This window comes from Erithacus rubecula (assembly GCF_903797595.1).
Source record: "Erithacus rubecula genome assembly, chromosome: Z".
NCBI classification, from domain to species: domain Eukaryota; kingdom Metazoa; phylum Chordata; class Aves; order Passeriformes; family Muscicapidae; genus Erithacus; species Erithacus rubecula.
In genome coordinates, this window is record NC_136661.1 from 6208683 (window position 1) to 6494845 (window position 286163).

At 39.1% G+C, this 286163-nt stretch overlaps 10 protein-coding genes and 1 long non-coding RNA gene across 32 annotated transcripts; 5 read left to right on the plus strand and 6 right to left on the minus strand.

The window, feature by feature from the left end:
* Positions 1-4400: 4400 nt before the first annotated feature.
* On the minus strand, positions 4401-92458 carry CD274 (CD274 molecule). Of its 10 annotated transcripts, none has more exons than XM_079330053.1 (9): positions 34077-34165; positions 29987-30055; positions 28944-29294; positions 28201-28482; positions 26900-27010; positions 25239-25289; positions 24239-24304; positions 17288-17366; positions 14174-14243 (listed from the first exon to the last, which is right to left on the minus strand). In XM_079330053.1, exons 2-8 carry the CDS (start codon positions 30039-30041, stop codon positions 17341-17343), a joined length of 942 nt encoding a protein of 313 aa, XP_079186179.1. In that variant the 5' UTR covers positions 30042-30055; positions 34077-34165; the 3' UTR covers positions 14174-14243; positions 17288-17340. The 10 variants fall into 10 exon arrangements, with proteins under 10 accessions (XP_079186177.1, XP_079186175.1, XP_079186174.1 ...); XM_079330046.1 differs by lacking the exon at positions 34077-34165 and adding an exon at positions 33183-33546; XM_079330054.1 differs by lacking the exon at positions 34077-34165 and adding an exon at positions 32166-32856.
* Positions 37933-63341, plus strand: PLGRKT (plasminogen receptor with a C-terminal lysine). Its single transcript, XM_079330129.1, has 4 exons — positions 37933-38062; positions 57062-57192; positions 58136-58245; positions 62394-63341. The coding sequence occupies exons 1-4, from the start codon at positions 37994-37996 to the stop codon at positions 62513-62515; spliced, it is 432 nt and encodes a 143-aa protein (XP_079186255.1). The 5' UTR covers positions 37933-37993; the 3' UTR covers positions 62516-63341.
* On the plus strand, positions 68252-71426 carry LOC306814405 (relaxin-3-like). The gene is made up of 2 exons (XM_079330400.1): positions 68252-68534; positions 70728-71426. Exons 1-2 carry the CDS (start codon positions 68318-68320, stop codon positions 71093-71095), a joined length of 585 nt encoding a protein of 194 aa, XP_079186526.1. The 5' UTR covers positions 68252-68317; the 3' UTR covers positions 71096-71426.
* On the minus strand, positions 82157-169702 carry JAK2 (Janus kinase 2). Of its 11 annotated transcripts, XM_079330003.1 has the most exons (26): positions 169572-169594; positions 166620-166682; positions 131533-131678; positions 127242-127492; positions 121160-121283; positions 120259-120376; positions 119708-119853; positions 118230-118551; positions 116215-116334; positions 113735-113892; positions 112916-113027; positions 111088-111274; positions 108829-108956; positions 108204-108338; positions 106545-106632; positions 104371-104498; positions 103501-103639; positions 102098-102249; positions 100933-101083; positions 100531-100667; positions 99102-99291; positions 98465-98589; positions 92953-93125; positions 91940-92057; positions 88477-88590; positions 82157-86274 (listed from the first exon to the last, which is right to left on the minus strand). In XM_079330003.1, the coding sequence occupies exons 4-26, from the start codon at positions 127459-127461 to the stop codon at positions 86167-86169; spliced, it is 3393 nt and encodes a 1130-aa protein (XP_079186129.1). In that variant the 5' UTR covers positions 127462-127492; positions 131533-131678; positions 166620-166682; positions 169572-169594; the 3' UTR covers positions 82157-86166. The 11 variants fall into 11 exon arrangements, with proteins under 11 accessions (XP_079186129.1, XP_079186128.1, XP_079186124.1 ...); XM_079330002.1 differs by lacking the exon at positions 166620-166682 and having other exon boundaries at positions 169572-169702; XM_079329998.1 differs by lacking the exons at positions 166620-166682; positions 169572-169594 and adding an exon at positions 139183-139363.
* Positions 169703-187556: 17854 nt separating this feature from the next.
* Positions 187557-218691, minus strand: RCL1 (RNA terminal phosphate cyclase like 1). The gene is made up of 9 exons (XM_079330042.1): positions 218527-218691; positions 215859-215930; positions 214863-215038; positions 208228-208302; positions 206969-207093; positions 204574-204699; positions 203022-203178; positions 193792-193895; positions 187557-187781 (listed from the first exon to the last, which is right to left on the minus strand). The coding sequence occupies exons 1-9, from the start codon at positions 218660-218662 to the stop codon at positions 187631-187633; spliced, it is 1122 nt and encodes a 373-aa protein (XP_079186168.1). The 5' UTR covers positions 218663-218691; the 3' UTR covers positions 187557-187630.
* A 7295-nt stretch (positions 218692-225986) lies between these two features.
* AK3 (adenylate kinase 3) lies at positions 225987-236922 on the plus strand. Of its 2 annotated transcripts, none has more exons than XM_079330061.1 (5): positions 225987-226234; positions 230372-230491; positions 233318-233490; positions 235099-235217; positions 236567-236922. In XM_079330061.1, exons 1-5 carry the CDS (start codon positions 226087-226089, stop codon positions 236688-236690), a joined length of 684 nt encoding a protein of 227 aa, XP_079186187.1. In that variant the 5' UTR covers positions 225987-226086; the 3' UTR covers positions 236691-236922. The 2 variants fall into 2 exon arrangements, with proteins under 2 accessions (XP_079186187.1, XP_079186188.1); XM_079330062.1 differs by lacking the exon at positions 236567-236922 and adding an exon at positions 234168-234283 and having other exon boundaries at positions 226004-226234; positions 235099-235218.
* A 3146-nt stretch (positions 236923-240068) lies between these two features.
* Positions 240069-249557, minus strand: CDC37L1 (cell division cycle 37 like 1, HSP90 cochaperone). Its single transcript, XM_079329954.1, has 7 exons — positions 249329-249557; positions 247778-248059; positions 245345-245435; positions 243278-243393; positions 242879-243001; positions 241772-241927; positions 240069-240802 (listed from the first exon to the last, which is right to left on the minus strand). Exons 1-7 carry the CDS (start codon positions 249431-249433, stop codon positions 240701-240703), a joined length of 975 nt encoding a protein of 324 aa, XP_079186080.1. The 5' UTR covers positions 249434-249557; the 3' UTR covers positions 240069-240700.
* Positions 249558-263080: 13523 nt separating this feature from the next.
* On the minus strand, positions 263081-266818 carry LOC306814297 (killer cell lectin-like receptor subfamily G member 1). 2 transcript variants are annotated; one of them, XM_079330221.1, is made up of 6 exons: positions 266072-266818; positions 265315-265413; positions 264865-265005; positions 264269-264423; positions 263937-264046; positions 263085-263537 (listed from the first exon to the last, which is right to left on the minus strand). In XM_079330221.1, the coding sequence occupies exons 1-6, from the start codon at positions 266139-266141 to the stop codon at positions 263369-263371; spliced, it is 744 nt and encodes a 247-aa protein (XP_079186347.1). In that variant the 5' UTR covers positions 266142-266818; the 3' UTR covers positions 263085-263368. The 2 variants fall into 2 exon arrangements, with proteins under 2 accessions (XP_079186348.1, XP_079186347.1); XM_079330222.1 differs by lacking the exon at positions 265315-265413 and having other exon boundaries at positions 263081-263537.
* A 1465-nt stretch (positions 266819-268283) lies between these two features.
* On the plus strand, positions 268284-272332 carry LOC306814203 (C-type lectin domain family 2 member B-like). The gene is made up of 5 exons (XM_079330064.1): positions 268284-268578; positions 269838-269936; positions 270577-270749; positions 271098-271204; positions 271662-272332. Exons 1-5 carry the CDS (start codon positions 268521-268523, stop codon positions 271873-271875), a joined length of 651 nt encoding a protein of 216 aa, XP_079186190.1. The 5' UTR covers positions 268284-268520; the 3' UTR covers positions 271876-272332.
* A 53-nt stretch (positions 272333-272385) lies between these two features.
* Positions 272386-274866, minus strand: LOC306814204 (butyrophilin subfamily 1 member A1-like). Its single transcript, XM_079330065.1, has 3 exons — positions 274589-274866; positions 273436-273529; positions 272386-273112 (listed from the first exon to the last, which is right to left on the minus strand). The coding sequence occupies exons 2-3, from the start codon at positions 273509-273511 to the stop codon at positions 272601-272603; spliced, it is 588 nt and encodes a 195-aa protein (XP_079186191.1). The 5' UTR covers positions 273512-273529; positions 274589-274866; the 3' UTR covers positions 272386-272600.
* Positions 274867-278717: 3851 nt separating this feature from the next.
* On the plus strand, positions 278718-281112 carry LOC306814208. Its single transcript, XR_013777111.1, has 2 exons — positions 278718-280568; positions 280663-281112. It is a non-coding gene; the product is annotated as an uncharacterized lncRNA (long non-coding RNA).
* Positions 281113-286163: the final 5051 nt, after the last annotated feature.

The following is a 286163-nucleotide window of genomic DNA, read 5'->3' on the forward strand; positions in this document are numbered from 1 at the left end:
GCAGTTACTGACAGTTTACCTTGCAAGGATAGTAAAACTAGTTACATGAGGATTGGAATGAAAATTCAGTGATGTAATTTTTATTTATTTGATGTCATTCAGTCTGTTTTTATTAAGGTACATACTTACCTTCTCCATCAGTAAAATATATTTGGAAAACATTTTTAGATTCTCTGATAGGAGGTACTGTGTTGATGCTTCAATTAAAAAAAAACAAAGTCAGCTAATTAAATCCCTTTTTAAGGAAGTTCTTACTACTTGTGAAATAGATCAGATAATAAATAGCAAGATTCAGTACAAAAAAGTAGTCCCATTCTTAGGTCTTCTTAGGAGAACTCACACTGAGGATAGAAAATAAGAGCCAAAATAGACCACCTTGTTCCTTCTGAAAGCAGCCATCCGAGTTCTCAATGCAGTTACTCTCTCTTTTTCAGAAACATAGTCAGCTATTTTCCTGCTACTTTTACCTACAATTTTTCCCACAGTTCAAATAATTATAATACTGTGATGGTGGAGTGTATGTCCTGTTCTTTGGGCAGTCACTTTATGAAAGCAGTAAGAGCATTCCCTGCTTTCAAGGATATTTGCTGTAGTATAGTCTGTTATATGTCAGTGTGCTTCTGTAAATATATCAAAATGCAGTTTGATGCACTGAGATCTACAGGTATCAGGTTTTGGAGAATAACAAGCACAACGTTATCGTGTTGTCCTTGCTTACAAAGAGCCAGAGGAAGAACCTCCTGTTTTTTCTGGGAGAAACAGTGTCTCAAAAGTTTCAGCTTCAGGAGGGATGGTGTCTTCACAGGCGTAGACCTCAGGTTGTGTTAAAGAGGGTTTCTGTGATCTTTGAAACAGAAGCACAGAATTGAAGATCTCTTTATTGCCACGTCCAGGACCCCAATGTCAGAAGACTCAGGCCATTAAATTCCTTTCATAAACTTACTGAGCTAAAGCTGTAGATGTTTTGATCTACTTCTTTCACTGAAAAGCATATCAAGGAGCATCTTATGAGTGTAGCCCAGAACTGCAGCTAAGTCATATATGCAGTTGTGCTGCTGTTACTGACAGTACCTGTCATGAGCAGAATGGAATCTTTGCACAAGGTTGATCAAGGAGACTGTCCCTTTCAGTGCAGAAAGGATATAGATGCTTTCTAAACTCCTTCTCAAAGTGGAGTCTTTGTGTGCTGGAGCCAGTCCTAGCTCCAGACCTGGTCAACAGTTTATTACTTTATATTACACTTATTTCTTTACATTTATTTTATACTTTATACTTATTTATTTATGACTAAAGGATTACATAGGTGTACTTGAGCATTTATATGATTTTGCCCTGAATTATTTAGAATGGCAAACCAGATATAATTATGTAAATAAATTATTTCTTCAAATTGATGATATGATAATGTTTAGACTAAAAGATCTTAATCAGAATTACTTGCTACACAGTATATATAGCTATAAATACTAGTATAGTGCTCCATTTATTGAGGCAATATTGTTTTGGTTAAAGTTAGCAAAATAATAATTAAGGAGATATTGATGTTCTCCTATACCAATGACTATGGACACATCCCTTGCTTAGCCATTTTGAAAACTAAACAACTTTGTAGAAATGAAGGTTGGGACTTACTATAAAGGACCCAAACAGTCCTTCATACAGTAACATAGTGGCAATTAAAACAATGGTTTGAGTAGTCTCTTCTGAAGTTAAACGCATGTTAAAAGCAGAATGTATGGGACAATAGAAATCATTCTGAGTCATAACGTATACTAATCTTCATCCATCTCTGTGAAATTGCATTTAAATAAGCTTCACAGATGGGAATTCACCAGATTCTTCATCTCTTACATTCAGTGAATTAGATTCTGCACCTGATTTTGAGCATTTAGCTAGTCTAGAAGCAGGCTCTAACCTCTGACATCTTCCCCAGTATCTCAGAAAGGTCTACCCTCTGCCACTTGCATTTTACTTCATAACTCTTTAGGAGTGCAAAGTACATGCATGGCAAATGTAGAAAAAAATCAAAGACTTTGCATGGAGGTCTAAATATGTTGCTTCTGCTCAATAAATTTTCAGCTGTCTTGCTCTGTCAGTTTCTTACCAGTCTGAGACAGATCTGTGCACTAGGATTGAAATATTTTGAGGATGTACAGAAAGGTGGCTCAGCAGTTATATCTTCTTATATGAGCTGGGAAGTTTTTTGAGCTCACAGTGCTTCATTTGACTTTATCATTTTCACAAACATCTTGTGGCCTTCTCAAAAAAAAAGAATTGTTGACCTTTTCCTGTTCCCTATTCTTACCAACAGTTTCTCCTTTCTCAGCGACTTTCTCAAGTGTATATATCTCTTCACTGATACCTAGCCTTTGTTTTGACAGGTTTGCATAGTTAAGACTGAAAATTATCTATATGTTCATCATATCACCTGAAAAAAAGTTGATTTTATGAACAAATATTATTGTCAAGTACCACAATCCTCTTCCTGATTTTGTGATTAGTTGCTAATGTTGTGATTAGAACCCCAAATTTCTGACTAGATAGATGCCCCACCTCACCAGTGAAAACCTTCACTAGCTGAGACTCAAGTAATCATCTCGCCCTACTGCTTGAAAAATGCATGTAAGGAATGAACTTAAGCCCACTTTAAAATTTCTACTGCGTCATTCTTTATGTAAAATGATTTCTAGCACAGAGTTCGCATGAAAGACATTTCACTTCTCAATTGGAAAACCCCATTAAGAAATGTACTTGTGAGTAAACAAATATTAGCTGCTGAAAAAAACACTGTGAAAATAAAGCCACAAGTAAACTCTGCAGTTCTTTAAAATCAGCTTTTAACAATATTTGCACAGTGCACTTACCTTTTTCAGCTCTGTTTTACCATATGGCTGCATGTTGATTTTGAGTGAAATATTACCAAGCACTGGCTATAAAAAAGTATTACATAGCATGTTTGACAATATGGTGAGGAAAACCAGGATATCTTGTTGAACCAGATTATAGTCTGGAGCTATACTTTCAGGCCATATGTACATCAGAGCAAAAAGCAGAGCCAGATAATTACAAAGGATACGGAAGTTAATTTGAGCAGCAAGTTTACAGTCAAAGGTCATTTTGTCTTGGAAGGCACTTCTGAGGTTACTTAGTTGTTCCCCATCCCCACAGAAAAAAAAGACAAGCTTGAAGTTAAGACTTACTCCTGTAGCAGAGACCCTTTCCTGTGTAGAGGTGGTTTGTAAAACCTGTCTCCTTGTTTTGTGGAGTAGGTAGATACTGGTTTTTGTGGCAAATAGTATGGTTCTGTCAGATGTAAGAAGAAATTCTGTAAAAAAAGATGACTGCAGTATTTGTTAAGAAAAAATAGGGGTTTTTTGACACCCAGAATTCTAAAAGGTATTTCCTGTTTCTCCCACAGGCAGAATCAGCTGGTCATTTTCTAATAAGTCTAGTATTTCTAGACTTAAATCTTGCAAAGCATTTCATCTGGCTATTAGAAATATCTCTTCCTCTTGTCTTTTTCCCAAGATGTTAGAGAAACCTTCTTGATGTTAACTGTTGCTTTCAGACATATCTGTGGTAATGGGAATCAAGAAAATGGTATGGGTTTAGGCTGCTGCCAGTATGAAAACCAGCTTAGTACAAGCAGCTAATCTTATTCTGCTCTGTGTTCTTAATCACAGAGCAAGCTGCAGCTCACAGCTACTGAAAATTTTGCGGTTGTAGAAAAGCTGAAATAAACCTACTGTAAACCCTTAAAATCTCTGGTAGATAGCAGAGGCGAGGAATCAACAGAAAGATTAATCACCCAATTTGCCAGTCACTCTTGTGCTAAAATGGCAAGTACCTCACTCATACATAGTGAAGCAGGTCAGCAGATTGGAAAAGTAAGTTTTCCTTAGCCATACCAGAAAAATTAGATACTGAAAACAAACTTTTTCTCTGCTTGCTTGCAAAAAATGGTCATCATTAAAGTTCAGTGAACTATGTTTTAGGTGACTATAAAACACTGATTAGATTCTTTGCATTTTTTCACACAATCATTCCACCAACTTCAGTTGAATCCATACTTCTTTTAGGTACACTAAGATGCTATTGTTTATGACATGCATGTCGAGACAAATACATGGAGGTGAATGCAGGCAGTACATAGCAGAAAGGGCAACAGAATAATCTTATGCAAGGTATCCTCTCTGGCAATACATGTTTTAAAGTCAAACTCTAAAAGCACCTAATAGTTTTATGGTCTAACAATATCAGCTCTTGACTTACTGTTAAGTTCAAAAGTATTAAAAAAAAACAAACAAAAAGACAACACCACCACCAAACAAATAAAACCCCCTAACAATCACATTTTTTAAAAAAAAATCCCCAACAGATAAACAAAACAACAACAACAAAACACAAAGAGAACACCCCAAACAAACAGAACACGAATCCTTCAAACATTTTGCAGGCAGTTTATCTGTTTGTGAAAACTTCAGCTGTTTGGAGGTAACAGCATGTAAAACAGTAGGTGAAGCAGAAGGAACAGAAACACATAATATCACACACGTATCATGTGTTCAATGGTTTACAGTAAAAGACAAGTCTTGCATGAATTCTCAGACATATGTAGACTGGCCAAGCTGCTGACAAGCTAACTTTCACATACTCAGATCTGTCAGTCAGCTTCCTAAGCATCCACAAGAGCTGGTGAAAATACAAACTTGTGAGCCAAAATGCATTTCTAGGTATTCTTATAGTTATCACAGTAAACAGTGCTATTGTTCCATTTATAATGAAATTGAATGGATATAGCATAGGAGTGTTGTGGAAAACTGAACTGCCTCTGCCTAGGGATGCCAGGTGAAACCTTTCAGTGTACAATCCAGTAAGAGGAAAACCGTGGTAGCATTTGCTATGCCTGTAAAATGGGCAGGAAATTCTACCCACACTTGTTCTTTGCTGCCAACACCAAGGCAGCATATACTCACCAGTATAAGATAACGACAGTATGACTTCCATAAGGAACGATGATAATCAGCACCGTCTAATTGCAAAGACTGCTGTGTACTATTTATGTTCATCCACATAAATTCAGTTTTAATGACTTCCATTTCATTCTCACAAGGAAAAAATAATTAGAAAAATGCAAAATTAAATATTTCCAGGTACACAGTGGGTTAGATTTCACCATGGCTGACAGAAGGGCAAGAGCTCATAGTTCCCAGCTGAATACAAATGTGGTACAGAGAGAAATTGCCTGACATTATGCACTGACCCTTAAATATTGCTAAATGGTGCAAGCCGGTGCTGTTCCCAAGGTGCTATTCCATATTAAGCTAACCAATGCTTCAAGAAGCTGCCTCTGATTCTCTGACATCTGCCTGATTTGCCATGTCAGCAAGGACATAGGACATAGCAAGCCTAGAGTGGATTTGTCTCAGCTGAATCCAGTGACTACAAATGGGCAATTAAAGGTGCAATACATAGATATTAAATTACAGATGATGTCAGAGAGAGATTAGTTTTTCTCTTCCACAAGTAAAATCAATGGCAGTCCAGCTTTTTTAAATCACCTGTCCTGATGAAACGAGAGGATGAATGCTGATATTCTGATCTCATAGCAGCACTGTTGGTCCACTTTTGTGCAATCAATAACTGCAAAGTGGCACTGGAGAAGTAGTTCCCATCCAAATTCAGTGCAAGTGCTATGAAAAAGCTTTATTCAGTGGAAGTCTTCTAAGAGCGAGATCATGACGGAGGAAACTTCTATGGGAACACCTTTCTTCAATCATGTTATATCTATCTTAGTAGAAAAGGCAGCTTTCCAAAGCCGCTGGTCTTTCAAAGCAGTATTACAGATCCTACACAGTGCCCTTGCTTCACTATCTCATGACTATCTAAGAGGCAAAGTTGTTTCATTTTGGATGTTTTCCCTAATCTGTCCTTCCAGTATTAGGAAGTAAAGCAGCCTTGCATGAAAAAGACTCACTTCTTCCTCTGAACAAAGGCAAAATTACTGTTTAAAAATAACCAGTGCAGAAATCAGTCTGAGCTTTATTTTCACTTTTGCTTCCAAATTCCTGCTAAAGAAAATTCTGTTGAATAATGACCTCAAATTTGAAACTTCTTACTGTAATGTAGTATAGTATCACAGTTCATGGTTTTTACCTGACTTACTTGTGAGGCTTTTTAATAGACATGGAAATTCTCTTATGCAACATGATGTTGATTTATTGCTGGTATTCATATTTTTTTGTCTCACATTTGATTTAATGTCAACCTCTTATTGCTCTTGTGATATGAGATATCTTCTGGATGTTGGAATGATAGTGGGTACTTGTGGTAATATCCAGTTTAATGTGTTAGAAAATTTGGAAATGGGATATGGGCATGTAATGATGTTTCCACCCGAAAGGTAATTGACATAAGATAGTATTTACAGATTTTACTCAAATTACACAATATGATTGAATCCAAGCATTGTTCCTGAGACTGGAACAGTTAATAAAGGCATTCTTAAACAAAAATCCCTTGAACAACAGTAAGTCCAAAAGTAAAGTGTGTCAAAGGCACTCAGATGACCTCTCCACAGTGGTAAACCGCATTTCATTACAGAGTAGTTCCCAGTAACTTCAAGAAGATGTGGTATCTGAGGAGGCATAGCTTTCCATCACTGCAGTGCAAATACATCCCCATGAGCTCACTGTTTATCCCAAGGCTAAAGTGCTGTAATTTTCTTCTGAAGTCCCCAAAAACAGATAGAAAAAGTGCAAATTATGGCATGTAAGAATTTTCACAGACCCACACTCCCAGTGTCTCTTGAAGCTGTGAGAGTTGACAAGTATAAAGCCTCAGTCTGAGAGTTAAAATCATCACCTTATAAAAAAAGAAAATGCAATAATATTAGTTTAAACATCTGCAATAATTTAAGAAAATAATAAGCCTGATTTTAACAACTGAGTGGTAGAAAGATCAGTCTTCTGGGTCATACTGAAGTTACGGTGGCTCCTTAAAGCTGTCATCTGCTGCAATCTTTTCTGAAGAAAGAATTATCTTTTTCATCTGTAGTCCAAATTCTGAATTTTCTATTACAACAAAGTTATCACTCACTTTCAACCATATAAATGAAATAACAAAACTGAAATCTGTCTAGAAGGCATCCATGGTAATAATTGTCAGTAAATCTGTGCGTGTGATTAAAAGTGTGCAGAACTGGGACTTCAGTGATGAGTTTAAATGTCCTACATATTCAGTTCTGATGCAGCTTGAGCTGTAAGTTAAAAGTGGTAACATTAACAATCCTTGTTCCTGTAACCAGAACTGTATGGGTCATTTCCAAGGCACTGTGGTGAAGTAGCTGTGGCTTTTATGCTTCAGCTACCCACTCATCATGGAAAAAAGGTTCTTTCCAGGGTTTCTTAAAAGTATCCAATGCTGAGAAATATAAAAGTTTGTCATCTGACTTACTGCATGTTGCAAGTTAAGACACAGATTTTTTTTTGTTATTAAAATGAAGAAGTAAAACTGCAAAGAGTGGCTTAAGTCTCCTTTTATTTGTTCATTTCACTAAGTGCACAGAAGAGGCTACGAAGTGGAAAAATTCTACAAAAATAATAAAAAAAGCCAGGGGAAGCCAAGCTATGCTTGGACAATATGCACTGGAATTATGTCCGGACACGCACCAACGCTGTCCTCCAGAATGCTGCTTGCCTTGAGCTTGTGTTCATTAGTGCATGGCATGATGCCACTAAAGTTTCACACTGTCACATGAAAAATAAGAATGAGACTTTGACTGCAGCAAGGCTTCTGGAAGGTGAAAGTGTATTTCTGGAAGTGTTTATTTTAACTGTAATATCTGCTGATGGCAGTGGATCAAACAGTTACAGTTAAGATGCAAACATGACAACCTGAGGTGATTTGGAAATCAGTGAATTCATGCCTAGCTTTCACTTACAAAATTAATTTTTTAAGCTGGTGACTTCTTTATGTATTCTTTCAGCAGTGAGAAACATGGGGGTGGATTCTCAAAAGAAATCCTGTCTTTAAAATAGACCTGAGTTGTCTCTGTGTTCCCTTGGTTATCTGCATCTCAGTATTACTCAATTTGTGCTCCTTGGCAGCCTCAGGGCTGACCTCAGTATGCTACAGGAGGGTCACATGGACACCAAGGAATTATGGCTGAACCATAGTACCTCTGTACCTAACACTGGCCACAGCCTCTCTCCTCAACAATGCATTAACCTGTCAAAATTTTATCTATAGGTAACAATACTGATTTATATAAGTAAATGTATTAAGACTTTTCTTGTTATAATTGATTTGTAGTTTTCTGTGATGGTACTTTTTTTTTTTTTTCCTTTCAGTTCAAATTTAGTACAGAACATTTAGATGCATCCTGGCAGCTTTTTAAGTATTATCTTCCCTCTGAAATGTAAAAATTCCTGGATGCCTAGGCAAATCCTATTCTCATAAGACAAGAAGTACCCTAGGAAATGATATAACATTCCAGATAAATGAGATATCATTTTATTTGTTATTAAAACCTGTAGCCTGATCCAAAAATATAACAAACTATACCCACAATAATCTTGATGCTTTCCAAAACAACCAGCTTTCTGGAAGTATCCTTCTCAGCCAAGACTACTAGAATCCCAGTTAGTATACAGAAGCGTGTGCTGAGCTATATATTAAAGCTATTGGTACCATAGTGAAGGGGAACCAATATTTATAAATTGTACATTGCCTAAGAGAAAGTCAAAACTTTAAAAACTGCATTTCTAAAAACTCATTAAAAAATAATTTAAACTCAAACCTACTCTCTATTTTGACGTAACATTATTTAGGTTGCAACCTACATATTTTTTAAGATTTTAGGTGTAAGAAAGAAAAATCCATAAATGTAAATTTAAAAAATTGCATATGACTTACTGTTATCCTTTGCATTAGGGTTCAGTTTTCTTTCCCTCTCTGTTAAAGTAATTATATACAAATTTAGCTTAAACATTTCTAGATTTGAAAGAAACAATCAATTCAACAAAACCTCACATTAAACTGAGATGTAAGCACAGTTAAGTTCATTATTGAATCATATCAAATAAACTCTACATTTCTTTTACAAAACCTGAATCAAATTCTGAAGTCATAATGTTAAGACTCTCATGACTGTAAATATATTTGTCTGCTTTACTGGAGTCTGTTCATGTGCAAGAAAATACAATAATAGTCTGTTTCCTATATTACTTTTGCACTACTTCACATGCAAACAAGGAAAGAAATACTGCAATAATCTTGTATTGCACCATTTTAATTATAGAGCCATAATGGCGTTGAAAAATAGTGTAGTATACTGTAGCCACAGTGTCTTTGTAGCTGTGAAGAAAGCACCCTTCAAACTATGCTTTTACAGTCCTCCTTACACAAGGCAAAGTTTGTTTGTGCTCTGTACAGAATACTAACTGGTTGATTTTTAAAATATATCTTTCCATACCCTTTATCTCACATAGGTAACACAGGGAGGAAAATAAAACCCAACTCAAATTATCCAAGATCTCATCTTCTACTCTCTTGTCATCTAGAAATGAAATGTACCAAAGTCACACATAGAGTTCATAGAGTTACTAAAATTTCCTAAAGGTTCATCACAGGAGAACATAAAGAAACAGTAAGAAGTTTCACTATCAGAAGTAAAATGTACCTTTTTTGGGTTGCTCATTCTTGAACGATTTTCTCTTCTGAAATATTATTAGTGCAGAGAGAAGGACAGCTACAGTCACACATGTGAGAATGATTAAAGAGATTAGGAATTTTTGTCCACTATACTGTGTACTCATTAAAGCTGTCAAAAACATGAAAGGAGAGTAAATTTGTGACTTACAAAAGAGACATTGTTTATCAAGTTATCAGTTCTGTTTCTCCAAAGTTTTGTTCTGACTGAACAAAGGATTTTTTAAATTTATCAGCATGGTGATTTACACTCATTTTATTAATAATTTGTTCTGAAATATTACTGTAAAAAGCCTTACAAAAAACCAGTCGAATCTCTCATTTGTATGACATTTTAGTCTGGCACCATCCTATTGGCATCTGCCTTCGAAATATTTATATATATTGGTAAGACCCCCTCTCAGTCTTCTCTTCTCTGGACTAAACAGTGTCTCTTCACAAGAGAGATGCACCAGACTTCTCATCATCCTTGTGGTCATCACTGAACCCTTTCCAGGACCTCGTTCTCGCTTGTGTCCTGAGGAGCCCAGAACTAGGCACAGCACTCCAGATGTGGCCTCACTACTGGTGAATAAAGGGACAGGATAATCTGCCTTGACTTGCTGGCAATGTTCTTCCTAATGCACCCCCAGGATACCATTTCTTTCTCAGCTGGCTCATGGAGAGCTTTTTGTCTGCCAGGATTCCCAGGTCTGTCTCTGTAGAACCACTTCACAGAGGTCAGACCCCAGCCTGTGCTGGTAGTTGAGGCAATTCCTCCCCAGGTGCAGGATCTTACACTCCATTGAACCTCATTAGGTTTCTCTCTGCCCAACCCTCCATCTAATTAAGGTCTATGGAGCCTTCAGGTGGATTGGCCATTCTGCCCAGATTAGTGTCACCAGCAAACCTGTGGCAGGTACTTTTGTCCAGGTTGTTAATAAATTGAGTAAACCCAAACCCAGTATTCATCCTTGGGGAATGCCACTGACAGCAGGCTTCCATCTGGATTCTATTCCTCTGATCCCAACCTTCTGGGCTCTGTCATTTAACCAGTTCTTGATCCTATTCATCTAACCCACATTTCCTGAGTTTACCCATGATGTTACAGGTGACACTGTCAAAAGCCTTCCTGAAGTCAAGGAAGACAACCAGGTAGAACAATTATGTAGGAGACTATCAGGGAAAATATCCATGCAGCTGGAAAAATTCCCTCTGTATTGGAAGGAAAATAATGAAAGCTACCTTAAAATTAAAATTTATAGAAAAAATACAGACTGGTTTGTTGGAGTGGAAGCTAGCTAAGACTTCAAAGACGTAAATAATACTGACTTATTCTGTTTCTCAATAATCAATATTATACTGGTTTCTAGAAATTAACTCCAGTGGTGGACCATAGTTCATGAATATATGAACACTGTTGTGTACAAGTTCGAGGTCATACGAACCTAAAGTGGAAATGTGAGTTGAAGTTTCTCCATTCAGTTCTTTATTCCAGAAGACACAAGTGTAGTTCTCACTCATATTTGGTTTGAATGTCAGGATGCTGGTGACATTGTAGAGGCCATCTGCAGTCAGTGTGTAGGTGGTATTTGCTGGTCCACTGAGATTGAAGTTCTGGTTTTGCCAGAAAACCTCTGCCAGAGGAAAGCCTTCTGACTGGCACATAAAAACAAACTTGTCTTCACCTGGTATTCTCATTACTTGAGTGTTTATTCTCTTGTAAGATGCTGCATAAGAAGTTGTTGAGTGAAATTGTTGTATGCAACAGTAGTCATTTTCTCACTTCACTTTCCCTGCTTCCCTTTAATGCTATGTATTACCTCTGGCTATATCTGTGGGGCACTTATTTAAAGTGATGAAGGATATTTTGTAGAACAAAGCAAAATTGATTTTTCAATCCTTACCATGTTTACAGCAAAAGAAGACACTCTGGTACTTTATACAGGGCAGCAGTTGACACTAAATTTATAATTTATTAAGACAGAGGAGACAAGTGGAATATTATGGGACTCTTATTTTCATTTTTAGAATATGCCACTTCCAAAAAGGCTGATTTTTATGTTTATTTTACCGTAGCTTATAAACAATGTAATATTTTCATATTAGAACAAAATTGACTTTTCAGAGGAAATAATGTGGGTCTTAAGAATGTCTGTGTCCATTATTGTATTTGATAAAGATTGCTATTCAAATATCTAGGTGGGAAACAAATGCTGCTTTGCATCACACAGGCATGCAATTGGTGGGAAACACTAGAAATCTTTCAACTATCTGGTCTGTCCTTTTGTCCAGTAACATATAGCTTTATTACTGATACCCACTTGGCTTCAATGAGCACAGAAAATCACATGTCCTTGCTCTGGGAGCTGCAGTCACTTGGGGAATCCCCAGTCACTTGGGTAATTGCAGCAGGGTTCATAAGAATAACAAAGCATCTCTGAGAAACTTCTGGGAATGACCAGAGGGTGGCAGGGGTTCAAAGGAGAGGAGGGAGGAAGAGCTGGAGAAAAGGCTGTAGAAAGAAAGGGAAAGGAAGAAGGATGGAAAGAGAACAGAGGCTGTCCCTCCCCAGCACCCGCAACTCCTGGAGGAGCTCAGCTGTTGAACCAAAGGCTGGCCACAAAGAAGACAACTGCTTTAATTCAGCTGGGACTGAGCACAAAGTCTTGGTGAGACAATTAGCAACAAATTCCTTCAGATTAAGCAATTTCTACCAGCTTGTAAGAATTTACTAGAGATGCCTCAATGAGGATCCACTTGCATTTAATTGAACCACTTACCTTTTACTTCCAAAGCAATGTACATGTAGTCCACGCCCTGGTAGGCAATGAGACAAAGGTACGAGCCTGCATCTGTTATCTTCACGTTGGTGATCTGAAGGATGGCTCGTCCCAACTTCAGTTCACTGTGCAGAAGTGATGCTCTTCCTGTGTAATCAGGATGTTGGGATTGGTGGAGTGCCTTGCCATTGCGGAATGTGTACACCTCCTTCGATTTCAACCAGCCCTGCCTTTTCTGCTCCCAAACAACAATCAGGAGTCCTAGATCCACTGAGCCGTTCACAGGGAATCTGCATTCCATGGTCATATTGCTCCCATACTCTGCAGTGTAGAGCTGTTGAGGAACTTCAACAGTAAATAAAGCTATACGAGGAAAAGAGAAGTTTCATTTGTTTTACCAAAATATGTTCTGATTTTCTTTACATTTGGGCAAAACTGTCAGATAGTATATGGGTTGTATACTGTATACAGATAGTCAGAGGTATATGGCTACTAATTTGACTAAAAGTTTTAAGCATTTTTTGTTCATATTCACACTAGTATTTGTAGCATATAGTAATTATAGTAAATCCTCTATATTCTGTATTGATTACAGAATCTGAAAGATGAGAGCAAAATTACCATGTTTCTTGGTGTTATTTTTTCATATTTTATGAGTAACTTAAGGCTAGGCAAGTGGTTATACAGGGACCATTTTTATCCCTATGATAAATTATCTCTATGATTACCTATGATATGGTTTCTTACATGCCCTAAGGTTGTAGTAAAAACAACAATTAATTGTGGAAACTGTAAATCTAATTTTGTTAAGCTTTGCAAAAAGAAATACCAGTGTAGTTCCTGTGAAACAGATTTGTACTGGATAAACAAGTAGGGCTCAGAATTGCTATGTAGCAATTACAGTCTCCATAAACCTGGAACCACGTGTGTATCATTTGATCTCATGCATTTTCTCAGATACATGTAACAGTAACAACGTAACACCATAATCTTAGCCATTGACCCAATCTGAAATTAATATTGTTATGAATTGGTTGCCATTCTAAAGTGTACTTCATATGGCAGTTATTTATAATACCTCATTCAATATACCTTGTTACTACTTTTCATATTGGGTGTACTATATATTGGTAGACAGTTTGGGGGCACTTGGATGTGTTGGTAGTGACATTCTGTAGAGAAGTCCATACAACTGTGCATTCTTTTTAGTGTATGTGTCTCTGAAATACTTAGGGAAACCTTAGCATTGCTAGGTTCCCTTTAGCAATGTTTGTTTCTTCACTTATATGCAATTGTAGTAAGGGAAAAAAATAGGTGAAAAAGTGCCAAGCTCCTTCTGGGTTTCAGCCAAGCTGCTTCTCCTACCAGCATGGACAGGGGAACACAAGTGATTTTACTTCACTCCATATCATACTGAGATTGTTATGCTTCCCAGTGGGCATTGGTTGCTTTGGTCATCCTCCTTCTCACAGCCATGCCACTGATGCTGGACACCTCAGCTGACAATACACAATATGTTAAAGAAGCCTGGCTCTGGGAAGTGACGGACACCTATGCTTGGTCAGTGCCAGTGCCTTCTATTAGATGGAAGGCAGAGACTCCAGACATTACTGACCGTTCATGCAGGTATTGCTGGATGTGCTAAATGCTAAAAGCTGCATGAGCTCTGCTAGTGGAACTGAAAGGCAATTTCTCTTTCACCTGATACCATGGAGAGCTGTGTTTCCAGCAATAGTATTTTGAAGATCTGGAACATTTTCTCAGGTAGATCTGAAATAAAAGTAGGTTTGCATTAGAACTTGTAGCAACTACCTTCTGCTGAGGCAGATCAGAGCCATGCTAACCTTTAAAATCCATCACAGGTCATAAGTAGCAAAAGCAGAAAGAAACGCTAGACTACCAGCAGAAACAAGGAAAATCCTTATTTGAGCAGCTCATGCACATGCAAAGCATACAAACCAATTGCAATAAATCAATAGCAATAAATAGAAATAAATCATATTATAATATGTTTATTATGTTATATGTAATATTACATGACTTTTAATGAATCCAAGTGCCAAGTCCTGCATTTTGGCCGCAATAACCCCCTGCAATGTTACAGGCTGAGGATGGTGTGGCTGGACAGTGCCCAGGCAGAAAAGGACCTGGGGGCACTGGCACAGCTGGCTGACCCTGAGCCAGCCGTGTGCCCTGGTGGCCAAGCAGGCCAATGGCCCCTGGCCTGTGTCAGGAACAGTGTGGCCAGCAGGAGCAGGGAGGTCATTCCTCCCCTGCACCCAGCACTGGTGAGGTCACACCTCGAGTGCTGTGTCCACTTCTGGCCCCTCAGTTTAGGAAGGACCTTGAGACCCTTGAGTGTGTCCAGAGGAGGGAACAAGGCTGGTGAGGGGCTGGAACACAAACCCTGTGAGGAACAGCTGAGGGAGCTGGGGCTGTTCAGCCTGGAGAAAAGGAGACTCAGGGGTGATCTCATCACTCTCTACAGCTCCCTGAAAGGTGCTTGTAGTCAGGTGGGGTTGGTCTCTTCCTGCAGGCAGCAACTGACAGAATAAGAGGACATAATGTTCAGCCAAGGGAAATACAGGTTGGATATTAGGAAAAAAAATTTCACTGAAAGAATAATAAAGTACTGAAATTATCAGCCGGGGGAGGAGGTGGAGTTAGTTTTAAAAAAGACTGAATGTGGCACTCAGTTGACGTGTTAGGGCATGGGTTGGACTCAATAATCTTGAAGGTCTCTTTCAACCTAGTAATTCTGTGATATCCATAACTTGACACATTACATTTTCAGGATCTGTAGCTTGAAGGCAGTTTTAAATGGTCTGACAGGGAAATGCTTTTATATTTTTTACTACCCATAAGTAATAATCAATTCCAATTGACTTTTTCCATGTAGGAGAGATGCATGAACAAACACAGGATGATTTTTTAACTGTCTGCACTAAGACCTGATCTAGTTTACAAGATTTTTAACACTGCCTTTGTTTTAACTCTGCTTTTCATGGGCATCTTGAAGTTTCTTACTGCCTTAAACCTAAAGACCAGGAAATACCTGGAACACATTGTGAGGAAATGGAAATCTCAGGATGGCTAAATTGAGGTTTTCTTCAGAAAGGATTAGAATGAAGATATACTGCTGCTGTTCTTTCACTTTGCATTGCTCTGACCTGTGCAAAATGTCTTGTTACTGGCAGTAAACCAACAGCACTGGAATAATGCAAAAGGAGAAAGTACAGTTTTAGAATGCAAGCGTTCCAGTAATAATGACATCATAGAAAAGGCAGAAGAATTACTTTGAATGAAGCTTGCTAACATGCAGTATAATCTGGAAGAAAAAAAGTAGTGCATAAGATCCAGAAATAAGCTACAAGGAAGTAAAGAAGGAGTAATTTTAGACTTCCCCAGAGCTAGACTTACTGGAGGAGTGGTTTGATTTTACTTCCCTATTCTTTTGTGGGCTCTACTTGAAACATTTTTATTCCAGTTTTCTTAGGAGCTGTATTTCTTTCATTGCTTCTACCCTTGAGCTTTTGGAAAGTGAGGCTCAAACTTTAGCAAATTATCTGCCAAAATTGTGGGTCTGCAAATTCAGACCTTAATCATATGATGTTGCAAATAAAGATTTACATGCAAACTACTGTAAGTAGACTTATTACATGTAAATGAAAGCAAGTTACCTTTTTCAAAGGACTGAGTCCATTACTACTTAATGTTATGAATCATAAATACTATGGCTGTGTGAGAAAGGAGCTAATAAACATTATCAGAATCTCTATTTTCCAGATGCGGAAGTAAAGACTGTCACTGTTTACCATCCTCAGGCTCCTACTATGCACACTTTTCCATACAGCTTACCTAGAAGAAGCTGGAGTAAGAGGAGGAGCTGAACAAAGAATGGAACAATATTGCACATCAATATTTAGGTCTAAATTAAATTAGGTCTGGATTAACTTTATATGAGATGTTTTAGGTATTCTGCTGTCTCTTTTATAGTTCAGGGTTCATTAAGAATGCAGAGCATGTTTATTTTTTAATGTAGGGGATAGGATTTTTAAAAATACACATATTACTGATAGTAAAAATAAGGAGATACAGAATCAAAGCCCCAAAAGATAATCATAATTATTAAATATCAAGTAAATCTTGCCTGAGGGATTAGTTTTAGAAAAGCATCACACAATATATAAATACAAAAGTATACAAAGTATATAAATATAAAAGAGAATCCAAGTACAAGAACATTTTAACTTGTAATACTGGCAGCAGTCATAGAATGCTTGGGGATATCAGGAAGGATCTGTATTAGAAAGATCAAAGATCCATCAGCATGGATGTGTATTAGAAAGATCAAGAATTGTCAGCAAGGATATGTATTAGAAGGCATCCTTCTTTATTTTCATAATCTCACTAGCAGACATCAAGTTTTTGTGCAACCTCAGTGCAATCTACCCATGCAACTTCATCGTGTAACTCTGACACACTTCCACAGAGAAGCCTGCACCAGCATCTGGAAGGGGATTTCTTCTGAGCTTGAGCTACTAACCATTCATGTGACAGAATAACCCTCATATTCTCTCTGCTTTTAGTAAAATCATATCCTGCTCTTCAGCAGTCCTTGTACACAATTATCCTTACTTGTCCTAAGCTCACAGCACTGTCTCTTGTTTTGCTGTTAAGCAAAAGGCCATTTCTAAAACGTATTTGTCATATGCCTGTTACAAATTTACAGGGGTAAAAGAAGGAATGCTGTACCCCAAAAATCAGCACTTAATGCTTCTTGCAGCAAAGTGAGGAGTTGAAAATATACTTACTGTCTGAGAACAGTAAGAAGTAGCATGATATTTCAAGAACAATTGAGATGCAGTCAGTAAATTGATTTCCCAGACCAACCTGTAGAAGAAAAAGCAAGTTATCACACAGTGCTCTATGATTATGTGACGTAAGTTGAAAAAACCTTGGATAATTGAGGTGGTGAAAAACATTGTGTTACACATCTCAAGATCATTATGGCTTTTTATGAGTTGTAATAGTTACAGTGGAAATGCAGAGCCAAAGACAAAAGTTGGAATGGGACCAATGAAAACAAAAGCATGACTGTGATCAGGGAAAATGAGGAATATAATCTTATCTTTTTTGCACAGCTTTTTTACTTTACTGAATACTAAGTGAAACCCCTACTTAACTTCACTGGCCCAAAAGTAACATATTCAGGTAAATTTTCTTAGTGAATGCTGACTGAAATCCAGATGGCAATGAAACAAATAGCTAAAGTTCCACCAAAGATCTAAATGGTACTAAATATTGCTTTTCTTCTCTTGATTCATTCAGTTTTTCCTCCTCTGTCTTTTGCACACTCGTTGCAGTCCCTTGTTGCTCACCTCACCACACAGGCAATTTATTGTTGGGATCATTGCTATATTCCTGATGTTTACCTGTGGCAGCCGATTTGCATCATTTCAGTCTGCTGTTCATCTTTCACCTTTCAGGTTAAGAGATATCATTTCCCACTTCCTCCTTTGATCACACTATCTGTGAATTCTCACTTTCCCTGCATTGTTTAACTGTCACCTGTTGAATATTTTCCACTGTCAGTTTTTTGTTCCATGACAAATTGAATCATTCTAATACAGCTGCACTTTGTTTTCTCTATAGATAATAGGAAAGAATTGGGATGGAATTTTGTTACATTTAAAAAGAAGTGTGTATATCATAGAACTTTTCAAACTTTTCAGCTCCTATCTGATATATTACTGAATACAGGCTGACACTCTGGCATGATACACTGCAAATTTTCTTTCATACCTCCATCTCAGAAAGACTTCTCAGAGAAGCACAAGAACTTCCCTTGATAACCTGTGCTTTTCTGGGATGCAGAAGGTTAAAGTCTCCAGACTTGCTGTGTAATCAAAACAACCTATTGTCTACAGGTAGTGTGTTAGTAGCAACTAAAAGAAAGTAAACAGGAATGTATAGATACAAATATATACACAGTTTTCTTCTCCATTTAAATCTTCCCTGAAATTCAGGATGAAATATTTGCTAAGAGCTACATCCTCATGCACAAGCTGAAGAGGCTTGCCAGCACCACTCCTCTGCCTTTGCCTATGACAGAAGACAGAGTTGCAAGAGAGTTTCAGCTTCTAAAAATACTAGGGTTAGAAATTATATGGACCTGAGTTTTAGGATCTGTAACTCATCCAGTCTTTCATTTACAATCAAAGTCTGTATCCCAGTAATAATTTGAAAATAAACTTAAGTAAACCTTAAGAATCTAGGAAAAAAACCCGCAATCCATCAGTAAGAAATATAGGAAACATCAATTTACATTTTTTCAGTATTATACTCACATCAGATCTTTATGCAGGTCATTGCAATCTGATTCATGCAACAGCAAAGAGTTTCAAAGCCCTATCCTAATTGCACAACAGCTGAAACTACCAAATTCTTATGACATGCACCAATAGCACAGCTTGTAGGCTGATCTTCTTGAGGCTTTATGTCATAAAAAAACCTGACTGTGTTGAAAGGGCTTTTCTTACGACATTGTTAGAACTTTCAGTTTTGTGCTGATTTGTACTGGGCTGACTTCTCGGCATTGCTGAGAATGTGCATGCATCCAAAAAATTAGACAAAGCATTCTGTAAAAATTATGTGCTCAGATTCTGCTTTTGAATATACCCATAATTTTTCAGTTGGTTTATAACCATTTAGAGCACTGTACAGCATTGGCATCTGAACTTGTATTTACTTGACTGTTCTACATTCATGAAACCATAAAATTACATTTTCTTAGGTTTCATCAGATTAATTTTACAAGAATTCATCAAGCAATTACCTAATATTTGCAGAACCCATTTCCTTTTAATTTTTTAATTGATGTTACTACCAAAAAAAAAATCACTATGAGACTAATCAAACACACTCCAATGAGGCTGTGAATCTCAATTCTTACAAAGGCATGCACCAAACTTTCAAATTTTTACCAGACAAAGCCTGGGCAATTGTTTTGAGGATGTTACTGCTTTTAGTGGAAGACTTGATTAGGTGGTTGATAGATCCCCTTTCCAATATAAAATTATTTTGCTCTATGAAACAGCTTTATCAATGGATGCATCTTTTCATTTTTTATTTTCTCTATCTTTTTACTTATGATGACATCATGAGTAAGAGACATTAAAGAGATACAAATGCATTTGTGCTACAGGTGGGACACATACTCTTTTATCTCCTTTTGTCTTGCACTGCTTGCAAGAATTGTGTTCTACCTCAACAAAAAAATGACTGTGGCTTTACTCTTTGAATCCTAGCTGATTTGAGGTGATCTATGATGATTGCCTGCCTCACAGCTCCAGACTGATTTATGAAATTATGTCTCCTGCTGCCTAGTAGAGAGCAAACTAGTTCAACAAAACCACTGTTACATGACTTTATTTTTCCTCAGTAAGTTTATCATGTCACACAAAGTCATTCACGAGAAGCTCAGCTTTTCCCAGAAAAACTCCAATGACTTCTTTGGCAGAAGTCAATGATTTGGATGACAGAAAAGAAACACTAAAGTTATTTCACAGTCACCATCACCATCTTCTACTCATTCTGAGCCAGTCCTGCTTATAATATGTTTTCTCCATGTGTTCCCATTTTGGAACAAGAAGATAGCTCACTGAAATTGCCTAAGAGTCAGTGACTTGCCTTGGCGTCATATGAACCCGATAATTTCTGCCTTCTCTGGGACAGTCATATATTTGTGGGATCAGAGAAGTATGGAGAGGTAATCTGGGACAAGATGCTGAAAAACCAGAAGTCCTACTGTTAACATCTTCAAAAGCAGAAATTCTAGTGTTAATATCTCTGTTGTTTTCCTGGCTAGCCCATACTTGAATGATGGAGCATGGGTATTTTTTTGGCCAGGGGGCAAAAGAGACACTCAAAAGTCTTGCACTTCTGCTCTGTGAAAAGCTGTGCAATCAAAATCAATGATTCTGTTTTTCATATTATTAGATCTTTAATGGTATTCATATTCTGGACAATTAAATGCCATGTCACAATACCACCCTGGTTCATAGTTGTATTTCACAAATAAATGAGCCCTGAACTGAAATACCAATAAGCTAATTTAGATTGTGCACATGAACAAGACTTTTCTGAGCGTTTTTGGAATTCTAATAATGCTTGGCTATTAGGAAGTAAAATGCAGCTTACTGAAATTAGTCTGCTCCGACTTGCTGCATTTTGTCTTCCAGATATCTGAAAACGCTGAAGTATCATGCAAATGTTTTTAACGGAAGAAAAAAATGTTATTACACATGCAGTACTTAACTACATTTTTAGTGTTAGGATAGGAAGTATTTCCACTTACCAAGTTCTCATGAACTAAATGTGTTCTATATTCATTTTGGTGTATATTCTCTATAATGAGTGGAAAATACTTGACTTGAAATCACTTAAAGCATTGAAGGATAAACATGTGATTTTGTCACCCTGTATTCGTAAAAGTGAAGCCACAAAAAAAGTGTAATTTCTAAAATAAGATTAGACAAGTTCAGCTTTGTATTTCAGAGAAGTATGAAATAGAGCTTATTTAGCAAGGGCGGGTCTTTACACTTTACCTGTTAGTCAGCACATGTCCTGCATTTTTGAGGAAGTAGCAAAATTTTCTTCTTCCTTCAACCATTCAGGGATTCAACCACTATAATTCTAGAAGTTAGGGTTCAGCTACAGAATTTATATTTTTATCCCCTCATTTTGTTATCTCACTCATCTGATATACAGCACTTTCAACAGTAACTTGACCTTTCTCTTACAGGGAAAAGAGAAATGTAGCAACTCCTGCTGTCCAATAGATTTCAATGAAGACATTAACTTCAGTTCCATTACACTAAGCAAGCACTGCAAACAGCACTGCAAACAGCACTGCCTTACAAAGGCTTATAAGAACTAACAAAAAGAGACTTCTTCACTTTTACTGTAATATGCATACAACTTGTCCAATATCAAACAGCAAGTAGAAAGTGAAGAGGTCGTCCTGTCCAGAAAGGAAGTTATTTATGTGGTGATATGATTCTGCATTTTTGTACTGAGTCAGTATTTTGTCTACAAATGACCCTGATATTTCAAAAAACCCTCTGTAGATAAGTAAAATGTGGCTATCATTTTCAATGATACTGAGATTCAAAAAGCACGTTGGGAAGCAGGAGGAGATATTCAAGTTCACATAGTAACCTTGAAGAGTCAAATGGGAAAAAACTGTATCCGAATACAAAAGATTTGCAATAAATTAGGGGAATCACTCTGTAGTAACTATTGGTCAACTGGGGTTGACCAATCCCATTACGATTCTGAGACACATTTCTCTATTCTGCTACATAGAACAGCTTTCTGAGATTATTAAACACAACCTTACATTAGCTAGTTTGAATACTGCCAGCAGTGAAGCCCTGGTATTCTTGAGTGAGGACTTTATCCACATTATTGGGACTACATGATAAATTATTTATTTTCAAATGAAAAAATAAGCCCTGAGTTCAATGAGATTCAAGTTCTCTTTTATCTGTTCTTTGTGGGAGCCATTAGAAATAGGTCATGGCTATAGACTCTCTCCTACATCTACATCTTAGATACTGTTTTTTCTCAGAAATACGCAAATAGAGCTTATCCTACTTGCTGACAGGTTAAGGAAAGCAGGAAAAAACACAAGAAAAAATGTGTTTTATTAAAAATAATACAATTGTGAATACCATTGTCATACATTTTTTTTCACCTATGTATGATCTCCCCCAAAAAACTATGCACTTAACAAAATGTAACATAATAACTTGTGAAATGGGATCCAGTAACAGGTTTCTTCAGCATTTCTATGTAATCACATGTATTACAATTAACATTAATTACAATGATAATTAAATGCTTATTCAAATTTATTAAACATTAATTACACATTAAATATACATGTAAGCATGTATTTAATGAAGTAAGAAGTAAGTAGATTTTCTTTTTTCCATTTCCAAGAAAACAGAATGGCCATCTAAAACAAGGACTGTTCTTCCTAAATATCCAAAGAATTGTATTATCCCCATATTGTAAATCAGAAGCACAATGAGCAGTAACCAAGTAGTGCCAGCTATATCATGAGGAAATTAAATGCCCAAAATGCTTTTCAAAGAAAGATATGAAAAAGCTCAGTATAACTTAATTTTCAAGCCATGCTTGCCAGGATTTTTAAATAATCTTTTTCAGGCTTAGCTCCGAGCATCTGGTATTTTAAGGACCAAAAATCCCATGTTTGTATGGCACCTTGTCTTATGCAGCATCATCTTTTATGAGGATCAAAGTTTTGAAAAGATTCTTCAAAAGATGGAAAACCAGTTTCATGCAGGAAATTAAGATGAAGAAGGAAGAAAAAATGGTTCAGAAGATGACTTATCAAGAACACAATATAAAATTCATGATGGTCATAGACCTAAAGTGCTTTACCTGAAAGATATTTTCCATAAAATATTTATTTGAAAGACGCATTTGCCTAAATTTGAGAAGGTGGAAACTTTGATATTAAATAAATAACTCAATACCTAATCACATATACAGAAGACTGCATTCAATAAATTTTTATGCTATAATAATTATTTCAACTTCATTACATTTTTCCTCCTTTACAACAATATAGAAAATTGTCATCACACAATAAATACAAAAAAATTAATATCCCCTTTAATAGATAGGATACATAACATTTGAGCTGTCAAATCTTCACAATAGAGGAAATAAGTCTTCCCCTGCTCTCTAGATCGTCTGCATATCTGTAACAGGAAGAGTTACAAGAAAAAATTATTTAATTATAAAATTATGAAGGCACAGAACACTTCATAGCTTTGGGCCCTTTTCCTTGGGTTTGGAGGTATCAAAAAGTTTCCTTCATTATTAAAATTAAAGTTCTGAAATTAAATTAATTAAAAGATAATCAGGAAAAGAAGATGATCATGGGAGGAAATAAAGTGGTAGTTCAAACATACTGGTGGGGAAGTGCTCTTTAGCAAATACAGTGAGATTGCCCCCTTTCTTTTAAAACCTTTTAAAATTCTTTCAAATACGTTTAGTGCTCCATCTGTCATTATTCCCAGTGGAATATCCCCAGGCCCTAACTCTTTGGCTTGGTGATCTATACCTGCAGGACCAGCAGGCTTACCTGTAACTTTACTGCAGTAAAGTGTAGAAGGGAGGGATTTGGGATGCAGTAAATGCAAGTGCTTTATAAGTCAGCAAGAAAGTGAGAGAAAAACCTCAGTAATTTCACCTTCCTCTTCCACACCACGGGATGTTTCACAGGGGTGAGATACTTGATCATACATTTTCTTGCTTTGTTGAGACAGAATCACAGAGCTTGAGACCTGCTCAAGTGGCTGTGACAGGTTCCTGTCTCATCCTTCATGGCCATCAGATGTGCGTGAGCAACTCTTTCTTCAGCAAAAAGTGCAAGCCGGAAAGAACTACTGATTTGGGTTGCTATATATCTCCACATCACATTTTCCTTTGTATATCTTTACTTTCTATTTTAAAAACCAGATTCATTATCTGATGTAACAAACAGTACACAATGAGCTATGATGGTGAGTTTGCAAGACACAGAACAGGAGGCTGTTTTTCTCTTGAAGACTCTGTCTGTTGAAACAAGCTAAATAAACCAGCCTTGAATCAATGCTCCAGTGACCAGGGGTGGTTTATGCTGTGTGCAATTTGGTCCTAATTTTTCCTTTGTCATTAATACGTACATTTCAGCTCTCTGTCTTCAGAAGCATCATCTCTGCAGTCACGTGTGTCCTTATCTTTTGACAGCTCTGTAAGCAAAGGACATACATACAGGCAGCAGTGAGCATAGCTTAACCTTTTCCTATAGTGATAAATCTTATTAGAAACTGCTATCTCAGGCCACTCAGATTCTAGAGTGACGAATGCAGATGAAGGAATGAGATAAATACTAAATGCCATGTCCGTTTGGGTAAGTATTCTCAAGAGAGTTTTTCTTAGGAAAAACCAATGGCCAGCATGAGCTAATTTTCACACAGCAATTTAACTTTTGGTGGTCTCCAAAAAACCATACAGAAAATTAAAAGTAGATCAACCAGTAACCATCCTGAGAGGCAGCAAAAGCATTTTAATCTTGCCTGCTGTAAAAACAGAGTCTCTTTGCTCTGTTCTTCATTTCCTTCAATACCACCTGTCATGGTGGCTCTGGCCTTCCACTGAGTTTTGCTCATAGTAAACAGCATCCATATCACAACACAGAAACTAAGGCTTCCCTGTGTTTCTCTCAAGAAGGCCAAACTCTGTCATGAATGTTGTGACAAAGACCCTCAAATGCATGCTGTGATACTGGACGAAACAGAGGAGCATGCCAATGCAGTTCAAATTGCAGCACGAAGTCTGCACATCAGGATGTGATGCCATTCTGAGGTATTATGTTCCAAGGAGCCTGTCCCATCCTATTGCAGACTCTCCAAAACACAACATACTGCTCTATCCTTTTCTTGTGCATATTAGAAGTGCATCAGTTCCTGGAACAAGTATGCATTTATTTTGCATTTTCTTTTCAAAAGGATGATATAGTCATGAAAAACCACTCTAATTTATAGTTGTTATGTGAATGAAATGCAGAAAGCAAAATCAAAATTGTATTTAAATCTCCGTTTGGCTGCCACCATTACAAAATTAATTCTCAAGCAATTATTTCCACAAGAATCACACTCTGCTAGATTTGTCATATATACATACTTGCTATTGATGGACTCGTCACAGGTGTTCCGTTGCCCTTATTTGCTCTAGCTGAAAGAAAAGAAAAAAAATTCTTTAAACCACTCCAAATACTTGCTTTAGATCTAATGGGGAGCTTAAGCACATTGCTAGGAGGGGCACACTTAGCATAGTGTAATCATTTGTTCTCAAAACACTACATTTCTTCAAAGACTTTAAAATAAATTCTTCAGTGCTCACAGACTGTTGGTTTCCTTTCCAAATTACTTTTCTTGTTTCTATGCCATAATTCCATTGATACATTGATACATTGATACACTAACATCACTGAAAAATACTTGTTCAAACGGTTATCCATTGCATCTTTTCACCCAGGACTTGAACATATCAGAAAACAGGGAACAAAAAGGGGTTCATCTTTTCAGTGCTTACTGAGGGGGAAAATGCCCACATTTCAGCAAGATTCTGTTCTGAAAAAATCATTTGTCTGGTAACCCAGGACATCTTAGGGTTTAAGACAAAAACCTGTTGTCACTAGTCTGGTTTTTTAATCAACTTGTAGTTTGTAGTCTATCACACGCACAGACACTCACACATGTATGTGTGGATAGATAAATAGATAGATAGATAGATAGATAGATAGATAGATAGATAGATAGATAGATAGATAGATAGATATGAAACCTAATGTGATATACATTATCACATACACACATGAACAATAAATATTAGTCAGGCAACACAGGAAAGTTCTGACCTTCAGTGAAATCCCCAGTGGGATTCTTTTGAGCAGTCCAGGATTTTGCTATCTCTTCCACTTTCATGTTCTGCTCCTATTCCTATAATGTTCTTAGGGCAAGTATATTCTTATACTTGAAGAATTTTCTACAGGCTTTTTGCAGCCTGTTAGCCTGCAAGCCTGCTAAGCTTATGAATACTTCTCTCAAGACATTTCCATAGCCAACCCCCACTCTCACCCACCCTATGAAAGCAAAATTAATTAACAGTAATTTTTTCTGCTTAAGTAATCCCTTTTTTTTGTCTTTATTTTGGGTGCTAACTATAGTCTTTTTATATTCAGATAACCTAAAAATTATTTCTCCAAGTTTTTCTTTTGTTAGCTAGGAAATGAAAACAAATCATTGCCAATGCTTTAGCTTTTAAACATATTTTGAAGCTGAAAATGTCCAATATTAATTTGTGATGTGAACTGAGAAAGCTCAAAATTTAGTGAGGAAATCAATTAAATGGTATGAAGACTAAGTGAGAATATTCTCATGAACAAACAGGTGCTCACAGTTCAATGGAAGTCTTCAGAGAATGCAGAAAAAGCATTCTGGTTCTCAGTGAAAAGACATGAAACAGAACAGGAATCTTCAGTTTCCAGTAGGTTAAAAAAATGTGTTTTGATGTTGGAATAGGTTAGACACTAATCTTACTATAAATCCTTATCTATAAGATAGAGACTTATCTATGAGGAAGATTAACTGACATACATGGGTAAGTGGTTTGTGAGGGGCTGATAACCTCTTTCACTCTGTCAACTTGCTAGTATCTACTAAAGTCCAGCAAAGAAAGAGAAATAAATGTGGTAAAAAATTGTCTCATTCCACTCAGCAAGGATGAATTAACAGAGCAGATTGATGATAACTGAGATACTCTAAAGTAAATAATTTGCATACCTTTTATTATGCAGAACAGACATAGAAGCCCTGGTACAATAAAAGCAGCAGCGATGATAGCTGCTCCAAAAAAGCGTCTGCTCTCAGTCTGGAGAATGCCATCAGCTGAATCTTCAAGAAAAACAAGTGGAGAAGACATTACATAATTGCATAAGATCCTCCCTTTGCCTTTCATTTTCACTGTAGTATTTTTGCTATGAACAGTTAAGACAGGACAACAGCATTATAAATTGTGTCTAAGGTCAGGTGCTAATGGTGCACTTAACACTTTTTTAAATAAAGTGGAGGGGGGGAAAGGTAGGACATATTAGTATTTGTCCTTTTCCTCTGAATTCCATGTGATAGTGCCTTTGATCTCATCAGAATGCTGCTTGTCAAAGTGTTACATCTGGTTTAGTTTCCCAACAGGATTACAGGAAAAAGCTAACTCAGAGAGAGGACACAGAATTCCTTTCATCTGTTAAAGCTCTAAATGCAAAGGGTCAGTGGTCTCCTTGGATCCCAGATATTTTTCTTTTTAAAATTAAACTTGCCCGTTGAAAGAACTGGCTTTCTTACTTTAGCTTGCCTGTTCCAAACCCTTGTCAGGCCCAAAAAATGTGCCTGCACAGATGTTTTTAAAACTAAGTGGTGAACTGGACCAGGGAAATGACCTGACTAAGTAACAGTCTAATAAAGAAAAATACTACTTTTGAGTTAGATCAGGTCTCCAGTCTGGTTCAAAACATACCAGGCTACAATGCTGAAATGAATAAACAAAAGCAAAAGCAGCAGAGGAGCTGCCCAGTTAAAAGGTCTAATTAGGAATTGTACTGATTTTTTCCATGTATGAGTTTTCTTTCAATTCAGACCTTCTGAGGTAAAGTAAGATCTGAGTATGATTAGTTAAGTTTAAACATGCTCAAAGCAAAGGCTGTAGTGGCAGGAAAAGACCATATTGTTCAAGTTAATGAGATAGTAATCATCAACAAAATAGAATATTCTTGGAAGATGTGAGAACTAAACTTGCAGGTGCTGGGCTGTATGTCTTCCAAATAATGGAACTTTTTAAACATTTTGACACAATTCCCACATACCTGCAGGTCACATAAAATTCCTTTCTTTAAATTCTAACATGCACACATTATGAACAGGTTACTGTGGTGAAAGTGAACATTAATAACAAAACTTAATGACACACGTATTTCTTTGTAGCCTCTTCAAAACTAGGAAAGAAAAACAAATCGCAGCTGATTCAACTGGAGCAGAATTACAATAGCATCTTGAAGTGTATCACCATAAATTAAATTTAGAAGTGTTACCTGCTATGTGTAAAATGGCAGATGTATTTTCTTGCAGCTCTTTATTCCAGAATATACAGTAAAAAGTCTCATCAATCCCACTTTTGATTGTAAGGGTACTTGTCACACGGTACAACTGGTCACTTCCAGTTTCAAATCTTGTGCTTGCCTCATCAGTCAAATCTTCATGGTTTCTGTTTTGCCATATCACTTCAGCTTCTGGGTATCCTTCTGATTGACATGTCAGCTTCCACTCATTGTCTCCTGTGCTCACCACTCCTTGGTTTATAATTCTATAAGGAGCTAAACATTTGGGGGAAAAAAAAAATCATTACCAATAGGAGACTAGAAGAACAGCCTGGATTAAATGCAAGAATTTTTTCTTTTTCCCCAGCGCCCCCAGGGTCAAACTTCAGCATGGATTTTGACAGGAAAAGGGAGTAGCTATTGTGTCTGTAACTGGAGGTGCAGGATTTATTACAATTCTGATGAGGTTCAGAAAGCTCACTAGCCTTTATGGCCTGTGTACTGTCTACATGATTTTGCAACCCCATTCCTTATGTGTCATTGAGACTTAAAGGACAGAACATGGATTCAGCCTAAACAGAGCTGACAAGTTACACAGCTGCGCAAGCAACATCAGACAGCTCCCGTCTCTGATGAGGTTTCTTTAACTGCTAATCCAGATATGTCTTACTTCAGGGTCTCCCCAGAAATCTTTTAGGAGTATCACAGTATTGAACCTCTGGTAGTAGCACACGCACCCTTAACTTTCAGATGGATTGTCTTGTAGTCAAATCCCCCATAGAAAATAACACAGCGGTAAACCCCTGCATCTCTGAGCTTTACATCAGTGATCTGAAGGAGAGACTGTCCCAAGTTCAGGTTCTCTTTCAACAATTTTATTCTTCCCCTAAAGTCACTGTGCTGATTTTTGAAGTCTTCCTCTCCTTTGCGAAGTACATAAACCTGCTTCAACTCATCCTTCTTTTCCCAGCTGACACTTAAATCTCTAAACTCTAATTTCCCAGTCACTGGAAATGTGCATTCCATGGTCACGTTGTTCCCACGTTCCACAATGAAGAGTGATTGAGGAGCTTCAACAGTGAATAAAGCTGAAACACAAAATTTGGAAGAAAACTAAATTTTTCAATAATACACCTAACCTTTCAAGTCATGTCTTACCATATCCATAGGAAATTTTAAGGACCAAAGTATCTGCTGTGTTCTGGAAAGTTAAACATTTTGGTATGTAGTTGTCCAAGTGCGTGACAAAACACAAGACCTCTGCTGTATGCACACACATGGGCACTTATACCTGCAGACACCTGCTTTGTGCACATGAATAGTGTGATGCTGTACTAAAAACAGTGAACTGTGAATGCACAGCCCCTCAGCTGTTGCTTTGAGAACACTGCCGTGGTAACAGGCAAGTGTTAGCATCTCCAATGGGAATGTTTTGTTTATATGAATGCCAACTGGTTTTACTCACAATGTTAAAGGACATACAACAATTCCCAGGTTTGATAGAGCCTAGAAAACTTTTTGTCTAATGCCAATGGTACTTTGTTTGAAAGGGTACCTGTTCTGGAACACTGACAGGGATTTTAACCTGGCCCAAAATCAAAATACAGGCATACAGTTTAGTGCAAAGCCATGCTTCGACCTTTTCACTTAAAACATTAAGGAAAAACCTCAAATGCTAGCAGCTGAAGGAAAACTGGGAAAATTAACATTTGTGTGCTTATACATGAAAAGAAAACATACTGAAACAGTTCTACTGTTTTTTTACGACTTGGCTTCTTACCATTTAGGAAATGCCAGTAGAATAAAAATATATACAAAAACAAAGACTTTCCCATGATGCAGGTTGAACCTAAAATGATAAAGTAATAGACAAATATAAATACATACTCATTTGCTGACTTGCACTGTCAAATACCCTTTCTAGTCAGTCCACACAAAGAACTGGACAGAATACAATGAATTTCACCCCATTTAAAAACTGCACCCAGTAGATAATCAGGCAGAAAACTTCCTGCATGGATGGGTCCAGGAAAAACATCTTACTTTATTTGCTTTAAACACCTGTTCTTAGCTATGGCTATATAGATGCTTTATCATTATTTTTGATTAGTAAATTAGTACTCACAAATACCCAATTGTTCCCCTAACTGTAGCAGGGAATATTGCTCCTACCAGGAGAAAGTATTTTATGTACTCAGTGCAGGAAATAGAACTTGTTTCTTCCCCACCTGTTTGCTTTACTTTAACACACTATGAATACACCCTGCTTTTTTACCCTGATCCCACAGTTTATATTGGAAAGCTCACAAAGTTACATATATTGTGTAAACAGTCCATGGAAATAATTCATGCAGTAGTTCATCTCATGACATGTATTTACACAGTAACAACTATTTAGCAACTATTCACACAGTAATGTCTTTTAAAAACAGTGACAAAGCCAGTCAATCTACAAGCAGAATCTATTGCCTTGAATTTCTGCTGCTTTATCTCTGAATATAAAACTCATTTCATTTTTCTGTCAGAAGTTTTTTCCCTCTTTGCAGACATAGCTTTTATAGTCCTACACAATATTTTAACATTTAAAATGCATATTAATATAAACTCACACATTTAATCTTCACACACCCACTGCTTTTGGTAAGTCTGTATTTAAAGTCAGAACAGTAGTAATATCCAGTAGTGACATCACTTTTCAAATTACTCTTAAGAAAAATTCAAACACCATAACAGACATCTTTCATGAAAACAGAAAATGGTAGATTTTTTTTTCTAAATAAAGTCTTAATTTTGGTTACCCAAACATCCACAAAAATAAGAAAGGATTGCCTTTAGCTGTTTTCTAGAGGTAGTTTCAGAATCTGTGTAAGACCTCAGACACCTGTAATACCCATGACACTCCCTAACTGATGGAATTCTATCTTGACTGCCATTTTTCACATTTTTGCAAGATGTTTCTTCCTTCTTTCTCTGATTGTAAATTTTAGGATGATAGTGGAAAAACAATATAGTCCTGAATTCATAAGACACATGTGCCTTTATAATGCTGTGGCTTAAGGTAACTAGACTCCTTAAAACAATTTGATTTAAGCTACTTCTTTTTCTCAGATTGCTGCTGTCTGATCCCAATAGCTGATTTGCAGCACTCAATGCATACAGAACTGAGAAAGGAAGGCAATCTATTTCATTGTTAACAATATAAGCATGGTCTGAAACAGGTGCAGGAAAAATACAAAGAAGATTCTTAGGATGCAAGACCAAATTAATTGATAAATCCTAGGCTTCGTAAAGTGGTGAGGTCCCAGACTTTTTCCTTACCCACAAGTGGTGTCCTTGAAAATTGCAGTCTAATCCTGTGGGTCTCCAAGAGCTTCTCTGGACCTGTATGCATTGGAATGCATCCATCATGATTCCCCTGCTTGAGTAACAAGCACCTCAGACCACCAAACTAAGCCCCCAAGTAAGGCTTTTCAAATGAGATAGAGGTATACCAATCTCAAAAATATGCTATAATATCCCTTATTCTGGAAAGAAGCCTGCCACTGAATCTAACTGGGTATTGTTCAGCATTACTCATGTCAGAATGACCAGAGTTGCAGTGCACTCAGACTCAAAATGCTTTTTTTTTTTTTTTTTAAGTAGAGGCTGTAGACTGCTTGTAACAAAGCCAACTGCCTGAACTAGTATATTGCTTGGAACAAACAGCATATGCACTACAGTAAGGATACTGAAAGATACCCATACTCCTGCCTGCAACCCCTATCCAACTTTTTGATAGGAAAAATCCTGGCATGATCTCCAGGGGAGGTGTTCTGATTAACTCCTGGAAGATAGATGACAAGTTAGCTTTTACAGTCCTGTGTTTATGTTCTGCAATTGCTGAGCTTTATTATCATTTCTCCCAGTGTAGAGGAAAAATAAGCTTTACAATACACAAAAGATGTATGACTATTACTTACAAATTTCCTCAAGACTGAGAAAGTTTGCTGCTGTATTCAATTTTTCACTTTCAGAGCAAAAAAAACGTAGGTCCAGGTCAAATCCAGGTGCGCATGGAAAAGGAAAACCACTGCAATAACCATTATAGTACCTTCTCCTGTTTCACTCTGAGCAGAAAAATCCTCTGGATCAATTTGAGACCTTGATATGAATCAAAATCATTTACTAAAGCTATCTGCTTGCTGATTTTCTTACAGAACCTGCCACACTGCCTCTTCTGTCGTCCTGCCAGCTTCCAACATCTATGGCAAATAGTCTTTTAAAATTCACTGTGGAAATTGATCCTCAGTACTGCTGCTGCATGTTTCTGCCACAATCAAATGAAAAAGACAGGAAAACAGAACTATTTGTCAAAGACTTCATGTGACAACTCAGATGTTGATGTAACTACACCTACTTCTTTAGGAAACTTCCCCATTATTGGAAAGTTCCCCAGTAGGGAAAATTCTGTATTGCTAACAGCAGTTCACTGTAACCAAAGACATAAATGTTGCAAAAGTTAGAGCATAAAATGCCATGGGAATTTTAAGAAACATGTAATCCAACCAAAGCTATGTGTGAGCACCAGTCCTTGGAACAACAATTGCAAGTGTTCATCCATCTACACAAAATCAGAGTCCCTAGATTCTTAATCTCAAGCAGAGCCAAACAGCTACTAGCAGGAACAAAAACTTTCTACAAGAACTTCCTCAGGTCCAGAAAAATCATAGGAATAGGAATAATGTAGGAATAACAGGAAAAGCATTTCCTACCCTCCTCTTGTAAAGGCAGATTGTGTTTTCCCAAGATTTGGACACAATGAAGGCTCCTTGCCTTCCTACTGCATAGTGAAAGAAGAGTTCTTTATCCTATGCACTATATTAGCAAAAAATGGAGACCAATGTTTTTTTATTTTCTTGATTTTAGAAGTCATTTAAGAATACAGAATCCCCTTCCCATTCCCACCTCAAGTGTTAGAAGCAAAAGAATATACTCACTTTACCTTGTAGACTGCAGTAGGAGAACTGGGTTAACAGCACAAAATACAACCCTAAACATGTTTCAGTGTAAATTCATTCTTTTAAGTTGTCTTCACATATCTCAGAAAAGGGTTGAAGTTCTCAGAAGTGTTAAAATACTGTGAAATGACCACTCTAAAAATTTTCAGTGTTTTCTTCTTTCCGCTTGACAGCCTGCTCTTAGTATTTGTCATGGAAGAAAAACCACGTAATGCACAAAACTGATTAATGTTTTTATTGATGTGTGAGATGAATGTGGAAACCATGGTGTATAAAATAGCTGAGTGTAACATTTAGGCTTTAACAGCCCTAGTAGATTGAGGGGGTGGATATCTGTAGTACGTGAGACAGATAAATGTTAATTTCCACTGGTTTTTTTGCTGCTCTTAAAAATAGGCTAAATTATATTGTCTCAGTAAAGGAAAAAAAAAGGGGTGCAACAGAAAGAAACTGAAACGCTTTTATAAAATACCGTGAGATCAGAGGAGTCACTGATAGTAGTGACCTTTCCATGTCAGGAAATTAGTTTCTGCTTTTTCATAGCTTGCCTCGAGGTCACAGGGTTGCATTTTCCATGTAACTGTTTAGCAGCAAATAATAGACCAAGGCAGGTGGGGTTTTATTTTGTTGAGTTTCTTTTAGTTCTTATTATTTAATTTTGTTGCATATACACACATACTCCTATATATACACACACATACGCATCTGCATGCACACAAACACATTTTGCTGCACTGTTCTAAACTGTGGTGGTGGGGGTTGAGTTTTGGGGTTTTTCACCTGCTTTGCAACAAACTCCCCAGAACACCTATCTCAGTCCTGCCTGTCACCGGGCACTCGCAAGAACAGCAAACACCTTCAGGGAGAACTCACCCGGGCAGGCTGGGGCAGTGGTCGGCTCAGGGAGGGACAAGCTCGGTGCAGCGCCGGGATGGGGCTCCGGCTGCCGGCAGCCCCGCACAGCTGCGGTCCGGCTCCTCCCTCTCTGCCCGGCGCCTCCTCCCTTCCTGGAGCATCCTCAGGTTACAGCTTACAGGTAACTGGTAACTTCTCCTTAGCCTCGCATTTCCCAATTCTTCAGCCGTGGCACCACCAGTATGTCCCCTGCCTCACCCTGCTTCCCTCACCTTTTCCTTATCCCTTCTTTTTTAACGTGGTGAGATCACTTTATTCACTTGCTAAACGGATAGCTTGCATGACTGATACACACTCAGGCAAAGGATGACTGGTGTCAAAGGACTGGAAATGACACAGTATCCAGGATATCCGTAAATTCCAGGAACTATGTCCTGCTTCTACAGAGACAAAGCAGCAATTTATTTAAACAGCTCTGTTCCCTGCCACTTAAAGAGCCTTCTGGGAGACAAAACTCCAATTTAATAACGTGACAATATAATCTAGAAATACAATGTAGATAGTTTCTTTGCTGCAACAGTATTTCTCATGTTATGAAACGTAGCTTTAACAAGATTTCAACCACAATTTTTCTGCAAGAAAGCAACCCTGAAATAAGAGTAATGCTCAGGACATTACCAAAGAGCCAAGGAGCCATTGTGAGAATGGTTTACTAATGAGTATATTTACAGGGTGAAATATAAATCAAATACAAAATTGTGATCCATGGTAGCATACACATCTCAGGGATGTGTACGGAAGGAGGGAAGGACACCCAAACCACTGTGCTCTCTGTGCCCTAAGCATCAGGTACTGCCACCAGCAGTATGTCATTAATGGTTTTATGGGCCATAAGCCCATAAAACTGTGGTTGAGAAACCACAGGAAACCCTACCTGGAAGCCATCAGGTATTCTGTTTATATGGTGCATTGATGTGGAGGCGTTGAACAACAGTCAGTTTAATAATGTTCAAATCTTCCAAAACCATATGAGTCCCTCAGGAAGAAGGATGTCAATATTAAGGTATGCAATAAAAACTCCTCTGCACACCCTTACACACACCTCCAGATAGACAATGTCTGCTGCCCCTGCTGCTTCCCGGGGGGTATCAGTCCAACAGAGACCCATCTCCACAAGAGCAGAGGAGCACAGAGGCCTCAAGGCAGGCAGGAGCCCAGATAAAGGACTCAGAGGAATCTCATATTTGAATTAGCTTCATATAATTTAGCAATAAATATGACTTTTGTAAATGGCAAATTTACTTACACAGCTATGTGGTGTACGTGAGTTACAAAACAGTCGCGAAACCAGACAAAATAATCATAAACCAAGCTGTGAAGTTTCTTTCCAGTAAGAACAAAAAATGACTACAGAAACATTTCCAGAAAGAAGTGGAAGCTTCTAGTTTATGATAAACACTTCAAGTTAACTAAGAAGACCAAATAACTTAGGGACTTCCCCTACAGCACACAAAAAATGCTGTGTCAAAGCTACAAGTTTATCTTAGCTCTGTAGCTGCTTTTCCTTCACACGATTCCTATTTTCAGAAGTCAAATATTAAAGCAAAAAAAAAAAAAAATTAGGAAAAATCTCCAAGGTTGCAATCATCTTTCTTTGTTCATGTAAAGTAATAGAAATCTTTATTGTTTTGCAGAACATAAATTCCTAAAAGCTCAAAAGAAAAAAAAAAAGAAACTGTCACAAGTTGAATAATTAGTTATTATGGGGTTAAAATATCTTACAGTCATCTATGTCAGTACACTTCTAGCATCCTTAAGTAAATATACTATGATAAAACAAGGAAATCTACTTGCTAAATACTACAAATTCAGGGCATTGATCTGTATTTCTTTCAAACTAACTATTTTGATGGATAGATTTTGGAATTTAATTTTGTAGATAATCTTTTGAGTTCAATGAAATCAATCGGGCAGACTTATACAGACACAACCTTCTTTCCAGATACTACTTTTACAGGTTATCTCTAGTATGATCTGGATTATATAATTGAAGAGAATAATGAATTGTTTAATGCCCAAATCATTATGGTAAAATTCAAACTGATGCATGCATGTGCACTACATGTAAAGATAAGAGAAAGAATGCTTGATTTCTTTCAAATATTTCTTCTGGTTCTAATTCTGTGTTCCTCTTTCTGTGTTCCTCGTCATGTAGAAATCACAATTAAATGACCCAATAAATATCTGCATTGGCACAAATTATAACTATTTTCATTTTTCATTGACTCAATTTTTGGTTTTTTTTAGTTATCACAGTCAACACTTCCAAGGTTCAATTATTCTTGGACCAGCCATTTGTGGAGAAAATGCATCTTATAATTTAAATATTATTTTAAAAAATATGACAAGTACAAAGGAGACATGACTGCCTGTCTAATGGTTGTGAGATTTGCATTACTATGAAATGTCTTTATGACAGTGGAGCCTGATGTATCTCAAACCAGCCTCACTTCCATGGCCATGAGTCACAGTGACTTCTTCTTCTGCCCCGTGGAAAATAGCCTCCATTCTCCATGCTACTTCTTAAATCCTAGATCCTTTCTTCAGAAACCAGTACTGTTTCCCTTGCAATAAGCCACAATTCTGCCCCTGCACCTCTCCCTTATCTATTCCTGTATTACTGAAATCTGCCATCCACTCCACAGAAAGCAGATCTCTGTAGCACAGAGGTCTGTCAGAGATGCAGTATAGAGGTCTACTGCACTCTGAAACACCTTTCTCCTCAAGAAAAAGCTTGGACAGACCAAAATGGTTTGCTTGTTTGCAAGGGGCTCAGTGAGCAAAGATGGATGGTATCTTTGGTAACCTGCTTTGAAAGAACATTGTATTCTTGCAGATTTATCAGTTAGGCACCCACCAATCACAATTCTCTCTGATGGAGTCTAAAGTAATACCTGGCAGTGGCTGCCAGTGCAGCAGTGCCATCTTGCGTGGAGCTGGAGTATACCAAGAAATTTATCCCCTGGATCTCTGCTGCACCAGAGATCCAGAGGAGAAATCAAATACTTGTTAACTACTCCAAAAAGTCACAGGCGTTTTCAAAATATCACTAAAATAGTTCAAGTTCTTGGAAATTCTTTACTTGAAGTTCTTTAGTAAAAAGTAAAAATGCTAAGCAAACTTCCACAACAGAAATACAATTATTTTTTCATTGTTTTTTCCACACTTCTCTGTCATTTTTGCTCTACCAGTAGCAAAATAAGAAAAAAAAAAAAAAAAAAAGACTATTTCTGTTAAAATAAGATATCAAATTGCACAATGAGGTAGTGCTTGAAGTGCCGTGTATCCTCACAGATTTAAGTTGGAAAATGGAATTAGAGCATGGTGCTAACATTATCAGAGTTGTAGGTTTAATCCCCATATGGGCCATTCAGAATCCATAAGAGTTGGACTCGATGATCCTTGGGGGTCACTTCCAACCCACAATATTCTGTAGTTTTGGACTTATTTGTTACCCTGTTTAAATATTTTTAGGTGTGAAAATTTAGTTTCTTTGGATTTCAAAGCCAGCCCACAATTACGGATGGTGATGCCATGAAAACATTCTGACATGATGAAAAGCAGGGCAAGGTAAGAAGCGATGAGCGGCAAAGGCATTTTTAATTACTGTCCTTGTTGATTTACATGTATTGCCTAGATACATCACGAGCCTAGCAGGGCCTGTGCGTCTACTCAAATGGGATGGGTTTCTTTAAATGTGTTGAGTTTCCAGGGCGGGAGGAGGCGAAGGGCAGGGCAGAGGGGCGGGATTTGGGGCAGGCTCCTCCCGGCGCCACTCCGCTGATCCTCGCCCGGCTCTCCCGGCTCTCCGCATCCCCCGTGTCCCCCGTGTCCCCTGTGTCCCCTGTCCGGTGTGTTCCGCGCTGCAGGGCGCCATGGGGTTCGTCCTCTCCAAGGCCATGAACGACAGCCTGAAAGGGCAGCAGGAGTTTATGCGGCTGCAGGTAACAGGGCGGCCGGTGCGGTGCGGGCCGGCCCGGGCTGGGCCGGCAGCCTCGCTCCGATCTGCTCCCCGCCCGGGATTCAAGGTGCTCACCTGGAGCTGCAGGCTCAGCCCCGCAGCACCTGCGCTCCGTGCCCTAGGGCTCTCAGCAGTCTGTCTTAACAAGTTGGAGAAGTGGAAACTCACTAAAGTAGCCAGACCCTAAGAACAGTGTTGGAAACCTGCTTTGAAAAGTACATTTATGGTGAAGTTGGGCTGTGTTGCGCTGCAACACTGTGGTGTGTAGAAACATGTATGTTTAAAGCGAATCAATTATAACTGAGTTGCTAAAAAAATGGGTCTTATACTCTTAAAATACACGAGTTAAGTATGTTTAAATCTTCCACTATAAAAAAAAAAAAATTCAAACAGTTCCTTTTTTCAGTTCAATTAGGCAACTGCAGCTAATTGAAACTGGGGCATAGGGATTTTACTCCCTCTCATAAAATCAGAAAATAGCAGCAGAGAAAAAGGAAAAACAGTTTGTTTGGCACAACATTCTGAACTCTAATCAGACCTACAGTATCTCACTGGCTTTCTGATTTGTTGTTAAATATCTTGTAACTTACTCGTAGTATTTTTATGCTAAGCGCTGGAATGCCAGTCTGAAGGATTTAGCTGGAGTTTGTTCCTTTAGTTTTGGTTACATTTTTAGGATGTTTAAAGTAGTGATGGACAAACTTCCTATTTATTAAATTGCCAGTAGATGGCATATTCTTGTTTACAAAACAGCGTGCAGATAGAAGGTCTTGTAGGATCACAAGTAAACTGAACTCTGAAGGTGACCTTGGAAATGTGTCTAAGAAGGAAGGTGGCATAAGGAAAGATGATGTAATAAAACAGTGGTTAACTCTTGACTGTTCAAAGAAAGCAACCTTTCACACGGCTTGTAGACATTGTTTTCTTTCTGTGGTATGTTATATGCTTCTTAGATGCAACCACAAGTTTTGTGTAGAAATCTTTTTTTTTCCTTTCCTCCTGAACAGAGGTGCTCCTCCCACCCCCAAGATTTTTGGAAATCCAAATAACAGAAAGATTTTCTGTTTGGCACATTAATAGTGAAATTAAAGTGGAAGCTTGCTTCACAAACTGCTTCTCTGTTGGGCAAATAGAGTTGAGGAAAGAGCTTGAATTCAAGATAACACTTGTAGGTAGCTGCAGACTTAAAATGCCAGTCTTTGCCTTGGCTAGTTCTAATTCAAATGCTCAGGTGTTTATAAAAAACGAACTGTGAGGGCAGTTATAAAAATATCCTTTCAAAATTACATATCAATATTTTTGCAAGATGTTCTTCAGGAATTTCCCCTGCATTGTATTTCTTCTTTTTGTCAAGAGTTGCTCTGCATTGTATTTCTTCTTTTTGACAATACTTATGGTCAGAATAGTACAGTTGTTTAGCACTATAAACACCTGATCATATCTGATTGCTACTGTGTTTGCAGACACACCTGCCATGTTAGAAAACCCCTATCTTTTGAAAGCACATTGTTTTGGTTTAGGGTAAATTTGGGAGGAAATTTTTAAATGGGGTCCATCTAGGAAACAGATTCAAGCAGCCCCTCCCCTAATTGCTTTGGGAAAATATTTGAGAGAAGTGGAAAAAAATTGTTTATTTAATAGGCAAAACACAAAAAATGAACAATATTAAGCAAGAGAATTTTTTGTAGTGTTGAAGAGATGATAAATTCAGAAGAGTCCCTTTTGTGGGTTGTAGTTTGGTTTACTCAGTCTGTTCTCAGTCCCTCTGGTGCTGGGAAATGCCAGGCCTGGTGGGCCACAGGTGTGAGCTCCTGGTGCTCCTCTGGGTTTTCAGTCCAGAGCAGGTTCAAACAATTTTAAGAAGAAGAAAAACAAACAGTTCAGGAAAGTTCTCTGCCTCAGCTAGTTAAAAACTAATTAAAAGCTAAGGAGAGCTGTCTCCTTACAGACAACACAGTCTGTGAGAAGGATGCAGGGGAGCAAGTGCAGTCTCTGATAACAAACTGTGCACCTCTTTCTCTTCATTTTTGGAACAAGTCTTAAAGTTGTAAACTTAATCTTGAACACAAATAGGATAGACGTTTGGGGATATAAGCATTATAAAGTCACCTTTTGAATTGAATTGATTAAGTAGAAGCGGGGGAGAACTAAATTTTATGTCATTAGGGAATGCAAGAATGTAGCTCTGCCTCAAGCTTGAGGGAAGTGTAGGGAAGAGGAAAGACTGCCATTTGTCTTTTCCATATGTACTAAAACCTGTGACATGGAGTCTGGTGCTAGACTTTCAGGCTATTTGTGGAAAATGGTATAACCTGATTTATTTACTTTAGACAGAAATTATAACTAGAAATACTTGAAGGAGTTAGATCATGCTAGGACCAGAACGAAACAGCTTAATTTAAAGCATTTATATATTCTTATGGTGAAATACTGGGACTTGGATTAGTTCACTATCAGTTCACCCATCTTTCTCTGAAAACCATCACATTCATTAATAAAATAGAAGCTTACACTTGGAGCAGTATTATGCACTTACTGTATTATATAAAAAAATTACTGATTTGTAAATCAACCCCAAAACAAGATGTGGGATCAAAACTTCTTGAAGCTTTTCACAGCTTCTGAATGTTCTTAATGTGTCTCATGATTAAGAAGTTAAAGGAATAGGGTACAATGGTCACTCCAAGCCAATTGGTGTAGGTCAATAAGTCATAAAAATTGTTTCACCTAGAATGCCTTCCCTACTAGCAATGATGGTGTGACACTGCACAGAAATGAATTAGTTATTCTTTGGGTAGACCTGGAATGAAACACAGTAGATATTGGTAAGACAGTCAGAACCTGTAAACTTCTCCTGCTCCTTGCAGATGACTAAGTGTCATGATGTTACTGTAAAGTTCTTGGAACAAGATTTTTGTGCTGTTAATTTCTGTGATAGAACACTTCAAAAAAAAAAAAAAAAAAGCTCTCCTCTGAACAAGAGAGAAAATACAAAGCTGTTTAGCGATTGACTTATTTGAAGTGGAAGATTGTAGGTTGGAAAGAGACTTCCAAAAAAAAGAAGACCTCTCCAAATTCCAAACCTTGGTGCTTGCTAACTCTCAGTCAGTTTTAGTTGTTCTGATACCTGCTGGACAGCCAAACCAGCTTGACTACTTCAGAATAAGATGCTATTTAAAGATGTTGTGCATGGGTTTTTTCTTTATGCCTTTCTTGGGGTAACTCTGAAAAGAAGGGATTGTGGCCTTTTAAATTATATCTCAATGGTTTTTTGAAGAATAATAAAAACCTCAACTGTTTGCCTTGATGTTGAAGGACTTGCCAGTTGTTTGTATTGTCTTTGTGTGGCTCCAGAATGAGATACCAGTCTGTGTCAAGTGGAGACTGTTTGTGGTAGAAGTTTGTTGCGGCTTCATTTTTATCATGAGCCTGCTTCTTAAAGTGCAGTTTGCAGAATTATTTTCAAACACTTAAATATATCAGATCAACAGCTCCAGACTAGTATATGGCCTTGAAAAGTGCTTTTAGTGAGGCTGAATGGGTTAGAGGAGGTCTCTGCTCCAGGCCACAGAGCAGTTATAGCAAACTTTTTTTTTTTTGTGAGCTCTGTGTGTCCTCTTAACACAATTAATGCAGGAATTTCATGCATTTCTTTAGTCAAAGTGCTCTGTTCTGTACTTTCTGTTCTAGTGAGGCTTTTAGTCCTTGTCCTTGTTTTTCTAACATCTCAAATGTATACCTTAAGAAAGCTGTTGCAATAAATATTTACTAAGAGAGCCATTTTAAGATGTACAAGGCAGCCTGGAAAAAGATACGTATCTGAAAGAGGCAAGGAGGAATGCAGAAATGTTTGTGGCCTATTATGCTTTCCTCAGTATGGATTAGAACACTTTAAATATTTCTTATTAATATTTCTAGACAGTGACCTTACTGTCCAGAGCCAGATATCAAGAGCCCTGACAGATTGCTTTTTTAATTAAAAATTGTCCGAGTTCACAATCTGTGATGCTTCCTAAAGAATTTATTGTGATGAGACAGGTTTAAGTTTGGTTAGTGCATCATACAAGTACATTGTCTTCAAATAATATTTAAAAATACTAAAACAACCTTTTATACTCTACAGTGTTATTTAGAGTGATAAGAAGCAAAATCATGGTAGAACATCACAGAACAGATTAAAATTTTTATTTGCTGCTAATGAATTTGATTCTAGAACTGCATAAAGCAGGGCTTACTAACTTTGCATCTCAGAGTAGTATTTTTGCAGGAATGTGTAAAAGACATTCCAAGTATGATTTTTTAAATACTTTTAATTTAGGGTGCAGGCATAGAAAAGCGCAAACTCTCCCACCAAATTTTAGCCAGGTTTCCTAACACATGTGGGGGAATCAAAAATGCTTTCTTTAACTTTGAACAGAAGTCCAAGTCAGTATTAAGTCATTCCCTCTCCTACTCCACCAGTTAGATTTTTGTTTATGTCCTGCTGTTATTTTTATAGAGGTAACAGTGTTTCTCCTTCTTAAAAGTTGGTTTTCCTTTCTTGGGAAGCCCTACACAGAGGAAACTGATTCCGAACCCAGTTTTCCTGTGTACAGCATGTCTGCACTACTTGAAAGGTAACCCTACAGAGGAGGGCACTGAGATTTTGTTTTAATAACAGGGCTTTTGGTTCTTTTTCCAGTGGTATTATGAGAGTTGAATTACATGGAGATGTCTTAATGTGCATAGGAATAATACTGCATAGTAAGTAAGTTGTATGGATCAGTTTCTGATCCATACAACTAAAATTTAAGTCCTAGTAGCATTTAAAATACTTTATAGCTCTTTTCAACTATATCTCAGTCTGTAAGTGTTCAATTACTTAATCAAAATAATTTTTTAATTGGACTCCACAAATAATTGGTGATCCACTGAATCCTTTCTTGACTGACCTTTTTTTACTCCTCGTATTAGCTTCATAATTAGTAATGAGATCTGATTTGAAGACTACTTTGTAATTTTGTTGCATTACTCTTTTCTCTATGATGAAATGATAGATGGAAAGGCATGGATGGGAAGACTGGTTTGTTTTAATATCTTTATGTGTAACAATCAGACCTAGGGTTTGAGTGCATCTCTTGATGTTTTAAAAGCCACTGAAGTTTTTACCTAGATACATTTCTGGGAAAACTTTACAAAAAAGCAGTGAGGAGAGAAGCACTGATTCAGAGTCAGATAATGGAAGAGAAAATTGTATTGCATAGGGGCCTGCCTAATGAAATGAAGTAAATAGGGTAGTAGTATATGGAGCACAAGGAGTTCTCTAAGCTATTACAGAGCACTTCACTCTGGTTTTGAATAAAAAAGCCCCAAACTCCAGAAAATTAGAAATCTCTGTTTTCTCCAAATCAAAAAATAAATCACATTCTGTCATCCTAAAAAGAATTTGTTTTTACTGCAGCAGCACAAAAGGAGCATTTTGCTGTTGCAGCAGATGTTAAATAAAGAAGATTTTATGAGTAAATGTGCTGGGATTTTCTGTAGTATTTCTAGAGAAAGGAAGCCTGTACATGCTCAAGCACTGATGTACGCAGCCTGAGAAAAAAGCAGGAAGAGCAAAAGCTGTCTCTGGTCACAGTTTTGCAACATCATGCAAATAACTGAGATGTGGCAGGACAGCTACCATGAAACTTGAAATCTCTAACAGACAGGTACAAGCTCTTCAGACAAGACAAGAAGTAGTGAAAAGAGTGTATAATAATGAGAAGGTGTAGCTTGGGAGTTAATGTCAGACAGTCCACAAAACATGACACTGTCGAGGGAGCATGTTGCAGGTCACCAATCAGAGTGACAAAATGCATGAAGAAACAAGAAGTTGTTCTTTTTACAACTGAAGAAAGTCTCTGGGTTACTAACTGTTTCTTATGAGACTGTAGTCTCCCCACAATATGCTTAAAGTGCCATAAATAAGAGGACATAAGCAATTGAGTACATTTCTACAAAATGTGAGGAATAACTGCTTGATACAGATGTGTATGTACTAGATGGGCCTTCTGAGGGCCATCACAAACAGATGAATTTATTTACAAATAAGGGAGAGCTGCAATATTAGCAGCTGACTTGATTGTAGCAAGATGAGTTGCAGACCTTGGACACTGGAGAAAGGATTTCATCTTGTTTGGGAAACTGTTAGGTGAGGTGCCATAGGAGCTTTGAAAGATACAGGAGTTTAGGAAAACTGACATGATTTAAGTGTCCTTGGCCACAGCACAGGCAGCGAGCTGAAAGATGGGAACAATTCTGTACAGATGCAGGGAACACTGGAAGACAGCAACAAAGGCATAAGTCAGCAGTGTACCCTGAGAGAAGAGAGAGTCAAAAGGACAAATGAGGGCTTTATAAACTATAGTGAAGCCACTATATTGACAAAATCTTTTGTTGTCTTCTGTTCAGTGCTTTGTTAAATGCATTTAAATACTGCATCCACTTTTGCCCCTCTTCTTCCCCAGTGCAAGAATTATGTAGATGTAAAAAATCATCTTTTGCAGCAGACCATCAAGATGGGCAAGGGCTGGAGCACTCCTTGCAGGGAGACCAAGTGAGCTGTGCTTACTTAGCCTGGAATGGGATGCATTCTGGGGATCAGGATCCAAGGGCAGTCACCCACTAACCATGAGTAATCAAGAAAGCACAGCCAGAGAGCGCGAGAGAAAATGGGTATACACTGAAGCAGGATTTGGGGAGCAGTTCTAACTGAGTGTAAGGAGAAACCTTTTCCCCTGCAAGGCCGGTCCAGCAGTGGAGCAGAGGCTCAGTGATGCTTCTATCCTTAGAGGTTTTCAAAGCCTGGCAGGATAAAAGTCTTCAGCAGCCTGGTCTCCTGGTCTAATCACATAGCTGACCCTGTTCTGAGCAGGACTGCTGAGGTTGAACCCAAGTTGTTTTATGATGCTCTAACTCCCATGGAAGCAGGCTGTGGCTTACTGTATTTTGTAGATCCTGTGAGGGAGGATTTCCTTATGTCTCTTTCTTCCCAGACTGAGAATTATGAGCAGTTACTGCTTGATGTCTGCACTCGTACTGAGCACCACATGCACAGCAACAATCTGTTGAAACAAGATGTGACTTGGTCTAACTTTTAACTGACAGCTGTCAGACACATTTTAGATGTATGTTGAGTGATAATGATACAGAAATAACATCACAAGGGAATCGAGAATTGAAACCTCTGTATACCCTGCCTGGCAGATTGCAAAAACAAAGAAAAAATCTTGTTTGTGGGAATGGAATGATCTACCTGAAAAAGAATTGTTCAATCTCCTGTATATTTTGGAAGTTTTGTAATATATATTGCTGTATTGGCAGATACATTTCCCCTACACTGTATATAGCATTATGTATCCAGCATTACCACATATGTAAGTCCATTGAAATCAGAAATTTCAGTAGAAAGCTATAACAATTATTTAAGCAAGCACATTTAAAAAGTATTGCCTTGAGATTACAGCAGATCAGCTCTTTCAGGGTCAGACTGGAGGATTGAAATCCTTGGAAGGTGCAACTTATTCTTAAAAGTTACACAGAAAGAGCCAAGAATCACTGAAAATACTGGAAAAAAAAGAGAGTAGTTAGTGCTTAGGGGTATATGATTTTTTTATTGTTGTTTTGAGGTTGCAGTTCAGAGTGATTTGAAGGGGGTTTTGGTAGACTTTTGGAGTTTTCTTATCAGACAAAAAGATAGTCTTCTTGGTGGGAAAGCATCATTGCTTTCAGGAGTCAGATACAGACCTCCAAATTAATCTTTGATGGGAGCCACTAAACTTGTAAGAATATAAACAGGCTAGAAAAATAATATATGTCCAACAGATCTAGTACTTACCAATAATAAAAGTGTTTTATTATAACCTGTCTACAGCATGAATCTCTGGATAGTCTCAATCCCAGCCTTCTGCCATCATTCTACTCTCCTTATTTTACTATGTCAGACTTTAAAGTGCATTCATCTCCCCAGGTGATGTTGGATAGCCAGGAAACAGTCATAGATCTGCTTTCATAGCACTTAGTCTTTGAGAGTTTATAGACTTGCTCCTTGTATGCCCCCTGTGTGGGCATGGAAAAGATTCTATATTCCTTGGTTTAAAAAAAAAAAAACCGTCAGGATCAAGTAAATCTGGAAAAGTAAGGGCTTATTTTTCTGTGTTTTGACATGGTGGTGGTAGTATTTTTTTTCCTGAAAATCCATGGCCATCTTTCCTTGTTTTTTGAAATTTTTACTTTCTTTTGGGGTCCCTAACATCATCTAGGTCTATTTTGATCCATGATAAAACTACATTATCCTATCCTAATGAGGACCAGATTGTGGTATGGAAAATTCTGTATAGGTCTGTACCTCAGTGGATACTTTTATACTCTTATACTCTTCTCCCCCTTCTCTTTCATGGACTTTTCCCCCCCCCACTTTGCTTTAATAACTTCTTTTGAAGTTTTGGCAGTGATGCAAATTAATAAAGGAAATAAAAACTTAAGGCTTTTCTTCCTCAGTTAGTTAAAAGAAGAATAAATTGGCTGATAGTATTAAACATTGCTAGGGAAACTCATCCTCTAGTGCAGAAAGACATAGTCTGACTTTCCATAGATACAAAATATACAGCATTTTCTTCTTTAAGTAAAATTTTATTTTGGCACAAAACAGAATTGCCAAATATATTTGTCTCTTGCAGAAAACATCATCTCACATAGTCCACTCGAATTATAAATCAAAGGACTTGTACTTCTGAAAATGGCTTTCAAATATTCTGTGCTTTCCTCTGTTCTTCAGCTCTTGCCTGTTGAGAAACATGTATGCATTTTACACTGCATGTGCAAGTCATGTCACATGCATTCACAAGTCAGCTTGAAGTGAGACTGCTTTTCAGTTTTCTATATGCACAAATGGCACTAAAGCTCTCAGCTTTGTAAGAAAATGCTTTGGGATATTATTTCATCATATATACTAATGCATAAATATTAATATAATTAGAATGTAATTCAATGTTACAAAGGGTGTGTGATAAAAGTATCTGTTTTGGGGAAAAAAAGATCAAAAACTCACTGGAAGCATGGATAAATGCAACTTAGAGGCAGGCCATAGCATGATTACATTACCTTCCTGCCAGGATTGTATTGCCTTAAGAGGTTTGCTTTGAATCGCAATAAATGAAAATAACAAGGCAGTTTTCTCATCATGTTCAACAATTTGTCCTTGAATCTGAAATGAAGGTATGGAAGTATTCCATAGTATGCTTATTAATTGACCATATCTTTTCACTAATTTTTTTTTTTAATAAAAACATAAAACAGTTTAAAAATACAGACCTATTAAAAGACGTGTAAGAGAACCCACAACATTTCATTTTATATCCAGACACTCATGTGTATCTCAGAACAAGATTTTGTAACTTCAGTTATACAACTGTTTTTTATTGGTGTTTGTTTTTCACCTCAATGTCATTTTCAAAATGTACAAAGAAGTCAACACCTCTGTGTTTGAACCTTCAAGCAGGGTTTTTAAGTTTGTTTTTTATTGGAATCTGTTTGATAATCTGGGTAATCCTCTAGTGGTTTTTGAAGCTCTTACTTCTTCAGAAACTTCTAACTGAAGTTGCTATGGCAGTATGTGACAGAATGTATAGTAAAACAGACAGTTGAAGCATTTTAAACATATCTTTAAATGAAAAATGAGATTGCACATTTAGCAGAGATAAAGTACAAGCAGTATTTGTACCTGCATATTTAAGGAGATAATGTTTTTGTACAAATGTACACCTTCCTTAAGTTACTGGGTTTGTGATATTTGAACTGAATCGTGGATTCTACACATAGTATTTTGCCGGACTTCCTTTCCTACAGATACTGAGAATTTTTTGAGGGAGAGATGAGGAAATTCTCATGAGTCCCCTCTGACCTCCTCTCCTCAGTTAGTTTTAAATTCCTTAAAATAAAAAGTACATTAAGAATGTACAGATGCTATTAAGATAGGTCAGTAGGGGTTTTATTAGAAACTAGACACTTGGCCACATTCATGAAGACAAATGCAAAATGTTAATGGAAATTGGATGAGGAAAACCTGAAACTTTTGAAAAACAAAAACATTAACGTCTTTTTTGATACCTAGTACTTAGTAGTCTGTCTTAAACAGGTAAAAGGAACTCATAGAGTCATAGAATACACTGAGTGAAAGGGACCCATCAGGATCATTGTGTCCAGCTCCTGGCCCTACACCTTATAAGCCTATTGTTCATTCTTGGTAGGGAATTCTGTCTTGCAAATGTCCTTTATCCTGGGACTCCTTTTGAGTAATGAGCTAAAAGTAGGAATATAAGAGAGAGTATGAGAAAGTATGAGTAAGAGCAGGGGGAGGATGACATCCCTTTTCTTAAAGGATGGTTATATTTACAAATACAATTTTGGGGCTCTGTGTTTTTTGCTTGTTTATTTGTTTTTCCTTAATAAATTCAATTAGTCCATTACTCAGTCAAAATGCTATCAATTATTTATCAGTTGATCTTGAAATGAAGTGGTGCTTGAAATGCAAATGTGTTGCTGTTTTGACTCTTGTCAGGAAACATGGCTAATGTTAAAATCCCAATGAGTTTCTGAACAAGAAAACTTTTTCTATGCTTCTTCACTTTTGTTGATAAAAAAGGGAAAGTACTGACACAGGTTTCTGCAGTCCTTCCTGTGCCTAATAAAACCGTGTGATGACATTTTTCCATCTACAGATTTGTCACCTTATCTTTGTTAGTAAAAGATCAACCACCTCTATGATGATACCTGAATAATTTAATTTCTCTTTATGTCTCAGATACTGAGTCATTTTCTTCAGGGTCTTGTAAATCCCTAACCTTTTCCTCCCCAAAGTTTTCAGTGAAATTTAGTCAAAGAGACTTTTTTTTTTCAGTTCTATTAAAATGAAAACAATTGTTCCCTTATTTTCTTGTGAAGTAAAATGTAAGCAAGCTTTGCCTTTCCAGATTACTACCATCTGTTTCCCTTTGGGGTGGGAAATAGCTAGATTTGTTTTCTATTGACAAGGTACTAGTAGCGCTTATGACATCACTAATGCATTTGTCTTGAAGCATTACATAAATTGTTTTGCCCCTTAGGTGATCTGGGCTTAATTCTGGGAAATAAATGCTCTGTGGTAACAATTCTATAGCCTTATTAGTTTCTGCACATCAAATGGAACAGAACAAGATAAATGATATCTGTACTGAGGAAGATTAGAACCATCTGTCTTGCAGGAAAAGAAGCCAGTTTCATTGGTATTAGCTGACAGATTGTATACTCTGCCTGATCACTGTAAAGAAATAAATGAAATGGTTAACAAAGAACAGATTTTAATATCTATTTCTAATTTGCAGTGACTACCAGCAAAAGATGCAAACCAGACTGGTTGTTGCACTAGTAGTGAGACAAATATTAATTTTTTTCAATCGAATCAATTATACCTGTATTTTGGGGATATCTGTGACTAGTGCATATCATTGTGAATTGCCGCTTCAAATTTTGTCTTGCTTGGCAGTGCACCTCCAGCTTACCTTTATATGTTTAGTCTCAATTTGTTGGAGGAATTCACCTGACTCCAAAGATAAAAAATGTCTTCTGAGGCTGCTTCCTGTGACACAACAAATTTGCCATAATTCCTTTCCTCTTAGAAGAGCAAACCTATCATTTTAGTCTTTTGCTATGTCCACTGAAGTAAAATTTGGTCTTTTACATGCTTTCTATGAAATACTATTTCCTGAATGTTAAGTTTGGGAAAAAAAGCAAAGCTCTTATTCAGTTATGAGTCAGATACTGAAATTACTTAATGTTGTAACATTAACTCTTTGTTTTATATGTCTTGATCTATTTTACTATTCCTACAGCATTGATCCCTGCTTTTTACATAACTGGCTATTCAGTGATTTTGGTTTGTCTCTATAAAGTTTGTATAGAACTTCTGAACACTGGTAACAGTAGCTAAAAGCTTCACTTACTCTTGTAGGTAAGGTTATAAAATGCAGGTGGTGTACTTCTGTACTCTGCTGCATGTTTGTTGCCTAAAAACCACACAGAAGTAAGAATGACGGTTACTGCCAAGAAATGTTATCTTCATGGTTTGCCCATTAGATTGAGTCTGTCTTTTGTGCAGCACAAAATCTCACATGGATTTAAGGGCTTTTGATATTATTTTCTCTTTATACAGAGTGTAATTTCAGTACCTTATTGACAACAAAAGGAGTATCAAGTAGTTGGTGCTAGTAACATCAAGGTCATGGGTTTGATCTGTGACTATTTAGTCAAAGGTTGGGACTCAATCCTGGTGGGTCCCTTCCAACTCAGAATATTTTGTGATTCTGTGTGATTTTTTTCCAATGCAGTTTACATTCTGGCTTGTGTGAGACCCTTTTCTTCTTCTCATAGGTCTTTGCTTGTAAATAATTTGTCATTTGCCTTTGCATGGCGAAGCTTTAAGTTTTTAAAGAGTGCAGTTTCTTGCAGTAATAATTAATAAGTAATGAGCTGATAATTTTAATTGGTCTGTGTACTAGATGTGAGAAATATCTGCAAGCAAGCTTTGAAGCAGCAGGATAAAACATTTAGGTCTGATTTATTTTAACTTTGTTTGATCTAGAGGCCTGTTTCGTGAATGTCTGTGGGCATACTGGCCATAGAACCAAGCAGACACTGTGTAATTATTTTGTCTTTTTTTTTATTACTGTATTACACTCTGGTGGCTTACAGTGGAGGTATAGAGATAGGTGTCACTATTCTATTTTTCATTTATTTTTGCCAAACAACCATTTGCAGCAGCTTCTGGTTTTACCCATTGATTAGAAAGAATGACACTGAGGGTAAGTCACATGAGCTTTTAATCTTTCATCTGCTGATGAAGTGCCACATGTAGCTGTACTCTCTGCCCATTAACTTCCATACATATTTTGTATGTCTGATTGTCACTTTTTTTTTTTTAATTAAGGCCTATTTTACATTGTAACTCTGAGTGCTGTAAAGTTAGAAGTTAGTACTTTTTAAAAGAGCACTTTCAGGGGATCTGAACATTGAAAAACTGTGACAATAACCTATTATAGGCAGAGTAGCCATGGCCTATGACAGTTGTATTAACCTGTGACAAAACTGGAAAGCTCTTTTACCATGAGTGTAAGAGTATTCCAAAAGTTTCTTCAGATTTCAGTTTTCTTAGATTTAGATACTGGGTTTCATAACTTAAGCACAGATGGTGTTTATCTGATTATTTCTTATAAGGTAGTTAATTTCTTTCCTGTCTAAATATCTGTTTACAAGGACGTTGGTATAATTATGTCTTAATGATAGTGACATTAAACATGTTCTCTGTAGGTTTACTACCATGACTGCTCTCAAGCTAAGTGTTTGTCCTGCCCAGTATTTTACACAAGTTGAGTGAAAGAGCGTATCTCCTAGGAGAGCCATTAAACATATTGGGTTTCAAATTGTCTCTTTATTGAGGGGTGATTATTGTGTTTGCCTCCCCATAGACACATACGCTCACATAAAATACAACAGTGAAATTATGTTTAATACATGTGGACAGTGAAGAAGAGAGCATTTTGCATTGGCTCTGCTTTTCGTTTCTGTTGAGTATTTGTACACCACCTTCCATCCCATTTGGGTTTACAAAACCAAAGTAGCATCCATTCCAGCTACAATATCTGAACACGGAAGAGAGAACACAAGCTAAGAGTCTGAAGTATGAGAAATTTCTAGTCTAGTAGGATGTGACTTGTAATCCAGAGAGGATTTTTTTTTTTGGTTTTTTTTTTTTTTGCAAGTTGTCAAAGTCGATTAAATTATTTCAGATGAGAATTTTCTCCCACTGGATTTTAATCAATGAAATGATGGTATAAATGCTCTTTTATGTGGTTTGACATCATTGTGGCAGTCTGAAGAATAATCAGTAGAAATGATAAGGATGGTTACCACTGACTAGTTTATTAGCATTATCAGTTTCACAGTAACTGACCTTTTCCCTCTGTGCCTCACTTCTCTTCATCTGTCATGATTCATTTGGTAAAATTGATTTCCTTTTACTATAACAGTTTCTATGTGGCAGACTTCAAAATCCCAATCAGTCCTTACAGTTGCTCACACAGTGTTGAGAAACTACTGGCTGTATTTAAAGAAAAAATGGGAAAGTTATTTCTAATTGGGTCCTCTTGAGAGTGTTATAAAATTTAAAATGTCACTTGCTACTAGTACCCATTTATTTTGGAATACAGTAATAATTTTTTAAAATTATGCAATCAATATGTTTTGCCAATATAGAAGTTGCTATTGTCACTTTTTAATTATGATATTAATTGTGTCTATAAAATCATGGTCTGATTGTTATAGGATGCAATTAATTGAAAAGCATGCTTGGATGTGCACCCATGCATCCACATCACAGCTTCAGTTCTCTTGTTCAATGCACAGGAACCTGGCTAAGGAAACTGCAGTATCTCTCTTCCTTCTGTGCTAAAGCTACTCTTGAGACCATTTTTCTGTAGTTTTTAGTGCAAGTATAGTCATGTAAATCATTCCTACAGAAGATTTTATGGCTATAAATGAAGTAGAATTTATTCCCTAAAGCATGGCACTTGGATGGTGAATGGTTGTTCACCTAATGTGAGTGATGTGCACCTGTGGCTTGTTTTCTCAATAGTCAGCTTCTTCCATCAGTAAGACTTTTCTAAATAAACTACACCCCATCTCTGCTAATCTGAATGATACACTTTTTTTTGTCTTACTGCCTATCAAATTCTATAAAATGTTTGCAGTAAAAATGAATACCTACTGTTCTTAATTCTTACTTCTGTTCTACCATAATGAGAAAAGAAGTAATTTTAAAAATTATTGTAAAGTAAGTCCAAAGAGAGTAGAACTTGTCATTTTTCATAAAATCTGCATGTTAATAGATCAAAAGTCTTTCATTATACTAGTGTGACTGACATTTTCAATAGAACACATGTGGAGGAAAATAAGAAACAAATTACTAGGAAACTAACAGCTGAAAATGGGATATTGATTTGAACTGCAGTCAAACATGGTTTGGTTTTCTTTCATCTAATTTTGAGTCATTTTTTGATGCTAGACTCCTGAGTCTTTTCCTGTATACATATGTTTTCAAATCCTGACTTGCTTAAGGTCAGCTTAAGGCAACTGCTTAAGGCACTGGTTTTGCCTTAAGATCTACCAGTAGTTGTTTGCCAGTGTAAAGCCAGCACATCAGAGTATCTTGGTCATTCAAAACTATTCAAGCTCCAGATATTCGTTAAAGATTGGCATGTTCAATGGATAAGCATAAGGATATTGCCCATTAATTGTTTGAATTTTTAAAAGACTAGTTCAGAGGAGTGCCCATGTAGGTGTTTAATTCTGACACTTAGAGCATCCAAAATTAATCTAAAGGTATATACTCTTTTGCAGTCAAGCATTGCTTTTAAACCTTTTTAACTGATCAAATGTCAGGTCTGACTCCCACAAGGTCTGGACATGCTAAAAGCCATTTCTGATGGCACAGGGCAGCTAGGTGCCCTGCCTTTTGTCTCCTTTGTCAGAATATGCCTGAGAGGTGCTCCCTGCTGTGCTACACAGTGGCTACAGAGCTCCCTGGAAAGAGCTCAGTTGTACTCCAAACTGGTTTTTCAACAGTCATTCCAGTAAGTTTAAGTTGTGTGATGAAACCATGTGTAGTAGGATAACTTTGGCCATAATTGTTGTTCAGTTTTTCCTTTTCCTTAGAATTTGAAAGTCCAGTGGAGTCAGTGTGGAATTGCCCTGGAACACTTAGAACACTAAGAATAAATCTCTTCACTGTCAGATTCCTGTTGTAGTCCTAACAGCTATAGCACTATAGTCTTTTGTTTTGCAAGATGAAACTATACGTATGAAACTAACAAGATTAAACTATCAAGTAGCAAAACTGATCTTGGAAGTGGAAGGCATTAATGAAGATTTTTTTTTTAATAAAGGAATACAGAACAAACTTCTGGCATTTGAGAGAGATAATCCTAGGTTTGGCATAAAACCACATAAATCCACAAAGGGATTTTGGAGCACTTGTTCCTGTATTGTTGCTAAGTTTTCTCTGTATAAATTAGGATATTAATTATGACTAAATAAAAATTGGTTTACAAATCTCTGCATCAGTACTGTGGCTTACTTAGGATCCCCAAACACATGTCAGGGCTTTCTTGTTGTTATATTGTAAGTTTATGGATGCTGTATTGTAAGTTATACAAAATAGGTCTTGTAAACTATTCATTGTAATATCATTAAGCTTCAGTTATAGCAAGAATTAAATTATTCTTTTAGCCAAATATCAGTAGACTTGTTTTTTACTGCATTGTGTTGATTAGTATTCCTCTGAAACTCTTGTTTCTTGGCTGTCATATTTATCCATGTAGAGAATATTCATCTCTAAGATTCATAATTCTAAAACTTCCCTCCAATGCATTTTTTAAAGAAGTTTATTTAAATTAAGTATTGTGTTTCATCTGGTTAAAATTTTACATCTGTGTGGAAGAATTTTGCTCAAAGGAAAGGAATTACTGGCATTTTTCACTGCATTTTCATTCCACCACTTGTTTTTGGATTGAGAAAGTTAAGGGTTGTTTCTCTCAAGTGAAAGAAAAAAGACCTAGTCAGAAAAGAATATGAAAAATGTTTGATAATGTTATCTTGCTGCTGCTGTTTTCAGTTATAGTAGGTTATTTATATTAACTACTTGTAGATACACATAGAAGTAACCTTGGGCTTCTGGAATTTGATATGACAGTCTCCTGCAGGATGGTGTTTGACTATTGTTTGTGACTTATCTTTTTCTTTTAGCACTTGGGTTTTAAAGAGCTGTCAAAGTATAACAAGTGTGAGGGGGTTTTTGCTGGGATTTTTTTTTGTGTGTATTTGTTTTTAAAGAAATCGTGTTAGGATCCTTTAGTTTACTTTAGTAAGTTTGAACTTAGAGCCTTCTTTTTATGCCATGCTTACGTCTTTCTAAACACTGTGCATGTTAAACTGTCTGTTTTTCTTCTTCTCTGTTGTTCCTTTTTAGCATGACCTATATTTCATCAGCATGTCCTTGTCCCACTTCCTTATCATGTGCTTCTTTAAATTGAAGCTCATTGAGGGTAATACTGTCCATTTTGGACGCACAGGCCCCTATCTGTGCTGACAGGCAGACAAAGGATCCCTTAATACTTTTCACATATGTATATAATCACCCTGAAGATGAAAATAAAGTCATTAAATGTCTTATTACATATTATTATTTTGTCTTATCACATTAGCCTCAGCAATTTACCAGGCTTAGGGTATTTGGGACTGAAATGGGTCTAATTAATGGGCAATGTACTTGTTTATTTTACAATTTCCAACTGTCTCATAGGTGACAAAATAAAATCTAATTATTTTGATATTTTATTAAGTGTTTTATCAGCCATTATATGATTACTTATTCTGAAAAAAAAAAAAAATACCAAACCCAAAACAAAGCAATCTGAAAATTATGGCTATCAGAAAGGTAAAGCCTGTTGATACTTTTTGTGAGAACAACAATTGAAATGTAAGTCTTCAGGGAAAAGAAACAGATGAAATAGTACTGTGAGACTATAGAGAATGTTGTTTTTCCTACTGTGTACAATTATATGTAATTAGATCTGTCCTTTTTCATTATGCTCTCAAAATTATTTCTACCTATCTAAGTACTGAATGAACTTGTAAATAAGACAGCAAGATCAACATAGTCTGAAGAAATAATTAGTAACAATTCAACAGAAATTGTTCTGTTCAGGTTAAATCAATAGTAATGGAGATGAATAAATGGGTGGAAACCTTGAGTAATTACAAGTCCTTTAAATTATTCTTGAATTAGAAAGCAGGAGAAAAGAACATATTTAATTGCTTTTAGAGATTCATTAGAAGAGAACTTTCTGAATTCACTCTTTGTTCTTTCTTCCCTAGAATACACTCTTTTCGGGAGCTGGTATTCTGTTTTCTCTACCTTGTTTAACTTTTCATTCAACTTGCTTAGTTAGTCAGGACATACACACCCAGGTACTCAGTTTTTCCCCCAAAAGATAAGTTATAAACATTGCTGGGAAGAAGAAGACTTCTTGTTCTGTTAACTAACTTCTCCACTCTGGTTCCAGACTGTTGTTTTGTTGGTTTTTTTTTTCACAATTCTTACTTTTACATCACTCTAAGAAGGAAATTCTGTTTTGTGTTCTGTATAGTTGAGAGGAACTTTTGAGAAATACTGAATTTACTTAATGGAAATGTGCCAGTAGGTTTAGATGGGGCATGTAATTAAAAAAATAAATCTGATTGTCTTTACCATGGAAAGTTCTACTTGGACATGTGAATATATTGACTAAATTGTACTTTTTGCATTTTTGTTTTTAATTTTAGTTACAGAAGTATTTCCTTATGGACTTTCGATATATATTCAGTATCTGTAAAAGATTTGGTATCTTTACAGTGTTTTTCTATATTTGTAACTGTGGTGTTGCAGAAGAGTTATTAGCTTTATGATGCATCATAAGGAAGAGGAAATCCTTAAAGGGCAAAGAGGTGTCAAGATTTGTTCTAAAATTGCTGCAACTGAATTAGAATTAAGAAAAATGAATTGGAAAATCAGATACTCTGTGAATCACCATGGAAATGCGAAGGTCAGAGAATCTTAATCGAGAGGGTCCTGCTGAGATTTGGGTAACCTATCACTGCAGGTTTGGTTGTCTGGACCTTGAGAAGCACAATTAGAAAGATTATGCATTTAAGTGTTTGTTAATTGACCTAAATCCTTTCTTGATATAAACTGTTACTGAAGAAGACTTTTGAAAGAAGAATGAGAGATTGCCTTCTTAGTTAGTGTTTTGAATCTATAGACCACTGAGAGATTGAGAAAATCTTTTGAACAAATGTATGAATTAATTTTGTTTAACCTGTCTCCCTTTTTTAGCTGGAAAGGCAATTAATACTTCAGAACCTGATGAGAGAGAGACAAACAGCCATGCAGATTGCTTGGACACGAGAATTTCTGAAATATTTTGGGACGTTTTTTGGACTTGCTGCTGTGGTTTTAACAACTGGGTATGAAGTTTTTTCCCTAACAAAAAATATAAATATATTATGTTACATATTTCTATTTTGCTGGATCTTGATTTTGCATTACAGCAAGTAGCTATTTTTATCCAGTCATTGCAAAGAGATTGATCAAATTACTATGGATCAAATAGACTATGAATTCTGTCTGCTTCTGAATGTGTTTTAGTTATATCTGTACTGTAGATATATTTAAAAGCAGAGACATGAGCTGACAATAAAATTATATAGATATGAATTGTATATATATGTATGAAATACCAAAAGTCCAGTGTAAAATAAAAGTTGTATGTGGAAGAGGCAAGAGTTTTTAAAATCCATGCTATTTTCTTGTCTGTACTGACATTTAATGAACTGTTAGTATGTAGCATATCCTCCATCTGAATTTTTTAAAAGCAGTGAACAAGTGGACGTATTTCGAAGTCTACTCACTTAAATTTGGATCAACTGACCCAAGGGAAAAAGAAGCCTGGCTAATAAAGCTTTATTGCATCGGGAAGAACTTGCAACCAAGTTGTAACAACCAGTACTTTGGTTGATAATATATTTTACTTGTGTTGTAACATGTTTAGAGGGACTTTAGGAAGCGTTTGTGGTTTTGTGTAGGTAATGAAGATTAAATGCACTTTATGCATTATCAGTTCTCTGTAGACTCTGATGCATTTGGAAATTAACGTAGAATCCACATTGTTATGTGTTGCAAGTGGCTGGGTATATGTGACTGCACATGCCTGCTGAATGAGTTAGATCATCCCATATTTGTTAGATATTTGAGAAAGAGGGCAACCACAAGACTAATGTTTCTAAGGAAATTAAGAATTGCTCTTTGATTCGAGATTTTAGAAGGATACACAAGTTCTAGACAGTCAAGGTTAGCCTAAAGTAATAGTGCTAATGTGCTGAATATCCTGATTTTTTTTTCCTTGCACAGAGCAGTAAAAAGGAAGAACCCAGCAGTTTTACTGCCAATACTTCCCTTAAGCTTTGTATTTTCCTATCAATATGATATGGGATATGGGACACTGTTGCAAAGGATTAAAGGTATGTAAATCCGTCCTGTTCTCATGTAGAACCAAGCTCCAGATAACCTGTTATGTTTAAGGGGGTGGTTTTGAAGAAATATTATGTCTTATTTTTTCGTTTGTGTTAAAATCAGATATTTTTTTAGTCAGAGGTACTCACTGTAGTGTACAGTGAATACAGCTGATGTAAGAATTGTGTATTTGGGAGAAATTACAGATCTAGTGATTTCCTTCAGTATTCCACTGTGACCCTGGTTTTTTTGGGAGAGGATTAGAGATTATAAAATAAAGAAATACAGACATGAATAATAGCTTTTCACCTTCATGGCCAAACACAGACATGGGGTGATGATCTTACAGCAGTGTCCTGCTAAGACTGAAGAAAACTGAGTCCCAGAAAGTGGCGTCATGCCTCATAGGTGTCCCTTGTCCATGTGATTAAATTATACACATTGTGTTGAAGTTTATGGAGATGCATTTATGTTAACTCTGATTCCCAGTGAAGGAGGCTGGCTCAGTGAGTGTTGACTGTAAGTGAAGAGAGCATCTGGCTGTGGCCTTGTCACCTTCACAAATTGTCTTAGTTAACTAGCTTAGTTATCTTGTCTGCTCCTCCTGGCACAACCATATTGAAACCAAATAAAAATCTGTTTCAGCTCTTGGTCTTTAGCCTCCAGATCTAACACTTAGGTTTCTGTATACTTCATTGAAAACAGTGGTAGGTTAACTAGACAAAATCTGCTGTAGTTCCTGCTTCATGTAGGTGCAAATACATTTAGGTAATGTATACCTGTGAACATTTTCCCAACAGCATTAAACAAATGTCTTTGGATCTTAATATGAAGAGTCAAGTAAACACAGGGAAGAAAGGGTAGTTCTTGGAAATCAACGTGTTGAAAAGGAGATTAGTACACACTAGTGCACACAAAATTAGCACCTGAAATTTAGGATTTGTATGTAATGTGTTTGCTGTGTACCATGTGGCCCTGTATAGGTTAAAGAGGGGCAATGTGGTATCCTATTGCTTTCCAAATAGAAGTCATCTTCATCACTTCAGATCCATTAGGAGAACTTCAGCAGTATACAAGGCTTGTGAAAAGGTTTTGCAGAAAAGAAATGCTGAGCCAATTAGAAAATAAATGGAATATGCCAAACTAAGTCTGTCTTTTCCAGAAAAATATCTTTTATTCCAAAAGAAATGTGGCAGTTCCAATATAAATTTGTGAAACTGTTTGATGTGGCATTGCCTAAAGATCAAGTTAGTATGAAAGACATGGAAATTAATAGATAGGTAAGCATGGGGATAAAGAAATTATGTCAAATTGTGTGTTTGAAAAGGAAGGTTAGGCTTCAGTAGGGTTATTAACAGTATTTGTCAAGATTTGGTATGGATATTAATTTGTTTTATAGTTGAAATTATGAGTAGGTTATCCTAACCAAATCTTTGGGTGGCAAATTTGATTAAGTTCATCAACAGAGAAGAAATGAACTGTAGTGCAAGAAGAGCTGATGGTCTGAAGAAAAGAGACAACAAAATAGGATTCAATTTAATAATGTCAGCAAGAAGCTAGGGACTAATAGGAATTTCTACCACCAGAGCTCACCAGATGGAAATTGGGAAAACTTGAAAAAGGGAAGACTTGAAAAAAATGTGCCAGTGATCACAGAATGGGTGTAATCCAGTAATGTGATGAAACTGAGAGCTGAGCAAAGTCCAGAAACATCAAGTGAGCTTTCCTAGTATTACAGCATGGTTGAGGTTGGAAGGGATCTCTGAAGATTGTCTTGTCCAAGTCCCCTGCTCAGACAGGATCATCTATAACCAGTTCCCCAGGAAAATGTCCAAAAGGCTTTTGAATATGTCTAGGGATGCATATTTCACAGCCCTAGTACAAAAAGAGAACAAATGAGAAGATGGAGAAAATAATAACTCCTGTGGAAATTTACATATAATTTAGATCACTTCTTTAAAGGGTATCTGGAATTATAAAGAAGAGCTAAAACTATTAGGCGATGACCTGCTTCCTTGCAAGAGAATAAAAAAGTGATTAATTTGTTTAGCTTTTAAAAAGACATGAGAGATTTGGGTCTACAGATCCTACTTACAGGATAGGATAAAGGGAAGTAAGAGAAGGAAATTAAACTAATTACCAGTATCAGCACTAGATTAAAAGGAAGTGGAATAGCCTGGATGAATCTGGTCTGGAAATCAGGTTCAGGAGTTCATTTTTATTTTATGGTTGAAATTACGTGGTTGAAGAGCAGATTTTACGGTGCAGTTGACCTGCAGCCACAATGCTTATTCTCAATTCTCAGCTGATCCCCATGTTCACTCCCATACATTCTCAACCACTTCTCTGCTTGTCTGTCTATTCTTTTGGTGCATGCTGTTCTTGATCTCTCTGGTGTAATAATGAACCTATGCACCATTCTCTTTATTGTTCCTTCTTCAGTTGGTCTCTTTTTTTCCAGGGTATACCTGGGTATACCATCAACCTCATAGGCAATTCTCTCTTCTAAGACAATCTTCAATTATTTCAGTGCTGCACAGTGAACCTTATATCTTGGAACCACCTTGATCACATAGGTCTGCATCTGCTGCCTTTCATCCCTTGGAATTATTTTATACCCCCTGGAAGGTTTCATTGTTTCTTTCATTAGGCATTTTGTCTCTGATCTTGCTTGTAGTTAAATTTTTCTTCTGTCTCTGGTCTACTTGACCAAAAACTACCTCATTATTTTAGTATTCTTCCACACTGAAATATTGGAAAGGTATTTTTTTCAGCTTTGTAGCGTGGGCTAATTAAAACCCAAAACTGAAGACATGGGAAATATCTGTTTTGAGTTCTGCTTGTGCTGTTGGAAACCCCTAAGTTTCTAGGGCCGTGTATCAGGACCTAATCTTTAGGGTATGTCAGGGTTACAGAGCAACCATCAAACTGTCTTTTTTAAACCTCTGAGAACACAAAGAATCAGTCATTGTCCTACTGTCTGTGTTCTTGGCCTTGCTGTTTTGCTTTTCTTCCCAGTCCAGGCACACAGTGTTGGTGTTTTTCTCACAAATTATTAGGAGGGGCTGGATTTTATGGCCAGTCTCTAATGGCACAGAATCTCACCACTAAGCAGTGGAACTCTGGCTACCTTTTCCAAGATTTAGATAGATTTTAGAGTCCTTATGTCCTGAGCAGGGAGTGGGGCAGTGTCCTGCAGTGCAGGGACATAGAGATTTGCATATCTATATCTCTGTTCCCAAGATCTCTTGCTATTTCATAATCAGATGCTATATGCAAATGACTGACATTTTGGGAGTGATAACCAGTGTTGGATATTACCAATGGTCCCAGGCACTGTAGTACTACAAAAATTACAGTTGGGAGATAACATTCAGACCTGTTTTTTGAATGACAGTAATATTGACTGCATTGCAATGTTCAGTCAGGCTGATCACACATAAATGCAGTTTCAAACCACTGCTATAAGGATCATGAAACTGGGATGTAAGGCATTGATAAACAAGATTGTTGGCATTGTGCCAAATGGCATCAGCCAAAACAAATGTGTTCTTTGCTTAATCTTCATCTCTTATATCAAAATCAGACCACCACAACCTATATATGATGTTCAGTCTGTATCTTTGTTTTCTGGATCCTCTGTCCTAGATGTTTTCATTCCAGCCTTACCCAGAGCTTGCTGTACTCTACAACTTTTCCCTGCTATGCTTCATGTTTAGGCAACTTTTAGCAAATTTTCTTGTGAGCAGTATGCTTTGACCAGTGCTTCTTGAAGTCCCATGCTGCCTGCATTCTGACACCTGTTAGGCTAGTCCTGAGGCACACAGAAAAATTGTATCCAAATATGATATGTCTGTGACACTGTGTACAAGTTTACTTGTTAAAGCTAATGTGCACCTTCATGTGTAGGTCTGATCCACTTTCTTCTCAGATTCCCAATTACCCCACAAATCCAAAATTCCTTAGAGACAACTTTGCTGGTATACTGACATCAGCTTGCTTGTTAAACATATAGCTATGACTTGCTATTTTGCTAATGTGGTCCAAACAAGAATGGCTAAATCAGTTTCTTAAGTTGTTTTTTTTTTTTCCTTCTTTTGCTTTCTAGCTGTAGAGTTCAGGAAATTGACTTCTTTTTTTTTTTTTTTTTTTTAAGGTGAAGCAGAGAACATACTTGACACACAGAGCACTTTGCTAGAATTGCCAAAAGGATCTCTCACATTTGAAGACTTGGAGAAAATCAGAATATCTCAAAGCAATTTCTTCACAGAAAAATAAGAAGATGGTATCAAAGCTACATATCTGAAAAGTGATTATAGTACTGCATTTCAACATAAACAAATAATTTAATTTTTGATAAGATTATGAGCTCTTATAAAATCAAAATTAAAATATTTTTAAAAATTAGTATTTTCCAAAGCAATTGGTTTCATGTTGTATGGATCACTTAAAAATATTCATTTTTTCTGTAGTATATTTTCCTTGTTTATAGTGAAATATTGAATTTGCACTGACTACTCAGAGTCTGAAAATAACTTCCACCTGTATGGTACTGACCAAACTCAATATAATCCATAAATATATGGTAATTTATAGTTACAAGTTTGTATTAATATATAAATTATATAAATAAATATGTGCAGTTTTCAAATATATTTCAGGATACACAGCTCAATTTGAAGTCATGAGCAGGCAGATAATTTATTTGAAAAATAAGACAGTTTTTATTTACTGTTCGGTAGGCAGTGAACTCACCATCTCTGCTTCAAATTCTAGAATAAACAGCTTTATCAGAAGTAGGTTCAGAAGTAAATACATAACTTGCTAACTGTGTGTTTTACTCTTGGGGAAAACTGTGTTAAAGCATAAGCAGAGATAGTTTCTGAAAAAGTGGAAATAAATTATGTAGCTATTTCCTGAATCTTTTTAATGCTTGTTCGATATTCTGAAACTCAGGATAATTTGTTTCTTGGTAATTGAAATCAGAGTTTCACTACTATGATGAATATTAACTTCAGCTAACAGCAAGCAAAATTATTAATGTATATTTTTGTAATGGGTAGATCCAAGTGGCCTTACAAGTACTGGAAAACTGAGAGATTCTTGCATGGTATACCAAGAATGTAGTTTTCATATACTTTAAAGTTCTGATGTCACACTTGGAAAAAAGTGAATCTTTCTGTATTGGAAATCTTGTTTAGGAACAGGTTATTTTGTGTTTTGGATGGAAATTCATCTAGCATTAATCTAATTGTGGAAGGAAAAACAAATGCTCAAAAACCATTCAAAAATTAATTAAGCCGTAGTGTGTACTGACGATTTGTTGACTTAAAAATTAAGTTCCCACTGGAGATAAATGCCCCAAATATGATTTTGAAGACTACTTAACTAAATTTAGAATATTGTTAAAATAAGACAGGCAAATATATAATGAAACAAAAGCTTCTCAATATAGAAGAAATTAATAGCACAGTTTCCACAGTTTGACTTCTGAAAGTACATTCACTTCTGCATTGTCACTTCTGTAATTGGTTCTGTCCTCTACATGTTAACAATGCATAGTCTGTAACTGATTTCAAATATGATCCTTTAATAGTCAGTGTAATAAAATTAACACATGCTTTGAGTAACAGAGTGCTTGCTATGTTTCCCCCAAGTTCTCAAGTCCACCTTCCTTTAATTTTGAAGAAGTATTGCATATTTGGTATGTGTCCATCTATTGATAATCTTTCTTCCAAAAAAAAACAATTGAACCAGTCTTTCTGAGTATTTCTATGTGTCCATCTGTGCCTGTTAGCTCACATTTTAATGCTATGAAAGACATTTTTACAAGAGAATGGTTGTAACAGAGCATGCAACAATTTTACTTACAATTCTTAGAAAATTAGGAAATACCCTAATCGTATCCACTGTGAATTAGGAATCAAGATCTGTATGCTTGTTATAGTGTTTGATCAAAAGCCAGTGTTAAAGGAAGCAAAATAATGGTGCAGGTAGCAATGTTGGGGAATGCTAGGGTAGCTGTATATTACTCCATCCAAACTAAGTCCAATTTTTTTTCTCCCAAAGTTTGAACTTAGATCAATAATGTTAACCTATTGCAAGGCTCCACACTGAAATGTGACAGAAATTGGGTGAGTTTAATTCAGTATTAAACAGTATCAGTAAAATTCACCAAACTTATTAAGGAAAAGGCTCTAAGCAAGACAGTCTAACCTAGAACTCGATTTCAATGGGCTGCATAGAATGTGCTAAAAATCATTTGGTTATTCACCTTTATTGCCCCCCTTTTTTTCATGTTTGATTTAATTTTTTGTTTTGTTTTGTTTTTTAATGAATGCTGTTGTTTTGAAGATACTTGTTCTTTGTTGCAATTAGTTATTCTACTGCCAGTATATCAGTCAAAATGCTTGCATGTGCTCCGTGCAGTCATACCTGTCATATTGGGACAGACACAGAATATTGAATGGTATAACAATGAAAGAAAACAGGAGCTCGTCAGGGACAAGGTTTACTTTTGGAAAATACATGTTTACAGCACAAGTTGCCTAATCATCATATTTTCAATGGAAATAAATAAAGCACCTAAAACATCCTGCTTCTTTCTGTCACTTGTGCTCAGCTGGCCTCAGCTGTTAGACTTACTTTAATATATCACAACAACTGTCTTTGTTTTCATGAATCACTGAGGAAAAAAAAGAGAGCAACTCCAGAGGGAGCTTGTTCTGGCCTGAAGGCACTACTCCCACCACCTTAATTCTGCTGGGTTTTTCTGGTTATAATGTCTGATAGCCATATGTCCTGAATCAGTATCATTTGGAGCGGGATTGTTCTGGAAAAGTGAGAAGTCAGTCATGATTAGGATATCAAAATTCTAATTATGGATATGCCTCATTCACAGAACCCAAGGAAGTGCATGCCACCTGCAAGCCACAAGTGCCTCCGCCTCACTCTTGTTTATCTGGTTGTGATAGTGTATATGAGTATTGAGGAGAAACAAGCAAAGTCACTTTGGACCATCCAGTTTGGGCCCCTTCCTTACAACACAGAAAGCTGAAAAGCATGGCCCCTTCCTACATGCTTTATTATTATAGGAGTTATTTTATTGATGACTGCATGTCACTGCTTTTAAAAGAAGGGGAAAGCACTTTATGTGGATGCACACAAATAAGATTGTTTCTGCAATATTGTTTATTTTCTTAATTGACCTTGGACTTCATTATGCAAAAATGCATTCTTAACTTTTTAATTATGAGCTTTCTTAAGATTGAGCTTTTTCTTAAACTGCATAATGAAGGTGACTGCGTAATGCTTGTGTTTGGTCACCAATAACATTGATGCAGTGGTATTTCCCATTTATTGCAGCATCCTGTATGGTACTAAGCAAACTTTAGAAATACTTCAAATACTTGTTTGGACAGCTTTCAAAAACTAAGTTGTCCTTGCAGCAGTGAATTGCATAAATTTGAAATGAAATCTCAGGAAAATATCTAATGAAACCAGTAAGTTACTTACTGCTGATTTTCTTTGTCTAACATTTGGGAGTCATAGAAATAAGGATTTAACTCAAGGTGCTGAAGGCTACTGAGATATTGGTAAAGGATATCTTTTATATTTAGCCCCTGGTTTTCATGAAACCTCCTTTACCATGTATAAACTTTGCTATTGCTCAACAGTTTAATAATTTAGTGAGAGAAATAGTACAATTATGTTTACCTTTTTAAAAGAAATTAAAATATACTCCATACTTGCACTGAGCCAGTACACTTGATGTACTTGCCTTGAGACATCCTACAGATCATGAATAGAAATTAATTTCTTTGCTCTGTTATTGTTTTTCCTTCTTTATAAAACAACAGCAAGAAGTTACATAGTTACTTGAGATTTGTTAAATTAATATTATTAATCTTCTTCTGCATGCTTTTTTGAATAGTGGTTTTCTAGTCACTGCCCAACTCAGGAGGTACTTCCCTTCTTGCCTTGTCTTAGTAGTGCTTTTTGATATTACTACAGTTTGCCAGTCACTGAAAACTGAAATCTGTTGTCTAGAAGACTACAGTCCATGCAGAAGTCCACCTGATGTGACAGTATCTTCAGACCAACAAAAGTAAAGGTGCTGCTCTCAAAATGCTAGTTGTAATTATTCCTGCACAACTTCTGTCTGTAATAGTATAGGAGGTAAGACTTCAGCTGAGGGAGGAACAGATCAAAGCTTTGTTCTTCAGGACTTTCAGATTAGCAGCCTCCACTTCTGTGAATTGCATCCTAGCAACATTCTGGATGATGATGCCTACTGTTGAAAAGGTACCACTGTTTAAACACTGAAGACTGGACCAAAAAAGAAAATTGTCCAGGTTTTGGCTGGGGTAGAGTTAATTTTCTTCAGTGCTGGTATTTGTGTTTCATATTTGTGCGGAACACAGAGTTGATAATAGAAGTTTTTGTTACTGCTGAACAGATAAGAGCCAAGGCCTTTTGTTTGGTACTGCCACACTGGTGAGGGTACTGGGAGTGCTTGGGAGGAGATACAGCTGAGACAGGTGACCCAAAATGACCAAAAGGATATCATGCTGGTGGTATATGAAGTGGGGGGGATGGGGGGGAGGGGGGAATAGGGAAGAAGAAGGAGAAGGGAGGGTGCATTTGGAGCGATGGCATTTGTCTTCCCAAGATGGCTGAACACCTGCCTGCCCACAGGAATCAATTCCTATTTTTCTTTGCTTTTGTGAGCAGATTCTGCTTTCCTTATTAAACTGCCATGGCTTTTCTCCCTTTTCTTAGTCTCTCCCCAGTCATGCTAATGGGGCAATGAGTGAGTGGCTGTGCAGGGCTTGGCGGCTGGTTGGGGTTAAACCACACCAACTTTGCTCACTATTTCAGCCCTCCACAGCCTTGCTCTATATCCAGTTCAGTGTAAAACACCCAAGTCCTCCTTGAAGAGGAGACTGAAGTCTGTAACCTCTCTGCCAGCACAACTGAATCATACACTTTTGTACTCTAGTCTGTAGATTTATGTCTTCTCTGTGCTCTCCTTCTAGATTGAGTTTTGAGGGATGCCAACAATACCCAAGGGGTTGAAAGCATAGCCCTCATGAGAAAGAATCTGACAACAGCTTCAAAGTATTTTAAAAGGATGAACTTTTCTGGTTCTTCACAGTATGACTTTCTGTAAAAGGTGACAGCAATCACTTCTTGTCCTATTGTGCTGGGAAAAAAAAAAATAAACCAACCACAAGCCAACAAACAAATAGAGAGGTAAAGTTTACTTTCACAGCGTGTATAGTTCATGGAGTACAAAGACCACCACCCTTGTCAGCAAGAGCCTGCTGGGCCCTATTCGGGAACCACACAGATGTGCAGCTCCCAGTCTCTAAGCTGCCCACATTGAAGCCAGGTATTTCTGGCGCTTGGATGCCTATGGTTGCCACTGAGCTCAGGCCTCCAGAAAAGCAAACCTGAAAGAAACCCAGGCTTCGAAATCCCCCATCAAGTATCCACAGCTGAAGTAGTTCCTTGAAAGTGCACTTTTTTACTTCACTTGTTTCTCTCCTTTTATGCCAGCCAACGTTTTTAGGGCGCAGAGGTAGTTATGGAGATTCAAGACCTGCAAGGCAAAGAACAGTAGAGATTAAGTTTTCCACGTTTTCAAAGTAATACGAGAGGGCATCGGCCCTGCTATCTAGCCACAAACAGGTGCAGCTAAGGCCCAGAGCCCGCGGAGAAAAAGGAGCGTGTCAAGGGGAAGGTGGGGAGCGGGAGCCCGAGGAGGGAACTGAAGTGCGCGGGGGAGTGAAGAGCCGCAGCAGCCAGCAAGGGCGGGAAGAGGGGAATGCTGCTCGAGGGCTCCTGGACGGCTGTTCCGGGCACAGCGACCTGCCGGCGGGAGACGACAGCCGCGGCCCCGGGGAAGGGGAGGGGGCTCGGGTCGGGGCCGGGGCCGGGGCGGTGACTCAGCGCCTCTCGCAGCGCATAAAAGCGGGCGGCGGGCGGCGGCGGGGCTGGGCTGGGCCGAGCGCCGCGGTCGGGGGCTTGTGGCGGCCGTCGGGTGTGCTGGGGCCGCGCCCGCGGGACGGGGACGCGATGGGGATGGCCAAGCTGCGAGTGCTGTGCGCCGCCGTGGCGCTGCTGTGCGCGGCCCCGCCGGGGCACCCCGGCGCCGTGCTGCCCGCGGGCGAGGGCGACGGCTACGGCGTGAAGCTGTGCGGCCGCGAGTTCATCCGCGCCGTCATCTTCACCTGCGGCGGGTCCCGCTGGAAGCGGCTCTCCCTGCTGGCGGTGGAGCCGGCGCCCGCGGCCGGTGAGTCCCGGGAGCGGGGCCGAGGGCAGGCGGCTGTCGGGGCGCTTCGCTCTCTGCCGGGCGAGGAGGGATGGGGAGAACGGGAGGGAGCGGGGAAGGGCGAGCGTCCCGCTGCGCCTCTCGCTCCTCCCTCCCTGAGCCGCCGAGGGAAGGTTCGCGTCCTTCCCTCGCTTTCCCTCTAGGTCCTAGTTGGCATTTCCGAGACTTTTGTAAGGACGGCCTGGGATTCAAAGGGAAAGAGACGGCAGGCGCTGGGGCGTTATTTGCCGGGGTCGTCGGCAAAGTTTTTGGTCAGTTTGGAGACCCCGCGCGGCTGCGCAGGGCTGCCGGCTATAGAGGAGCTTCTACTACAGAATCCCCCAAAATCCCATTCCTCGCCTGCCTTGGCCATGTGGAGAGGTCCGAAGCGCCCTGGGAAGCGATGGGGAATGCCTGTCGCTATGGCTTCTCTCCCTTCCCGAGGCTCCGTAATTTCTCGGGCGGCGCAAAAAGCGGGATTCCTGCCGGGGTTTTCCTCCCCGACGGGAGTCCTGGCGCCGCGCTCCCCGTCGGAGCTGCCGGGATGTGCGGGACCGCGGCGGGCGGGGAATCGCGCAGCGCTGCCGCTCTCTTGTGCTGCTCTGCATCCAAGAGCTGGCACCTCGGAGAGAGGGCTCCGGTGCTCCGGGTTACAGTCGGCTCAGCAGGAACTGCTTTATGGTGAAACAGTTAATGGGTAAAATATTCCTCATAGCTTCACTGTCTGCTATCCCAAGCCCCATCTGTTAACAAATTGCTAGTAGATGTCTTTTGGGGTGTGTTTTCAAACGCGGTAATGTAACAGTAATTTTAAGTGATTCCTCTAATTTATATTGGTATCTTGAATACTGAAAAATAACGTTTTTAAAAGGACAAAAGATGGAATTATGGCTGAAACGTGCAATGAAAAAGATATTTTTTTTCTGATTAAACACACTTTAGGAAATAGCCTAAGACTTCAGACAGCTAATGAAGCCAGTATTCTGGGTTTTCTGGGAATTTTTTGCCTTTCCTGCCTTCCCCCCCAACGGGTTGAGTAAAATATAAAAGTAGCCTTCATAATTACAACAAATTAGTTATTTACAGCCTCTGTGGGGATTATGTTCTTCCTCTTTATTAACAGCAGCTTCTGAGGACAACAGTCACAAAGGAGCCTCCACTATGCTGCATGATGTCTAACTAGAAGGCTTCTCCACCCCAAAAGATTGTTATTTAGCAGTCACTGTCTAATTTATAAAGCAGCTACACCTACTTTTATTTTTGCACATACTCAGCCAGCAATTCTATCTGAAAATTAGGTTCTATACACTAATTGGCCACATATAAATAAATACAAAATTTGCTGGATGTTCTCATGTTCTTTCAGCTTTCTGAAACAAAAAGTAACTATATCAATAGCATTAAGATCACAAGACAAAGACTTATTTTGGATTCTTTTAAAATCAAGACTTGAAGAAGCTGCTTTTCTTCACATTAGCTGAAGTAAGCAAAACTACTTGTCTTGCAAAGGTAAATTGAAGAGAAACAGTGTAAGGTGAAAGGAAATAAAGGTGAAATGGATTTTTTGAGAGCACTTATGTCAGTGGGATGAAGACTATTTTAAGTAAATTCCACAAGTCCCTGATATGCCTTGAGAAACGAAAGAAATTAGTGTAAAGCATCATTTGAAAATCACTGTAGAAAAATGCAATCTAAGAAACAGTTTGCATTCAATCTTTGCTAATTTAGTCCTTCCTATATTTGTTCATCACATGATACCAGTTGGTGTGATTGTGCACAGGAGAGGAGGGGTCTGATCTAATTCATCAGACACGTGACATACCTCTGTGGTGTTTCTGGATACATGTTTTACAACAAAATTCTGTTTCTGTGCAAAGATTGAGACTTCTCTGTCAATAATACTGCTGTTGTGACAGGATGCCTTTACTTCAGTTACAGCTGTTTCTGTGTACTCTGCATGTCTAACAGGAGGTATTGGCTTTAAAACATAAATTCTGCTAAAAGTAAACTACAAATAAGTCATGGTGTGGAGACTTAGAAGTACTGACAGTTTTCCTACATAATACATTTCACTTATTACTAACTGAATGGGTGTTGTTGCTATTTCTTTCAGCTGTGTAATCCTTTTGATGCTCCTATAGCCTGAATCTAAGATAAGTCTTTTCTTTAAAACAGATTCTGCACAAACAGCAAGTAACAAAGTCCTGGGAAGCTTCAACCTGCAATCAGTTTTGGATCCTGAAGTGGAGCAGCTGCAGAGAAACAGCCCATTTCTTGGATGGGAGACATTTAAGGACTTGTATAGTTTAAATTACTATAATGAATATGTACCTGTGGCAGGTGACTTTAAAAAAGTTGTTCACCAAGTAGAGGAAGCTGCTCAGAAGGACAGGGGGGGAACAGGAAATGCAAATCCCATGGAATCAAGCAGCTACCTTTGGGCCAGGTATCCCAGAAGAAAACGGGAGTCTCTGGGTTTGGCAGGAATGTGTTGCAAATGGGGCTGTACAAAAGCTGAAATTAGTACTATATGCAGAGTTTAAAATCCTCTCTACACTTATGCATGAAATCAGTGTTTGTTGCAGTACTACTTGATTGATTAATGGAGGAAGAAAACTCTTGCTGTATTTTATCTTGTCTATATGTGCCAGTCAATATAGCTGGTTTTCTTTAAAAAAAAACCCAAAAACAAACCAAACAAAACATAAATGTAATTGCAATGAGTTTGTTTCGCTGCAGTAACTTCTAATCTATATTTTTTACTAAGTCTTTTCATTTTAATGTTGAGCCTTTACACTTATATTACGAATGTATTATATCTTTGTAACACTTTAAGAAAAACTTCAATATTTCATTAAAATGTAATTATACTAAGTGTTGCCAAATTATTCTTCCTCTGTCAAAAGAATGAATATAGAATCATAGAATAATTTGTGTTGGAAGGGACCTTAAGGATCATCTAGTTCCATCCCTCCTGACCCAGGCAGAGAAGGGACAGCTTCCACTGGATGAAGTTGTTCAGAGTCCCATCCAACCTTGGCTTTTAACACTTCCAGGGATGGGGCATCCACAGCTTCCCTGGACTATCTGTCCCAGTGCCTCACCAACCTCACAGGGAACATTTTCTCCCACAATATCTGACCTAAATTCTCCCTCTTTCAGTTTGAACCCCTTACTTCTACTGCTACTAAGTTTCTAATGAGGAGTGCCACTCCAGCTTCCTTGTAACATCCAACAATATTAAAATGGGATTCATGGTACAAAACTGTCCAGAAAGAATATCTTGCCAATTGAAACTTCACTTTACCACACATTTTCTGTTTTCTTGTAATTGCAGAATTGTTTTTGTGCAGTGTTATCTTTTATAGAAAATTCACTGCAACATAAAAATTGCAGCCTGAATTTTTTTCCATATTTATGTATAGGCTTAAGTAGTTAGAATATTAAAACTTTAGTCATTCCTTATCTGCTTTACTCCTCCATTTTCCCCCTACTACTGCTGAGTAAGAGTGATAGATGTGCATCAAGTAACTTGCTGTACAGACACTCAGACATCTTTCTGTGTGTTCTTAAGGCATGCTGGTCTGCACAAATTCAGATGTTCTTCTAAGCTGCTAATGGCTACTGTGTTTATGAATAACTGATTTAATCCTTAGTGTCTAAGCCTTTTGCCTGCCTGCATGTTTTTCTCAACTGTAAAATGTTGTATTTCCAGCTATACAGTTCATGAGGTGAGGGTTTTGGTTTTTGTGACACAGGAAAAGAATCATCTTTACTGTTCTTGTAACAGCATGAAGAAATATGTCATTTTCTTAAACAGCTGTAGTGACTGTAAGATGCTTTTTGCCACTCTGAGTGGAAAAAGCAACTGTGTGAGTTTCTGCTATAGTTCTGGGTGAGTTTGTTTTTGTAACAGATTAGCTAAATGTCTACAGCTTGGCTTCCAGGAATTTCTCTTCGCAGAGAGTTTTAGGTTTGAAGACTCCTAGTTTAGATTAGAATTTCCTAGAAGTCTACACAAGGAGTTGGAGGGGAAGTATTCCTTATTTTTGAGTACTATTAAGAACTTTTGGAGTTAAGATTACTTAATATTAAGCTGATGGATAAGAGGCACATAGAGTCCCTACAAAATACCAAAACAGGTAAATTCCATGTGAGAAGAAACTAAAAATTATCCTGCATGCATTCATCTTGCTAGCAAACTGTCTTCTAAGCTCTTGAAAAGGAAGATTGAAAAAAGTGATTATGGGTATAGCAGGCTTGAGTGAAGCAAAGATATAGTTAAAACCTTAAATTTGTGAGTTTAAGCCTTGAATAGAATAATCTGGAGTTTAACTTGCTGAGTTAGATGTAAGCCAATGGTAAAATTATAAATAGTGTAAGTGGAAATAGTGTTTGAGTGGAACTGTTTCAGGCTGAGATGGGATTAAAAATAGAAAATCACTCTTTGATATAAACAGGCTTTTCTCAGAGGTATGAGTCAACCTAGAGAAAAGGTGAAATTTGTGGTTTCATTTAGTTCCTTAATAGGCCTTATCTATAACAACTTTATCAGGCAGACCATGGCACAGGCAGGTGGCACAGACAAAAATTAACATTGTATTTCAGAGTAAGAAAGTATTTGTGTAAATATTGAAGCATGCTAAGGACCCTCTCCCTCTCCCTCTCCTCCCTCTCCCTCTCCCTCTCCCTCTCCCTCTCCCTCTCCCTCTCCCTCTCCCTCTCCCTCTCCCTCTCCTCCCTCTCCCTCTCCTCCCTCTCCCTCTCCCTCTCCTTCTCTCTCTCCTTCTCCCTCTCCCTCTCCCTCTCCTCCCTCTCCCTCTCCTCCCTCTCCCTCTCCCTCTCCTTCTCTCTCTCCTTCTCCCTCTCCCTCTCCCTCTCCCTCTCCCTCTCCCTCTCCCTCTCCCTCTCCCTCTCCCTCTCCCTCTCCCTCTCCCTCTCCCTCTCCCTCTCTCTTCTTTCCCTTTCCCCTTTCTGTGACACAAGGCTGTATTTTCTAATGGTTTCTTTGCAATGAAGCCAAAGGTGACAATTATGTATCACTCAATTGGAACAGGTCTAGAGGACGCCATCTGCCTGCTTCTCGCATCCCTTGGTGTCCAGAGGTGCTTTTTTGAAGATGAAAAGCAAGCCTTTTATGTGAAAGGAGGTGTCTGACTACTAGGTTGGGAAAGCAAACATGATTTGAAGCAAACATACTTTGGGGCAGACAGCTCAAAATGTAAAATAATGATTGAGGAGAGTATTGTTCCAGATAGTAGAGCAAAAGGACACTGCTGAAAGTGCCCTGGGGTGTGCTGCCATATGTATCCAGCAGCATAAACATGAGGTCAGCAGTTTAAGGAAACACATTCTGCTTGCCATCGCAATTGTTCGGACATATACACTTTTAATGAGGAGAAATTTGATGTTTTTTCCCACATTTCTTTTACGGAGAAATTAGGTATTGAGAAAACAATTTTTTAGCAGTATACTGCTTACAGAAATTCCTTACAGTCCTGTTGATTCAGTCTTACTGCACAGAAAGTGTCCAATTTCTGGACAATCTATTAAGATGTGTGAGCTGTCTTCTGAACAACTATTTTGAGTCCATGAGTAGAAAGTGGTATAACAGGACATTCCCAAATTAGTGCTGCCATTTGTGTCTGCATGAGTGTATTCTGAATGTTTTGGGGAATTTTTTTCACTAGGGGTGTAGTCTGATTCAGGAGTGAGTATAACCTCCTAGAACAATGCCAAAGACATGGGAATAACAGGTTTCCCTGCTTTATTCCCTGCTCTTGCCTTGTTTTAAATCTGATAGAAAACTCTTAATGCAACTATGCAATGTGTTGATTGTGGTATATCTGGAGCCCAGTACTTCAAGTAGTGATGATGTGTAAGTTTGACTATATTCAGAATGCTAAATGTGCTACAGAGGATTGTGTAACACATTCCAGAGACCTGAAAGACACATCTCTCTCCTAGCTCCAGTCCTGTTTGGACAGTTCTTTATTTTGCCAGTCTCTTAAACCATAGAGGAAGATGTCTAGATTCATACTGTAGATGTGGTATCTTTTGGGTTTTTTTTTCTTTTTTTAGCCTCAACTTGCTGGAAAAACATTAAAACTTATTTTTTGCCTTCTGGCAGAGCTGGAGACAGACCTAGAGTTAGCACTCTGAGTTTTAGAGACTACCATGTGTCCTATTCAGTGGGCTGTAAAGAAATGACTGTAGAAAATGACAACTCCTTTGCTACTCAGCAGAATGGAACCTGGGTAGACTTGTATCCCACTTCCTACTCTGCAGTCACTCGCCTCTATAAGCAGGTGGCTGAAAGGGGTCCTTTCCTAATTTATGCCACACTCCCATCACACATGGAACAAATTCTGTTAATCACACAGCTTTCTGTATCTTGGAAAGAAGCACCTGAGCTGTTGGTTCCTTCCCCTGGATTTTAGCTCCAACAGACTTACTTGACTGTTAGACTCCTTTGTGCCACCTGCTTTCTGGTGAGGGCTTGATGTTAGGTACTGCACTGCAACAATTTGCTTGTCCCATGCTGTTTTCTGACCTACAAACTCTAGAGAACCAGCATTAATGGAAAAGAAAGGAAATTCTCTAGCTTGTGCATCAGATTATTTTTCTTCATCTAAGCTTCCTGCTGCCTAAGTTTTTCCTGGAAGTTTTCCCCACTAGATTTGAATTGCTACATGTTCCTCAAGTGCAGCCTACTCTCGTGTTTTAGCCTTAGAGTGATGTATCTCCGTGATTTTTCAAGAGCATGTCATTGCTAACACAATTGAGTGATGTAATGTATCTCTTGTACACAAAGTCAGATGAATCAAAATCTGGCTGCCAACATTTGTGCTTTGAAAACTCCAGGGTCTGCCCTTCAAAATAGTCCAGCCAAACAGCCCACGGCCAGACATGTTCTTTGCCTTGTGTGAATTTCTTCCCTGGACTGCAGTGTTTGACCTGAAACTCTGCAGGTCTTTCTAATTTTTGTGAGATCTCAGCCAGCAAGTGATGCATCTCTTCCGGCACTGAGTGCCTCATGAGTAGCTGTTTTGTCCAAACAAGCTGAAAGCAAAATGCCTCTGAATCAGAATGGGATCCCTATGGTTTCACTGGTATCACTACTCAGTGATTAATTTATTGAAGGTTTTCTCTGTGTCAGCAACCCAGTGTAGTTTGCCTGTGACCATATGTTTCTGGTACTGCAAAAGTCATTGAGCTCAGCAGCAGCTAGTCTTGACCCCAAACACCACCATTGAAATGCTTCTCTGTGTATTTTGCATCTTTTTGTCCCTGCACCAAGAGATAAAGTTCCCTATGTAGCAACAGGGTGACAATCATTTTTTCCTCCTGACCATTTTTCATTTGACCTCACAGCAGTGGGCTGAGAGTTCCCATGCTGTGCCATGCTGACCCCAGCAATCTTGTGCCCTCTGTGCAGAGCTGTTGAGAGGGAGCCCCTTATTTTTCAAAAGGCAAGTCAAAACTCCTGTCCTGCTGACACGTGATAGGTGTTGGCCTTGGAGCTTCTCAGTAACATGAGTGGCTGGTGTGCTCTATGATGGGCTGATGACAGCTAGGACATCTTTCTGGTTTGAGACACCTGCATCCCACAGATCCTTCCAGGCCTGGTTCAAGGAACGGTGTGGGCCAAGTTACTTGAACAGCAAGGCACCTTTTCAGAGCCTCTTAAGGTTTGTAAGTATGGCTGCACTTCCACTGCTGAAGAAATTCTGGTTGTTTTTACATCTTGTCAGATTTCTTACATTCCCAATATTTGTCTTAAATCTCTCAGCTCTAGCTCTCTGGGTTGTCTTCCATTCCCACTGAGTTTCTTTCTCTCACAAGAGAGAAACTGTGTGTTTGTCTTTGTGTATCTAAATTAGAAGATTCAAAAACTGAATATGCCATGGGAAAACGCACAGCCTTCTGTATTTTTCCAGTTGTCTAGCAGTCAGAACTTGTTTGCTAGATGTGAGTCTAATGTAATTTAACTTTTTACCTTGGTTCAGCCTTTACTCACGTGATGGAAGACAAGTATTCTCAGCTTTGCTGTTGGAAACTTAGATGGTTTCCAGCCCAGCACTGAAGACTATTAAGTGTACCTCCCTGCCTGCCAACTCAGCTGCTTGTCTGCAGTGACTCTTAAAAGTGTGGAATGTAGGCATCTTCAAAGAGATACACTCACTTTGGAGAGCACTTTTTTTTTTTTTCTTCCCACTGGAACCTCATCCTTTATTGTCTACATATTCTCTTTTCAAGGATTTTTAGATTATGCTGCAATTCCTGTCAGTCTTTCCAAAATTGATATGAGGCAGCACACCTTCCCAAGCTCTTGCTGACTCCCTCTGACTCTCATTTTGTCACATCCTTAGTAGTTGTAACTTTGTGAATCTACCTTCAAGTACACAAAAGTGTTTTTTTCATCATGTGGCTCCAGCCTTGTCCAAAAATATACTCAGGCAACAGCATCTATCTCAAAATTTGTCAGTGAGCTAGGTTTGAGTTTTCAGAGTTCCAGACCACACAAAAATGAAGCAAAAATCATTGCTGATTAGGAGACAGTCAGTTAAAAAAATACTAGTAAGGATCAGAGCTTTGTACCTATTCTAAACTCAACTCTCATTAGATCCCAATGACTTGGGCTTAAAAACAAAAAACAAAGCAGCAGTTCTGCTCATGGTATGTATGTATGTGTGTACGTATGTATGAAAGAGACTCACTGCTGTTCATTCCTCACTTGGCTAAACTATTGCCTCTTTTAGACCTGCAGAATCCAAGGGTTAAGGAATACATTCAGTGCAGGTAGCTTGGTGGACAGCTGCAGTGTTAGATGCAGATTGGGCTCTGGCAGCCCAAAGCAAGAGGCTGTGAACTGATATGGACTCCTTGCAAAAGAAAGGCACAGGGACTTGTGGTGCTGCCTGGTGACTGGACACTCAGAGCCACAGCAAGAGCCAGCCTGGGCTCAGCAGCCTCCAGCCAAGGAGTCAGATGGAACAGCAAGATCTTTATTGCACTGACTGTGAGGGCATAGGAGCTCAGGGATTTCTTTGTACAGGGTCCCTCCTCAGAGGCACCTCAGGCTTTTCTGTTACTGCACCAGGAAAAAAAAATCACATGAAAGATTAAGATGTCGAAGTCTCTGCTCTGGGAAACCTGGAGTCAAACCAGTAAGGAAACTTAGTCTGACTATATGTGAGTGGGGTCTGCAGGGAGTCAAGCAGGGCACCCACTGGCTCTGTGGAGATCCTCATTATAGAGGAGCTTTGATTCCAGCTGTGGAAGTATCTGCCCATACCTGAATGGTCAGTCTGGGAAGTTTCCTTAACACAATAATCTCTTAAATTTTACCTTTGAGACCAAATTTAACTATAAACTTATATTACAGCTAAACTAAATTAGTTGACCTGAATAGGTAATTGGAGAATTACAAAAAGTGTATTTAACTAGCAAAACTTCACCAGTGATCTCGGGCTGAGAACAGAGATTAATATACCCTAATGTTGTGGATGAGTGGAATACATCTCAAAACAAAGAAGCAGCCATAGGTTTTATTAAGGTAAAATAGAAATTTGACATGTTTCAGTAAATTTGAAGGAATTTGATGAAGAGTAGTTTGACAAGGTTCAATAAGTTCCATGGCAAGGTTCACCTTATCAATTATTGCATGGAGGAAACAAAAGAGAATTGATTTAGAATTTAGAATGCTTCACATAGAGACAGGAGATGCCAAGAATATGGAAGACCCCATTGTTGAGTTATGATGTTCAAAGAGGACCTCCTTATTATCTAAATTCTTTGTGGAGCTGAGGTGGGGCTAGGTCCAATCTTAGACTTAGACAATGGTTTATGTCTAAAGGAATTATCTATACAATGCTTATAATAATGTTGAGTAGCTACAAGGATTAGTAATATTTCACTCATTTTAATTCACCACACTTACCAAGTCACTTACCAAGGATCTGCTGTGGATTAATGATCTGCCTGGGACATGGCAGGATCTGTCAGTGTCAGGTGAGGAATCTGGAATCCCAAGAAGTGTCCATACTCATGGGGAGAGTCATCTGTGCACAGTCCAGCTGCTGTTCAGGCAGTGCTCCAGCTGAGTTCATCCTGGTGGTGATATCTATAAGTGAAGCAGTTGACTGCTAGTGAATAGAAGCTAGATAGATGCACACAGATTGATTTTAGCTATGGTGTCCTGTTCCTTGTGTTGGATTTAATGCATTTTTGGGTTTTGAAACTACCATTTGAAATCTGAATTATTTTCCAGATCACCTTTATGCCATTTCATGATGGCCAGTGTTTGTTAAGTTAGGTGTTTACCTCACCCAGGCTTAGACTCCAAAATTGCTAATAGTAATCTGTAGAAATTCAAAGAGGATTACAGAGCTTTCCAGTGGAAGGAAAAAAAAAATACAAACTATGCAAAATTGGACAGAAAACTTCAGATCAGTAATTCAGTCTAACTGTAATTCAAGGGGCAAGAGGAAATACAGGAAACCATCAAGTGAACAATATAAGTACTTATAAAATCATGAAGAGCCACCAACATGGATTAAAAAAACAAATCAAATTTTGTGGTTAGACGTTATATATCTCGGCATCAAAACTGATAATCCTCACAATTAAACCAGGGTAAGATAAAACAAACTTAACTATTAAAAACTATTAGTTCTGTGAAATTCTCTTAATATCATGTTTCTGCTCTCTAACAAAGGTGTGCTTTCAAGGAGGAGAGACAGACCAAACTGAACTCACAGAATCTTCCTTTTGATCTGACATCTGCATTAATTGTTTGCATGAAAGGAGACAGTGAAGTTGCAGAAAGAACTGGCAAACAGCTGTAGAGGAATTTACTAATGGTATTGAGAAGGAAGGGATTGAAATTACATTGGAATTAGCTAAATTACTTACTGTGTTTAGGAAAAATCAAAATCATTTGCTATAAAAATATTCTTTAAAACAGCAATATCTTTGGCAAATAGAATAGGGGAATTCATACCCCTATGGCAGGTCCTTTTGTTCTGAAGACTGAAGTCAAGCTTAAGCTCAACCTTAAGTGTTACCTGGGATCTTTTCAGAGGCACTTTCAGAGGTAAGAATTTGCACAAGCTTATTTTTAAGTGCCACACTTTCCACATGAAAGCTGCTGTATGCAGACTAGATGTCTGTTACCTTTTTAATTTATAGATCAGTATTATTGAGGAGAAAGAAGCCTGTGACCTGAGAGTTTTAATAGCATAGTTAGAAAAGTCCATTGATCTGATTAGAGCTCACCAGCTGTAGCTCAGGAAACACAAGGAACATGCACATTTAATAGCTCTTTTTTCAATTGCTCTTGATGTAATTGTTCAGCTTTTTGTTGTTTCATTGTTCTTGTTAGCTAAATTCAATAATACACATTATTGCTACTGGAGTTCTTATTGGGGAGAAATTACCGGAATTTTAAATGAATTGCAATATCCTTCAGCTAGACAGTTAGATAAATTTAACTATTTTAAATAATTGATTTGTTAATGTTCAAGTTTTTAATGAAGTTTCCTATAAGTTATGTAAAAATCATTATAAATAATATAAAGTACAAAGTTAAAATGAGTTGTCTAGGTTCAGTAAAAGAGTGGACAAGATAATAGTATCAAAGTGAAATCACTAATACTATTGCATTTGTTGGACACTTATTCTCTTTTTAAGAAGTCAGTAATAAGATTGCAGCTGCATTACAGAGGGGATGAAACAAAATGGTTATTTTATTTTCCCAGGCACCATTCAACCACATATCACCCAGATAAAATAGATTATAGATACTTAGAATATTTGTACTGATTATGTAACTTTGAACTTAAACAGGAATTTTTTGCTTCCTTGTTTAGGTAGTCTGATTTATGGTAGTTCTGATACAACTCTGCAATAGTATCTTTTTTTGTCCAGACACATTTAATCTATCTTTTTGGTTCTCACATTTCTGTTTCTTCCGAGAGTCTTTTACAAGGGGGCAGGTACCTTTATTGAAGTCATCTGACATAATTACATTCTTATGATGTCCCTCATTACAATGAAACAAATTATTTGAGATATGTGTATAATCCAACTTATCTCCACAGGTACACTAGTTGAAGACCCGAAACTGACAGAAAATTTTAAGTATTGTATTCTGTCATTTGTTATGCAAGCAGAAAATGTTGACATTTTCCTCTCTGTTCAATCATTCAATTTGAGGATCTTAAAATACAGACAATATGAACAACTTGAACGATTTTTCAATTGGCTGTTTTGGGGACATCCAGTGTGCTGGACCCTGGCTACTATTTATCAGCTGCTCATTATCAGTCGCCCCAGAGGAGGAAGAGGAGGAAAGCAAACCAGAGGTTACTGTGGCCACTCAAACTGCAGTTGAATCAGGGGAACAACCTCTGTTAGTAGCTACTCCTGTACAGAAGAAATCCAAAACTAAATCACTTTGCTTTGTGAGAGATGAAGAGGAAGCAGGGCCTTCACCACAAGAGGAGGAGGTAGGGCCAGAGTTAATCACCCAGTCCCTATCTCTGGGTGAGCTGCAAGACATAGGAAAAGATTTCAACAGCCAGACAGGAGAGCCCCTGCTGAACTGTCTGCTCCAATGCTGGGATATTGTGGCACATGATATGAAATCACATGGTAGCAAAGCCAAACAAATGGGATCTCTGTCACAGAACTTGGGCAATGACAAGGATATTGGGAAGAGGACAGAAATTGAACCTTTAGAGGTGATTTCTGTCAAAAGGCAGGGAAAGATACTCTTTCAAGGAAGAGCTAATACACAAAAGGGTGTTCACTGCTGTGAACAAAAAAACCACTTCTTGAAGATAGTGCCCAAAAGCATCAATGTGAAGAAAGCTCCCATGGCTTTATGTCCCTCCCTCCTCCAATCTGAGAACAACTAAGAGCTGGGATAAAAGTCTTGGAAGATGGATCATTCATGCTGCACATGTGGTTTTTTTGTTGTTTGTTTTCTGGACTGCTGAGCTCAGCTGTGTTTGGCACTGTTCCCCTGGCTTGGCTGGGTCCCACGTGGCCAAGTTCTTCAGAGATGCTTGGCTTGGCTCAGCTGGGATTTTGGACTCTGCATGGTTGCTTCTGCTCTGCCAGAGCCAGGGCTGTTCACTCCACTGGGATCAAAGGGCCAGAGAAGGGACCAGGGTGATGGAGCTGGGCTGAGTCCCCCAGCTGATCCTGACACCTTCTGGGCTAGGGAGAGCCAAGATGGTGCACTGCCCCTTCTTTCTGATCCTTGGCTTTTCCCATTCAATCCATATTCCCCTCGATGTGTGTGTGGTACGCAATAAACCAAGTCATCACACCCACATACCACTAAAAACTCCATTCCCTTTCCCTGTATCCAGGACAGTGTGAAATGTGTGCTGTGACCCAGCAGATCAAGCAGCTAAATCCCTGTGGTATGCTGGATGATGGCCAAAAGAAAAATATGGGGGGCACTGGCAGATGGATTGCATCACACTCACCCAAACCTGCCAAGGCAGGCACCACATGCCTACAAGTATGGCACAGCAACTTGAACACCAGTAACAAATTCTAGTGTACAAAAGAAAATGCTATCAGGCATGTGTCATTCATTGTATTCAGTTATTTTATTTTATCACTATCCAAATACAAAAGAAACACACAGTTAAGTTTCAGGTATGGATACACAGTTTTCTAAAAATATCCCTTTCATGTTCTCTTCAATAAACCATGTGTTCAAATGTTTACATTTCAATCATAAGTAGCAGGTACCCTTTCCTCCCTGCTCCCTACCACCAAGGGACTTTTTCTACTTTAATATAAAGTACTGTAAACCTCTTATTCAAAAAGAAAAATTCAGAACAAAACTTCTAAATCAAACACCTTTTCAGAATTGTTGTCTGGCATGGCACAACACTTAATAGTTTATTTTGGTATAGTAATTACTGAAATTTCATCAGCCAGGTTAGGTGTCTGTGAATATTTTAGACTTAAGGCAGATAATACACAGTTTAGAAATATATTAGCACATATTTGTCATGGTATGGCATTTTCAGTAGACATCAATTTTTCATAATTCATTGTGCAGTTCACATTTCAGAAAGCTTCTCCCATGCTGAACATCATCCTTCTCTTCCTTTAGTCTTTTTCTTCTACACCTCTATTTTTGCTCTCAGAATTCTAACCTCAAGGTGTTGGCAATCCTACATTCCTGAAAAGCTTGCTTTCTCTACACAAGAGTTACATTTCTTCATACGTTTCAAGGCAGCTGGTCAACATCTCAATTAAATGCAACAATTAAAAATTTAACTTTGGGGGGAAAATATAATTCTTACATATATTTTCACAGTTGTATTCGCGAGCACATTTAATAACAACTATCTCAACTGAGGAAGCTTTTAACCAGTACTAGGACTTGACAAGAACACGGGTTTCTTTTCCTGAAAATTCATTTCTCCTCTGGCTTATTACATGACTGATTAAAGTTTGTGGAATACTGTGTGAAGTATATTTAAAAACTAACTTTGAAACTTAACATATTTATACTGATAGACAACAAACCAATTCTACACAACACAATACTTGATTGCAGAGATTCTAAAAGATACATTGTGCACTTTTTAAAAAATTCTTTCACTTCAAATATAAGTGCAAAGCAATAGTTAATATTTTAATTCTATACTGTAGTAGCAGTCATGTATACATAAACCAGCACTTTTCTACCAACAAAACCAAAGAGCATTTTGGGTAGCATAATGATTACACTAAAGTATGACAAATGCAATACCAACTGAAGACAGTTTCTAAAACAAAGTACTTAGTCTATTAATACAAAAGCCATGTAAAAATATGACATTATCAATGCTGTAGATCTGAGAGCTTTCAAAATACAAAATACAGTGTTTCTGGGTGTTTTTTGGTGTTGTTGTTGTTTTGTGTCTTTTTTCTTTTTTTTAAGGTTACACGATTGGCAGTAGCAAATTCAGCAAAATCACTACATTTACATCCTCAACAGCTTTTTGAGAAAGCCACCAGGTCTGCTCTGGGACCTAAATATTGACACTGCAGATGACTATACATCCCCCAAGTCCTAAGCACTACTTGGTCCTATTCTCCCAGCTAAAAACATTCAATTCAAACAATCAAGCCTCCACACAGGCCTCTGGTAGTTAAAAAATACTGTCTCTGACAAAATTACACTGCAGTGCAAAGATATGGCTTTCTCTAAAAATTATATAGGATAAAATAAAAAAACCAAAAAACCAAAAAAAAAACCAACTCCACAAGACACTTAAAAATTATCCTTGAGTTCACCACTACATTTATGCAATCAAATAGAGTATGTAATTAGTCATACTGTAGTAGAACAAGAAAAAGACCTTTAATTCACTTGAAAAATTAACAGACTGGAAGATTTCTTCATTGCATTACACAAACTTCCCTGAGATTTTTACATAAATTATGTTTAGTCTACTACGTATTTGAAACCAGTGAGCTACTGAGTGCCATACACTGCAAATTTTACATAATTCCTGCATATGTTATCCAGCTAAAATGCTGTCTTGATGCTTTAAAGCTTTATCTCCTTTATTACAAAAAAAATATACACATAACTGAGACTACAAATGCAAAGACATATTTTACACAAAATCTCAAATCCTCAAAGTAACATACAGAAATTGAGAAAACATGTAAAGTTGAACAAAGCACTTCAAAGTTCTTTGCAGCTTAAAAACTGACTGTGAAATTAGTTTGAGAAATCACCTTTGCAAATGCTTGGTGGCAAGAACACTAACAGAAATAGTTTTAAATGCAATGGGCAGAGAGAGAAGGCTGATGCTGCTCTCCCTATTTAGCACTCTCTTGTACTATAAAATAGCAATTTTGTAGGAGTGATTGTGGGAGAGAAACATCATAGTGGTACAAAATACTGTTATACTGGCACTATGTTACACTAAATAAGGATTTTTAAATTTTTTTTTTAGGTTTTTTCTAAAGTTGAGGTTCTTAAACTTCTGATAAGATGGATGTAGCTAACCACAAACATTAAGGAGGCTCCCCAGTGAAAGTAACTTCTGTTTCACTAACTCACTGCCACAAGTTTATAAAATTAACACTTCATTTTAAATATAAATCTGGATGTCAGGTCAGTTTGCCAAGCTGCATATCCCCTTAACTGAACTTCTCTCAGTAGAAGTCCAAGAAGAACAAGCATTTTATTTTGCAAACAATAATGCTTAAGTAAAAACAAACAGATTATTTGAACTAAAAAGAAATAAACCCTGCAATTATACTGCTTTGAGATATGAGATTATCCCCAAGTTTTATGCCTCAAGGCAAAACCGAAGCATTCTCTTGTCCAAAAATTTTTGTTGCTTATTTCAAAAGCTGAATTATACAGCATTCAGGTAGCTCTGATCTCCTTCCAGTTCTCAGTAACTGGAATCACATCCTTGCCCTCTGCTGAGTGCAGAGCAATTGCACTTGTAACTCCTCCTTCCAAATAGTCTCATGCTGGGTATTCCCACTGAAAGAAATAGACTTGGGCCACTTCAATACAAAACAGGCTTGATGTGGTTGTGACTGGCCATATCAGATACTGAGTACTCTTTCTGTGCTGGAAGGAAGATATTAAGATGCTCATCTTAATAGCAAAGTGAGGAATTGTGAAAGCGAGGGAATTTTCTAGATTTTTAATCCTGCTTTGAAAGTTCCAGTTCATAGATAGACTTATGACTGCATGAAACCTACAGAGATGGAAAAAAAGGAGCAGCATTTAAAAGCAGTATATCTTTTCCCTATTTAAACTGAAGACACTGCCTTGTGTAAAATGAATTAACTTCTATGTGTTATCACAGTATCTTCAATTCTATAAAGGCAATCTAATACTCAACAAGGGAAGAGTAAGGAAAAAAGGACAACATCTTTGCTTTTCCATTTTTAAATTAAATTTTTTTCATGGATTAGTAAATTTTCTCTCCCAATAAAGCACAATTTGCTCCCTTTCTCTCAAAATACTTACAGTACATCACGCAACCTATCACATCTCTTTGGATATACTGCTGGCTGATAACTGATTCAGACAGGCACAGCAAATCACTTCTATTTTGTTACACAGAGAAGCCATTTCTGCATAAACAATGAAAAAATAATGAAACTGTATTAACAGGCAAAAGTCTTTGTGCAACACACAAAACAGGGTGCTAAGTCACGATATACTCCGTGTAAAAGTATTTCTAGAAGTCTTATCTGGGCATCTCCATTTCAACACAGAAATACATTGCTTTTATATCACTTCATTTCATCCCATTTTAAGTCACCTATTTTTGGTACTGCCAAGTAAGGCAGACAATGGTGTTGCTGAATGACCACCCATCATTTAATTTAAAAAAACAATTCCTTTCATAATGAGAATTTCAGCATGTTCTCATAGTAACAAAAAGATCCTGATAAAAAAGCCCTAGCAGGATTCCTCAGTATGTAGATTGCCACACAAATTTTAGTTCCAGCAAGGATAAGATGTGAGCACATGTACATATGTCAAATATACATAGCTGACCAAGTACATTTTGTTCTGCATTCCAAGTCATCCTCTGAAGGAGGGACAGTTTTCTCATCCACCCATGTTTTCCCTCATATGATCCACTCGCTGAGCAAGATCCCGAAAGGTGGGACGCTGGGCAACATTATTGTTCCAGCATTCTTTCATGATAGCATAAATCTGGAGAAGAAAAAAAGATAATCGGTAGGAGATAAACAGATATTATACATATTTACTTTAAACTGGACTAAAGAACATGCAACTTAACTTTATGCTTCCAAATAACAGCTGCAAAAGTCTGCAAAAAGTGCCTGAAGTCTTGCTATACCCATCATTTTATCTACTTGATCCCAGTGACAGCAATAACCCAGGATAGATGGCTCTGCAACTGCTCTTTTTATAAAAGACAATTTTTTTTTAAGTTAGCATGAAAATTCACTCAACTGTTTTTGGAAACTTTCATGAGACTTAGGTTATTTTGCTAAGTTTTTGGTGTCTTTTCTTGGCCTTTCTTTTTTTTTTTTTTAAAGTTCAAAAATCCTTTAACATGGCAAACACCAGTATGACCAGGAATCAGATTTACAAAGAGAGTATTTCTAAATAAGGCTTCCCCTGCAAGGTTAATATATACCTCTCCATATTTGTATATTAAATTCTTAATTATTCTTTATATATAATCAGAAATTAGCAAAAAAAAGTTACTGTGCAAACTGAACCAACTTTGAAAGACATTTCCCCTACAATAGTTACATGGCAACAGTTTTTTTTTGCCCATAGATGTACCTGATACCTGGCCTCATACAACTTGCCAAGCTCTTCACCTGCATTCTTCTCATTCTCATTCAATCCAGATTGTTATTACTAATTTCTCATACTTTCAATAGTTTTTCATATGCGGCTTAAGAGCAATCTGTACAGCTACAAGGAAAAAAGTTAGAAACTGTTCCTAATCTTTTAGCAAATTTGACACACCTGCATTGACCAAGCTGTTTTAAAACCAAATCTCAAGCAGCTTGTAAGCTGCAAGATAAGCTGCTGTAAGGCACAGGTATCTGGAATATTTATTATCTGTGATGACTGGCCTTTCAGGATAAAAAGCAAATGAGTAGTTTCTGACACAGAGGCATTTCCACCTTGCTTTGATATCTGGAGAAATGTCAGGCATTGAAACCTCTGGGTTAGTTAAAATGCAGGTTCAGTAAAACAGATTATGTATTATCTTAAACATATGACATTCAGGTTATCTATAAAAAGCCAAATCTCTTCAATTCAACAGTTGCTGTACTGGTACATACAAAGCAAGAAAGGCTCTCAAAAGACTTCTCTTTCCATTCTCTGTGCATTTTTTCTTCCCCCATGGCTTCCTGCCTCACTTGTACCATTTTTATTCTCCTCTACTAGATCACTTAACCCTGCTGCTTTCCATCAGTTTTGAATGGACTATTTCTTGACTTATTGCCAAGTGTGCTTGACTTTAAAGTGAACGCAGCAATTAATCTGAGCTGGAAGTTACGTATGTAAAATATAACAGCCCATAATTATTTTACTTCCTTTTTTTTCATTACTGATTCACCTACACAGCTCAACCAGGTCAGTTTGACTGAACTTGGCTTTGTGCATTCTGCTCTGAAGAACAGAATACAACTGTTAGGCTTAGAAGCAGTATGAAAGTGTTTTTTAAACCATCTTGAAGCATAGAACACTGCATCAATTTGTGTGCTCTGACGACAGCTTTACAGCTATACTTTAGTCTCTACAAAGAACATGAATAAAAATCTGAAGACCCTAAACACAGAAAATCTGATTCATATACTTAACTGTGCCTACACTCAGCAAGTTGAAATTGCTTGACAGTGAATAATACACATGATAAACATGAGCCTTCCACACTTGAGAAGGGAACAGTAACAGAAAGGCAATAGTCAAGACAAGAAGCTCTTCAAATCCTGGAACTGAATGTGAAAAACCTCAGGGAGATATTAAGATATTTTTTCTGAATATTACAGATTTCAAAAGAGTCCAAAGTTCACCGCTTTGAATGAAAATCTACATGGAAATTACACAGAACAAGTTCTGTATACTAATATTGTTGCCTTAATATATGTATCTTTTTGAAATAAAAATGTGAGTGCCCAAGTAGAACAGTCATAACAGTTCCACTTCATATATTCAGCAAGACTACAGTCTGGGCTCCTGAGGCTAAAGAATCAGAAAAAAAATATTATATTCATGACAAAACTGATAAAATGACAGCACAGCCATTTCACTTGAATAAATACTTTGGTGGTCCAAGCAGAATAAAATACAAGTGTTGCATTTACAGGTATTCACCCTAACTGAGCACCCTTCACACTACAGTAATATTTTAACACAGTACTTCACCTCATCAGGGCATCCATCTGGCCTTGGCAGTCGTCCATTATTCTTCAAAAGCTCTATCAAATGAAATACAATCATCTGCCCTTGTTTATCATTGCCAATCATGCGCATGAATTCCTGAAACAAAAGGCTAACTGTAATATATAACATTTAGAGGAAAAAAAGATGCTGCAATATTCTTACCAAGCAAAAATTCTTTATAAGAACAGTAAGAATAGAATGAACAGTATATAACAATGATGAAATCATAAATTACATGTCCAGAGAATATATCAATAATTACAGATTTTTTTTTGTATGTAAAATGGAATATGATATAGAATAGAATAAAATGGTAGATATATAATTTAAAACACTAAGTGGAAAAATCTTTAAAAATCTTGAACATCATCTGAGGATTTGGCTACCCTGGATAAAGAGAAAGCTGAGGTTTTCAATTACTTCTATGCCTGAGTTCTCAAGGGAAGTGCTTCAGGTACACTGCCCAACTTGAGAAAGGCAGATGGAAGGACTGAAATCAAGACCCTAAGCCCACTCTAGCAGAGTGGGCCATCTAAGGAACTTGAATGCGAAGAACTCTGAAGGACCTGATAAAATTTATTCAAGGGTCCTGAGGGAGCTTGTAGATGAAGTTCTTAAGTTGTTAAGATGAAATTGTAGATGAAGTTTGTGAAACTGGAAAAAGGGAAAGATAACCCTGAATTTTGAAAAGGAGAAAGTGAAAGACACAATGAACTCCAAGCTGGTCAGTCTCACCTCTGCCAGTCAAGATCATGGAGCCAACTCTCCTGTATACCATGCTAAGTTGTATGGAAAACAAAGTGACTAGAAACAAACAACATGGCTTTACTCAGGGCAGAAACTTTTGCCTGAGGAATTCTATGACAAAGCTACCTAGACTTGTGCAAAGTTTGACACTGTGACATCCTTGTCTCTAAATGGGAGAGACATGGGTTTAAGGGACAGATGACTCAGTGGATAAAGAACTCGAAGGCTGGAAGTCTGGAAGGCAGCTCAGAGTTGTGCAGTGGCTCACTGTCCATGGGAAGACCAGTGATGGATGGTGTCCCTCAGGGGTCAGTAACAGGGCCCAAACTGTTCAACATCTTTGTAGGTGACACGGACACTGGGAATGAGTGCAGCCTCAGCACGTTCATTGATCACAGCCTGTGTGATGCAGCCAATATCCTGCAGGGAAAGGATGCCATCCTGAGGGACCTGGACAGGCTTGAGGGGTGGGCTTGTGCAAACCTCATGATGTTCAACAAGGAGAAACATAAGGTTTTATGCATGGATCATGGCAATCCTAGACACACCTGTGGGCTGGGCGGGGAAGTGACTGAAAGGAGCCCTGTGGAGAAGGACCTGAGGGTGATGGTTGATTAAAAACTCAATGTGATCCAGCTGTGTGCACTGGCAGCTCAGAAAGCCAATTGTGTCCTGGGCTGCATCCAGAGCAGAGTGGGCAGCAGGGCCAGGGAGAGGATTCTGCCCCTCTGCTCTGGTGAGACCCCACCTGCAGTGCTGCATCCAGCCCTGGGGTCCCAGCACAGGAATGACATGGACCTGCTGGACTGAGTCCAGAGAAGGGCACGAGGTTGATAAGAGGACTGGAGCACTTCTCTTATGAAGACAGACTGAGAAAGTTGTGTGTGCTCTGCTTGGAGAAGAGAAGGTTGTGTGGAAACCTCACAGCAGCTTCAGTATCTGAAGGGGCCTGCAGGGAAGGTGGAGAGGGAGTCTTCATAAGGGACTGCAGTGACAGGACAAGGACTAATGGGTACAAAGTGAAATGGGAGAAACAAAGGTTGGATGTGAGGAAGAAATTCTTTACTGTGAGGGTGGAGAGACACTGAAACAGGTTGTGAAGAAAAGCTGTGGTTTGCCCCATCCCTGGAAGTGTTCAAGGCTGCGCTGGATGGAGCTCTGAGGTCTTGGTCTAGTGGGAGGTGTCCTTGCCCATGGCAAGGGGAATTGCGACTAGATGATCTTTATGGTCCTTTCCAACCCATAACATTCTATGCTTCTGTGATTAGTTAGTTTAAGAAGGATGAAACTCACAGCTGATTCTAAAGCGGTCTCTGAAACATTAAAATAACTCAATGCTTTGAAAAACGCGAAATAGAAAACAGGTATTATCATGCTGATGTATAAAAATGGTAAGCAGTAGTAATCAATAACTATAGAGCAGAAAAATTAGTATAATTAAAGCCAGCAAAAATGGCTTCAATAGACCTTGCTGTCCAAAAAACCAAAATAACCCAAAAGCAGATTAAAACCTCACTCAGACTGCAAGACATCCAAAGTAAATGAGGATGTGCTATTAACTGAAAAAAATTTCTAAGCACAACATAAGACATATTTTTCCTCCAATACTACAAAATTTCTTTAATGATCCTTGACATGAAAATGTGAAACACCTATTGATTGAATGTACAAATGGCTAAGTTGTGAAAATATGAATATGTATAATAACAAACCACTTTGGCTAAATTTTCCAAATTACCTTTCTTTTGGTACATAGCAATAGGACAAACAACCTGATAAAATGTGAATGCACATGTAGATTGATTCATTGAAAGAATAGTCCACCTGTGTTCATAACTTACTCCATCAATTTTCATTTCATAACCCTTCTGAAGAACTCCAGATGTGTGCAACATTTATGTTGTTATGCTGGAAGAGTTGTCCTGAGTTCCTCCTTGATACCTCTGTATGGAATTACTAAGACATCCACTGAGGCCAGTGCAGATGTATCCTCCAAGGGTATTTTTGCCTATTATCACTATTCAGCTCTCAAAAGCATATTTGTCAGGACTGACACTCTGGACAAGGGCGAGGCCAGCTATAGTAAATACAGAAGCCTCAGCTCTCCTCTGTTATGCCCACAGATACTGCTAGGTGAAAATAAGATCATCTATCTTATTTTCAATTGGAGGATAATAGTATCTTTCTTCACCCACTGTAAATTTGTCTTTAAAGACATCTGTCAACAGCCTGCAAAAAGCCACTCCTTTCTTGAACTTTGTAACTTACTAACTTGGGTTCTGCTAACATAAAGTTAAGTTCCTTATTTAAGTTAACTTAATTCATTACATATGTGTTTGGCTCAGCTTAAATTTGGAACAACGATAAAAATAAAGGTCAGGCATTGGAATGGTTACATCTGGGATAATTCTCCACAAAGGAGACAGAACAACAACCTATGATAAGAGATTTAAAGATATTTTTCAAACAGGAGTTACAGCTTGGATAAGATATGCACAGACTACAAAGTCATTTTTAGATCATCTTTCCTTCTTATGGCTTTATACCAGTACTTTTTAATTACTGCTTCAGACGGGATGCTGTCTCATGAATATTAGGGTATCTCCAGAAAAGGATCAGTAAACATCAACTTATTGAGGTACATGATAATCTTGAAAATTTAAACAAATTCTCTGAGATTCATTAACTATATACTTACAGCTGGTGGGCTTTTGCTTTTGTCAATATAGGTAAAGAGTTCATACAAGACCACACCAAAGCTCCACACATCTGAGGCCACAGAAAATTTGCTTTCTGTCAGAGATTCTGGTGCGTACCTGCAACACACAGTACAAGGAAAATTGTTCTCTGCAAAATGTATCATTTTGATTTTGAAAACCTTTGTTTTACTAAGACAGATTTCTTTTTCATGAGTGTTCTTTATTCACTGATATTAGCATATTCTCATTCCTTTTGTTACCTTCAAACAGTAACTACTCCCTTAATAATAGTTAATTGGTTTCGAAAACCAAATCCACCTTAAACAAACACAGTTAGTGATAACTATAACGAAGTTTGATTTCTTCCCCTACAAGGTTGTAGTTGTAGATACATTACTTATTTGTAGTAAAAGTAAACAAGAATTTGATGTGATAAGACCTGCAAAGAAAGACATTTATAGCCTTCCGTCACTTCCAGTGAGCCTTGAATTTTGTTGCAAGCACTTCTGGAAATAAACTCTGTATCTCCAATAATATCTACTAAGATTCCATTTTGTATAATTTATTCTTTAAGTAAACAGTGCCTGAGTCAGGATTAAAATTCAGATTAAAATTGTGTGTATGGAATGGCATTTTCTCTTGAGGTGTATCCAACAGATCTCAGCTGGAAGACATGAAGGATCCATGTTTAGGGAACATTTGAAAGTATCCAGGCAAATGGGCCATTTTAGACTTCTTTTATCTCTGAATATAGTTTCTGTTGGACACTATTTCCTTTAAATAAGTATTTTTTTACATTTTTGTTTTGGGTGTTTTTCTGGATTTTTTAAAAATATGTTGAAAAGTCCTAGATACTACTCTGTGAACTGAAATATCACGCATATGACTTTCACAATGCTGGAAAACCAATGTGGAGCTTGCAAGTAAGAATTCCACAACATGCAAAATGCATTGGCTGAAATGACAAAAACTGAAAACATGCCATGATTTCACATACCAAAAGAAGACTTACCAAAATATAGGACTTTCACCAGGTTCTTTCACTTTGTAGTATTCTTTATCTTGTGGCAAGACTTTTGTCAATCCAAAATCTCCAATTTTAACTCTGTTCTCATTCTCCACCAAAATATTTCTTGTTGCTAGATCGCGGTGAACATATCTTTTTGTACCAAGATATTCCATGCCCTAGGTGTAGAGGTTACAAACAGAACAGGAAGAGAGTTATTTTTCTCACTACATAGCTGCACTTTCCCCAAGAGGATGAATTAATCTCAAAGTTAAAACCAAAACCATGTTTGTCTTCTCTAAGGAGTTATTTTTTCCAAGCTCAGGGACTTCCCTTAACTGGAGTGAGACAGACTGACCACTTGTCAGAGCCAAGTATTTTTGATTATGTACATGGAAAAGTGCCACAGCTCCTTTTTGTGACCAAATGCAGTTGGCTGGTGATATGCAGAAGGAAAAGAATTGGGCCAAGCTACACAATCCAGATCCCATGAGAAGATTGTCCAACCTATTTAATTTATGCTTTTTTCTTCATTTTCTGCATCTGTTTTCCCAATTGCTTCCACAAAATTTTGTATTACAACTCCTTGCATTTGACAATTACTCACTGTATTTCCAATTGTGTGCCTTGTTTCTCTTTTGTATGGACCATTATTCAGCAATACAGTTCTGTTTATCATTATATTTCCACAGATTGCTGTAACAAAACATTGGTCTGAAGGCATGTTGTCTTTTGTTGCTGATGATCCCTTCTTACCAATGCAGCTAATTGCTTTCATTAACAATGAAATTTGGAAGAAGCCAGTGTGTGTAGCTGCATTACTAAAACAAGGTCTTGCTTAGGCAGTGATAAATGGAGGACTGAAACTGATGCTGCACAGTGTTGAGAGATACCAACTCATACATGAAAGGACTCACAAAGTAAGTTGTCAGTTTCATAGTTTTATAAAAAAGCGTATCACCCCTTCAACACAACGTAAAAGTTCAATTACACTAATAGTCTTGGTGATCTCAAAAGTTCTGAAAAGCAATGTCATACTAGTCATGCCAAAAGGCTTATTTCACTTTCTCTCTAATTTTTTTTTTTTTTTAATGTGAGAAACCTCAAAGTTTGGCTATGAAGTACAATCTTTCTCTCAGATCCTAGTACCTCCCAGTACCATTGGGTGGCATTGCTGCTTTCTCACAGCTCATTCCAAAACTGTTCCAAAATGCCCTGTTTCTCATTGTCAGCTTATTCACTGCCATAAATACCAAACCTAACTTCTTCAAAGTGAGGCTTCTGTAGTTCTGGTACAACTAGCCTATGAAAATGCTACAGTTTTGTCTTTCTTACTTTGATGTACTCTTCTGAAAACAAACCTAAAGTTTGATGACAGTAGCAACTTCTCTGTTAGCCTGGAAAACACCTAAGACAGATCTTTAACTGAAATAATGCAAAATCTAAGTGGATATCATAGTTCTGTGGAACTAGTCTAACAACAGAGTTTAAACGTGATTTTAAATGTTTTCATCTGTAAAACTGGGTTGACCAGCAAGGACACTTGAAACATTTCAAACACTAAGAAAAGGAGAGTCCTTTGCTAGTATAGTAGCAAGGAACCAAAACACAGCAAACAACCAAACACATTAATCTTAACCCTCAGGTAATTAATTTATCTCATACATCTCAGAAGAGAGCAATAAGGCAGAGGTAGAAAAGTTTTTGATCAAACCCCCCCAAGATTACAGACAGAAATGCACAGCAGAAAGATGTGAGATGCTGAAAGAACAAATATTGCAAGAACAAAAAACGCAGCTGAAAAGTGTAACATGATCAGCTAAATGAAGAAAAAGCATTCAAGTTCCATTTCCACAGTATCAGGTACTCACTAAACTTACAACTAAGTTGTTAAGGAGTAGCAGAATGCCACAGATTACAGTGACATCTTATAGCAATCAATATAACCTCTACTTTGCAAATTGTACAGCAACAAAACTCCAAATCAAGGCACATACACTGTAACTCTCAGATTTTGCCTTCCTTAGAAGTGAAGACATTTCTTTAAGAGCAAGTTCTATGCAGTTTGCCACATTTTCATACTGTTTGTCCCCACGGTTCATCATTATCAAAGCAGTATGTTTTCCTGCTTTAGTATCTGCAAGATGCATATTTAAGTTCCCTTTCTCTTGGCTGGTACTTGGTACTTAGGATGTAATAATTTCATCTGCCATTCTGATTTTTCACCATCCTGAAGACCTGCAATATTTTGAAAGTTCTTTCATATATGTGTGTGTAGACACACACACACACACACACACACTAAGGTAATTTTTACTTTGTAGTTTCTGAATACAGTTCCATCAAAGGCCAAAATCCACCTTCTGGTCCTCCCAATGGATCAGATCAGGGTCCTGAGACGTGTTGCCACTTGTTTCACCAGGCTTTGAATGAAAGCCTGAGGATTTGTACATGCTTTACAGCTTCCTATAGGAGTGCACAAGGCCAGCACATTGAGGTCACAGGCTGAGCTGGACACAGAATAAAGTCAGTAAGTGTCTGCAGCCTTTGTGTGTTCAAAAATCCATGTTGCATCTTACTTCTATGAAAGATTTGGTCACTGCCTTCACAGATGGTGCTGAGCATTAAGACTCTCCCAGCTTGCTGCTTGAACAAAGACTGTTTATAGTGACTTACCAGCGTAACAACAGTAATTTTGTTGTAGAAGTAAGTATGAGATGATTTCTTAGGCCTGTTACCAGAGAATGACTTCTTGTTTTGAAGACACAGATCAGAGAGCTCTTCAGCCCTCTGAAGTGGGTGGTCACCTGTTCAATCCTTCCACTCTGCAAAAAGACTGATGCTTGCCATAGACTTGCTAAAATTTTTTGTTTTCCCACATTGTGCACTGCTTGCCCATCAAGGAGCTTCTCCTGGAGACTACCCACATTGCTGTGCTTCAGTGAGGCACATGAACAGGTGAGATAAGCAGTATTCCTTGTACATGCAAAAGGTTCAACAGCTAAAAGGTTAGTCCAGTTTCAAGCAGGGAACCAGCAAGCTCTTTTTACCATGAGAATGTTAGAAGAAGACCTTGGCTCTGGCAGAGGCTTCCCTGATTCTTGTCAGACCTTTTCCATTGATACTGCAGAAGCTAAGTCTTAGCATCTTATTATGGCAGGGCACAATTACCAGACAAAGGAATATCTGTGGGCAACATATCCTAAAAAATATCCATCCTAGCATGATGAAGAAACTGACAGAAGAGCTCACCAAGCCATTCTCCATCATCTGTCATCAATTCTGGCTCATTGGGGACATCTCAGACTGAAAGCTGGCCACTGTGACACCCATCCACAAAAAGAGCCAGAAGGAGGATCTGGAAAACTACAGGCCAGTCAGCCTCAGCTTGCTGCCTGGCAAGGTTATAGAACAGATCACCTCCAGTATTGTCACACGGCACCTGCAGCATGGCCAAAGGCTCAGACCCAGCCAGCAGGGATTTAGGAGAGGCAGGTCCTGCCTGACCATTCTGATCTCCTCTTATGACCAGGTGACCCTCGTGGGGGATGCAGGAAAGGCTGTGGATGTTGTGTACCTGGACTTCACCAAGGCCTTTGACACTGTCTGCCACAGCACACTCCTGGAAAACCTGCAGCCCATGGCTTGGACAGGAGCACTCTGGGCTGGGTTAGGAACTGGCTGGATGGCTGGGCCAGAGAGTGGTGAATGGTGCTGCAAACAGCTGGTGGCTGCTCACTGGGGTGTCCCCCAGGGGTCTGTGTTGGGTCCAGATCTATTTAATGCCTTCACTGATTATCTGGATGAGAGGATCGAATATACCCTCAGTAAATTTATGGACAATACCAGGAAGGGCTGGAGTGTTGATCTGCTGGAGTACAGTAGGGCTCTGCAGAAGGACCTGGACAGGCTGGATCAATGGCCTGAATCCAGCAGAATGAGGTTTAATGGGAACACGTGCCAGGTCTTGCACTTTGGCCACAACAACCCCAGGCAGTGCCACAGGCTGGGGACAGAGTGGTTGGACAGTGGCCAGGCAGAAAGGGGCCTGGGGGTGCTGCTGAGAGCAGCTGAACATGAGCCAGCAGTGCCCAGGTGGCCAAGAAGGCCAATGGCATCCTGGCCTGTTCCAGCAATAGTGTGGGCAGCAGGAGCAGGGCAGGGATTGTCCCCCTGGACTGGGCACTGGTGAGGATGCATCTCAAATCCTGTGCCCAGTTTTGCACCCCTCAATTTAGGAAGGACATAGAGGTGCTGGGGCATGTCCAGAGAAGTCAACAAGGATGGTGAAGGGTGTGGAGCTCAGGCCCTGTGAGGAGCAGCTGAGGGAGCTGAGGCTGTTTAGGAGGCTCAGGGGGGAACTCATTCCTCTCTACAGCTCCCTGAAGGGAGGAGCAGATGAGAGCTGGCCTCTTCTCCCAGGCAACCAGTGACAGGATAAAGAGGACACAGTCTTAGCCTGTGTCAGGGGAGGTTTAGGTTGGACACTAAGAAGAAGCAACTTGCAGAGGTTTAGGTTGAACATAAAGAAGAAGTGGTTTGCAGAAGGGGTGATTGGGCTTTGGAATGGGCTGCCCAGGAATGTAAGGGCGTCACCATCCATGAAGGTTTTTAAGTCAAGATTGGATGTGGCACTCAGTGCCATGGTCTGCTTAACAAGATGGTGTTCATTCATAGGCTGGACTCAACAATCTCAAATGTCTTTTCCAGCCTACTTGATTCTGTGATTATGAAATCTTATGCAACTTACTGTTTCCATGTCTTTGATGTAGGCATTTGAAAAAGAAATTTAAAAATATTTCTGGTACATGCCTTGACGAGGTGTGGTTATACCTTTTATTTTTGTCTCTCTTCCCTTCACCCCATTTTTTCTCTTTACCCAGATTTCTAAATATGCAATGAAATCTCAGGTGTCTCTAGTTTCTTATATCTAAAGCGTAATTATAGAATAAAACTAGGGAATGCATAAACTCTCTTTATGAGGAAAATGAGATATCACAAAAAAGATCAGATGTTTGTACCCCTTTTCAGGATTTTATGAATTATCGGTGCCAAATAATTTATTACAGGTTTGGGTATTTCTAAGGCCTCTAGTTCTGCATACAGAAATCATGTGTCTTTGCTCATAATTACAGTTTAAAGTAAATTGTTTCAACATACACATGCTCTTATGGTGTTTTCATAACTGAATGTCAAATTTCTGAAAATTCCATCATAGAATGTGAAACAGATTGCCTGAGTATATTAACTCCTACAATATCTTAGGTCACCTTAGGAAGAAAAGTGTATATTCTGCCTCAGCAGATAGGCATCAGCATCCCGTATTAAGATGCCCAGAAGTTTTTCCAGCTCTTGACTATATGAATATATTGCTACATTTTCTTAGGGTTATGTGGTGCTAGCAGCAACAGCATTATAGAAGATACACAAAAACAACCAGTTGTTGGTTTGAGACAAATAGGATGAAAAAAGGAGACAAAACTATGTTGAAAGATGTATATAATTTCAAATGTCCTACCTTGCATATCTGAGATGCATACAGCAAGAGCTTCTTGTGGTCCAGCCTCTCCTTGTGTTTCTGCAGATAATCTCGTAAACTGCCATATGGTAAGTATTCCATAATTAACCTTAGATTCCTACGTCCTTTTACAGCAATAACAAAAAATACAAATGTAATTTTTTCTGTAATTTTCCAAAGATTAGTTTTTAAATATCAGTATTTTAAGATATCTATCAGTAGTCATAATACAAAATGGACTTAATACAAAAATATTAATTCATTATCTACACATCACTATGCAATTTTCACTTATTAATTGACTGCATTTCCTCAGAAAATGCCATTTATTGAAACTCAACAAGAATGTGGATATGCTTGAAAAATTAACATATCACTAATCAACATAATCTCATCAATACTTCAGCTACTATTGCTAAGGCAAAGTAGAAGTCTGTATATCTGTGTTATCAAGATGAAACACAGAATGGCAAATGGCATCAACTTGTTACCAATGTCACAGTCTTTCAAAACAGCTTCATTTGTTTTGTACTTTCTCAGTCCTGGTAAATTTAGGACAAGTCAGTGACTGTCATAAACACTTACCTCTCTGAATTTCTCAGTATGCGTATTTAGGTGTATTTAATATTGCACATACCTGCACTGTAACATACTCCTTTGTATTTAACGATGTTATCATGCTGCAGAGATTTGAGTATTTCAATTTCTCTTTCAAAGTCCCTAAGGTGCTCTTCTGTGCTATGCTGCAGCTTTTTCACAGCAACCACCTCCCCAGTATTATCCTGCAGTGGGTCATAGCGGCACATCTCAACACTGCCAAAATTTCCCTAGGTCACAAATGGAAACATGTGGAAATTAAAAACAAGTGCACATCATTCTTTCTTTGTGTTTTGTAGTGTACACGTCTGTTCATGTAGAGTGTAGTTTTTGTTCAGTGCTCACTGTACTAAGCATTAAGGTGACATGTTTAATTATTTAAGTGAAATGCCACAAAACTTCCCTGAGAGAATAAGTGCAGGACAGAGGATAACAATTGCAAAAGAAACATACTCCATGAAAGCAAACAAATGGAACAGGAAATGAGGACAAGGAAAGAGGGTGATGTCCATCTCCATTTTCTCTCCTTTCACAAATTTCCACCTCCACTGGCTTAATCCTTTTCCTGACTTGTATAAATGTCTTAGTCTTGGTTCTTAATTCTACTCTGTTACTTTTTGTTTCCCCTCCCATTTGTTTCAAGGTTCTGGTTTTGTCTCTTTCTTCATTTATATGGTCTTTTGTCTTCTTTTATGCAGCCATCACCTACTACTCTGTTGCTCTCCCTAAGCTATGTCATCACAGTCAATAACCAACTCTCTGCAACAGAAGTAATTCTGCTACTTCACTTTCAGGCTGCTTCAATACTTGAAGCCAAAGGAATATTGGCAAAAACCAAATAAAACAGCAAAGAACCATTCTAGAAAAATAGTACTTGGTGAAGATCTGTCAGCTGCACCTGGTCATCTGTCTGGGTATGTTTTCACATGGCCAGGCTGCAATGACTTGCAAAACTAGTACCAAATGCTGATTTCTAAAGCCAAGTTCGAAGCCTACATGTATCTTGAAGACATATACCTTCCTCTTGAATTTAGAAACTCATATTTCTCAGAATATGCATGCACAAAAAAACCTCAACCCCACTAGTTCTGTGCAAGACTATTCCAAAGTGTTGCTAACTGAATACCAAGTGTGTGTATATGTCTATTCATACATACATACATATACATATATATATACACACACACACATATATATAAAGTTTATGTCAGGCAGCTCTGCATTACTGAAAGATATTTTAGCCTTTTGGTGTGACTGGATTCATTGTGGAGATTAGCTAATTTTCTTCTAAGATACCATGAAAGTGAAAAAAAGAGCTAAAAGGAACTGAACTTATTGCTCAGATGTGACTGAAATTAGTAACTTCTAAAACAGAAGTGTCACTGTAAATAACATATACGAGGTCATCAAAAGATAACTAAAAGCCACAATTATTTCCTAAGTTATTACAGAATTTTGAAGCATCTTACCTTGCCAAGTTGCTGTAAAAACTTTAGATGTCTTTCTTCAAATTGCGTTGGGTCCCGATCTTCAAAAGCACCAGAAAATCCAAGTGCTCCAATTCTCATATTTGGCAACATATCACTTTCTGTCAATAGCTCATAATCTGAGAAGCAGAAGGAAGAAGGGAAGAAAGGGAACAGAAGGCAGAGTAGTGAACAAGAGAAGGAAGAGCCTTATTACAATCATGTCATGTTCTACTTTTGTTTGGCATACTTCAAGTTCACTTGAATATTGACAGTCGCCTTTACTTCTATATAGAAATTTGCAGACAAATACCATGAAGATGTATTGCAAAAAACATACGAAAAAGAAAGTGAACCAATAGCAATCAGGAGTATTTTTGATCCTGTTTTTTATCGCAAACTCACCTGGAGTGAATAAACTGTTCAAATCACGTATAATTGCTCTAAAAGAAGGTCTGAAATCTGGCTCATAATCCATACAGTTGTTTATAAGGTTTGCAAGTTCTGTCCAGTTGGGAGCAGGAAGCTGGTGCCTATCTTCATAAAACTGTAGTTTCTGGAATTAAACAGGTAAGTCATTTTACAACCATGAAGAGTTGCAGAAGCCTTAACATTCTCACCAGAGTACCCAAACATTACAGCTCTAAACACAGACTTGTTATCTCACCAAATGTACATTATCTCACTGATGTTCATCAAAAGTAATGCTGGTATAATTTAGAGAGATCAGTTCAGAAATTTCCAGCCAGTTACCGGTAGAAGAAAAGAGGATAGAGAAAGATGAGAAAAACAGTATCTCCTTTATTGGTAATTTCATAAATCCTCAACTGGATAGGTCCAGCAGAAAGTTCTACTGATCTGTGAACTGGCTGAACTCACAGTTGAGAAAAGCTCCGTGAGTATTACGAAACAATGTAGGGTGACTTCTGAAATACTTAGATATCTACAAGCTAGGTCTAGGTAAACCTCGGAGATTATTGTAAGAGGTGATTAAAATACCTGAGAAATCACATCAGGTTTTATGGGAAGATTACAGTACCTTTAAAAAAATATTACAAGTACTTTTGTGGCATAGTAAAATATTTTTTTGCTTCCAACTAAAGAAGCAAATATGTATGAATTAATATTTTTATGGAATATATTTCCCCTCCATTTCCTGTTCCTACCTGGTACAAAAGTTAATATTTCTGGTTTAGCTAAAACAGTAAATTGTTGCAACACATAAAGCACTACTGTATTTAAGATGTTCAATTACAAGAATGCTAATTAAAATGCATAAACTGTTAGGAATACTTTTTGTTGTAAGTGATACACTGTTGCAACAAGGCAACAAAAATATTAACTAGATAATACAGAAAATTCTGCACTTTGTCCCCCTAAAATCAAAATAAACTACATTAAAACAAACTTCAAATTACTTCTTCTGGTTATTATCTACAAGCAAAAATATCTTCTTCCTACAGTGGTCGTAGGCGATACTATTTCACATGATGAAGTGGTTACAACAGCAGATGTTCTAAACCAGAAGTGTTTAAAGAACTGCTATGACTGTAGACCCACTAATACTTACTCTTGAAGAATCCAGTGCACTCAGGGGTTTGTCTCCTCCACTGCAGATTTCCCACAAAGTGGTACCAAAACTCCACTTGTCTGTAGCTAGGCTTAGTTGTTTGGGATTCTCAATACATTCAGGAGGAACCCACGGTATTCTCTCAAGAAGAACTGTGCAATCACACAAAGGAAACTTGTTAAGATGAATAACAAGACCAGAAAATTCCCTAATATATTTGATTTGGTAAAAATTACTTTAATATACATAGGTATTTCACTCTGCAATGTACTAATAATACTTTTCCAAGTATTTGTTCCCACCAAAAAAATAAAATTATAGAATATGGACAAAAATAAAAATAATATTTGTGGATCAGAGAGGAAGTCCATTAGTTGTATTAAAATAAGCCTAAAGGTAAAAAACTGTCTTAATATCAATTCCATGTAACATTTTTTCTCATGATTTCTCTATTTCCTCCAATCTTACCAAGACTTATTAGCTCCTACAGAGAACCAAGATATCAAAGAATAAAAAAGTACTTTGCTGCTAGTGGTTGGTGTCTTATGGTAGAGCAAAAGGCACCATGAAAAGGAATTTTATACTATGTGATTTTTAAACTATTGCTAGTGACTCCAGTAAAAAGTAGTTATTTGGATTTAGTACTCCTTAGAAGCTTCACATTAAACCAGAGAAAATTTAAATTGTTTACTGTCAAATAATGACACTGTATTACTTATAGGCTGTTAGATACATTATTTCTTTAGACATTGACAAAAATACCAAGTACGAAGTGTTTCTATTAAAAAGAAAGGCCACAAAAAGAATAGTAAGGTTGTTCCATTCCATCAGCTTAACAACCTTGCACATATTTTCCATTTAATTAATTTTGCTGCTTATAAAGCATTGGAACAGTCTTAATAGTGGATGATAACCAAATATTTTTAACATCATCAAGTGGTTCCAAGTATTCACCAAGAAATGCACTTAAGATGCTTTTTAACCGCCAGTCAGCATTTTCAAAAGTGCATTTGTTTTCAGTTCTGAAAGTTCTTGTAAGCTATAAAATACTTGATCAATTATGAGACACTAAGTTCAGCAGCTATCTGCAAATGTAACAGACTATATAATATATTTATAATATAATATAACAACAGTACTACCGATGAAAGAGGTTGAAAATGAGAACAGCAGGGAAAAAAGCTCCCACAGTGGAGAATTGTGGCTTTATTTCCTGTAGTTATTTGCTAATTAAAAAGACACACTCAAAACTGCTTGGCTAGAACTATAATTATAAAATAACAGACTGATCAAAGAACTCACTAGAAGAGAATTATTTTAGGTGGTGGTCAGGAAAAAACCCAACTCCAAATTTATTTTTCAAGTCAGAAGCACCGAACAAGAAAGCTAATGCAAAGACTTACTATCTCTTGGCAAAACTGTAATACTGATGCCAGGATCACTCAGCTTTATAAATGGAAGGTTTCCAGTCTTCCTGTCTTCCTCTCTGATAAGCAAGATGTTTTTTGCACAGACATTCCCATGAACAAGGCCTTTATCCTCCTATAAACAGAAATGCACCTTTTACAAACTGACAAAAAATGTCTTACTGTTGATAGATATTTTAAAAATATATTGTACAGCATGAGAAAAACATCAGCAAATAAAAGAATTATCACAGATTAGGTTGATCAAACTTAGGTACTTCACCAGTTTCTCTCAGTTTTCAGCCAATTTTTCCTCTCTACCTGAAGTCTGAAACAATTTGGTATGGGTTAACTCAGAACACTCATCCATCCATTTAAAATTAATGTAAGAACATCTACATTCTTTTAAAGGAAAGACTTATCTAGTCACATATTCTGTCTTGAATAATGCCTTTCTATCTAACTAGAAAGACTGTAAGATTGAGACCTAAGCCCAACTAGAATGCACTAGCAGAGTGAACAGTACAGTTTTGCCCTCCCAGTAGTTAAGTATTAACACTACCAGGAAATTGTTGATGTTCAGCATCATGAGCTGAGGTGGAAAGTCCAGAAAGGACTGATTTGTAGGGGAGGTGGGGGGAAAGCATTACTGCAAATGTGTTTATATTTCAATCTAAAACATAAAGCACTGAAAAAGAATGGACATTCAACTATACTGTGTATATGATACAAAGTCTTTCTCTGGGTATCTATGAAATAGAGCATTATCAAAACCCTCCAGAGTTTCAAGAATTCAGGTGATAGCCTTTCTACATGCATTAGTCTGAATCACTTGAATTCTGCCATTAACAAAACTGAACCACTTACCAGAAAATGCATGGCTAATGCCAACTGTTTGGCCACTTCCAGCTTCCACAAAATATTGATAATATTTTTGTTCTTTTTCAAATATGTGTCCAAAGATCCGAATTTTACATATTCTTGTACAAGGATGTCTGATTCATAATGATAAGAAGAGTAACAATTAAAACCAACAACAAATTATGAAATTTCAGGACAAATTCTTGACTTTAGTACTACTCTTTTTTTGATACCCTGTTGGTGATCTGACTATAAATTTCAATTTCTGTGGCACCTGAGTAGTGCTACAAATACTCTATGTTCTTTATACTTCTTCATAGTGTGGAAATTCACCTAATTTCTTCTCAAATGCAAAGTTACTAGATTTAATTTTTTAGGCTTAATTATTTAATTTAATCTTTTACAGACTAAGTATAATCCAATGAGCATCTTTCCACCTGAAAGACACAATAATGTAACTGCTGATGAAACATAGTAGTGCACAGCACAATCAATGTGGTGAGCTAAATAACATACAAGTAATTCACTTCATAGTTGTTTACAATCTATATTCTTACTGAAAAACACAATGCTTTATTGACAGAAGATGCTTTGCTTGAAAACAGACAAGTATTTGCCCTAAAATTGTGTATATGTATATGACATATGTCTTCATGCAGCCATCTAGCAAATAACTCCAGAAACAAGAACTGCCATCTTCATCACTTTCAACACAATTTCAAATCACATGACTGAACCCTTGTTCACAGTTGCAAGATGCTCACATTGGAAACTGCTGGTATTATACCTGGCTGTAACAAATAAATTGATGTTTTAACAAATTCCTTGTAGACAATAAATTCCTTCTTTTTTTTCTTTTTTTTTTTTTTTGTTTTTTGCAATTATCTGAAACAATTTTTATCACATTTGTACTTCAAGTGTGTAAACCACAGAATCAATAAGAGCTGCTCTTCCTTTTTTCTTATTAACTGCCTCTCCCTAAACTGTAGTAAGTATCCTGCCTTCAGAAAGAGAATAATTCCTAGAGGATTGCTACAATTTAAAGGTGAAATAAGTAACCATAAACCTCTCCTAACAAATTATTTTTAATTATAAACTTGATCTACCTGAAACTTTATATATAGTCTCTGTGTTTGGTACAACGAAAAAAATACAAAAAAAAAAAATGCCATGTGGTTGTTTTGGCACAAGTTCTGGCACAAGTTCTTGGCCAAACATAATGCTGTGCCTTTTCCTGCCTCCTAAGAGAGGTTATTTCTGATTACAGAGGTAAATTCTGATTACAGAATCCACCATCTCTTTTGGAAATTTTTTTCTCCCTAATGAAGGTATCCACCTACATAATATGCTTATGCAGTTATTATAAAATGCTTTCTTTCATACAAATTTCTAAAAGAGATAAAAAGGATTTTGAGCAAACTGACATTTCAGCCAAAAGATTAAATGAAGAACTGTCAAAGTGAGATTCAGTAGTCATATTCAAAGACAACACACATTAGCATACAACATCCATCCAAAATGAAAATTTCATTACAAGACAGTATAAATGTATTTCAGGTGTTCTTACTAATCCATAGTCACAAAGCTGATTGCTAAACTGAAAGACACTCAACTTTTGCAGACCATGCAAAGACTTTACTGCTGCTGAAATTTCATAGTGTGTTTGTTGAATTACCAGGACCTTATGTTTTCAGAATGGGACCTCTAAACCAAACTTACCAAAATTTTATTTGTGCTCACAAGCCAGCACATGTGGAAAAGGACAGCAATGTCTGTTTTTAATCACAGTAACTGAAGATCTTTCTGGGTAGCACAGTACCTCCCTTTCTAGATAACCAGAGCTGATATAATGTAGGGCTGCAATTTTTCTGGCACTTCAAAAGCTCATTCCAGAGATGCAACAAAACTGATCTCAGATAGAACAGACATAAATGAGTCATTTATAGAGGTTACTATTCACATTCACTGTACCTTAAACAAATTTTCCCCTTTGTTTTTACTATTAACTAGTTCTCAGATACCAAGACTAATACTACTGCAGCATGAGCATGCATAAGCTGTCCAGCTGGTGTTGAACTAGCATTGGTTTGGTTTTTTCCAAGTTTTACCTAAAACCAATGTCAAAGTCTAACAGAGGTGTATAAAAATTGGCAAAAGCAAGATAATTAATTTCTACTTACTCTCTTCTCCACAGACACAGACTCCATAATTTAACACCAGATGTTTGTAAGAAAGCTGGCTCATCATACTTGCTGCTTCAAAAAAGGACTTTTTGGAAAGAAGGAGAGATTAATAAAGAAAATATATCAGTGAAAAATAAAGCCCCAAAATTCTAATAAATTTACCAAAATATTTTAACTATCTCTTTGCAAAGATCCTATGTAACATATTTCATATTGTCTGTTGTTGGTTTGTGTTTGGCAACTGTTTCTTGTTTGGTTGTTTTTTGCTTCAATTTTTTGGTTGTGGAAATTTTATTTTTCTAAATAACTGGTAGTATACATTCCAGATAGGTTAACAGCCTCTTTTTTTCCAGGGGCAAGTGTATCTCAACATTTTTTATTTTTTTTCAGTGTCAATTACATAGATAAAGTCAACTGAAGGCTAATTCATCATATACTATATACATATATTCACTTTCTAATTTATTCTGCCATAATGTGCTATTCAGTTTCAAATTTATTTCTTTGCAGCACATAAAGTTAAAAGACAAAAAGTATTATGTAATTCATCCACTACTGCAAGACCTTTTCCAACTTTGTCAGGAAAGTTTTGAATGCTTTCATTGCATTCTTTAGTGTTTTATTCTGTTCAGTGGCATCTCCACCTACACTTGCTTTTGTACTGATTATTCACCCAACAAAGTGAAGTGAAAACAAGAACATTTTCCTTTAGGTAACTATATTTTTATTGCTATATTCTGACCTTTTAGCAACTGATTCATATTTAACTTTAGAATATAAATGCATTACCCATAATATCAAAATTATAATTTTTAATTTTTTTTTCAAAAGTTCAAAGCCTACACTGCTTTTGAATACCAATCCTCTGAAATGTCTCCTACTTTTTTCCTTCTGTTTTCATATAGACTTATCTTAGATAATTGAAAAGCTCACAAAATAGTGTACTGGTCTTGGCTTGCTATAACATAGCTAGATATTAGAAATTGAATAAATTACATTTATAGACAGTAATCAGTATATAAAGTTACATTAATATAATAAACACTACCACAACTTGTGAAAGTTTTTAAAATTAAATTCTCACATACACAGTCTCGGGCTTGTTTACACTACCAGATTATTAGTTTTTGCACAAAAGCATTTCAAGTCTGCTAAAAGCTTCTCTCAAAAAGTAAGAAGGTGCAGTGATTATGGATGAATACATGTATGGCAAATTTTCCCCATACATAAATACTTCTGATTACTTGATTTTACTGGAAAATCTGAAGACAGTCTACCCAGAGGATATACTTTTCCATAAATGATGGTGCCTTGTCTGTAAATAATGAATTTACTGGTTAAGACAATCCTGTGGTCATACCACCCCTCCTCTGGTACTTCAATTGTACAAATGACCTGTTGTCCAGTTCTCAATAGGTAGTTCTGACTTCTTTCACAGATCATGGGAGTAGGGGAAATAAAGTACATAGGTGTACTTCCCAAAGCCAGTCTCAAATCCATTCTCCTAGTGTCACAAGTCTAAGGATGAGCTTGATTTAACATACAACCCTCTACCATATAATAATTTATGAAGTAAATGGGTAATGCTCAAGAAAAGAAGAGTAATGCCCAACATAGCATGGACAAATGTTACATGGCAGTAAACAATCCACCAACCTCAGAGTAGTTTCTGTGCACTTTATCTAGCACCTTTAAAAGAACTTCAGTTTGATGGAGTTGGCCATAGTCTCCCACTTCTTTCCTTATTCCTTTGAAAATCTTAGTAAATGTGCCCTGTCCAAGACTCTCCTCCTAAAATGAAGGAAGGATACAGATAGAATAGCATAAAAAAATCAGCCTGTTTTAAAAGACATCTTAAAAAAAACCATCTCTGCATAAGCATAAGCACGTCTTTAGATGTGTGCTGGCTGTAGAGTGCAGCTGAGAAAGAAAGGAAACAACTATATCAGAAACATCTTAAATTTTTGCTTGTTTTTTGTTGTCTACTCAAGGATGTCAGAAAATAACTTGCTACAAGAACCAGAGAGGAAGCAATTCCATGTATTTAGACATCTCTAGAACCAAATAACAGCTAATGCAGTCAAAAGGATGCTTCTTAATTATTAAAAAATAGCTATTTGCATTACTGGAAAACAAAATAAATTCTTTTCCACAACTCTAAGGAAAGATTACAGCAAAATCTCCTACCCCAGATAAGATCCTTTCAAACACATATAGAGGTTTCTAAAACTTGAAACATTTTAAACCCAACATCTGCAGTGGAAAGAGCTAACAGACTTACAAATATCAAGTCCTCATTACGGATTTTGTGAAAGACCATCTGATTGACATTATTGTGTCTCTGCAGCATAGGTGATGAGGGTACCTCAGAAACACTATTGCTTCTGAAGACTAGGAGATTTGATTTATCTAGGAGAAGAAAGAGGGAAAAGAAAAACAAAGTAAATATGTAAAATATAAAATTAAACCAATACAGTTTCAGAAGGATTATTAATTAGAGACTTCTAATTCAACACAAACAAGATATCACATTGACAACAGTGTATTTAAAAAGCCACACAGTATTTCATTTAAATCAAAATCTAATATTTTCTAACCAGCAAAATCATCTAGATTGACTCATGAGTTTTATGTTTTTTAAGTATTCCTACTTCTGACAAACACTCTGAAAATATTCCTACCTCCTTTCACATTTTTAACTGCTGCACTATTTGCAACAACAACTGGGAATGGAAAAGGGAATGTAAATTACCTTCTTTTATAATACAAAGTAAAGCAAGTCTAATACTAAAACTAAATCTGAAAAGTATGTCTTTGTAAGTATCAGGTCACATCCATTATTTTATTTATTCAATAATTTATCATTCTCATACATATACCTTTTTTATTTCAATGGAACAATGTTAAAAATTATTCTCTATAATGTGCATACATATTTACTTGTTACATCTTTTATAAGGTTTTGAATCCGCTGGATATTTTCAATCAAATTTGAGGGAAGTAAAAGTTTTATCATAAGCTCTAGTTCTGGCAAGTTTCTACTTAAATAGGAACTTTGATAGAGACAAAGACCAATATTAACTGCACATACTACTGCTTAGGGCAGATATTCAAAGATTTCATAAAGGAGAAAGATATGAATATCAAAGATGGGAAAAAAAATTAAATGCAAATTCAAGAAAAATCCACTCCTCAGGGAGAAGCTGTATTCCATGTGTATTTTTTCATTCTTAAAAAGGAGCTGAAGGCTTGGCACAACTCAGCTAAGATAACAATGACAGAAATACACTGACACTGTGGGTTCCATTGCCTATGGAAATATTCCCAGTGATAAATAATCCATTTAGTAGCTCTTTCCTTCTCAAGACATGAAAGCGCTTTATATAAGAAGTGCTGTTGCACACAATCCACTGCAATCAAGAAACCAATTTTGCTCTAATCATGAAACTGGTACCATGATTACTTCTGAAAGACTACCTTAAACCAAATTAAAATTCGGCAGACAATGAAACTGAAAACTACGACTAAGATGATGAATAAGTAAGTCAGTGAAATTTAACAAAACCCACACGTCACAGAATCACGGAATATTCTGAGTTGGAGGGGACCTGCAAGGATTATGAAGTCCAACTCCCAGCCCTGCACAAGACCATCCACAGCAGCCACACCATGTGCCTGAGAGCATTGTCCAAACACTTCCTGAATTCTCTCAGTTTGGTGCTGTGACCACTGCCCTGGGGAGCCTCTTCCAGCGCCGAGTCACCCTCTGGGTGAAAAAGCTTTTTCCAGTATCCAACGTAAACCTCCACTTACACAAATGCAGGCCATTCTCTTGGGTCCTGTCACTGATCACCACAGAGAATAGATCAATGCCTGTCCCTTCCCTTCCCCTCATGAGGAAGATGTAGACTGCAGGGAGGTCTCTTCTCAGTCTCCTCCACACTGAACAGACTAAGTGACCTCAGCTAGTCTTCATACGGCTTCCACTCCAAACCCTTCACCATCCTCATAACCCTCTTTGAACACTCCCCAATAGTTTTATCTCTCTTACTCTGTGGCACCCAGAGCTGCCCCCAGCACTGGAGGTGAGGCTGCCCCAGTGCAGAGCAGAGCAGGACAATCCCCTCCCTTGCCTGGCTGGTGATGCTGTGCCTGATGTCCCCAGGACACAGGTGGCCCTCCTGGCTGCCAGGGCACTGCTGAGTCGTGTGCAACTTGCCATGGACCAGGACCCCCAGGTCCCTTTCTGTGGCATTGCATTCCAGCATCTCATTCCCCAGTCTGTCTGTACGTCCAGGGCTGCCCCACCCCAGATGCAGAATCTGACATTTTCCTTGTTAAACTTCATATGGCTGGTGATTGCCCCATTCTCAAATTTGCTGAGGTCTCTCTAAGGGACTTCCCTGCCTTCAAGGGTACCAACAGTTCCTCCTAGTTTTGTATCATGCAGCTATGTGAAAGTCATTTAGTATTAATTTATTTTTAAGCCTTTAATCTAGAAGTTAGAAAACTTTCTGCTTAGAAATAATCTTTCTCTTACCTTTTGGTTTTGGAGGACAGCATTTGACGAACTGGAAAATTATGCTGTCTGAACGGACAGTTTCTGTCTGGTAACAGGTCAAGAGATCCTTAAGATTACTAAAACTTCTCTTGGTTCCACTAAGATTATATTCTCCGTTCTCATTCTTCGTAATTAAGCAGTGCTTATAATCTGTAGTATTGTCACGCTGCAGAAAATTTTTCCATTAAAAACTAATATTTAATATTAGAAAGCTTATTTAAATGTATAACACTCCACTAATTAAAGAAAGGATGCTTCAGGAAAATATGATCATAATTTGTTGGTTTGTTCTCAATATGTAATATTGATTCTGAGAAAACATGACTCTACTCCCATCACTGGAACTAGCATGTTGATGCTAGAGAAAAACAAATGCTAATGAAATCAGAAAAGATGGAGCTGAGAAAATAGATAATGCATCCTAGGAAAAATCCTTCAGAGCCATTAATGAAAGCTTATTCACCCTGACATGGGGTTACAGCAAAACAAAATTTTGTTGGAAGCAACAGCCCTGATAATCCATGTTTGTTTGGTAGGCATTTGGAGATCTCAGCTGTAGTTCTGCTTTCCTGTCATCTCCAGCACAGTTCTAAGAAATTACTTCCTAATACATATTTTAAATATGCACTGAATTATTTTCACAGTGACTCTTAAATAGGTACTGCTAAGCATTTTTAAACAAGATGATCTCTTATTAGTGCTTTTGTGGTCCCGTATCTCAATGCTACAGCAAATGTTCCAACAAATTCTGAATATAAAAATCCTTCCAATGACTTGCACAAGACTCAGAAAAAGAAAAAAAAAAACATTGTGGCAAAATCACTTAAAGGCAATGGTAGTCTTCTCTCACAAGCTTCTCTCAACTTTGCCTTCCTAAGCTTGTTCAGGAACCGATTTCTTTGTTTACAAAATTCCCTACCAAACATACTTCATTAACTGCACATAACACTTCTCACATCAGCACTACTTGGTCATTTTCAGAGACACACTTATCTCTGACAGTACAAGCAAACTCACTAGCTTGCTATACACCAGCAGGAAAATTCATGTATTACCTTTCCTAGCTAAAAACACAAAGGCCACTTTGCTAATGTAACTCAAGAGAAATCCATTCTTGAAACAAGATTTCACAATTATTTAACATCAATATTATAGCATTTTATTATCACAAGCTGCAATGTCAGAGAGAAGAGGTACATCTGGTTCCCTGGCTGCATGAGAACCGCATGCCTTTCCAGGGTGGCTTTCTCTCTAGCCAGCAACAGCTATACCCAGGAGATTCGTGTCGATGTAACAGCTGCCAAAGGACTGGCCCTGCACAGGGGACGGGGACAGAACCCAAACCCAGAGGAACTTGAGAAGGAGACACTCTTAGATCATCAAAGGCTGTACACTCAATCCAGTGAAGCCCCATTTGTGAGGGGGAAGAGGTGTGTGGAAAACTCAGAAAAAACTCAACTAAAAACCTCGAAACTTGAAAAAAAAAATTTGAAAACCCGTCAAATTGCTCCATCTCCCAAAAATTTATCACAGTCCCAAGATCCATGTCAATATATCCAGTATTCTGAATCTCACTTCCCTCAGCCTATCTTGGTCTCCAAGGCCACCTGTGCATTAGCCATTCTGTACCAACTCTGATGTATCTCACAAGACCCTGAAAGTCGACCCATCTGACAAACGTAGCTATAGAATATACACATATCAGACAAACATTCAGGAGGGAAAATTCAGAATAATTTACTGAACATCTCAAGCTCCTTGTTATATCACAGCAAAAATTAAATAGACAGTAAGACAGAATACAAACCTCTATAGCAAAGGTAAGGAAGTATTTTTTAAAATCTTTAGGACTGCAGCGAAGAACGTAGAAACCAGTCTGATTACCCGCTTTCTTCAGTTTACTGATAGCAAAGTCCATGCTGCAGTAAAAAGAGAATGTTTAAATTGCATAACTGCAAAATTCAGAGATATAAGAAGTTGAGCAATGAGCAGTATCAACAAATATCTAATAGAACAACAACTGCTGTTTGTACAGCTTTTTTTAAGTTAATCTCTTTGCCCTTTATTTTCCAATATATAGTGTGGTCGCTTACATAGAGAGCAGTATATTGAAATTTTTTAATAGTAAACCACCACAATTATTTTCCCAATAAGAAATGTTAAGGCTAAAAATATATATTCCCTGCAGCTTACAATATGATTTTCAGCATGCATGATGAAAGAAGGTATAATAAAATTGCCTAAAAAATAAGCTTAAATTAGCCAAACATTCATGGGGGTGAGAAAGGTGGGTTTAACCAGGAAAATGGCTAACAAGACAAAAGAGCTGAAACAAAATAGCATTCATTATTATAAGAATGAATATCCTCTTAAACAAGCCTTGCTAACTCACTATTTCTATCCATATCAAGGAATGGTATTTCCACTTGACCTTTATAGCATGTCAAGAAGGCACTGTATTTTACGAAGTGAAAAATAAGAGGAAAAATATAAAGCATTTTATGTTAGATAAATGTAACAACAACAAAACATTTTAAGACACCTATCACAGTTCACAGACAACTAAAGCTCATCTTCCAAAAATAATACTCAATTTTCATATTACTAGAAAAAACAAAATACTTACAAAATTGGCCCATGACAATTGCTTTGGATATTTTCAAGAACTGATGGTGGTGCTACTTCTTTACAGAGATAATGATGGGCATCTGCTGTTAATCTGTAATATCCATCAATTAATGATACAAAGGAGAGAGCTTCTCTTAATGACTGAAATTCAGCCTCCTGTTCAATTGCCAGAGAACAATGCAGGGCAGGGAGGGAGAGAGAATTTCCATTTTTAATAGGCAACAAAAAATTCTGGGATATGCTAATGCCATAAAAGATACGCATATCTGCACACATTAAAGACATGAATAAAGCAGTTTTTAACTGATGTTTATACATTCTACCTTCTTGTTATCATTCAACACTTGATAGCAACCTTCAGTGCTCAAAATCAAATCCAAAACGAACAAAACAGAGAAGCTGTGCAGCCCATATCCCTGGAACAGGCTTTTGAAAAATATGCTCTAATGGACTGTGGCCTGGCCCATGTCAGGGGTGTTGGAACCAGATGATCTTTAAGGCCCCTCCCAACCACAACCATTTCATGATTTTATGAAATCTGCCATTAAAAAACCAAACCCTTAGTCTAAATAGATGAAACAGCAGAGGAATACCAATACGAAAGAGCATTTGAAAGAGAAAAACTAGTGGACACAACTCAGCATGCAGACACTGCCAATACAGTGTTGTTCTCTTCCCTAAAGCAAAGCCTTCACTCCTCAAAGATTATTTATCTGCCTTCAAGTAGAAAAGAAAAATCCTCAGGAAAGCACCTGCCTGAAAATTTTACTAGTCGGCAAAAACAGGCATCCTGAGCTGGATCATAGGCAGGAGATAACATTTTACTACCATGAAGACAGGTACACCAGATAGGAGCAGGGAGAAAAACAGTGTAGTCAAAGGAAAATGGGTATGAAACAGGTCTTGTACACAGAATGATTAACAGATAAGATCAGGGCAAAATTAAATTCATCTGCAACAACATATTTATTGCTGCAAATAAAACAAAAATAGAGAAGCATTTTCTGGGTCATTCAAGATTTTATTTAGTAGTGTAACCCAACAGAACAGGCTTTAGTATGCATTTGCCTGTGACACTGGAGACATACCTAGAAGCTGAACACACCTATTTGGCAACTTCTTTGCTAGAGAGCAATAAAAAGAGCTGGTAATTTTGAGTATGTGTTTAGAGTCCTCAAATTCCTTTTTAAGGGGGCCTGGAAACAACTGCAGCCCATGGTGCAGCCCATGGTGAGGCAGCTATGCCTCTTTAGCCCACGGTACAGCAGAGATCAGCCTGCAGCCTGTGAAGAATGTCACAGAAGAGGAATGTGCCTCAAGGAGGCTGTGAGCCCCCACTACACTGAAACATGCTTGTTTGCAGGAGTTGTAGCCTCATGAACCACTATGGAGCTGTGGAGCAGCCTGTTCCTGGAGAACTGCACTTCATGGAAGGAACCAACAGTGGAGCAGTTCATGAAGAACTGCAGCCTGTGGAAACAATTTGTGTTGGAGACGTTTATGGAGGACTGTCCACCATGGGAGGGATCCCTTGCTGAAGCAGGGGATTAGCTGAGGAAGACTGAGAGGTAAAGACAGCACGAGATGAACTGACCACACCTCCCATTCCCAATCCTCTGCACTGCTGAGGGTAAGGAGATAAAGGATAGGGAATAAAGTTGGCCCACGAAGAAGGAAAGGGGGGGCGAAAAAATGTTTTTAAGATTTTTTTATTCTGATTACCCTAAACTGAATTGATTGGCAACAAAATCAATTTATTTCCCTGAGTCAATTCAGTTTTGTCCATGACGGTTAATAGGTGAGTGACATCTATCTTTATCTTGACCCACAAACCTTTCATTGTATTTTCCCTCCTCTGTTCAGCTGAAGAGGGGAGCAATTAGAACAGGTTTGGTGGGCACCTGGTGCCCAGCCAGGGTCAGCCCACCCCACAACTCCATGACAGTTATACCTGCCAGAAAGCCTGATTCAAGTGCGAGGTGGTAGTTCAAGTAAAAAAACTTTTTATACTTGTGTATAAAATACTTTAAGATCTTCAAAAAATTGTACACAGTAAAAGCAATAACATTAATTTTGTCCTAATACTTATTTTGTATCATCATTCTTCAGAGCATTTTGAAGCCTTTTTCAATGTGTTGGTCTCTAGCAGACAGCTTATCAGGACACCATGGAAACAGCACACTTGAGAACTGAAACCATGGACTCAGGTTTAAGACTAATAAACAAAAGAATCAATCTGTGTACCAGAAATCTTCCTGAGATATAAATACCTATTTCTCTTTCATTCCAAGTGCACAGCTTTGAATGCAGAAGACCTTTAGTGCTCTGATACACCCCTTACACTGCTGATACGTGTTTAGTTTTATTTCATGCTTAATTAACATAGTCATGGATTATTTAATAACTACGCATACAACAATTACACAGTCTGCTCAAAGCAGTATCTATTGGAAAGAACAGTAACCAAAGTAAACAGACCAGATTCTTGCTGTCTTGTTTGTGAATGGTGACAATTCTTCTCTCACTGGAGCCTTCTTGGCTTGCTTGCTTAATGCTGACATCAATGATATCAGGAAAATCACAGTATGTTTGTAAATCCTGCAACAAATATTATATAATTTCAGTAATAACATAAATGGCAATTAAAAAGCTCCATCTATTTGCAGCATTGGAACTCCTATAACTCTGAATTCTAAAGCCAGCAACAAAGAGGATTATAAAACTTTAAACATGCCATTACAAGCAAATGTAGGATTTTTTTTCTTTATGAAATCATCACTAGGAACATAAATTAAAGAACAAAAAGATTCAGGAGCCATTAACATAAATACCCACATATGGGTTTGGGCTTTTATAATTGTAGATATTTCTTCAGTTGGTAGAATTTTGTGAACAGTGGAATGTTTTGATTATTTTTTGAGAAGTTTTTTTGGTTTGGTTTTGGTTTGATTTTATTTTGGTGAGTTTATTATTGGCATCCTGATTAATTCGGTTCAGAAAGCTTGTTAATACAAAGTGTCATTACTTCATTCAGAGTGATACAAGCTGCAAAATCTGTAGTTGGACTGAAAAAAATAGAAGAAAAGGTTGTCCTCTCTGTCCTATCCACTTGTTCATCTGGTTGTTCAAAATGCAAACTTGCAAAACAAATTTCTCTATAATCTACTCATATATTATTACATACAAATAAATAAAAATTATTTTAAAGTTCAGTATCTAAATGACAAGTCATCAGTAAAGTTTACTGGAACGAGTTATGAACATGTTTACAAGTCATATTAATTAATTTGGTTTTCAAAACCAACTTTATAAATCGTTTCTTTACCAGTGAAAATGTATGCAATATCTGTCAATAACAGAATAATATTTTTAATTATTTAAAAATAATTTGGCAATCTTTTTAAAAAAATATTATTCCTTCAAAGACAACTCTTACTAAAGGCTTAGCTGCCAAGCCCAAACAACATAGCATGCATACATTTTTTACACCTAAAACTGGAAATTGCAAAATCTGACATTAATGATAGGTCCTGCCAGAGCAACTGACACTTACAGGAAAATTAGGAAAGGCAGAGGACTGATATGTAACAACTATGAATGAGGTAACTGTCAGTCTACAAATACTCTACTAATACCACACTTCAAAAAATAAGGGCATGTAATCAGATTTACTTTTTGCTAAAAAAAAACAAACAACCCACTAGCACATAGCATTTCTTTACAAAGTATTACAGCATACTGTAAAAATACAACCCTTTGTAGCTTGGTCTTGTCTGCTTTATATTATTAATCAAAAGTACCCAGCCAATGTGATTATTCTGAAAAACTCACATATACTCCACTTTGCCTTTACTTTTACCTTTGGGAAACTCTCACATTCTCAATGTACATTGATTTGAGCTTGCATCAGGTCTTCATAAACTCAACAAAATGAACAATCATGATGGGCAATCTCACACACACACAAAACAATACCAATACCAATAAATAAAAATGCAGCAGTCATGTTTACCAGCACTTACAGGAGCCATTAAGCACCTAATTCTGAACAAAGACTATATGGACTCAACAGTCACACAGATGTAATGCTAAACTTGCTAACTGAGACACTGGTAAGTGTCTAATTGCACAGGAAAGAGGTATAGGGGAATTTTCCTGTTGTTTGGAGTCCTTAGATCCCTTCTTTCATAGAAAATTTAGGGAAATTCTGCATTTTATCTGCACCTGGGGGCATGATAATTACATTTCCACATTTTTATAGGTCAAGCAGAGAAGTATTACACAACTTTTTTCTAGTATTTCAATAAAATCCAATTTCACAGTCTTGCACTGTTTCAGTCAATATATTTCTGTAGTCCTCAGCAATATGGAAATTATTGTTAAATAAAATTTACTTACCAAATTTGCTCGAGGTAAATCAGAACTTCTAAAACAAGCTTACTACTCTGTTCCATCACAAACTACACAGTTGTTAAGTAATTTTTAATAATTACCTGCTCTCCAAGTGTCTCACAGTCTTTAAGTTTTCCTCTTGAACACTGAATTCCACCATTTCCAGTTATTACAACGGTTGCAAAACTTTCTTCTCCAGAAGGATCTCCACCAGGTTCTTTTACTTCAAAAACCTCCGAATAGAAGGCAGGCTGAAGGGTTTCCAGATTTATGAGATACTTAAGTTTCAAGTTTCTGGCAGTAGCTTTGCATTGGCCAAACTGTTGTATAAATTTGCGGAACCTGTACCTTATTCTTTTTCGCGTCAAAATGTGGTAATCTTGGATTTTTGCTCTCACACACTTAGGTAAAAACATTTTGTAGCTGTGAATACATAACCAGATAAAAAAGCTACTAATTTTATCCATTAAATCCAGCAAAGATAATTAGTTCTAAGCAAGTCAACATCGAAAACATCTTTTCCTCTAAAACTACCATTATTTTTTCAACATTAGGATAACAGAGATCCTTTCTTAGATCTGTATCATGTTCTTTCAAATAAAGCCCCCTGTTATCTTACATTTTCCATTTTTTCCTTCACTCAATTGCAACATAAACTACATAATGCATTTTCCATAAATTCAAAGATTCAAAGTAAAGTTCTGGTAAGGCAGCAGAAGTTGGAAAATTGCTTTGTTTGGTGTAGAAATTGTAAAGAGGATACTGCATGGCAACTACATGGATAAAGGACAGATTTCCTGGCTGAAAACACAGGTGGTAGAATACAACTGGTCAGCTGTTACTGAAGTTCCTATGTCAGGGACAGAACTAACTCAGGTGGAGAAGAAACTGATAGGATTGATACACCCAAGTGAGTTGATGAACTCAAGAAAGTTTAGCACAGATCTGCCCAAGATGGTTAAGAGCCTGGAGCACATGACAGGACAGAAGAGGCACATAGGAGCTTGATTTGTTCTGCTTGGAGAAAAGAAAGCTCAAGTACAGTGTTCTACTAATTGTCATCTAATAATGTGTAAAGGACAAGAGAGGATTATCAGTATCACAGAGGAGACTGATTAGGTACAGACAAAAATCTTTCACAATGACCATGGTCATGCAGAGGACACAACTGCAGACATAAAGGGGAATCTCCATAACCAGACATGTTCAGAACTTGACTTGACAAGGCCCTGAGTGACTTCATGCAACTTTGAATTTGGCCCTGACAAGAACAGGGGCTTGGATCTGATGACATCCAGATGGTGTCTCACTCAAAATTACTACTTATATACTTACATATTTTCTCAGATAAGAAGCTGCTGCCTTACCCTTTATTAAGAGAGTCAAATCCATGTACCCAAATCATGAATGACATCATAACACAAATTTTTCCATTAATTTCTATTTTACATAATAGGTAAAATTATGTTAGAATATATCAACTGCCAACAGCTAAAGATCTCCTCCAAGACACTAACATCTAAAAATACAAACTTTAGGCATCAGATATACATGAAACAGTTACAAAATTCAGAATCACCTGACTGAATTGTAAATAGCCATCGGGGTTTGGTCCTTTTCTTTGGCCACTCTCATCATATCTAGAACAGCCATTCCAAGGCATTCTTCTTGTGTTTCATGAGTAACAGGCATCTGTACCCACCCATCCAAAAAATCAGCTCGCCACTGAGAAAGAATACAAGAAAGCAAATGAAAACTGGTGCTCTGCTGCTTATCAATAAGAGAGGTTTGTGGTGCAGCTCTTGGGGGGAGCTGTTGCTGTGTTGTTTGATAGCTTATGTTTGGTTTGTTTAGGGGGTTTTATTTGCTGAGTTTTTTAAAGATTGAATGACCTACTTCATCCACAAAAAGATGTACTTATTCATAAGGAATACCAGCTGCTATCATGTTTAGAAGCACTATTTTGAACTTCATCTCTCCAACCACACAATAGGACATGGAATCTAATTTCCAGCTTGAGAGGGCTTCAAGCTCTCAAGAGCCTACAGAGTTACTAGGAGAAGATGGGAAGGGAATAAATACTAATAACCTTTACCAATCTGCATGCAAAAGGAAGGGAGCAAAATATACCTGTGCAAATAGATAAGACATGACAAGATCGTCAAGGACGGGGCTTTCTGCACCGCGAAGAATGCCATACCGGTATGCTCTGTTGCTGCCACTGCAATACCAGTGGGGAAAATAAAACCTGCCAGGAAATTAAATTTAAGCAATTGTCAATAAACAGGCATTTTGATTTTACCAACATCAGACATTTTTGCTCTCATATACATGTAATTAGTGCTGCTGACCTGGAGGACCACTATGAAACCCCAGTTACTCAATTAAGACTTCAGATCAAGCTCTTGATGTTTTAAAGTATGCAATATTTAAACAGCGTGAAAACATGTACTGATAGGAATGAGAACCTTTGCAAAGTTATTCTTATTAATAGGAATAGAGAATTTTATTAGTGTCTTCTAGTTTCTTTTGAAACAGTTCCTAAAAGACACTCAGGCCAAATTATATAATGTAAATAAATTAAGCAATTTACAAAAGGAAAACTGTGGCTATAGTTTTAGTTGTCCACATTAAATGATAAGGTTAGGGAAAAATGGTTGTATTGCAGAAACAAACCTGACTATGCAGGACAATTACTCTGCAGTTTGGAAATTGCCACTTACTTCAAACAGGAAAGCACAGAGATGATGAGATGTATCATTCTTAAGAAAGGTTTGTTTTTTTTTTTTTACTTCTAGTATATTTTTATTGTTTGTTTCTTCAATCCAACACGAATACAGAAAATTTTAAAAGTAGATAATTCAAATCACTCCAATATTTTTGATTCTTTTTCCTCCCTGTTTTCAGAAAATACCAGAAATCTGTCCATAATTTCTCAGAGAAACTACAGTTAAGCTAAATATCATATTGGTTTGTTTTCTCACACAGTCTTGTTTACCACAAAAAGTACACAATATTTTATTTAGATTACCTTATCCGATAAATTAGGACGAGTCTGGTTGTTTCATCTACATGGAAGATGTGATTTGGGGGGTACCACATTCTGTCTGTTTCACTCATGAGTGCAAACATGTTATGATACACTGGCATGATACCTACATGAAGAACAGAGAAGCAAACATCAATAGGAAACTGTTTTCAAAAATACTAAAAAAATACTGTGGGTTAAAAGTAGTAGATTGCCACAGTATTCTACTACTATCAGCAGCAGGTATCAGTATTGCCAACAACACAGCAATCATGATTCCATAACCTGCAGGCTGCTTTGCTGGTTAAATTTCTTAAGCTTCCTTTATGTTCTCTGACTGAAGACTCTGTTCACCTTTTGTCCTGTACTTCACTGCTAGAGTACAAGATTTTCTCCATATGGCATTTAATAAAATGTGTTCTTAGTCTCTCCATTTACAAACAGCTTACAACACTGGATTTTTTTTTCCTGCCTTTCCAAAATCAAGTAATTTATTTTGAGCATTGATTTTAAGACTAAGCATTGATTTTAAGACTTCAGACTGATTAAAAATTAGAAGTAAAGCAACACAAAGAAAATTATAATGACTAGGGCAACCACCAGCCATCTCCATCTTATTAAATCCATTTAGAACAAATTCAAACATATATTGCTAAAAAAACAGAACTGGAAAATATTCTTTTCCCTCAACAACTCTGAATTATGCTTATAGCAACTGACAAGCAATCCTATGTAATCAGACACTATAAAAATCAGTTGAAAATCAACTCTTCATCAGCACCATAATTTTAATTTGACTTTGACACTTCCAGCTGAAACACAGCCTACGACTCAGCATTGTACTGTGCTGCAATGTTATGCATCCATGTGATGTCAGTGTTAGATCTGGAAAACAAGACATGCCTGAAAACTGACAGCATAAAAGGATGAACTGCAAGTACTGACACATTCTGAAGACAAGAGATACAGGTTAAAAGGCCAGGGAGATACGGACAAAAAGTTAAAATTTCAAAGTCACAGTAGCTCATATCTAAAGAAAATTTTACATTAAAGCAATATACTTTGAGGTAAGAAGAAAAAAAAAAAAAAAAAAAAAAAAAGACAAAATAACAGGTAAAGACAATAAAAGCAATTTAATATGATGTTAAGAGACAAGAATTCTGGGAAAAGGCCAAGTAACCACACCCTTGCTAAGACTTAAAATGAAGTAATTGAAATTCTCACAAGAAACAAGGAGAAAGAAAAATCCTCCATTTCCTTCTGTTCTGAACAATATTTAGGTAATTACTGAAAGGGGCAGACCCCACATTTCTTTCATCACATCTAAACTGAATGTAAAACAATCAGAAGAAACAATCAACTCCCCATATAAAACCACATAACTCTTTGAAATAGAACATATTTCAGTCTTAAACAACAAACTACCTTATTAACTTTGATATGAAAAAGGGTTTGCTTCTATAGGGGTCCAGCAAGAAGGTCAAGAACTAGAGTTATATTGTATACTTGTGAAGATTAAACTGCTGAAATCTGTCGGCTAATTATCTGATACCTTCTTAAACCAAAGCTCTATAAAACATACCAGAGTTGCAGGTCTTAACACATGATTTTCTATGAAAAAGAGTCACAGACTTACAGGAAACTACGGAAATGGAAAGCATTATGTAAGGCAATGAAAGGGAAACCAAAACTACACAAACCTCCCACGGGAATAAAACTGAAGGGATAAGTAACTGAAATTGGCTGCAATTCTAAATGTTGCAAATTTATGGTGCAACATGATGTATTTGATCCATCCAAGTTTTGAGAATTTTTTTATGGAGTTAAAAAGAAACCTATCCCATGCAACTAAACATGGTTCTCATTAGATGTGTAAAGTGGGATGAACTACACTATACTACATGTCAGCTGTCCAAAAAGCAGTAACTTAGCAGTTTTAAGGGTGTGCAGTGCCTGTACCCCAAACAAATTCAGATCAACTACAGTGTAATGTATGTGAGAATCACTAGCCTGTTCCATGACTCTTGCCATGCTAAACACTATTCAGGGCCATGCTGAATATTTACTGTACAGCCACTGGTGTCCCTAACACATTTACCCAAACTACTAATCATCCCATGTATGCTTACTGAACAACATTTCAAAACCATATGCTTAAATTCAAATACTAAACTGCTTCATTTGACCAAATACATTATAGATGCCACAATCACCACACCACCCCACCTCTCAAAAAACTCCACAGGTATTTCAAGATTGCATCATTGCCAATCTGAAACTTTAACCAGAATATGATTGTGGTACACCCCCTACAAGTCAGAAATATTTATATTAAGCTCTTCCCCCACTGTCTTCTTTGTATGAAAAGTAAACCGTGCACTTTTCCAACCCTCATACTTTGGCATTTATAGCTCTGAATAGTGACTTGCACCATTCACTGGAAGCATTTAAAGACACTGAGATCATGAATATTTTTCAAGAAAGGGAGTTACACTTTTTTATCCCTTCACCTTGAAGAACTCTTAACGTGCTTTGTTACACTTAATGCTCAATTATAAAACAGAGCAAAGCCTTTTATTAAACAGTCTTGAAAATTGTCCACAAAAATCTGACAAAAGCAAAGAGGCCAGAAACTTCTCTTTTCATGTGCTTCTTACTGCTAATACTAACTACAGGACTTTCTCAAGGGATGGTAAATGCAGTACTCAAATGTTTTCTCTAGAAACAATGAAAATTTAAAAACTGGCTTGGGGAATAAAAGTTTCCTGCTGAAGCCTAGATATGCCAACAATAGCATAAACTTGAAAATGTTCTTTTTTCTTCATTGTTCAATGAAGAAATGCTCTTTTCAACACAAGTAAAATCATAAAAGCCATTCATAACAGGTACTGAAAAGCCTCCCCTGGATTTTTGCAGGGCATTAACTGTGCTATCAGCTCAATAAGTGAGGAATTAGGAGAGAAGATAGTGACTCAGACCTAACTAATCAGAATTTTCTCTGCTTTGCTTCTCCAACAAGAGCTGTCAAATAAATTTTCTGGGCTATTGCAATGAAAATATCTCTTTACAATTTATTTATTTATTACAAAAGGCTAAAGAAAGGAGCCTTGTACTAAAAAGACAAGTAACATCACAAAATACTACAACACAGCATGAGTTTATACTTTGAACTTCTGTTTCAAACCTCAAAAAAAACAGATTCTTCTTTTCCTCATTATGATTTTAGAGCTTCACATCCAGGTAAGTCTCACTACCTTTTTTATCCTGATGAACCTAACAAAATACAGTTTTTTCTGTATCTCCACCTTTGTTGGCACTAGGAACCCTTTCTCCCATACAGTATATTTTTATAAGGCAATATCTCTCTTCTAAGTAAAAATAAAAAACGGGAAGTGCAAATCACAAAAAGCCATGACACCAGTCTGCAATAGAAATACTGTCATATGCAACTCTCAATTCAAGCATCTAAGTCATTAAACAGAAAAACATGAAAGCAAAAGTTGAATGATTTAAAACAATTTTAAAAATCTCAGATTTTGTACACAAAAAGTCTAATACATACACTAGGTCTCACACAATTTGAAGTAAACTATTTAAAACTTAGGTAACCTTACATACACCAGTTAGAAATTTGCTTGCCTTTTCTGACATAAAAATAGTACCTTGCATTCATCATTCATACAAACTGGAAGCTTACCAAACACTCAACTGCACATTCAATGTCACTATCCTGTCAACAAAACCCTTTCCGAACAGTCAATCATTGCTTATATTACTTTTCCTGGAAAAACAGAATTGTCCAGAGTTCTGATTAATTCATTCCCCAGCTAGCGTAGGAGAGCAGGGGGTTGCATGTTCTGGGTGGATTTTCAGGAAAAGCTATCACCTAAAGTAGGAGAAATAAAGACAAACCGAACAACACCATCACCTCACAAAAACAAGCAAACAAACACACACACACACACACCCCTCCCGTCCCCCACCAAACCAAACAAAATCACCAAAAAAAAAAAACCAAAAAAAAAAACCAAAAAAAAAAAAAAAAAACCCAAAACCCAAAACAACCCAAAAAAATAAAAAAGACCCCCTCAGTGGCAGTTATACTCAGCAATAACTCTGAGCCGTGTCTGAACCCTGAGTCATGTCAACTCTGGAAATTCAGTATGCTAGGGAAAATCTGCCTGGAACCTTGTTAGCAGTAAGGAATCTCTTCTGAAGCATAGGAGCAAAGAGGTACTACACATCATCACACTATGCAATGCAGTCTCTCCCTTGAAAAGATTTAACTGACTGTAAATGCTGCCACCACTTGTCACATTAAATGCTTTGAAATAGTGTTTTTACTTAGTTATAATCAAAAATTGTCTTCTATGGTTTTCCAAGAGAGACAAACACATTTCAAGGGTAGTACCATGGAAATTCCAACATATTTGCAATTCAGATGGGTGACAATTACAATGAAGATACACCTAACACAAAGATTCTGTAACCTCTAGAATGTTTTCTCTAATATATTTCATTTCCATCATCAGTTCCTCTAACACCACTTTCCCCCTCAGGCTGAGAGCAATACCTTTTCTTCAATTTGGTGCGATATTTTGAATATTTTGCTTGGCAATTAACTAGCTAACATGGAAGAACTGACTCATGACTGACTCATCAATTTAAATTTAATTTCAAGACACCTTATTTATTTTTGTATTTCTGTTTGGAAAATGTGATAATCACTTTTATGTACAGTTTTCCTTATAAAAAATACAAACTCATGAAAATTTTTATATTTATTATATTTTTCCCAAACAAAAAAGCTGTTTTTAAATAAAGTATAAAAAAAAAAGAGGCTGAACTTTTGCTTGCATGTATCAAATGGCAGAATAACATTAGACAGAAAAATATTTTTATAGCCAATACATACCAGATATAATAGACCTAAAGTTAGTGGCAACTGGAAAATCTTCATTTATCTGAACTGTTTAAAAGGTACATAACAAGACTCTCACTGAGTGCTGATGTTTGTCTAGATCCAGTCTTGCTTGCCACCAACAGCAGTCATATTTAGATGTAATCAGCTCTGATATCAAAAGATCTATCAGTTGTTCAGATCACAAAATTCATTAACAATTACCAAATTTGTTCAATTTCAGTCTTGCTTACTACCCAAGTCACTCCCTTCTTAATGAAGTATTCTGACTCACAGCTTACTCCTGAAAGATGTCTTGCCAACATAAACATTATTTGACTGTATGGAGACATGTTCTGCTGTACAACCACAAAATCCTCTCACAAAAAAGAAAAACAAAAATGAAGAAGCAATGTCTCATGATTTAAGCACTGATAGTTGTTATGAAAGAGACAAAAAAAATAACAAAAAGACAGTCACTTTCATACCCAGAGATAACAGGACTGAATTTGTTTCATTAAAAAATTCAATGTACTTTTGCAAAGAAAGAAAGAAAGATGCATGCCCAAAACTCATGCTCAAATTATTTTACGACAGATTTCAGCCCTGGTGCATGCTAGACTCTGGGTAAATGCAACAATTCAAAGGCATTCTGAGATATCAATGTATTATTTATTTATTTAAAATGTACCATGTTATTTTTACATTTTATTTCCTAAACTATTATGAAGAGCATTAACCACACACAGAAGCATCCATGTTATATCTAATGGAACAGTTTCCTTCTGCAAAGTGATTAGGCATGTATAATATACAACACATGCATAACTTTCAGGACCAATCTGTTTTGCAGGGCTGCATCAGGAAGTAATTCAATCTATTCACAACTCCTGCTATGATTTAACTATTCAAACTGTATCTCAGCTCAATGAAAGAAGACTTCCAGTTACAGGATGGCATACCCTTAAATTATTTGAAAAAATATGGCAGCCACCCAATTCAGCCTCATAACCATTTTAATAGAAATAGTTTTACAGTCTGGTGCTAATTACTTCTGAAAGAACAGAGAAATTAGCATTTTAGTCTAAATGCCACCATTCTGATGAGCTTTGGATTGCTAAAAACCTTCCTATATGAAGCTGGATTTCACTGTTTAATTAGATAAACTCTTTGGTATATACTTACCACAAGCTTTACAGGCAACGGCACAAATCTCTTCTGCAACATATTCTCCAGCTGAAAATTGAAGGTAATCTCCTTCTGTTTTCCCAGGAGAATGATAAAGGTACACTTGAAGCAATGGTTCTGTCAGCTTGGGTGCACTGCTATTCCCACGGATGTCACCATTCTGGTGGACAGTAGAAGTTGCTGCACTTTCCATATTTGTCATTGTAAGACAAGCCATAGTTTGTTTCGGTTCTGTTCAGAGCATCTGCCTGAAAGAAATGTAAGCAATACTTCTTGACTAAATATATTTGGTTTTCTTTGTAATATTTGTATTTAGTACTGTTCTGAGTGTGAAAAAACATTAAAACTTAAAGACAAGAGAACAGCTTAGGTGGTTTATAAAAAGCTACATTTCTCTCTTATCTACTACATAGGCCTAGAGGAAAAGTAACTGACAGTATTACAGGAAAAAAACCCAAAACATTAACTGGGAGTCCAGCTAGAGGATTATGACTTTTCACTGGATTTTAGACAGCATGTGCTCACTTGCCATGTGCTAATTAAACCTGCAAGCCAAAAGAATTGCTTTAATGACACTGTACAAGTAATTTTATTCTCAATTTAAACTCTGAAGACAAAAATAACTAGTTGGGTCGCAAACTAGCACTGATTAAGAAAACAAAAGGAATAACAGCTTGCAGCTGAGTTTTCATCAAAAGCAGGTACTTTAAAAAACAAGTGCTAACTGAGATGAGAATCTAGAAGACTTTGTTTGTATCTAGGAATGGGAGATCTTCCAAGACCACCTTCTTTCAGAAAAAAACAAATAATGTAAAAAATAACCAGAGATACATCTGATAAAAAAAAGGGGTTTAAAAACGTGAGATTAAGACAGCATATTCTAAAAGCTTGCTGAAGAATATCTTTGCCTCTCTGTGACTGCATCATAATTTTAATCTGTATAATTACTGATTAAGACAAAATCTTAGATCACACTCTAAAAGCTTGCTTTTATTAGAAGTGACTCCCAGTAGCTATCACCTGGAATTCTGCATTTCGTATTTTGAAAATTAAGAATAGGTCTAAACAAGACCATTATAAAGACTGGATTTTTTAGAATCAAAGAATGGTTTGGGCCATGATAAGGTCAATCTGATGTCTCATTCTCTTTGAGCTGAACAGCCTCAATTATTTCAGTCCCTCCTCACGAAAGAGGCACTCCAGCTAGGGGCCCCAGAGCTGGACACAGGACTTCAAGTGCAGTCTCACAAAAGCACAGCAGAGAAGAAGAGGAGAATCACACCCCTTAACTGGCGGGTGATGCTTCTTTTTATATGATGAAATTAGTTTTCTGGGGTGCAAGTGCACACTGCCAGCTCACATCTCATTTTTTCCTACCAGGATCCCCAAGTCCTCATCCAAAGAGCTGCTCTCAAATCCACTCATCCTCCAGCCATACCAGTCCTGGAGATTGCTCTAACACAAATGCAAGACCAGGTGCACTTGGCCTTGCTGAACTTTCTAAGTTTCCCATGGACTCACTTCTCATTTCCATCAAGGAGCTGCTGGATGGTCTCCCCTTCCCTCAATCTCTTCAGCTGTACTAGTCAGATAGTACAAGGATGTTGTACTTGAAAATGTAAATGTTTAAGTTAAAATATATGTATTGTTTTGCACAGGCATATGGGTGTTACATTCTTAATGCATTATTTTTAACAGTTTTTCTTTGTATTGAACTACGTTGCTTTATCATAGAAGAGCTGATTTGGACATGTTTTGGGTGGTTTTTTTGTTTTTTTTAAATTTTCTGTACCTAATATCAATTATTTAAGAAAGGATGAGTGTATGCATATTCATTAACGTGAGCTAAAGATCATATGTGCTATGGAAATCACAACAGTTATATCAGCAGGAAAAAAAGGCTGAGCATCTTAAATAAGGGAAACATTAACTTAATGAGTTATGAGACAACAAAAATACTCAATTACAAATACAAAACTGTGTTACCATTTCATTGATTCTGGGGGAAAGAGAAAAGAAAAAAGATACCATCACCAAGTGAAAAATGTACCCTTTTACTTCCCAAACTAAGCAACACCAAGAATGTATCATAGATATACAAATAATAATGTCTAGATGCAAATGTCATTCACCACATTCCTTAGGCCCTTACATAGAGGATATATGGATTCCCTATGCCTCATTTACAGAGCCAGCCACCCTTAACTGAGAAGATATCTGCTTTTAGCTCCAAAGGCAGCACAGCTAACAAGTACATGTTTAACTAAGGAGAAAAAGCATCCTTCTTAACTGAAATTACTGTTTTTTAAAAGAAAGTAACTACCACATGACTAGAAACATTATACTTAAAAGATTTCTCACCACTTCCATCAACATTATGCAAGACGTAATGTTTGTGCTCTGTAACTTGCTTTCATAAAACATTCACAGCTTCAGCCCACAGCTTTCATCTCCACAGGGGGCCATCTTTAATTACTACAGTAGTTTTCACAAAATATTCCAATATCAATTCTGTTTATTCAAACCTTGACCTGAACTGACAGATCTTTCCATCTTGGTCTCTTGGCTTTATATCTATCCAATACTGAATGGAAATATTCAGAAGCTTACTATACACATATGCTTGTGCCTGCCTCTCTTTTATAAAGTCTGTGCATTTACAACATACTTGTCCTTTTAAAAAACTCCTATCATTCCCTCTTTGTTTCTGCATTAAAAAACTTAATATACCAAGAAAGGAACCTTGTTTAATTACACCTAACAATGTGCAATAAAATGCAATAAAATGCATTAAAAATGCAAAGTAAATACTGTAACAGAATACTCTGTTCCATTTGTTGCACTAATTTCACAGGTTTCATGTGACAATGTGAAAAAATCTCAGGAGATACTATTTGTAAAATTGAGTAATGACTTCAAATACTTCTAATTAAATAACTTTCAAGTTTCAAGTTTATCTTTAATGTCAAAATACAGACAAAACAGATGAAACCAATAAATATTCCTATATAATTTTCTTCACTGAAAACAGAAAGCACATTTTCTTGGCCTATGTCTTATACATGTAACTAAAGCAGTTATATGGGCAGAGCTTCACATGCAAAGTAACCTAAACACAAGATCGCCACTTGCTCGTGCTATGAAAAAAAAAACCAAAAATGCTTTCAACTCTGTCTTAGTAGACAAGCCTCCAATTGGACACACTTGGTTTTCCCTGTTTTGTTCCATTCAGAGGCCACTATATTAGCAAAACAGAAACACTAAACATGGCAAAAAAATCAACTGCTATTGATCTAGTACATTCAAAATATGACCTATTCTTCTGATGGAGGTAAGCATTTTGAGAGTAAATATACTGGGAGACAATAGTGTAGCTGTTTGCAGAACACACAGTATAATTTTCTGGGGTATACAGATTTGTTACCACACTATAATTCAAAATAATTTCTGTGTTTCTGTAAAGAATGCAAGTAATTCTCACAGCTGTATGAAAGGATTTAATATATTCAGAATGCAACTTTTGTAGATAAGTTGCTCAGTATCATAAAAGTATTTGTATTTCCAAACACATCTTAGAGTGGATGTCTGAAGATTAAAAGAAAGATTCAATGAAGATTCAATGAAAAAAATGGTCTAACCATTTATCGAAGTAATAAATAGGAATAGGTAACAAAGTCTGAGACATAAAGATGATGTTTTGGAGATGAAAACTACTAGCTGTAAGGGACGTGATTCTAGTAAGAATGAGCAGATTATTTGATTCAATAGAATTATTTTTTGTTCCTAATCCGGGTAATATACAGCCTCTAAAGGATAAGATTAATTCCACATATAGCTCTAACCATAATCACCAGCACCTACAACAGAACATGTCTACATACAGTTCTCTGTTGACTTTTTTACTGGCAGTGCACCTGACAATTATTTTCACCAGCCACACTGGGCTGCAGTAATTTATATAGCTCTTTTTAAGTCAACCATCAAGAAACTTGTTAATGAGACTGAAAATCATAACTTACGGAAGACATTTCACTAAAACATGGATGACATGCAAAATTCTCAGGATTTAATAATATGCAGCATTTAGAGCCTTTAAACATTGCTTTTCAACTTATGGGTTTGGTTTTTTTTGGGGGGGACGGGGCACAGGGAGCATTTAAGGCAGTAGGCGGCTGTTGAAGCCTCCTGAGCCAGGGTCTTTTGCCATACCACTTGATGAGGTACAACTTCAAAGGTTTAAAAATGAGAGCATCCTCTTACTACAGATAAATCCCCAACAGTTAATTACCTTTTTATCGCTTGAGCAATCTCTGTACTAAACTTCACAGTGATGAAGCCCTTCAAATAAGCATGTCACAAGCCATCCACTTGCAGCAGGAATCCACAGAAAGTCAGACAAAGCAGGCACACAGGCAGAGGTAGAACATAATGTATCTGCATTAAAAGTACAATATTAAAAAAATGTTAATGGCTGTGAATAGTACATAATGCATGATCATTGAGGAAATCAAATCTGCATTTAGATACAGATAAAGTGACCCCCCCACTTCTTATTTGCCCAAATTCCAGTTATTTTTGCCAAGAACTTTTTAAATTTAGGTTTTTAAAATACAAAATTTTAAAAAAATTAAGCCACATTTTTGGTACTGAGATGACTTTTCAGGTCTAGCAAGAAAGTGGTGTAGAAGCCAGATACCCCACTTCAAACAATCACCAGGGGTTTTTGCACACAACATGCTTTTCTTGCACACAACATGCTTTTCTTTTCTGTGAAAACAGCATCTGTTTAAGAAAATTGTTGATGGCACTATACGGAAAAACTAGAAATTAAAAAGGGAAGGTAATCAAAAAAGAGACATGGTATGTTCACCTCATGTAGTAGTAATCCCTTCAGTCACAACAATTAATTCTGTTTGAAAACTGCCAACATGCACTCATCTCAATTCACGTGAAGTTAAGAAAACTGCCTTGTAGCAGGAAGGGCAAGGGCACACCCACGCACACCCACCCTTTGCTCTCTTAGCGCAACACTTTTGCGGTTGCATGAAACTATTTGAAAATGCTTAGGCACAACAGCAGCTTCCTGCAGCAGTGAAAAAATATATACATTCCCTTTGTGACCTTCCCAACACAGGAAGGGCCTGACACAGAACCAAAAATTAATTTTAAAACTGAATAAAGGTGGGGGAAATACAATGGAATTTCAAAGGGGGCAGAATGGAGAACTCTGCAAGTTTTTGGAATGACTCTTCAGACAGGCATCTCCCTGAACAGGAGCAAAGACTTCAACACATCTTCCCCAGTGCCATGTGCTGTGTTGCCTGAATCTACCATGAGTAACACATTCCGTCCCTTCTTCCCTCCCCAAAAAAGAGCCCATGTCAGCGAGCAGCAAATCCAGTTTCTTTCCCCACAGAAGTCAGACTGATGGCAACGATTAGCATTTCTCCTCTTGCAATACTGGCTTCAGAGACAGACAGTTTTGCCTTGCTTGGACAGCTGTGTTTTTTGTATGCACCTCCTCCAAGTGCTTCTGATCATACCAGGATCTGATATGAAGGCAAGTACAGTCAGTGAAAGTTTTCCAGACCTGTGATGAAGTGGCAGAAGGAGAGAGGAAGAGTTGTTTGGGGGAGAGCTGTCTATCTTTCGCCTACTGAGCACATATCCCATGCACACTGACCTGAGAGCACAACCTTCAAACAAAGCAGTGAACAGCCACCTGTTCATGCAGGTTTTAGATCAAGGAGCACTGTGGGTATTCTAATGTAATTTCTATTTTGAAAGTGAAGTTTCACACTCAGGACTGCCTAGCATTTGCAATTCCCAGTCAGGCTCCTGACTTCAAGCAAAACGGCACGAACATTTATCTATGTTTAACTATGTCATTTTTCCACAAATCCAGCAGAAAAAGGATTGCAACATTTGGAATAGCCTCAGTAACACTGCAGCCTGTATTTCACATGCAAAAAAAAAAAAAAAAATCAATAAAGCAGCCTAATATAAAGTCTATTCTTCACATAACAAATGAAAATGATTGCTTGCTTATGAAAGAGCAGCTTACAGCTGTGAATAAGAAGCACGGACACTCAAGAGATGAAAAACTCCAAGCTGAACAGGCTTATGTGACACATTTCACTCTCTCTCTCACCCCTTTTTCAAGAAAGAGTCAAGTACTTTTTCTTCAGCACACATTTACTGTCATACCCATTTACAGGATCTGCATCAAGGCCTTATAAAACTATTCAGTCCACACACTTTCAGACTAAGTCTCATTTGACTCGACTTACTCTTTCAGAAGCAGAGCTGCTGTACAAATCTCACAGTGCACCATCTCTCTTGTCAGTGACCTAGCCCCCCTATTTCCTCCTTCCCTCAATTTGTTCAGGTCTACACCATCTCACATTTCTGGCAGCTGCAAGGGTTTAAATGCCAAATTGCAAAACAGACTTAAGAGGCTAATGAATTTCAGTCAAAATAATTTAGTCCACCTCCAAGTGGCCACTATCTGCAAAGAACACAATACAGTATTTGTTATTTCAACAAGCCTCCAGAACTGCTATAAATACAATTAGTGTTTGTGCCTGTGTCAGTCTACTAGTGAAAGAAGAAAGATTAAATAGCATTTATTATTGACAAGCAAGGCTTTAAGACATAGGCTGCCTCCCAGCAACTCAATATGTTTATTGGCAGTAAGCCAAAGATGACAGCAACATGCACACTTTCCATCTGCTTATATACACATCCTTCTTTCAAGAAATTTGAATGAACATCAATAATGAAAGCCTTCCCAAGTAATGGTGGGTAAGTGGTGTAGCAGGATGCTCTGCCTGGAAAGGAGTAAACCAGCTTGAAAAATGCCCTGTGTTGAAAAGTTACCTGTAGTGAACAAAAAGGTGATGTCATGCTGCTTTTGGTATTGAAATATGCTAAAACCAGTCTGACTCATCAACATCAAAGTGAAACATCCTGATAGTGAGGTAAATATGTAGCAGATATGGTAACATATCCTTATTTAAAAATGCTAAGGTGATACAGCTGGCCTGGATATGACTGACAGTCACTCACTTTATACTCTGAAGGTCCAACTCCACTTTCAAACAGATTCTTCTAATGGATCCCTTCTTGGAGAGTATGTGTGGAAATTCCTCCCCTTGGGTGAGGATGCTCTACTCCTCCAGGTTAAGTGAAGGAGATTTGGCCACAGTTGATGATATGGGTAAGTAACCCCAGTCTCTACTTAATCACTTACAGGGAATTTCTTTGCTAGCTTTAACTGAATTATTTTAATAGAATTACTTTAACATAGTACACACTATACTATCCTAATTGTACTTTTTATATTGGGTAGAAAATAATTCTGGTTAAGATCTTTATGTTTAATAATTTATTATAGCAAATAATTCATATATATATATATATACACACACACACATATATCTGATTTGCCTCCCTTAATCCTGTGAGACAAAGCTATACAAAGGTTCAATCACAACCCTATAATTTCTTAGGCCTAAAAGTATTACTTGGGCACTAAGAATGGATCCAGCCACACCAGGCTCCTCTTCGAGAAGGAGTTTAGAACAGAAGGGGGTCCCTTTCTGCACTTCATGACTCATGGGAGCTCTTCTAATAATCTTTGTTTTAAGGTCTCGCTCTGTGACGGATTAAAATTGAAACAAAGTATCATAAAAAGTGCTAACAAATCTTACGTTAGTCAGCAGTAATAGAACATCACAAGGTTCTAAAGAGTATTATGTACCTTGTTCCAAATGACCAAAATAAAGTTTTAACCTCTAAATCCAAACTTAGACTACGAATGAGTCAGTCAGCTTTCTGCTTGCCAGTATTTTGGCTAGTTGTTTGGTATTATGTTTAGCATGTATACTTACTTATAGTCTTTGCTGTTCAGTTTGAATGCACAGACAAAAGGAGCACAATTAAGCTTGCCGTAACATGTATTCAGCGTGGCTTGTTATGGTATCAAAAGTTTAAAAATCTTACAACAATAACAATAGCTTTCATATTCTGGCTATATGACATGTGGTATCCTTGCAAATCTGGTCTGATTTTCTTTGTATGCAAGTTTGTTTCAATGGGTTACTTTAAAAACAAAAATATACAAAATTCAAGAAACCAAATGCATACACTATTCTGACAGGCAATAAAGTACTGTACTTTTAAAACATCACCTCATGCAGAATGACAATGCTTTTCAGTGGAAAAACAAGAAGTTATGAAGTCTTTGTTCAGTCACAACATGTCACATCAGTGAGAATTTCACAAAATGCTCACAGCAACAGATTCATGTATTTCTAGTACATATTCATAAGAAAATACTCTCCTGGTTAAATTTGCCAAAATATTCAAAAATACTTTGAAAAATACTAAGCAATCTGGAAAATCTGAGAACTTCTTTCCATTATTTGGATAACAGCTGCCAAGTCCATATATATGCTATATATCCATATATGATGCATATATATGCATCATCTTCTGCATTAAAACTCTGTTGTCTTTTCTCAGGTAATATTCATTCTGACCTTAAAAACAGCTTTCAACAAAATATAAAATATTTTCCTAAAGCATATTCAAAGATGTTTAGTGAAGAAGGAATGTATCTCCAGTTTTCACAGTCATTTTTCTAATATGCTTTGCCTATTGTTACCCTGCCATGAGGTAAAGCCACACAAGGAAACAACTGCTCCTACAAGAAAAAAGCCCAAAAAGTTAAGCAACTCCAAAGGAGTTTTTCAGCTGTATACTAATAACACACATGAATCTTTAATACCCCAAAATTTGAATGCATGTGTTAGCAAGCAAATACATAAGGAAGGTGACAGATTAATGTATCAGTGACAAAACATGACAAAAAAAAAAAAAAAAAAAAGAAAAAGTAGAGAACCAAAGATAATATTGGCTTACAGTTTTCACTTGGAAAACCACAACCAGTTTCCACAATTCAGCTCACAATCTTTTGCATAAGAAAATAGTAATAGTCCTGGCCTGATCTGCTCAGATGACACACAGGGACTAAGTAGATAGAAGCTGTTAATATGAGGATTATCACTTTTCCATTCTGATAAGAAATTTTAAAATTGTGATGTCTAAGTTCTTCACAACAGAATGAAGCAATCAGTGTACTTATTGCAGAAGAAAACTACCTGGGGCTGCTGTCAGAAACACCACACTCAAGTAGAAGCCTCAACACCACAATAAGCTGTCAAGTAGGTGAGTTACTAGAGAAGTGTTCAAATCAAAGACCTGCCCAGAAGCAACAACTCTCTTTAGGTTCCATTAGAACTTCGGAAAAAGTTGGTCCATATCTGCGAAACATTTCACCATGATGATAAATTTCAGCAAAAGTCTATTTCATCAGAAAATTTCCAAGCAATTCAAACAGTTGCCCAATCATTTGGCACAGATTGTGTCCCAAGATAATGACATCTGAGGGTCCTTAGTCCATTCGGAGGCATCATTATGTGCACATCTTTATATACATAGAAGACATAGGAAAAGTAAAGATAAGGGGTCTGGAAGACTTTTCACAAGAAGCAGGTGAAAAACATGTTAGGGAGTAAAGTAAATTGGTGATATCTCCCAAATTCTTTTAAAGTGATGCAATAAAAGATGACAACACCAAAATTAGGACTAAGTGATATTTTTACAAGTATGCCACATCATACTACATTTTTTTTGTTAACTGTACTGAAACCTGAGTACTGTTCAATAGCTCAGATCATGGAACAAAAGTTACTTACTAGAGCACAAGTCTTCCTGAATTGATTATTTGATTTCTTTCAGAAAGACATTAAATAGGAGCTGCCAATGCTCCTGTGTACGTGGAAGAAATTAACTCAAAGTAAAAAGCAGTATTGCTTGTAAGTGGACTCATTCTGCCTGGCTGACTTTTGGTTACAAAAAAATAATGAACTATTGTTCTACAGTGAACAATCAAAGCACCAGTTTCAACATAGGAAAAACCACCAACACATTATGAAAAAGTCAGGAAATCACATAAAAAAGGTTCAATGAAAAAAATAACATTTTGATATTAAAAAAATATTCCAACAAACCACTAAAGCAGAAATAAAAAGTATTTTTCTATTAAAAGGCATTTTTGTTAAAAATACTGCCTTGGGGAAAAACCCTTCAACAATCTCTAGAGAACATATAAGACAGTTACAGCTACACTCATAAGTTAAAATAAATACTGGGAATGCAAACAAAAGCAAAAATTGTAACAATTAGTCTGTGAAATTACTTTGCTTTCTTAAATGTTGCAAGATTGAGACTGCCAGGAGGTGATATTGGAAGACAGTTTTGAAGAAAGAGCTATTCCTTGTGAAATGCAACTCCTGCTGTCACAATTGAAGAGCGATTTGTGAAAACATGAACCAGCACTTGTTGCTACAGTACTGCAGGGCCAAAGAATGGCATCAACAGTTGCACAACAGATGTTGGTTTACAGATGCTGTCAAGAACCATGCAGGCAATGCTAAGCTATCAGAAGTCATACACATTTCACACTGCAGTCAGTGAGTGCTGAAGAGTGGCACAGCAGGCACCGGCTGTATCATAATGGAAAAGGTTTCAAACAATTACCCTTCTCCCAGCCTTCTGTGGCAGGCAGGGATTTCCCAGGTACATTCTGTTTTTAGCAGTTTAACTGTGGAATAGAACAGAGAACAGCCAAGACCCACTACTTGCAGTAGTCTGGTACTTCTGAAAGATATCAGATCTTTGAAAAGTTCTTTATCCTCTCCCACTACAGATGCACCCTGGAGTTCTGAGTCCATTAAAAAAACTATCCTTTAAGCAAATACCAATACAACAGTTAAACCAAGAAGAGCTATTTGCTCGAGTAGAGAAAGGACAAGGTTCTCTTCCCCACAGAAGAAAGAGTTTCTCACAGCAAACATTTCTGTGAGGAAAACCAGTCATAACTCTTTCCAGTTACCATTGGCTATTAGCATAAATTGCCCTGCTTCCATTTGTTTAGGAAGCTTTTTCCAAGACCTAGTTAAACTCTTTTGGACTTCCTTCTGAATTCTGTCATCTCCATTTTCTTGCCCTCTTATCTCATTTCCCCAGTCCGGCAACTTCCCTCCTCAGAGCTTAGTAAAACTACTGCCTCTACAGTAACTGTCATACGTGTTTACACTGCATGCAGAACTCAAGAAGGCTGAGGAGCTGAAATTCTCCTAAGCATCAGGAACAGAAGATTATGTAGTAGGGGGAAAGGAGGATGACATCACTAAGTCTCCTCTAGGCAAGTAAGAAGTAAACAGAAAGAGGAAGAGCCATTCTAAAGGCAAGTAGTGTCAAAACAATGTTTAAAAACATGCTTTCACCTTCAAGGTTTATTTTGTGACTTTTCTCTTTCAACACAGATTGCACTTAGTAACAGAAAAGAGAGATGAAAGAAAAAAATGAGAAGAATGAATGATCCTGATTCCTGCCCAAGAATTAGAATAACTTAAGAAAAAAAATCTATTCCTCAAACCTAAAAGACTGTTTAATGAAATTTGCAATCACTTAAGTGAGAAATAATTCCATGGAACAGTATCACTAGGTCTCTTCAATCATTCTAGGTGAAATGGTGTCCACAGTTTCAACTCCAGAATATCACAACTGAAACTACTACTCTTTGACAAACTTCTAAATATCTACCTTTAGAGATTAAAAACATACTTTTGTATCTTGCCATACACAAAAAAATACCATGGAGAATATAATAATCATAATCCCAACCAGCTCTTCTGCCTGCAAAAAGAGAAACCACACAAAGATCCACAATTTTCTCCACAATGTTGTGTTTGTAGGATGTCACTCCTGCTGCTCCCAGCCTCACAGGTCATTTGGCTCAAAGTGAAGGATGAAGTAGTCTTGAACAAGAAAATTGCAATAATAGTCTGAGTGATAAAACATGCATTACCTTGATTCCTGTAACATTTTTTCTGTGAAAAATATAGGGGAAAACAAACCTAGTAAATCTGAGACAGAGACATCAAAAATGTGAAAACATCTGGACGAAGGAACTACTCCTATGCCAGCTACACTATCTGAACAGAATCTGGAAACATGTGCTTCAACAAATTAGCTCTTTGCAGAAATAACTGTCAGCATGTAAACAGGATAACAGTTAAGTCAGAGTGAATCAGCAAACTCTCCCAAACAGCCAGGAGCAATAGCTGTCAGTGGACTCTCCAGAAATACTTTTGTCAGCCTACCCTGCTTTTTCAGCTTCAATTAAGAAATCGCATATCAAAAGGTCAGACCTAATGCAAATTTCATAGCACAAATTCCCTCCTCAAGGTGCAGGGGTTTCTAGGGGATTTTGCTGTCTTTTCCCTCCTTCCTCATTGTCTTTGGAAAAGTGCCTAAAGTCTTGTAAAGGAAACCAAGCTAGCTCTTTACAGTGATACAGCAGTTACAGGAACTCAGGACACTAACATTTTTTACAACCCGGCCTTAAAAAACACCCTCCCCCCCAAAAAAAAGACCAAACAAAAATCCCACCCAAGATCCCTGCCAAAAATCCAACCAAAAGAAAAACAAACAAACCCGCAACATTTCCCTCCATGCCATCCAGCTCAGATCCTATACAATTTTAACAGGGCTATGACTAGGTACTTTTATAAATCCTTATAGAGTCAGGGCCTGGTCATATAATATGAGATGACAAAACATAACGAAGACGGTCTGAGACATACAAGAAACAATCAGAAATATTCAAGCAACTGCCACAGAAATACATGAAATCACATTATTTCTGTAGAAGTTTGACTAAATAGTAAAATCAAGACTATGTAAATGCATTCACAAGTCAAATAATGATTCAGAGTTCAATTATTGCATCAATATACAAATCTGTATCTATATCAATATATAAACATTGTAATTATACAGAGAGATATTATAACACAAATATTGCACCTTCTTGTGACTCTTCCGTAGAAGTGCTGAGGTAATTTTGCAAAAGAATACATTCTTTTTTAAAATCCTTTGTTAATGCTCAGTATTGCTGAATAACTTACGACAGCAATGCTGATGCTTTATCTTTACAATTCAGGAAAATGTACTTGCTGGATAGTTTATTTAATGTTTCCTTAAACATCAATAGCCTGCAAGTTCTCCACTTGTTCCCTATCTGAAATACCAGACAGTTTTTGCAAAGATACTGCACTACATGCTTTGCCAAGATCATGTTATCTCTATAAATGCAGATTGTCAGAAAAAAATGCAAGTCAAAAACCCAAGGCTCTAAAAGTAAACAAAGGTTTTTCATAAAATATACCACTAGCAGAGATTCTGCAAAAGTCTAATAGATGCGACAAGGAACATTAAGTTAAGACAAACATATCTTCACAATGTAACATTTCAAACAGTCTGTGTTCCCTTGAATATTTAAAAAAAAACCAAAAGACTGGGCTTCCCCAAACACTGCAGAAAAGCTAAATTATCATAATGTGTATCCAGTACTTGCAAGACTCTGTTTTGAGTATGATCAAACATTTCAATTGTACACTTCACTTTTATAGGGAAAGAAAATATTCCAAATTAAAATAAACTTAAAATTGCCTATATTCACAATGCCTTTCCCCCAAGTTCTGAAACAAGAATGACATAGACCTTTCTTCATGGTTTCTGAAATTATATCCTGAAACACTGTAAGAAAATTGGAGAAGGCAAGAGCATTAAAACTGTGCCCCTACAGATTGAAAAGATCAAAGCAGACTACCTGTCAGACTCAAGAAATAAAAAACACAATGGAAAAACAATGAACTGTTTAAATGGGATTATACAATAGCTTTAGAATAAACACTTATTTAAAAAAACATTTTTTCTCTCAGAAACAAGAGTGTCAAACTACTAAAAAACCCAGTTAAGAAGTAGATTCTGTATTTCCTGGTTTTGAAATATGAAGAGCAGACGCACTGTTACAAAACAGGTTTAAGATAATCCTATGTTACTGAACTTGAAGGAAGGAAGAAAGCCCAAATGTAACTGACTGGTCTATGATATATAGAAGATCAGACAGGAAGATACAGTGTTCTCTTCTGCATTTTAAAATGTGCTGTTAAAGATTGTGCTATTATCAGTTCCTTTATGACAAGGCATTATAAAATAAAGATAGCACAACATTATTTAATAACTGATAAGTTGTTTATAAAAAAGTTACATTGTGAAATTCCCATTGAACAATTATTTAACTCCTCCTAAAATTCTTTCTGATAACAGATAATTAGAAAAAAAATCTGAAAACACTCAGGTCTTTCAGTACCTAAGTCAAACTCCAGCATCAGTTTTGCCTCTCAGCCCTGAAGTCTAGGCCTTTCACCCACATTTCCATGTCTTTAGCATTCTGGGAACTTACCCAGAAAGTTCTGCAGATATATGCACTCAGTAATGTGAACCAGGGCACCTCAGTTCTCCCTGCAAGTCCCCAGTCCAACGCAGCAATCATACTGTTCTAATCTTGTCCAGAAGCGTTATTTTCACACCCACTCATGGATAGGAAATTCGATTCTACCTAAGGTCATCTGTTAAAAATCTAAGATACTCCATTCTCTAAATTATAGAAGAAGGACTCTTTCCTAGATCATCTCAGACTTAAAAGCCACTTCAGTTTTCTACAGAACTTTTCAGCATATTCTGCAAAGTTATTTGCAGCTTCATCTCAGCTCTGATGAAATAGGAATTTCATACCTCTCCACAGGTTTTGGCACTAGCTGTTGCATAGAAGCATGGACCCCCAAGAACACTTCCCAAGTAAAGTAGAACGTGACAAAAGCAATCTGTGATCATGATACAATGAAAAACCCAGCTAGGCCCCCCAAAAATGCCTGTAAAAGATACTGCAAACACTTTGACACTTTCTATTTCATGAAATGCAAATAATGAGATAAACTGGAGCCAAGTCTGGAATACAAGTGCAACACAGTTTATTACAGGCAAGTTTCTTTGTAATTTGCAAAGTATACTGAGTAAGAATTGTCTCCATCTGACCAAGTTGCTCTAAGAGGTAAAGTTCCGTACATACATTTACAGAACAAATGGCTGAACTCCACTGAAATGAACTCAAAGTTAAAACCAACCATGGTCTCTCCTCTATTTATGCATGCTTTGAGGTCCTAAGGATATTTCTAAAAGAAGTACAAATCACTGTAAATACTAGTAGTTCTTGGATTCGCTAAATATTTATTCCAATTAGCAAACAAAAGTAAATTAAAAATCCTAGGCAGGAATAAATAATGTCTGAGTAGACTACTTCTGATCAGGCATTCCAGCACCTAGAAATGGACATCCCTCTCCCCTCTATGGCCCTTTGGAGTTTGCCACATCTAACAGTATCCATTTTTTTTAAATACCATTTTTTTTCTTATTTGGTACTTAGAAAGGACATGCAAGAAATAGTTCACCTACATCTAGGCCAAAACTACACATAACAATATATGTCTGCCAATCCACCAAAAAATATGTTCATGTCATTAAAATACATACAGTCACAGGACACTACATCCTTTTGACTAGCACACAGACAAAAAGCAAATATTAAAAAACCCAGTCAAATGACAAAAGAAGTCAGACCAAGGCCTTAATTTTTTAGATCCCTGATAGCACTCTTTAGTATCAAACTTGGTTAAAAACAAACACATACAATGAGGCTTTGCTACAAAAGAGAACACACTTCTGTCAGGGACAAACTCAGCATCACCAGAACCCTTCCCCTATTCTAGACATATTTGAGCAAGTCTGTAACAACACAAAATAACCCTAATATTTTCAGTTTCCACTGCATCTCAATATTGGGATGCTTTACATAAAACACTGCACGTCTCTTACTTTCTGGATCTAATACAAGGGTCTAAATAATTTCCTAGGCTCACACTGTGAACCACTGGTAGACCAAGCACAAACAAAAGTCTTTGTTTCATAAAATATTTAAGAGAAAAAATTTCATTGCAAAGATGGCTTTATGTCATCATTCTTTCCATTTAAAGTAAATAGTTGAAAAATCTTCAAATTGCTTGAATATTGTAAAAAAAAAAAATCTGTTTTAAATTTCAACCTTTATTGTAACTCTTCTCCTACAGTTTCTCATGTTTTATTTTTTAGCTTTAGTATTTAGAGAAAACCTCAGGGAGGGGAAAGAAAAAGAAACTTTCATGAACACACAGAGTTCAACACAAAGGGCATGAATAAGGAAGAAACCTATTCATACCAAGGGAAAAAAAAACACTGAGGGAAACACATTGATGTAACATATCAACATATTTAATACCTCTCAAAGAAACACAACACAGTAATTTTGCACAGTGTTCATTAACTCCATTCTCAATTACTCTATGGAGTTCAGAAAATATATAATTAGGTAAAAAATGTTACACTACTGTGAACAATTCTATCAAAAGCTGTAGGTGTGTATTATTCAGTACTTCATAGGTGTCATCAAGATATTCCTCATGGCTACAACAGAAACAAAATTTTTAGTGACTGTGGTTCTGCTCCATTCTAAATGCCATTACTATGTAGGATGTAATGCTCTTCACATTATTTCAAGCAGTAAATAAAACAAGCTTACAAAACCACACTCTTGTTATTCTTCCATCTGCACTCAGGAATTATAGGTTTTCATTTACCAGATGCTTCCCCTTTCCACCTCCCTGAAAACTGTTCAAACATCGCCATTTAACACTGGGTCTAACTACAGAAACAGGCAGCATATGTCACCACGACCACATCTCAGGATGGTGTGTAGGCTGGGATAGAGTCTGCCTGTCACTTCAGACAGGCAGGCAGAATCACAAGAGGGGTCTGGTGTGTTGGCCTTGGCTGGAGGCCAGGTGCCCACTCTTCCACTCCCCTTTTCAGCTGGAGAGGTGAGAGAAGAGATGGAAAACAATTCATAGGTTGAGATAAGGCAATTTAGTAAAGCAAAAGCAAAAGTTTGCACACCTAAGCAAAGACAACAAAATCCCAATTCTCCACTTTCATCACCAAGCAATGTTCAGCCACTCTCTAGGAAGCAGGGGTGCAGCACATGTTGCAGTTGCTCTGGAAGGCAGGCACTGTAAATAACCAATGCTCTCCCTTCCTCCTCCTATACTTAGCTGTTTTTATATCTGAGCTGGCATCATATGGTATGGAATATCCCTTTGGTCAGTTTGGGTCAGCTGTCCTCTGCCAAGATTTGCCACCCAGGCTGCTGGTGGGAGGGTGGAATGGTGGAGAGACAGGAGGCTGTGCAGAGCTGCTCAGCAGCAGCCAAAACACTGGAGTGTCACCAACACCTTTGTAGGCACCAATGCAAAGCACAGCACTGTGAGGGCACCTGTGGGAAAATGAACTCCATCTCTGCCAGACCTGATACAAAGAGGTGCAGTAGGGGTTATGGCAGTTAAATGACTCTTGTAATTGACAAAGGATTTTAGAAACCTAGAATCTAAAAATCAAAATAATGTAAGAAGTGGTTCTTGAGCTTCTTTTTACCAGACACAGGCTTTTCTGGGCAGCAAGACAATAATGGAAGGATTCCTCCTCTGATGAAGCATTCTATCTCATCTGATATGGAAACTTCCTAAAACTAAATTATCCCCCTCTCAGACTATGTCCTATTGAGTAATATAAGCACAGCAGCTAAGTCACACTGAAGATGTAAGGTCATTTTATGTGCTGTACATGGTCCCCATCAGAAAGAAGAAAGAGTGAGCAACAGGCAAAACAAGCAAATCCTTGAGGGAAAAAGAGAATGAATTGAGAGAGAAAGGACAATATGACACGTATTAGAAAGTGACACAGAGGAACATCAGATTTGTCAGAAAAATCTGAGTACCCCTTACTCTAAAACCTGGATGTTGAATAGTCATCAAGTTTAGAATGCATTACTAGGTCAAAAGTAATTAAAAAAAAACCCAAAAACAGATTAGTATGCCAAGTCTGAGCACAAACTTCTCACAAAAGCAACTGCTTCTCCTCTTTCCCCATCCCCACTTCGCCTCCCAACTAACCTTTTCTAATAAAGAGAAATTCTCCTCTCCTCTCTCACCCACAATTGGGTCCAGGTTCAAATTTTAGCTGAAATAACCTCAGTGATTCAGCACTTACTCCACCTCCTTTAAAACTAATTAAAAATTAATTGACCTTGTCTAAAACTAATTAAAAGTTCATGATTCAAAGGCAGGCATAATCTTAATACATACAAGGTGAAATCAATGCTGGTGTATAAGCTGATGAAAAAAAACTAGAATGTTAGAGCCTGTTTCATCTTGCTAGGCATAGGAAAACTGAACATGACTGAAAGTCTGGATGCCATCTGATTCCCAGAAAAAATGTAAAAAGATGCAGGAAATTAAGGCATTCTGCCAAAATTAAGTTCATCCAGAGCATTATGCTTATTATAATATATATTACACACACACATATATATACACACACACACACACACTTTGGAAATATAACTGAACACAATTGAAAATTTGGGAAGAAGGTCCAACTATTCCTGAGAAGAAAGTATCTTCTCATGGATTATTTGCTGGGAAGCAGTGGCAGGCACCCGAGGAGGGCAATATTCCATGAGGAGGATTAAGTAAAAGCATGAGTCTCAGTTCAGGTGGAAGATGAAGACAGTGCACTGAGTTACATGTCAGAAAAAAATAAAGAAAACCAGGAAAAGCATAGGTGTTTCTCCCACTTAATCTCCTGTACCTCTACATCATGGTCTTGTACAAAAGAGTATTTAGGACTCTTCCAATCCCCTCCTATATCTGGTAAATATGGTCCCTCCTCATCAGGTCCCAGACTCATTCAACTAAACCAATGCTATGTCACTCACCACCAAGGACACCCCTTTTCCAGTTTTCTGGGGTTCTGTTTAGTCAGCCCAGCATTGGCAGGGTAACAAATCAAATACTGCAGAGCATATGATAAAGAACACTTCCCATACTAAGGCTGAGATATTCATTGACTTATCATTCCCATGGTGTCCAAATAGAAGCTACATGTGAACAGAAATAAGCAGCAGGAATAGCTGAAGTCAAAAACATACCACAGGTTGTTCAGTGCATTCCATTCCCCTCCCCACCCCCACTCTCCCCCTCCCCATCTACAGGGAGGGAGAACTGATAATCTTAAGTCTCATCAAATATTTCTTCAGTCACTCCCCAAGCAGCATTTACTTATTCTCTTAGTGGGCTGGAAAAAGTTGATGGAGGAAGAGATTACATTGCTGAGCCCCAGGGGGTGGTGATTAGGAACTTTATGATGAAGATTTCAGTCACTACTCCCTCTTAAACATGGGAAGGAAACCTCATAGATAGCTCATGCCTTTGAGCACAAGTATAGCTAATGCCTTTCAGCATTTAAAGTGTCACCCTCCTATTGCTGACATTATCAGGCCTTTTTTTCATCAAGTTAGAACAAAACCTAGAAAAATAACATTTAAAGGTGACATAAAATTAGAAGCAGGAGAAAATACCTTAATGGGGAAAAAAATCCAAAGACAACAGGAGCTAATTCGGGGAAGAAAATCAAAAGGAGAAGGTTTAAGGAGTCTTTCAATAAAGCCTTGAGCAAGACCGGGGTAACAGAGACATTCAAATCACTGTTTTAATCTTTCCATTTGTGGGGTGAGAAAAAATACCAGTAGAAGTGACTGCTATTTCTTAATGAACTTCAGCCACCGTGCCACAAGAGGCCATGTACCAGCAGGATCAGAGCACTGGATGCACCCTGCACTTAGCATTGGTGAAACCTTGAACCCTGTGGTCAGTACTGGCCCTCTTATGAGGAGGCCACTGAGGTGCTGGAACATGTCCAGAGAAGGACAATGGGACTGGTGAAGGGTCTGGAGCATAAATCCTGTGAGGAACACCTGAGGAAAAGGAGGCTCAGGGTGACAGTATTTCTACATAGCTGCTATGAGAATTGAGGCTGTTACAAGGCAGTGTTCAGTCTCTTCTCCCAAGTAACAAGTGACAGGACAAGGGGAAATTACTCAGGTAGTGCAAACAGAGGTTCAGCTTGGGTATAATGAAAAAAATCTCCAATGAAAGAGTGGTTAAGCACTGGAACATGCTGCTTAGTGAATGCTGGATTCACCATGCCTGGAGGAGTTTAAATGAGTAGACATAGCACTTCATGCTACAGTTTTAGTGGGGGCATGGTAGTGTTCAGTCAAAGGCTGGACTTATCTTAGAGACATTTCCCAACTTTTATGATTCTGTGCCTATATAGCATGCTTTTTTTATAGAATAAAGATTGTTTAGTCTCAACTACTGGCAAGTGTTACCTGTTGCAGAGCCAACTAGCCTTACTGAAAGAAACCAGAACAGTAAATACTTTTAACAATGCAATCCTCCAGAAGAACAAAGCTGCTCTAATCCTTGTGGTTCCAGCTGGGTATGCTCTGCTCTGCCACTCTCAAAGAGAATGGAGCGAGAACAAAGTAGCTGTGTAATTTCCTTATTACCTGGAACATACAGTGAATACAAACATCTGGTTTTCTCATAAGTATGTATAAAATTGAATTGAAGAAAGTTCTACACAGTCCATAAACTCAGAGGTATGGATTTCTCATGTGCTCAAACTTTTCTTGGGCAATCTGTGCAAACACCTTGCTCAGATAAACCAGTTTTGCTTCCTTGTGGAAGGAAAGTACGTAATTTTATACAGTGCTTTTAAAACATTCAGCCTAACAGGGTGGTGAAGACGTTTCAGCAAGTTGTGCCAGCTGTCACACACATTAGTTTGTAAAATACATTCGTGTCAGCCAGTTTCTTCTCTAGCCAAACACATAAAATCACTACTACAAGTTTTAATGCCCTAATAAAGCACTCGTGGTCTTGAAGGACAGTCAGCCCCCAACAGCTTCTGAAGCAGTTTGTAATTTCCTTGTGTCTTGTCACAGCTTTCACCTCAACACACCTTGCTTTTGTAATGAGTCTGACGGCTGTGCAGCCATACAAAGTTGAAGAGGTCGAAGCACAGACTGCAGAGAAACAAACCTAGATGTTCAGATGCACTAAAAGCAAGAGCAACACAATTAGCTGATTCTCACCTGTCAATGCTAAGTTAATACAGGCCCATCCACAGCGTGATTTCTCAGTCATTCTGCTCATTTAAGTTTGAAAAGGGCTGTATTACATCGAGCACACAACAAACCTTCCCACATGCGAATGTGGGATGTTAGCGCATGTTTCCTCTACTCAGCCATCAAAGTTAATTAAACACACTTGCAGTACATCTCCTTCCCTCAGTTGCTTTACACACAATTATCATAACACATAAGAAGGATTTATGGGAAATTAGAGACAGGTACCTGCCTTTAAAATAGTTCTTTTTTTGAATTTTTTCAAAAGAATTCAAATTAAAGGTAACTGCTTTTCTACTTCAAGTACTTGCTTAAAATGCAAAAGTTTTCTTTGTTAATTGTTGCCATAAGAAAGAGTGGCAAGAAAAAACAGCAACAAGACACTCTCTTGTTTGGTGTAAGAAAGAGCAAGAAACAGAAGTTTATTAAAGGAAGTCATTGCCTTAAATAAGGCAGTTTGTGCAAAACAAAATACAGATAAATTATTGGTTAGAAAAGGAGCCACCTCTTCTCCCTGGTTTTCCCATGAACTTTGCAGGTATTTATCTTTTGTTATGATTTTTTTACTTAGGTTTACAGTAGGGAAAGAGTCTCTAGCCTGGGAAAAATCCTGGCTAGAGCTAAGAAAGTTTACTTTCTTAAAAAAGGCCTGGCTACAATATGCCTAAGCCTTCAGCAGTGTCCATAGATAATAGTAGGCAGTACTACAATCAGTGAAGTATTAGCTTTGTGATCATTATCACAGTAAAAAACAGTTTCTCAAAAATTATTTTGTGATTATTAAACTGCCCTAGACTACCAATGTGTTGAGCTTCAAAAATTTAATTTTCCTTTAGTACCAGTATGTGACATAAATTTCTTATCGAGTACTGCCCAGATTCAACTGTCTACTGAACAGGGAAAGAAACTGACAAAGTAAAGCCTAACAAGTTCCTTCTTACTACTATTTGATTCTTCCTTGGATTTTGCTTGAAGCCCAGTGCCCACTGAAGACATACCACAATACAACAGCTTTCAATAAAACTTCTGCAGAGTGATATTCATAGACAGTATGAGAAAAATAAATTAGTGCTTATGGTCATATAATTTTCAAGTATGTGAACTTGGCAATAAAGCCTAAAAAAGCCTCCTTTTTTGGACAGACACATCAATATAAAGGTATCTTGTCGCATGCATTTTGCACTACAGCCTTTGCCTAACTGCATTCCTTTCCTCCCTTTTTTGTTGAAGATTCAAACCAGGGATCTTTCTTGATTCAAAACCTGAATTCCTAAGCACATGCTTGCTTCACCATTCTCTGGCCTTTCATGTTTCCTGATCCTAGTCTTCTGAGCTGCTAAATGTTACTTCTACAATGAAGGAGTACCAGGTTATGAAACACTTCTTTCTTAGTCTACCCCTTCTGTTTCTTTCAGCTATATGAAGCATTCCCTCCTTCTTTCCCTCAAACTGCTATCTAACACCTGTAAATTCAACCCCAGTTTTGAAATCTCTACATAATTTAGCAACAGCAATTAAGGTTCTTTTGCTTATTTATGAAAACACATTTACAGCCATTTTGGATTGGCTTTGATTTAACGCACACAAAGCTAACTAGATGTATTTAGTCATCTTTTCCTTTTCAAAACATTTGTTGTGGTTAAGGAATGGTACTCCTTCAGTTCAGTGTCCCCACTGGAACTCTCCCAAACCAACACCACTTGTTTGATCTTCCCTTCCCACTCTGGCAGGATGAAGTTGAGAACTGGAGGCACAAAAGGTGACAACCACAGGTTGAGTTAAGAACAAGTTACTAGAAACAGAAATGTGATGAGAAAATGAAAGTAACAACAACAAAAGTTCTACTTGGACAGAAGGATGAATTTCTCTACTCTGCAGGTGACTGTGCACTGGAATAGATTGTCCAGAGAGGCTGTGGAGCTTCCCTTGCTGGCGATATCCAAGGACTATCTGGACACAATCCCACACCATGTGCTCTGCGATTGTCCCGCTTGAGCAGAGAGGTTGAACCTCATGACCCACTGTGGACCCTTCTAGCTTTAAGCACTCTTTGAGTCTGTGTCTTTTCTCAGCTACTGTCAATGTTTTGTGCATTGACTTCAGACTAATTTTCAACTGCCCATGGAACAATTATCTTAATTTTTTCTCTACCTAAACTACAACAGGCAATTTGATTTTGAGAGTTAAATCTCTCTCAGTACGTGTTTTCTGAGCCATTCGTTGGTTCACTTGTTTCAGAACAAGCATAGAGGATGAGATCAAAGGCACATCTAGTTCTTCTAGAGGTGGTCAAGAATAAGTGCCCAGAAAAGAGCTTAGGAGTAGACCAAGCCCACAACAGTACTACCACAACAACTACCCAAGGTAGTTTCATAGTGATCCAAGATTCACAAATATTTCAAGACAAGATGAATTTTAAAGACCAGCTCTGTGGTCTTGACAAGCAGCACCTTAAAACAACCATCTTCCTCTCCACAGCTACCTGCAAGGAGGTCATAGTGAGGTGGGGTTTGGTATCTTCTTCTTCCAGGTAATAAGCAACAGGACAAGAGAAAATGTCCTGAACCTGTACATGGGGAGATTTAGATTGGATATTGGGAAACATTTCTTCACTGAAAGGGTAGTCAGGCATTGGAACAGCTTGCCCATGGAGGTAGTGGAATCATCATTCCTGAAAGTGTTCAAAAGGCATGTGGATGCGGAACATAGGGATATCATTTAGTGCTGAACATGGTGCTACTATGTTAATGGTTGGAATCAATCTCAGATCTTTTCCAGTCTTAGCAAGTTATGACTGTGAAAAATGATAGAAGTTCTTGTCCCTTCAGACACGAAAATCACCAGACCAGAAGATATTAAGGTCCTAGAATAAAGTTAAAAATTCTGACTGTTTTCTCCCCAAGTGATTAACCCTAAAAACATTCAATCCTCATTTCCATGTAATTTCTCCTGTATCCTCCGATGTTTCCTTTCTCAATGTTTTCTTGTCACTTTCTACAGTTTCCTTCTTTCTCCCATCCTACTGACTAGCACTCTTCTTCTGTGACCCAAAAGAGAAAGGCAATCAGAGTAACTTACTAACTTAAAAGACAGAGAATGATGATCAGCCACTCATGAATCAAACCAAGGAATTAAACCAAACTCAAAGCAGTGCACCTGATAGATATTTTCAGACAAGAAAAAATACATACATGAGTAGTCATTACATGGCCTAAGACAGACAAGTCATCATAAAATAACAACTCCATACTAAAATAATGGATAAATAGGGAAAGAAAGGAAAAGAAAGCATGCAGGCCATTTTGCTCCCAGGAAAGACACAGAATATGGCAGCAAAATCAGGCAGTACTGCAAATCCATTTGGCAAGGACAATGACACACACTGGAGCACAACAAGGGATGAGGCAGAACTACCTAAATTAATTATCTAGAGATCTTGAAAGGAATTGAGGAGGAAGGCAACCAACCCTTAAGAAGGAAAAGACAGGTGTAAAGTAAAGGAAAAATCCTGGCAGTGCTTTTATTGAGGCATAACTGATTAAACAGGCTTCTGATCAGCAGAAAGAGCTGCATGAACTGGGAAGCTGCATCTCAAATCACCAGTCAACACAGACCTTTGGGAATAGCAGAAGGCAGCATTTAATTAACAATGTAAGATATAAGACATGCAGATGTGGTATACACACAAATTGACAAACCACAAGAGAACTGAACCCACAGAAACACGAGTTCAATTCTCATACTAAAGTGGAAGGCCTCCTGGCAACACACGAGAAGAATGCGATTATGAAGAGTTCTGAAAAAGTTCTTATATGAAAGTGGCACTTTTTAAAACATCAATACAATTTACACTACTGAAATACATGAGCTGATGGCAAAGCTGTGGAAGCAGGGGAGGCAAGTGTTAACATTACTGCAAATTCAAATAAAATCTTCTGAATGTGTGAGGGATCAACATGTAATTTGTCCAAAGAAACCTCACTTCAATCCCCAACTTCCCAAATAACTCTTCTACATGCTATCTTTCAGTACATAAACAGACAGATTTAACCATTCAAATCCCATTAAAAACCAGAGAAATCGTGAAAGATACCTATTCTATAAACACACCAAAGAAATATAAGTATGGCAAACCAAAGGCATTTACTTGAAAATTTACCTGTAAGAGAGCTGTGTTCAGAGATTAACAAGCAGCTCAACTAATTTTGAATGTCTACAAAATCAGACACACTGCTATTCTAACATCACCAAAACCTAAGGTTACTGTAATTATTTAACTACTAACTAACTCTAGTACTGAATTACTATGGAAGAAAAAGGCTTAAATATTATGGTTAGAGCAGCCTAATTTATGAGTATGGTGGTTTCACATTAGGTTAAATCTGTGAAATTATGGAAAGCTAAAGTCTTTTTCTCTCTTTCACCTGGTATTCCTAATTACTCTCTAATTGCTCAGCACTTGTCTTTGTACTGGCACAACATTCAGTATGCCAGTTTCAGTTAGTACTATTTAAAATTTTTCAGTATTTTTTCACTCCAAAAACACAGCACTGCTAGCATATATGCAGAGACATGTATAGGAACATACTCCACTCTAACTGCCGTACACCACCTCGAAAATGTATCCTACTTCAACATGCACCACAGAAAATCAAAGTTTCTCTAAATCTGCAGAAAAACCAGCAGAGTTAAGAAAAAGCTAGTTTGTAGCTGGAAACTTTTATTTTCTTATAAAAACACTCAAGGAAAATCCAAAAACAAAAGGTTTTGTACAGAAAAAAAAAAGCCATGAACATACGTTCTACATAATGAGGCATTAAATTTAACCACAAATATCTATACAGGTTCAGCAGACATTTGCAGGGATTTATACTTAATATCCCATTGCATTCCACTTTGAGAAACAGGAAAAAACCTGCACGTTAGAAAGGTGGTCAGATACACTAATTAGAATCTCCAAGTAATAATCAAAAGGGAATCAAAACCAAGCAATATTATTTATCCTAATGGTACGATTATTCATACACAGGTGCAATTTAAGCAAATATTTTCTTTGGTGTGAAATAATACACCATTTTTATACAGCAACAAAACTGAAAGTCACAATTAGTACATGTGAAAGTGAAAAAAAATTAGCATAATAATAATCATAATAATAGTAATCACAGATTAATATAGTTGAAAGGGACGGTTGCCATTTGGTCTATATCTCCTGCTCAAAGTAGGGTCAAATTATACCAGGCTCAAAGCCTGCCTAGCAAAATTTTTACCATGTTCAGAGGTGGGTATTTCACAACCTCTCTGAACAGCTTGTTCCAGTGTTTGACCGTCCTCCTGCTGAAAAAGATTTCCTTAATACCTAGCAAAAATTTCCCATGCTCCTTGTGTTTGTTTTCTCTCACCCAAACACCCTGTACCTTCAAAAAAGAAAAGTCCAGCTGCATATTTTTTATAGCCTCCCATCAGGTAGTTGAAAACAATAAACAAATGTCTCCTTAGATTCTCCAAATGAAAATACACAATTCCCTCAGCCCACAGTACATTGTGTACTCCCATTGCATTCATCTTTGGCGGTACTTCACTGAGCTTTTTCCAGCATGCCAGTGTTGGAATGATCTAGAATTAAGAAGCTTTGAACTGGAATGCACAATCAGACAAAATCAGACAGAAGCCTTTCAAACAGAACTTTCTTTTTAAAAAAACATACATTTCAGTGATATCAATGTTAAGTTAAAAACTCAAGAAAAATGCAGGCTACACTTAGGAAATAATTAGATTGTCCTGAAAAGCAGTAATCACAGTAACTCCTGGTATAATGAGAGCTAAATTGAATACAAATTTTCAATGTAATTGACTAGTAAGCATATCTTAAAATACTCTCTACATATATGGATTAGATTATGTGTTCTTCATACATACATACATAAAATAAGCATTACGCATATTCTATTTCACTTATATACTTCAAATAAATAAAGGACTTAGTCACCGTGGGTGGGAACCTTACATACAACCTGGCTGAAATCCAAAAAAAAAAATCACACGGTTTTACAGAATCTGCATTTATTTAGGATTATTCTAATTGAAAGACTATCTATACAACAAACTACAAACATAAAAATGCTTAACAACAGCAAAAATTTGGGACTATATCAAAGGAATAAAGCTATCATTCATAAACATCTGCTGTCTCTGTTAAGTTGCACATATTTGACACAAACACTAAGCTTGCTGGAACAGCTTATTACTTGCAAAAGTCTCCAAAACAATTGCAAGACTTGCATATGAAAGAAGGAACAACAACACAAAATTCTACTTTTATATAGTAACTTTGCCGTGCAACAAAAACAAACATAAAGTAGCTGGTTCCGGTTTTAAACTTTCTTTGAGCTAACATGACTTTTTTTTTTCCAAGTAGTGCAGACCAAACTTTAAAATGAGGGAACCCCTTCCCTCAAACTTGAAGGACGTTTCATAATACTCTACAACAGACTTTGCTAGACTACAAGAGAGAAAGTAATATTTTACTCCAAGTAACATCAGTGACCAACAAACTCAATCTGTACATGGGAAAAAAAAATCTAACATACAGATGCAAAGTGATTTCTGGAAATAAACAGTCTTTTTCTGAAAAGGTGATTTTTTGGGTTTTTTTTTAACCAGGATACATTGTGGGATTACATCAACCAGCAAGGAATGTCAATTAGACAAAAAAATTTCAGAGAATCCGTTTTAGCATGGAAGAGATGTTACTAATTGTAAAATTTTTGGAGATTAAAGGTTTTTCTTCCCTTAGACAATAAAGTATGTCTCTGCAACCCAGTCTGCCAATGAATACAAGCAAGGACTATAATCTTTTTCATTCTGTCCTCCAGGCCCTAGTCCTCTGTTATCTTTAGAAGTTTTGAGTGGAAATGGATATGAAAGTTTTCCCATATCTCTTCAACATTCAGCTTACATTGCAGGAGAGTTCTGGGACAAAGAAGCTTGTTAAACTTAGACCAAGAACTTCAAGGTTTTAACAATAAACAGGACCTGCTACCAGAAATGTTGCCAAAGTAACAAATCCAGTGGATGCTAAATGGTGCCAGCCTCCAAAATGCTCCATCTGATATTTTATCTAGAATGATGTTTCAGCAACCTATTTAACTCAGCAATAACTCAGAAATCAAGCTAAATAAAAACATAAGACATACAGAACCTGCTTCAATTTATTAAGCTACTACCTGAATCACATATTACTCAAATCTGTATCAGGTCGACATGAAAAATGAAAATGGTTTAATTAATATGAATTAAAATAAATTTTGCTGTTTTCACAAGGCTTTGACTGAGAGTCCAAGAACTGAAACAATATTTGAATCCTCACAGAAAAAAAAAAAAATCTAATTAAACAAGTTGCACCTCAGTAAGATGTGGGAGTTTACGTGCTTGACTATTGACTTGATTTATGCATATTAACCTAATGTAAATTTCAACTTGAATCCCAAAAGAGCAGAAACCAGCTTTGTAGTGACAATACTGAATCTTTTGCATATAGGTGTATAGGTGCATATCAGTCTGGTTATTTCTCACTATGAGGAACCAAAAAAAAAAAAAAAAAAAAAAAAGTGATCCAGATGCAGATCCTCTTTAAAAACACTTCAAAACATTTCCTTAAAAACCACTTCAATGGCTGTAAGAACATTTGCAGTTATGATTACTCTTTCATTCTTAATATTTTAGGGACCTTATTTTATAGTGAATGTAATCAAATAACAGACTCCTTGCTTTGATGAAAGCTACCTATATGTTATATCCTCTACAAGTATTTCTTCAAATTACTTTCAGTACTGTAACAATAATGAGTAACTAGATGCGATGATGTTGCCAGTTTAATACCCACTCCTCACTGCAGCAGAAGCACAAGAAATAAAACAGTGACCAATAAAAACCTACTGGCATTCTTCATCTACTGACTTCAGTTAATTCAGCTGTCCTTCAACTCAGTCAAAAGAGGATCACTGCAGCACTGAAAATCCCATCTTGTGAAGCCTTTCAAGGATGTGTCTGCTAGGCCTTTGATATAGAAGAAAATATCAGTACTCCAAACTTTTAACCCCTCTCTCCTCAGTGTTTTCTGCTCAAGGAGCTCAATCCTCTTGTTTGTAGGAGGTGTTGGTAAGACTAACAGTAAGCTTCCACATACCTTCTCATCCCAGCCTGGCCAAACCCTTCCTATTAATGCTGTCTACCTCACCATATCAGTGATTCTACTCTATAACCAAGCAAACACAGAAACACTTGCATGATTGTATTCCTTTTCACTCTGCTTTTATGTGTTTGTGACTAACCAATAGATTGGGTAGGAAACTTTGGCCAATTCACTAACACAGGAGGTACCAGCTAGGCAGTCAAAGGCTTCACACACTAGAGCCCACATCCTGGTGAATGGACATGTTATTGAAACAAGGGTGTCTTTCACTATGACCAAACCAGATGAAATATCATTACATCTTATTTCTTTAACAAATCCAATGCAATCCTACATGCAGTCCAGCTGCCTTTCTAGAGCTATAGCTGCTCTCTAATCAGTTCTTTCTGTGCTGCCTTTGTTCAGCTACTGAGGGCCCCCTCACTGGTCCTTCATTTCAGGAGCTTTTTCAATGCAGTAGCTTGACTTGGGCAAGTGCTTAAATAATTTCCCCTTTACCACACAAATGCAAATACATTGCTTGTATTGGTCCTGTAAAACCTCTAAATGCTTCTCAAGTTGAGCATTTATTCCAGCAGTACTATAATTATGCTGGCAGCTAAATTCCCTTCAATTTTTTTTCTGCTTTTGCTCCTCCCTTCTCTTTTATGCATCACAATCCTCTCCCTCCCCTGAAAAAAAAAACAAAAGGAAAAAAAGGAGGAGAAACTCACTTTTCTTCTTCCCACTTTACTCCATATTCTTGCTCTATTCCGTATTTTGTAAAAACTCCCCACTTTAAGTTCTTTTTCCTTTGTTTATTCAGGCTATTTTCCATTTCCTATTTCCTCTTTCCTTTCCTAGCAGCTTGGCTCCTCAAAGGAACTTGTTCTGCCCCTTTGAGAGATTTGGGGTTTTTTTCCCTTTTGGTAGAAGACAAAAGACCCAGGTCTCCCTGGTATTTAATTTCTTTATCACTCAAGAGCATGCAAATTTCTTTCAGAGTTGATAATCTGCAGCGTCGTCTTGTGTAACGGCTCTCAAATTGGTAATTTTAAATAATCCACTGCAAGTAGAAATTATTTATCAGCCTATTTATGTGACAACTGAACTTTAAAAGACAGGATTATCAGCAAATGGGCAACACTCAAAGAGTGACTTCTAATGGGGAAACAAGTTTAAAATTTATATAAAACTTACAATATGCAAGGAAGTGTATCTAGAAAAAGGTTCTAGAAAAGTAATTTTCATGTAATCATGCCAATTTTTTTTTACTTGTATGCTGCAAGTTGCTTCATTTCTGTCTGTGATTAGGTTTAGATTACCAGTTTCATTAGTTCCAGAACTATTAGTGAGCTAAAAAATACATAAGGGTTTTTTATCTTCTGGTTTTTTGTGTGAAAGAAACACAGCATTGCAGATGTCAAATGATGTGTTGCTGTTATCAAATCTAGATATCATGCAGCTGTTCCAAATAAATGTTCTAGTTATAGTAGTCTTGACAGTAAACATGATGTTCTTAAATCAATGAGGATTTTCAGGTTAGAAGGACAAAAATGAAAAGACAGACAAATTACCAAACTGACATTCCGACATAGTCTGTGTAATCCACAGCTGACCTGCCATTTCTTTCATTACTTGTACACACAATTTAACACTTTAAGTATGGCTGTAATCATATAATGAGATTTGCTAAAGCCAGACTTTGTGTGAACTAGTCCAACAGTAGAATTTCGATGATCTACTTGCTGAACACCAAGAATACTTTTCAATAAATGTTTTGAAACTAGCAGAAACAGTAGCATTAGCCATCACACATTTGAAATGTTCTATTACATTCTGAAAGATGATGAAATTCTAATAATTACCTAAAACTGACTCCAATATTCCATGAAACAGAGGCATATCATAATTTAAAATACAGAACAACTAATGTTATGTATGTATGCAATGATACTTATTAAAGATTCCCTTTCATAAAAACAACAGAATCATATAACGTTTTACAGTAAACATTGTATTTACAGCTGTGTACTTATGGGTATGTCATTTATTTCAGTAATAAGCAGCTATATTATGCAGCAATTCACCCAGTGAATAAGTATCATGATCCAATATTTTAATTATGACTTCAAAAGGGCCTCATCCATTACCCAGGCAAAATAAAACTTTCAAATAAAAGTATGGAGGAACAAACAGGAAATGAGAGATCACAAACTGTAATTGCAAAACCAATCCTCTATAAGATCTGTGTTAATAGATGGAGGTGCCATAAATAAAATGTTTATTAAGCTGCTACTTTATTTGATCACATGACCTAAAAAATGAAAGGACTACAATCTGAAATACATATTTCTGCTTATTTCCCTGTAAATGAGCTATAAAAAAAAAGAAGAAAGTAATGTGTAAGATTACACATGTAAGATACACCATTTTCTAGAAAAAAAGTAGTGAAAAATTTAGACGAAATCTTAAATTATAAAATCTTTAGTGCTCAGACACAGCCAAAGTATCTATGGTGAATCTTAACCATGATGAATCGAAACCGAGCAAAACACTTGCAGATAACATGAATGCCTGCTTCAAACACCTACCAAAATCAATCTTGTCCTACATCAATTGTCTATGCTCAGGTTATAAAAGAACATTTCCAAAGTCTTATCACAAAGGACATCTCAACTCTCAACACAGCAGCCTCACTGAAATTTGATATTACACGGTACTTTCCAAAGGTTACTACTGCTGAAATAATTAAACATGTATAATAGCAGTTAAAGTTAAAAACACACAAGGACTTGCACTTGTTTGTACTTCCATACAGAACCACTCATCTACCCACACTTCACAGAACATTCAGTACACTTTTGTGACACTTCAGAGTCAAAGAAGCAAGGACACCTACAACTTTAAGAATCACTAAGTACACTAAGTTGGAAAAGACCCACAGGGATCACTGAGCCCAAGTCCTAAGTTAATGACCTGTGTAGAGATTGAACCCACAAGGTCAGCATTTTTACCATCATGCTCTAACCAACAGAACTAATTTCAGGGTTTCTTGCGCCTTCTTAATTACCTACCATCTGTATTTTCTTTCCCTGATTTGTAATACATTTTGTCTTCCTATCATCACCCTTGCATTCAGACTAAACAGCAGTTTTCATGCACTAACACGCAACCTGCCAGTTTCTGTTTTCCTTCCAGTCAAAATATCGATACTTCTCCTTCCTCACACTTCAAAAGAAATTCTAATCAAAATACCACACTCTTACCCACTGAGGCTTACAGAACTGAGTCTTTTCACAACCTGCTTCTCACAAGTAATTTGTTCTTACCACTAACGCATTAAAATTAATTTCTTCAAAACCAGCAACAGTTCTCCTCCAACTGAAAATCAATTTTCCGGCCCCATAGATAATTTTAATATAGTTTAGCTCAGCTTTTAAATCTAATAATATTTAATGTGCTGTAAAGTCCTTTTTGGTTATTCTATTTTCTTCCCATTTTCTTTCCAGAGGCACTCAAAACTTGACTGGGAGTTAGCTATAGTAAATCTGAGATCCAGAAAGATAAAAGATTGTTTCAGCAATGTGAAATGAAAGACAAAACACTTGGCGATATTTGGGCATGAAGTTGGGTTCCAAGTGGGTCAGACATTGACTACTGTCAAGATCAGAAAGCAATCTTAAAACCTACTTGATTCAGAGCAGAACTGTTAATGGCTATTTTATTAGTGGGACCAGAAGAAGAATTTTAAGAAAGCAACAAAGCCTCAACAGGAGAGAGGAGGATGAATGAGAGAAAAGTTCTGAAAAAGAAGAGTAAAGACATAGTAAGATAATGAACAGAGAGGCATCAGAGGGATGATGAGATAAAGCCGTTTACATTCCTGCTCTCTCCTTACTTTAAACCCATATTACTCCCAGAATCCTACTGAGTTCCTGCTTCTGTCTGTAAATTCACCTCATGCTTTCACTACTCCAACAAAGGAATGCAGAAGTATTTCTGCTATTGTGATAAAACCGAAAAATTCCTTTTCTAATAACACTAGAAATATAACCATTTAGAAACAGTGTTATATTATGCTTATAGCCTTATAAATATTTTCTATATATATTATATTCCAGTGTCCTTGACTAAGACCATCTCCTTGTATTTGTAAGTTCCAAATAGTTATCTTGTTCGTGCAGTATCATTCATATTATAAAGTTCAAACTAACAATTTGAATAAACCTTTTCCCCTACCACTTGCTGTGTAAGCTTACCAAATGAGTCTACAAGCCCATTTCACCTCTTTGCTGCATCTTGTGTTTTTGCCAGGAAGACTTTAATACTTTCTTCCCTTTGTTTCTCTTTCTTCTCCTGTAAGTGTCATCAATGACAATGATTTACCATCTTACTTCCCTGACAGCAAAAGGATTTGCAGCAGTTTTGCTTGCTTACTTTCTTTCTCTAAAGGCTCAGTGAGTAAATGGAAGTTGTCTAGATGAGAAACATACTGTATCAAACAACAGGTAAGTATTCTAGAATCACTGTAATGTATTATGAAGAACTGTCTGATGAAAAATGAGATTTTCCTCTTAACCAGAAATAAGTGAAATACTGTTTCAACCAATAACACCGCAGTGATAATATGCATATTTACTACCTCTGAAAATATACCTCTGCCTAAAAGGGAAGTAATTAAGATATTATTTTGCTTAACAATGGGATTTTCTTTCCTCTTAATATTTTATAATCAAGAAAGCCTAATAATTTAGGTCATTGTAATAAGAAAAGAGTCAGGAACATGAACTTTAAGAAGCAATATAAACCAACAAGAAGTGGAAACAGAAGCAAGTGTTCTAACATTACATTTATACTTAGCTCCTCACCAAAAAGAGCAAACATTAGTAAGAAACAAACAAACAAAAAAAGGCAAAAAAATCTCCAAACATAAATAAAAACATCCACCACAAACCCATAAACTCCCAAATAGGAATATATGTGTTATATGCATATAATACATAATTAAGTACTCAGCAATCTAATGGCCAGACATTTATTTATTCAAACTAAAAATATATTTAAGTTATGATGGAAGTTAAAGAGAACATTTAATATAAACCACTTATGTTGCATGTTTACTTTTTAAACTGTTGTTCCACGTGTTTAATCACTCAAGGAGCCGAACAGTTCTCTGCACTAATGTTTTTTACTAAACAAGACACATTATGGTGCATTTTTATGTAAGAAGAAATGGAACTTAATGAGTTCAATCTAGAGTTTGAATTTTAGTTAATTACCTTATGCCAAAAGGCTATAATTTTCAACTATAGTAATTTTTAACTTACTGTTGGCATCCTGCATTTCTAGAACTGAAATGTCATAAAAACATAGGAAATTCTTGGAAAAAACTACAGTTGATATTATTAAATGCACTACTTATAAAGAAAAGTTATGCAACCAAATAAATTTAACAAAACATATTTTCAAACTGTGCAGTTCATTAAAGAATGAAAGCTCAGTCAATTACATGAGCTGAACAACCTGTTTCTGGTCACAGTATCGTTTAAGGATTTAAAGCAATCACAGTTCATCATCACATGGTTATTTTTAAACAAAATGGGGGAAGAATATATTCCCAGTTTGGTTGTTGGAAAGTCTCTGGCCACCTACTGTCCTGGCTTATATTTAGAAATCTGCCAATATTCAGATCTTAGCTGAATTTAAATTTCTGATTCTAGGTTCCATTCCACTGCCCGAACACAGAAAAAAACACTGGCAAACAGGAATAAGTTCCCAGCAGAGGCCACCAAGACAGGTGGAGGCTGTAGCACAAACCCTATGAGGACAGACTGGGAAACAGGGTCTATTCTGCCTGGAGGAGACTGGAGAAACTTAACAGCAGTCCCAAGTACCAGCATGGAAGTTATTCAGAAGATGGAGCCAAGCTCTTGTCCTGCATCCACAGAACAAGAGACAGGAGCAAGTCGAAACACAAAATGTTCAGAAAATATATAAGGAGAAAGTTTGATACCCAGACTATGGCCCAGCGATGGATGTGTTGTCTCCATCCTTGAAGACTTTTATGACCTGCCTGGATACAGATTTCGTATCTGTTATGACCTCCTTACTGACCCTGCTTTATGCAGAACTTTAAAACAGAAACCAACCAAGGTCCCCTCTTCACTAAATTATTCTGTGGTTTTATACATACAATATCTGTCTTTAACTAAAAGTTATATTATTTGACAAAATTTAGGCTTTAGCAGAGTTGTAACTATAACCTCCAAAGTTTTCCTTAAAAACAAACAAGAATGTAAAGAAATCCTTTTCATATTTATTAGCTGCCTGTCCACTGAAGATCAGGGATGATATGCTCTTGTTTTCATTCTCGTGTCTCCTGAGCATGAAAGGGGACTATCACTTCTCCCAGCTTCACAGATATTTAACCCATTAACTGCAATGATAAAGGGCACTCAAGGTGACTTCTCCTTAGGCATTCTCACTTACAAACACTTCAGCTACATTGCATCAACTCAAAATAGTACTGAGTTTCTTATGCAAGACATATTACAGATGTTAGAGAGGGAGCAAAGTAGTTGGACCAATTAACACAAAGCACCAAGTGCCCTACATGCTGTTCAACACTAATGCTTTCCTGTATTTCCATAAATGATTTAAAAATATCTAAATATGAAGCTGCTCAAAGGCTTTTCATACTATGTGGCTGAGCAGTCCACAAGACTATTGCAAGGATAAGAAACCAGACAATCAGTGCTTTCTAGCATATTACGGCATGCAGTTAATGTGCTGTAATAACAAATCATTACAAACTTCAAATGTCCTTCTAAAAAGTCAGACTAAAATATGTAATTTCACTACATGCATAACAACTGCACAATAACATCACAGCATAACAACTACAAAAAGAGACAAGATGTATTATCAACCTACCCAAAAATTTTTACCTTGGTTCAAGAGCTAGAAAAATTTATGTGTCAAACTCACCAAACCACCAATAAAACTGACAAATACTATAATCTTTTTCAAAAAACAAAGTAAAAACATTTGCGAATTCCAAAGTGAATTTAAAATTCAGCTTTGTGGGTTCACTGGCAGAATTATTGATAAGTATCACGGTATTTGCAATGCTATTCCCAATTTGGTCCTCCCACTAAAAAGAAACCCTGGCTCTCCCTCCAAGTCCCTGCTCCAGTGAAAGAAACAAAAGGCAGAGATCGCAGGTTGACATAAGAACAATTTACTGCAAACAGCAATGAGATAAGAAAATGGATAGCAACAGCAAGAGTATTAATAATAAAAATGTAGAAATTTCCAAAATGTAGAATTTCCATTTACATTCCACTCCCCAAACGGCCCAGATTCCCTCTACCCACCACACTTCTTCTTGACCTGAAGCAACACCCTTCTTTCCAGAAGTGATATCACCCTAGTTCTGACAGGATGAAGTGCATGGTATAGAATAACAATCTAGACACTGCCACACAGTCTAGACATGGCTTCAGGCTCCACCCTCTCGCAGCTACTGCAGAAAAATTACCTCTGTCTCAGCTGAAACCAGGACGATAAAACAGTAACCTCAGCAAGTGGCAGAGCTCTTTGGAAAGAAACCTGGAAAAAATATCAAAGCCCAAGAAAATTATGGCATGGCTTAAGGGTGCTGCAGTCTAAAGATATCCTTCTAAACACTGCTAATACATGTGAACCAGCTGGGTAGCAAACACTTTCAGTGTCCTTTATGGTTTAAGCTGCTGTGGCTTCCAGCTGCTGAAATATGAACGAGTTTAGGTACACCCACGTGTGTTACAATCACACACACAACTACATTGCAAACATAGCTTAAATTCATTTGTTTCTGAGTGATACTGGTGTAATCTCATTAAACTTCAAACAAATCCCTCAGTTTATTTATTCTCCATTTTGATGCACACCTATTTCATCACACTGCTTTTAGATCTGCCAATGCATAACAATGAAAAGTGAAGACTCCAGGTCATTTTCACATCCACTTTGCATATCACCTGTATATTTTACTACATTTTGCATTCTTGTTATCACAAACTTAAGTCAAACATGTCTATCCCCAACTTCTGCAAGCATGTTTATGAAATACTCGCAGAAATTCAGTACACATCCATCATCCTCTCAATGTCCAAAACATGGTTTTAGTGTGCTAGGCTCCAATTTTAGGGAAGAAAAGACACATAGGAATAGAATTCCCCAATGTTAGCCAACTACCTTGAAATCACCTTTAACTGAAGAAACCAGGTTAAGAGAAAAGTCGCCAGAAGTACATTTTCACAAGCTCCCTGACAGAGAGCATAGTTACAAAGGTTTATTAAGACCCAGGTATATGGCAATTAAAAGATAACCATGCACCTATTTACACAGTTGTTAGAATAGTTCCAAAGTCTGTCTTTTGGGAGCCAGCTGTTGGATTGACACATGCTTTACTGCCCACAGCTGAGGATCTGGGTCTTGTGCAATCCAGTGCCCTCCGATTCCACTGGGAACCCAACATTTCTTTTGTAGCTCAGTCCATCTTTGGGGTTATCCAGGATGTGATTACACAACATTTTCTCTAACACTGCAAACCAGCTTAAGAAGTTATCCTGTCCACTCCCTTTCCCTCATGCCACTTGTTCCAAATGAAACAAAAAATTAATTTTAACTTAGGTGACTTGTCATACAGTTTACAGCACAGCCCTACAAGAAGTTGTTATGTTTACACAACCAAGGGAGTAGCAAATTCCAGTGCTTGTGAGAGGCTAAGGAAAGAAAAGTCTTGAGAACAAAGAAAGGCTAAGAGAACAGTTAATACCCATCGTGAAACAACTCCACCTTATTCTTAGATCTCTGTGACTTCATAGTTTATAATTCCCTCTCTATGGTTTATAAACCCCTCTTTCATTAGGAACTGATGTTTGTGTTCAATTGTCTTTGTCCTCAAATGCTCTTGCATGAGTCTCCCAGCCAAATTTACCTAACACATAACTCAAACACTACCTGCGCCCCTATCTCCGTAGATGAATCCATGCAACTAATCCCATAATTTCATGCTGAAATTAGAAGGCCCCCCAATCTAAATGCACTTGAATAACCAAGGCCTCTAAAAACTGTTTGATAGATACAGGTACCAAATATACTGTATATTTATGTATCAAGACTGGATATTTAGAAGGCAAAGGGTTTATTACTTTAAAAGTGTCTAGTACCTGACAGTACTAGAAATCCAAGCTGTAGCCAGTGTTATGACACACTGAATACTGATGAACATTTTCATCCTAACTATGAGATTCTTTTAGTCAAACATGACTAATGGATGTCAGAGATGGAAAATACTCATTTAAAGCACACTAGACAGGTATACAAACACTATTTCTCTGAAATATTATCCACCCACCAAAAAAACCCACAAAATTCTTGCATTATTTATGGTGAACAGGATGATACAGACTGTGCAAAAATGTCTAAAAAACACATTTAAGCCAATTAGATAAGTAGCCTCACTAAACACAACAAAAAATAAATCCTTGAGATCAATGAAGTCACATAAAGAAGCATTTTTAAAATTTCAATTACACATGCAAATAACTTTAATCACAACACTTTCAACATGTATAATAAATCCATTTACTTAAAACATCTGTAAAACACCTTCTTAAGTCCTGAAATCTACTGCAGCTGCTGAAACACATAAGCAGAACGATAAAGGTAATACCAGCTAAATCACCTCCACTGAACTGTTGATAAAAAAACCTACACCATGAACAACACACAGATCAAGAACTGGGGTAACTATCGGAGAAGATCCCACATGAGGCTGCATGCAGAGTAAGAAATACCACACCATACATATTTATGCAAGCACATAAGCACTTTCAAAGTCCTAGCCTAAAAACAACTTTGGTGATAACCGGCTTACATGAGACTTGAGCAGGATCAAAACTGAGAGCTAGCCAAGCAAAAAAAAACCAGGAGACAGATAACATCTGATGTCAACAAACATAAAATAATAAGCCCCTGAAAGAATAACTTGCAGTTATTCCCATGTGACATTACTTTTTAAGCCAAATGTAAGCAGATAAACAAAACAACCACTCACAGGATGTGCAGCTCAACAGAATCTCTGCTTAATACAGGCACATGCAAGACAAGAAAAAGGGTTCTGAGGAAAAGAGGAAAGGTATTGAAATCATTCTCAATTCACTTGGAATATTGTATTTCGTGACATGGCAAAAACCACACAAAAACAGAATCAGTTAATAGATTTGTATGAACTACGAACAAATACTAAAGACTCCAAGAAAAAAGAAAATACACACATATATCCCCCTTCCCCCACCCTTGCAAAAAAAAAAAACCACTACACAAAACCAGAAGAAAACCAAGAAGACAGAAAATCAAAACACCAAGAGCTAACGCCTCCCTTTCTAATAAAAGGAAATGTGCAACCATGATTAAAAAGCAATCTACTAACAACAAAAAGAACCATGTAATACTATTGTGGAAGTCATTGTCAAAGACAGATGCAGAGACAACTCACCTCAGAAGAAGACAACATTTCTATTGATTTTAAATCAATAGTTGCCTGCACCAGATTGGACTCTTCTTTTTTTCCCTCTACAAATCAGATTTAAAGATTCAGCTTTGACTGTGTGAAACAGTAACTACATAACCAAAATTAGATGGACAATTACCCTCTAGGCAAGTCATTCTACATTATACATGGAGGTTATCATTGTCCATGTGAGCCAGACCGCTCTGCATCCAGTGCTGCAGAACCCACAGAGCTTGATGGTTTGAGAGAGGCACCCTTTTTCTTTGAGCATCTTACAGGCTGCAACTGACAGTGATAACCTCCCTTACAATTGCACCTTGTAGCTGTCACTGAGATGCACACAATCAATTTAAGTGAGACATACAATCTACTCTCTAGATGAGCACAGAATGCAGCAGAAAGTATCTATTTGTACGCGGCAAATAAAACTGAATTACAGTTCCTCCAGCAGAACTACTACAAAGAAGCTTCTCTGTATATTCACAGTTTTATACTGGTTTTCACATCAGCACAAAGACAGATCTATCTTGCAGGATAATTTTGAAACTCTCATGTACAGAAATTCAAGAAAGCTCTTCATTCACCTTTTGATGAAGAAACTGTGATCAAAACAAGTAAAAAAAATATAAATGTAAGCATGAGCTCAAACGTTGACTCAAATCATGCTAGTATTTATTACTCATATTAGTCATCTTACTGGGCTCATGCTAAGAACCCCATGGGACATATGAATATGTAAAGAACCCACCAAAATCACTGCAGGGCCAGTGTCAGAGGCTTTGAAACAGCAGCTCTAGGAAGTAAAATGAAACAATATAATTGTGTACTTGCCTAATCACAGTAATAACATCTGCATGTAAGCCTAAGCAAAAAGTAGCAGGTGTGTTACAAGAAAAATGCTACCCTGCAACAGAACAGGAGCACTAGGATAGGACAATTTGGGTTGAAAGGCACCACAGGAGGTCATCTAGCTCAACTTCCTACTTTAAAGTTCCAGTTACTTTTCTAAAAAAAGCCACCAGATTTTGGTTGCCTTCTTCCAGTCTTTTTTTTTTTTTTTTTTTTTTTTGGAACACCATTTTTAGAACAAATACTTGTTTTATTATTGCACTCTCTGTTCTGCTTTTTAATTAGTTAAAAAAAGTTAAATTATTTAAAATTTAACTGTCTTTTAAGTGCTAGCTTTGTAACTTTTGATACTCTTCTATTCATAATTAATGCCATTTAATTACTGTCTCTGTTTAATACTACATTTCTGAATTTGTTTATTTCTCTTTTAAGACTCTTTCAGATGAGATCTCAGTTTATCTCTTTTAACTGCAAACATTGTCACTTTGCTTTTTGTAAAAAATTGCTTCCTGTAAAAAAAAATTTTGTAAAAAAAAATATTTACTGTAAAAATGCCCCAAAGTGGATATAAAAAGAGACCAATGACAAAGCAACAACCTCATTCAGCAACTGCTTTTTTCCTAACTTCAGGAAGATGATGCCACTGCTAGTACAACATGGCAGTAACATTCACTTTGGTACTGTTCTGTGGTCATGTATAACATTATCTCCACATAATTTGGAAATAGTTATTCTACAGTGGTTTCAACTTTTTATTAGCCTAACATAATTTTGAACAGCTACAAGTAAAAAGTGGTAGCAGCCTTCTTTCATTTTCCATTCTGCTGTTCCAACCAGTCTGATTCAACCAAAAGGATGTTGGACCATATTCTGCATTCCATGTACTTCTTGCTCATTACAACTTCCCCTCCCAGCAGCAAATACTCCTTGCCCATGTTGCTGTTGTTGGCACTTACAAAAACGAAAATCTGTAAATAGGTCAAATTTAGGCTTCTATGCAAAGTACACCATTGCTTAAAATCCCTGTTATTTCATACTGAGTAATACTGAAGTTGTTTAATTCAAAAGTCTAGATTTACACCACGTAAGTCACTCTGGATGCATTCTCATCAAGCACAAGACAGTAGTGGCTACTATATTCCTACTGAATCCCCAAATTACTGCCATATAGCCTAAAAAGGGAAGAAAAATGGGTATGCCCAAACAACATGACAACTCTATTAGCATTGTATCAGTTACGAAGAAGACTGAGATGCAGGGAAGGAAGAGAAAGTTAATCCATATAACTGATCCAAAATACCTTTAAGTGTGCACAGAATCTCTCTATAGTCTTCCATCAATACTGATTTTCCATAGAATAGAAACTTAAGAATTACTTTTCTCTCACCTAGTTGCATACACATTACATTTAACTAGCAATAGAGCAAATAAGTAGATAATAAATTAGTAAGCTTTACAGAGCTAAGATGTCAGAAATACTGATCATGAACCAAATCTCAAGTGCAAAATCACACTCAAAACTGTTAATAGCCATTAGAGCCTCCCCAATTAACTTTCCTTCTGTCCAGAAACTAAAAGGAATACAGTCAACAATTCTCAGCATAAAACAGATTTACAAATGACCACAGAAAGATGTTATTTTCTCACCTGTCACTGAATGCAGAAGTGAAAAATTTGAAGACAATGCCACAGTCAGGTTCAATTAGACTTCAGTCGCAAAAAACAAACAAACAAACAAAAAACAACAACAACAAAAAAAACACTTAGAAGTTTTATCTTAAATTCTTTTCTTAAATAATTATCATGTGAAAACTAATTGCATCCAGTAATTCACAACCCACACCTAACGGAACATTTCCCCACGCAGAAGCAAATTCAATAGAGACATATAGAGAAAAACCACAGATGCGGTTTTTCGTGACTGCTTGCCCTCCTTCTGCGAAGAGAATTTTTAACGGCACAAGTAAGTGTTGGAGAGGAAGTTCTCCCGCAACACACAGCACCTCCACCGAAGAGGCGCGGCAGCCACACTTCAGCTTCCCCGCCGCCAGGTCGGCCCGGCCCGCCCCCCGGGAGCCCTGCCGACGGAGGAGAGGGAGCCAGCGCGGTGCCCCGCTCGCAGCGCCCGGCGGCAGGGCCGCCCGCCCCCGCCCGCCGGGGACAGCCCCCGCCCCGGGACGGGACGCGGGACACGGCGCTGCAGCCGCCACCCCGGCCGCCCCCTGGGCCCCACAGCCGGCCGGGCAGCGCCCACCCCACTCACCGCGGCGGCGGCCGTGCAGCGCGGCGCGCAGGCAGCGTCCCGCCCGCTCCCTCCCCATGCACGGCGGCGCCGGCCGGGGACGCGGCGGCAGCTCCGCGCCGACCCGCGCTCCTGCCGCTGCCTCCGGCTGGGCGGCGCTCCCCCGCTCACGTCATCGCGCGGCTGCGGGCGGGGCGGGTCCCGCCGCGCTGCCCGGCCAGGCGCGGCCGCTCGGAGCGGGCTCTCTGCGCCGGGCCGGGTTGGGCCGGGCCGGGCGGGCTGTGCCGCGGCCCGCGGGGACACCGTGCGGCCGCAGGGCAGGCGCGGCACGGCGGCTCTCCCGTGGAGGCGGCAGCCCGCTCGTCACAGAATGACAGCGTACTCAGAGTTGGAAAGGGCAAGAGGCACACATGGATCGCCGAGTCCAGCTCTTGGCCCTACCACAGTACCATCCCCACGAGTCACGTACGTGCTTGAGAGTGATCGAAACTCGTCTGGAGCTCTGTCAGGCTCCGTCGGCACTAGCGAGGGCAGCGGGGTTTTGTGAGTGCGAGAAGCGGAACCGCAGCCGAGCAGGCGAGCGCTGCTCTTTGCCCCCGCTGCCTGCTCCACAGTCGGTGCGGGCGGCCAGGGCTTCTCGTCCCTCACGGTCTCCGTCTGTGGGAGCCGCTGAGCCGAGAGCCGGACCGCGGTGAGCCGAAGGGCATCGGACCGGCGAGCGTGAGGAATAGGTCGGCCTTGTTCAGCCACGAAAAACAAACAATGCGTCTTTGCTGCGGTCTGGCTGCACAGTAGTGAGTGTGTTAGCTCACAAAAGAAAAAATGTACGGTTGCTTTTTAAGCAAAGTGTGCGCTAGTTCTGTCCCAGTTCTGACTTCTGAAATGAACACTTTTATTGTCACTTCCTGTGTGATGAGTTTGTTCCTTGTTTTCTTGTCTCTGCCGAGTAAGCATTCTTCACCGGAAAGCTCGGGAACTGGGTTGTCTTTCAGACAAAGTAAAAACACAAGTTGGGACACGGAAGAACTAAAAAGCCATGTAAAAGTTTGATGGATGGTGAGTCTCAGACTGCTAATGGGCTCATGCTCATGACATAAATGCTTGCAAAGCAGGCTGTTATCTGTCACCTAGCAATATAGTACTGTCAAAATGTAATTCTTTAAGGACAATCTTTCTTTGTCACGTCACTGTCATTTCTATGATGTGACACATGGTTTTTTGCTCAAAAAAGAAGGAAAGAGTGCTATAACATCATCTCACAGATCTCATGTCCTTTAAGATCATCTCACAAAATCTAAGCCATTTCAGAACTAGATATTATATCAGTGGGTACATTGCTTTGTTTCTATTGAATTTGAAGGGTAGAGAACACCTGGTGATTTTAAAATAAAGACAGAGCATATTTTCTTCTATAATATCTGATCCTTCATCTCAAAAGAAAGTTTCTGCAGTATTACATCCGCTAATAATTTGTGTTTCACACTTAATGTCTCTATAGTGGAGAAAATTCCTGCAAACATGCTGCAGTGACACTGGAAATTTCTTCCAAGCAGAGAAATTAAAGAAACTCCAAAATAAAAATATTCTGATGCCTCCCAAACATAATTACCTAATATGCCACTGATATACAGACCATTCAAAGGATAAGGAGAGTAGTGTACTACATTGGTTGTGCTCACTACATAACGTTAAGACTCTGCTTATCAAGATTTCTGTGGACAGACCCCTGCAAGTGCAAAGAATTCTACTGAAATAGATGACAAATCCTTATGTTGTTAAGTTTGAGTAGTTAGTCAGGGTCAGGTGTAGTTGGATCTGTAAAATTTCTCAGCATCTGGAGTGATGAAGCACACCATCACTTGCTTCCATTTTGAAAGCCCAATCTGTGCTTAGACTCCAAACATTTTTCTTTTTTACCTGACATTTTTCTTTGTCTTCTATAATAATTAAACATGTTTCAGTATAACATAGCAAGAAACAGAATTGTCCTATGAAATACCTTTTTCACTAGTCTGTTCAACATTGTTCATTACTTTCATCAGAGTTCTTGCTACTACATCAATTTTCAACAAATCATTTAAAAGGCATCTGCACTCAAAAGCTGTGAACATCTACCTAGGTAGGTTTGCATCTACCTACCACTTAAGAACCCCTCTTCCCTTTTTCTTTGCTAAGTGATCATACAGTGTCCATACATTTACATGTTAATTTGCTTGGACACAAGTGTCAGCCTGTGGCTGGGAGTTAAGTCTGTTTATCTCATATTTCATTTTGCATATTCACAGTGTATGAATACCCATGTGTAGGGTGTATGAATATCATGTGTAGGGTGTAGTAACACAGGCATAACATAGAATCCAAAAACATGAGTGCTAAGCAATAAGCTTAGTAAACATATTCCCAAATAATGGACAAAAATACCACTAATTATTCACAAAACATTATTTCTACAAGTGGTGTAGCAGCTTCAAATTTAGTTTGCTTTTCAAAGTAAGTCACAAACTTACCATGTGTACAAAAGGCTTATTTACTAGATTGCTTCTGTTTTCCAAATTTCAAGATTAGTGTGCTGGCCAGGAAATAGACTTTGTTTCATTTTCATGTTCAAAAAGCTGAAAATTACAGGAATAGTTCTGTAGTAGTTCCTTGAAAAATTCTTGTAGTCATCCTTTGATTTATCATTTTCAGCTGAAATTAAAATCAAAGCATATTCTCTCTTGAAAAGTCAGGAATTCTTTGCAAAACCTCTGAAAATTACAACACTAAGGAAGCTACTTATTTTAGTCAAATCTATGATGTGAGACCACATGTATTTCACTTTTCTTTCTACTTTTGTAGTAGGATGTAAAATGCGTAGGGTTTAGTAATATTGCAACATGTGTTGTAATGTTTTTTCTCCTTTTCTTTGTGTGGTAGGCCCTGCCTTGGAGAAAAATATGTTTTGGTTAAAAAGCCATGCTTTTCGTTTAAATATATGGCACAAAGAATGGTCTTAAAGGAAATGTTTTAATTTTTTACAGTCATTCTCTGAAATTTATTTCCTGAAATCATATGAATGTTTACCTCCTTCACGGAGGAGAATGGAAGAAAAAGCACCTCTAAATACAGGTTTGTGTATGACTCGGCTTGCAAAAAGATACACTTTAATTCATCCCCTTTGGGAAAATACAGCTTAGGAAAAGAAGCCATCTCCTGCTTCAACAAGCAAGGTCTCAACAGCAAGCGCAAGATTGTCCCCTTTGAGACACCCATTTGATACCTATTCCTCTGAGAGACAGTAGAAAGTACCTAAAAATGCCTTTTGTGCGTTTCTGCAAAGATGGTTTTTGGAGCATGTAAGAATTCAAAAGGCACTTCTCCAGACACTAAACTGTGCCCTCATTGCTGTTCCTGGTGGAAGATGCACTTCTTTGTCAGTTCCTTTTCCAACAGCTCACTGTGTTCTTCTCAGGTACAAAATGCTGCATCACACAGCAATCCCATAGGAAAAAAAAAATTAAAACCAAAACAAACATGGGAAAAGCCCAACAAAAGTAGGCATTAGTTCAATTGCTGAGCAAGTAAAAAGCACTCAGAGATTACAGTGACTAATGCAGTGACAGTGACTTCTGTAAACCAGAGGAATGGAATCAGGTAATGCTCCCTGTCTGTTCAAAACTGTCATTTCCTTTCCCTGAAGTTTCCAGGAGCTGGTTAAGCTTTCATTTTCCAACAGCTCTCTGGTATTCTCTCCAAATGACACAAGAAGAAGACAGAGAGGCTGCTTTCTAGCCCACAATGATCAGGAATAGTGCTCTGCCTGACAGATTCTTTGTTTGTATGAGGGATGGGTGTGCCAGATGTCCAGTGGCATTGAAAAAAGGATTGCATAGCAGTATTGCTGTATTTCTTACCAATATTGGTAGCATATGGACATATGGTAGCATATGCACAAGTCAACCACATGTAGTGCATGAGATTTTCATGTGCACCTTTCAAATTGAATTGTTCCAGTTTTGTATATTTCAATAGTTTCTGACAGGTTTTCTGCAAACAAAGATTAAATTATTTGCTTATTTATTGTTTAATGAAGCTAATTGCCTCATGTGAGTAGTAAGGCCTGCACTGATCTCCATACTGCTTGTGGCTCTGTTAAATGTTGCAATCCCTTGAACACTTTCATCCATGTGGCTCAGCACAGGTTGTTGTGGATCTGATATGGATATGGAATAAATTCATTTCTTGCCAAGTTAGTTGAGTCACAATGGAGCAGCAGCATGGGATTTCCTTTTAAGGAACATGTGCTTTTCTCCTATTAGAGGATAAAACCTAGCGTGCAGCCAACAGTTTTGTAGCTGGAAAAAGCAGGCAGGCAAGTAAGCGCAAGCAATTTGTTTAACTGTAGAACTTCAAAAATGAATTTTTGAAATGCAGTCCAGTGATGGGAATGGCTTGGTATAAATGGTATTACAGGGAATCACAAATTTGCTGTCTGTAACTTATCTACTTAGTAAACATTTTGGTACACTAGTATCACACAGGGAGGAAAAGGGTCAGTAAGTCAGAATTTTTACTCAAAATATGCTACCAGAGTGAAATAAAACAAAATTAGTAAAACTGCAGCCTGAAGTTGAAGGAAAACTTTCAAGCACAGACTCTGAAGACTGCTTGCAGTATTTCTTATGGGCTCTGCTGTCAAAAGTACTAGTGATTGCAATGCAAATACTTCAGGAGTCCATCAGTATGCCAGGTCTCCAACAAGTAACAGTTTCTCTCCTAATCAACTTTTGCTTGCATAGGTTCTGTTTTGATTTGGTTTCCCTTTCATCTTTAAAGCAGGGTATCTTCTGTGCTTAACTGGTATCGAAATATAAAAACTTGCAAATTTGTCTTGGGTTTGCATGGCCAGGTTTTGGTAGTGAGGGAGCTACTGGCTTCTGTCAGAATGTGCTGGAAGCTTCCTCTGTGTCTGGTAGAGCCAGTGTCAGACATCTTCAAAACAAACATGCTGCTCACTGAGGCTGCACCAATCAGAAATGCTGGTAACGAGTTTTGATAATGTATTTAAGAGGGAAAAAGGTTACTGGGCAGATGTAACTGCAGCCAGAGAAGAGCAGAATGAGAATATGTCAGAGGAACAGCTCTGCAGACAGCAAGGTCAGTGAAGAAGGGGAGGCACAAGGTGCTCCGGACACTAGGATTCCCCTACAGCCCATAATGAAGCAGCTGTGCTCCTGCAGCCCATGAAGGACCACACGGATCCAGATAACCACCTGCAGCCTGTGAAGGAGACCCACAGCAGAGCAATTGGATGCCCAAAAGAGGCTGTGACTCCATGCCTGGCATGGACCTGCAGATGCAGGGAGAGAGGAGCCCACACTGGAGACAGTTTCCTGGTAGGACTTGAGACCTTGTGCAATCCCACACTGAAACAGGCTGTGCCTGATGGATTGCACCTGTGGAAGAGTGACACACATTACAGCAGTTCATGGAGAACTGTTGCTGCCTGTGAGATGAGCTCACACTGGAGAAATTTATAGGTAGACATGCTGGTGCATGTGGGAAACATGCTGGAGCACAGGAAAGACTTCTCTCCCTCAGCACTGGGAGAAAATGTGTGATGAACATTCCCCTTCTACCTGCACCACTGCAGAAGTAGGGCTAGGAAAGAGGAGAGGTGGGGGAAAGTATTTTTAGGATTTGTTGTACTTCTAATTATCATGATCTGATTTTCTGGGTAATAAATTCAAGTAATGACCAAATTCAGTCTGTTTTGCCTGAGATGGTAATTGGTTTGTGACCTCTTACTGAGTTCATCTCAAATTGTGAGCCTTTCATTATATTTTCTCTCCCAGTTGTGAAGGAAAATGTTAGAGTAGCTTTGGCAGATACCTGGTATCTGGCCAGGATCACTGAATTCAAAAGGTTTTTGGTTCTACTGTTATACAAAGCTTATTCATATTCATAATAAAGTGCCTTTTAGGTCTACCTATCACTGGAAAGTAACTTAGGGCAAATAAATTGTCTTTGAAAATCCCATGGTAATAGGGAAGTCTACTAGATTGAAAACCTCTCATAACGGATTTTGGAGTGACCAGGGTCTGTTTATTCTTTTGAAAAATCAAAGCAAAATCACCTCAGCCTCTTTTACTCTAGTCAAATATGGGAAACAGCCTGCTTACCTTATATACACAAACTAGTATTGCTCTATTCATTCTTGGAGTTTCCATATGTTTAAAAAGACTCAGAAATTGACCAGAAATACTCTAATGCATAATTATAGGTTGTCAGTCCAGTTCATGGGAATACCTTCTCCAGGACCTTATTGTGTACAGTGTCCATGACTGCATAATGACCTGGCACCAATTTGTGGAAAGTAAGATTGTTCTTTGAATAGTGTATTCACATGTGTACATCTATTAGAATTTTTTCTTATATCTCAATACATGAACGGAGATTTCAATGAGAACATCTGTTATGGATTTTTAAAATTAATATTTCTAGAAGTTAATTATATACTGATTAATATTATCTGATTTTAAATGCAATGGACTGCAGCTCTGTTTTACCGTGCATTATTATGGAAAGTCAGCCTTCCTGAGCTTGTTGGGCAGCAGTTATCTCTCTGTGAAAGTCAGGAAGCCTCAAAAGTTGATGTTTATGTAAATTCATTTCCATCAGTGGCATTTCATCCTGTTGGGCTAGGGGGTTTTTTGTGTTATTTAATCTGTTGTGTAATTTAATCTGCAGGATGTGACTATGATACAGCTAGAAACTAGAAGGACAAAAAGACAACACAATGGGGTAACAAAAATCCTGTTAAGGTCAACTGTTGAATTGTTTTGAATTTCTTCACTTGAGAACTCAACCTTTATGATATTTTAATATTTTTTTATTTTGAAACACATTTAAGATACAGTTACTAAGCTACTTGGATGTAATACAGAAATCTATGTCATGAAACTGAACCAAGTGTATCTTGCACATTCTCCTCACTGCCTACTGTACTCACATGAATCACCAGAGATCTTAGAGAGAGTTCTTGAGTTTAGCATGTAGAAGAGAAGGCTTCAGGGAGACTTTATAGCAGCCTCCCAGTTTTAGCATCTTTCCTTTAAAGTATGACTCCTTTAAAGGAGTCATACAGGAGGACTGAAAAGAGACTTTTTACATGGGCATACAGTGACATGACAAAATGGCATTAAACTAAAGAAAGTAGGTTTAGATTAGATATTAACAAGAAATTCTTTACTGTGAGAATACTATGGTGCTGGAAGAGATTTCCCAAAGAAACTACAGATGGTCCATCCCTGGAATGGTTCAAGGTCAAGTTGGATGGGACTCTGAGCAACCTGGTAGAGTGAAAGATGTCCCTACCTATGACAGGGGCATTAGAACTAGATGACTTTTAATATCTCTTCAAACCCAAACTGTTCTATGAGTCTGTAAGAGCAAGAAGCTTTAATGTACACACACAAATATACAAACAAGCAACTTTTATGAACTGATTCTAGAAGTCTCTAAACTGATTACAGTAAACTCAAAGTGAAAAAATTGTTAATTTTTCCACATGGTGTTCTCATCTTAATATTTCACAATGAAGCAAAGACACTGAATTTCACTTTCGTTTCTACTCAGTTTTACTTCTGATTGATAGTACACACTAACAGCAAGTTGTGTTTTGATTCACAGTCCTGGAAAAGGATGAGCAGAGTTTAAAATCAGAAACCTATTCCAATCTGAAATACAATTATAAAAATATGCAGTCTGCTGATTCTTTAAATATGCTAAGTAACTGTTGCTCAAATGAAAGTAGGCATTAGACCCTTTGCTTTATCCAATATTTCTGAAGAAGTTATTTCAGGGGAAACGCTAGATATCAGTGTTGGTATCAAATGTGCACACCAGCAAAACTGTAACATTAAAATCTTTTTCTTAAAAATAGACTATTAGGTATCCTTTGCATAGCTATTTTGCTTTTTAATCTTTTGGCCAATTTCAGTTAAAACTAACAGGAGTATAGGGTCTTCACAAAGAAGTAAATTCCTAGTCTGGATTCAAAATGATACTCTGCTATGGACCTCCTCAAACCAACCAAGAGGCAATTCTAAGAGAAAGGCCTGTCCCAAAAGCCACTGCTTTGGTAAGAGAGCTTTCATTAATTAATCGTGGGATCAGACTCTATATAATTTAACAACAATTTTCACTATATAACTTTGTAGTTATATTGGTACAAATGACATCAAGTCCATGTCAAATTGCTCTTTTCTTCTTCTCCCTTATTTTTGAATTCCAGTCAGATCAGTTAAAGATCTTTCTTTGTAATTAAAACAATAAATCAAATTCAGCTCTTTTAATTTCCTATATAAAGCACCCAGCAACTATTAAATTTGAAAACATTGATATCTTGTTCCACTCTTTATAGCGTAATGGAAATAAACTACATATTGGAGCTCTCTGGGAGAGCATTTCAGAATCTAGAAATAGCTTCTCCTTTTCTTGGAGGAGAAAGATTTTAGATAAGCAATTCCAGTAAGTATTCTCTGACACTGAGGCACACATACAAAATAAAGCACAAAAGCTCTCCCTAGGGCAAAGCATACTTATCACTTGTCATTAACTTCCTCAAAGCTTAGGTTATAAAAGATATCGTCAAGGTAGCTGCACCTCAGGCAGAAACAGGATTTAACTTGATCCTCTCAGGAAGTAGCTTCAGAGTGTGTCATCCCAAGATACCTTTCCTGTGAAGGACCAAAGCAATTAGATGTGTTTATCTAATTGCTGCAAAGAGCAGAACTAGCTCTCACCCACAGAAATGAAGGAAAGCCAGCTATCTGTCATGACTTTTGCTCAATGCCGAGCAATGTTGAATCTAGCATTCCCAGAATCACAGAAGCTGCAAGAAGTACCCTGCAGCCCTGGCACTGGCTCCAACACTGACGTGTGGAGGAAACCCAGTCCTCTGAGATGAGTCACAGGTGTCCAACCCTCCTAGTTTTGAATGTCTTCTGTGCTGCTTCCTCTGCTGCCACAGAACTGAGTCAGCCATAGACAGAAAGCCTAGAGCTACCAAAAAACCCAAACAGATATTTTTGGTTACCAGAAACTGTGACAACAAAAGCCAGTTTGTGTTTAAGATGTGCTGCAGCAGGCAACAGAAATAAATATTCTACTGATGTATGGAGAAATTACCATTCCGTGAATGGCAGAGGAAGTAAATTGAAAAAATTGCAAAGGGAACAGCTTTTACTTGGAACTGGCACTGTTCAGCTTACTCTCAAAAGTGAAACTAACAAGCCCCCACACAGAGCTGTTTGAGTTTAATATTTGCCTAGCAGCTTCAGTAACACCAGAAGAAGTGGATTGTCATGAAAATGGTGGGTGAGATAGAACTACTGAACTACTATGCTTAGCATCTGTGTTTCTTGATTTGTTATATGAGCTAGAGCTGCAAAAATATGCTGGCAAGGGCTGGGATGGTTTTTTTTTAATCCCTATAAAATGCTAGTGAGCTAAAGAAAAATATTTTAAAATAGCTTTAAACATTTTAAATATAAACAGATAATTGAAACAGTAGCACAGTTACATTAATTTCTTCAATTGTGTGCTTCTGTATTTTTGTGACTTTTATTCCTCACATTGCTTCATTGAAAAGCAAGAAGATAAAAAGTAGTATCTAGTCCTCTAAGCCCCTTCTCTTAAGCTAACTTTGTCTTCGTATTGGAGATAATCTTTGCAGTAGCAATGGTAGACACTTTACATGATGAAATGCTGGAAGGGTTTTCACCAGTGGAAAGTTAATGACAGAAACCCCCACAGTATTGAAAAGCAAACACAACATTAGGTTGGCTTTCTTAACAGAAATCCTAAAAGAATAAAGTCTTTCAATTTCATAAGACTGGAGCTTTATATCAAGATTTTATCTTGTACAATTCAGACACTTAAGACTTTATAAGAATGTGCTCATTGTCCATTTAGTAGCATAATATTCTACCAGTTTTAAAGCTGCATACATGTTAGTGCCAGTCACCAAGAAACTTTGATTTTGAGTGTTCAGCTCAGTTTCCTTTCTTGCTCCACTTTAAACTCAGAGGATTCAGCCAGAAGACCATTACTTTTCAGAATGGCAAGCCTTTCAGGAGACCTCTGAGATGGAAAATATGAGGACAATGCTTTGTTTCCACAGCACAAACTACTAGGGCAGATTTAATTAGAAGAAATCCAATCTGTCTCTTCACTCTTCCATTTTAGAAACCCTGGATGAAAATCCCTGTAGTGAAGCAGAGCAGTGACCAGTGGAAAAAAAGAGGAAGTTTTCCGGGTGAGTGGCCAGGGGGACAGCCTGCAGAGGATTCAGCGTACATACAGGGAATAGAGAAGTGAAATGATATAGCTACTGAGAGCATACTGGGGACAGTTCTTCCACCTTGTACAATAGCAAAGACTGTGGATATAACAGGAGGAGTGAGAAGAGATCAGTGGAGAAAGGGATACACCCCAATGGAATGCTTTCGCAAGTAAAATTGGCAGAATTTAGTCTTTGGAGGTAGACAAAATAAACAAACAAATTCTCTGAGCAAAACAAAAGAAATTACCTAAACTTCACCAAAATAAATAACTAAACAACCAACCAAACAACCCCACCATCCTCAAACCAAAACCAACATTAAGGAAAAAAAAAAAAACCAAACCAAAAAGTCAAGGAGATTTATGCTTGTAGAGCCCAAAAAAGCTTATAGTCATCATGAAGTGAGGCAAATGCTTGCACAGACCTGAGGTTCTGTGAATCTTGGTATTTTCTAGTCCAGCTCTCTGTGGGATACAAATGAGTCACTTCATTCTTCTCTACCACTGGCACAAAAGCAGTTCTCTAAAACACAGACTTTGGAACAGAGGATAAAAATGCATGAAACCAAGAATTACATTATGTGTAATGCAAACAATGTACGTTTTCATATTTATATGCCTATGACTTAGCAATAACAATTCAAATCGTATATTCATTAGTAGCATTGCTTTTGTCTGGAGAAGACATAAGGCAGAGGAAATCAGTGAGAGACTTCACTGAAATCTGGAAAGGTGTAAAAAGAGAAGTTTCAGAAGTTTTTTCATGGCAGCTCTTTCTCTGAAAGTGATTTGGTGATGAAAATGCCATGAGCATAAATATGATTAAGTTTTCACTCCATGTATCAGTCAGACAAGTGACAATTTTGGTAATTTCTTGTATTTTCCTTACAATGTTTCAATAGCTATTCAACAATTTCTGACCAAAAGTACTCTTTTCTGTGCAAACCTGTGAGACTGAAAAGGGAAAAGAAAGGTAATAGAATTCTGCAATATCCTTCTCCTTGGTTCTTATACTCTGTTTTTGCTCCTTACTGTAAATTTCAAGTTTTAAAAAAATCTGCTAACAATGTTCATTTAACTCTGCAAACTGAAACATATGTTCATTCTTTATTTGTACTTTAAACAAAAAGTAAGAAAACCTTTTTAGGCAGCTGCACCATCCAGCCTCTGGTGGAGCAGCCTTACACTAGACCCCCTCACCCTCTTGTTGAGTAAGAAACTATTAAGAAGCCTGTGCCTTGTCTAATACCCTGTTCTTCTAAGATGCTCTACATAGCATGGAAAAAGCCAGACCCTTCAAAACAGATCTTCACTTTGAATTCATATATCATTGCTTAGAAAAGTCTAGAGCAAGATCTCGACACTGTTGCAAAGTTGCAAAACTTGCTGCTGACATTAATGATGAAGGATGAATAAACAGTATTTTTACTAATAACCTGAAAACACATTTTCAAAAAACAGAAATATAATTTTCTAGTCTCTCCTTGATTCACTGTTGAAAATTTATTATGTAGATTAATTATGTGCCAAAAATCAAATGAAAATAGTGGATAATAAACTTTGTGGCATGAGTTATTAAGTAGATTTTTATAATCAATGCTTAGAAACATTCTGCAGTAGAAACTCTTTCCCAGTCCTATTCTGAATGTTTAGATGTGTTTCTAAATACAAATCCTTTTATGATCTCTCTATGAAGCCATACTGCTTCAGGTTCCTTCTGAATGCTGCCAGACAAACAAACAAATACAGCTGTGATTTTTGTTTCTTTTTTTCCCACTTTCATGATATCAAAAAAAAAAAAAGAGTAAATAATCAAAACTAATGCATATTTTGATCTAGATGTATCTTGCAGATGCTTAGTACATTATAGAGAATCAAAACTCTATTTCCAGACACACGAAAAAAAATTGTTGTCCTGATGTCCTGAGGGTTGACCATTCAGAAACATACTCTTAATTTACAGAATATTACAGAATATCCACATGCATCAAGTTTAGAAAATATATCTACATTTATGCAAAAAGTTGCTAAAGCAGTTTTTTCCTTATCCCTGGAGACAGTTTAGCACTGAAAAAAGCTATGAGTAACTTTCAAGGAGCAAGGTGGAGTCAGGTTAAAAATGCACTGAGAAGGGGTAAGGCATTTATTCTTAAATGTGTAACTTCTGAGGCATCCTGCAAACATGGATGCCCTGCTGAACCTGTTGCATTCTGTAAAATGGGATGTGTCCTTGGCATGTAGTGATGATCACAGGAATCAAGCCCTTAATCCTACTAGCTCGTCCATAGTTAAGCACCAGATACCTCACATGGGTCAGTCTCCACAAGACCCCGCAGATTTTCACCACGGGCTCACTGTTGAAGGAGTACTGGTGTTTGCTGTGTGACCAGCACAGCAGAGCCTGCCAGGGAAGCATGGCCAAACTGGCACTGGGAACAGGGAGTGACTGTGTGGCAGACACACAGCATGAGGGCAAATGTGCAGACACAGCCTACCTCTGTGTGTGCAGAGCAGGTGCTATTTCATTTCCATGAGCATCCAGCCACTCTTCACCCTCACACAAAGAGTATATTTTGGCCTTTGTTTTCTTGTGGCTACACCCTTGATCAGTGCCACTTTAAACCTGGTTTCTTCTGTGAGTCTCCTTATTGCTACATACACACATAGAGTATTTCTACTCTCTAATACACATGGGAATATAGCTCTGGGCACCCTTCTTAGTGCATAATCTTACTGTTCCAGGAAAGAGATTAGCACTAACACCTGACATCTATTGCTACAGATTTACTACAAATCATGCTAACAGGTCTATCTTGTAACAATGTCACAACTCAATTTATACCTAGTGCAAGTGCTATTTGGACATTATGATGCTGAGACACAGTGCATGACTTCTGTTACTCACCCAATGCCGTCACCACACAGTTCAGCCCACACACTCTCTTCCCTGCAGGACTTTCTGTCTTTTTACCCCTCTCACTGACAAGGTTATAGGTGTTTTCAGAGCTTGTCAGTGTTGCTCAGAGATTGGGTATAGGAAAGACATTATATACCCCATCACAAATGCTCTTTTAACACACAGCTTACCAACACCTAAGCAGTGATTGCAAAATATGTTCCTTCCACATTTTTATTTTGTTTAGAGTTGCCCTGACACAATTGTGTGTCTCACTTGGAATGCCTTAGGAGCCAGATTAAATACAAGTGATATATTAGACAGACAAAATAAAAGTGTGGAGATGGCCACACAATATTTTTTAAAAAAAGGGGGAGGGTGAATTAACTCAGACAAAATTATGCATCCTGAAAACTGTTTCTTTTCTTGTTTGTCATTTTTTACCTCTGGTTTCAGTCAGGAGTATGACTGAGAAACAGGGAAGTGAATGCCAGAATATGCAAGCAGAGAATTATGCTTCGTGGATTGTAACAAAATCTATATTACCCATGGGGAAGAGGTAGAAGAGAGAAAATATCTATGCTCTGGCAGTAGCAAAAGACCATTTTGAAAACATTACCCAAGACAGCAATGTACTTATTATTTTGGCCTAGCTAATGTACCTAATGTGTTCTTCCCCTTACAGCTATTGCACTGGCTTCTAGCCATATGCCTTTGGTAAAGTGCACTAGCTTGGAATGAAACAATTTTGCTTCTAATATAATCTCTTCTACTCCAGAAACTGTCCTAAAGCAAGGTAGCATGAATTTTCTGACATAACCACAGAAGGTACAGTCAAACTACAGTCATGCATCCTAGAAAAAAGTTTGACAACAGGTATTACAAAGGCAGAAGATGCAAGGTAAAGGTATATTTTACTAATACTTTTCATGTCACCATTGTGACTGCCACTCTCATGGGACTGCAGTGCTGCATCCAGCTCTGGGGACCCCAACGATAGACCTGGACCTCTTGGAGTAAATCCAGAGGAAGCCCACCATAAAGATCTGAGGGCTGGAGCACCTCTCCTCATCAGGACAAGCTGAGAGAGTTGGGTTTGTACAGCCTGGAGAAGATTCTGTGGAGACCTTATAGCACCTTTAAATCACTAGCTAATGGAACCTAAAGGAAAGCTGGAAAGGAATTTTTAAAGGGCATGCAGTGACAGAACAAGTGGTAACGGCTCTAAGCTGAAAGAGGGTATGTTTAGATTAGCTACTAGTTAGAAATTTCTTGCTGTGAGGGTGGTGAGCTGCTCTAACAGGTGGTCCAGGCCTCCTGATGGCTATCCAATCCCTGGAGGTGTTCAAGGCCAGACTAAGCAAGCTGGTTATGGGTTTGGTGGAACTATGATCTGTAAGGTTTCTTCCAACTGAAACCATTCTGATTCCAGGATTAGAGCTGCTCTCCCAATTACTGATGGATTGTTCAAAGAGTACAGGATTACTTACGTACGGCTAATCACTTCAAATTTAAGTTACCTGTATATTACTCTACTATGGATGTATTGAGATGAAAGAATTGTCTCCTAGTAACTATTATGTTTACCATAAAGTCTGTGGCTACTAACACTAATTTTTGGTGAAAAAAAATTCATGATTTCCTCTGCAAAGCTCTAAAATTAGGTATCTTATAGCCTGTGTGATCAGACCACCAAAACAAGTGTCGATTGCTGTTTTGCCGAGAAACAGAACGGCTTTTATCCACAGGATTTCCTTCTAATAAGTACCTTTTCCAGAATATGAAGGCCAAATAATTTTAGTAAAGCTCTTACCTAAAACCTCCTCTGGAATTGTTAGTATTTCTCCAAAGAGTGACTCTTCTGGAAAAATGTATTATTTTCATATGTGGACACTGCTGAAGGCCTAGGCACATTTTAGCTAGGTTTTTTTCTCAAGTTCTAAGTATTTTTCTCAGGCCATGAAACTTTCTCAGCCCCAGCCAGGATTTTTCCCAGGCTGGAGACTTTTCCTCTATTGTAAACATAAGACAAGGAATCATAACAGAGATAAACACCTGCAAGGTCTGTCAGAAAGTCAGGGAGGAGAGGTGTCTCCTTCTCTGACCAGCGATCTGTTTGTATTTTGCTTTGCACAAAGTGCCTTATTTAAAGGAATGGTTTCTTTCAATAAATTGCTCTTTCTTGCTCTTTCCTGCACCAAGCAAGAGAGCTTAAAAATTGCAATAAAGTTTTTCATTTTTGAAATTGTGACAACACAAATTTTCATTTAAGCAATTTTGGAAATTGGACCTGTAGCACAAAATTGAATATTTAATTAATGTAAGCTTTCTATTTTTATTCTAGAGGCTTTTAATTTTTGTTTGCCCATTTCACCTTTTTTCTTATATTTTGGGTAATTTTAATTCATAAGGTTTCTGGGTTTTTTTAATTACATAGTGACAGAGGGGAGCAACATAAATTCTTTAAGGCCTACTTACCTTTTCCTAAACTAAAGTGTAAAAGATATAATCAAGTTATTTTATTTCACATCCTATTTTTTATTTAGGATTTCCTTAGTCTTGACTTCCTTTGCAAGTCAGATTTTGGAAAGACAGTAAATTGTAAGAGTGGCTTCACCCTTTCCCTTCCTCCCTCTCTGGCAACTCCTGAAGTTGTTTTTTTGATATATCAGTTCAAGATAAGCACCTGTGTCATGAAGGGCTCAGGAAAGACTTCCAGCGTTTTTTTTCCCCCAGTTGTCTGTTTTGTTTTAAAAGAAAATAAAACCTTATTTAGGGGAAAACAAAAAAAAACCAACTTCATTTTTTCAAATCATGTCTAACAGACTGCAACAAAAACAAAATACAGTAAAAAAATGACACAAACTGCAAAAGCTAACAAAACATTAAGCAAATACCAAACCTCTGTCAAGGTCCTTTTTGGGTCCACTATATATTTTTCATACTACAGAGGTAATACACACTGTACAGTGGCATCAGATAAAGTTTGTAAAACCATTTTAACACAGTCACTAGTATCTCTGCTCTCTCCATATACCAGCCTTTGACAGTTTTATTTTCCTCCAGACACATTAAGTATATCTGAAGTCAAATATAAATTTCTTCCCTTGTGTTAGGAGTTCAGCAGGAGTTTACAGGTTTGCCTGGAATCTACCAGAAGCCTTTCATGAGTAAATATTTACAACCTTTAGAAACTTCTTTGCATCTGTCAATCCAAGCATACAGCCCATACAACATTACTGGCACTTTAAAAAGGGAGCAGATGCACAAAATATGATGGTGGAACTGAATATATTTTTCTTTCTCAAAGCCTACAGCTATTTTGCTACTTCTCCCAATTAATTGTGAGCCACGTGTATAGCATGCCAAACAAATCTAAAAAGAATTTATGTGATAAGTCAAAAGCTATGATGGAGGTTTCTCTTCCCATGCCCATCTTTGCAAAGAAGGCTAAATAAGACAGTATAGGCTGTGATCTCTTCTAGAGTATTCTAACATTAGGAAAAATAAAAGACAAATATTTTATTGTTCCTGTGAAACTGAGATGAGATTATCTTAGCTGGTTAAAGCATGGTGCTAATAATGCCAAGGTCATGGGTTTCATCCCTGTATAGGCCATTCACTTAAGGGCTGTACTCGGTGATTCTTTTGGTCCTTTCCAACTCAGACTATTTATTGATTCAGTGAATTTAGTAGATGTCAACAGGGGTGGAGCATCTGACAAATTCTACACAAACACAATGTGTAAACATTTCATACCTTTACTTTAATTTTCATGCCAATATTATCTCTGCAAATACCTCAAGAATCTAATATTTCCATTGTGATCATTTGTTTTGCAATGCAAAGCTTGTTTTAGTAAACAAGTATCTAAACCCTCCAGAAAAAGCTACAAGTGAAATCAGTAAATACATAGAACCAGAGCACTCACCTCATTAAGGCTTGAGAGCACAATGACATGAGGCACTTGTGCCCCATTCAGTTGAATACAGTGCAAAGAGTCCCATGTCAGCTTGGGAGAGAGACTTCAGAGAGCCACTCCAAGCAGCACAGCATTTGCTTTTATAAATAGCACAGATCTAAATAGTCTACAGTCAGATTTGTTGTTTACATGCAGTGAGCTTGGTACCCCCGCACTGGAATCATCACAGGTCTCCTTATGCCAGAATAAGGACAGAGACAGGTTGGTTTTATTAGACCTTTGCAGCATTTTCTGTCTTTCACAAAGTCTGTAGATTTTTTTTATCTCATAGTTTTACTGAGGTTGCAAAATCCAATGCCAACACATGTCATTAAGACTTTCTCTCCGCCTGTGTGCTCTTCCTCAGCAGTCTTTGTTTCAATTTTAAACATGATCTGGAAGAAGCTTCTGAGGTGTCGCAGAAACTCAATTCTGAATGAGAGAAAATAATACAGTTTAAGGGAAAAAAAAAAGTCCAATAGCATTACATACTAACAACAATGAGCATGCTGAATGAAATATGAAGATATTCCTTACTACAAGCAGAGAAAAAGGGCTACAAGCTCCAAACACTGTTCTCACTTGTTAGTGACCCCTCCTGAAACTTCTGCACTCTCTGTATAAGGAGAATGTACTCTCTGTATAAGAGAATGGCTGGTAATACAGCAAATGGTGAGAGAAGAAAGGAGAGAAATGCAGCCAGGCAAGGTCATTTAATACTGATGCTGACTTGTCACCAGAGCTATGAACCCCACACCAACTTGTGACTCTCCTTTCCCTTGCCCAATGTTTAAAGCAGAAATAAAACATAAACAGAGATAGCCAAAAGACTGGGTGCATACTTTAAGAGAGATCCCAAAGCATATGTTTGATTTCTTACTGATTACTGACCTCTCCACTTCTCAGTTAAATGTTTCATTAGAATAACATTCAGACTCAGAATTCTTACTGTTTTCTCATTTTCAGAAAAAAATAAAATGCTTTCATCATTTCAGACAGAAAAGCAAGAAGAAACTAAACAATCACACTAATCCCAAAAAAGCAGACTGGAGGGTAAGTAACACAAAGAACTATTAAAAAAAGAAAAAACCCAAGAACATCCAAAAGAACATTTTACTGACTTCTCCAAAAGAGGGAACATGCAATTGCACCAAAGGACTACAAAATAAAATTTGTAATTGCTCCTGACAGAAATCTGGACTCTTACAGTCATGACCACAAGCAAGTCTGCAGTCTTGAACTAAGCTTTAATCTCCCCCAGCAAGTGCTATGTGCTTTCCTTAGTTTAAGGAAAGGAAATGTGGACATTCAGTTCACACATTGGCTGGTGTGCTCTACATGCTGAAAGCATAATTGCAAGCTAATCACACATACATCATTACAATAAATCAAAAGTAAGTAAAATGGAAAGAAGGAGACCAAAAGCCTAAGACTATCCCCACTGTGACATCATGAGGCCTCTGAAAGCCTCTGGCAGCTCCTATTCACAGAAATTGTGAAGGAGTACAAGGAAAATTGCAGGAACAAAATTGCTTTTACACTTCAGCTGGGCATTCTGCTGTTCCTGCACTCAGATACAAGCACAGGAGAGGAGGAAAATGGCAGGAGCTGGAAAAAGACAGGCTGCTTTACCAGCAGTGGTGTGTGCTTGGGATGATCTTGCTTATGTCTGGGGCAATCTGCTAGATACCTCTGCAGGGTAACTGTGGGAATATTGCTCCCAGTGCTACATATACTTTCTGCTGCACCTTTCTGGACTGGTAACTTGCCTCAGCAAAGACATCAGCTCTCTCATCTCTCAGATGAACTAACAGTTGAAAGGAAGAACTGAAAAGCACCTTTTCTTCCATGCCTCCCCAACTGCAAGGTTTCTTGTTGCAGCTATAGTAGGCAAATGGGCACATGCTGGCACAAATGCTTCAGTAAAACTGACAGACAATGAGCTCTGTATCAGCCTTCTCCTTAGCTGGGTCCTTTCACAGGCTCTGTCAGTGTGACAAGGAAGCAGCCAAGCCCAAAACAGCAGGAGTAGAATGCTGAACTGCAAGGAGGGCACAGAATAAATGTAAAAATGCCAGAGGCCATGTGAAGCCAGAGACTTAGGGAAAAATCCTAAAAGATGATCAGGAAACTCTGAAAAATTGGTAAGCTCAGTTCAGTCCTCTCTTTGCATATAGGTGGGCTACCCTGCATCTCTGCCTCTTCTCCCTTTTGAATAAAGGCAGAGTGAGAAAAATATCAGCCCCCGAGTACATGGGAAAAGCTCTCTGGAGCACAAGGAAGGGGGAGACTGCCTGGGGACAGCCAGGGGATAATGCAGAAGCAGCAAAAGGCCAGCTTTGTCTTGTAGCAGTGGAAGCACAAGTGGTACGAGCCCTGAAAATAGAAGAGAAAGGCAGGAAGGCAGGGGTACATGACAGAAAGCAGGCTTGTATTAGCTCTGAGGTTGATCTAGGTCGTGGGTGGGCACCTCAAATAATAGTGCAGGCTGCACCAACCACACAGGCACAGGCTGGAGGACTGAGAGAGCGGGTGAAAGGTACAAAGAAGGTTTATTTTGCTGAAAATTTATGCTGTGTGTTCAGGCAAGAACAAGGCATCAGCTGAACAGAGCTGCTCCTTAGTTGTAGGGACAGCTACATGACCACAGTGGAGACTTCACAGCCAACAAGAACAAGAGCAAAAGGCCTGTTATCTAACTTCTGTCTTTCCCCCAAAGCCTGCTAAGAATTACCAAAAAGTACACAACTTCATGTATTGGGCAAAGCAACCAATTAACGGAGCAGTGAGAGAGAAGACCTGTGGACCAGCAGTGCATTCTTGGCTCAGTTGCCCTGGGTTCTGCACAGAGCTTTGCCTGGGAGCACTGGCAGCCCCAGCACTGCTCTCCTGAGTCCTGACAGAGACCTTCCCAGGAGGAGACAGACTGAGGAGCTGGGGATGGGCATTCCTGGTCAGGGAAGCAACCAAATGTGAGCTTGGCTGGGCAGAGGGACCCTAACCCCACTTCTCTAAGCCCTTGCAAAGCCATGGATTGGGACACTCAGGCCTTCCTGTTTCTGTCCCTCATGTATCCCTGGCTCACAGTGATCCACCTGCATGTAGACAGGTCTGTCCTGCCAGGCTGACCTCTGTGAGATAGTAGCGTGGCCAGCACCCTGCATTTGATTTTAAGCTCAGCTTGACAGAAAGGCACTTGCTTCTGTGAAATAGGGATGCTAAGAAATGAGTAATGCAGACAACTGCTGGTTATGCAGACTGGTAGCCTCACTGCCAGTCAGGACAGCCCTGATCATGGTGTTGCATGCCCTTCCACTCCACTGTTAGCTGAGGTGACAGATATCTCCTGGGAAATTAATTTCCTCATTCTAATAGATATAATCCAAAGCATTTTGTCCCCATGTGATGCTCTCAGTAGCCAGCTGAACTATCACATTCATGCTATATTATGCTGGACAGGGAAGCCAATCTAGTATAACAGAGTTCTTAAATAACTTCAGATTCTGTAAGGTGAAAGTGTTAAATGCAGAGATGTCACAGCTCTGAGAGAAACAAAGGGAGAAGGACATGGAACATGACAATACTGTAATTTACCTCATAAGCTTGTGTAGCCAACGAGTTGCTTGGGAGCCAAATTTACCAGTCCTTTATAAGCAGCCCTAGTTGAGGGCATGGGGATGCTGCATAAAAAGGTGCATTCTATCTGAACAGATCCTCACAGGACTGATGAGCCAGAGATTCTCATAGAATCATAGATTTTACTATGTGTTGCTACTATGTGCAGGAGTATGCGTACTCCTGACCTTTATCCCTACTGCATACACCTAGCTTGGAAGAAGTGACAACCCACTAACTTGAACTCAGCCAGTTTACAAAATAAACTAGTGCATTTACTTGATTTTCACAAAACCAAAATATTGTAAAAAAATTTAAAATACTCACAATGACAAATGATTGGATTGTCTCATATGCTTAACTGTGCACTTCAAACACTAATATCTACTCTTCTGAAATCTTGCACACAAATACTTACTTTACAGGAGTTTACCTCCCCTTTGTGCAATGGGACACTTCCCTGTCTTCCCCTCAAAATCTGATGAATGTTGTTTCCAAGGTATCAGGAGCTGAGAAGAGCAGTTAGGTAATTTTTAGCTGTCACGTGATGGCACCACCATTCTTCAGTTATCACAGTACTGTACCTTTCACATATACAGCACCGGTACCATGATAACCGAAAAAGGACAGTTCATACTCTTATTATTTGATGCCATTGTCAGAAAAACAAATATCCCTTCATTTGAATATGGAATAACTGCTCAGTCTCTACAAATAACTGTGATCTAGTAAATCCTTTGCAAGTGTGAAAAATTTAATTTTTGATAATGGATGCTGTTTCCCTACCCAGTTTCTTCTAGTACTCAATTTGGCCACTGCCGTGAAAGACAAATTACATTAAAAACTGAAGGAAGGCCAAGGAAAATCTCCATGCTTTACTAGATGAGGAGGAGAACATTGTCACCAAGAATGAGGAAAAAGCTGAGGTCCTTAACTTCTTCTTTAACAGTAAGACTCCAATCCTCAGGGCAACCAGCCCCCTGAGCTGTGGTACAGGGAGCAGAATGGATCTTCTGCAATACATGATGAAGTAGTGAGCCATTTAGACACTCAGGAGTCCATGGGATTGGATGGAATTCATTCAAGGGTACTGAGGTAGCTGGCAGAAGTGCTCACCAAGCTGTTCTCCATCATGTAGCATCAGTCCTGGATAACTGAGCAGGTCCCAGAGGACTGGCCAGTGTGATGCTCATACCAGCACGGTCAAAAGGAGGACCCAGGGAACTATAGTAATAGCCCATGGCTTGGATGTGTACCCTCTTCACTGGGAAAAAAACATCTGTATGGCTGGGTCCAGAGAGTCGTGGTGCATGGAGTTATATCCAGCTGGTGGCCAGGGACCAGTGGTGCTCCCCAGGGCTCAGTACTGGGGCCAGTTCTGTTTAATATCTTCATCAATGACCTGGATGGGGCATTGAGTGCAGCCTCAGTCAGTTTACAGATGACTCCAGGCTGGGTGGGAGTGTTGATGTGCTGGAGGGCAGGAAGGCTCTGCAGAGGGATCTGGGCAGGCTGGATCATGGCCCAGGGCCAGTGGTGTGAGGCTCAACAAGGCCAGTGCTGGGTCCTGCCCTTGGGTCACAACAACCCCAGGCAGTGCCACAGGCTGGGGCAGAGTGGCTGCAAAGCTGCCACAGGAAAAGGACCTGGGGGTGCTGCTGAGAGCAGCTGAACATGAGCCAGCAGTGCCCAGGTGGCCAAGAAGGCCAATGGCATCCTGGCCTGTCCCAGCAATAGTGTGGGCAGCAGGAGCAGGGCAGGGATTGTCCCCCTGTAACCAGCACTGGGGAGGCCACAGCTCAAATCCTGTGTTCAGTCCTGAGCCCCTCAGTCCAAGAAGGACTTTGAGGGGCTGGAGGGAGACCAGAGAAGGGCAATGGAGCTGGTGAAAGGTGTGGAGCACAAGTCCTGTGAGCAGAGCTGAGGGAACTGGGGATGTTTAGCCTGAAGAAAAGGAGGCTCAGGGGAGACCTTATTATTCTCTATAACTGCCTGAAAGTAGGGAGTGGCCAAGTGAGGGTTTGATCTCTTCTCCCAGGCAACAAGTGATAGGATTAGAGGAAATGGCCTCAAGCTGCACCAGTGAAGGTTCAGGTTGGACATCAGGAAGAGTTTTTTTATTGCAAGGACTGTTAAAAATTTAAATGGACCACCCATGGTGGTGGTGTAGTCACAATCTGTGGAAGTGTTGATGAAACAACCAGACTTAGCACTATGGTCTAGTTCAGAAATAGTGTTCAGTCAAAAGTTGGACTTGATCTTAGATGTCTTTTCCACCCTTGATGATTCTGTAACCTAGCAATATCAGAAAATAATTTTTTTTCTATCCTCTGAACACCTACCAGCTACAAAGCTTTTGTAAAAATTGAGACTGAAGGACCAGATAGGATTCTGCTGCCCAATAAAACCTTGAAGTAGCACATAGCCCCAGGAATTGAAGTCTTCAGCTGTTTCATAGGAAAAACTCACAGCTTTATAGTTTGATTAGCCATTTGAAATACAACATTTAATGACACAGCTACAGAGAGATCACTAGGGAAAACATAGTAGTGTACACTAGGCAACAAAAAGCCAACTAATGTACACATACATTCCAGGTCAAGTCTCTGCAATTCTCAGAAACAGGAATAATATAGAACAGTAAGAGACTCATCTGACATATAGAAATAAACTCTAGGCTACTCACACCACTTGTCTCATTTGAAGTCAGGTACAAGTTGTTCTATTTGTTACCATAGGCAAAGTCTTCCATATATAAAAACAGCTGTACAATAAAATTAATGAATTAAAACAAGGCTATGTAATTGAACCGAACAAAACAACTTACGTGTATGGAGACAGAGGTCCCAACAGGACTTTGGAAACATCCCGCTGTCCAAGGGTCATAAGGAGCAGAGCAAGGCTCTGATTAGTTGAATCTACACAGCCTCCCTGAAAACCAAAGTGTTTTAATAATTAACCTCTGTACAAACCAGAAATCGGGATGGGAGGAGGCTAACAAATGCAAAAGATACACTCAAAAGCCTGAAATACCACTCCCAACTTTTAAGGGCCAAGAAGATAAAAATCTAGATTTTTTAACAATGACAAAGTAATTTCACGTGGCAGGCTGGGAAAAGAACAGAACTAAAACAAAACCCATAAGAAGGTCACATTAAGCATCTCTCCTAGTCTGTTTTAACATCCCAGAATGTAAACACCAAAAAATTTATTTGCAGTAAATTGAAAAGAGATATTAGTTCTAATTCACATGAATCTGAGGATCCATGAGTTCTAGCACTTTATGATAACAACAGTTGCATTTGGACAAATAGTTCAGTGTTAGCAGGTGCAAAAATGCAAGTTAAAAGTTATTTAGCACTTATACACAAAAAGCCTTGCTGCCAACTTTTGTGGGTTTACCATTGTAAACATTTTCCTTCCACAATTAAAATGGAAGATTTTTTTTTTTATTGCTAAGTGAAAGAGCCACACATAAAATTAAGTAGAATCACACATACTCTAGTACATATTTGACTGTTTTAAGTCATATGCAAGGTAAATTGTTCTGTATGTGGAAGGGGCTTACAATGATACATACATTAATTAGAACTGGAAGGCTAGAATTAGAAATAAGAATAAGTGACTACAAAGCTGGAATAGAAATTTAGAGAGATACTTTCAGTCAAGGCTGTTGTAGAGAGAATTTACCAACTACAGCTATGCAAAAACACCAAAAATAGAAAAAAAATAACTGTCCTTATATTCATACTGATCCACAGCCACATGAAATCTATGAACAGTTTTCTACTGCATCAGGCCCAATGCTAAGTCCTCTGGATAGGCTCTCTGGAGACACTGAAACTAAAAACTCATATTTTTAAAGCCAAATTCTCTGAGGTAAACTGACAGCTACCTTTGTTGACAAGCAAGGTAACCTATTGTAATTTCAAGACATAACACTACCCAAGAAGGCAAGGGAGAAAATAAATTTTGGACTACTTAGATTAAGAGAATCAGCCAATGTGACAACCTCAGTGACATTCACTTAGTGAGAGGCAGAAATGGAGAGACTTTCCAAGGGGTGATACTGAAGATATAATTTTCAAAAATGGTCTTGCTTCTGTGTGACAAGCCTCAGGTCCATTCTTCTGAAAAACATCTCTGCTTTTCATGCAACGAACTACAGCACAGCAAAATAAGTAGCTCGGTTACATTCACTACCATGACCCAACTCCCAAAACATGCTCTTACAGCAGTACTTGCCCTTTTAACTGTGTGAACTTGCCACACCAAAATGAAGTTCACATACTCAACCCAATGCCTCCTGTGGGACTGATAAAAATGGTGCTTTATCTTGAGTGAACAGGGTACTTGCAGAATTTGCTGGTGCAATCTAGAGTCACAGATCTCACTAGTTATATTTGCCAATGAGAAACACAAGAAGCAGATAAGAGTTTGGTATTCCTGACACTGGACTTTCTGTAGTGGTAGTTTGGTTAGTAATACAAAATGTTCATATTTGGATGAAAACATCACATTTTTCTGAGCTTGTTTTGTTTCTCTACAGTTAAAAATATTATAAAGTATCTACTTCTATAACCAAAGTGTTACAAAAGCTTCAATCAGCATGGAGACAACCATGTGCTAAGAAATGCAACAAAATACAACTCATCCATCATGTCCTAACTGGTTGCATAAGCTCTCTTGCTGCAGTGAGTCAGTCATCTCCAGCACTGCTGTGCAGTAGCAATCTGCTATGCCCATTTGTGGTGGTGCACGTCCCCCTTGGGCCACCCTGTGATCTCCTCAGGAATTCTCATTAGACATTGACCTTGATTAATGGCTCTTGGGCAGTTAAGCTGCTTTTTTGCTTACCAGAAACAGTCTGTTCCTAGGAACTTCTGCCGAACAAACTGCTGCTTTCTAATGGACAGCCTTGGAACAGTATTTTTGTCAAAATCATAGCCCAGGTGGAACAATACTATTGTTACTGCGCCTTTTGACGAAAATTCCCGTAACAACTGACCCAGATTGTGACCAGAACAGAGAATGACAGAAGGCTAAAGTCAAGCATCTCACAGCCCTGTAGGCAGCAGGAGTAAGTATGGGTCTTTGAGTTCTCAGAGGCCACAGCAGGCTGCACTAGCACCTCCAAGTGGTACACCTATTGAGCTCAACAACCCTCAAATCTGCAGTACTTGGAAACAATCACCAAAAGCTGTTGACAGGGTCTGGGCTGATCCACTCAACCCTCAAATTTTAACCCTTCACTTGTTGACAGGTACAAAGCCATCTGAGATATTTCACTAAACTAAAAATTCCCTAATTTTTAACCTTTTTATATACATCCTTATTTTCTCTGTGGGTGCATGTATGAATTGGTTTAAATACACTATAGCAAGCATGGTATGAATGTTGCCATCTCTTAATCTTTTAACTAAGTTACTTAGAAACTCAGTTACTACTTAGTTTACAGAAATCTTACTGAATATTTTTGTAAAAGGTATTCACAGAATCACAGAACAGTTAAGATTGGAAGGGATCACAGCAGGTCAGCTGGTCAAACCTCCCTGCTCAAGCATGATCACCCCAGAGTACTTGGCACAGAATTGCATCCACAGCTCTTCAATTGCTCCAGTGAGTGAGACTCCACAACTTCTCTGGGCACTCTGGATTCCAGTGCGCAATCATCTGTATTGTAAAGGATATGTAAAAATATCTTCCTTATATTCAGGTGGAATTTCCCATGCATCAGTTTCTGTCTGTTGCCTCTTGCCCTACTGCTGGCGCCACCAAGAGTCTGGATCCATATTCCTGGCACCCTCCCTTCAGATATATTGATAAGGTCCCCCTCGGTCATCTCTTCTCAACACCAAACATGTGCAGCTCTGCTGGCTGTTCCTCATAAGAGATGCTCCAGTTCTTTAATCATCTTTGTCATCTCTCTAGACAGGCTCCAGGAGCACCATGTCTCTCTTGTCCTGAGAACTAAACATAGCATTTGAGATGTGGCCTCACCAGGGCTGAATAGAGGGGCAGGATCACCTCCTGTGACCTGCTGGCAGTGGCCTTTCTAATTCACCCCAGGCAGCATTGGCCTTCTTGGCCACCAGGACACACTGCTGGCTCATGGACAGCTTGTTGTCCACCAGGATACACAGAGCTACTCCCCAGTGGGCGAGTTCCCAGCCTCTGCTAGTGCCCAGAATATCAACCAGCTCTCTTGTGTGGGACTTGTTCCCATGTCATTCTCTGTGGTGGCTAACAGCTGGCCTGAAGGCCTCACACTTATACACAATCCTAATCTTTTAACTTAAATATAACTAATTATTTAATTACCTTCATTATGTAATGGGAGCAGTCTGGACCAGTGGGGAGCAGGTCTAGGCTGCTGGGGACAGGGGCAGCTGTTGGCAGCCAGGTGGCAACGAGTCAGCAGGTCAGGACCAACCTCACAGGCCTTCAAAACTGTGTAAGGAGAGCACTCAATGGAAGTTGGCATGAACCTCAGTGTATTCTGTCACATGCCTGTCTCCAGCATCTGTGACAATTCTCCATAAGGATCTCCCTGTAGAAGCTAAAGTTAGCTCTCCCCAAATCTGTGGTTGTAAACTCTCTTGCTGCCCTGCTTTCTCCTCATCCAGTACAGAACTCCACACTCTCATGGTCACACCTCCAGCAAGGCCATCCCTGTTTGCTAGTATCAGTTGAGCAGCACACCATTCCCTGTGGGGTCCTCCACTACCTGTGTCATCGTGCTTTCTGGAAACCTCCTGGGCTGTTTGTGTTTCACTGTGCAGATTCTGCAGCAGATGTCAGGGTAGGTAAAGACCCCCCAAAAGAACCAGGGCCTGTGGCTTTTGAGGCTGCTTCATGCTGCTGTAGATGGCCTCATTCACTTCCTCCTTCTGACCAGGCAGCAAACACCCACAACAGTGCCACCATTACTAGTCCGGCCTTTTATCCTGACCCATAAGCTCATCATTCACACCAATACAGAGCTCAATATGTTCCAGGTGTTGCCTCACACAGAGGACAATCTGCCACCCCACCTTCCTGTTCTGTCCCTCCTGAACAGTGTGTGGCCTTTCATGCCAGCATTCCAGTCACATGAACTATCCCACGTCTCTGCCACCACAACAAGATCAAAGACCTGTGACTGCATGCAGTTCTCTAGCTCATCTTGTTTGTTCCCCACACTGCATGCACTGGAGCACACGCACTTTATAGAAGTAATATAGATTGTGTCAGCATTCCAGTAGTCAATGACTAAATGCTGCTCCATTCTTTAGACAAATTGTTGATCAAGTCTGAGGCTACATTTGGCAAGGGGTCCCCTTTTGTGACCCAAATGGAGGACCTCCTTATTCTTTTTGCAGTCTTATCCTTTCCCTCCTTACCTCTTCTGCATTCCAGTCCTCTGCGTGAATCATTGCAGATTCATTCTAATTCAATTTTTCTTTGTGTGCTTCATCCATGTAACAAGCAATAATGAACCTTGCCATCAAACTTTGTTGCACATCAACAAATTTATACAAAAACTTGCTTTTGATGGTACTTCTGCCAGTGATTTAAGTGATCTAAACTACTCATTTGCAACATCCTCCTACAAAGGCAGTTCCCAGACAGTGATGTTAAGTGATTACTTGTAATATAATGACTGAACAGTAACTTCTACAAAGTAAAGGACTTAATACTCCCAAGGAGGTCAAGTTTTTTCTATCAATCCATCTTCCACTTACTCAGGAGTCAAAAATTAAAAACAACCCTCCCAAAAAAAAGGGATGGGCAAAGTCAGAGCCAAGGTACATTTGTTTCAAAATAGCTGACATTTGGTACCAGTGTAGAATGCAGCTTCTAGTCTGTATTAATTCAGTCTATGGCAATTTCTCCATTATTGTTTACACTGACTACAGAGCCAAATCCAGCTAGTTGTGACAATTAGACACAGATCACTTAAAATCCCATCTATTTTAAAATGTCATACAAATACTACAGCTGACATTTACATACAAATGTCACAACCCTGCATACTGGACAACAGTGTTTCAAAAAGATTTATTCTTCTAAGCTTGAGCCCAGCTTTGATTGAGTGTTAGTTATATTTTGGCATACACACCATTTTCACCCTTACCTGTGTGGTACACATTTGCAGGGCTCAATAATTTGTTATGCAAAGGGTAACAAATTATGGCAGGGGGTTTGTATCTTGGTTTTTGGGGTTTTCCCTGAAGAATGGAGCAAAGCCTTACCATACTGAAGTAAGACCATCTTGAAAATTAAGCCATCAATGAAATCCTTCACTTATTTTAGCTCTAGTTCAATAAAACAAACAGCTTTAGCCCTCTTGCCCCTTCAATGTCCCCTAGCAACTCGGGCTTTATTCATTATAGAATTCAGTCTTAAATAGGCACACATACTCTCCTACTTTTCATTATTAAAAAGAATATAAAAATTAAGCCCTTTTCCAGTTCTTCCAGGCCTTTCCATTCTGCCAATTACTCTCTACATAAAGCTCCCATAAACAATGTTTTTCAAAGACAAGAGTTAAAATCCTTACTGGCCTTCTACAATTAAGCTTCAGAAAGAACTGCATATGGATCTATAATGACAATGCTAGTCAGTCGCTCCATTGCTCCCTCTTGCAGGGCCACTGCAATTAAGGCACTGTGCCACTTATTAGTCAACCAGCTATGACATCTTTCCATCAACAAAAGTGCATTTAAAAAGCTCTGCTGATTCCAAGAATCATGCAACCTATTTAGTATCTTTTTGAAGGCTTAGGAAAATGACATTTAGCAAGACTCAAATCCTTGTATTTCCTAGGTGGCGAAGTTTACGCAATTTTTACAAAATGTCCCAGGACCTCTTTCAGCAGCAACTCCATCTCCAGATTTGTGGGTGATCCCAACACCTAAAGCCCCTTCACACAGAATTGTCTCCAGTGCTACCAGGCTGCCCTTGTCTGGTCAACCCTCCCTGGTTCCCACAGCATAGTACATACTGGCAAAGACATAGATGGTGAAATAATCTCATAAACAGAAGATCTAAAAACAGGAAAATAACTTGTCCCTTGAGCCCTGTACTCAACAAGTAGGTGGTGTAAAAAGATGTGGGACTTAAATATTGCCTGTTCAGAGCAATCTATTCTTGCTTTTTCAGATTTTTAGTTTCATTAAGCATCTTACCTGGGCAAAGGAACATAAAAATAGTATATAGAACTTAAGCAAACACTGTGCACTTTGCTACATGTTTTTGTACTCCCTCTGGGTTCAACACTAAATCAAACTGACCTATTAGAAAAACATAAAAAAGACCAAACAAAAAAAACAAGTGTCCAAAAACCAAACACCCTAAAAAAGGCCATCCCAAAACACGAAACAAACTAGCCTCCAAAAAATACAAAATAAAGAAAATGAGAAAGAAATCTTATCTTTCAAAATTCAGGCTAGCACTGTAGGACCATTGTGCCATACATAAATTCAAGTATGTATTCTGAAAACAACAAAACCCATCACATTGCCCATGATGGAGGGAGAGAGGAATTCATTACGCACTGCAGTGAAAAGGTAGCACAATAAAAATGCTAGCAAACTAGAACTTTTCTACAGTGAACTGCTATTGTGAAGGACAAAGTCTGTACACTGCTCAGCATTTTTCAGTGACTCTTGGATGGAAGTCACCCACACATAAGGGAGTCTTCCAGGAACACCAGCTCCACCACTTCCAAAGCAAGCCACAGCTAACAGCCTCACTCACTCAGAATCTGATCTTCAAAGACACAGAAACTTGACTGCCTATTTCTTTATCATTCAAAGACTTGTCTGACCCTGCTTCCTCCTCAAACTTATTTTCCTGTAGTCTTAAGATTCTCACTATCCTTCGCAGAATTTGACTCACCACATTCAAATGTCTGCCATTGTATAAATGTCTGCTTGTTCTTTTTTGTAAAGTTATTTACTTTAAGCCTTTCCAGCTCTCTTCAGTTCTCTGACATCTCACTATGTGCAAAACATAATATCTGGACAAATTCTTCCACTAGTTTAAATTTGTCAAGTGCTGAATGGTTTCTAAAGGAAAAAACATTCCTATTGTTGCTGATAAAAACATGTAGAAATTGGATTTTTGATGTCTCTGGACATCTGAGTACCTGAAGATGTTTTCCAAGACATTTACACAAACAAATGTACCAAAAAATTTTTTCAATTCATGCCTGTAATAAAAAACCACAACACTACATAATTGCAGAAACATACAGATACTTCAGTCACTAGTTGTGACCACATTCTCCACACATACTGGAATTTCAAATACAAGGGGTCTAGACTGTATCCAGCAACCCAGGAAGAACATTTTGGTGGTGGCATTTCTGTGAGACAAGAAACCTGGGCTAGAAAAGTCCTTTAACAACACAGGTTATACACTGAATAAACAAAGACAAAATATTAATGGAAGACTGGAAAAAGTGGCCAACTAGTAATTCAAACAGATAAGAGATTAGCAACAGGGAAAAGGAAAAATAATTTGGGCACCAATTAACAATCTAACACAGATATGGATGTGATTTATCAGGTTGAGGGGCTTTTTTATATTTCATTACATTCCCTAATACAGGATCTTAATAATGGCAGTTTTAACACTTTGTGAAGTCACATAGGTTATCACAGTTCAGTGTAACTGCTTGTTGTTTCAAATAATGAGCAAAATTTGTAGATGACTGCCTCCTAAAGGCCAAATGTGTTTTATCAATACTAAAAAACACTGTTATTCAAAGATTTGTGGAGATACAAAAAGCAGCTGGAAGGTTCTTTATTAAATCTGAAACTCATCAGGGCACTAATTGTCAAATCATTTGTAACACTGAAAGCTGCTCCTCTGTTGGAGTCTGAAACAGAGGCCTCTCTGAGTTCCTCAGAGAGAGATTAACAAGTTGCAGTGAGAGCTGAAAAACATAGTCCTAGATATCAGCGTAGAAAACAAACACTGAAAAAACAAAGAGCTCCAAAATATAGTTTTAGACATAATACAACTATAGTAAGAATATTGCTTACATTTTTCAGATAGAACAGACAGAACATATGCATAGATTATATGTAAACTTTTCTACTAAGAAACTAGAATTCTAATAGGTTAAGGAGAAATGCTTCAGATTCATATTTTTAGCTTATTGGGTAATTTGTGTATAAGAATCTACGCACTGGGGAGAGACACTCTCTCTTCCTTCTCTCCCCTCACCACCATCATCATTGCTCAAAGAAGATAGGACCTGCAGCAGCAACTTCAGCCCTTCCAGGGCCTTGCACCAGGAACTGCTTCTACTTCTAATTGGGATTTTACTTCTATTTGGGACTCCATGCCAAAAACTTTTAGCATGGACTTGAACACTCGGGATTCTTTGCCTTTTGAGACTGATGTGCCTTCACAGTAAACAACTTTATAGCGGCTAATAACTGCTCAGCTCTTTAAAGAAAGCAAAAAAACCTGATACTCCTCCACTAAAATTCTTGCCACAAATTAAAATCATTGTAATAAAGGGATCTATGCTGAAGAAGACTGCAATGCACTTAGGATGCCTAAGTAAGCCCATTAAGAAATTATTCTTACAACTAATAATTCTTAGCACATCTGGCTTTGTCATCATCATCACAAAGTGGTCAACATAGAGCCTTGCTGGGCTGTTTTACCCTTCTGTTCCCTCCTCTGTTCTTCCACTCATAACGTGCCATTCCAACCACTAGTTTAAAAGCACTGACTATATTACCCATCCATATAATTTTGGAAAGTAACAGCCCATATGAAGCAAACTGAATTATGTTGCAGACAGGAAGCAACAGAAGAAGAATTTGCTGCTTCTGTGATTCATAATAACATATATCAGACACTGGAAATAACATGCCCCAGTAAGTCATTACACTGTTACAGGAACCATACAAAACCACTCTTTACCTGGATGAAAAAGACACTTGCAGCATCAGATCATTTCTCTGTTTGGATCTGAGGGTGCCACCAAACCTAGACTATCACTTCCTTCCCTTACATTTATACACACATACACAAAATACATTGGTCACTTACTCTGTAGATCTCCTCAAGCAGCAGCTTAGCACAGTTCTGGCCCAGTTCCTCAGGAAGCACAGCTGCTCCCTGGCCCTGAGGGTTTGAGGCTAGCTCAGCACTGAGAACAGTGCCATTGATCGTTTCTGCAGTAAGGCACATGCCAAAACCTGGTGATCTGAAAGAAAGTGAAAAAGTGCGTTTGATACAAGGATTAAACTGGAGCAAGGAGCCAAGAACTTCAAGTCATAACAGCTCCTCCTCTGGGATGATAAATGTCCTGTTTCATACAAAAGATTGGCACTGGAAAAAGAAAATTAGCAACAGTATTTTAAAGTAAAACCCAGTACCACTTGTCACAAAACTCTCTATGCTGGCTTTTTCCTGGGCCAAACTCTTCAAACACTAAAAATGAAAAAGAAAATAAAAAGCCATACAAACCTCAGAAATGTTTTGGGTTTTTCTCAATAGAGGAGAGTACCTTTCACATTTATTTAACCTGTCTGTGAAAAACATTTCAAACATAGATGGTGTTTCTCCTCTGCAACATTCAAAAAAAAACTACCCTTCTTTAAGGCTTCAGCTCTTTCTCCTGGAAGCTGCAATATTTAGCAAGATTAGACTAATTAGTTAGTATCAAGGACACTGCTATAATAATGGATTCATACTTAAGATGAATGTCACAATATAGCAGCATCAGAAACCCAGCAGCCAGGTTGAAAGGTATTCAGTTCCTCTTCCCATGCCATTGTTTATTTCTCTACACATGTAGTAAAAATAATGTTGTTGCCCCAATCCGTTTGACTCCTTAAATTTCATAAATGGATGTGAAACAAAATTGAGACCCCAAAACCACACAGCTCCCAGGAAAATTTTTGCAAACCTGATCCTGTAAACAGTCTGGAGCCATTAAAGTTACAAATCTCAAATATTAAATATGATGAAGAATTGGAAAAGACAAAAAATGTACCAAAAAATTATTCAAAAATTTCTCGGTTCATAAACTTCTGAATCTAACAAATTTTAAGGAAATATTTCAAAAAACAGGAACAGTGGAAGAGAACATGCATGCCTGCATTTCAGCATATAGACAGAAGACAAACAAATGAGTTATCAAGAATCTTTCAACTTCAAGGAAGAGTGACAAAAGGACAACAGAGATTAGAGATACCAGAAAAATTGTCTGAATCACATCCACCACTTCTGTGTTCTGCCAGCAAACAAAATCTGTGGAAGTACAATAAATTCATTTTCCAGTCCTTACTAGTGAGAGAACAGTCCCTCAGCCATTCAGCAGAAGATAACCCATACTGCTTTAATACTTCCTTAAAACACCTCAATTCCATGCTTAATATTACCACTTCCATCAGAAGGTCATGCTTTTATCCCTGTTATGTAAATAAAACAAATGTATCCAGAGAACCACCCCTTCTTGCTTTGTGAGAAATATTCATTTCAAATCAACAGAATAGAAGATTGTGATCTAAAACTCAGTAAAATTAGATCAGGACACCCTAGCAGATGAACAAATGCAGAATTACATGCCTGTTTCCTGTAAATTCTGGATACTCACTTTCCAGAGTTGACCCCCTTCATATGATCTGTGTAGATATAGATGTCTGGGAGAAATTTATTCAGGATGCCCCTTGCAGATTCCACCATTCTGTTTGCCATCTGTGGTGACACTCGGACAGAGTATCTACATTTCTGAGCTAAGAAATCCATGTGGTCACAAGAAAAATTGAAAGCAGAGACTACAAAAGTAGAGAGTCCCCAGTGCATTATTCTAGAAAACGTGTGTTTTATACATTTATTAATGGGCTTTTGTCCATGTTCCTGTATCTAGAGAACCATATGCATGTAAGTGCTTTCTAGAGTCTTCTCATTGAGAGGCAGTGAGGCAAAGTACACAGAACACATGCTGGAGAACAGATTACAACTAGGTAAACATCTATCTTGAAAATGCCCTTTATCAAATTTAAATTGCTGCTCTGTCATCTTGTACTTTCTTATGATGGAGGAAGTACCATGTGCTCTGTTCTTCATGACTGAAGTTTCTATGAATTAGCAGCAAAAGAATTCTGCCTTTCTGTTTCTGTCAGGGAGAAACTGGGAAGATGAATAAGAAATTAAAGACAAATGTTACAGCAAAAAAACATTAAAAGGCTGTAAGAAAAATATCTTTGCTATCTCCAACTATTTTGCAGTTTTCTGAGGCTATCAAATTCGCTGGTTCTGTAGTCACTCAGCATCTGAAGATTCCAGGAAGGAAGAACCTTCCTTCCCACCTTCCCACCCACCTCAACCTACTTCTCACAGTATATAAGAGATGAACTGCCTTTCTGCTCTTGCACTCAGGTGCTGCTTCAGAGAAACTCTCAGCAGATCTTCAAATGTACAAAGCACCTTTTGCTTTAAATTCCAGCTCAACTATTATGCAGACTCATGCTCTACACATTTAATCAGCCATCTGCAAATACATTCCCATAGTAATGCAGAGAAATAAAATCTCAAAACTCCCAGCTAGCAGGGAGGAATTTCCTTTTCTACAAATTTCTACAGCATCTTTTGTGGAGTAGGCAAACTAAAAACTTTAGGATCTTCAGGCAAAACCATTAAAAAATAAACAGAAAACTGATTGTTCTGCACAGTTGATGCACTCAGTATTTAGGATTATATAAAAGGTTGTTGTAATACAATCTCCACAGCTGTGAGGAAGATTTACTCAGATGAATCTTGGAGGAAGACAAGTACACATAAAAACGACATAAGGATTTATCCTTCCAGATGTTTTGTTTTCCATTGCCTTGAAATTCCACTTAATGGCTAAACTAAAATGAGACTGCCTCTCACGAGGCTTAAAGGCAAACCTATATCCCTGAGAAAAGGCCCAGGAAAGCCTACAGCAAGGTAGAAGTTCAGAATTCAATCAGTTACATCAATCAAAACCAGTCAAAGTGGTCCAGAATGGTGCTGCATGGTAGTTTCCATTTAGAACAATGCCAATAAAGTCATGATCATTGCTTCTTCCTCCACACAGAAACATATAGAACTACTTAATACAGAGCAGAATGGAAGCACAAGGAAATTATTTTCTCCACCAATATACCACAGCAACTATCACCAAAAGCACAATGAGCTGCCTCCTTCCTGTTCTACAGCATGTGCATCCACTAAAACTGCTCTTGCTTGGCACTACTGCATTTATCTAAATGCTGCAATTGGACAATGTATTCAAAACATCCTGTTCTCAGGCAGTTGTGATGGCATGCCATAAGGTAAAAGAAGAAACAGGCTGTAAATCTACACTTCTGGCAGACATGATCTCATTCCTGCTTTTTTTTTGAGTAATCAATGCCAAATCATGTTTGAGACTCTCAAACACGGATTAAACTACATGTTGGCCACTGCTTAAGACAGTTTCATATTTTCAGATTTCTACCTTCTTCCTACAATGACAGCAGATTCGTGACAGATACCATACAAAGGCCACAAGAGAAAAATAAAATAAAAAAAGAAATAAACAATCCAAAACATTGACTTGATTTGCAGTTGTTTGAAAAAGTAAGGAGTTCACAACAGTATTTTGTGCCCAATGCACAACTACACTACATTGGTTACTACTGAATGTACACACAAAGTAAGATTACTTTTAGGGCTCCTACATTATGTGATGGAAGGTATTTTAACTTTTTCCTGCTATTGAAAAGATTATAAAACTGTTCAGTTTTGAATGTATTTACTTGCTGACAGATGTTTTTTGAACAGCAATGCTTTGAACACAGGAGTTTTGAGACACAAACAACTGAAATCTATTTGTATAAGCCCTCTGTGTAATGTTTGCCTGTGCTACCCAGATACATGCTCAGAAATGTGGGTACACTTCTGTGAATTCCAAGTTAGAGGATTTTTTTTTTAAAGAAGCAAACTCATACTAAAGTAGAAAAACAGACAAACAAAAAGGATACGCAGTTCCTCTGATGCGCTTGATTTTTCCAGGGTCTGTGAACTGAACAGGCTGCAAGACCTTTCTCACTGGGCAAGCAAACAGTATCTCTCCACCCCCTTTGGGAGGCATTCCTCTTCGGTTGATCTAGAACAAATAATGGAGAAAAAAAGCAGGTTAACAAATAGTACAAAGAATGTACCTACACACCCCCAAATTATACTTTTATTTCACATAGAATAAAATGTTTTAAGTAGGAGCATTACATGAGCACAGGCAAGAAAACTACATCCTAATTGCAGAAATAGATTTTGCATCAAAACTAAAAGCAGGCATTGATTTCTTTATTCCTCTCCTCCTATAGTAAGCCATAGCTTCTCAACAGGAACAAGTGCAAAACCAAACAAAAACGTCTTTACCAAAACAACCTTGGGCTTAAGGCTTGTTTCTAGTAGCAGACCTGACCTTGCTGCAGAGGAAACTAGAACTATTTGATTTGAGCTCAGTTGCTTAGAGGATGCTGCTGATAATGCCAAGGTCGTGGCTTTGATCTCCATATTGACCACTCACTTAAGAGCTGGACTTGATGATCCTTACAGGACCCTTCCAACTCACACTATTCTGTGAGTGAGGGACTAGAATGAACTTGCTCCCACGAACAGGTGTCTCTAGCCTAAGCCAGTCCCACCATTCCAAACCAAAGATGGAGCTGGGACATGGGCCAGTGAGTGGCTCTGGTAAGGAGGACCACAGCCAGACAGGGCAAGGCTGTGCTGAGCTGAAGACCAGCCCTGCTGAAGGGCCACAGGAGTAAAGCCTGATAGTGACAGGACAATGACATGGAGACTTGGGCTGTGGGCAGGGTGGGGTGAGGCTTTGCAGGGCATGGCACCAGCAGGCCCCAGTAGTGTAGCCACACATTTCTTCAACCTAAAAGAAGCCCAAACATTGTTTTATATCCAGATTTACTGTGGCTCTGAAAACTGTAGTCTTCAATAAAAACTTCTTTCCTCTATTTTCCAAACTGGAAGCAAACAAAACATAGATCCAGCTCTCCTACAAGCCAAAAAGGTTAAAGATTCCATTTTTACTCCCTAGCCCCAAGCATGGTGTGGAATGAACAGGTAGAAATAAAAAGATAATAAATGAACTGAAAAGCAAAAAGCAAAAATGGTTTGTATCTGTTAGAGACAGAAATCCACAAAAAGCACATGGCCCTGTGAAGTACCGCAGGAGCATAATTTCAACACATTCTTGAAAAGAAGGAACAAATTGTCTTACCTTGATTTCCAGACTTTCTCCATCAATTCCGAACTTCTTCAGAAGGGGTAGAGCTGTTGCCTTAAGGACATCAACCTACAGAACACAGAATTTAAAAAAAAAGGCTCTCTACTGGAAGTTAGGTTAGTCAATAATTTTAAAAATCACTATCCTATGAAGTGATTAACAGAGACAAGTCTTCTTCATAGAAGGTATTTTATGGGAAGAGATGGGAATGCAGCACAGAGAGCTTCATCTAGTTGGACTACCACAGTACATCATTACTAAAAAATTTCCTAGAACAAATTACTGGCAGATAGAATTTCCTACTCTGGCTTTCTTCCTCAGCTGATTTTGAATGCCATTATGTAAAACATCTCACTTGCTTCTCAGACCAATGAAACATTTTTCTGAACATTTCTCTGCTCTTAAGAAAATAATATTCTTCTGCCACTAAAAAATTCCTGTTGCTAAACAAATTAATGCAAGAACCTCTGCATATTTTCAATAATCACTACAAGAGCAGGCCCCTGATTTGGCAGAAAGATCGTTCTTCTATCAACAACTTCTTTTTACCTGTTTCTAAGAAACAGAAGGTTCTAGGTAGCTTCTATTGAAGCACTTAAAAGAATCTGAAGTGGGCAACATATCATCAGCGCATTCCCTTTTAAGACAGGTGCTCACCATATCCAGCCCAGAACATAATTATCCTTGCCACTGCTCTTCCTAACTCTTAAGACTACAAGGACTGCTCTCCTCTTCCCTCTTCCCTCTTCTGAAACTTCAGTAGTATTGCCAAAAGTGATAAAAATTATTTAGCAGCGCAACAGCACAGGGAGTTACCCAAGAAAAACAGCTGTGGATAGACAGAATCAGAACAGCATGACCAAAGTGAAAATAAACATGAAGATGTTTATAATTTAAAGATGAAGGAAACAGTCATGAGGTAGATAGCATTTGAAGAGGCAGATAAAAACCACTCTTTCCTATGCCTTTAACCAAAATTCACCATTCTTGAATTTAATTTTCTCTGCTTTGAAGAGAGTGTAAGCCACTGACAAAATAGCAGCATATACCTCATCTACAAAACTGTGAACATTCTGTTAGTGGCATCTGAGAAGCTAAGAGTTTTTGTTGCAGTTCTCATTTTCAAATGCTGCTGGACAACATATCTCCTTTCTTACAGAGAGGCATTTGATGTTGTTTCTAGTATCAATATTATAATGTCTTCATTAAAAAAACCAAACCTGTAAGCCAATGTTTAATTTCTTTTAATTAACAAAATATATGGTTTTTACAACCAAGCTACCTTGCCTTGGTCCTTCTGTAGTATTCATTAACTATACAAAATTGACTTTTGGAGCAAAGCCTTTACGAACATGCATATGCACAAGAATGTGAATACCACTGGCAGAAGTTTCAACAAGCCGATCTGGTTCAAATTAAAATTACACAATGTTTTTTCCTCCTCCTCATGAAACAAAACCTACCAGTAAAAAATAAAAGCTTTACTGTGTAGGTTAAGAACTCAAAAACCTCCAAGACTTGTCACAGTTTTCAGTCCTCAGAAAAATTCCAGGCATAATACTTAGAGGTACCAGACAGACAAATAATAAGACTGACTATTCCAATTCTGCTGCCTAAATAGAGGAGGCAATCAGCAGTATTTGAAGAATGTGAAAAGGGTGTTCTTCCTTGCAGACAAGTGGGGAGTTGGGAAGGATGGGAACCAGTTCACTGAAAATCACAAAACAGCAGCTGAACTGAGGTGTAAACCCATTTTCTATCCTTTTGCCAACCCTCAGACATAAACCCCATCCCTTAGCTCGCCTTGGAGGGCAGTTATTCCATTTCCAGAACAGACAACATAACACCAAGTTGCACTGAAACAGATGCATCCTATAAGTGATGGTACACCTCACCACAAATGACAACATTCTAAGTCCCATAGATATTGCTTATTCTCAAAGTTATGTAAATGCAATCACTTCCCTTTAAAGAAATCTACAATAGTTAAGAAAAACGTGGAAAAGTAACTTTAAGAATCCCTTATCCAGGGCAAAAACACAAAAAGAAAAACACCAAACAAAACACCCAGATAGAGACCATACAGCACAGGGCTACCCAAGAAAGGGAAAACCACCAGTTGGCCTGTGTATCCATTAGCATTGCACAGTTCATTGAGCCCCACCATACATACAGTGTCATGTTTCATGCAAAAGGGCCTAGATTGGAGAAGGGGGAATGGAAAAAAAACAGAGTTTAACAAGGAAGAAAGAAATGTGGGAGGAAATCTCAGTAGGAAAACCTTGTTTTCTACAGACAACTGCTGAATTCTGATTAAGATTGAAGACTACTGCTCCTAGGCTAAAATGAAATGCTAGTCTCATGTAAGCATGACAGTCATTTGAACTCAAAATCCCATGGCATAGCTGTAAAAACCTTTGACAGCTGGAAACACAAACATCAAGAATGGTTACTCTAAAACAGGTTACTGCAGCTGTATCTGTCAGAATAACAATACATAGAGAAGGAAAGGAAAATAGAAATTATCATTTGCGTGCCACCTCCATTCCCTTCAAAAAGGCACTTTACAAAGGGCACCCTCTATAGACACAATCACTATACATAGAAACTTTAAACTGCCTCCACCCAGTCCCACATGGCTGGTCCCACAAGCTCCCCGGGGTCAGATTTCACCAGTGATGGCACAGGAAACATAATGCAAGTGCAAGCTGCCAATGAACAGTCCAGGCTGGTATTCCGAAGGCTTATCTCCTTCTGACAAGTGAGAGCAAAGTCACATTTAGGATGTACCACTCACACAGTAATAATACGGTGCAGTATCATCACAGAATCATAGGATGTTTTGAGGTTGGACGGGACCTTAAAGATCATCTAGTTCCACTAGCCCCTGCCATGTCAAGGACACTTCCCACCAGACCAGGTCCCCATCCAGCCTGGCTTTGAACACTGTCAGGGTTGTGGTATCCACAATTTCTCAGGCTGATTTGTTCCAGTGTCTAACAATACACTAAATAACATGTATATTATTAGTAGTAACAATGCCACCACATTCCCACTTGGAATGTTCAGTGGCCCCAGTACTCCTTAGGACTGATGCTAGCTGTCAAAGAGCTTTCCATGGCACCCTGTTGGAGGGCTATTAATGTATGTAAACAAATACCAAAGTAAACACATGCTCTTACACCCCAGGAAAGGGAAAGCAGCCTGACCTGTGCCTCACTGAACTCAGCTGAAGCCTTTCCTTCTACAAGATGTTCTTTAGAAACTCTTCCTCTTGCCTGTATCTCTTCTACTCTCCTTACAGGGGGAGATGCACAATATTCCCTTGCATGCACCTGACACGGAGGTCTCTGGCAAAGAGCAACCTCAAACCACACAGTAATCACACCCCACAAATACTTCTGAGGCTGTGTAAAAGCTAAGATCTCAGTGTTGAAAGTGGATTTCACAGAGCCCAGCGTGCCAGCCTATCTGTTCACTGCCACCATGAGAGAAAGATCACACTCCTCTGGTTGCACACATATTATTTGCCTCATAGATGTCTCCCACTGGCTACAGTTCTTCATAAACTGCTCCAGTGTGGGCTCCCCATGAGTTCACAAGTTTTGCCAGCAAACCTGCCTCAGCATGGGCTCCTCTCTCCACATGCCTGCAGGTCCTGCCAGGAGATTGCTCCAGTGAAGGCTTCCCATGGGTTCACAGCCACATTCAGGCATCCACCTGCTCCAGCGTGGGGTTCTGCACTGGCTGCAGGTGGGTAAGTGCTCTGCTGTTGACACTTATGGGTTGCAGGAGGACAGATGCTTCACCATGTTCTTCATCACGGGCTACAGGGGAATCTCTGCTCCACTGCATGGAACACCTCCCATTTTTCACTGACCCTACTGCCTGCAGGGCTGTTTCCCTCACATATTCTCACTCTTCTCTCCAGCTCCAGGTTATTCCACAGTTCTACCCACCCCCTTCCTCCTTAAAGCTGTTACCCCAGCAGTGCTACCACCATCACTAATGGGCTCAGACAGTGGGTCTGTCTTGGAGCCAGCTGACATGGCCTCTGCTGGATGAAGGGGAAACTTCTGTCATCTTCTTACAGAAGCCACCTCTGTAGCACCTCAGCTCACAAAACCCAGCCACACAAATCCAATACAACCCACTAAGTTGAAACAGAGAGGTTGTTACATGAAGAGCAGCAGGGAAAGCACCTAAACTCCCACACTGTAGTCACATTGGTTTGCCTTTCCACCATCTCCTCGGAAAGCAGAAAGCACAGAGACGGATAAATTTAAGGATCTCTTTCTGGGCAGGTATAGGTAATAATTGTCCACTGAGTTTAGAAACACCCCCTGTCTACTGAAAAATAATTTAAAAAAACCAATTTAAAACCAAGCTTCTATTTACTTAAGCATACAAATCAATTAAGGTAGCACTTAAATTCATACTTTTAGTCTCAAAAACCAGCAGAGATAGATGTTATGCAAAACAACCTGTGAAAATCCTTGAAGTACCTTATTGGTGTGCACAAGGATTAATGTTTAGTCAGTCAAGTTAAACAGACAGAAACCAGGTTTAAACCAATTTTAGGAACAAGTATTTAGTTACAACTACTTAAAAAGTTAACAAATATGGGCTGAGTCAAAGTAACTGAAGTTGTTACTGTGTTGTCACTAACAACTAATACATAGTTGCTACTATAGCACAATGAATTTAAGATGTAACTCTTCACAGACATTTGATTTACATTTAGTGTCCAGAGTTCAAAGTCAGCTGATGCATGCCAACCCCCTTGCCTGAGTTTTGGCAAGTGCAAGCACCCTTAAAGCACAAAAAGGCCTTAATTCTTGCGCCCATTTGAACTGAAACAGTTTAATCTCAGGTCCATGTGACTGATGCCAAAAGGAGATAATTTCCAGAATCAAGACTCTATTGCATAGGTGAGCATCCAAATTTACTTGAAAGCAATATGAACATTGGACTGCTCTTCATCTCAGATTATGCAAGAATTTCTCCATTGCGATTACATACTCAACAAAATAAGACTTCTTTGATTCTTGCTACTTACCAGTTACAATGACTGAAAGGGTAGCAAAAAATGCTTCCTTTTTTCCTTATAGTGCTGTGTACAATACACTTTGACCATTGTTTGACTCATGTGGATGTCTCACAGAGCCACAGGTGAGAGAGTGAGTTTTTTAAATGAACAGAGAAACACAGGTGAAAAATTGTAAATTCCAGCAAGACTCATGTGCTTGTGTAGTATCTGTAGTTATACTTCACAGGTATTTGTATTCATCTAAACTGGTTACATTTTCATGCTCTTAATCTACTCAGGAAAACAGGCAGCAAGTAAAAATAAAGAGTAATGCTGTTCTCCACAAGCAAAAGTTATGTTTCAAGTTTCTGGAGAAAAATAAATTAAGAGTAACCACTAATCATTACTTCAGCATTCTGATCATGTCTCACACAGCTGAGAATTTGCAACAACAGTGTTGTTTAGTAACAACGGTGGTACAAAACAAAGGACTGCAGATCAGTGATAGAAATCAAGGCAAGCATTTCACAGCCATTTGACCTACCACACCTTCTGGCATGCTTCTGAAGAACCAGAGAGTTATTACAAACTTTTGCTAATTTCCTAATCACCGTGTGAATTCTGTTTCTAATAGAAAGAAGGCTTGACAGCAGCAGTGGTGTAACTATGTCCAGAATGCAACAGAAGATTCCTTCCTTTTGCAATCATATTTTGAAGACACTTTCTTCTTTATACAGTATATACATATGTAGGCAAGAAAAATAATCCACTGAAATTCTATAAGAAGAGGAGAACCAAACCTGTGGCAGGGCGTCACACTGCATTTAAAAAGAGCTTGCAGGGGAGAAGACAGAAGCAGCACAGAACTGAAGGTCAGAAGAGGGATTACAAACTGAAGTTTAGAGTGTGATACACTCTAGTTTAGCAGGTGCTTCTTTGACTCAGAGTTTGCTAATCCAGCAACAATGGGTACTTCTGGATATGAGTGATGATAGAAAGGCAGCATGTTTTAGACACTTCTTCCCAATCTTGTTATTTTAGGGGGGAAAAATATCCTTCTCTGATTGTTATGGGTTATGTTTTGACTAGCTCCTCTCCCTACCCCTCCACCATGGAGTTGCCGGTCCCTCCCCCAGGCTGTTTTATCTAGCCGGGTGTTTTTCTGCTTTTGCTGCTTTACCTTTAGCTGCTGCTTTAGCAGCTGCTGCTGCTGCCCCCCCTCCCCTCCGCTGCTTCAGCTGCTTTCCCCCCGGCTGCTTAAGCTGCCCCTCTCCCTTTGCCCCCCCCCATCCCTAAGATTTGCACCGGCTCCAGAGGAAACGGATCTGAACTTCGGAGACCACCTCTGGAAGTCTGCCACAGAAGCTCTGCCGCCCTTCCCGGCGAAGATCTGCCGAGTTCGTCTCAATCTGGGTCTGTGCTGGGAAGTGTTTCTTTTGTATTTTTGTTAATAAAAAGTTTTTTCCACTTTCCCCTGAAGAAAATTCTTTCCGAGCTCGGTGAAGGAAGGAATTGTAAGGGGGGGAGGGGGCCCTTTGGAGGTCTTTTTCCCCAAATTTGTCCTAAACTTGGACACTGATACTTAAACTTTATTACTTACCGAAGGATCTACTTGATCATTTGTTACTCCTCTCAAGACAATCTTCAATGGATGCTTCATGAAAGGTGCCAAGCAGAGCAGACTTTCCAAATAGTAGCCAATACCACGACTGGGGCTGCAGTCATGTTCCAGTGAGCCTCCATACAGAAGACCAGGTTGATAATACAAACTAGTACCTGGGGAGGAGGCCAGGGGAGCAAACCAAAGGAGAGCGCTGTAAAACACTGGCCATTAAAACAGCACAAAACACTTTGCAACAACATGTGCAGGCAAATTGGAGGCAGAAGACCATATGAAAGACTATAGCACTTTCAGCACACTATTTGCATGTCTGCAGCTAATAATTGGGTCAACATATGAATGTCTGTCTGTTCTGCATACCGTTTCCCTCCTTTCCCTTCCCCCTAAAATCAAGGAATCTCCTTTAGCAATCTCCAAAGTGCTGATACAAGCAATTATTATCCTCCACAGAAGCTGAACTTCCATCAGTCCATCAGGTCATTGGACTCTCGGCATATCTGATGATAATTAATTTGCTTTACTTACCAACCAAAAACCATTAGAACCGTTAAAAAAAAATTAAAAATTCATACTAGGAGAGGTTTTCACATGGGATGCTTTTCACAATAATCAAACCTTTTTCTGAACATGAATAAGCAAGTAATCTACCTAAAAAGTTTGCCTCTGTTTTCTTCTACAAAATTTGATTCTGGTACAGAGGAACTTTTGCCCACTGTGACATCCTGCATACCTAACAAAACACTAATTTCAGTTCTTGGTCAATAGAGGTTTCTTAGTTCTCTGTGTTATGGTGGAGCACTGACCTTCTTGCATGTGATCAATTATTACAAAACGTGTCAACTTTATCATTTCTGATCTTCTCAGTCAATCTTACCTGAACACCTACCTCTGTGAAGAAAAGACTTTGATTCTACTGCAGAAACTGATAAACTCTGGAGACCAGAAGAGAAGAAGCAGAAAAAAATCAGATCTCACCTGTTTGGTTTATTTCAATCCGTGAGCCATTGGTCACTTTGTCAATCAGGCGAATAAAACTTGCTTCAAAATCTAAGGAGGAGAGCACAGACAGAATTATCAAGTTTCTTAAACGTTCAATACCTTACTTGTACTTTTACCCTTGCCTTCCACAACAGTAAGGTTACTCTAACACTTGTTGTTGTGGTATAATGCCACCACACATGAAGAGACAATTCTCTGTAAAAACAGAGATATTAATGTGAGCCTCCAAGCCTACAGCCATCTCAGATCAGTAGAAATGTCTCCAGATGTGGCAGTTAGACTAGTCACACTCCTCCCTCTGGCACACAGCACATAACACAAGTGGACATTTCAGACCACAGTGGCTTGAGGAATTGCTGTTGTCCAGGATAAAACCTTTGACAATTTACATTTTGCTCAATACAAAGCAAAACATACAAATCATAGCAAACAGGACCCCTTATATTGAAGTGTGACAAGCTAATAACAGTTTCACATTATCCTCTGTGAAAGTGTTAGTTTAAAAGAAGGGGACATTTAGACATGAAGTGCTGCTGCTGTATAGCTGTTCCACAAACAGAATTTACAGTCTGCAGACTCTAAAATTTTTCACTTCCAAAACACTTTTGGACATACTTAGGTCTAGAGAGCCACAAATCTTCCCACTGCTTCTTTCCTTGCTTACTGTGTTCACTATACTATAGCAGTTCATGTGGAAGCGATTCCTCAGTTTCTCTCCATTGTGCGAACTCTCACTCAGAGGCAATGAAAGGACAAGAAAATTTAACCCAAAACAAAACCAAAAATACCAACCAACCGACCAAAACCAAAAAGGAAATAACACAAAGAAAACCAACTGAAAAAAGCCATCCCAGGAAAAATATGCTAGTATTCTAGTATCCCAACATGGTACAGACTCAGTCAGTATCAGGAAGACGGGTGAATATACATAGAATTCAAAACCCAGTTAGCTTTAAGAGCCAACAGCATCTACATAATTGCTTGTAGGTTGCAGGTCTCCCTTAGCAATAATCCTGTGTTACTTCTTACACAATAATCAGATTTTTCTTTCTATATGTGAGTCTGGGATGTAATAGAAATTTAAACCACCTGAGACCTACCTGTAGAATTTACAGTTAGTCAATATTTGCATAGCATGATTGATGCCTCAGTCACACAATACTGGTTCTGCTCTCTGTTGTGACAATTTCTAAACTATAACAGCTTATATGTTTATAAAATTTGTATGAGTTTATAAGCTCTTGCGCATTTTCCAGTGCAAGAGTGCATCCTTGTCAGCACGCATTTCATTCTTGGACAACACCAACAGCAGAATTTACAAAAGTTCCGATCATAAAAAGCAAAAAGAACAGCATGTTGAATTATCAACACAAATCACGACTTATTGTTATTATTTTTCTGTTACAGTCACAGTCATACATACACTTGAACTCCTGCTTTAAAAGGTAATTCAAACACTCTTTAAAAAGGCATGGCAATATCTACAAACTTCACCACCACCAAATGCTCACGGTGATAATAAATACTTTGGATCATGGTAAATATCAAGTGAAGTACACAAGAATGCTTTGACAGTTTTTGAGTAGAATTTTTAACTACACACTGAAGACTCCTTAGGAGGCAGAGAAGTATCTACCCCCGTTCTGAACTTCATAATAGGGGCCCTTGCCTAAAAAACACTTGAATACCACAATAACGTTTCTTCCTCGAACTTTATCTATTGTTTTCTTATTTCAGTTTATGATGGCATTCGTCCTGCGATGCCAAAGGCTTTCTACAAGACTGGCGATGGTACTCCCTAAGAAACGTTTCCCTTAAACAAATCTGCAGAAATTACAATGAATTATTTCACCTTCTTGACCCTTCCTGTTTCAGCAGACCGTGACAAAAATCAAACCTTAAAACGTGACCTACTAAACCTGCGTGAACGTGATCTCCTACAAATGCGGAGTACACGACGCCTGAGAAACGACGGTCCGAGAGACAGGGAATTAATTCTGCCATCCCGACTGAGAAGTCAGGAGGACGGGAACCAGCTCCGGGCAGCGGAGCGGTTCCCGCAGGGCAGGAGCCGGTCCGAGCCCCGCCCGGCCGCTCCCGCAGCTCCTCCGCGGGCGGGAGGGGCGGACGGGCAGAGCCAGCCCCGTCCCACCGCGGGGCTCCGCAGAGCAGCGCCAGCCCTTGATGGCCACACTGGAGAAAAGGCGGGACCCCGCGGAAGGCAGGGTGCCGAGCCGAGCCGAGCCAGACCAGCGGGACGGGGATGGTACTGCCCCGTGCCCCCCGCCCCGCCGGGCAGCGAGGGGGGCTGACGGCAGGAACTGGCGGGTGTGTGGCACCCTCCCTGCTCTGGCCTTCTTCACAACCCTGCCCGCTCCCGCGCCTCCTCCTCCTCCCGGAGCGCCGCGACCCACGTGCGCCAGCTACACCCTGGGAGATGGTGCGCGGAGCGCTCGGGGAGAGCGCATCCACAGCGACACGCCAGGACGCAGCTGGGTCCCCCTGCCCCCTAGTGCCCGCCCAGATGGAGCCGGGCTGTCCCAGCTCCCGGCGGGGTCTGCCCCTGCCCGCCAGCAGTCCCGGGAGCCGCAGCTCCGCCGCCCCCCGCCCTCCCGCCCCCGGCCGCGGCGCCGCCGCCGCTCACCGCGGAGCCCAGGATCCTCCTCCTTGGCGCGGATCTTGCGGATCTTCAGCGGGCGCCCGCTGAGCGTGGCCAGCACCAGGCGCTGCCGCAGGAAGTTGCAGCCCGTGTAGCTGAGGCAGGTCGCCTCGCCCGCCATCCCGCGGCCCACGTGGTTGGGAACAGGAAGCGCTGGGACACGGCGGGGCAAAGGGCAGGGGCGGAGCGGGGCGGAGCGGGGCGGGACGGGGCGGGACGGGGCGGGGCGGAGCGGGGCGGGGCGGGACGGGGCGGGGCGGAGCGGAGCGGGGGCGGGACGGGGCGGGGCGGGGCGGGACGGGGCGGGGCGGGGCGGGGCGGGGGCCGCCGGGAGCGCTGGCCGGGGGCGCCGCGCCCCGTTAGTCGCGGCACTGTGGCAGCCCCTGCATTTTCCTCTGCGCTCCCAGCCTGCGTGTTTCCAGTTGAAACTTATGGAGTGTGGAGGTGTCGGGAGACGTGTCTGACCGGAGCCCGGTGCCCGGCCCGCTGCCCCGCCGGGTGATGCGGGCTCTGCTTGCGACGGTCCGGAGCGAAACGTGGTGCCGCACAGGGATACTGCTCCCACATCGAAATGAGTCAGCTTCTGGGAACATGTTCCTTACTTTTCAGTAACTTACTGCTGGCTGTCTTAAGGAAAACTGAGCGGAGGAGTGAATGCTGCTCGCGGTCCTCGGGACAGCTTGTTTCCTTACTGACAATGGCAGAGTCCTGCTGTCCTTAAGGGCGAGACTGACTAAAGTTTTCAGTCTATTATTTCAAGAGAAACGTCGATTACAGTGGAGGTGTGACAATGTCAGTGGTTAGGCTACATTTACATGCCCATGAACAGAAGATTCTTAGAATGGAATAGTCTAGTTGGAAGGGATGTACAGGAATCACTTAGCCCCACTGCTTCACTTCAGGGCTGACCCAAAGGTAAAGTATGTTGTTAAGGGCTCTGTCAAATGCCCCTTACACACTGAAACGCTCAAGGCATCATCAGGCTTGACTGCCCTCACTATAAAGGAATGCTTCCTAATGGCTAGTCTGAATATCCATTGGGTCAGCTTTGAGCCATTCCCACACATCCTATCCCTGGATCCCGGGGAGATCAGCACCTCCCTCTTCACTTCCCCTCCTAAGGAAGCTGTAAAGAGCAATGAGGTGGCCCCTCAGCCTCCTTTTCTCCAAACTAGACAAGCCCAAAGCCCTTAGCAGCTCCTTACAGCCATGGTATCCAGTCCTCCCACCATCTTTCTTGTCCTCCTCAGACGCTTTCCAGGATCTTCCATCATTCGGAGATGGTGGAGCCCAGACCTGCAGCCAGCTCTAAGGGGAGTCTCTGCCCCTTTGCTGGACAGGGAGGGAGGTCACCTCTTTGGATGGCTGAGGATGCAGAGTTTGCTGCACCCAGGAATGGGGTTTGCTGCACCCAGGAATGGGGTTTGCTGCACCCAACATTGGGTTTGCTGTACCCAGCATTGGGTTTGCTGCACCCAGGATTGGGGGTTGCTGCACCCAGGATTGGGTTAGCTGTTCTCCTGGCTGCCAAGGCACACTGCTGGCTGCCACAGAGCCTGTTGCCAACCAGCACCCTCAGAGTCCTCTCTCTGCAAACCCAAAGCTGCCCCTCTCCCAGTTTAGACTTGTGTTTGTAATTTCTCTATCCCAGGTGCAGAATCTGGTATTGTGACTTGTTATTTTCATGTCAGTGGTGGTTGCCCAGTGCTCCACTGTATCCATATACCTCTCTCTGCAAGGCCTCTTGTCCCTCAGGAGAGTCAACAGCACCTTCCAATGTTGCATAGCAGAAGTCAGACAATTTTCCTTACAAATGATCACCATTTTTTATTTTACTAAATTATTTTCCAGAAACTAAAACTTTTTTTTAAACTTTTTTTCCCCCTAATGATAGGGACACTTTACAAAAACTGAAGAAACTAAACCACCTATTATTAGCTGCTTGCTGACTTTAGTGGTCAATCATAACGATTTTTGTTATGTTGACACACTGGTCTGAAAACTTTGTATCACAGAAAAGCAGAATTATTTGGTTTGGAAAGGATCTTTAGAGATCATCTAGCCAACCCTCATGCTATGGGCAGGGACATCTTCCATGGGCCAGGTTGCTAAAAGCCCCATCCAGCCTGGCCTTCAACACATACAGGTCCCCATTGGGCATCCACAAATTCTGTAGGCAGCTTGTGCCAGTGCCTCACCACCTTCACTGCAGAAAAATTCTTCTACATGTCCAGTGAAAATCTACCCTCCTTCAGTTTAAACTCTTGCCCTTTGTCCTGTCACTACTTCTTGATAAAAATTCTTTCTGTCTCTCTGATAAGCCCTCTTAAATACTGAAAGACTGCAATGAGCAAGGCTCTCTCTCGTCCAGGATCTCAGCTCTTTCAGCCTTTCCTCAAGAAAAGATTATTCCAGCCCACTGATCGTTTTTGTCGCCCACATCTAGACTGGCCGAATCAGATCCATGTTGCAGAATCACAGAATCAGAATCACAGAATTGATTAGGTCAAGTCCAACCTATGACCAAGCATCACCTTGTCTACTCAACCATGGCACTGAGTTCCACATCCAGTCTTTTCTTAAACAACTTCAGGGACAGTGTCAATCACTTAATGGGACAGCACATTCCAATGCTCAATCAGCTTTTCTGTGAAGAAATTCCTCCTAATGTCTAGCCTAAATGTTCCCTGGCACAGCTTAAATCTGTCCTCTTGTCTTTCCTGAACTGAGAACTCCACAGATGGATGCAGAAATCCAGGTGGGGTCTCACAAACGTGGAGTAGGAAAGGGCTATCATGCCCTTGACCAGCTGGACACTCTGCTCTTAATGCTCAAGTTCAATTTTTCACATACCACTTACTGGTATGTGAAAATTTCTTTTCCACTTTATCAATTTACCACCCAGACTGCACAGATGCTGTGGATTTCCCAGACCTAGGTGCTAAGGCAAAAAATCAAACCCAGAAAAATTATACATGTAGAGCAAAAGACCATATCTGCGTGGAAACAAAGCCTAAGAAATTTTTTAAAGGAAGCATATTGAGAAATTTGTGGAAAATTAGGATCAAAAAAATGACATCAGTTAAACAGCATTCGTTTACATATGCAATGCCCAAGATTTCTGAGATATGGACAAAAATATCTAGTGCTATTCATGTTTCATTGTGCAGATGAGTCTCTCTGTCTTTTTAGAAAAACAGAGTTTTGTCATGGACAGTTTTGTGGAATTAAATAATTGTAACTGTTTGTAAGAAATTAGTTACCAGTTGCATCTGTGATCTAAAATATAACAGAAAAGAGGGTGGGGCTTAGGCAGCTGAAATTCTTTTCAGTTTTGCACTGAGCAGAACTAAGAGAGAACTGAGTGCAAGGAAGGTAAAGAAGATACCTATCTTCTCAGAGCTAATAAATCTGTGTCCAAACTTCACAAAAATTCTTAAAACCTTATTGATAAATCAGTGGTTTGTTTTCCTGCTTATAAAAAATTTAATTCAATCAAGTCTCTGCATAATTCCTTTGGGTTTCAGAATTTGGAGGGTATTTTGGAATTCCAGAGCAAACAGTGCTGAACAGAGAAAAAAGCCTGGCACTTAATGTTTCCTATTTTCAGGGAACAATTTTGTCTTCTTTAATTTCCTTCATTCACAGGCCTTTTAGACATAATTGCAGGGTAGAAGTTAAATAACAGTTTTCTGTGAGGTTGTGGACATGGGATGTGATAGAGGATGAACACTTCCACTGAAATCAAGAGTGTCTCCAGCTGTCACGTGAAGACAGCTGAGTAAAAGGCTTTGAAGTGCCACTTCTGCAACCGTGAATTTCACTACATTGTCTGAACTCTGCATCTCAGATTTGTGTTGAAAATGTCTATTCCACTGTGTCTGCTTGGAATGAACTCTCTGCTGTGGTTCATTTCTCTTCCTTTGTGTACTCCCCTGCTCTCCCACACATGTATTTTTAGTTCTGTACATCCTGTCCTTCTTCTGTGACTTCCAATTACTTGCTATCATCTGTTAACAATTCTCAAGTATCTGCTTTATGTCAAGGCATGGGAAAACAAAATTCGGAAAACAAAACTGAGAAAACAGTCTTCCCTAAAAATTATTCCAATGACAAACAGAATTTTTTCATGAAATTGAAATAAGATACTTCTGTAAAAAATCACTGGCAGACAGGTTGAAAAACACTGGTCTGCTGGTATAACGTAAGTATCTTTGTAATGAAAGCTCTATGTGTAATAAAGGTACCCAGTGATATAAAATAAGGATTTTGTTTCCCTGGGAATGCTGGTAGCTTGTACTAGAAGTTCAAGGATTTCTGAAGTCAGGAAAATTATTTTTATCATTTGCCTAGAGGTGGCACAGAGCAACTGAGTAACACCTCAGAGTCATGTCATGATCTGGGCAGTTGTTACAATTTAACCTCAAATTGCAAAGGTATTACTAGTTCACCTTTAATACTCAGGGAAATGTTAATTTTCATTTAATCAGTTGTTGGAGAACATGACAATCTCCTGATATTTTAATCACTTGAGTTAAATAACACAGAAAAGGTAATTACAGGAATTTCCAAAAGAGATCTGCTTTTTGCTAATGTGTGAGGGCAAAAAGATAACACTCTTTTCTGAATTTCTGATAGTTTACATATCTCCCAAGAGTTTTCACAGTAGCAGAAACACAGCTATGTAATTTCTCTTTTACTTGAACTTAATTTCTTTCCTTTTTTTCTATTTATGTGTATTTTGAGGGATGTCTAAACAATCTGTGATGACTGCTTTTTATAGAACTAAAATTACAAACTCCAAATGCAGCTCAAAAGAGCCACTGGGAGACAACAGAAATGTTTTTCAAATAATTAAAATTCTGTATTTGAATATTATCAACTTCTGTCTGCAACAAAGAATTGTCATTACTTGTAACAGGACATAGGCCTTGTATTGAGTTTCCAACACATCAGAACAGAAGCTTGACAGATTTGCACTGTCTGAATGTTCTTTGATTTGCTTGCAGCTTTGGTTTGCTTCCTTTAATTGTGAAAGCAGTTTTGACAGGTTTTCTATAGCTAATTTATTTTTCTTGTACTAGTTGCTTCTTTTTTTGGATGCAGGCCTGGAGCTGGTCACAATGGTGTCCAGTGTTAAGTTTTTAATTTGTAACTGAAGGCTACATGTGTAAAAGATTAATCAGAATACAGTACAAGTGTGTCACATAAACATTGACTACTCTGTTAAGATGTGAATAATTAAGTCTGAATGAAGATGATAAAATGTTATTTTTCAAACATCCAAAAGAGGGCTGCCAAAAAACACCACCTGTGTGTCTTTAAACACAGAATAGCTGTGTAAGGATCTGTATACTAGCTAGTGAACCATTGACCCATTTCTCTCATTATTTCCTTTTCCACTTCTGAGTGTATCACAGCTAATCACAAAACTACTGGAGTGAGGTTTGGACTTCAGGAAAGATAATGAAGGAAAAGGGAACAATAATTTCTTTTACTACTTATTTTCTGTAATCTAAGTGCCCACTTCTCTTCTGCAAAGGCCATGAATTAGTAATAACCTGTGTGTGTAGGAGAAGTGCCTTTCCTTTCCCACCCCTTCCTCATGCATCTGTTATGAGCTTCAGAGAGGTTTCCAAACAGTCTTTAACAAAGGGATTGTCCTAGGAATCCTGTCTGGAGTTCTGAGCTCCTTAATAGCCTTGTAGAGAGGCTGAACCTCAGGCTTCCTTTTTAACAGGCAGATAAATTATTGCTGCTTTTTATACATGGTGGCATTGGAGAGTAGAGTTAATAATCTCTCTGACAAGTGTAGCTATTTTTTGGATATGTATTTCATACAATACCATAAATTTTCCTGTATATTTGCTTTAGGAAGATTTATCAACACATTTTGTGGACTTCTGCCATTCAGAAGTCTCTGAAGTGTGGAGCTTAAAACAAACAGTGTGGCTTCTAACATTTAAATGGCTTTTGTTGCCAAATTTTGTTTAAGACTGTGGTGCTTTGGCAGACTGAGGTGTTGCCCTGGTAACACTGCTAAAGCTTGGAATGTTTCACTCTTTCTTTCCTAGTGCAATCTGGAATAGAGGTATTACTAGATTAATGCATGAATGTTCACATTTCTCAGTATAATGAGACTTATACTAAGCTCTATGAGTTAAGCCAGTGCCTTTCAACTTAATTGTTAAGGCAATTAATTTTGTTGACTGGGGAGTTTTGGGGCTATATTTCCATTTCCTTACAGTTCCAAAGTAACAAACATCCATTTGATAATTTTCCTGTTTCAGTGTAAAACTACTGATATGAAACAATGTTTTAAAACAGGAAGCTGAACTCCATCAATGTTTTTACTCTAGCTCTGTTCTCTGCTCACTTTTTCACTGTGACCTTTCTAGTAAAGTTGTTGAGATCCATCAGCATCTCCAGAACCTTTAGGAGGAAGGCTCACTTCTCCTGCTGTGGACATGACTGTGAACACTCAGGAAATGGGACGATCTAATGTTTTGGCCGAAACATTGTGTTTTCTGCTGCGGCTGAGAATCACTAAACTGTATCTATGGGAAAGGACATCTTGGAATGACAAGATTTCCTAGAGTTTGGAAGAACACTTCTCAGAAAAAACAACCTGCAGCTGTTCACATTCAAGTATCATAAACAAAACTCAGGCACAGCTCATTAAAAACGCAGCTGCCTGCTGCTAGACAGCGGGAGCTTATTTGTGAGAGACCAGCAAAAGCAGGGCTGCTGCGTGGGGATGAGCGAGCACAGCCAAGTGAGCCACAGCCCCAGGGCACCTGGGCAGGGCAGTGACAGCAATGGGACTCATAAACAGCCAAGCAGCCATCAGGTGACAGTCAGGTAAGGGGCCAAGTCCCAGCTCAGGTTGGGAAAGCCTCATGATAGTTCGGGGAAGTGGTGGAGTCACCATTTCTGGGGATATTTAAAACGTGGACTTGTGTCAATTTGGGGCATGGGTTAGGGATGGACTGACAAAGCTGGATTTCTTGTTGGGCTCGGTGACCCTTTTCCAAACAAAACGACTCTTTGATTCTATGACTGAAAGAACTGACGGGTTAGGGGACCAGTCCAGTTAGAGGACAGATTGACTGGCTGAGAGGCTGAAGGCTTAGGGAGCAGCCAAAATGGGCCTCCTGGGCACAGGGGTGTGGGGAAGCTGGTAAGGGCCGGTTTGAACAGTGATGCCTAAACGCGGTCTGATTCGACGTTCTAAGCTGCAATTTGCTTTAGTTATCCTTTCATTATCGTCAGTCATTTATCCCTCCCTCCCGCCGTGCACTTACGTAAAGGATCTTTCCTTCCTGCCCCTGATTGACAGCCGGAGAAGCCGCCGCTGCTTTTCCCTGGGAGGCCGGTCCCGGGCTGCCCGGCGGGGCGAGGCGGCGCTTCCCGGGAAGGCGGCGCTCCTGCCGCGGCACGAGGAGCGGGAGCACCGGGAGCGGCAGGAGGAGCTGCAGCACAGGGAACACCGGGAGCGGCAGGAGGAGCAGGAGCACCGGGAGCGGCAGGAGCAGCGGGAGTAGCATGGTGGTGCCGCCGCTGCTGCGCGCCGTCATCATGGGGCCGCCGGGCTCCGGGAAAGGCACCGTCTCCGCCCGGATTATCAAGCACTTCGGAGTGAAGCACCTTTCCAGCGGCGACCTGCTGAGGGACAACATGCAGAGGAGGACAGGTGGAGCGGGGACGGGGCTGGGGGTGTGCGCGGCGGCGATGCCTCTCCTGTCGCCGAGCCACGAGAGCGGTCCCCACGCAGCGCTGGAGCTGCCCGGTGACACAGCCCCGCTCCGGGGACGGGACACACGCTCACAGACACATTCCCGCCCCCGCCCGCTCCTTCCCTGCCTTCCCCGTCCCTGCCCCCTGCCGCCCGTCCGTACAGCGCTGTCCCGGCCCCGTGTGCCCCCACCCAGGCGAGGTGGGACTGGCTGGCTGCACACAGCTCTTCAGCGGGCCTCACATCTGCAGCCGCGGGTCCCCCGCGCCCTCTCACTCGCCAGCCTCTTCATCAGCTATGGAGTTAATCTATCGGGGCTGTCCGGGGTTTTCACGTTTTCCTTATTTTTTTACACCTCATTGTTTCCTCGTCTTGGGTGCTTTTTGTAAGCGCTCAGTATTTTTGGTGCGTGTTTCTAATAGCCCTGATAGTTTCTCATGGTTTCTCCAGATGGAAGCATCTTAAAAGAGAAAAATATTCACATTATTTAACAGGCAGGCCAAGACGAGAGGGTTTGGGCAGTCTCACTTTTTTGGATGTTTGTTTAATAGCTAGAAGTAGAGGTACCTGGAATTCTAGTATTGTTATTAGCTATTCCAAAATTAGGCCTAGTCCTGTGTCGGCAGGCATAACATAGTGGTGCTTTCAGGGGGAAAAAAAAAAAAAAAAAAAAAGAAAGGCAAAATTTTTAAACCACATAACTTTTAAAATAATTACTGTCTTATGAGTTCATATAATGTTTCATCGTGGTCTGTGTTTACATACAGTGATGCTTATACTAGGTAAAGATATTAATTATTCTTGCTGTATAGTCCTAGCTTGACCTCCGGCCTCAGTTGAGATAGCACAGTCCCCCTCTCTGGTGGATTTTTGCAATGATGGAACTCTTGACTTCCACATCTGCTGTTCTATATGGTGGGCTGAAAAACCTTGTAAGAACCATCTCAGGCTGCATGTGATGAAGTGAGGGTATTATTTTCAGCAACTTCAAGCCATAAAATATTACGTTTACTTGTAAATATCACTGTTGTAGTATGTCTAAGTAACTGGCAGTCTTAGTTTTGGAATACTCATAGGATGTTTGAAGGTGAAGCAGTTGTGCTGTGATTTCCACGTCTTCACAAAAATTTTTTACTCAGTAAGGGTAATGCCTTCAGTACAGTGACTGACTTTACTCTAGTTGACATTGTAGATATTATAAGTTAAGAATTTGCTAGGCACACACCTGCATAGAAATACCTGATCATATTCATGCCATTTCTATTTGGTTGCACAACCATAAGCTTTTATTTACAGAAGGTCACAAAACCATTCTATTATGAACTTTCAGTGTAAGAGCTGGTGGGTAGCCATTCGAAGGAAAAGAAGGCAGTGTTGTCTTACCAAGTGTTTTGAGGCTTACAATGTTTACTGAATACTTTAGGTTTTGTGCAAGACCACAGAGCACCAGAATCATGCTGAAGAAATTGCAAGTGGAAATACCATATTGCTTGAGCTGAGGTAATGTAGAGAGAAGTGATTAAGCAAACAATTCTAGGTGGATTGAACAGATGAAAGACTGCGAAGGAGAACCAACACGTGAAATGGAAGTTTAGCAGACACATTAAAATCCATAATATGAGAAAGGAAGTCAGCGTTCAGTTTAAGAGGTGAAGTTTGCTCTAAGTTAGCTGCAGCAGAATTTACCAGGATCTGCTACAGAGTTTCTCATTCACTAGTAAACCCCGGTGAAACTCTATTGCAATTCATTAAAAGTTGCAGAAATGGTTCCCAGAGGGTTGACATGAAATATGAGATAGAGAACAACTGAGACAACTCAGAGAGCCTTGACAAATTCAGTCAAGGCAAAGATCCATGAGATTTGATTATAATAAAAGAGTCCTGCAGTTTCCAGTTCCTTGGGAAATTAGTAAGACTAAGATGGGCAGTTAAAACCCCTGGAAATTTAGATGAAGTTAACAGTAGATATATGGTGCAATTTTTGCATTTGCTGTCTTGTGAAAATGGACATTGTTGAAAAATCCTGCTGAAGATGAGTGTCCGTATCATTCTGCAGTTATGTTCTTCCGAACAGTGGAGAATCTGTGATCATCTCTCTACGGTAGTTATTGTCTGATTACAGTTAGAGCTTGGTTGCTGTGATATAGTTAGTACATGCCAGTCCTTTGTAAAACCATGAAACATGGATACCTGTCATCACCTACCAAGGAAAGAAAGCTGTGTTACCTGTAATTCTGAAACTTTCCATGCCTGTAGTTGTTTCAGATCCAACTTGAGAAAGCCCAGAATAAATAAAATCTACAAAACCCTAAGAAATCCCACTTCCCAACAGCAGGTGTGGGGAAAAAAAAAACCTGTGAGCTAGTCTATCAACTTTTTGTCCTAATATATGACTGTTTGAGTATAGTTGTGCCTATTTTTTCCTTCTGTAATAGTGATTTTTTAGTGACCTGAGTTCTGTTGAGAGAGGCAAAAGGCAGCGTTTTTCAAACTCTATTGGTCTAATAATAGCTTGCTGTATTCTAAATCTTTCTGGGCTCAAAAACTCATTAATCTTTTGAAAGTAAGTTAGAATTGTTACCTGTGACCCTTGCCTTGCACATATTTTTAGATCATTGTGGCTAGAGCAATGCTGCAACATAAATCAGTAGCAGAGCCAAGCATCAAGTAAGTACACATTAAACTATCTAGATGTGATTTATTCCTTCTCCCAACTTGCTTCTGCAGGGTACATGGTTCAAAGCACACTAGAATAATAAAAGATATGAAGAAGGGAGGTAGAGAAAAGAGACACTTTGTACCCATGCAGACAGTCACCTTTCCAGTTTGTGATGTGCTGGAGGACTCAGGAACCACAGTCTGACTCTTTTCTATATAGTGAGCATGTTTTGAAGTCTGGCCAAGGTGCACAGTGCCTGTTTCTAAATGGTCTTTGTACTTTTCAAAGTCTGACTACAGACATGAACAAGCAGTAAAGGGAAATTGCTCCTTTTTTTCTTTTTTTTTTTTCCCTCATCACTAAAGCTACTACTTGCATTATTTGAGGGCATGTACTGCTTTCAGTTGCCTCATGTGAAGAAGGGCCTCTCTCCTGTTGCAAATTCCATGCACTGAGTGATGGCATTTGTCATTGCTTTCTGCTGAAAGTGGTTATATCTTGTGTGTGTACATCAGTCCATCCCATTTTCTCTTCTTTAGTTTTCTGTAACTAGATCTTAAATGGCTGCAAGCAATGGCTTCTGCATATCCACAATAAAACCCATCTTGCTGCTATTCTGGATTACTTAGCATTATTGGGTAATTGTTTTATAAATGAAAGACACAGAAACTTTGTACCTAGGACACAGCCCAGGCAACTGAATTTCTTACTGGCTATACCCATGATTTGGGTGAACTACAGCATGCTATTGCCTGCCATGGAGAAGCATGGTGGGATAGCTGGATGATTCATGGATGGAATTTTAGTGAGCCAGTGGGATAAAAGGCTGATGCTAAAAGCTAGTCAGTTCCATGGGAACCTTGTTTCTGTGTGGCCCCACAAATAGTGTACAATATCTATAAACATCCTCTTGCAACTCTAGTAGTCATAAAAATACATATCTGGCAAGTATGTCCCACTGCAAGTACGTCCCAATGCTGAAGGCATTTATGTTTGTAATAAAGCCTAAGTGTAAGTTAGTAACCAGCCACTAAGCTGACAAATAACTTTCTTTTCAGGAAGTCTGAGGGCTGATACATTAATAAACTTGTATCCCTTTTATTTCTTATTTTGAAGACCCTTGACTAATGGCTTCTCCTCATTTTAGTTTTTAGAACTTCATATTTCAGATACATACTAGTAAATTTATTCAGATGGTGTGAAAATAGAGGTGTGTTTAGCCCTACAGCTGCATCTAATTGATCTGATACATATTTGCATGGTCGGATCCTAGTTGGTCATTGGGATGTTTTATTTTAATTTTGGCAAGCATGCTGTCTGTCTGGTTTACAAGTTTTCTGTGTCATCCCGATCAAAACAGTTTTTTTGCAGGCTTGTGGGCTTTTTTTCACTTGCTGAAGGTCAGAGATAATGTAATGCAACTTTTACTTTTGCAGAAGTGGGAGTCCTTGCCAAGTCCTACATTGATCAAGGGCAGCTTATTCCAGATGACATCATGACACAACTGATGCTGAATGAGATAAAAGGTCTAGACCGGTACAACTGGCTATTGGATGGTAAGTGATCATGTTGGATATCACTATATATGGAGAGAAAAACTGCTGTGGAAAACTTGTGACTGCTTTGGTCACTGTTGCCAGCTTGTTGTGAAATTTTCAGCAGACAGTCTGCCCCAGTTTCTTTGACTGACAAATGCTTTGGGTGTATCCTGCCTTCAGAACATTACAGGGATATTTAACTCATGTTAAAAAGGGTAGTTCAACATTCAGAAAAAATTCAAAACTGACAATTCTGGTATTTTTTATGATAATTCATATGGCATTGCCCCATTAAAATGGGCATTCAGAAGTCTCTTTTTTAAAGTATTTTCTTACTAAAGTCCTTGGGGAATGGGAAACTTTTGAAGGATGGGGCTTTGGAATTATTTAAATAGCAAGGTAGGAATGTAAGTAACAAGATAAGTATGGAAAAGTACTGGAGCAGTGTGGAGTGTAATAAAAACTATTGCTCAATTTCCCTAAAAGGCCTCCTTCATTTGCTGTTTGGTTTTGTTCTCCAGAGTGAACTGTTTTGCAGTTCTGCAGTGTAAGCTTATTGCTTCAGCATTCACACTAGAGAGAAAATGCATTTGCTGCTGTCTTCATGAAATGGATGGTCCTTGTTATTCCAGCCCATGGGAGTACAGTTGGATGTCCAGCACAAAAATAGTGTCTAGGCTGGCTGCATGTTTTTTTCAGACTCTAGTCACAACCTGTCTCAGTAGATAAAACAAAAAGGTTATTGGTGTGGCTTTCTATTTAGAGGGACTGAAAAATTAACAGTGGTCTCTGTCCCTTAGTGCTTTATTATAGTTATATTTATATAGTTGCTCCTATGTACAGTGATATGTTCTGGTGGCTTTAGTCTCGGTTGGATTTCTCCCTGAGATAAAGGTTTGTTCCCATCGTGGACAGTACAATGCAACCTAAACAATAAAGCAATGAATGGCAGATGTAGAGGTTTTTATCTTTAGTTCCATGTCCCATGCAAACACAGTTCCAGTCTTGTGGATCTGGATGTGTAGCAGTATAGCTGTGCCCACTGGCAGCTCTCAGCAGGAAGATTGTGTCAAGACCATAAGAGAACAAATCAATTTTTGCTGCATGTTAACGTGCTCCCGCCTTTAAACTTTTGAAGCAGAAATTTTGTCTGCATCAGCATTTGTAATGAGACGGAGTGAATTACAATAGGGACAGCTCTGGCATAATGGGCTTCACAGGAACAACACTGTTCTGTTGAAATAAGCTAACCCAAAATCTTTAGTTAGGTAACTGCAATGCAGAACAAACAGACAGGGTCAGTTATCTCAAAGCAGAGGTGCTGAACTGCTTGTTTGCTCACTTAGCTAAACACCTTTTTACTGCCTTACAATAGGTTGATGACTTCTAGAGTCATATGTGTCTGTGGGTTTAATCTATTTAGATTTATGTGCTGTATAATCTAGACTACTTTCCTCTGTGCTCCTGGAATCTTCATAATTCATTACATCTTGCAGGTATTTTTCTGTATATAGAAAACACTATGTAGAAAATGCTAGTTCAATTTCAATTAAATGTTTTTATAAAGGCACTTCAATTTGTTGAGGAATTTTCTCATTACTCAGTACCAAGCAAACTCATTTTCCAGCTGCATAACTTAGAAGCATGGTGGCGGCTAATAGTAAGAACGAATAGCAGCTTTTGAACTGTGTTTAACAGCAGTGTTGAAGACCTGGCTTTTCTTCTGCTCTTAACATTTAGAAGCACTCCCATGACATAATGTGAATATGTGAGAAATAGGATGAGGACAGCTCATGACTGTGATGCAAACCAGGTGCAAGAGATTAATGCACAAGCAAGCACTTGGTCTGAGTTAATCATCTCTGTCTTTTCCTAATGTTTTCCTTCACTCATGCAATGGACAGATAACTGTCATTATGCAGAAGTTTCTTAAGTTTGTACCTGCCTTTATGGAGAAATTTACTTGTACAGTAGGATGCAAATTACAAACTACTAAAAACATGACACTATGCTAGAGCTTTTTGAGGAGAGGGATTTTTCCAGTGAATATAGGATGCAATAGCATGTTCTGCAGTAGCTTTGACCGCTGAAGGTCTTGTGCTCAATTTTTCATTTCAAATTCTTTGTGGAGACCTTTCTTGTTCTTTGTTTCCACTGCACCCCTCCTAAGTTCCACTAGATTTATCTGATAGTTTAGGGGATAGAGTAGGGAGCCATAGATTTAATGGGGCAAAATGCAGCATCTTTCAAGTGAAGAGACAGGTTCCTGATGAGCCTGAGTGTTCTCACAGTCATCATATCTGAGGACCATTTGATACACTAAAACTTCTGCAACCCTTCTAGAAATCCTGGACTGCCTCTGGCAAATATATCTGGCTTACTGTAACTGAGTAAAACAGGTTTGTAATGGCCACCACCTCAAGCCAGACTTACAGACAGCTGCAAAAGTAAGAGACATCAAAATATTTCTAAGTTGTTCTGACTTCTGAGTGAAACTTTTCACTGGAGCTTTTATTATTCCAAATGTGTATACAGTGCTTTTATGCAGTCTAGTGGTATGTGAACATGAATATGGGGTTTTTTGCACTTACTTGTTGCACTGTTAGGAAGATGATTAGCTGAAATGAAGAAATGAAAGCTGAGAAGCATTTAAGAAGTTAAAATGCCATGGCATGCTGAAATATACTGGAAAATCTGATGTTTCTTCCATCTTTATAGAATACCACAATGCTTTTTGGTTTTTTTTTTTGCTGTGTAACAATTATTTTCCCTAATGACTCAATCCAGGTAATTTTTGCTGTAAGTCTGCTTTTGAAATCTTATGAAGTTGTTTCCTTTAAAAAGGTTTCCCCAGAACAGTTGCTCAGGCAGAAGCCCTCGATAAAGAATGTCACATAGACACTGTGATTGACCTGGACGTGCCATTTGAGACCATAAAGTGTCGGCTTACAGCACGCTGGATCCACCCTGCCAGTGGCAGAGTCTACAATCTTGAATTCAGTCCTCCCAAAGTGCAGGTAAGCAATATGCACTGGTGTTGGCACTCAATAACTGCTGCATTGTGTTTGCTAGCTGCAGTAAAATATTGTTTACATATGTTGTTTCAAAACACAGCAGCTCGGAAGAAAAAGGCTCATTTCATTTCTTGGGAGGACTGAATCTTTCTGGTAACACTGTGCTGGCATGAGGGTATGGAACCTCAAGCTGGTGGACAGTGTACTTGTCTCCTTCAGAGTGGAACACCATGGTGTTTTTTAAGTGTTAAAGCTGTTCACTGATCTGGAATGCTGTCTGCCTTGTGCACTGGCACAGGATCCGGGCATGGCCTTAGCCTATTTGCAGCCTGAGCAGTCCAAAATGTAGCTTTCTTTTCCTTCCTCCAGAGAAGCAATATTTTATATATGGAAAACACCAAACCACCAGTCAGAAGAATCCACTTAATGCTTTCCCTGTGTTTATATTTAACCAGGATGGGTATTTTCAAGGAAAGAGCTGCTTCACTGCAAAACTGGATGTAGAAACTTTCAAATCAGGGAAGCTTTTCAACAGATTTAAGAACATGACTTGAGATATCCTAAAAAGAGCTTGAAGATAAAGACTGTACATTGTTACCTTAAATGTTTCTAAGAACAAGGATTTGCTTTAGTGCAACTCAGCTAAAACTGTATTTCATCCTTAACTCTAAATAACTTAGCTGTTGTGGAATCACATTTCACCTGGAAGCTCTATTAATTTACATCAGAAGCACAGCAGGCCCTGTAGTTTTTGGATTTCAGTGTTGCAGGAAAAGAGGCCAGCTTGAAATACCAGGTAAGCACTGGAAGTGAGAAACTGAAAATATTGCCTTTGTTTTGTTTTGTTTAGGTGGTCATTTTCAGTTGCAGAAAGGCACAGGCAAGATGGAACAGGGAATTATCAGACTTACCAGAGTAGGCTTCAGCTGCCAGAGCTTTGCTGTTAGGAACTGCTTTACCTTTCACTAATTAGCACTTACACAGCACAGTGGACTGCAATACTTAAACTCAAAACATGGAATAGAGCTAAACAGGTGAAATACATTTGTCCCTATTATCTTAATAGACCTTCAAAGCACTTACTTACTTAGTAGGAACAAAAGTTCACACATTAGGTCCCTACCTCTGTAGGGAAAGCTTCAACTGACTCTAATGCCATTTTGTACAGTTGTTGCCAAATTGTAACTCCTCCATTTTGCAGCTTCAAATCAAAGGGCCATTAACTCCTTTGCACATTTTACTACTGTCAAATGAAGGTCCAGTTGGTCTCATTTTCTGTTTACAGGAATGTATTACCAACAATATTGTTTTCCCTTGTATATGAGCATTTTGTCTTCATATTCCCCATATTCTATGAATGCTCCAGAGGGCAAATTAGTCAAGTTACTGTGATCTTATATTCACTGGCAATACTGAGAAAATATTTTTAACTAACAGATTGTTTTACTGGAAAGTCAACAACTTCCATTCCACATAAGAACACAGGCAGCAAGATAAGCAGAAATCTACACCCTGATTAAGTGGAAATTCATCACAATTTAAATAGAAAATCACACAAAGCACGCTTTAAGAGAAGTAAGAAGTCCTGTGTTTGCTTTTAACCATGACCAGGGCATTGATGACATTACTGGCGAGCCGCTTGTTCAGCGCGACGATGACAAGCCCGAGACTGTGAGCAAGAGGCTGCAGGCTTATGATGCACAAACAAAACCTGTTCTACAGTATTATCGGTAAGTAGTAAAATCTGTTCTTCCACATTCCAAAATCTTACTGTGCATCAGCACAGCGAGGAACAGATCTCTCCAGTTACAGAATACATTATGCCACAACAGTGAGTGCAGCGGGAGTAGTTGTGTAACTTCCATGAACTCAGTAAGAAATCAACTCAGTAGAATTAGTATTTAGAATGGTTTTCCAGTGTTATATGTGACCTTCTGGAACCTGTGTGGTAATATAGCCTGTCACTGCAGCCAGCCACATTTAGTTTTATAAAGAATGCTATGCATTATTCAATGCATCATAGTACTGTTCTGAGCAACAACAGCTCTGGTGGGTGAGGAAACAGTTCCATTTTTTTGCCAAGTATTTTGTTTTCTGGATGTATAAGTAGAAGCTCTTCTAACAAGTGCAAGGGGTTAAGAAATGATACACAAATACACAAACTGTTAATGAGGATTTAAATATGGCTGTTCTGTGACTAGACTGAGCTAGCAAGACTCTTTGGGAATAAGTAGCTAATTCAGAATTGTCATTTGCATTTTGGAGTGGAAAAGAATTACTAGTTCTTTTAAAAGTCAAAATTATACACAATGTTTCTTCTAAAGTAAAGCTGCAAGTATCATACTGCTAATATATGGATATATAGGAGGTCAACATGTAGAGCTTCAGTCTCACAAAATCTTACATTGCCTAGACAAAGAAATCAGACTTTGACAACATCAATGATTGTCCTTTCTGTATTTCCATATTCACCACCCTTCATTGTATTCCTCCAGGATCAGCAGAAAACTAGAAGCTCCACAATTGGTGTGGTTAGGTTTTGAAGAAGTTTATCTAGATTGACAGTAATATTCCAAATTTTGTTTGATTTCTAAAGTCAAAATGCCTCAAAGCACCACAGTAAGACAGATGCCTAAGCTGTTATTCCTGATAATAATGTATTTGACAGATAAAACTAGCTCCTACAACAAATTCAGAATAACTTACTTGTGCCTGGTTATTTTGCTTGCCCTGACACACATTCTTTTATCCATGAGTTGCAACCAGTAACACCTGTGTTAGTCATCTGGACAATGGCTGTATAGCACATGCTTGATGGCAACATTGCTACTTCACCCTGTTTGTGATTAAGTGCTCTGCAGACAGACATCAATTTCATGAACTGATGTGGTCAGTAGCTAACAGTTTGAGGAATAGAGAAATGCATGTACAGTCTGCATTTCAAATGCTACAGATGTTTCTTGGTGTTACATCACATACATATTTTCACACTCCTGCCACGGTTATCTTCAAGTGAGGTGGAGATTTTGGAACAATTAAACAATTTTATCTGTAATGCTTTCTTGTTTTCCTTCCTTAGGAAAAGAGGGTTATTGAAATCCTTTTCTGGAACAGAAACCAATAAGATCTGGCCACAGATCTATGCTTTCCTTCAAACCAAGTTGCCAGATGTGAGCCAGAAAGATGCAGCCAACCCCAGGTGAAAATAGGTCAAACTTCTGTCATAGCTCACTCCCGATTAAATAAGATTCTACAATCAAGGATTTGTCCAAGTAGTCTACCACACTCATCAATAATTAAAGTTCCAATGTTGTCCTTAACTTACATTATGGTAAAATTTTGTTGCCTGTGGTTATCATTTTAATGCTGTATTTTTTTTTTTAATATTAAATATAACTAATTTTAAAAATACAGTAACTGTCTTTAACAAAAGCAGCTAGTCTTGTGTCTCTTATTTGGGAAAAAAGTTTGCAATATTGATTCATAAAGGAAACACATTTCAGAATACAGCTTAATTAGAAAGTGCATTGACTGATTTATTCAGTCAGTAAATGAAACAATGGCAAGGACATGAAAGCACATTTCTTGAACGTGCCTTGCTGGAGCTAGCCAGAAGCTGTGAAGAACAATGACCAATGGTCTCCAAAAAGCCATTTCAGACCAGAGCTGCTGTTTGTGGAAACTAATCTTATGGAAAGGTTAGCTTCTTGTTTGCTTGCACAGATATGACTTGATTTTGCTCACCATAAATTGCACTTAGTACCAGGGCAAATTATGTAAGCAAGCATTATGTTTATATTTCTGCTCTCAGAGCAACTATTTTGCAGGCATGGGAAATGGGAGTTTCAATGATGTGTAACACATTTGGTAAAGCCTCTGTCTATGTGACTCTGCTAGACTTTATCAGTAAAAAGAGAGCGGATACTGAATAGATTAAGTGTAATCTGGTAAATCTGTAGCTAGATGAGCTTGATCAGTGAATGTCAATATCGACACAATCTTTGAAAATAAGTGCTCGCTGATGCCAGTGCCATGATTTCCAGTGGTCAAAATACTAACTTTTGCATATTACCGTAGCAATTTTTATTGTAGCAACTGGACTGGTTTACATTAGATTCTTGTCTCTGACCAGCTCTTGTGTTTATTTCCTAGATAACTGGAAATACAAACCTCCACAGTCCACACTTTTTAACAGCCCAGGGAATGCAGACATTGCTATTTTTCAGTGATTCTTCCCAGCCCTCTTTTAATGCTCATCAGAGTGGGAATTTCAAGAGTCAGCAAAATCTGAGAAACAAACAACTCTGTCTGGTAATGTCTGAAGTAGCTGTGTCCTAGAAATGCAGGTTCCAATCTCCTTTAGCAGTGACTGTAAACAGGTACAGTGCTGGGGTGTTGATATACTTTGGACTGCACCTGCACATCCAGTTATAGCATTACAAATATTGAGACACATTTGAGTGTAAAAAGAAATGGTCTCTATAGAATCTGTGAATTCTATAAGTGAACAATCTAAGCAGCAGCTATCACTACAATGAGTTTTCCTATAATTTAAAGAAAGCTTGCCAAGAAGGTTGACCACTTTTACTGTCCTCTTGAGAAAACGTCTACATATTTCAGTGATAAACTTATTAGCTGATTTTTACATTTTGATTTCAGTAAAAACCAGTGAATTACCTTTTTTTTTTTTGCCAGCACATATACATTTCAGTGAGCATTTCAGAAGGAGCAGGGGGAGGGAATCTCATTATTTGATACTTATTTCTGCACCATCTAGTTTTATCCCCTTAGAAACGAAAAAAAAACCAAAAAACACTTCTACTGTGGAACGAACAGGTTGTTAGATAAATGGCTCTGCTGCTAAGGGTAGCAGTTGCAAGTCATATTGTCCTTACTACCCCTACCCTTGCATACAACATTCCGTTAAAAAAACAACCTGAAGTTACTTGTTTTCCTTTAAGTTTCCCTTAATAATCAACTAATTATTAAGGAGGAGGCAGTATTTACTTATCCTTTCCTGGAGTATCTGTCAAACTTAAGCAGATGAAGTAGAAACTTGTAGTTTTATCTCAAAATTGCATGTGGGACAGAACTGCTCCTTACTCTTATCTTCAGTCTGTTTGCAAGAGAAGGCTAGAGAGCAGAAGTCATATGGAAAGCTACTTCTATTCTAGCATCTGCTATTGCTTTGGTACTAGTACTCTGGGGTATATTCCACAGACTTTGACTGTTCCATATCTTGGGTGTAGGCAAAACTGAATATTACTGGATTCTATTTCACAGAATCATAGAATCATTAAGGTTGGAAAATACTTCCAAAAACATTGAACTCAACCTCTGGCTTTCCCCACCCTGCCAAATAACAGCATTAGATGCCATGTCTAGACATTTCTTAAACACTTTCAAGGATACTGACTCCAACACCTCTATGGGCAATCCACCCCAATGCTTAACAACCCTTTCAGTGAAGAAAGCCCTCCCAACGTCCAAACTGAACCTCTTCTGGCTCAGCTTGAGGCTATTTCCTCTTGTCCTTTCACTTCTTAGCTGGGAGAAGAGGCCAAACCCCATCTTGCTACACCCTCCTTTCAGGGAGGGGTAGAAAGTGATAATGTGCTCCTAAGCCTCCTTTTCTCCAGCCTGAAGAACCCCAACCTCCCTTACCTGCACCTCACAGAACTTATGTTCCAGAGCCTTCACCAGCTTCACTGTCCTTCTCTGGACATGCTCCAGCCCCTCAAAGATCTTCTTGGACTGAGGGGCCCAGAACTGAACACAGGATTTGAGCTGTGGCCTCCCCAGTGCTGGTTACAGGGGGACAATCCCTGCCCTGCTCCTGCTGCCCACACTATTGCTGGGACAGGCCAGGATGCCATTGGCCTTCTTGGCCACCTGGGCACTGCTGGCTCATGTTCAGCTGCTCTCAGCAGCACCCCCAGGTCCTTTTCCTGTGGCAGCTTTGCAGCCACTCTGCCCCAGCCTGTGGCACTGCCTGGGGTTATTTCGCCTGAGCTAAAAACTGGAGGTAGGCTATGATAACTGAACTTTTGAAATCTACATGTCTTCCACACCTTACATACAATCAGAACAATTCAGTAATGCATGGAGTGTGTACTGATAGCATGTGTCTCAAACAATGGTATCTTTGCTAATTTTCCAATTGCAGTACACATTTTTGTAGACAGACCTGCTGTAATAGCAGCAAGTTAGAAAAGCACAGCAGAATCTTGGAGTGCAACTGTGGGAGGCGTTGTCTAGAAAACATATTTGGATTTCCAGCTCCTTAAACAAGAAGCTTTTCATGGTTTTCCACTTGATGTTTGAGTTCACATTGTCATAAACCCACTTTGGTTGAATAGCACATTAAGTACCTTTCAAACACTGCGTGATGCTTCACTCTATATGACCTTTAACAAAGCTTTTTGTTTTAACTACAGTCTTAGCCTAACCCTTGTACAAGTTCCCCTCATCAACTTCCACCATAACAAGACTTAGTTAAAAAAAAATTATCTGAAGTTAGCCTGATGAACAAGAGAATGACTCCCAGAAATCATACAACCCAGCACTCATTTGTAGACAAGTGTTGCTTATGTCTTAGGATTAAAACAAGTTATGTTTAATGAAAGTACAATATAACATTTAAATCCCCTTAGTAGAGGTAGAAAGCCAGTGTTTTAATCTAATCCATTCAGATCAGAAATACTGATACCAGATACTGATTTATTGCTATTAGTGATAACCAAATTTGAGAGCTTATACTGTCAGCAAGGTAGCATGAATACAGTTGCAATCTCCAATATTCAGAGTAAAACATATCCACATCTGTAGTAAGACAATAGCAGATTCTAGCAAGAATCTGCTGCTTCTTGTAAACATTGTATTTGTGCAGATGTTTAATTTCTAAAATCATGAAAGGCAAGGTTAGTAGCAGAAAACACATCCAGTTTCACATTCGGCAATAAAAGAACCCTGCTCTTCAAGGACAACTAAAAACCTAGCAGCACATTTCAAACAATATTACAAGTTTTTCCTATATTACCCACCCTTCAAAGTCATCCCCCCCAGTCAAACAAAAAACAACAAAAATCTGACACAAAAAATAAAGTGCAGTACCCAGAAAAATAAGTGTCAATAAAATAGCCATGTTTGTTTCTTTGGGAAAAAAAAAAACAAAGGGAAAATAAAAGAGTACTTGGCCTCAGTCTTAAAAGTACTATAATGTGTCCATCATTTTGGATTCTTCTTCATCTCTTTGTATCACAGAGTTGAAACTGCAGACATCTGTGTTTATGGAACCTTGTAGATCTCCTGTGTTCTGCAACAGATTAAAAACTGACAGTTTAATGCTCTGTAATTCTACATATGGACGGAAAAACCGTGGGAGAGAAATAAGGAAGACTGTTTGCCTTGTCTACCTTATGATAAGACAAATTTACAATTGAAAGGAAGTAAAGTCTGAAAACATCATCAACCAGTATTGCATCACTGTATAAAGAACTTCGAAAATTTGCTAGCATAGCCTGCATTTGGTCTTAGTATTTCTAGCACCTAACTGTACATTTACATAAAATTCAGCTGTTTGATCTACCTCTGAGAGGTACTTTAACCAAATTATTTCAAACAAGTACTTTCAATTGCAACTCCTTTCCTAATACATTATTTTTGATAATCTTTCCAGTTGTTTCTTCATTCCAGAATGTGGCCCTAACTGGAAATGCAAAAAATACCAAAGAACGCTCAGTTTCCTTTTATTACAAAGGAGACTTTCCATAAGCTTGACTTGTCTTGCCTAGAAAAGTTGTGGGATCCCTGGCAGTGTTCAAGGCCAGGCTGTATGGGGTTGTGAGCAGTCTGGTCTATGAAAGGTGTCCCTGCCATGGCAGAGAGTTTGGAACTAGATCTTTAAGGTTTGCTCCAACTCAAAGCATTCTAGGACTGATCCCATGATTCTGGGACTCATCCCATGATTTTATACTGCTCGTGGTCATGACTGGGAATATAGTTCTAGGATTTGATCAGTTTTATGCAGTGTTTATATTAGGCATAAAAATGTAAAGGCACTGAACAACATATAATTTTGACCTTATGCTGATGCTGTGTGAATTCCAGCAAGTAAAAAGAAAGTCCTTATATGCCTTGTGCATTAATAACACTGCATGATATATCCCAAGCACTACCACCAATTCAAGAAACAACCCTCTTTATATCACAGAAAGATAAAGCTTCTCTAGGCAGGATCTAATCCTGCTTTGGTTAAATTAAATTTTAGAAATAATAAACCTACCTGTAAAAAAGATGTCCACTCTCCCATGCAACCAGGACTGACACTGAGATCATGGAGTAACATTGTTTGAAAGCCATGTGATTGTGACCAGATTCTCACTCTCGTCTTGAATGCCTCAAGTTCATTTTTAAAGGCCTCAAAGTAGCCTTCTCCTGTCTGCAAAAAGGAAAATGAAACATTTGTTCTTCAGCCAGATTTACTTTTGAATTGTAAGCATACATACTGCTGAAAAAAAAAAAAAACCAAACATGTAGTAATGACATGTTATACCTTTTAGAGAATAAAAACTGGGAATGATTCAGAAATAAATGTCATTCAATTTAAAATTACATTACAGGTAGATTTCTTTTTAAGACAATCTGTAGCATTTATATGCATAAGTAAAGTAATTGATTTATCTGAGAACATGTAAAACTAAATTTAATTTTAGCCTTTCATTTATTCCAACTCAGAAGCTATCCTTACAACAGGCATTTGCCAAAGCCCTTTGGTAAAAAGTAAAGCACAAACTAACTCACATTTTACCTACACTCATTCAGGCAATATTAAGACCCATTAGTCTTATATTTTAGTCTATTAATATTAGATCCGAGGGTCTTGAACAATTGAACATAAATCACAGTTTCAGTTTTCCCACCTTCTTCCTACACAGCTCTGGACTGCCCTATTTCACCCATTAAAAAGGGACACTATTTATATATCTGCCCCAATGCAGATTAAATAGAAAAGTTGTGACAATACACAACTACACTTTGAAAACGTGTAATTAGTCAAAAGTCAGACCAGTTTAACACCAGACCATATCTGCTGTTGTTACTTAGTTATTAGTGGTCTGTACCTGCTGTCCTGCTGCTCCATCTTGCCTTCCACTTGCAACAAGCAAAATCCACTATTCATTTTCAGCATTATCATTTCTGGAATTACAATGAAGTATTCTATCCAGAAAATAATTGCTAGTAAAACACTTTCCCATAAGCCTAAATCAGTCAACAAATTATTTAGCCTCCCATGGTTAGGAAGAAACCCTCTCCAAAACACTGGTCTCCTGTACCATATCTAGAGTTTCTCATATGATTACGTTATTATAGTAATAATGTGAGAACTTACTTTGGCTTTTTGGAAAAAGAGACGAAAACATCCTCTTGGATCCACATTGCAGCTTCTGGCAATTTCTATAATAAATTGCATTACAACTGCTTGGTGTGCTACTTGCTCCATCAGAGCTCTTTTCTGAAAAGAAGGGAAAAAAAAGTTTAAGTTCTGGTTTAAAGAAGTTTCCAGTAATTATATTTCTAAAACTCAGCAGAATTCCTTTTGCTCCAGTTCCTAAGCAGATGTGAACTGATGCTTACAGAAGCAAGGGGATTCATAATTAGCTATAAGTAGACAAAGATGACAATCAACTATCAATAAAATAGAGAGGGCTGGACAAACAGTTAATTATTTAAGTTGGTCACCTTTTTACAGTGCAAATGGGAAAATTTAAAGATTTAAACATCTTCATACCTGTTCAGCTTCTAGATGAAAACACCACAACATGAGATACCTAGATGTTTCTTCACATACAAGGTACGGGTGATCAGACAGAAACCTTTGACTATCATCCCATCTGCTCAGCATGCCTAATAAGAGAAACACAGTTAAAATATTCTGATAATAAATGATTTAATGCAGCAAGGAACTTACTTGTGTACATAACAACCTGGCAATTTACTAACCTCAGAATAACAGCACGCAGCTAAATTAGGGGGTTTTATTTATACATCTAACCAATGCCAAAAGAGCATTACCAGAAGGCATAAATAGATTTTGAAGATACTAAAAGTAGATTATAAGTCATGCATTTCTAGTAATGCTGGTAATTTATTTTTAATCAGTTCTCATATGCTAACAAGGTGGTGTAGGTATGTATTAGTTACAACAACAAATAGCTTTAAAAGTTTATGGACAGTGATCTACATTAAGTGATTCTAACAAACACAAATCCTCTAAATGTTTGCAAATAAAAATGCTAAGAACAGAACCTGTAATCTGTCAAAAATTGAAGTGCTTTTAACACACCCTTCGTTAGATTTTTAGAAAAATTTGAATTAATTATACATAAAGCTTAATCTCAAAAAACAAAGCCACACCAGTACTGGAAAGTTAATCAGAACTTTGAATTGCAGTATCGTGGCACTAGCTTTAGATAATAAGTTGAATTTAAAAATCAGAACTCAATGGTCAGAGCACTTCTTAAAACTGTCCTTCAAGTATCTCTGACAGTCATTATTGGCAACAGGTACCAGATGCACAGCTTCACCCGTCTATCAGCATATAATTATAACTGGGCTAAAGATAATTCAATTGCTATGACCTAAGCTAATATTAATTCTAGCAAACAAATGCTGAAACAGAAAGCAACAGCTTATATTTCTTTTGACTATTTTCAAGTTATTCTGTACAAGTTCTTTATTGTTTTGAAGCCACAGCAGGATCCAGAAGTAGGACTCATCCAATACAGCAAAGTCAACACTGCCCCTTGGCAGCAGCTAGCATGGAATAAGTGACTTCAAAAAGCATTAATGTACTGTGACTTTCTACAATGGACTTATGTATCACAAATTAAAATAATAACATGGCTTTGAGCTCAGAAAGTATAAAAAAATTACCTTCTGCAACATGATTGCTTCTGTAACAGTCTAATTTGAATTTAGACAAAGAATAATTTTGCCCAACTCTCAACAAGGAAGCCTAAAGATAGCCTCTTTTTTTTTTACCTTCTGAAATGCACGGCAGGGGAGATGTTTTCTAATTCAAATATCATTGAACAGTTAAGGTACTTTAGAGAACCTGTGCCTATTACTGTTATTTGCATGCTCTGACAATGTTGTGCCTCAACTTGATACCTGAAAGGCTTGGTAAGGCTAACAGAGCTCAAAGTCCTTTCTCTAAAACAGCTTTAAGCCACTCAGAAGCCAAAAAAACCATAAAAGTAAGTTTTTAAGAGCAACTGAATTTTGCCAATCTAGTTGATTATTCTTGATTGTTCCAGAATTCCAAATATGGTTATACTATTTTACAGCGTAAAACCAGCCTGGGTGGCAAGTACTTCAGAGAACCACAAAAATTTCAGATTACATTACAAGATCAGCTTTGTGCTCAGTCAGGTTTAACAATTACAACAGAGCTAAAGTGACACCTAGTGGATAATTAAGAATAGTTTTAAACACACAATTCTGAACACAAGTACTCTCAGTGTAGGCGTTAACAAATATGTCAATTTAATCAGCCATTACCCTTATAGATTAACAGGTGACAGAAGAACACTTAATAAAACATTTAATTTCATTTCCTTTAAAAAAAGGAGAGAGCCACGGGCAACAACCCATGCACTTTTATATACATTACTTATATTTCCAGCAATGTCCCTGCCTTTTCCCAGTGGTGTGGAATATCCCTTTAGTCCTATTAAAATAAAACTGAACAGTCTGTCATTTAGGTCTTCCACTTATTAGCATTCACTCTGTACAAGAAGGAGTAAATCAACACAAATTCTGTAGGAACCACAAGATATAGGCAAAACAGACTCACCAAAGTGTCTAATCTTTTGTTCATGTTTTTGCATAAGTGGCTCAGACACAGCTTCATCTTCAATTTCTTTTCTTTTTTGATTAATAAAACTCTGAGGAAGAGAAAGATTGTACTATCACATAAACTCCACACATACTGTTAAGTGATATAAAGGAGTTACTATATTTTAATATGTTTCTATTTAAATGGCTATACTCCAATTTTAGAGTCTTATCTTATTTGAGAAGGTTGTTTTTGGGATTTTTTTTGGTTTTTTTTTAAGAAAGTGCATTATCCAGTAACAGAATTTCAAAGACTCCTTATAGTCTCTGAAAAATTTCTGTCTTCAGATATGAACTTACTGATCTGTTAGTCATGAGAATCATGTACATTGCAGCCTGGATCAGATAAATCAAAGAAATTAGGAGATGCAATAGTGATACCAAGCAGATTTTTGTTTTTATATATTCTTAATGCATATTTGTAGCTCTGTAGCCTATTATTGTATAACTGTATAGATTCATAGCTAGAATTTTACCTACTCAGTTAACAAGAAAGACAAAACATATTCCTAAAAACTCAATCCTAATGTTGGTTCTTCTGACACCAAGGACAACACCCTTCCAAGACCCAGAGAAGAAGGGGGGGGCCTTCAGAAGAGAGTCAAACCTAGAGGGGCAATTATTTCAACATCTGTGTTTCTAAGTGGGCATTTTTGTAAATTATGCTAATTTGCTAAATTTATAAAGCTGTGGCTGCTCTATGTCACACTTGTACTTTCAGGGATTTTTCAGCCTGTATTTTGGTGTGTTGTGCACTTTAATGAAGGTGCACCTTCATACAAAGTCAACCATGTTTATCACCTGTCTGTGTCTGGCTTGTGACTTTAGGGCTCAGAAAAAGGCAATGACAACTGTTGAAATTAAATTGTGAAATCAAATATAAGATTCTACTATTAAAAAAAGAGTTCATATAAATAAGTTGTTTTAGTAGACAGCATTAGAGGTAAACTAGCACTTTCATATTCTGGGTTGGATGGGACATTCAAACACCGCAGTTTCAACCCTCACTGCCCAGGCAAGAACAGCTTCCACTGGATTAGGCTGCTCCAAGACCAGTCCAATCTGACCTTGGTTGTTTCTAGAGATAGGGCATCTATAACTTCCCTGGGCAACCTGTTCCAGTGTCTTGACACCCTAATAAAGAAAAAGTGTTCCTTATACCCAATCTAAACCTACCATCATTCAGTTTAAAGCCATTCCCTCTTGTCCTGTCACTACAGGTGATAGATGGAGAGAAACACTTTTTTTTTCTTAGAAGGCCCCTTTAAGTACTGAAAGGTCATAGGAAGGTAAATAAGGGCTCCCCAGAACCTTCTTTTCTTCAAGCTGAAAAACCCCAGCTCTCCCAGCCTCTCCGCATAGGAGAGGTGCTCCAGCCCCTCTGATCATCTCCGTGGCACTCCTCTGGAGCTGCTCCAACAGGAGTCCTTCTTGTATAGGGGATTCCAGAACTGGGTACATTACTTTGAGGGTGGGTCTCAGGAGAGCAGAGGGGCAGAATCCCCTCCCTGACCCTGCTGCCCACTCTGTTCTGGATGCACCCAGCACACGTTTGGCTCTCTGGGCTGTGAGTGCCCATGGCTGGGTCATGTCCAGCCTCTCAACCACCAGCAGCCCCAAGCCCTTCCCAGCAGGGCTGCTCTTATTTGTCCAGCCCCCAGTCTGTGCTGGTACTTGGGATTACCCTAACCCAGGTGCAGCACCTTGCACTTGACCTTGTTAAAACACACTGGGTCCCAAGGATCCAATTCTCCATCTTCTCCAGGTCCCTCTGGAAGGCTTTCTTCAAGGTCTGATAACTGCACCACTCTGCTTGGTGTCACCTGCAAACTTGCTGAGAGTGCCCTCAATCCTCTGTTTAATTTTAATGAAGATATTAAATACTACTGGTCCCAACACAGATCCCTGCAGGACACCACTGGCCCCTGATGTCCACTGGGACTTAGAGCCATTGACCACTCCCTTTCCATGTCACCAACCAACCACTTTCTAATCCATCTAACAGCCCACTCATCAAGTCCATCTCTCTCCAGTTTAAGAGAGAGGCTGTTGTAGGAGACCACATCAAAGGCTTTACAGAACTCCACATAAATTACATCTAACTGCCCACTGATATTGTCACTTATCATAGGTCACTGATGAGGCCACTGAATTGGTCCAGCAGGACCTGCCCTTGCTAGCTATGCTAGTTGTCCCAAACCACCTTCCTGCTGTACATGTGCCTTAACACAGCTTCTAGAAGGGTCTATTCCATGATCTTCCCAGGCACAAAGCTGAGGAACATAGTGTGTTTTTGTGCTGTACAAGACACAGAAGACACTCAGACTAGTAATAACTGGAATGAACAAAAGAGATTAGCACTTGTTTCCATGCACAATGATGTAGGTCATACCTTATTAAAGACTTCTTTACTAACAGGATCTGTGTTCCATAGATTCTGTCGTTCCCTCTGCTTTAGTGCTTCTTCTTTTCTTCTCCACTCTTCCTCTCTCCATCTCAACTCGGCAGCTTCTGTTCTTGCTTGAGCAGATTCCTGATCGCAGGATTCTGAATTATGCAGTGCTAAACTACCAAATTTTTGCTGGGCTTCTGCTAGGTTCCATGTGCATTCGACAGAGTGCTTCACAAACTCTCTTTCTTTTTGGCAGGCTAATTCAATCCCTTGGCTGTATGTCTGTAAGGAAAATCAGACATGCTATTTATGGAGAGAAAATTGTTGGTTTGCAGTTTCTGTAGAAGCAGACTGGCCTAAATCTCAAAGGTAATAATAATTCACCTGGAAGGCATCTTAGATATGCAGCATTATAACAGCAGACGTGATGAAGCATGGCAATGTATAGCTACGTCTCCTAGAAAGAGATTTCCAATTCAAGCCACCTTAACTTTATTAAGTGTATTTGCAAAATCATGGATTATGTGCTGCTATCACTAATAGTCTTCCACTGTAAAAATACTTTTGACACAGCTGAAATCCCTCTGGCTATCTTAGGGCTGGAACACTAGCAGCAGCCAAGTGTGAGAATACTCTGATTATACACTTCTGATAAGAAAGTACTGGGTCTGTGGTCTCAGAGCACAACAGTAAAGTAACTGCAGCTGACTGCATTTCAGTACTAGTACCTAAACAGAAGGCAAACATATTGAATTGACACTAGAAGTGGTATTTAAGTTATAAATCGGCAAAGGCCCAGCACAAAACAGATCAATCAAATCTGGTCAAATCTGTTGAGTATGACACAACTCATAGCTGGGAGAGAAAAGGGACATCGTAAGCAACCCTGTTTATACTATTTCCAGCTGTGCACTCAGAATTCACACTCTGTAATTCAAGAAACTACCCTCTATAGCCTTTTCCACCAAGAGTGGAGAAAAAAAAATCCATCCATATGCATTAGTTCCTCAGCCTTCCACTGCCACTTTATGGAAGATGCAGTGCTGATAACCTCTGGCAGGGACACACGAAGGACAACTCGTGAGATTATCTGAAGAAAACTTTAGCGCAAGCAAATCAAACTTATTGTCCCAACTTTGTCTGGGAATTACAGCATTTTTATTTCTGCAGTAACAAGAAGAAAATTCCACCGTTGGAGAAGTAACGTAATGGCAGCTGCTGAGAACGGGCAGAATTCCTTGGAACGCGTTTATAAATCGCCGCCTCGCCCTGGCCAACAGAGAAACAAACGCCTACCTCTGCGCTCCTTAGGCGCAGGGAGCCGGGTGACTCCAGCCCAGCTCCTTCCGCATCGCCTGCCCGCCCTGCGGCCGTGACCCAGCGCGGCCGGCGCCAGACCCCGCCGGCCCACTGCCCCGCGGCCGCTCCCGCACGGCCCGTCCCGCCTCGCCGCCCCGGCCCCGCCGCCCCTCCCGGCACCGACCGCACCGCGCCCCGGGCGCCAGACGCGGGGCGAGGGGCCGGGGCAGCGGGCGCGGCGCACGGGCGTACCTGCGCCTCCGGCAAGCGCTGGCGGAAGGTGGCAGCCTGTGCCCGCTCCTCATCCTCCCCCTCCGCGGCGCCGCCGTCCCGGGAGCGCGGCGACCACAGCGCCATGCCCGGTGCCGTCCCGGCGGCGCGACCCGTTCGCCGGAACTGGGGCAGCGACACTTCCGCCGATGGGAGCGCGGCCGGCAGCGCCCGCCCTCAGCGCGCCGGGAGGAGCGAGTGCCGGGCGCGCCTCCGGGGCGGTAATAAAGGCGGCGGGCTGGGCGGGGGCGGGCAGCGCCGCGGTTCCGCCTCTGCCCCGGCTCCTCCCCTTTCGCCTCCGTGTCCCTGCCTTTGCTGCTTCCCCTGCTCGTACCCCTGCCGACGCCGTGCCCCTGTCCCTGTCCCTTGCCACTGTCCCTGCCCCTGCCCGTGTCTCTGCCCCTGTCCTTGCCCCTGCCCCTGTCCCCTTTCCTGTGCCGTCACCTGTCCCTGTGCTTTTCCCTGACCCTGCCTGTTCGGTGCCCCTGGAATGCCTTCCTGCGGGCTGCCGCACGGCGCCGGCAAACTACCGCGTGTGTGTACATGGATATAGGATCCTTCAGTCCTGCGAGCTCCTGGGGTGCTGTCTAGAGTGTTTTAATAGCATGGGTTTCAGATGCGAATGGAAGGTAGCAAGAAATGAGGCCATGCTTTTGTGATAAAACCTCTGTAAAGATGTGCTCTCATTGTAGCCCTACTTTTTTACTCATGGATTGACTTTTTAGCTCTTCCTCCAAACAGGACGTACTGACTGATTATTTGGAGTGTAAAGTCTGCTAGAAAAATACGCCAGGAAAACTATAGGTTAAATGGGAAGGTAGGGGATCTGTTGCTCTGTGTTGCTTATTTAATAAAGTAATTGCTGCTGTGGCCTAAGGGATGTAAGTATGCTGCTCACAACAGTTCTCATCAGATAGAAGAAAAAAATTACAGTTTACACTAAATAATTTTCTTGTAATCAAATGTTTCTGTGTAATGCCTATGAAATTTAGTCCCTTTTAAATGGGATGATAAAAGCCAAAAATACTAAATGAGAGCACTATCAATGATAGCTCTTAACCTGGCACCCTTTTGAGGTTATTAAGCTAAGGGCTACTGAGTCCCTTCTGAGATAGGGTCCAGCAGACTTGGAGTGATGCACATGCCTAAAACTGGACCAAGGAGTTCTACATGAAAATATCCTTTTCTTTTGTAGGGTTATGCTTTCTGGTGTGCTTCTGACAGAAACCAACACATATCTCAGTTTGTGCATCTTAGATCATCCCAAAAAGTCAGAATGAATGCCTTCCTCCTGTTTGTCCTCTGGTCTCATAAGGTGGGCTTTGAAAAGGTGACTTTGGTTTGTTGCATACCTTGGGCTAGAAACAGATGTCTCAAGTCTTGTACTGAAAGGTCATAGGAAGGTGAATAAGGGCTCCCCAGAACCTTCTTTTCTTCAAGCTGAAAAACCCCAGCTCTCCCAGCCTCTCCGCATAGGAGAGGTGCTCCAGCCCCTCTGATCATCTCCGTGGCACTCCTCTGGAGCTGCTCCAACAGGAGTCCTTCTTGTATAGGGGATTCCAGAACTGGGTACATTACTTTGAGGGTGGGTCTCAGGAGAGCAGAGGGGCAGAATCCGCTCCCTGACCCTGCTGCCCACTCTGTTCTGGATGCACCCAGCACACGTTTGGCTCTCTGGGCTGTGAGTGCCCATGGCTGGGTCATATCCAGCCTCTCAACCACCAGCAGCCCCAAGCCCTTCCCAGCAGGGCTGCTCTTATTTGTCTTTACAAGTGATAAGTTATTATTGATTCACATTTCTCAGCATAATAAAATGCATTATTAGGCCCATTACTCAAACAGAATTTCACATTTCTTTAAGATTTTATGATCTGGAATTTTGGCATAAGTGGTAATGAGAGGTCAACTCCTACATGGACAATTTTTTCCTATTCTCTGTAATAGGAACAGTCTTTATGAGGATAATTGAAGATATTTTGATTCAGATATGATCGATCTGGGATCAATATGATACCCTAATATGGCTATCATCTGTTAAGATTTCTGTCTGTGTAGAAAACAAATAAAGATCTAAGTAAATGATAGACAAGTGGTTTTGGTGTCCTTTTATATGTCACTCAAACACCTGGAACTGATGATAAGAGGAGTCTTCAGTGTTTTTCCTGTACCTTACTGTATGTTACTGTATGTTGTGTTTGAAGATCTTTTTTTAAAAATGGTGTAAAACAGAGTGGTGGTGTCTACTGATGAGCAAGCCCATGCTGAAGTTATTGGAAAACAAGAATGCACAAAGTTTAGAGGACAGTACTTCTTATCTATCTGGTTGGAAGTCTTCTTGTTTGTTTTTTCAAATTTCTCTCACTACCTATGTGTTTCTCTAAAATTGTTTACACCTGGCTTCCAAGAGACCTTACTCTGAGTAGTGTGATTGCATTTCCTTTCCCCTATGGTTGTCCTTAACACAAGTGGAAAACTACACATGAAAACTAAAGTATAATTCTCATTAAGGCCTTTTCACTGTATCAAGGCAAACACAACTCTGAACATATGACTCTTCGATCTCTATGCAATAAAACCCCTCAGTCATGTAATGATCAGAAGTGGGAAATATAATCCACTTCCTCAGAAGAGCAGCTTCTCATATGTTTACTTACACTAAGAGTAAAGTAATCCGCATGAAATAGGTGTTGTTAAATAAGTTCATCTTTTGTTTTACCACACATTAGGTTTTTTTTTGTACCTGTGATCTTCATCAGTAGGTGCTGATGAACAGTGAATCAGCCCATTTTCTTGCAGGCTGCCTTAGGTCAGCTCTCTTTAAAAAAGACTATTGCTAAAATATGTCTGAAAGCACAGCTGTCATTTGAAGAAGGATGTTGATGGGTTAAAAAAAAAAGAAAAAAGAGCAGCAAACAGTAATAAAACAAGAGGAATGCAGCTGAAAGCAGCTTCTCGAAATAGGTAGAGTGTCCAACATTAATGCCCAAATAGAATTCACCAAATAGAGTTCTCATTTACTTCAAAGAGGTTAGAATTTCACTCCAAGGTGTGCAAAGAGTATTTGAGTGTAGTAAAATAAACAAGAGTTAAGGGCAGACAAATGCATTTGAATTTGTTTCTTAAAAGGCATTTCTCAGGTGATATTTTAACTGATTTTGTTTTTATAAGATATTCAGATAAACATTGCATTATACACAGAAACATAAAGGAAAACTTCCTAACATTTTCTCATTTGCCCATAATCTCTGTGGAAAATTACTGTCTTTAAAGCGTTTAGAGTTACAGTTTTTAATTTTTCATTTTGGAATGTGTCCTGTAGGATTGCCCAAAAATTCAAGTGCTTTTCAAACATATATTTCCTAATTGTACTTGTGGTTCTGCTGGTTTACAGTTCAAAGAATTGCACTCAAGGTACTGTAAACCTGATATTTTTTCCTTACAAAGTACAGGCAGTTCTGAGGTTGATGCTGATATGTATGAATATGAAATTTCAACTTTGTTTTTCCCAAAACATTGAAAAACTTTAAAAATGTAAATCACATCCTAAATTATACAGTAATATATAATAGTAGCTAAGTTATTTTCTCAGTGGCAGCTTGGCAAAAAATACGAGAATTATTCTGAATAGGTATTAAAGTGTTCTTGTGAATGCTGGTTGGTTTAATTAGTGTTATAATGAATTTATTTACTTCTTACTGTTTTCCCAAGGGTGTTTGAAAGCACCTTGGTTCCTGCTGCTGAAAGCAAAATACAGCAAGTATGATTTTTAAAACATTTTAATAGATGATAATTCAATTTGAATTAGATCCATGTATTCATATAGTGAGTCTGTTTATCTGACTGTTTCCAGAGTACATGACCTGGAACATGCTGGTCCTCTTTTCTGTTGCTCTTATTTGAGCCATTTGAATGTCAGCCTTTATAAGCAAGCTCCCCTCAAATCAATTTCATAATTTTTCCATTCTTAGGACAGGCCATGTCCTGACACCTAGTGTGACACACTAGGTTAACCTGACACTGTGATTTTTATTTTTCTATCAGCAATTTTACATTTTGAAGTCTATGACATGTAATGTCACATTTAATGATTGGGCACTTCTTTAAAAGCCAAAATCTATTGTTTGTAGGAGGATGGGGGAGAGAAAAAAAATATAATAATGGCCTGATTACATTCTGTTTTGTCATTGCTAGTAAACTTTCGACAGTCAGTCACCTACAGAAGCACATGTTTTGTTAAAATATTTTCATCCCTTAACTTTAATTCACTTGGAATTCCTTTGTCTTAGCTGGGCTTCAGGTTTTTGTCCTTCTGGAGCAAGATATTCCTGTAAAATCAACAGAAGAGCAAGCAGAAGCCACTAATAGTCCCATTGTCCTGCTGGATTGTAAATCCATCAGAACCTGTCTGTCCTGATATTACTTCTATGTGTGTTTCTGTTCTAATAATAATGATAATAATATTATAACAATATTATAACAAAATTCAAACAATACTCAAGGAACCAAATTAGAAAGTAGCTTTGCATGCATCTCCTTTCTTATCTATCATTTGTCCACCTTTTTGATTCCTTTGCTGTCTTTCCTACATTCCTTTCTGTAAAGATAGCCTTTGATTACTGTTCCAGGTGTAAACAGTAAATCTGTTCTATAATTCAGCCATTCTGCTACAGTTTAATTTAATCTCCCACTTAATGTAATAAAGTTTGGATTAACTCATCTTGTGTCTTCAGGTAATAGGCAAGTAAATATTTTTACATATGCTAAATAATTTGATACTGTAAAGGATATTAGTATGTGTTAGTTTTATGTCATGCCCCCTAGATTTTGCTCCCTCATAAATACCTCACTGGTATTTCTTTCTGCTTCATTGTTTCTTGTATATTGTGGTACACACTTGAGTAGAAAAAATTCTTTTCTGATAACACTCATTGAATAATTTGTTAGGATCATCATGCTTCAGATTCTTCACCCTAGTTTTCTTGGTTCTGGTAGCAGTCTAGTTTGCTGGCTACATTCAACCAGAACACAATAATGCAGAGTTCATCTCATTAGACAGTCATCTTCAGGCCTCATATTGTGTGTTCTTGTAAGATGGGAAAAAGGCAAATGGACACTGGGTGGCAGATGAGTGCTATTGTTGAGGTCACTGATTATGGAGCATTTATATATGTTCTAAAACTGCAGGCAATTTGCTAAAATGGGTTAATATTCTGTTACAGCAAATTAAAAAAATAGTCTATGTTCTTGTACATTTGCTATTTATTTTTCATGACATTTTGCTTCACATAATCATTCTTCTCTTTCTTTTTTGCTTTATGCTTTTAAAAGTTGCTGATATATTAAAGGATAATTTATGATATTATTCCTGGTTCAAAAACATCAATGATACTGAAAAAGGAGGATGCAAAGACCAAATGGAAAGAATCCATTATTATCTCTATATAAAAGCCTAAGCAAGGCCAAAAAAAAAGAAAAAGAAAAAGAAAAAAAGATGGTCTGGCTTAGTAGAGAGAGTGCTCATTTTCTTGTATGATCACTTTCATGCAAGCTTTGTGGGTATCATGCTGTCAGGTAACTAGCTGTAGTGTATAAACCTTGTTTGTCTCCTTGGCATAGCAGATTTTTTCTGTGTGTCAGGACAGAAAAGACTGATCAGTAACAACTCTAAAGGGGACTCTTTTAAGTAATGCCAGAGGATTTAATCATCTCATCAGCATATTCTGGCCCTATAGAATATCCATTCTTTATCCTGCATAGTGCTGATATATCCTTCATCCCTGAAATTTCATGTTTTCCTTCTTGTTGTTGTTTGGCTCTGCAAAAATACATAGCTTTGAGATTTGGCTTGCTTATTGTACTGTGAGGCATACTATCTTCTTTCAACTTTTTAAATTTAGAAGATATTGACAATAGCAAAGTATATTCCTCACAAGAGGAACCAGTGCCTACCTATGTCCTTGGTACATCAGAAGTCATTTGCCTCATATGGCAAAACTGAGTATTGCCTTCTTTTCAGTGTCCAAAGCTCACAAAAGTTTTTCTTGGTTGTTGTAAAGCTAGGATCCATTAGAAAGGCTAAAAAAGATGAAACTTTGAATACGATCAAACATGATAGTCTCATTATTAACTTCTTCTGAAAATTGTCAACCTTGTAGCATGATCTGCAGGGTTTGTTTTTCCTCTGATTAGAAGTGAACATGTCCCTGCTTCTGTGAAGACACAGAACCTGTCCAAGTGAAGGCAGCAGCAGCTTTTATAGCAGAATATCCATTGTGGCCATCTTAGTGTCACACCTCAGGAAGGCAGAACCCCTGCTATAGTTTCTAAGCCAGATATTTGACAGTGTGTCATAGAGATTGCCTCCTCTGCTGGGAGTTTATGAAAGTATTTTCTGTCTCTGGCTGTGCCACCTGCATGGAGCATCATTGAGCTTCTTTACTCAGTACACAGTTAATAGGCTTCTGAAGGAAGAAAAGAACCAAAAAGTGTCATGTAGGGCTTGACAAGTCTTTGCTGTGGTAACCCAGGGTAGTTCATATCCCTCATCCAAGTACGTACAGTCCCAAGCACATCATATCTGGTCATGGTGACCTGGGGTATCTTATTTCTTCCCATTCACATGTGCAGGGTCCCAAGTGTGTTTTATCTTGTGAAAGTAACCAGGATAGCTTGCTTCCTCCATCATCTGCCCTCAACTTTGTGCAGGTACTAGTGTGTTGGCCAGCTTCTAGTCTTGTAATTCAAACAAAAGCAGTGAGATCCCTAGGGAACAAAACAGAACTTTGCACATGTAAGTAAGGCAAGCCAGTTAATTAGTGCAGCTTTTATCATCCGCCCCTGCAGGGCTATCCTTTGAGCTGTACTCCCATGCAGTTCCACTGGGCCCCCCCATTAGATTTGGGTTGGTGTAGTGGTAATGCCATGCTTTCAGCAAAGCCAGAGTTGTTAGGTGTTGAATGCCTTGTCCCTTAGAGACTGGCATCACCTTTTTGCTTGTAATACATGGATACTTACACCCACAGCTTGTAGGACACTGCTTACAAGCTGTATAGTTTGTTGGCAAAATTACACAGAGTTCATTTACTAGTTGCTGGCTCTCTGGTGGAAATACATTTTGAAAATTATGGTGATTATTTTTCACATAAGTACACTTTATGATGACTAGTCTGCTGAATAAACACTAGAATGTTGTAATTTTGTATAAAAGTTTTTAATTTTATTCCTGCAGGAGGCTGATTAGAATATTTACTTCTTCTCCCTGTGTGAGGCAACTTCTAATTGTACTGAAAATACTGAGAAATCAACTTGGTCAAGATGTAGTAATTTGTGTATGAACACATACCTTATACATATTTTATAAAATGTGCACTAGCGTGACATCCTCTATCACAGCTATGGACATTCTCTACAACCTAAATATGTAGTCTGCCTTCAAGTCTTGTAGTTATGTCCATCCCCAACATACTTTGACTCCTCTATGATGCTTGGAAAGTTAATGACAATATCAAACTCTATGACTACTTTGTTAAACCAAATCTTTCAAAATGAGAGCAAACATAAATGGTTTCCAATGTCTTACCCTATTCACTTCCTGTTCAGGAAACAAAGTAATCAGCTGCAGCAAAGTGAGAGCTCTGGGGATATAATGAATAAGTAATTTTCTGAAGAAGTAGTTTTTCTTTTAGTCAACCAGGCAAAAAAAATCCCTGATGTTGTGTCCTTTCCTATATACAAATACAGGAACAAATGGTTTGGGCTTGCTATATTGCTGGGGTTTTGTTTGCTGTGTCTCTCAGGAATGCAAAATTAAATGCTCCCTGACAGCAGAGGAGGACAGTATGCTAAAAAGTAGCAGCTGTCTTAAACATTTCTGACATCAAATAATTCTAAATCCTGCTGAATATGTGCTGTTCCTGTACCATGCTTCCTAGGCCCACTAATGTTCCAACTACCACCTGCTTCTGAAAGTGTCATTATATGTGAGACAAACACCATTCTTGTCAAGAACATTCACTCATTCATTTACATTTGTAAATTTATCAAGTTTTCATTGCACAGAATGACCATGCCATGTAACAACCCCGACAGGAATTCAAGTACTTAGTGGCAATTTTGTGTAAACTGGAGTTTGACTACCTCTTTGATCCTCTGGAGCAGAGGGGGATGCTTCTGTGCACTTCTGAATACAGAAGTGCTGAGAGAATGTATAAGGTATGGGCTGTCCTAACAATTAAATTTGTTAGTCACAGATTGTAGACTGGTGGAAGATCTTGTAACAAAACCTTATGGTTAGCTGTATGCCTTCATCCACTGATGGTGTGAAAGGTCCAGTCACTCAAAAGATTTTCAAGACTCTTTGTACCAGTGGCCTTTGGGGATGCTGGATTTCTAACCATTTTCTTTATCTCATGTACATGCCTTGTTTTTCCCACTTTGCCTGTTCTCATTCTTCTCTTGAGAATCTTTTATTTTCATATTTTTGTAAAACCTCCCACTGCCTACTCTTTCTAGGGTTCATTTTTTTCCAGGAGCAACAACAGCCTAGAATTATTGTATTTTCATCCCACTCACTGGATGGATTGGATTATTTGGTTGTTATCAAATGAACAAATAATTATTGATTATTATTTTATTATTTCATTGCAAAAGAAGCAATGAAACTACTTCAACATACAATATCTTTGAACAGGGAGGGTCATCTCACCTGTGTGCTCAATTTTGCACAGATTCATTCAGAAGGTTCTTGTGCTTACTCTGTAAAATAGTAATGGCATTATTTCACATGACAATATCAGGTATTATATATAAATTTAAAGTATAGAAATACTAGACTTTAAAAATCTGTTAGAAATTTCTACTTAATACAGGAATACTTTTCATAAATTTGGAATAGAAATGTAGAAATATATGCTCAGGTTAGCTAAACATTACATTGTATAATTCTTTAACCTGGTCCTTAAGAACCTGATGAAGACAAAGGTGGTGACATATTGGTAAAGGAGCAGGTGATTTGGGAGTACCCTCAGACTAGCTTAGATCCAGAGGGAGAAATGGCAGCATCACCTTATTTACGTGACTGCATCTGGGCCAGCCAGATGCTGCACTTGGATTACCAATAATTCGTCATCATAGTTCCTTCCAGATGTACTTTATTTCTTCCCTTTATCACTACTGCTTATGTTTTATCCTTTTTGCATAGGGTAGGGACAAATTAAGTTTGAAAGTATTGTACCATGATTTCTCTCTCATTCTTATAGAGGAGAGAGCTGCTAGAAATGCACCATTCAAAGTCTAAGGTAAGTGAACAGATTTTGTTGTTGTTGTTATTGCTGTTGTTGACAAGCATCATTGGTATCTTTACAGTATTTTTCATGGCATCATCTGCCTTGAAAGGCAAATTTTAATTTCTTTTTCACTTCAGAAAATGTCCTATGGGTTAGCCTGGTCCACCACTGTACAAAAGAAGCTGCTAATTACACAGTAAAAAACTGTATATCTTTTTTGTAGATCAAGGGGTTCTTCTTGTCTTTTTTCACAATACTGGCTTTATGAGGAAATGTCAAAGTCAGTACCAAGTGTTTGGGTCAGTGCCTCAAGCATACGTTTGGAACATGCTGGCCCCATGCGTCATGTTCCCCTTCTGGCACAGTTTGTACCAATTAAGGGAGCAAACTAAAATGAGAGTGCTGCTTTTCTTAGGAAAACTCGTTTGCTACCTTTATTTGCTGGTGAATTTGCTGCAAGGCTTCTTTAGCTGAAGTGCCTCCTTTAGTCAGTTCTGATTCTGCAGTTTCAATGGAGGACTTGAAGTATTCTGCTTATGAAAATTATGTATATGCAGTGATAAACTATTATTATCAAGAGATTAGCATGAAAACAGAGTTCTGCACAAAGACAACTATTAGAGAGCTTCCACTTCAGTACAGAAGGAAAAAATAGGTATGCAATTATGGTAAGGATGCAGATCTGGTTACCATTCTCACAACCTTTTACTGAGTCTATATGAGTCTACTTTTACTATTGCAATTGTATCTAGATATTGTAGACAAATTGCTGGTGGAAATCAGATTAATGAGTTAGGAATATTCATGAAAGGAGAAGATAGTCCTGAATATCAAATTCAAAAGACACATTTAGATACAATAAAAGTATTTTTCTTTTTAACCTTCTCCTTTTATTTTGGACATAAGCCAGTCTGTACATTTCAATATTTAGTAAGGATTTAATGGGCAGGTTTTTTCATATTTTTGAGCTAGGCACCTTCTGCTTCCTTCCAAAATCTCTGTGGCTGTTTGTACTTACTGAAAGGCCAAGTCAGCTGAGGCACCTGGTGGTATGGCATTGTTTGTCAGTCCCCCTGGTTCTACTTGGATCAAATTTTTTTTAGTCATTTACGTTAGTGGAAACTGTTTCTGGGGTTTCATCTGTAAACCTTTGAGTTTAGCCAGTGGGGTGCTCCATGTGAATTTTTCAAAGCACTAGAAAATAATAGGACAGAGTTTTTCTGACTGTTTACCTGATATACACACACACACATATATATAACATATATAAACCTATATTTAAGAGTCATGTGTATTTGAAGTGCTACCACAAATACGTTAAGCTGTTGAGAGTTATACTCTTTAGATCCAGCCATGGAGAATCATTAAATCATTCATCTTGAGATGACTCTCTGGAAGCACCTAGTCCAAACACCCCCTTAAAGCAGGTTCAGTTAGGTTGAAATGTTTGAGGCTTTGTGTGGTTGCATTTTGAATATTTCCAAGGACAGAGAGGCCATAGTTTCTCTGGGCTCACCACCATGGTAAGGAAAGTTTTCCCTCCATCTAATTAAAGGTTACACCATATATTCCTATCCTTCCACCAAGTATCTCTGAAAAACAGCCTGGCTTAATCTTCCCTATATCCTCACATTAAGTAGTCATAGACAACCACCCAATTTCAGAATAACAGAACTGTTTCTATTGGAAAACATTTAAGGAAACCATCTAATCCAATCCCCTTGCTCATACATGGTCAGCTAGAACTTGTTGCTCAAGATTATGCCCAGCTGTTCATTGAATGTTTTAACCTTTCTGGGCAACATGTTTAACCAACCTCAAAGTGGACTAGTGTTTTCTTGTGTTTAGATGGAATTTCATGGTTTTCAATTTGTGGCCAGTGCCTCCTGGCTCTGAGTACCACTGAAAAGAGCCTGTCATTGTACCCTTCATTCCAACACATCAGGTATTTAAACATGTGGATGAGACACCCCCGAGCCTCTCTTCTCCAGACTGAGCAGTCTCAGTTCTTTCAGACTTTCCTCATATGGAAGATGCTTCTGTCCCCATGCCATCTTTGTGGCCCTTCACTGGATTGGTCAGCAAGTCTTTCTCGTTCTTATATAGGGGAACTCATAGCTGGACACAATATTCCATGCTTGGCTTTAGTGCTGAGTAGAGACAAAAGACCACCTCCCTCCACATGCTTTCAATTCCCTTCCTAAATGTGTCCTAGGAGGCTGTTGGTTGTCTTTCCCATCAGCTTGCATGGTTAGCTTGCTGTTCGCCAAGATCCTCAAATCCTTCTCTGCAGGGCTGTTCTTTAGTCAGCCGGGCCACATCATTCTGACAGTGCTATGTGTTATTCCTGCCCAGATGCAGATCTCTGCATTCATCCTCGTTGATCTTTGAGAGGGTTCTCTCAGACATCCTTATTCTGTCTGTCCAAGATGCTTTGAATGTTACATTATCTCTGTTTTACAATCACCTTATAGATCAGCTAGTCCTTCTAGCTGTGTACTGCATGCTTGCTGGAGATGTACTCACGATCATTGGTGAAGAAGTTTAACAGTGCTGGTCCCAACACTGACCCCTTGGATACGCCACTAGTGACTTGCCTCTAAATCAGTGATCACAACACTCTGGGCCTGGCAGGTAGGCTGTTTTAATCTACCTCATTGTATACTTACTTAACCTGTTTTTTGCCAGCTGTTCTGTGAGGCTATTAGAGGAGCCAGTGTCACAAGTCCTACTGAAGCTGAGGCAAACAACCTCCCCGGTTCTCCCATCATCCACCAAAACAGTTACATCACTTAAGTTGTAGAAAGTTTTCAGGTTGGTTAAGCATGACTTCCTCTTTGTAAATCCATGTTGATGATTCCTGACTATCAGGTTGCGTTTCACCTGTTTGGAAAAATGGCTTCCACAATTAGTTGTTCCTTTATCTTCCCAGAGATTGTGGTGAAGCTGGTCTGCCTGTAGTACCCTTGGTCTTTCACACTGCCATCTTGAAGATAGAAGTAACATTTTTTTCCCCCCCAGTCTTCAGGAATCTTTTGCAGTTGCCATGACATTTCAAAGATAATAAAGAGTGGACTTGCAGTGGCATCGTGCAGCTTCCTCAGCATTTGTGGGTCTAACTTCTTATGCTCCATGAGCTTGTGTATGTACAGTTTGTTTAAGCTCTCTTGATCTATATTTGTTTCTATGAAGGGCCCGGCATATTCCAGACTTTCCCTCTGTTTTCTGGGGCTTGGGATTCCTCAAGGACAATTTTACTAGAAAGCATGGAAGCAGAGACGGTATTGAGTATCTCAGACTTCTCCATATGCCTTGTTATCGGCACCTCTACCCCATTCAGGAAGAGTTTACATTTTCTCTAGTTGTCCCTTTATTTATTCTGCTATTATTTACAACTACACATAGAATCCTCTCTTGTACCCCTTAATGTGCAGAAATGTTGCTAGATTCAAGTACAGGCTGGCCCTCACTTTTCTGGTGCTATCACAACAGCTCTGTACGCCTCCTGCATAATCTGTCCCAGCCTTCACTTCTATGTGTTTCCTTTTGAGTTCATTTCGGAGCAATAAACTCATTACAATCTCTGCCTTTCATTTCCTACTTGTTATGATGGAGCTTTTTCTTTTTGTAGGAGGCGATTCTTGAATATCAACCAAATCTCACAGAACTTCCCTTCCCTTCCCTTCCCTTCCCTTCCCTTCCCTTCCCTTCCCTTCCCTTCCCTTCCCTTCCCTTCCCTTCCCTTCCCTTCCCTTCCCTTCCCTTCCCTTCCCTTCCCTTCCCTTCCCTTCCCTTCCCTTCCCTTCCCTTCCCTTCCCTTCCCTTCCCTTCCCTTCCCTTCCCTTCCCTTCCCTTCCCTTCCCTTCCCTTCCCTTCCCTTCCCTTCCCTTCCCTTCCCTTCCCTTCCCTTCCCTTCCCTTCCCTTCCCTTCCCTTCCCTTCCCTTCCCTTCCCTTCCCTTCCCTTCCCTTCCCTTCCCTTCCCTTCCCTTCCCTTCCCTTCCCTTCCCTTCCCTTCCCTTCCCTTCCCTTCCCTTTTTCTTTGCCTCTTGCAGATTTCTCTCCCATTTGATGGAGATTGAAAAAATGGATGGGGAGAAAATTTGGTAAAAACAACAAAACCAACCAAATAAAATCCTAACCTGCAATCAAAAAAATCTCAATAACAAGCAAACAAACAAACAAAAATCCCAAACCAGAAAACCTCTCCAAAACAACAGCAACAAATAAGCCCAAAACAACAACAACAAAACAACTCAGAAGAAAAACAAATGCCTCCAGATCCTCAAAACTTGAGCAAAACCTAGCAGCCTGCATCCACCCAGTGGCCTGCATCAGTGTGCTGACACTCTCAGCTGTGCCTGGAGAGATGCATACAGGGAATATCCGTCACTCCTAAAAACTTTTTTGAGTTGAAATTTGCAATGTGTATGTATGAACTTTGCATGATGTGCCACCTGTGCTCTTGTCAGTGTTATTTCAATAAATTGAAGCAAATCAGTTTGATAAGCTTTTATTGATGTCACAGCTCTATCAACACTGTACCTGAAGCACAAGCTTTCCTGATTCTGCAGCTCAGGGTCTTATCTGTGCCACCAAAACTGGTCTTTGTCCTCATGGTAAGAGGATTTGCAAACCCGGAAATCTCCTTCAAAGCTGTAACTGTGAGGATGGGGCTATTTCCCCCCAAACATTGGTAGTAAGTGTCTTGTGGGATGGGCATTTTGGGGTGGGTGTTTGTCAGATGGAGGCATCGCTTTCCTCTCCATTTTCTGCTCTCACAGAGCTGAGCAGGAAAGGGTTTTTTTTGCAAACCCACTTGTGTTTAGCATCACATTTCTTAACTTTGAAGTCCTTGGCTCTCAGTGTCCCACACCCTTCATCCATCTCGAGCAGAGAAGTGCCAAGCCTGTAAAACAAACGTATTGCTGAAGAGGAGGAAGCTTTTCAAATCTTGCAGAAAAGGAGACGTGGGTTGTTCTGCCCTTTTCCTACACTGTCTCACTGTGCATGCATTGTTTCTCGCTGGAGGGTCACCAGATTTGAGGAGAGTTGCTATGCCTGCAGTAAGATCTGCAAGGAGCAGGTGTAGGACATGAAAATCATGTTATCACATGGGTCTGGTGCAATACCACGTGGGGTTACTGTGCTCCAAGTATTCCCCAACTTGTGGTCTACAGAGCTTTGCTGGGGGAATATGAGACTCTTCCATAAATTCCAGCATCTTGGAGAGATGGGTCAGGGCATGAACTGGTTCTGAAATGGAGCAAAGCTACTGTTTACACCAATAGACTGTGGGTACACTCACATTCTGGGGTTGAAAGGTGTGTTGTCCACCCATCTCCACACCTTCTGATGTGACCTTAACCCAATCCATATTGGTAGTGGGCTCTTTCCTGTAACAGTCTTGATGTGCTCCTGGAAAATAGAAGTGATCAGTTGCTCCCAAAATCTCTTCGTGGAGGGTTTCATGGCAATCAAATTCAGAGTAAATCTGACTCCCAAATCCACGCGACATGAATGTCCCCCATACTTTGAATACTTCCCCAAGGTCTCCTGTTGCTAGACACCTTTTTCGTCCTTATCCACCTAAACATCAGGACTTTTATGTCCTTTTTAAGCCTTCTTCTCTCTATTTACCTTTTCTTTCTTGTTGTGGAGCACCACCAGCTGGGAGTCCTGATTTTCACAGCTTTTCATGCCTTGACTCCAGTTTCCCAATTCCTCAGAAAGCCAGTAGCATCTTTCTCCATAGAGCTGCCAGTCCTGGGGACACAGCTTGCAGCTAGCATAGGCTGAAGGGCAGAAAAAACCATGAGACACTCCGAAAGGTCATCAGTTATTCCCCAGCCCCCTGCTGAACTATGGAGAGATTCCCCATTCCACACCCTGTCTCTTTCCCCATTGCTGAGTTTTTCACATTGATGTGTTTTTCCAGCCACTGGAGAGAAGAAGTGTTACTGAGGCTGGCTGGCCACAAGGACATTATCAGCTGGTGGAGGTGAACAAAGACTAGTGAGAATCCTCCTCCCTGGGGCTGACGCTGCTCCTCCATGGAGGAGGGATCAGGAACAATTGCATGAAAAACAATATTTTTCCTTGCAACTCTCCTCTGTACCAAATAACCCTTGTGGCCTCACAACCCCAAGGGTCTAAGGGTCTCTCCTTGCAGTAGAAAACCCTCACAAAGGTCTCACCTGAGCATCTCCCAGTAGCCAGATGGGAAGGGGGATTACCTGTGGGGCTGTCCCCTCGGGGTTTGCAGAAGTACTGCACCAGGGATGAAAACATGCACTGCTCCACCTGGTTCCTTCCCTGGATCCCACTGCCCAGCTGCGGAACGCCTATCACCACTGGCTGTGGGGAGCCCTGAAAAACTTGGAGCAGTAATCCGGGGTAAGAAGCTGCAGCCATTTGGGAATAAAAGCCACACAAAACTGCGTTTCATTTCCTCGTACAGTTGCTTAAGCCAGCCTGAAAACCATGGCTTGTATTCTCCACTCTTATTTGATAGCTTTGGGTATAACCTAGGTTTACTCAGAATGCGTTTATTCTTGATGGGTGATGTTGCATCTCTACAGGACAATCTTGTCCCTTCCAAAGACTGAAATGCTGAAATAAACCCCAATTTTCTCTCCCTGGCTGCTCACTGGAGTGTGAGATGTAGATAAGAGCTGGTTACTCACCCCACACACTCAGCACCACCACCAGGACCAGCAGGATGAGTTGCCCCAGCCCCCCAGCTATGAGAAGGCGCCTGTGCCACCAGGGACAGAAGGCAGGTGCTGAAAGAAGCCACATTTATTTTAAAAGATGAAAAAGCTGGGGATTTAGAAGGAAAAAAAAAAATCCCCTCGGTCAAGCTATTGAGTTTGAGCAGAAGTTTACAGCTTCTTTGCTTCCTCCAAAAAAAGTAAATCACCACTGATGAGGTCTAGGGTGAGGGTGGTTTCTCAGATGGAGGAGGGGCTGCAGGAGCCTCAGAAGCCCCCTTGGACACACAGTTATGGAGCTTGGGGGATGGGAAACCTTCTGAAATTGGCTTAATTTAGAACTCCTTGTAGATCTGGGAGCTGGTGAGACAAAGGTAACTCCAGCACTCATCTCCACCAGGATTCCAGACAGGACCTCAGTAACTTTCATTCCCATCCAGATATGTTGGCCCATGTTGGGTTTCTTGGCACCCATTTTGCCCCCAGGTGAAGAGTGTTAGAAGCAAAATGGCTTCCAGATATCTGTCACCCTCTCCCATCCCTTCCTTTCTGTTTTTCCTCCTCTTTTCAAGCCAGGATCCCACCTGAGAAGACATTTTACCCACAACAGTGTTCTCCATGATCTTAGAAACCTCAACATGGAGATGAATAAGCAACCTAAAAGTAAACAAATCCAAAAGTCGTCCCAAAATTTGAAACAAGTATTTCCCCCCTCCAAAATAGGACTTACCACTATGCTTCTCAGCAGAAGACCCATCCCTGGGATGCCTTAAATCAGCATAAACAATTTCCCCTGCCATGGCTGCTCAGAAGTGACACTGTCCTTGGACAGTGCTGTGCCCTGTAAACTATGCACTCTTGTCTGCATCCGGCTCCAGGAAATGGTATTGCCTGGGGCTTTTATCTGCTTTTCTGTTTGTAAATACATACCTATATATAGATATGAATGTATGTATGCTACATTCTGCACCCTTCCTTTGCAAATGGAAGGTGGTGAGGGAATGGGTGTCCTGAGGTGGCACATCTGGAGGTGTAGAAACATCTGTGAGTTTCGTGGTTGTGCTGAACATTTGTGAGAGCAGAATTAATAAATAAACATTTCAAAAAAGCCTTTAAATAAGGTATTTGACTGTGAGGTTGAAGCACGTCAGGAGCTGGATCAGTGTGACCACAGGCAGGTGAGGAGGAGACAGGTGACATTTGGTGTTTCTTCCCCAAAATACAGGCTGGGAGTGACTTGAAATGCCTTTTGTTCCATGTGACTTATTCCACTGGTTTTGACACAATATTTGGCCTCTGTTTTACCCTGGGGCAGAGAGATCTTATGTGGTCAGGGGCTGCCCACCTCCTGCCCAGGAAGAGGTAAGAATGTGGATTTCCTCAGGCTGCTAATGATTTTTTTTTTAATGATGTTACTTTATTTTATTTTGATTTTTTTCCCTGAAAGAACATCCTCCCATTCTTGATGTATCCTTTTACACCACCAACTTCTAACCTACACTAACCTTTCCCCTTCCTTTTCTTAGGTTTTTTCAGTGTTAATCCCAAGTTTTAGTTAGTGCTACTACATCCCAAAGCATCACCTTTTTACGGAGGTAAAAATGATGGTTTTTCCCTCAGATACCCCCAAAAAAGTAAGAAAGAAATTTGCCACAATACCTATGAGCAGCCAGATAGGTAATAGGGTAAATAAGAGGATAAACCCAAAGGTCCAAAGGCTCCATCCGGAAAAGCACTGTCTTTTTATTTTTAAATTATTTTTAAGTTTTTAATTAATTTAAAAGTACATTTATTTTAAATTTGTCTTTATGTAATTTTTATTGTTGTATTTGTATTGTCTCATGTTTATTTTTAGTTTCTTTTCCACTCATAGCCTTTTCTTTGTCACAGAAATTTTTTGTGGTGAGCTGCTATCAGCCAGCCTTCCTGCCCTCTGCAAAGGCAGCTGCTCCAGTGGTGTGTGACCAGAGATTACAAAAAACCCCTAAAAATATGAAATAAATTAGGTTTTTGGGTAAAACCCTGCAGCTGGGTAGCTTAATTGCAAGAACACTTTAAAAAAATGTTTTTATAGCAAAAAAATATTACTAAATGCGCTGAAGGGAACTGTACTTCTACCTTATGGAATCCCTGAGGGCTGTTCTGGGTTGCTCTGACATACTGGAACAGAGTGATCTCCAGCAGTGCTTCCTCCAACTTCACACTAAAAAAAAAATTTTGGACAATCCATCTTCCTAGCTGAGAAACAAATCCAGAAATGTTGGAAAAGTGATGCTGGGTGGAGCTAGAGGGGAACTCCTGGTTCAGTGGTGGGCAGGTGGCCCTGGGCAGGCAGCTCCTCCTTCATAGCTCTTGAAGAGGGACGGGAAAATCCCTCAAAAAACAATAAAATAAACCAAAACAACATTTTAAAAAAATTACTTTGTTTCTCTTCACAGGAGCAGGTTGTGCTTCAGCCTTGGTCTTATTCCCACAGAGCAGAACACAGGTGACAGGGTTTGGGATGGGCCTGGGGGCTGAGGGGAGGGGGTCTTAAAATTTCATTGGTGGAGAGAATCCCAAAAACACGGAGAAGTTTTTAACTGCGGCAGAAAATTTTAATTGAGGGGATTTTAATAGGGGGTGATTATTTTAACTGGGGGGAGAAAACTTTAATTTAGGGGAAAAAACCTAAATTTTTGAGAGAAAATATTATTGAAAATAAAATGTTAATTGAGGGGAGAATAGATTAATTGGTGAAAAACTTCATGGGGAGAAAAGTTTGCAGGAAGGAAACTTCAATTATAGCAGAAAATTTTAATTGCTGGGAGAAAATGTGACTGGAGGAGACCTTAATAGGGGAAGATTTTAATTGGTGGGGAAAACTAATTTGGGGTGGAAGTTTGACTGTGGGGAGAAAACCTGACTTACAGGGAGAAAATTTTGAGTGAGAGGAGAAAAGTATAATTAGTGGGATAAAACTAATTGGGGGGAGAGGAAATTTTAATTGCAGGGACAAGTTTTTAATTGAGTGAGAAAATGTGAGCTGGGGAGAAAAGTTTAAATATGGTGCAGGGAGAAAATTTAAAATTGCAAATTTTAAAAGAAAATTTTAATTGAGGACTATCATCGCACCTTTGATATATGGAACTTTGCTTGGCAGGTGAGGCAAGAGCATCTGTAGAGGTGGAACCCTGAAAATGGAGGAAATCAGAGTTTATTCTGGATTTTTGGGCATGAAAAGGAGCAAGCGAGCAGGTAACTCTGGGGCAATGAACTGTAGAATCACTGGGTTTGGGCTTTATTTTGATACTTCTGTAATTTGAGAACAAAACTGAGCTGAAGTAAGGTTGTAAGGGGGAAAAAGCTTTTTCTGGCACTTCCCTTGAGGGAAAATTTTGTCACTCAGCAGATAGAATTTTTGCTCTAAACAGAGACATAATGGGTTATTCCAATTTAGTATTAACCCTTCCTGAGGCTTTTGAGTAACTGCTTCTTTTAGGTGTATTTTCCCCCCCACAAATATTAAAATTTTCTGATTTATTCTGGATTAGAATAAAAAAAAAAATTGAAGAGTTGAGCTATAGAAGATCTCAAAAAGAAATTTGGTGTTTAAATCCAGTTTGGACACATCAGAAAGTATTTATATTGTCTTGATTTTATGGGGAAATCAGCTTTCCTTTTGCCCTTTTAGCTTTCCTGATTTTTGTTCCTATCTGTATGATCCCCTTGGCACCCATTAAGGTAAAAAAAGGGACTTTTGGGGCCTTTTCCATCATCTTGTTCTACCCTACCAGGGACTAAAATTTTGAGGAATTTTTTTTTAAAGCACATTTGTGATTTTTTCAAATTTGGGTGGGTTTTTTTTTATTTTTTAATTTTTTGTTGATTTTTCATTCATTCATTTTGCTAGTTTTTCATTTTTTTAAAATGTAACTTTATAAAAAATATTTGAAATATTTGTCTTCTGACTTACTTTCTAATATTTTTCCAGGAAGAAGAGGGGAGAGGAGGGTTTTTCCTATGAAATTTGGAATATGGTGGGGACAAAAAGACTAAAAAATGAGGGCTTTCTACTGGATGAAAACACTAAGATTTTTTGGATAAAACCCCTAGAAAACAGAATTATCTTAGATCATGGTGAAGGGAAAGTGCATATTCTGTATCACAAGATACAGAGATGGAGGCACCATGACCCAAAGCGTCCAAAGGCACCATGACCCTTAGTTTAGGTGGAGAAAAAAAACTCCACTGAACTTTAATAAAGAGGTAAACCCCAGAAATGTAAGCAAAATTTTAATTATGGTATGTTACAGGAGTCTGCATCTGGAGCTGGGGAGGAAACTGTTCCCCAAAGAGCTCCCATTAAAAAAAAAACCAAAAAACCTGTTCCATATGAAGAAGTATTTTTGATATTTCCCACCCAAAACAGCACCAAGCCCACTGGCATTGGCACAAGACCAGCCTTCCATCATCCTGGGAGCTCTGCAGAGCACTGAAGGTCTGTTCTCCTGCAGGTCACAGCATGGAGATGAAACCAGAGGCACGGGTTGCCTGCCAGGTGATGCTGGCAGTGCTTTTCACAGCTCTGCTCATCACAGCCACCGCTTTTGCAGGTGAGTGTCAAAGAACCACACTCATGGGCAATGTCTCTGAGATATTTTGGGTTGTTGCACTTGTGACAAATCTAATTTCATGTTCCTGGGGAAGACAAAGCCCACCCAAGCTGCTGTTCCCTCTGGGAGAAGGACATGTCTTTTTACAGAAGACCAAACCATCTCCTTGGATGAATGAATGCCTCAACAGGAAGAGCATTTCATGAGTAAAGTCACACAGAAATATTGTTTTCAGAGAAGACAGGGCCTGGAGATATTGGCATGAGTCCCACTAAGTCAAGAAGTCTGCAAAAATAAGAGGACTTTTTCTCCTGTCATTTTCACTACTTTTGCATTAATGGCAGAGAGCAACACCCAATGCCATGTTTAGGGATAGGGCTACTCTGAAATCTCTTTAAAATGTGTTTTTTGAATTCTTCTCCAAAGGTGCAGCACCTATGTTTCTTGTCAAGCATCACAAGGGCTGTGATTTGAGCTTATTTTCTCAAAAGATTTCTCCTGGTATCTTAATTTTTGTCTTTGCCCACAGTTGAGGCAGATACAAGACTTTTGGAAGCCATGGGGTGGAGGATGATCTCCCCACCCCAGAGAGGCAAGGGGAAGGTGCTGCTTGTTAATGTTGTTCTATTTTTAATGACAGTGCAGGCTTTTCAGCCTCATGCCCAGCCCTGCTTTCAGTGTCCCTTCGACTGGATCAAGTACAGAGGAAAATGCTACTATTTTTCTGAGGTTGAGGGGAACTGGACATCCAGCCAGGACAACTGCTCTGCACTTGGTGCTTCCTTGGCCATGCTGGACAGCATGGAGGACTTGGTAAGGACACACAAGGATCTGCTCAGCAGGAGGAACAAACTGAAAAGCAAAGTATTTGAAACCTTTCAGTTTCTTTGACCGCTCTTCCAGGCTCTTTTTTGAAGATTTGGGGTGAGAAGTTGGGGAAAAAGCCTTGAGGGTGTGTTATCATGGGTATCTTCAAATTCCTCACCAAAGCCAACTGCTGCAAGAACTGTAGGAATAAATCCCTGTTTCTAGATGACACTTTTTGGTAACACATTGAAAAGTCCAAGCCCCAAAGAAGCCCTAAAGCAGTACAAGCAACTGGTAAAATTGAGGTTTTTTGGTTGGAAGAAGGTGAAAACCTTTCCTTTTCCTCTCTTTCAGAGCTTTGTGATGAGATACAAAGGCATCTCAGAGCATTGGATTGGCCTTTTGCGGGAGGATGAGGAGCAGCCATGGCAATGGGTGAACCGCTCACCTCTATCTCACCTGTGAGTCCATGCTTTTCATTACTATGTTGTTGGTTGGTGTTTCCTCAGCCACAAAATGTGCATTTCTTCTTGTACTTGAGGTACAACCAGAGGTAGCAATGGGACAATGTTAGGGAAGGTCAGCATTGGATCTGGAACTAGTCTTTGTTTTCCCCTTTGACCTAAAAGATGGGAGTGGTGCGTTTGGTGAGAAAATCCTAAATTTAGATTTTTTTATTTTAAGTTGTTTGTTTTTTTTTCAAAGCTTTGTGGTTCATACTAGAAATAGATCAGTGTCAGTCTTGGCGTATTGATATTGAATTAGTTCTATTCCTACAAAAGAAGTATGTATAGATATTTTGGTATGTTGGTGCCCACAAGGATACCTGAGAATTGAAGCTGAGGGAAGCCTATGGGTGACTTTTCTCCTTTTTCCTGCCACCCTATCTGAAATGGGTTATGTCCTCTGTACTTCCAGGTTTCCAATCCGTGGTGGTGGGCTCTGTGCTTACCTGGATGACACTGGGCTCAGCTCCTCCCACTGCAGCACTGAGAGGAGCTGGATTTGTAATAAGAATGAGCTGCAGAGCTCAGGCAAGGGCAACAGGGTGAGACGGCCTCCAAACCTCTGTGTCAGCTCCTTGGGTGCTGCAGGAAGGCCTTCTCACTCCCACATACCTGCTGCACCATAGGGACATGAAAGAAAATCTCAAAAAGGCTTTGAGCCCCCTGGGCAAGGGACTATTGGGTGTTCCAGGGGACCAACAAGGTCTTTCTGGGACAAGGCAACCTTTGGAGATCCCCGTGAAACAGTTCTTGAGAATCCAGGAGGCTGGGGTGGGGGGCCAGGGCAGCCCTGGGGGACCTTTTTGGGCTTGGGGCAACTTAGTGATGACACAAATGCAGATGCTTTCTACTTCTTAGAGAAAAAGAATTTTATTCTATTCTGAGCATATTTACATGCTAAGTACTTGGAAATACATCTCAAGCATGGGGAACAGCAGAGTAAAAGAGCGGGGTCAGTGAGTGTGAGCACATCCTTGTGACTGGTATTAATACAAAGCCTGCAAAATTTAGGATTTTTAATTTGTGCTGGAAGCCCAGCCAATTATAGGCACTGAGGTCAGCAAAAGGAACCTTCAGAGGAAGCTGAATGTGGGAGAAAAAGCTAAGTTTTTAGCTCAAAACAAGCTCAGGGAAGCCCAGGTCCTGTTAAAGAGCTTTGCATAAATTTAACAACTTGAGATGAGTTGTGCTGAGCTCAGACCCAAACACCCCTGGACACAACCCAAAACAGAGACATCTAAGATGGAAGTAAAAATGACTCCAAGACTTGGAAAATAAGAGCTGAGGAACATCAACAAGCATTTCCAGCCACCATGATGCAATCAGCTTTTGGGAGGATCCTTCGAGAGCATCAGCCCTTGGGGGACAGTTTAATGGTTGAGAGGAGCACGCAAAAGTAGGGGAAGACCCTCTCCCCACTGAAGGAGATGACTGGAAAAGTGAAGATGCGTTGGCGGCTGCTGACGGCGTAGAAGGAGACCTGCCCCACCTCGTAGTCCAGGTAGACTCCAATCTCCCCGTTGAGGAGGGGGACAGAGGTGTTGGATGGAGCCGTCAGGGCTACGCAGAGCTCGTCATATTTCTGCAAGCCCCAGATCTCAGCGTTGGGCTTGAAGAGGACGCGGCCTTTCCTCCGCACTGACTCGCGCGCCACCCCCACGGCCCAGAAGCGCCCGGTGGCCTCCAGCTCCCAGTAGTGGCGGCCCGAGGTGAAGCCCTCGCTGCCCAGCATGCAGGGGTCAGTGTCGAAGCGCCCCGGACCCTCCGGCCACTGGCGTCCAGGCCTGCCCCAGCTGGCTTCCTTGAGGTCCTCAGAGAGGATCACCTCTGGGCCTGCTGTGGCTGGATCCAGGGTTATGTCCACTGAAAAGCAAAACAGAGAACGAATCAGATGCCAAATTTAAGCCTAGAGAACACACCCTCCAAAACGCCTTCACTGGTGACCTCTCAAAGAGAAAGGGAAAGGAAAGGTCAGGCTGGAGATGTGTGAAGAGGCGGAAGTTGGAGATGGAGGATATATATCCAATTGAGATTGGAGATGGAAAAAGAGCAAAGAGACAGAGGATGGAGACAGAGGCCTTAGGGGGACAGAAGGTGGACCGGAGAATCTCCAACTCCATTGAACATCTCAGCCCAGAAAACACAAGGAACAGGTACTTTGTTCCTTTCTAGCCACCTCTGATTACCTTCAAACTGTTTGGCAGCGTGGTAGTCCAGGGCAAGGTGCCACGTGCATGGCCGTGGTTTGAGGAAGAAAGCCATTGCACCCTCAGTGACTTCCTGATTGGAGGAAAAGGAAAGAAAAGATAAAATCTAGTTATTATCCTTCAAACAGTCATATCTCAGCTTCTGCCCCTTTCTGTGGGGGGGGGGGTGGGGGTGTCAAAAAATGTCTTTAACCACCACATTTAATAAAAGTACTTCAAGAAAAGAGTGCTCTTTTTCTTCAACAGTTGCAACTGAGTTTGGTTCATTTATGGGAAGACCCTTACAGATGGGTTAAATCAATTCATTCCCTGAAGACTGTATGCTATGAGGAGCACATTGGGATGAATCCATCTCCATTGTAGATATTATTATACTCCCAAATCTCCATTCCTCATGCTGGCTGAAGGCTGAATCTATCCGTCTTAAATCCATTTTTGCCTCTACCAATCATCAATCAAATCTGACAAAGCTTGTTTGAGTGAGTAAAGTCCCTAAAATTGAGATAAGCCACATTCACCTCTCATATCCAGAGAAATCTTGTGAGAAGGGAAGAAATTTGCTGTTGACCTTAGAGAAAATGTGTATGCGGGAGATAAGAGCTGGCACCAAATGGTCTCAAGTTCATCCTCTGGAAGTCAGGGTGGGGTTTTCCATGCAAATAAGGAATTGTCCATGCTAAAGGGCCCTGGGCATGAGCAATAAAATCCCAAAATGATTGAATAAACCATGCTTTGACAGCTGAAAGCAAACAGGTTGCTTCTTTTCCATGTGTTTTCCTCATGCAGTCTGCAGATAAGGCCATTAAAGCAGCAGGGTGATGAGTAAAAGTTGGAAAAAGGTGAGAAAATCACCCAAATGAAGAAAAAAGCAGGACCCGTGCTGTTTCTCACTCAAATTCTCCATCTGGATTGTTACAGGTAGATGAGAAGCAAATAATCACCATGACCCTCCATTGCAAAACACCTTTAAATCCAAAACAAAGATCCTGAGATCCAAGCAAGGGTAAATCACTTCCCTTCTTGAGCTCAAGGGATAGGGAGGGGGCTCCAAATCCTTCTTCCCCCACCCCCCACAGATGTCAGGGTCATGTAACCCCTCTATCTGCAATGGGATTTTTCCCCTCACTCAAACCTTCTTGGCGTTTTCCTTGCTGTTTCTGGTGCTGTTTTGGTGCTCCAGATGGTTTTCCTCCACTGGCTGATTCTCCACTGTTTTTTTTTCCTTCCGGGATTTGTTTTCTTCCTCTCTCTGGCACAGGCTCAGCCAAAGCTCAGTCCTGTCTCAGCCTCTGCCAGCTTTTATCAGCCAAAAAGGGAGGAGCCCTCCAATCTCTTGCCTGCAGATGGGGCCATGACGTGCTTGGACACCTCCTGCACCATCTGATTGCCTCTTTTCCCCCATTTCAGGGCCATTTATTTTATCAACACAGGCACCATGGAGGGAACTGAGGAAAAGTAAAGCACTGGGGGAAAAAAAAAAAAAAAAAAAAAAAAAAAAAAAAGGCAGCATTATTGCCTGCCACCACAAAGGGAGAAATTGGTTAAATTTTGCCTTCCTAGTTCCCCAAATCTGATTCTGGTCCCTTTCACATGACAGAGGTGAACAAGGCAAAGCTGGGAGCAGCTTGCAGGTGAGGAATGTGACAGCAGTGCCTGGAAATAAGACAACCTTGTGGATATAAAATATGTTTAAAGACTACTCATGGATGATGACATTTGCTTTTCCAGCTGGGGCAGCTGTGCTGGGAACTGAGCACAGGAACATCCAGGGGTGGTTCAAGGGCAGGCAGCTTCACCCTGTGCCACAGCCAACCCCCAGCACTCCTTTCCCCTTGCCAGGAGGGCAGCATGGCCACAGCAGCTGCACTAAACCCCTATGCTGGCACAGGCCAGAGCTTCATCTCTTGGTGTTGAAGAGACAAAAACCCCTCAGGAGGCAAGAGGATCAGGTGAGACCTGTGAGGTGAGATCATCTTCCTATAACCCATCAGGCCTTCCTCCTCTCCCTCTCACTGAAAAATGGTGCAAAGTAAAAATATTCTAATTTCTTTGTGGGAAAGCAAAGTTCCACTGCCTGCTCCTAGTTGTGGAAAAAACATAAAGTGAGTTGATCCCTGCTTTCCAGGGAAGGCAATGAGGGGGCATTTTTAGGGGGATTTTGACAGCAGGATTATACAAACAGTCTGGGCTAATTGCTTCAGTGCTTTTGTTTGTTTATTTTTTCGTGGTTTTTGTTTGTTTGTTTGTTTGTTTGTTTTTGGTGTATTCAGGAGAAAATCCAGTCTCACCTGCAATCCCTAAGGAAGGTGTTGGCAGAGTTTCTGGACTGGAGAGCAAGCAAAGAGGTATCAGGACTACCTGGTACAAGGGGTCCCCTCTCTTCTTCAGCAGTCTGAATGGGTCTTTGGGTGTTTATATTTTCCCAAGCCTCTCTTAAAGAAACACATGGGATCATATCCAAGAGGCATCCCGATGCCCTGCAAAGCCCTACACCAGCTGGAGTGGTTGGTGCAGATCCTGGGCAGGTTTGGCAACCACCACCTCCATGTACAGCTGTTTATTATCCACACTTTAAATCAGTGTCATGTCACTGCTCTTTTTCATCCCAGACAGAGTCATAAAGGGGCATTTGTTATCAATTAACTTCTTCTCAGAGCCTCGACTGGTTTTGTACAGAATACAGAAAGGAATGGCAACAGGGGAGGGGAAAGGAGAACCTTGAGGTGAAGCACTTAATTACCCCACAGCCACTAATTATCTGCATCCCCAGCTCTGCCCCAATATTACAGCCCCACTGGCTACAACGCAAGTATTTTGTCCTGTAACTCAGGAGGGGAAGATACAGGTCTGGGGGTTGCATAGGGATTTTCTGGCTCCTCCAGTGGAGCGGAGCGGTGCCGCAGCGAGCTGCGATGGAGCGGCTGCTGGCGGGGCGGGGGCGCAGGGCGCTGGGGGCCGGCGGAGCTGGACCGCACCTCCGCAGCTGCCCACGCTGAACATTCACTGCGGGTGGCCCAGGGGGCTGCACAGCTCCACAGACTCATTGGGCAGCTGGAGGAGCGGTGCTTGCCCCAGGTGAGCGCTGCGGAGAGGGGCTTGCTTGATACATGCGTCGTGGAACACCCGCCACAGTAATTTATTTTCCCAGCTGGAATGAAATGAAGCTCCACCTCCCCTCGGGACTCCTCCAGGAGGTGGAGAATAGTCTCAGCTCCTGCTGCCGCCAAAGTGATGCTCTGTGGGAGGCCCTGGAGAAGTTCAGAGGTATTTGCATAGAAATCGGATATTTTAGGAGAATTCAGGGGTATTTTAGGAGAATTTGAAGGCTCTGGGGAGGAATGCAGGGATATTTGGGATAATTCAGATATACTGGGGGGAGGAATCCAGAGTTATTTTGGGAGGAATTCAGTTGCATTTTGGGATAATTCAGTTATCTGGGGAGAAGTCAGAGGGATTTCAGGAGGAAGAGGAGCTTGTCTAATGGAAAGGCAGCAGCAGGCTCTGCACCTGCTCACTCCCCACCTTCCTCCCTCCTCCCAGACACAGATTCCCCCCCATGGGTGTCCCCACACCAAAGACGAAGCTGGAGACTGACACAGCTCCTCTCCCACGGCTTTGGCAGAGAGGAAAAATGTGCGGTGGGATGAGGAGGAGGACGAGGATCAGGGCGAGGCGAGAGAGCCCCACTGAGGCCAGGAGCTGCCTTGGCAGCTGTCAGGGGGTCATTGCCAGGAGATGCTGGACATGGGCACAGTAGCTGGACTGCCTGTGCATCCTCATCCTAAGTGCTGCCCATTTTCCTAGAGATACAAATGATTTTATGACTGTGGGAATCCTTAATATTGGAGGGTTTTGTGAAAGCTGCAAAAAGCAGATCTCAGAAACAGCAGAACTGCAATTAGATCTAAGTGGTAGCCATAAGATTTATCAGCAGAAAAGTTATCCGAGATGTAGAAATCAAGGACAAATAGAACAATGATCTGTGTATTAAAGCTTGGCTAGAATGACTCCCCAAGCAAAATATATATTTAGCAAGATAATAGGAAGTTCTAACTTAATAGTGGAGCTCTGTGCATTGTAGTTTAAGGCTTAAGAGCAGGTATTGTATTCGAAATAGGCAATCATTGTTTCAGCTTAGGTGTGCTTATAGTGGTTCGATAAAACTATTGTCAATGTGCTTTTGCTTTTTGTGATTGGTCAAAAAAATTTTAAAGTGTGTTGCAACGCCAGTTCTGCAGCTGCAGCCAAGGACATGAGCTGCTGGCATCTTCCCACTGTCACAACCACGTAATGAGACTGATGCTGAAAATAAACAGCCCGAGATGCGTTCCACAGTAGTCCCGTCCCGTTTGTGAGTCTGTACTCAAACCCGTGGCCGGCATTATATGACAAGCTCCCCTCCCAGCTGCTTTGATTAGTAACTAATCTTGTGCCGCTGCTCACCATGTAGGACATGAATTAAAGAGGGAAAAACAAACAAACAAACAAACAAAAAGACCTCAAACCAAACAAACCAACAAACAAAAACAAAAAGACCCCAAAATAACCACCCCTGATGTTCCTTTTGTGCGTGTGTGTGTATGCGTGGGCTAGATTTTAAGGTATTTCTTGGTTCAGCTGGGCCAGGGAGGAGGGAGCAGGTGGGCAAGGGGCAGCGGGATACGCGGGTTCGTGGGTGCGGAGTGGCTGAGCTGTCCCGGGGCTAAACTACTCGGCCTTGATTTGGAGCAGCACGTCCCGCTCCTCCCCGCCCTGGAAGCGCTGTCCCGGCCCTGGCTGTGGGCACTCGGCTGTCCCCCGAGCCACACACCATAACCAGCGCGAAAAGCGGCGGCTCCGGCGGGACCGCGCCCGTCCCGTCCCGCGGTGCGGCTCTATAGTTGCATTTATTTCATTCTGCTCTCTACATTTCATTCACAGCTCGCCCCCGTCTCGGTGAAGCCCTTTTGGCGACGTCTGTCAGAGGCGACAGTCACCCCCCGGCCTCGCCCGCCCCCTTCGTGCAGCCCCTTCACCGTCACCTCACCCTGGGGAGTAAATTTCTGGGAAAATATTTATACTTAGCATAGCCCTGACTTTTCTAGCTGCTGCAGAATCTTTATGTAGGTTAAGATTCTTCTTTGGAAAGAACAATAAGTGCCTGAAATAAATAAAAATTAATTAAGCATTAAGTTGATCTGCTGTTAATAAAGTAATCTCAGGGCGTTTCTTAGAAGAAAGCATAATAATAATAATAATAGTAATAGAGAGAGAGAGAAGTATTTAAATTTGTTCTTTATTTTAATTTTTAAATTTTACTTTTCTTTTTCTTTTCCCCCCGAGAGATCAGACTTTGGGTTTGTTTGGGCTCGGTTTCGCCGTCCCTATCCTTCTCCACTCCTCGAGGAATCAGTGACTCTTGCCGGAGGTCAGACAATGAGAAGGGAGTTTTCTATGCACCCTGCCCCCATGCCCCCTGGTAGAGGCAAATCTGGGGCTATAAACAGCAGGTTTTTTGGGAGTTACGAATGCCCAGTGCAGTTCATTCCCCATAATTTCTCTCTAATTTTTTTTTCCCGTGAACGAGACAAAGGTGATCAATTTTGGGGCACACCAGATTTTACAACTCTTTGGGAATATCGAACATATTTTTACTGTTTTATCTATCTTATTCATAACTTTAATTCCTGATTAGTACTTTAAACATTATTTTATGTGTTTATTATCATTTTTATAGCTCTATAATAAAATTTGCAATTAGATTTAAAGATAGACAAGCCTTATATTAAACTGAGATATATTATATCGGAACTTCGTTGACGTTATTATAGTTACAAGACGCACCACGGTGAGGTTTTATTTCACTTTATCGCAGCCGCTCCAAGCTGCCATTCACATGAGCTTCAGGGCGCTCTGCTGGTGTGCTACGTTCCTGCTTTATTCCTTGACTCCTGGAGCCCTCTCCTGGCCGCCCTCTGCTTCCCCCGTGCAGCCGGAGGGGTGAGAACTCACCCTGGAAACTGCTCGTCCCTCCTAGGCCCCAGCTGCATTCTCTTCTGCCTGTAAATCCCCCCTGCCTGAGCCACGCTACTTTCTCTTAAAACTCAGCCCCCATAATATGTATTTTTAGCAGAGGCAAAGCTTTCCCCTGTCTTTTTTAGGGGAAAAAAAGCAAGGCAAGCATCTAGAAGCCAAAACTGAGCTGACGTGCTGCAATTTGGTGAAGGTTAAGCATGAAACAGTCCAGGGGGTGGTAGTTTTGGGACCAAAACCAAATATTGGAGATTTGAAACTCTGCTCTAACCCAGTGCCTGCAATGTGGAGGGCTTCTATTTGGCTTCTGGGCGCAGAGGGGAAATGGGAATCCCCAAAGGGGGTTTGGACCTGGCTGGGGGTGCAAGGAGTGGGATGGAAACTGAAGGGTGGTGGGAACTTTTTAAGGTATGGTGGGAACTTCTTTACAGGAGACCTTACAGAGATGGGATCTCCCGGCCTGTCTAGGAGACCTGTAATGCCTCTTATACTGTGTGTTTGCACAACTGTAAAGATACAGAGAGGGTGTGTGTGCAGCATTAACTATGAAGTTAATTATAACATGGATATGCATGTACATATCTGCTTCAGTGCAGCTGCAGAGCCAGGTGAGGATGGGGCCATCTGCACTGCCTGTATCCCTGGTGCTTTAGGGATCCCAGCCCCCTTTCCTCCTTTTCTTCCCTTCTCAAGGAGTATAAACCCCTTTTCCCTTCAGAAGCAGTTTGAAGCTTCCCTAAAAACCTTTCAAGAGGAGGATGAGTGCTATGCTAGGCTGATGGCGGCAGCAGAGGAGAAAAGGCAGGAGATGCTGGTGGCTGCACTGTGGGGGCCAAACTGCTTCATCCTCCCTCCAGCATCCTCCTTCTTCATGCCCCAGATTTGAGTCATTGCTGAGAAGCAGAAGCTGCGGGCAATGCTGAAAGGGCTCCACCAGCTGCCGAGGGACCAGAAGTCACGATTTCATTCCTGGTTCCATTGCCTGTCCTGGAGATTGGAGGAACAGCAACATGGTGAAGCTGCCCAAGGCGTCATGGATTCAGCAATGCTGTGCAAAGCTCCAGGCCAAGTGCCAGCAACCAGATGGTGACCTGCTACGGGTGAGCCAAAACTTTGTCCCAGAATCTGCTTCCCCCGTTTCGGCTTTTACTCACAGGAAAGCAGCTCTAAGCATCTTTGTCCCTTCCTCTCCAGGATGGCCAAACCACCTTGAGCAGGTATTGGAGCCAAAAAACATCACCAGGATCACCAGTTTTGGCCCCAAATCCTCCATTTTTTGGATCATCTTCTCACCCTGCATTCTTTTCCTCCGGGATTTTTGCTTTGGGGCTGGGGGATGGGGGGTTGACAGTTAATCCAGAACTTGCCGATGATGGGGGAATCTTCCATCACATCTTGCAGAAGTGTGAGCCTTGCCCAGGGAACCAAAGATGTCTCAGTGGTTTTCTAGTAATGGGGAAAGGAAATTTTGGAATTTCTTGGCATTAAATACCCAATTTTGCTCCCCTCAAGATGCACAGAGAGGAAGGTGCAGCCATCAGTGCTGTTGATGTCAGAACTAGAAACAGCTTGAGGATTTTATCCCAAAAACCAGCCCGCTGGCAGATGCAGTGGCACAATTTAAAGGTACTTGGAAGGTAAAAATTGGCAAAAAAAAAAGGGAATTAATTAAGCAGAAATGGGAAACTGGGGTGGTTCTGGCAGGGCACAGAAACACAGTATTGACAGATTTGTCTGGAAAGTGAAAGCATCACAAATGCTTATTTAATTAAAAGAAAATCAGGGATTTATTCTTGATTAGTCTTAAGGGATAAAATCTGAAGATGGGAGGTGCAGAATTCTGTTGATGGTTCATTAGCACCAAAATTAGGATAATAATTATGTGTAGAGGGAGGTGATGCCCCAGATGAAAGGAGTTGTGTCTTCCACCTTAGGCAGTCTTGCCTTCTCCATGCAACAGAGATTGAGTGGATATGGGGAAGGCCCAGGGCCAGATCCAGAGGTAAAAATCTCTGGAGTCACCTTCCATTTCCAGACATCTTGGAATGCTTTCTGGAGGAAGACTCAGAGGGATACTGGGGAGGTGAGTACAGCTTCAGGGACTTAGAGAACCTCCATTTGGGTTCAGTGCCTGGAGCTGATGCTCTGATGCAATTTTTGGAGGTGATCTTCCAGTGCATACAGCCTCATGAACATCCCTCTCCTTGCCAGCAACCATGACCTGGGATCCAGCCACAGCTCATCCCCAAATCTTGATGCCATCGGATGGCCGGACTGCAGGGTGCTGGGAATCACCCCCAGCTCCTCTGCCCTCAGGAATGGAGTGTTTTGAGTGTCTTTGCTGTGTTTTGGGTCAGCAGGGCTTTGTAGGGAGCTGGCATTGCTGGGCTGTGAAAGTTCATCCCGGTGCCAGCTGGGTACTGGGGGCGGCTTGGGAATTCGTGTCCCATAAGAGCTGCTTCAGCCTCAGCCCTGAACATGGGGTTTGGGCCGTGAGCAGTGATAGGGGCGGCTGCAGGCTCTCACCTGGTCCAGCCCCATGTCTCTGCCCCCCAACCACACTCTCCAATGCATCGAGGTGGTTCTGGATTATGCTGGTGGGTGGGTGGCCTTCCGTGATGCTGTTAGCCAGACTGAAATCTTTGCCTTTCGCTCAGCCAGTTTCGCAGGTGAACAACTCCAGCCACTGCTCTGGCTGGGTGAGGGGCCAGCTCTGCTCACCCTCTGTCCCTGAGTCCCCCGAAAAATCCACTATGAATGTCCCAAGTGCAGACACTTCCACCACCCCAACAAACACACCATTCAACAACTAACAGCCCCACTCCCCCCACAGCCCTATTTCATTTTCTTTATAACATCTAATTTAACAATCATATTTCACTCTTTTGCTTCACAGTGGGAGAACAGAGGTATTTTAGTTCCTCAGCTGCTTATCAGTGGAAGTATGGAACAGAAAAACAGGGAGAACATCCCTAAAATCGTTCAGAAACTCACTTTGAGGAAGAAAATCGGCTTTGTTGCTGATGCTAGATGTCCCATGAAAAAGTTTTGCAAGTGGAAACTTTTCTGCTTAGGATTTGTGGAGAAGTTAGGGGAAGTGGGTTAAAACCACACTTCATGTCTCCCAGGATCACTCAGGCTGGGGCCTTTTCAGGGTTTTGTATTCATTGCCAGGATGTAAGCAGGGGGAGAGGCCACAGACAGGATTTCATATCCCATTTCGCTGCCTACAAGTGAATAGAAGGGGAAAAAAACTAAATGAACCAGTATCTTGAAGCAGCAGAAGGTTGTTATTAGGGTTTGGCCATGTAATGAAGTGCTGTTATCAGCAAGCACAGGCAGGACTGGGCAGGTCTCTGCCTCTTGCAGTCCCAGTCACTCCTTTGCTGCCAGACTTGTCTCCCCATCCACATGTACTCTTCACATTGGTCTGAGGAAGAGGAGAAACTATCACAAGGGCAGCAATTTCTATCTTCCGGACCCTAATTTTAGACAAGGGCCCTGACAAAACACAAGTCACAGCTAAACCCACATTGCAGCCCTGCTCAGTTGTGTAACTAGCTGTTTCCCTGTTTGGCTCAGGGTGAGGTTGGTCTTTTCCTTGAAAGACAAGGTCCAGTGATTTGTAAAAGTGAAACAGTTCTTTACAGCATCCTGCTCCATCCACTTTTCATCTGAAAAGCTTTATGGATTATTTAATTTGAAAGTCCATACAAACAAACAAACACACACACAAAAAAAAAAATCAAACCCAAAAAAACCAAACAAAACAAACCCAAACAACAACAACAACAACAACAAAACCAACAAAAAAGCCTGCCTTTTTGTGTAACTCAGTAGGCCCACAGCTGGCTTCCAGTAAGGGTGTAGGGAGGAAATGAGCCTGTTTTTTCTGAAGGGCAGATCAACAGCATCCTATCAGCAGCTGGGAGTGCAGATGGTTGGGTGTGGATGGTGCACAGCCCCATTCCTAGAGCAGAGGCAGCAGAAGCACCTTGCAGCCCTCCCAAAGGGGCCTGTGGACCCTGAAACCCTTATGAGTGACAGGCACACCTCATACCACCCCATGAAAGAGGCTGTGGGGAGTATCTGAAGGGTTGTTCTTTTTTCACGAGTCGAGGTTTTTTCCACAAACCTGGAGACCAGGGTGCATTTTGTCAGGGTTTGGGGCTTGAGGAGGAGCATTCCCAGGGGGAGGAGTTTTAACCATTGCCTCCTGCTTCTCCCCATGCTGCTCCTCTTTCACTAGCACCTCAAGATTGGACTGAGAAGGGAAGTGTGCTTCCAAGGGAAGTGCAGCAGGCATGAAGGGAGAAACCTGAGTGAGGACTGCAGCCCTCCATGGTGGTGGGTGTGTTAAACCTCCCTGCTCCTCATTGAGGTCCACTGTAATTGAAAAGAGGTGGATTTGGGGGATGGGTTCAGGTTAATAATTTGTTGGTGTTGGTTAGTGCTTGTAAAAATGGAGCTCAAAAGCCACTTTTTAAAATCAGCAGCTTGTTATATCCAGAAGACAGAAAATATAGCTCCAGTGAAGACCACGGGGGTCTGTACTTTTAATCCTCTGGTTTTCAGTATGTTTGCTCCATTTTGGGCTTTCTTCCCAAGGGAGCACCTAGCACAGTGGGAAATGGGATTTTCTACCTTGAAACAGTGCACACAAGAAAGAAATCCTCAAATTAGGAAGGAACTTGTTAAAGAAATGGTGGCCTCTGCACTGCTGCCTTGAGGAGAAAGTGCTGATAAATCCCCAACCCCATTGTTTTTGAGAAGACTCTCCCCTTTTAACTGAAAATAAGATTTGTTGTTTTCAGTACTAGCAGTGGATGTGGGTAAGAAACAGATCCAAAAATACCCCTAAACCCTCCCAGAATTAAAGCATATCCTGCTTTGGAGGGGCGGGGGGTGTGTGTGGAGGGGGGTGGGAGGGGAAGGGCCTAAGTTTTTTAAGTGTCATCAATTTGCCCAGTTCTGCCCTCCAGTGGCCTTTCCCTTTTCTTACGCATTTTATTGGGATAAAATGTCATAATTTCACTTATTTTTTTCCATTTTGTAATTTCTTCTGCTCTGAGAAGAGGCTTTTTCTCTCAAAAATGAAGCCAAGCAGGACTTTTCTCCCTCCAAGCCCCTTCATTGCCCAAAACTGCCTCAAAAAAGCCAGATCTGAGGTTTTATTTAAGGCTAAAGCTTTTTTTATCATAGGATGAAATACTAAGTGCATTACAGGGCCTTAACGGCATGAATAGAGCTGATAGCTGAGTTGAGCAAAAAAGGTGTGAATTTTGGGTAATTTTTAGTTTTTGCTTTTTATTCTGTAAAATAGTCACTCTGTATGGATCCATGCTTTAGATCTGAATTCCCCACATGGAGGAATTTCCTCCTGGAGCTACAGTGAGCCAGCTGTGCTTTGCTGTTCATCTAAATCTCCACACACCAGACTCCAAAAAAATTATGAACTGAACTTTGTCTTGAAATAAACTGGTTGAGCTCAGCAATTTATTGTGTCACTCCTAACTTGGGACTGACTTGGGTCTTAAACAAGGTGTTTTTGAGCCACTCTGCAGTGCTGCCCCAGGTGGGACCCTCCAGGTGATGGGGTCAGCCAGAGGTGAGGATATTCAGGGAGAAACTGATCTGTGAGAATAAAGACATCGAGGATGGGGAATTGAGGACTTAGGGGGAGAGAAACTCTGAGGCTGGCTGGGGACCCAGGGAGGTGAGGGGCCTCTAAGGCACACAGATGATGTGCAGTGTTGCAGGTCAGGGGTGGGTGGGGTGGGTGACACATCCATGTTGAGGTGGGCCCGTCCCCAGCTCCACAACCCTCTGCTCCCCCTGCACACCTTTGCTGGGTCAGGGCTAGGGTTCATGACTCTCATGTCTGTGTCCTCAACAGCCAGCCCAGGGGAAGAATGAACTTCTTTATACTGACACTTTAGTTTGACCAGCAGTGGTTGATGTGACTGGCCATAATAGTGCCAAGAAGCAGGAGGACACTGACCGGTTAAAGCAGGCCCAAGCCCACTGTAAAGATCAGATTAATGCTGTAAATGCAGTGTCCTGAGAGAAGAGGTCGTGGGAGCACTCTGGTTCCCAGGCCACAAGGAGGTGCTCCAGCTCACTCCTCACCCAGAGTGTAACTGATGGACCCCTGGGGACCACAGGACCATGTCTTACCCTGCTCTCACATCTCCTCTCCAGCTCTGGCTGTGGCTCCCCATCTCAGTAGCTTCATGCCCACAGGTTTCCAGCCAGACTCACATCCACCAGTCAAACCCTTCTGGGAATCTGTGATCCTGCCAGGGACTCAACAAAGGCCAGGGGGCCTGCCCCCGTGTTCCCATGCTTACAGATGCTGCAGTAGCCTGCACACAGACAGAGCTAGTGGATGAGTTCTGGCAAGTCTGTCCTCCCTCCTGGAGGTGCCCCACAGCCAGCACTAGATGGGGAGGGGATATTATCCCATGCAGAGTCCCTGGCTCCTCTGGGGTCATCCATGGAAAGGAGAAATGTTAAGTGTGGAAGAGGTTTTGATGACTAACATTTTGGCTGATGAGAATTCAGTAAATGTTGTTAATTAAGTTTTCAGAGGAGTTCTTAAGGCAATAGGTTTAAATGAAATGGGGAAAAATTACATTGCTGTAAAACCAGCTGCATCTGATACAGGAGGAGCCAGACAAAGAAAAGTTCTGGAG

Coding starts and splice junctions, on each gene's coding strand:
- CD274 (XM_079330045.1), bottom strand. Junction 14,244..17,287: donor CTTCTTACTGTTCTCAGACA/GTAAGTATATTT, acceptor CTTTTATTTCAG/ATCTACCTGAGAAAATGTTC. Junction 12,837..14,174: donor ACAGCTCTCCATGGTATCAG/GTGAAAGAGAAA, acceptor TTCCTCGTATAG/CTTTATTTACTGTTGAAGTT.
- AK3 (XM_079330061.1), top strand. CDS start 226,087: ATGGTGGTGCCGCCGCTGCTGCGCGCCGTCATCATGGGGCCGCCGGGC. Junction 226,235..230,371: donor CAACATGCAGAGGAGGACAG/GTGGAGCGGGGA, acceptor TTACTTTTGCAG/AAGTGGGAGTCCTTGCCAAG. Junction 235,218..236,566: donor CCTGTTCTACAGTATTATCG/GTAAGTAGTAAA, acceptor TTCCTTCCTTAG/GAAAAGAGGGTTATTGAAAT.
- PLGRKT (XM_079330129.1), top strand. CDS start 37,994: ATGGGGTTCGTCCTCTCCAAGGCCATGAACGACAGCCTGAAAGGGCAG. Junction 57,193..58,135: donor GCTGTGGTTTTAACAACTGG/GTATGAAGTTTT, acceptor TTCCTTGCACAG/AGCAGTAAAAAGGAAGAACC. Junction 58,246..62,393: donor ACTGTTGCAAAGGATTAAAG/GTATGTAAATCC, acceptor TTTTTTTTTAAG/GTGAAGCAGAGAACATACTT.
- JAK2 (XM_079330002.1), bottom strand. CDS start 127,461: ATGGCTTGTCTTACAATGACAAATATGGAAAGTGCAGCAACTTCTACT. Junction 120,377..121,159: donor GTCCTAATTTATCGGATAAG/GTAATCTAAATA, acceptor ATTTCCTGGCAG/GTTTTATTTTCCCCACTGGT. Junction 113,028..113,734: donor AATTGTCATGGGCCAATTTT/GTAAGTATTTTG, acceptor TTTTTACTGCAG/CATGGACTTTGCTATCAGTA.
- LOC306814204 (XM_079330065.1), bottom strand. CDS start 273,511: ATGGCTTTCTTCCTCAAACCACGGCCATGCACGTGGCACCTTGCCCTG. Junction 273,113..273,435: donor CGCTGCCAAACAGTTTGAAG/GTAATCAGAGGT, acceptor TTTGCTTTTCAG/TGGACATAACCCTGGATCCA.
- CDC37L1 (XM_079329954.1), bottom strand. CDS start 249,433: ATGGCGCTGTGGTCGCCGCGCTCCCGGGACGGCGGCGCCGCGGAGGGG. Junction 241,928..242,878: donor TCTTTTTCCAAAAAGCCAAA/GTAAGTTCTCAC, acceptor TCCTTTTTGCAG/ACAGGAGAAGGCTACTTTGA. Junction 240,803..241,771: donor AGTGGACATCTTTTTTACAG/GTAGGTTTATTA, acceptor AATCTGTTGCAG/AACACAGGAGATCTACAAGG.
- LOC306814297 (XM_079330221.1), bottom strand. CDS start 266,141: ATGGCAGGGGAAATTGTTTATGCTGATTTAAGGCATCCCAGGGATGGG. Junction 265,006..265,314: donor GGTGGTGCTGAGTGTGTGGG/GTGAGTAACCAG, acceptor TACTGCTCCAAG/TTTTTCAGGGCTCCCCACAG. Junction 264,424..264,864: donor CCGAGGGGACAGCCCCACAG/GTAATCCCCCTT, acceptor TCTGCCCTTCAG/CCTATGCTAGCTGCAAGCTG.
- RCL1 (XM_079330042.1), bottom strand. CDS start 218,662: ATGGCGGGCGAGGCGACCTGCCTCAGCTACACGGGCTGCAACTTCCTG. Junction 215,931..218,526: donor GGAGGATCCTGGGCTCCGCG/GTGAGCGGCGGC, acceptor TCTCCTCCTTAG/ATTTTGAAGCAAGTTTTATT. Junction 203,179..204,573: donor AAGGGGGTCAACTCTGGAAA/GTGAGTATCCAG, acceptor ACTTTCTTTCAG/ATCACCAGGTTTTGGCATGT.
- LOC306814405 (XM_079330400.1), top strand. CDS start 68,318: ATGGGGATGGCCAAGCTGCGAGTGCTGTGCGCCGCCGTGGCGCTGCTG. Junction 68,535..70,727: donor GGAGCCGGCGCCCGCGGCCG/GTGAGTCCCGGG, acceptor TCTTTAAAACAG/ATTCTGCACAAACAGCAAGT.
- LOC306814203 (XM_079330064.1), top strand. CDS start 268,521: ATGGAGGAAATCAGAGTTTATTCTGGATTTTTGGGCATGAAAAGGAGC. Junction 268,579..269,837: donor GAAAAGGAGCAAGCGAGCAG/GTAACTCTGGGG, acceptor GTTCTCCTGCAG/GTCACAGCATGGAGATGAAA. Junction 270,750..271,097: donor TGGACAGCATGGAGGACTTG/GTAAGGACACAC, acceptor CCTCTCTTTCAG/AGCTTTGTGATGAGATACAA.